Here is a 224,139-nt window from a genome sequence, read left to right as displayed (position 1 = left end):
TTTCATGTAAGTTAATAATTTTATTATTAAAGTGATTTGAAAATATTTTTTGGTGCTAAATCTATGTTAATGAAAACTTATTTGTCATTGGCTCAAATTTAATCTTTGGCTTTCTTAAATCAATCTTTAAAATATTGAATTGATTTTTAGAACTTAGCAATATTATAGAGCAATAAAAATTTATTCGTCTTAAATATGATTCTTATAAAATTGTGAGTTAAATTTTGATGTGTAGTTTAGTCACTTTTTAAAGTAATAATGTACAAAGGGTATTTTTCTAGTAAATTCCGTAAAGGTGTGTAAAGGTGTGTGTGTTATAAGGCCTAAAAATAGTAGTAGAACGATAAGGTGCTCCCTATTGTTCTATTCAATAGGGAATACAAATATATAGAGCACCTTATCGTTCTACTACTATTTTTAGGCCTTATAACACACACACCTTTACGGAATTTACTAGAAAATGACCTCCCCCTTTTTCTACACCCTTCTTTTTATTAAAAGTGAAGCTTTGCTACATTTAGAGTAGGTCCACACGTTTGTAACGGATAGCTCTGGTTGTTAATTTAGGTATGTGTTAGAATTGTCTAGGGGGAGGGGTCGACCACCACCTGTTTTAGTAATTTTTTTGGAAGGCGATTTCTATTGGGAGGTTTGTGGTACTCTCCCCCAAAATAGTTATTAATCTTCCAAGGACCCATGAGAAACTACACTGTAAAGGAGAACCATATCATTTCAGCGGTTGGCGAGATCCTTTGGGTCAGACACTGATCCTATTACTTTTTATAACAATTATTCGGATTATTCAAAAAAAAGATTAAATTCTTTGTTCAGTATAAATTATATTCTGTTTCTTCAAGTAATAATACTGTTTTGTCAACTTTACTTGAAGGCTTCGCTTTATTTGGATGTTATTTTGCTAAATCATATTGTCAGCTGTCTTGACTTGGAATAGGAAAAATACGACTACAACTTTGAAGGAAAACATAATACCTAATGATAATTGAAACTTAATATGAAAAAAAGAAAAACGTCAATAAGAAATAATACTTTTTTTTGACTCTGGACAACTTTAATTCGAGTGTGTAATTTTTTTATCTCAAAACCCAAAATCTCGTTGAAAAATTTGATATGATATTGGATTTATGAGTAGTTTCTTCCTTGTTGTATTTTTCTTTGTCTAACTCAAGAATGTTGTCTTTTAATATATCTGTATATTCCTATTTCTTCTAATAATTAATTGTTACACTTTATCTTAATATGTTATTTATAGCACAATTTTAAGAATTAATAAAAGATTTAGTAATTACAAAAGTTTTATTCGACTAGTATGGAAAAATTATAAAAATAACTTTTAATGCATTCATTCATCACATTCAATCATAATATTCATAATAGTAATAATATTCAGCATTGTCTTGTTCAATTTTGTTGTTACTATAATAATCACTATAATCATCATCATAGTCAAGTCTTGACTGAGCAACAGGTGCTCCTTTATACACAGAGAACTCGTGGCGCGACTGTGCCGGCCGCAGGCTGGAATGCCGCGGTGGTGCTTTTCCGTTGCGCGTGTGTGGCACTATCGAATGCCGCGTACTATGTTTAGCTGCAGCTGCGTCCCCGGGGTGTTGGCCTGTTCTGTCCTCCGACCTGTCGGGGTTAGAGTGACGCTTTTTGACTGGCCTAAAGCCGCCAAATTGCGGTTCAGGGAATCGGTTGGAGGCCGGTTGTTGCGGCTGGCTGAAGGATGGCTGGCCGCCCAGGTTGAACACGGAAGCTGGAGTTCCCTCGAACCCTGAAATAACAAAAAATATTTATTGTATCTCTTAAACGAACATTGAAAAGTTAGTACTAATCATTTCTTTTCAGTTTGTCTAATATTTTTAGGTCTAGTAGAGATAAGGCTTTCCTAGTTAAAATTGTTTAATGAAATAATTTTTATTTTGAACAAAAGCAATTACATAACAGTACAAAGATGAAAGTTTAAATCCAACAAAAATTGCTAAAATAATGTTTTGTATAAAAATAAATGAAAGAGCCTTAAGATGGTTTCATGAGAACATGTTATTAAAGTTTGTTTGTAAAAGTTTGGACCACTTGGCTTGCAAAGTATTTATTATTCATATAAACTTGATCTAACTTGGAATTACTCAGACAAACAATTAATTTTCATTCTTCTGAAATATATTATTCGTTTTCAATGTTTAACTTTATTTAATAAGAAAAGAAGAATTATATCCAAAAAAAAGCAGAGAATTGTATTGAAATTTTGAATTTTATGAGACAATTTAATTCTTTACAAACACTAAAGCTTCATAATTTTTATAAATGTGTTGGAATTTAATATTTTTTTTCAAGAACATGTATCATAGTAATAAATATGGAGAAGAAATTTTTTTTAAATAGTTTTTTTAACAGATATTGTAAGCTATAAAAGGAAGATATTGACCTTTTATTGAGGAGAGGGAAAAAGGTTAAATACTGTAGAGTTTAAAACTCACAGTACAGTCAGGAATTATTTTCAGACCCTAGTTATAAATTAAGTAGCATGGGTTTGTTTATATAGATAATTGTGACTTTCTATAGCAAAGCAAAAACAAACTAACAACATTTCTTTACAACCAGATGAAAATTAGAAGGACAGAGTTCTCCCTTTAAAAAACTAAAAAATTTATAGTAGTTTCGCTAATCTTTATTGAAGTTAAAAACAAAACTAACCTTGTGCAGGTGTGGGCCTGTTTGAAAACCTAGCTCCAGCATTGTTGTTGTCTCCCAGGATTGAACTTGTAAATGATTGGAATGCCTGGAAGGGAGAGCCTAGAAACTGTGACCTCGGCTGCTCCGGCCGTCTAGCTGGCTGACCCGGAGGTGGCAGACTTGTGCCTCCGTTGCCGGAGGGGAATGGTTGTGAGTTGAATGAAAAGAATGATGTTGATTGTGAGCTAGGATCATGGACTACATTAGTATTTACACTGGCACCTCTGATGCCGGAAGGTCCTGGCTGGCTAGTGATGCCAGGTTGCTGTTGGGGGTTGAATACTGAAAATTGGGGGCTGCCATTGGACCTTGGCGGTTGTTGTGGAGGGGGTGGTGGAGGCGTTGGGGGACTGGATTGTACTGGGGCAGGTGCAGGGGATCTATTACCCCCCTGGTTGAACTGATTCTGGAAGTTGGCAAAAAAGGTAAATGGCTGGAACTGTTGTGGTAACTGTGGAGGTTGATTACTGGTTTGCTGTGGCTGGGGAGGGGTTGAAAATACATTCTGGAAGATTTGCTGTGGTTGTTGCTGTTGGCCAGGGGTTACAAACTGGCCATTTAGTGGGGGTGGAGTGGGAGGTGGGGCAGGGGTTGTGTTGGGGATAAGCTGTCTAGGTGGGGGTGGTGGCCCACTGTCTGCATTGTTAATAGATTCTATGTTTGGATCCCTAGGGAATTGTGGGAAATTTCTAAAGGGGCTAAATGGCCCAAATGTAGTTGATTCTACGGGCTTTCTAGTTTTCTGTCTCTCTTCTTCTTCTAATTCTTTTCTTCGTTGTTCTTCAGCATCTCTTTGTCTCTGTTCCTCAAGTGCACGGGCTTGTTCCAGTTCAAGCTGTTGTCTTTCCTCTTCAAGCTGGCGTTGTCTGGCTTCCTCTTCAAGCTGTCGTTGTCTGGCTTCCTCTTCTTCAGCTCGTTGTTTAGCTTCTTCTTCAGCCTTTATTCTCCTCTCTTCAGCTGCTTTCTGTTCAGCTTCTCTCTGTCTAGCTACTGCGGCAGCTTGGCGCTCCTCTTCACGTTGTCTATCAAATTGTCGTTCTGCTTCTTCTTGTCTTTGTTTTTCAATAATTCTTTGCTCTTCCTTTTCCTTTTCAATTCTTAATTTTTCCTTTTGAATTTCTTTCTGGCGTTGAATTTCATTGTCTCTCTCGATAGCCTTTTGCTGTTCAAACATCTGTTGTCTCAATCTTTGATCATCATTTGGTTCAGGACGAGACCTATCCTTGTCTCCTCTGGTTCCTACGGGAGCATTAATTGCGCTTGGCCTGGGTGGCAGCGGAAGTACGGGGTCAACATTTGGGTCAATTGGTTTAAAATTTTGGAAATGCGGGAATCTGAAGTCAGATTCTGGAACAGATGGGGCCACTGGCTGAGGGGGTGGAGGAGGAGTGCCTCGGGGAGAAACAATTGGAACAGCAGGTACTTCTCCACGTGCAAGGCCGGCAGCTGCTGGTGATGGAGCTTGTCCACGAGAAAATCCAGAATTTGGCACCTCATTCCTGGACAGTCCACGTCCAGGTAAGTCTAGACTCCTTGGCTCTTCAGTTGGCACAATAGGTGTCTGGCCTCTAGCAAGTCCAAATGTTGTTGATGTGGCTGGTTGTGAAAATGCCTCATCTCTGGAGATAATTGAAGGTGGTTGAGCAAAGCTTGGAGCTGGAGTCTGATCTCTTGGTGGCAGTGGGGCTCTTCCCCTGCTAAATGATGGCTCTTGATCTGGAATTGGTGTTGGAAATCTTAATGGAGTTGTGGGTGTGGTGTCAACCTGCTGTAAAGTGTTGCCACCAAAGTTAACAAAAGGTCGCAGTGGTGTGCTTTCTTGTATTGGCTGCTCACTTTCAATTTGTCTTGGGGGGAAATTGTTAAAAACTGGCCTTGGGGTTGGTCCATTGAATTCTGGTTTGATGGTTGGCGAAGGGGGAGGTGGAGGTGGTCGTGAAGTTGGTGGAGCAGGAGTTCTGCTGGTTTGCTGGGGGGTAACCTGAGGCTCCCTTGTACTGGGCAATTGATCTGCTTGAATATCCTGAGGCACTGCTGGGGTTGGGGAGAATTGGAACTGGACATTCTGCACAGGTCCTTGAGCAATAGGAGTCTGAACAGGTCCTTGAGCAATAAGATTCTGTTCTGGTCTTGGAGCTACAGCTGGACCACTTGATCCTGTTCTTGGCTCCTCTTCGTCTTCATATATAAAGTTTCCATCCTCATCATAAACATAATCATAATAATATTCATAATAAACGTATTCATAAGGTTCACCAAGTCCATTTCCGGTTGTGAATGTTGCGTCATCATCAGGAATTGTAATTTCAATGAATGGTGGCTGTGTTGGCGAAACTTGCTCTGTAGTTTGTACAACCTGCTTGAACTGTGTTGTTGGGAAGGTGGGCACAAAGAATGTTGATTCATTTTCTTCTTCTTTTGTTGTTGGAGCAAATGTGGTAACAAATCTTAATGGTGTTGGTGTTGTTGTAGTTGTTGTTGTAGTGGTGGTTGTTGTTGTAGTTGTTGTTTCTGTTGTAGTAGTTGTTGTTGTAGTGGTAGTTGTAGTACTAGCAGTTACTTCTTCAGCCAGTGCAGCAAGAGTAGTTTCATCAACCAGGTCACTGATGATCTTGGATAGGCTTGTTGTTGTACGGAATCTGCTGCTGAATTGATTTCTCAACCGTTGTCTGTCAGAATTTTGGGGTCTGACCTTAATTCTATTTTTGACAAAGTTGTTAAATTCCTCCTTCAATTCTTCATCTTCATTCTCAAGAACTTTCATCATGTCTTCCAAGTCATCTTTTTCCTCCTCTTTATTCTCAAATCTGTTTGGTCGGAAAGGTCGTCTTCTACGCAAACTCTTGAATCTATCTCTAATTGAGATGACTGGTTTCTCAGTTTCAGCTGATGTTTCAATAGTATTCTCCTCCGTATCAATTTTTGTACTACTCTCAGGTTCATTTGACTCTGTGGTTGTGGTGGAAGAAGAATCTCTGGAGTTTAATGGAAACCTAGGCCTAGTTCTTGTTCTACCAGCAGTACTAAAAGGATTCTTTCTTCCCTCTGTGCTAAAGATTGAAGGCCTCATTTTGCGTCTTTTTAACAGTCCTTCCAATGTTGGTCTTGTGGAAGCTTCTTGATTTTCCTCAATCAGTGCTTGAACAATTTTCTTCATTGTATCATCATCTGATTCATCTGTTTTCGTGGCAGCTTTCATTTCATCTTCATTCAGGTCAGGTTCTTCAACATCAGTTCTTTCCTCCTCTCCAATTATTTCATTAACATCATCTTGTTCAGCTGTTTCAATCTCATCCTCAGTGTCATCATTTCTTTGTTGTTCTGCCCTAATGCTTGGTCTGAAGCGGGTGAACGAGTTCCTACGCTCCGAAGGAGTCTTTCTGTTGCGGCGATTTTGAAACAAGCTTTTTAGGCTGGTGCGCTCCCTCGGGGGTTCTTCATTGTTATTCTCCTCACTTTCAGGTTCCTTTGAAGATTTGTCCTTGACCATAATACCTCCAAATGCCTCCAGAGCACCAGGCTTCAACAAATTGTTTTCCTGAAAGAAAAAAAGTATTAGTCATTATTCCAGAGTTTTAAAGGAATAAGTCAATGATGATAAACAAAGTTACCCCTTCTGTATAATACATAAAATGTTTGGAAACTCAACTTAATGAACCAACCAATCATATTTCATTAAAAGTCAACAATGTTTTTTAGCCAACAAAGAATAAACGCTTCTATTAAACTTTTGGGACTAGTGTAATATCAGCACAATGTTTCCTCCCTCCCAGTTTTTTTACAATTATTTCAAATAAAATTTATGTTTTTGTTATGTAATTATAATTTGTTGAAAGGGTAATGAAATAAGGACAATTTTGTTACCTGCAAGAACTCCAGGACACCAGTAATCTCGTCATTTGTGAATCTTCCAGAGCTCCTTGGCTTTTCATCTTCCCTGTCCTTAGGAGCCCTCACGGCTGTCGGGCGCCTCGGCTGTTCATAGGTATTCTCACATCCGCGTACATTTTCTGAAATGGTAAAATTTGAATTAAATCTAAATTGTTATTTTGTATTGTTAAGTTAGGGACAACTCAGTAGAATCTAAGAAATGACATAAAAAGTTTATTTGTCTGTATCAAATATTATCATGATTACAGAATGTATTGTAATGTTGTACAAAAGCATAATTCTAGATATATTGATAAGAAAGGTGTATGTAAGATCTCGTAAACTGCTGGACTAATTATTTCATAATATTTATCTTTACTTTAAACCTGTTTAATCTAGAAAATTAATTCTATTATATTCATTTTTCAGGTTCTTTGTCTGAAGTATAAGATGGTTTTAGGTAAAAAAATTTTGATTTAAGTCTAGGGATGGTTTTAAGCTATTTTTCTAGCCCCTCTCTAACCCTGAATATAAGCTCCTAGATGCTAAGATGGTAGACACTAGTATTATATAAAATTAGATATTTTACCAGCTTTGTCGCAGGATGAGGTGTCAGGATTGAATACCAGTCCAGCTGAGCAGCCATACTCTTGTGGGGTTACTCCATTCAGACAGGTATAGTAGTGGCGGCAAGAGGTGGGGTGCCGAAGATTTAGATGGACACCTAGAATAACATATTTATATATAATCTTATTAAAATAAAAATAATTTCATAATTTAAAGAATATATAAAAAAAGTTATGATTTTTCCAAAATGTACACAAAAAAAGGAAGAAAAAGATTACTTTTTTGACAAGTTACTTATTGATTGGTAAGCGAAATCTTAACAAGAAAATGTATGAAGCATAACTCATAAATTAAGTCCTTAAAATCCCATTTCTAGTGAGTTCCAAGGGAATCTACAAAAAAAACATCAGAGGCATATCCTCTAAGCATATGAATAAATCAATTTTCCTTCTTTTAAAGCCAGTATTCCAAATTGAATAACATTATTAAGACAACTGGATGGACAGAGTAAAACAGTATTAAGAAAATGATAAAATATTTCAATTTAATGAATTACGACATAAGCAAAAACTTAATGCTGTGGTTTAAAAGCAAAGAAACAAAGAAACTTCCATATTTTATTATAAAATTCAAAGAAAAATAATCTCATTAATAAATCTTTATTTTTTCTTTTAAAAAATCCTCGAGCCATATTTTTCTTGTTGACTAAGTTTGAATGATTATTGAGTACTTAAGTTTCAGAACAAAGGAAAATTAATGAAGAAAGTCTGGAATAAAAAGCAACGCCCATAGAATTGTGGTAAATTGACTTGAAAAGAAAAATATTTTAGTTGAAATTATGACTCTTGAAATTCAGAAGGATTCAAACATTTTTCTGGTTTTTATCTTTGACAATTAAAATAATGGTTATCCTACAATACAGCAAAAAAGTATGTTTTTTCTTCAAAGTACAATTGTAAAGTTTTCAAGATATTAAAATACAGCATACAAATATGCTTTTTTACCATCAAAGTAATCTTCTCCACCGAATTTACATGAAACTTTAAAAATAATAATGATTCCTAGAACAATTAGGTTTGTTATTGCGATATAGCCCCCCACAGGAGCTAGAAATAATTTCTATATATTGAAAGAAGAGTAACAGTGGCCAAAAAATAGGTTTAAATAAATGTACTGCTTTTTATATATTTTTATATGCTTATATGAATGTTGTACTTGTTTTATTTATTTAAAATTAAAATTTAAGACTATGAGAATGCTTTAAATACCATTTTTGATTAAAAAGAAAAACGTTTTTGATTTGCTACTTGATTTTGAAAACTCCACTAGAATTGAATTTTAGCTTGATAATGCAAACGCCATGCAAAAAAAAATATGAAAGCCATTCAGAATGAGAAATTTCTTGAACAACAAAGATAGATAAAATAATAAAATTGTCTTGAATTAGTCAATAGTCATAACATCATAAGGAATTTTACCACGGCAACATTGTTTATAACAATAATTATAACATTAAGAAAGAAAGTCATTAAAATATTTTGTGGATTTTTTTTCTGAAAATATTTTTATTGTACAAATGCGCATTAAAAGTAAAATCAAACCATTTGTAGTTATTAATTACTTAAAATAACCATGGAGGGGGGGGGGATTAAGATTTGTTTCTTTGCTGCTGTAAAAAATAAGCTTCTTATTAAGTGTTTAATAACTGTAGCTTCCCATCGCAATGATCTTGTGTCGACTCTCAATTGGGTCTTTGAAAAATCATGCAGAAAACAATTTGCTAACAGACGAAAAAGGGAGGTAGATATCTGCACATCTACATAAACTACAAATCTGATGTGGAGATTCCCGAAGTCAAAATGAATATAACATACTTTGTCCGCCCGTCTTGCTCTTTCTAGAATTTATACAACAACAACAAAAAAGTACTTTTAGCTATTCTTGCCAAGAAATTTAACTTATTGACTTATTTAATTTATTTTTGGTTTTGGTTGAATAAACAAACGTTATAAATATTCAGAACAATCTTAAAATAATTATCAGTTTCTAACAGCGGGTTCTTCAGCCGCGCATAAGTCATATTTATGCAGGATAATTTAATGACCTTACAAAATCATATTAAGGGAGAAGACAATGGTTACTAAATTGATGAAATTCTCTAATGTTGATACATAAAATTACCCCTTTTGTAGATTACAATTAATAGTTGAAACGTTTGAACACCCAGCTTAATGAACCAACAATCAAAATTTAGTAGAAGTATCCAAAGTAATTAAGCCAGCAAATAAGAAAACATTAATATAAACTTTAGGGACTAGTTTAATTAATACCCCAATGTCCCCTCCCTCCATGATGTCTAAACCTGTTCCTATGAATCAGGTCATTCAGTATATTATTTTAAGATCCTAAAATGCCTTTACATGTAATGGTAGTTTACACGCAGCTGCCGAGCCCTGGTTTCTTCTATAAATCAAGCATTAATTCTAGGGAGAATTATTATGTATTTATTACAAAGAATGATTATAGAAGTTATGAAAAAAAATTGTATGAATAAAAGATAATTTGATATTATTTTCGTGTGACTGTATTGGATCAAAACAAGTACAATTATTCTCTTATGGAAAAGTTAGTAACAAGAAAATTAATTGGTGGATTCCCTCAAATTGCTTTAACAAGCACAGAAACTCCCATACCTTTATTTTGAAATTAATTGGAAAAAAGAGGGGGGTATTTTTTCCTTTGTTTATACTTTAGGTCAGGTTGGGTTAGGTTTTATATATTGGGTACTTGTTAGTTCCACAGGGTTGGGGCTCCGCAAATATAGGACCCGCAAGGATTAGTCATAGAAAAAATCTACTTATTTTTAATTTATTACAAAATTTATTTATCAGTTAATCTTTTTGAAATTTCTGCCAATTTTAACTAAATATTAGACAGCCATAACATAGAATGGAATACTTTATCTAAGAAAAAGGGGCAGGAAAAATGGGAAGATTTATACGATATAAAGAATTATAAACAGACACAATTTATTTGTAGATTTGCTACACAGCGAAAACTATTTTTGTAACAGTTTTAGATTAAGAATGTGTGGTATTGGCCTATCATTTCTCACCTTATTAGGTTTGTTCAAAATACACTTTGCGGTTTACATATTAAACTATCAAAATTATAGAAATTGATAAAATTGTTCTTGAACAAAGATCTTTGTGTTTAAAACAAGAAAAAAAATGTTGAAGAATATGCGTGGATATTCGTTAATTTAGCTATTTCCCATGTCATTTATTGGTCATTCGTTAATCCATTAGGAGGGGATGGTTTATTGGGGGTGTAAAGAGGTGATCGTTATTTAAGCCCACTGCGTGTTCCACTTTATCAGATAACATGAAAATCTGAGCTGGATCTTTAAATCATTTTAGTGGTGAGCCAGATCGGGATGAGCCAACTTTCCACCAATGAGCGCACAGCATTTTACGAAATGCCGCGCTGTGATTGGCTAAAATTCGGCTCACACCGATCTGGCTCACCACTGAAATGATTTAAAGATCCAGCTCTGGTGAAAGATCCAAGTAATCATAAATCCGTTGTTGAAGAATAGATAAATATAAAAATCTTACCAAGTTTTCCACCAGGACACTTAAATCCATTTGACAGAGTTTCAGGCTAAACAAATATTATAAAAATTAAAACATTTTAATAATTATTTGCTTAACAAAAAATTTTTCTCTCTTGTTTGTTCCTATGTCACTAAGATGTTTCTTCATATACACAAAGTTTCATGAAGACAGACAAACAAACATCCTATGACTTCGACGCACATATTTTTTTCTTTCTTATAACGACTGAAAAATATCTTTTTAGGTACTATATTTAAATCTCAAAAAGTAACAGATAACTTATTTGATTAAATGTAATCGAGATCCTTAGGACTGGTATTGATTTTACGATTTTTTCGGGTTGTCTATAATACAATGCTATACATGATATTTCAGTATGGCTAGGAAACGGTTCTAACCCAGCGGATATTCATCGGTTTCGAAGCTATACAGGAAAAAGATATACCTGATCGTCTTTCTTTTGTGAAGATGGGTCAGGGGTGGGTTGCTTCTTCCTTCTCTGGGGCTCCTCGTTGTTATCCACTCCACATCCCTTTCTCCCGGAGTCACGAACCCACACACAGGTACCAACCTACACAGGAATATAATTATTATCCACTCCACATCCCTTTCTCCCGGAGTCACGCGCCCACACACAGGTACCAACCTACACAGGAATATAATTATTTCCCACTCCACATCCCTTTCTCCCTGAGTCACGCGCCCACACACAGGTACCAACCTACACAGGAATATAATTAGAATCTACTCCACATCCCTTTCTCCCGGAGTCACGCGCCCACACACAGGTACCAACCTACACAGGAATATAATTATTATCTACTCCACATCCCTTTCTCCCGGAGTCACGCGCCCACACACAGGTACCAACCTACACAGGAATATAATTATTATCCACTCCACATCCCTTTCTCCCAGAGTCACGCGCCCACACACAGGTACCAACCTACAAACAGAATTTTGGGTAATAATCAAGTGTTAGAACGTTCATGTGTCTATCCTGGGGTGTGCAAAAGGAGGGTGTTACCCCACCTTAAACTAAGATATTATGAAGAACTGCATTCCTTCTTTTAGCCCCCCTAATGTGAAGTAGCTTGTAGTGCCTATAAAAATAACTTTAGGCAATACAAATGACCAATGTTAGGTCAGTATAAATTTTAATTGACCAATTTTTATGGGTCCTATAAGCTGCTTTCCTCAAGGTTTTTTACAACTCTGAGATTTGTTGGTGAACCTAACCTAACATGCAATAAGTTTCACAAATAAGTTTTTTCTTTACATTAAAGGGACTCTAGCGGGTCCCCTAACAGTTGAAGACTGAGACATTACCATATAGCTACAATACTATCCTTATCATAAAGCAATTTTTATTAAACACAAAAATGTTGTTATTAATTTATGGTCAAAGCAGCACGTCATAAAAGTGATGTAATTTAACCAAACCAGGAGATTGGTATAAACCATACAAAACTGCAAATGCTATTTTCCTATAGCGAGTAATCTAATGATGTTTTTATTGAAGAAATGTTAAAGGATTTATATGTACTAAAGTCAACAATTCGAAAATTTGCCATACAAATTTTACAATTTTTTATGACGTATTTAAAAAAAAATAAATTAGCTGCTTAGAAGTTAACAATCATTTCTAAGTAGACTGCTAGAAAATAGCAGCTGCTTAACCCAGAAATTTAAAGCTTTTTCAATTTTGTCCATAAAATTTATTTGTTGACATGTATAAACTACAAGGCGTATGTATAACGGACCCCACAGGGGGAAACCCTGGAGGGGGAAACCATTACCACAGTGCATTGCTTTGCTTCAAGTAATCTAATAGTTTTTAATTGAATATAATTATATCTTATGTGAATAAATGTATGGGATACTAATAATATAAATTATTTTGATAGATTTTTGTGTTTTTAATGTATTTAAGTTGATTTTATTTCATTTGAAGTTTTACTTAAATAAATTTAATAAATATTTTTTTGAAGCTATAGATCTCGGAAAATGCTTGTCCGAATTGTTTGTATTTTTCAGGGAATCCTTAAAAATCATGTTTTAATTTAGTTTTAATGTTAAAAAAAATATAAAGAAATCATAAAAAAGGGTCGTGAAATTTTTCCATTTTGAATTATTTTATGTAATGTTTAAGCGCCTAAAAAATGTAAAACTTTTTTTTTGTAAAGAAAAGCCTTAATTTAGATTAACTATATTTGGTGTTATTAATACCATAGTATTTTTAAAAATTTGATAATCTAACCAAATTTTTCACTCCCTGGCAAAAAATGACGTTCTGACAGATCGTGGGATCAATTTTATAATCCTTGTTTTTTTTTGTAGCGAAGCTACTCTTCAGTCATTGTCGTTCTGTCTATCCGTCCGTCCGCATAGCTCTTTTCATTAATTGGGACAATGACATGTTAGATATTTCAATTTCAAACTTTGCAAGGTGATTCCTATAACATTTGGTTCGATTTATGAAGCAACTCTATAATCGTTACCAGAAATTTCTTACGTCTATTTAAAAGATGTATCTTTTAAAACTTTATGGTGTCAACTTTTTGTATGATTTGTTCATCCTATTCATCTGATTTTTCGAATAATGAATCCTCTCTATCACCAAATCTTAAAAATGAAAGTATATCATTTTACTGTACAATTTTGTTTAGACTGTTCTGCTTTTTAAAGTTTTGACACTCTACAAGATTTATTTTACGTATATTATTTCTTCTGATTGTAGAGCTTAGCTTTTATGGATGTTGTCACCCTTGTTTTTTTTGCTTGTGTTTACTATAACTGTTTATGTCAAAAAAGCATTTTTTTATAAAGCGAGTAAATGTGTGATTATCAAATAATAAAACCAGACAATATAAGAGATATTTTAAATACAATTATGTGATTGATATTAGTAAGAAATGTAAGCCTTTAGTTCACATAATACATTTTTTTAGACAATAATAATAATAATTCCTGTTTCTTGTTTTTAGTAGATTTAATAAGGATAAAAATGTGTAACAAGATTTTCCAAATAGTAGTTAAATATCCAAAAATGCATCCATTAGTAGCTGAATATCTACGTGGATATTTAACTACTATTGAGCCTTTTAAAAAGAAATATTAAAAATCAATTAATTAATAACGTTTTTTTTATTGGTCATATAAATCTTTAATTAGACTTATAACCTTTATAATTAAAGTATCGTTTATGTCGAAAGAACTGAAGCAAAAAAATCAGAAAAAAAGGGATTAGGTTAATGGACAAAAAAAATAATCTTTCCTCTTTTTTCATGTCTTAAATGGTGTCTTTTATTGATGTTTAATATCGAGGTAATAATTTGGATATAGATATGTTTGTCTGTTATTGTCCCCTTCCTCCATGAAAAAGACCTCATGCATCACTAAGCCCCGGGCTTAATTAGATCAAAATAAACAAAATTATCACTCTAATCATACCACAGAGTTGGATTCTTAAAAAGGTTAAACCCGTTACAGGGTAAATTTTCTTTTAAACTTGTTCTCAAAATATAAAAGGGTTTTTAAAAACACTAGGTTTTATCTAAATTCGAAGATTTAATATCAAAGTCATAGAATATTTTTTATAGAAATAATTATAGCCAATTCTCTAATTTTTAAGAACCCCCCTGAGGCCTTTTGTTGTTTTTCATTATAGAAATTATACCCTTAATAGTTTATTAGGTTTGATAATTTGTCTTTTTCCATTTGTCAATTAGTAACTAAATACATATATTTATTTAGTGCAACAACAGAGCGTAGGTTCATGATAAATGAAGTCAGGTTAATCGATATATTATTACCTGGATGTTGAACCAGATTATCATGTACTCTGATATAGTGTTGCTCGAGCTGGCTAAAATAACGATACCCCACATTTAAACCATCCCCTTCTTCTCTTACTGGATGAACTATCTGACCAATAACTGAGGTCCATATTAACAAGCTAAACGGACCATAAACTTTCCCCTGTCAATATATCCACGTATATTCTACATCCATTATGAAGTTGGTAATTTCATTTAGTTTTTGAAGGTCAATTGTTTAAAGAATTTCTGATGTAGTTTTAATTGGACTTGTTCGTTCACATTAATTGGTCATTTTTTTCTTTTGAACTTTAATGGATTTTTTAATGATTTAAATTGTTTTAAGTTATTAAAAATCAAACAGTGTTAAAAATTATGTCTTTAATCTAAAGCAGCTACTCTATATGTAGTATATGTTCTTCCTCGTAAAAGTTTGTGTAGTTAAACAATGTCATTAAATATCTTTATATCGACAATATGTCACCAAAAACCACTTTTATTGAATGCAATATCGTTGACATAGTAATATTTTTGTCAGTTACGTTGTTTAAAAAAAAACCGTTAAATTAACAGCACATTTATCAGGCATGGACTCTTTTAGTTTTTGTATGTCCTAAAAAGCATAAAGATTTGACATAGCTAATGAACGACAATTGACAACCAGCAAACAGAAAATCTAACTCCTTTACTTTTCCAAAACTTACTATCTTATTCTCTAGAAAATGCTGTTGACATAATTGTCCTTGTTTAAAGTCACATCTATGAATGCACATTGTCCTTAAAGGCAAATAAATTTCACATGAAATGTCGAATTTAAACTTAATTTATTATGAAGTGCAGTGGACAGGAATTCTGAGGTGGATTCTTAAAAATATTTGGGTCAAAATAGTCATTGTGAAAAATCCTCTAAAATCACATAAAAAATAAATGGGTTATTAACATAGGATTTTATTTGATTTTTATAGATTTTTATGTGATTTTGGAGGATTTTCATGAAAACAATTTCGCCTCACCAGCAAGCAGCGACCCAAATTTTTATTTAAGAATCCACCTCAGGTCTAAGCAAAGCTATTGTCAACTAAAATTAAGGATTACAGATTTATTCTGATTATTGATGGTAATCTGTAAAATTTTGAACAAATGTAAGTTATGCTAATGAATGTAATACACGAATAGCATTACCATTAATGGCCCAAAATTTGGCATGTTATGAATCCACTATGCATTTTACAAATTCTCTCAACCCTAAACTAATTTGTCACAAGAATGTTTGGAGGAATATGTATCCCACCCCCCTCCCCCCATAAATGATCAATCTATTTATAACCCCATCCCCTCCTCATATGATTTTTTTGGGGGGTGTTGAAATCACGTTTCAAGTAAATTAATAGTATTTATCGAGTCACATTAGAGACAGCTTTCCACTGATATTAAAATGAAAAATTATAAGTTTTAAACTGGTGTTAATTTTCAATTCATTATTCGTGGAAAATTGTCTGTAATACGATGCCATACATTGATTTTCAGTATGGCTGAGAACCAGTTCTAATCCAGCGGTTATTATCGGTTTAGAAGTCATACAGGAAAATATTTTCAGCTAATTACATTTTTTAATACTTTGACATTTTTTATAATTTGACATTTTCAGAGGGGTAGCAATACTAATCCATATGAGTGTGTGTGTGTGTGTGTTTGTGCGTGAGTGTGTGCAAGGGTGTTTTTCTGTGTTTAATAAGTTTAATACTATTAAGGAAATTAGTTCCATGGTTTTATTTAGAGTATAGCTATTAGTAAACTAATTTGTTGGTAAATAAGATAATCCTATTACATAAAGCAGTAAGGATTTTTGCTTGTCCTTAAAGATCTCGCTATCCAATAGATAGATTGAAATGTATATTTTAGAGATGGTTCTTATTTTAAATTAAATTCTTAGTTTGTTTTTAGGTTCCCCCTTTGAATACAGAGCCCCTAGATGCATATGGCACAGCCACTACTTAATAATTTGCTTTGTAAAAAAAATCATTTAAGGCATGACTCAAGCAAAGAATAGTTATGAATTTGTTCATCTTATATGAACAAAAATTAATCTCTAGGTGTTCATACAAAATCTACCAAAATTTTAAATCTTCAAATTTTGACAAACATGCATAACCCTTCTCCATAGGCACCTAAATGTTCATTCATAGTTATAGTTTTCCTCATAAAAGGGCTACTATATATAGTTTATAAAACTTTGGGTACCAGTGTAATTTACAGTCCCCTCACTCCCTGTAATTATGACAATTTTTGGGTCTAGAATCAAAACTATCAACCCCTATCTACGAGTTGGTGCATTGTACTTAAATTGAATTATTGGCAGTTTTGTATGTTAATCTAATCTACGCGCTGAGAGCTCGTATATGTCGAGTCAAAGTCGTGATAAGGAAGCTCTAAATATCTTTACAGGGATAGGCCAATGGACATCTCAATATCTTCACAGATTATCAATCAATTTTAAAGTTTGTTTAGCAATGTTGTTTCCCTCTAAATTTTAGTGTAATAGTTCTTTGCTGTGTTTGACTTAAATTTTATTTTTTTTGCAATGTAAAAACAATCTGACATTTTCATATAATTGCTTTCTGTTTAAAAAAATAATTATAAAAAAGTCATAATGATTATATTGTTGAGTACATTGCATTGGCCTGATTATCTAATAATATTTTAATAAACAAGGATGACAAGAATCTTTAGCAGAGAAACATAAAAAAATCATGAATGGACAAATGAACAAAGTGAATTATTCAGCAAATATTCCGTGATCATAAAAGATAAAGAGAAAGAAGGTTTATTACTCACGAAAACTTTTAAAAAAATGTGTTTTGTAGCATGACCGACGGACCAAGTAAGTTATATAGTCAATGCTCTTTTTAAAAAGTCTATCAACAAAAAAACATCAATTTATCTTAAACAGTAGCTAAAAAAACGTATTTCTTTCATAGTGTTACGGACTGGCCGACCGACGGACAGACAAAGTGAATCTTAGAGTAGCATTGCTACCACAAAAACTTGATACAAAATTATATTTGTATGTACTATGTTAATCATAAAACTAGTGATCTACATTTATTGTACAAGGATGATAACATCCAACAGGGAGAAGCTTAAGATCTGTCTTATATTTCAGTGGGAAAGTGCGCGCCAAGCAACGTTACTCTCAAATTATCACAAAAAATATTATACATTGTATTAAAACTTTATCATGTCGTACATAAAAATGGCTGGCAATTATTTTAAATTTTCAGTGCTTTTTATGGAGGATGAGTGCGTCATTTTTGCAACCAGAGCAAATCTCGTGTTTTAATCCAATTAAAAGGCAAGGTCTCTAGCCTGCAGGACTGAACGATTTTATCCTATGTCAAACATATTGATATTTAAAGAGATTTAAAATAACCAGTTACTATTGTATTTTAATAGTTTTTTGAATAAAATTACAATTAAAAATTATATAAAAATGCTACTTAATTATATAGCTCTCAGACCAAATTTTTTTGTGATGTGATTTATTTACAAAAAAATACTTTTGCTGTATACTGGTTTACTAATCAATATTCGACTAAAATTGTTATTGCTGCCCTAGTAAGTGACATAATTTTCCTTGTCACAATTTGCATATGCTTAAAATCTTCCAAAATTTTCGCTTACTCGCTTTTTTTCAGTCCTTGTTAATCTAAATTCATTACTGCATACTGTGCTCAAAATCATAATGAATATAGACATGTCATTTCAAAAGGGAAGCTTTGGAGAAGTTTTTTTTCATAAGGCATGGCACATAATAATGTGCAGGGGGGGGGGGGGGGTGCAGGAAGTTTATATAATTAAGAGGTTCATCTATTGTACGGCTTTGGCATTCATACGAACTAAAATGTCACAAAAGTGATTATTTCTATGTACATAGTAGTACATGTATATTTATAAATGACTTTTTTTTCAGTATGTGCAAAAGTCGAAAATGTTTCGTTGAATACCATTAATGGCGGTTTCACCCATATTTAATTTGAACCATAAAAAAATATTAAAAACACGTATTTCTTATGCTAATAATAAGTATAGATTAGGTTAAGTAAAGGTTTGCAATCACAAAAATCTTCAATTTCGCGGTTGCTAATATTCACTAGTTTTAATGCTGAAATTATAGATTTTATTATAATTTTTGCTTAAAATAACAGTTTATTGCATACCTTTTGCAACAAATAATTTTTGTCCAGGTTTGCTAATTAAAGAATAAGAAATCTTGGAATATAATATTGTTCCAAAAAAAAGTTTTCATTGAATTTGGATAGAGACATAAAGCTCAAATATTTTTATTATAATATGTAATAGGAAGTTATAACAGTTAGAACAATAAAAAGTGCACATACACACACACGCACACGACAGTGCATTATCAAATATCAAAACGTGGCATCATTTAATTGTATTGTAAAACTTAAAAGTCAGAAAAGATATTTTATAGAGGAATAATTTTTAGCCCTCAAAAATAAAATAAATTGAGGTGTCAAAACTCTCCTATACTTTGAAATTGGGGAAGTCTGCATTCTTTATTTCTCACCCCCTAAGGCTCAGCCCCCTCGGCATAATGTGCACGCAACTGAATAAAAATAGGTAATGTAAAGCCCCTTTATGGATAAAAACGCTAAATGTTTTCTCCCCCCCCCCCCTAACTTTAAAACTTTTACAAATTTAAAGGAATCAGTATACATTTAAGCGTACTATGTAGATTCAATTAAATCCAACGCCAACCAGCATTTATAAAATTGTATCTATCTATCTACTAAAACTAGCAATTATGGATAGATTATCCATCTATCCATCCAATTATTATTAAACAAGCATTTATGGAGAATGACAGTTTTTGGATTGCACTGCACAGTGTTCATTGTATTATTTTCTACAACTCCCATATTTGCCAGAAATGATATTACAATTCTACCATTCAAAGGGAAACTCTTTCTTTCTGCTTTGCCTAGGCAGGGAGGGGACTTTGGTCTGTTTATTACAGTAGTCCCAAAAGTTTTATAATAATGTTTTCTGATTCGTAATTTTAGGGACTTTCAATGGGTTTTGATTGATTTGTTCATTAAGTTGATTGTCCAAACGTTTTAACCACTTATTGTAATTTACAGAAGGAGTATTTTGAGATATATTAAGCCACTAAAATCTAATAGATGGAGCGTCCTTTTAAGCTTCAGATTTGTATGTAATGTCCAGTCATAAAGTTTTTAATCCGCAGAGCAAATATAAAATACACAACAATACACATGATCATACACAGTTGAAATAGTTTACTAACAGATTAGGCTGCTCATTTACAAAACAGCTGAAAATGATTTGTATATTTTTGAGCAGGTTTGCAATTGCTGGTAGGATCAGGAGAGGAGGGAACATTGGACTGCGAATTACGCTGGTACCTAAAGTTTGATAAACATATGATCTTATTCGTTGGCTCAAAACTTTGGGTACTTTTAATGAATTTTGATTGGTTGGTCCAAACAAATAGTGTCCAAAAACTAATGATTATAATTTAACGTTCAATGTCTTATCCCTGAAGATCCCTGGTTAAGATTTCAGTACCAACAAACGGACATTAACTCTTGTATAGTGTCTGAACTGAATAATCAGAATATAAAAGTATAATAGTCGAAGCAAATTTGAAAGTAAATTTGTTGAAAAACTTATTGATACAGGATAATGTTTATGGACATACTTACATTCTTAGGACTTGATTATAGAGTTGCTTTGCTTATGATATTGTTCTTTGTTGTCCCAGGAATCAATATACCAAAAATCAGATCAAACGGATATTTAGATCACATAAAAATTAGCTGTAAAAAAGTAGAAAAATCAACATGTTTAAAATGGACGTACGGACATTCTGGTAATGATTATAGAGTTGCTACGCTATCTAAATCGTACCTAACTACTAGAGGATTCATCATGCAAAGTTTGAAATCAATAGGACAATTCTAACATGTCTAAATAAACGAATAAAACCTATCCATCTCGGACGGACGGAACAACCCTAATTATAGAAAAGCTTCGCTTTTAAAAATGTCCTAATAAAATCAACAAAAATATTTTAAAATTAAATATTGTGTTATAAAAAAAGAATGAAAACGACAATCATGTCCCTAAGTAAATACTAAATCATCAGCTGTTTTGAATCCACACTACAGATTAGGATTTATAGATTAAACTATTAAGCTATATTCACTATCCTAGATTTAGAATATTTAATTTACAAATGAATTAGATTAATTTAACTGTATACTAATACTTTTTGCTTTTAATAAATATTAGCTTTGCTAAAAATAAATTGTAAGATTACTTGAAAAGGTTTATAGATCTAAAAGGATAAGACAATGGACGATAAATTAATGTACATCCCTAATGATAATATATGTACAAAATTACACCTATCGGAGATTATGATTAGCGATTGAAACGTTTGGACATTTAAATAATGAACCAACCAATCAAATACAAGTTGTTGAGCTAACAAATAAGAAAGTATTATCATAAAACTTTTGGGACTAGTGTAATAAACGGCCCCATTTCCTCTCCCTCTCAGTGTCCCTGCCTCTCAGGAAAATTAAGGCAGGAAGACAAACGAACATTAACAACACTTGAGTAAAATAAAGCAATACCATTACAAAAAAACTAGAAAATAAAATTGTGTCATCCTTTTCAAATTTCACTTAATAGGACAATTTCAACATTCACAAAAATACGGCTCAGCTATACGCTACAATCGGACGAACTTACCATAAATATAGAAAAGCTTCACTTTTAATAAGAGCTTAGATAGTGAGCATGGCAAATATGCTTTGACCTAACTTATTATTCTACTTCAGTTAACCTTTACAACAAAATTCTTTTATCGTAATACAAAACCTTGAAATGAATGCTGATCTATTTTTAAATTCTTTTATATAAAAATTTCTAATCTTTTTTTTTTAAATATTTAGTTTGGATTTTTTAGTAAAATTATTTTCTTTCGCAATATTAGTCTTCTGTTTCCCTTTTAAGCTAAAAAATCCAGTTTCTCGTGTTTCAATTTTCGCTCGGGTTACTAAATATGATGCTTTGCTTGTGTTGAGAAATTTCTATGCATTTTTATACCAAACAAGAATGATGACAATCAATTAAAGCGAAGCCCAACTAGCAAAGTTACTATAAAGCAGAGATGCTCTACATCTTATTGTTACAAGTTTCTTCATACACGGTTTGAAATCTATAGGATCATTCTAATATGGCTAAAAAATTTTGAAAATAAAAAAGTCTTTTTATTATACAAAATATTGGATTTTATAAGGTTATTAAAAAAAAAACATTCAACTAACAAAAATCTGCTTATTATTAAAAGAATGCTTTTAATGATCACTTTATTTATATAATTGATAAATTATATCATAATTTGTTAAACAATTTTTGAAAAAAAAGAAATATCTAAAACAATTATAGTATCAAAATGACGTAGATTGTACATTCATCAGTTTTCTAAAGCAGAAAATGACAATCCTTGATTGTAATTAAACCAGGCCTAATTACAAAATTATTTTCATTCGGTGATCATGTTACATTCACTGGTTCAGAGGCTCGGTCAAATTAAATTAATCAGGGCTCGGCATCGGAGCCTGTAAGCCTAAGGGTAATCAACCTTTCGCAATTTTAAAAATCAGCTGTAAGTCTAAACAGACTCAAATATAGATAAAAAGCAGCTATCCCATTTTCAAAATAAATTTCAAAGCATCGAAACGGGTTTAAATTTGAGGCTAAGTCGCGGCTGCCAAGCCCTTAAAATAATATTTCAAAAAATATTCTTTTTAAAGCGATGTATCTCTACAACTAGCCTTTATATGTTTGTACACCTAACCGATGCCAACAAAAAATCTTAAATAATGTACTTATAATAAAAAAGCAACCAAAATTCTCGAAACCTTTCACGTTAAAGACTCAAATTAATATCCTAAATCATTTGAAAATAATTGCCCTTTCAAAATTAAATTTATCGTCCCTCTATATAATGTTAAGATAGCTGGTTATGGCGGCAACATTTCTTAATTGAATCATGAACCAAGAATTATGTGTACACACTTTGAAAGGCAAACTATATTAACGTTTAATTATATAAACTGTATGAAATAGGGCACGGCAGCCGCGCGTTCTTTTCTTAAAATTTAATAATATTTATAACCACCCAGTGCTTTCCCCCAAAGTGCTTATCGGGCAATGAACCACCCTGTAAATTTTTAAATAAAAAAAGTTGAAAATAAGGGGAATGGGTAGTAAGCTATAAAAATTGGAAAGGAATATAATAGATTTGAAATCTGCATAAAATTTTAAGGAATTTTTATAAAATTAGTTTTTTGTATAATTCTTTATCTTTAAGCGCAAATACAAATTAAGTTAAATAATTTTGACATCTGTGATTGGTGGATTGAAAACTATCTGCGCCCTGATTGGAGAAGCTTAAGTGACGTACATCATTCAACCAATTAGAGCGCAGGTAGTTTCCAATCCACCTATCCTATTGGTCAAAATTTATTAACTTAAATTGGATTTGCGCTTTTAAATAATGAATTATATAAAAAACGAATTTTATAAAAAATCCTTAAAATTTTATGCAGATTTCAAATCTATTATATTCATTAAAATTCTTTCCAATTTTTATAGCTTAATGGGTAGTTTTTTTCCCCTATGCCTAATTCTAACGGGGTTGCCCTAGCCCTGCCATGCAATAACCCTGCGTAACACCCAGTACCTAATGTAACTTAACCTAAAGTAATTAACAAACAAACGACATCTACCATCCCCCTTAAATTCGTTTTTAGAATATGGATTAGAGGGGATTCTGTGCTATTCTTAGGTACTTAGAGGGAAACTGTCAAACACCCTACCGGCCTTTAAAGTGGCCTTTTCTACTGCGGCTGCCAGGCCTCGAATGAAAATACTTCAAAGAGCTTGGCTAAATTATTAGCTTAATTTTAGAAATTTGGTGTCTAGCTCTTTAAAAAATAATTAATGAAATTGATGACTTTTAATAAATAAACAATCTAGACGAATCTAAAAAAAAAGTTGTACTTTTATAGACATAATTCCCAAAACTTATTTGATTTGGCCAGAATCTAATCCCGCTGTTATTATTGAATTTCTATATTCCAACAAAAAAGTTTTATTTTGTTTTTGACGCAAAAATGTAACAAGAACGATTTCATTTTAATAAATGAAAATCATTGAAAAAGGTCTTCAAATTCCTTAATTTTATTTAAATATAAAAAATTCTATAAACTTTAACATACATCAAAGTGGCGAAGCTACTCAATAACTTACTAAGAACAAATCTACTTTTCTAAAATTCTAAATTCTTGAAGATTTTGTCATCCTTGTTAGATAACTAATACCTTACATTACAAAAGTTATTTTATTAAAACTATATATATGTCGTGTTATTTTCCCCGAAAGTATGAAGTTAGGCTCAATTAAAATCAATTCAATATCAAATTAAATCTCTCACCATTCTTAGGATTTATATGATTTTAATGGAAGCTATTGATGTGTATATAAAATATAGAAGTATGACTATATTTGGAGTTTTGAAAAACATTGTGGTGCACGAATTATGATAATTTAATGCAACCAAGTTGATTTCCAAGGGATATATGATTTAATTAATATGTGTTCTCTTTGCAGGGTGCCTGCTTTCCCCCCCCCCCCCCCCCCCTCCCCCAACCCAACACTCAAGGACAAGCAGTAATATAAACTAAGAAATGTTTCTACTCTGCATAAATTAAAAATTTTGTTTTAGACTTCATGTTATTAGAAAGTAAAATACCATGATAATTTTTCTCCAACTGAATTCAAGTAATTCATTAAAAGAGAAGAAACACCATGTTTTATAACTTAAAGAATTCACCCTTTTCAATGTATAGCCTAATATTCTTTCAAACTATTTAGCTAAAAAATTTTAAATTTTCTACTGGACCAAAATTATGATTATAAATACTTCAATTGATTCGTCCATATTGGCTTTATTGCAAGGGATCTGTATTCAAGGGATCTAAAGGGATATGACAATGGCCGACAAATTGATGTTCATCCCCTATGATGATACACAAATTACCCCTTGGGTAGATTACAATTGGTGGTTGGAACGTTTGGACACTCAACTACAAGAACCAACCCATTAAAATTCAATTAAAGTCACCAAGGTTGTTAAGCAAACAAATAAGAAAACGTTAACATAATGCTTTAGGGACTAGAGTAACAAACAGCCCAATGTCCCCCTCCCTCTCTCCCTGCCTGTATCCCCCCCCCTTTGCTCTTAAATTTGCCAGTGTTGGTGGTGTGCACATAATCCTAAATATAATAATATGCACAGCACTGTGGGACACATGCAAAGCACAATATACATTTGCAATAAATTCCTACCGGGCATACCAGAGCGGTGGGACCGAAGCTGCTAAGTTTCAATATATACATTTATTTATATATTAGACAATGATTTGTTCATAAAATTATTTTTCTTTGTGAACTTACATTTTTTTTCAATGATTTTAAAACAAAGTGTCTATTGAGCATTAAACTGGGGGGCCTAACCCTGCAGGACAACCAAGTACTTAATATAACCCAACCTAACCTGACCTAAAGGAAGACAGAAACGAGCGAAAAACTACAAAAAAAATCATATATGTATTTGTCAATATTTTACCAAGTATACATGTAGTGGAAAATGGTAGACTAGAAGATTTAAATATTCTTAGGCCAGTAGCCAGAGCCGTTGCCGCCTATTTTTAGAGTCGAAGTTCCCTGTCAAAATAGCGGCTCCACATCACTGGCGGATGCCAACTTTTCATACATATCAATTAAATATGTTGTACATATAGTGTATATATGGGCCTTTTAATATATTTCAATTTGCCACGAGATTGAAAGGGAAAGCATTGCTAGCAGCACAGCTACTCTATAGATAATGCCGGTCTGTGTGTCCGCACGTACGGCAGAGTCCTATAACGAAAATGAGAGCAACGTAACTAAAATAGGAATATCTTAGTTTACTTATCGATTAAAGGGTTATTCTGTTAGTAACACATTTATTTTGCCTTTTGCTTTTCAATATACATTACCAAACAACTTAAATATTTCTCAACTGAAAGAAAATTTTTATTTTAAATTCTTTGATTTAAGTGGATTCCTTGAAAAATAAGATATATGAGTAGAAAATATGAACATTATTTGTACTTCATAAAAAGGAAAATATTTTTTTTTACAAACGTTTTCAACGTTAGACAACATTTTAACTCTTGAAAACACATTATAAGACAACCCAAGTTAAAACAATAACCAAACACACGAAGTGAACATATAAAATTTGATGAGAGTTATGAATCACCTCCGAAACATCTTGGGTGGTGTGACCACAAAATTAAGAGGTTTAGAAGAATTAAAACAGCCAAGATAACAGATCTATAGTATAGATGTATATACAGACAACTACCTCCCTTCTTTTTTTCATAGACCTCTTTTGTCTGCTTCTAAATTATTTTCTTCTACTTGGCTGTGTTAATAAAAGCGACACCATTGGTTGATTTTTAATGACCTAATAGAAAGGTTGCACAAGGCAGTTGCAATGGGAAGATACAGTTAATTAACCCTTTCTCCCTCTAGTGTTTTACTCTAATGCCAAGATAGTGACGAATCTGGACGTACAAAAGAACTAGCAATTTAACAATTTTAGCCATAAATTGTCATTACAAACAACCTACTTTTGAGACATGTATCAAATATAAATATTTTGCTAAAAATAAAACGAAGTATTTTAACTGTTTTTTAAAAACACTGAAGTTAGTGTAGTAAGATCAGGGTTAAAAGTCTTCTCTATTGAATGTTGAAAAGGAGTTGGGCTTCATTTTCAACCATTATTTCTTACCAACTTATTTTTGAATTATTTGCTAGTAATGTAATAGAAATAGATTATAATAGTAAACTGATGAAATATAAGGACAATCAAATGTATGGATTTAACTCTTAAGGATTGCTTCAAAAAATGTAAGATCTTCAAAGAAAAGAAAGAATATACGAAAAAGCTACTAGACTCATAAACTAAATCTTTTAATTTAGTATAGGAATGGATTTATGCAGCTAGAATACATTTCAGAGGGGCTTTATCTTGGTCAAAAATGGTTTATAGCTATTTTTAACCTATTCCTCATTATAGAGCTCATAAAATCTGTGAGTTTACTAGTTTAAATTGAGGTAAAAAAAACTTATACCAGTTGATTAGCCCCTAACCTTTAGGAGAGAACTTTGGAGGGAAGGAAAATAGCTCAAAACCACCCTAGTATATTTATGAAGCTTCCCTGAAAAGTAAAACCCATTCAGACCAACATTTTTCAATAACACAGACAAAAGAAAAAAACTTTTTACTTTATATTGTAGGATAAAACTACAGAAAAATAACCCAATTTGTTGAAAACCAACCATGACATAAATTTAATTACAGTTTTTAAACAACAAACCAAAAACCATTTATAATGCTTAAAAGTATAAAATAATATGGTTTCAAGACACGCCTATGCTGCAAAATTTAGAGTAAACACACACTCACACACACACTCACCCACACACAAACACACACACTCACCCACATACACACACTCACACACGCTCACACACCCCACACACACACACGTTATCTTCTTGTCTGTAGATATCCTTTTTAGGGGCTATTAATTAGATTTAGTCTAATACAGTGTGCAAATCCAAAAAAATGTATTTAGGAAAACAAGGATAGTTTTAGGGCATAAACTGCGAAGCAGCAATAGAATAACTGAAGAGTCTAGAATGCTAATAACAAATCATCATGAAGGGAGGGGTTATTGTCAAGTACCCAAAGTTTGATATAACTAATAACCATATATAATTTGTTGAGCCAAAAAGTTAAGAGTTTTAGTGAATTTTGATTGGTTGGTTCCAAGCTAGAAGTGTCCACAGTTTTCAACTAATTATTTAAATCTACCAAAGGGGTAATTTTGTATGTCATCATTGAGAATGTATATAAATATATGACAATGAAAAAAAGTTCAAATCATTTTTTTGTTGGCCACCCTGTAATAATTTGATGTTGAAACTCATTTTACTTTAACTATGAATTATGTTATATACAATGTCTACAGATTAAAACTGTTTCATGCAAAAATGAGAAATAAAAAGCAGCCCGAGGTCAAGTTTGAGAGAGAATATATTTTACATGATAATGTGTAGGGGCTATTAATGTACAGCTAGAATAATCATATTTTTCACACCATTTAAAGTACTTATTATACAATATACATATATGCCATATATACTTTAATGCATGATTATGTAATAAAATAAGAGATATAAAATTCAAATCTATATTAAAAATGATTATTAACAGTTTAATTATTATTGTTAGACAGTGATTTTGAAAAATATTTTTGTTATAGAATTAAACAAGATTCTAAGTGAAAACTAAACATCTAAACTTCCTTTAATTTAAACCCCCAAAGCTATAAGTTTCCTTTTAATTCATAAAGTAAAAATAAATTTTAATTTCCTACATGCTGATTTTCCTTTATACTGAAAGGAACATCTCATAGAAATTTGTTAATAAACATTATTAGCAGAAATATAATAAAACAGCATGTTTTAAATGGGTGTACGGACTTTCTGGTAACGATTATAGAGCTCCTACGTTTCCCAGATCGTAACTAACTGTTAAAGGAATTATCATGAAAATTCTGAAATCGAGAGGACAATTCTAACATGACTAATTTAAGGACGGACAGACGAACCAATCATTGTCATAAAAAAAGCTTTTCAAAATGTCTAAATGTCAAATAGGTCTAACGAGGGTGACTGCATTACAATGCATGGTTAACCTATCTTAGTAGATAATTATACATATTAATATAGTTTTAATTTTAGTTGTAAATAATAAAAATGTATTTTATCCAGAGAGTGTCCCTTTAAAGTTTGTTCCACCTGCGGGAGTTAAATTGGCACTAAGGGCTTCAAACTTTGCAAATAGCAAGAGTTTTTACAAAACTACAAGTGATCAAAGAAAGGAAATTCAATTGCTGCGCTTCTACTATAACCTAACCTAATCTAAAAATCCGAAAAATAAGACACACAGAAAACTGTCCCGAATTTGTATTAATTTTGAGGAACAAGACTCCAGTTACGTCATATTTTTCTTTCCCGAAAAAGGGAAGGGGGAAAGGAAAAAAAGGGAAGGGGGGAAGAAAATCTCTTCAAAAGAGATGGGGAAAACCCCCTTTTCTCCCATCTCTTTTTTCTTCCCCCCTTCCCTTTTTTTCCTTTCCCCCTTCCCTTTTTCGGGAAAGAAAAATATGACGTAACTGGAGTCTTGTTCCTCAAAATTAATACAAATTCGGGACAGTTTTCTGTGTGTCGAAAAATAATAATAAAAGTTTGTTCGTGGTCTATATGGAATAAGGTAATCAAATGAAGAACTATTTTATACTCAATGTTTTAAGCAGTCTAAAATGTGAGTAAAAAAGTTATAATTTTCTGCAAATTAGTTTAAAAGTATGTATTTCAATATTTAAAATATCTTAAATTTCTATAATCTAATCTAATATTAGGTTTCTTTGTTTGTTATATTCCTTCTTTTTATGATTTTTTTGTTGTTTTGTATGGCAAGAGTCAAAATATTTGTTTGACTCTCTTGTGGATAGAAATTCTGTAATAGGAAATATTTTGTTGCACCTGGGTGCAAGCAAGGTGCAGTACATATGCTAATATTCAAGTACAATGGATATACAAAATGTACACAAGGTACAAGCTAAGTTCAAGTACAATGGACGTAAATACAAAAAGTACAAAAATAGGACTCCAAGTACAGCGGACAATTACATTGGTATAAACAAGTGACTTTGCAGAAGCTTTTTATAGTGCCTATAAAAAATGACGTTATACTGGCCTACCATTGGTAAATTAAGATGTATTTTGGCCTGCCATTTGTAATCTGGTCTTTCATAGATCATTTTTATTGTATGACGTCAATTCTTTAAAAGCACTATTAAGAGATTCTAGAAACAAGCAACATTGCACCTATATCATCATTATCAAATCAACGACCTACCTCTTCAGAGTAATGCAGACCCTCTGCGCACTTTGTAGCACTACCGACACCATTCAGGCAGGAGTAGAAGATGTCGCACTCCGAGGGGTTCTCAGACGGGTACACTCCGTTCTGGCGGGGACAGTGCGCATCACCTGAAATTTTAAGATAGTAATTAGTTGATGGCAAACTAAAGTTTTTTTTTGCATAAAGTATATCCGCTAAGTCTGACTATAAAGAAAATCTATAAAGAAACTTTTTTTTATTTCATAAAAATAATAAATAGTGTTGTTAGGAGGGGGGGGGGGGAGTCATGCTCCAATCCATTTTTTGGGCACCAGCCTTAATTATCTTAAAAGAAAAGACTAAGAGCTTAAGAAGCTATAGATTTCAACAACTACTGAACCAATTGAGTCTTCCATTATAGAGAAGCTTCACATAGGTCCTATGATAGTTTTATTTTTAGATTGCTATATCTCGAAATAGTTTAAAACTATTTTTCCCTCTACTTACCCCTTCGAATACATACCCCCTGAATGCTAGGAGCACAGCCACTACTCATAAAATAAAGAAAAAAATAAGATGATTTCTAAAGTTTTCTAAAAATGGAAATCTTTATGAGTAAACAACAAATAAAACACATAAAACCCAAAACAATGGCTCATTTTTGTTTCATAGTTGTTAAAGATCAAACGCGGCGTCAATTTTTCAAAGATTTATGGTTTTAATGTGGCATTGTTTAGGCTTTTTATCAGCGAAGCTCTTCCATAATTAAGGTTGGTCTGTCCGTTTGAATATTCGTAACAGAACGCCTTGTTACTTGATTTAAGCGTGTTGGAAACGTCCTGCAGATTTCAAACTTTTTATTTTGATTCTGAGGTACAATTCAGAAAGCTTAACAACTCTGTAACTATTATGAAAAAAGTCCACACATCCAGCTCAAATTTATGGTGACACTCTCAAAAAATATTTTCATATCAATTTTTAATATGTTGTACTGTTCGTCTCATTTGTTGAGCTTCGCTTTTGTGAATGTTGTCATCCTTTTTAGTAAGATAGTTAGATAGATTAATGTTGAGGCCCATTTTAATCGCTTTTGGTTTGATTAACTTTAAAATCATTAATTATTGATTAAAGATCTTGTATGCGGAAGGAACTAAAAAGAAGAGGGGTTTCAGGGTTAGAACAATGGTTGATAAATTATTCTTCCTCCAAAATATTATGCGCAATATTCTGACACTGGTAGATGGAAAAAAGTTTGTCTTCAACTGGACTATGTTAGGAGGGGACAATGAACTTCAAATAAAACTGACACCCAAAATTTATGGACATGTTTTCTCATTCGTTGAAAAGATTTAGGTGCTCCTATTAAATCTAGATTAGTTGGTTCTAACTGGCAGTTTATCAAACGATAAATATCTACAAAAGAGATTATTTTGTTTATTATCATTGATGATAACATCAATTTTATGCTATTGTCCAATCTATGATTACATTTGTACAAGTATTTGAGACTTTAACTAGAGAGTCGGAACTTCATAATAATGTTAAAATAGTTGCTTGGTTGCATGAATTCCGATCTACTGGCATCGATCTGCCTCTAACATAGTGATGTACAAACGCACAGATACTAATTATATAGTTGATGTGTTTTTAACAAATGAGATTATGTCTAAAAACGCCTAATTTTAAGCGATTTGATGCATATTCAAAGTAAGAAAATAACATTTTGCACGATGTCGTATTTGGAGCGTTGTTTTAAAAGATGTTTCCCTGTTTTAAATTTTTTTGGAGTGTTGTTAAAAATTATGTAGAATGATGTTTTTCCCCATAATCCGCCCTATAACAAGTTAATATGTATAAGAGTTCCTACGAAACAACAGAAGATATGATGCAAGTGTTAGTCTGTAGGTCTTTAATGTGCTTGAATATTCGTTTTGTTAATTGTGTTTTAATTAACTTTCTAATTATACAAAGAAAAGTGATCAATTGTATGTGATTTTTTATTAAAACCTTTCTAGCTATCAAGTTTGGATTGGTTTAAGTGATCTTCATATGCCAATTAGATTGGATTTTGTTTGACAATATTTATTGTGATATATAACATAATTTTTGCATTGATAAAACACCCATGTGGCGATTTGGGAGGATTTTTTTCTACTGTTGCCTTGAGGCTGGTGCTAATACAATTTAGCAAAAAATAAATAAAAGCCAAACAATTAACAAATTATTAAACACTTTAGAATATACACAATATTGAAAGAAGATATAACTATTAAATTTTCAAATAAAATAAGCGTTGCTATTTTAAAAATTATTGAATTATCGTATGGACATACTCACATATGCAGAAAATCTCCCAAAAAATCGTGATCCTTGTTGACGAAATGGCTGTATCGGGTAAATGACTCAGTTTTAGTCAAAATTATTAGGTTATTTTTGTTAGCGCAGCTATTTTTTTTTAGACCTGTCCATACGTTCTATAGTTTGTTTGTCTGACTAAGGTTCTTAAGTTCGCTATCGAAAAATGTATAAAACTGCATTGGTTTACAAAGTACAGCTCTCTCATGTTATTTTTAAATTTTCTTGATATGTCAGCTATAAAGTTGAATTTCTTCACATCAAGAGCCCTTTTTGGGGAAATTGCATGGTCCAAAAAGTTCGTCGCTCGTACGACGTGATTGAATCATATGGGACTTTATAAACAAAAAAACTGCGTCTGCTAGAAATTCCTTTTTTCTGTTGGACGGATTATTACGTCTGATTGACCATCTTGGCTAATAAGTCTATTTAATATCATCAAGTAAGTTGAAATTTAAAAAAAAGAAAAGAAAAAAATCCTATCTACATTCTACATTGCAGCAATATAACCATGAATTGATCTGAAATAAAACCTAATCATTTGCCAAACCAAAGAGTGAAAATAGAAAAAAAGTTTTGATTCGCTGACACATTTGACAAGAAAAATTGGACAACTTTCCAGCGCTAGATTGCCAAAGATGAAAAGGATTAATAATAGAGTATTTATTAACTTTTTTAGTAAAAATTGGCATTCCATTGACCCTTTTATACTTGTTTACTACATGCGCCTACACATCCAAACGACCCAAGGGCCCTTGAGGTTGACTTGGGTGAGGGGGAATTTTAATTTATGTTTAAAAAGAAAAAGTTTCGGCAACCTTGTACTAAAGGAAGCCCAGTAAAACAGAGGTGGTATCCTCCCACAAAAAAGTTTTAAACCTTTTAAGTGCCGATGAGAAGCTACATTATAAAGGAGAACCATATCAGTTCATCAGTTAGATACATCCTTCGGTACAAACATACAAACAGCTTCTGTTACTTTTGTTACTTCTGTTATATGTATATGGATAGAGATTCGTGGCAACAACAACAAATTGTTGGAAAAATGAAGTTAAAGTAGAATTATAATGTTGGTTAGATATTCCAGGTGGGATTACGAATGACATTAAAGAGATGACAATGTATACTAATACTCTATACTAAATGTATCCCTAGGTAACAAAGAGCAAAAACTACTGTGACGGATAAGCATCAAACTTATTTGTCAACAAAGATAAAATGCAAATTTGGGTTTCATTATTTTGGACTAAACCTTTTCAAAATATCCTTTTGTATATTATAGTACTTGTATAAAGCTAAAGTGGTTGAAGATTCTCAAACATCAATTTCACCCCATAAATATTAGGTTTTAAGATCTAAAGTGTTGACTATATGTAATTAAATACAAGTGTATGGATTCGAAACCGATTAGTATCTGCTATATTAGAACCGGGTTTAGCCATACTGAAAAATCATGTAAACTATCGTGGCATTATCCTCTTAGAAACATTTTTATCAATTTTGAAAATTTTTATACCTCCCCCCCCCCCCCCTCCGACAGATCAACTATTTTAGGTTAGGTTAGGTTTTAGGAATAAAGGAATAAAGGTATGTCTATTGTTTAGGTAGGCGAGGGAGCCGAGCGCTGCAGCTAAGTAGGCAAGGGGGCCGAGAGCCGCGGCCAGAGTTCATAGTTCTGTCGGAAGGGGGGGGGGGGGGGTTAACCTATCCCTAACAAGTTAAATGTACTTACCTTTTAAAGCTGAGTAAAGAAATTACCATTAATATTATAAATGAGGCAGCAGAGCTATTACCCATTATCTATTATCTATTGTCCTGAGTTGTTTAAGTGTTAAATGTTGAAAAGAAAATATGCAATTTTTTATTTGCATCCTGTTGTTGTACATACCACTAAACTTAACATCTATCTTAAAAGGAAACTCTTCTGGCTTTTCAGAAAAGTTACAAGATTAAAATCTAATTCGGAATTCCATCTTCATTTTTAGCTATTCATCAATATCAATAATCATAATTTTTAAAAGAATTATTCAATTACAAATATCAAAAAAGCAGATAAACAGAATTTAAAAAAAAATATAAGCTAAGATAAATTAAAACCTGACAGTTAGTGTCCGTTTGGGCTCAGCACGGCAGTATTCAACTGCTATTTTAGCTAGCATTCATCTTAATCCAATTTATGCTACTTTAGAATAATCCTCAGTCACTGCCGAAAATTTGCTTGAAAATAAAGTTGCAGCCAATGCTTGAGCATAAAATAAGAAGATTTATACTGCTGCCTTAGTTAAATTATAATCTCTAGAAATCTTTAGAATCTAAATAAATGGATTTAAGAGTTTCTTTTTAGTGGCAATTAAAGTTGCAAAGATTGGTGCATGGTGGGTAAAACCACATTTTAACATTTAAATGCAAACCTATAAATCATTCAACTTCCCTGCCTCCCACCCAGGGAGGCAGGGGACATATGGCTGTCTAGTGATTATTACTACAATGGTCCCCAAAGTTTTATATTATAACATTTTCTTATCTTTTGACTCAACATTTTTAATTGAATTTTGATTGATTGGTTCATTGTTTAAGTTGAGTGTCCAAACGTTTCAACAACTCATTTTAATCTACAGAAAGGGTATTTTTTGCATCATAAGGATGAACATCATTTCATCGGCAATTGTCTTATCCCTTTAGTTCCCTGCTACCACCCCCCCCCCTTTTTTTTCTACACAGTACGCCCGCCCTGAACTAAACATTGCTATTAATCATCTTTATATTTAGAAAATTTCTTTTATGGCTGTAATTGGTAATAAAAGGTATTGAAATAGTTGTAAATAATATTCAACATGATTTTTTTCTCATTGGTAAACATATCTTTTTCAAATCAATTATTGAAAAAAAATATTTCTAAGAAGATAATACCAAAACTTTTCTTTACTTGGCAAAAAAATAAATGAAAAAGTTGTTCATTGGGTAGGTAAATCTATTTCTCGTATTCATTCGAATCCGGTGGATAAGAACCGGTTCTCATCCATACGAAAAAACTATGTCTAGCATCGTATTATATCCAGTTTTCTACGAATATAGAAATGTACAATCATAAGATTAAAACTATTTTTTTAGCCGGTGCCTTCGGCACCACGGGGCTAAAAAAACTAGTTTTAATCTTATAATTGTACATTCTATATCCGCGGAAAGCCGTTTATAATACGATACGAGAAATAACTATTATCAACTAATTAGATTATGAGATCTTTTTAAAAAACGGCAATAGCTTAATCTAAATGTTAAAATACAAAGAAATTCTATGCAATACAAACCAAAAAAATGTTGTCGTACTGGTTACAAACTGTTGCTTGTCTGAGAAATATTTTGGTTCATTTGTTGCCGTTTTTTTATATTATCTACTTAGACTGCAATAAGTTTCTTAATTAAGCCATTTTGTCTGCATATTAATCCTTACAGCAAAGTAACAGGATACCTGTTTGTCTATCTGTCCGTGTGTACCGAAGGATCTCGCTAAATAGTTTCTCCTTTACAGTGTAGCTTAACATAGGCCCCTGGAACCTCTGGGACGTGGACACTCGTCATTCAATAAATTTTAAGATTTGAATGATTTGGCCTCGTAATAAGCTATCCCTTTTTATGCCAATTTTGAAAAAAAGGCAAATAGTTTTCACTTCTTCCACCAATTCAAAAATGTTTTTAGTGCTTTTTCGCCATTTTTAGTCAATCTAGCCGTCAACGAAAGTCAACATTTTGTATTCATTTCAAAAGAATAAATTGTGTAATTTTCATTATGTAATATAAACTTTTTATAAACATGAAAAGTGTGTTTACATAAGCATTACCCTAAAATAAAAATGCGACAGAAAAAAGGTATTTTTTGTGTGTGAAATGTAAAATGCTGGCAATTTAGAATATTTTTAGTGCATTTAGATGACGGAAGATATGTTATGTAAAACAATGTTCATATAAAACTACCAGAGAGAGATCGGAGACAAATGGCTGTTTATTACCTTAGTCCCCAAAGTTTAATAATACGTTTTCTTATTCGTTATTTCACAGTTTTGTTGACTTTTAGAGAATTTTCTTGGTTTGTTCATTAAATTGAGTGTCCAAGCGTTTCAACCTCTAATTGTTATCTACGCAAGTGGCAATTTTGTGTATCGTCACTCGGGATGTATATCAATTTATCGGCTAGATCACTGTAAAACTGCACTGGTTAGCAGGAGAATAATATCATTATAAGTAGCGCAGTTACTTTGAGACTTAATATATCCAAATGTAATATTAAATTATCTATTTAAAAACGGTTTAAGCCATCATGAACTTATATTGTTTTTAGTTATATTCTATTTTTACAACAATAATGTTACAGCATACCTACAGTTGAGAACCTAATCAGTTGAGTAGTTATTGAGATCTTACGCATCAGACAAAAAAAACCTTACTACTTTATTTAAAAGAATGGACACTGTAAATGCTAAAATGTTGTGCTATATTTGACAGCTAAACATGAAAAATGGTTTAGAAAAAAAACAAGTTAGGTCACACATCCACATTTGTTAAGACGCATATATCAAAATAAACTAAAAAAAAATAATTAATACACATAATTTTCTTTTTTCATCTAATTAGAGTTGTACAATATAAAGATCAAGTTAAAGATTACTTTAATTCAGGGATCTGAAGGTACAAGCCATGGCCGATAAATTGACGTACATTCCCAATGATGATACACTAAATTACCCCTTCTGTAGATTACAACTAGTGGTTGAAACGTTTGAACACTCAACTTAATAAACCAACCAATCAAAATCCCTAAAAGTCACCAAAGTAGTCATTCAAGCATCATCATAAAACTTTTGGGACTAGTGTAATAAACAGCCCAATGTTCCCTCCCTCCCTGACTTTAATTACCCGCCAAAATAATTTTAAAACTTCATAAATAATTAACTTATTTTCCTCATTAAGTAAATAAAATAATATTACATAATAAATCTGAACAGTTTATCCACAATAAAAGAAAATATAAAAACCGTAAAAGTAATAAATAAACTCGTATGATGTCCTTACAAAAAAACAAGGATTACAACATCTATAAAAGCGAAGCTCAGCAAATTAGAAAACAAACATTAACACTTATAGAGAGACAGCTCTGGAAGAAACAGACTATAATATATAGATGCTTTGCAATATACCTATTCGTCGTAGGAATTGGCATTCATAAATCAAAATAATTGGACATTTTTTTGTGTAAAAGTAAAAAATGAATGTACAGACTTTCTGGTAATTACCATACTATTTTTTTTGAAATTGTACCAAATTAAAATCAATAGATCGTTTAATATGTCTGTTACATAGGTAGAAACGACTGACCATAATTGTAGAGAGGTTTAGCCTTAACAATAATACCCCAGCAGTAGTAAAATATCTAAAATTAACTGTTATAGTCGTTATTTACAGATGTAATATCAAACTATACAATTAACTTAACAAAATTTAATAAAAGTCATTTAAAGCCAAGGAAAAGAAGGGACAAGTGATTTCAAATTATCCTGGTCCCCAAAGAAACTCTCTAGAGTTGGCCCAACTTTGAGGACTTTTATTGGTTTATACAAACAAGCAGTGGTCCAACGTTTTAAATGATTATTTTATTTACAGTAGTGGTAAAATTGTTCACCATAATTGTCTTTTTAAAGGAGTTAATTTTTGATAATAAAAAAAAACATTTTATTAAAGTGTAATATTGGCCTTATAATTTTATATGCTGGAGACTTTGTTATGATAACAGCACCATCAAGATTCATACTTCTCTGTCAAAACCCTGTGCACGCCACAAAACAGCATAGAGGCTTCGAAGGATTTATGTATTTTTTTCTAAAACTTTTAAGAACTTTTTAAAAATAATTTTTGTATTTCTTTTAAAGGAAACAGATATTATAAAAAGTTAAATTGTTATTATCCAAAATGATTCAAATTTATATTTCTTATGCATGCACAGAATCCATTTTATTTATAATTCATGCCCCCACTAGAATGTTCATTTAATCATACAAAAATATTAAAATAGCAATATATGTATTTCATACTATACAGATCATAAATCCGCCAGTATCATTAAATGTTAAAAGATTAGAATTGCAGGCTAACCAAAAACGTCATCTTAAGATACCTTTGTTTGCTATTTGATTAAAAAAATTTGTTACTGCTTTGCTGGAACGTACCTACTTTATATACTAAACTTGGGCAACGCACATATATGGCGATAAAAAATTGTTTATCTCAGATGTGACACGATTAGTTTTTCTCAATTTTTCATAAATCTCGACTTCCTTAGTTCCTAACTTTGTAAAATTGGGAAGGGTGGCAATATTTTTGGAATCTTTTGACAAAAATTATTCGAATGTAGATGTGATATTGGGGTAAAAGACAAAGAACGATAAATGTTTAGTTACAATGTGCACCCCTAATTACGATAAACAAAAATAAACCTGAAGACTAAATTACCGGTAAAAAATAAGGTTATGCTTGTTTATACAACTCAATCAAGTCAAACAAAGAAGTTATTTACGGAACACTTCAAGTTTTTTCAAAAAGCCTTTTTTGCTTAATAAAATTCTATTATAGTCTAAATACATTGACTCATTTGTGAAGATATTTTCTTACAGTCATACCTGAAAATAAAATAAAAATTTTAGAAAAATAAATAGCCAGCCTAAAGTTGGTATACTTTAATAAAAAAGCCCTCCCCTTAAAGATTGGGGTTGGGGGAGGGGGGTATCATATTTCTATATTTGGTAAGACGTTCCATCATATGGACTATTCTTACAATCATTATCTACCATACACCCCCCCCCCCATTTTCTACATTTTTGGTGTTTTATCAAAATTTATTTTTTAAAGAAAATTTATGAAAATTGAAAAGTATATCAAAATAATGTGTTATAGTCATCAGAATTTGATTTTTTCGATAATATGTCTTCAATAACCACTTCTATTTTAACCCATTTAGTCGACAAATTGCAAAATTCTTAGGAAACACTACTAAAATATTTAAAACATGCTAATTATGTAAAATACTATTATCACTGTTTTGTTTAAACACCTTAGGCAGCCTTTTTATTGAAAATAGCTCATCAAATCTTTTTTTCATCTCCAGACAGGTTAAGAAGGAAGTAGACCCTAGAAAGTGAAAAAGAAAAGGATCTGCATTCAATAGAGTTTCAAAGAGGGCTCGGCAGATGCGCGTCAGCTGCGTGTTTAAGCCTCACGGAAATTATATTATATTATAACTTGAAAAGTCAGCTGGATGTCTAAACTTGTTACTAAACAGACAACCCATCTTTTCGGATTTTTTCTTTCGCACAAGGAGGTTTAATTTGAGGTTTATGCGCGGCTTAGGCGCGACTGCCAAGCCCTGGTTTAAACTGATTAACCTATATAAGGCGATATAGCCATAAAAATTCTTACTTATTAAAATTGTTTTGAATCTATAAATAGGTGTACCTAGGTAATGGATATATCTAGATATTCTGCCTCAAATACTAGGCTGAGGGGCGTTGTAATGAAAGTCAACACTCCTTGAGAGAAACGAGATGTTAATCTGTTTTTCTCACTTTTGAACCCCTTTAAGGATCCTACCCTCGTTAGTAAAGATCTAGGCACTCTCATGCTTAAAAGTAACAGTTTAGGCGTTTAAGAATAAGGAATTGATCTAAAGATTTTTTACTTTCCTCTAAGTTAACTTAAATGCTAAAACCAAATTCAAATACATATTTTCTTGTTTGTCAACTTGTATAAACCACCTTGATTAATGCATTAAAAATAATAATAATACACTTCATTGTGTAAAAAATAAATACTATGAGAAACATGGAATCAAATTCTAATGAAAGAGAGCGTAAGAAAAAAATTAGAAAATTGTTGAATGAAAAAAAAACTATGCAGCCGTGAACTTCCGTAGTTCTGCATCTACATACAATAGAGTTATATTACTAGAGTGGTACGTTTTCTATTTTGTCTTTGCAATAACTCTAGAAATAAAAGTTTGCTTTTAAGGCCTCATCCTGAGTGATCATTGGGATTCCACACTTAGTTTTAATTTAAGATAAAATATTATAGTATGGGGGGGGGGGGGGGTAATGTTCTGAGATTAGGCTTAGAAACAAAAAAATCCTATTATACCCTTCACTGGAAAGGAGAACCATAACGGTCCAGCGGTTACCGAGAGTTTTGATATAAATAGAAACACAAAACTCATTTTTTACAGATTATTGAGATTCAATAAGTTTTTGTAGAGTTTAAATAAAATCATTAAAAAGTTAGTCTACAACTCAATTGTCTAATATGCCAATCCTTTCTTTTTCTTCCCTCTTTCCCAAATTAAAGATAATAGAAGTTGTGAATTTTATGGCCCCCGAGAACTTTTATAATTAGGCAGCGATAAATCTTTTATTGCAAAGAGAGCAGCTACTCTACAACTAAGATAATATTAGCGGATACTGAGACTTTATGTCATAAGGCTTGAGGTAAGGTTCATTTAATATCCTTTGTCCTATAAAGACCCTTTGAATTTGAACCTCAAGAAAAAACTTTCTTTGCTATCGAACTTGTAACTATACAGAATTATTTTCAATTTTCATTACCATTGCAGCATGCAATTGATCTATAAAATGCAAAAATTTGGTATCTGTCAAAAAATAATCATTTTGAAAGACGGAAAAGCGTAAGAAAGGATAATTTTCTTCAGAATTTATATCCCTACCCAAATCTAGCGTAGAATTTAGCACGTTTAATTATAATATTATCCTAATATCTTAATGAGGTTTAAATGTGTTGCATGATAAGTCAAGATTCATCTATAGAGCTAGACACACAGACAGACCAGGGAGGAAGGGAATTTGATAAGTCAAGGAAGATGATTAAAGTCCCTCATTATGATTGGGGTAATTTTATCATTATTGGAGATGCAGTTATTGAATTTCTGGCACACGAAAATAAAAACTGCTGCAGATTCGGAACGATGTAACTAAATTTCATTAAGAGCAATTAATTGTTCACGGAAACAATTATAGCTGCATTTTGTTAATCAAAGCTGCGGCTGCCGAGCCTTGATAAACAATTTGCATGTTCTATATTCTAAAATCTAAAGAAAAGCAATTTTATACTGCAAATACACAAATATATCAAGTAAAATGATTTAAATACTAGTTCCATTTATTAACAATTTGTTTATGATTTATTAGATTCTGCATAACTATGAAATACCTCACTCACATATTGATTCAAAATTTAGATAACTTTTTTTAAGGTCAAATATTTTATATGCCTGTTTTTCATAAAGTTTTTATTTTTATGGTTTTCAAATATTTGCCGTTGGGTCTTGATTTTTTAAAGTTATCAAAAATCTTAAGAGATTAAACATTGATAAAAAAGAATCAATAAATTCCTTAAAAACTTAAATTTTTGGTAATTTTTTTTATAATTAGAGTTTTTTAGTAATCGGGGAAGAACAATAAAACACGTTTTAAGCTACACAATGCATGATAATGTAATTTAAATTGGAAGATTATTTTTTATCTCCGATGACATTTGCCTGCCTGCTTAGACTTTTGGAATGAATTGAATGGGGTATTCCTATCCAGTTTTTTGTTTAGGAATGAATATTCATTCCTAAACAAAAAACTGGATAGGAATATCATTCTCATTTAAACAAAAACTCATATTTATGCTAAAATGTGGTTTAATTTTGGTTTTTAAATTTCTTTTATTTCTCTGGTATCATTTTTCTTTCTTTTAGTAATTAATAAAAAATTCTAAAATCTTCCAAAAAAAAATAAAAATCTTCTAAATATGATACCACAGGGATATAAATGAGATACCAGGGAAATAAATGAATATTTACATCCACTATTTAAGAGGTTGTTTATATGGGAATGAATATATCTGTATCTAAGTTAAGGAGTACAAATGAAATCTTATCTTAAAGGTTAGGGCGTGTTGGAAAAATTGGTTAGAATTATCGAGATAAACAGATAACATTCTTACATTTATAATTAATTTCAACATATGTACTGTTTGTATCCCTTTAATATTTATTTATTGCATCGTATAATATACAGCTCTCGAGTCTAACCAGTTTTGTTAGCCCCGAGGGGACATAGAACAGGGCTAACAAATATGTAGGTAATTTTATGATTTAAATTTAAATTCGTGAAAAATGTCTGTAATACGATGCAATACATGATTTTTCAGTATGGCTGAGAACTTGTTCTAATCCAGCGGATATTAATCGGTTTTTAAGGCATACTGTAAAAAAATATTTATTATCTTTTCAATATAAAATTATGCAAATTTGAACCATAAATCTGCAATTTTCATTTTTTTTTCGACCAACGGACTGACGGACCAAATTTAATTTAAAAGTACATGAGTGAAATTAGTGTCTAATTCTTGTAATCTTATCTATGAGTACTGTGTAATTGATACCAATTAACAGATTGTCTATCAATTTAATTGGAAATTAGCAGACTGACAGACGGACAGACAGACAGACAGACATGTAACTGTTGCAGACATGTCATTCATGAATATGCAGACATCAAGATTAATCATATCTGGGCAGTATAAATAATAGTAATACTACAATAACAAATTCCATAAGTAGCGCAGTAATCCTTTTATAAAAGTAATAGGATGTCTGTCTGTGTGTACTAAAGGATCTCGCTAACTGCTTAACCGACATGATTATGCTTACAGTGTAGCTTCTGATAGGTCCTGGGAAGTTAATAATTGTTTTGAGGGATGGTACCACCTCTTCCCAAAGAGAAATAAAAATGACCCCCTACAAATTTTTTATAAGTACAAAAAAATCTTCAAGAAATTTCAGACAACCATTTTTATATAAATGAATAGTAACACACTAACTTTTTTACCTAAAATATGGTAACTCTGTTAATAAAAAAATTACGGCACCCCTGAACGGTTAACTTTACAATGTAGCTTCTAATAAAAAAGATAGAATGGTGTATACTATTTTGGGGGAGGGTAATACCACCCCAACAAGATAATTCTCAAAGAATTTTTTCTTTTTTTTTATTAAAACTACAAATGAAAACAGGGGTGCATCTTCAAATCCCTCCCCCCCCCCCACCCCCAACCTACTCAAGTGGCCCTAGAGGCCTCTAAAAATTTACATGTAATAAAATACATTTCTAAATTTTAATATTAAAAATCTTCAAGAAATTTAAACGAAATTTAACAGGTGTTTTACATCTGCAACGCCAGACAAAATACTCATAAAAATAAATACTAATTTTTACCTATCGTATGGTATCCCTACTCATAAAAAAATTACGGCACCCCTGGACGGTTAAACTGAATGAGAATCATAAATTGGCTGATAAATGTAAGCAGATAAGGTCCAACTTGTGTATGCCTAATATTAATAGAGTTAGATTAAAATTTATAATTACAGTTTTTGGTTGGTCCTTGGAATACACATTAAACTAGGGCCGGGGTCAAACTTTAAACGTAAATTGTTTCTTCTAGTTTAGGGACAAAATGTTTGTCTGGAGCTTAAGATCTTAATAACTACTGAACTGACTGGGTTCTGTATTTTAAGTAAGCTTCACATAGGTCCTTTTATGTTTTTAGGCTATTTTGTTTTTACCTTTTAGTCTTTTTATGGTTTTAGGCTAATTTCTAGCACCACTGTACCCCTTCAAAAACAAAGCCCCTAAAAGCTAGGGGCGTAGTAGCTAGTAGTTATAATATAATGATTGGTTTAGAAATCATTGTTCTAATAATGAAACTAAGATGTAAAATGAAATGACTGACTCAATTCATTTCATGATAGTTGATATTCCATTTCATTTCAACTGTAGGGTTAGTCTTCATTTCCGTATAACATCACAAACGATTTATTTTCACAATAGTAAAAATGATAGGGAAGTGTTTAATTATTGGAATAAAGATTAAACAGGAGTGGACGTGTATGCTGTGTTAATAATATGAAGTTTTCGCTAGATAATGTATTAAATATCAGGGATATAAAGGGATAAGATAATGGCCGATTAATTAATGTACATCCCTAATGATGATACAAAAATTACTTCTTCTGTAAACTAGTATTAGTGGTTGAAACGTTTGGATACTCAACTAAATGAACCAAACAAAAAAAATCCAGAAAAAGCCCCAAGGTTGTTAAGTCAACGAAAACGATATTATAAAACCTTGGGGACTAGTGTAATAAAAAGCCCATTGTCCTCTCGTTCTCTCAATAATATATTTACACATTTGTGGATTTGAAGACACACCTATCTGTTATAGTAGAGGTCAGATGAATCACATAATAGACTAATTTAAATGAGTGTTTAATTACTATTTCCTATGTATATCCTATATATTGAAAAATATATTTATCTAACCTTGCCTGATAATTATCTATAAGAGATACAACTAATAAATATACCTTTATTCATTATACTAAGGCAGCTACTTAAAAATAATGTTCTTATGCATCGTAAAGTGTAAAATTAAATGTCAGAGCAAACCATAGGCGTGCGATAGGGGGATGTCAACACCCCCCTGAAGTAAGAAATTGGGTAAGAATGAATTCCATTTTTTTCAGCCCCCCAAGACTGAACACCCCCTTGTGAATCTCTGTGAACGCCACTGGAGTAAGCATTATAGGTTTTTCTTCATTGAACAAGAGAGGTGGCAAATATTGCAATATTTGAATTGAATAAAATTTATTTTTAATGCTCTAGTAATATAATCTCATCTCCCCCAACTCTAGAGGCATTTTAATGAAAGTTGGGGGGGAGGGCGGAGGTTGGGGTAAAAAAATGTGTGCATGCCAGTCAATGTAAGTATTCATTTTGTACCTTAACTAAAGACAAGTTAAGTAATTGGTTTTAGTTATTTAATTAGACTTTATTGTAATCTGCTAAGTTAAAGCATAGAAATGATTAAATTAGGTGACATTCCAGACAACTAGCAAACAAACAAGCTATTGGAAATAGAGAGGCAATGGACTCGGAGGAAAAGAGGACCGTAGATTAATTAAAAAGTAAATTCCAAAAATATCTTCTATACATACACTACATGCACTGCTTTTGCCAATTGAAATACATCAAAAATTTGTAAAAAAGTTAGTGTAAATTTATTCCAATTATCCATCTGAATTCAAAACAGTTTTGATTAAATAATTGGATCTAAACTAAAAAACTGTGCGTTTTCATTTCCACTAATATAAAACATAGTCAAATCATCAGTAAAAAAAAACACAAACTACTCCTCCCTATTTTTTGTTTTATCTTAAACAAACTAAAGTTTTGAATTTTAAGATTAAAGAAAAGAGCCAACGTATACTACAAATTAAAATAATTGGTTGAAAAGATAAAACTCTGATAGTATGTACTACACAATCAAGATTTGGTATATAATGTTCCTACAATTTTTTATGCAGACGATAGGCAAAAATAACTCTAATTTTAGTTAAAAAGATAGAACACTGCTAGTTTGTTCAACCTAATCATAAATGTCATAAAAGTCTTGAAGTCAACGAATGTTTAAAAAAACTTTTGAGACCAGTAAACTTACAGTCCAATTTCCACACCCTCCCTGGCTATTATGAAACACTTGTGGATGTGAAGATACACCCAAAAAAACTGCTAGCGGCTGATGAAGGATCCAAAAATGAAAAACAAGTTCTGAAATCTTAAAAGGATCGTGCAGGTTCTAAATTGTTAAGACAGCTTCTTGGTAGCTTTTTGCCTACTCCCCACTTTAATCGGTTAATGAAATCAAAACATTACACTACAAAATTCATTGTTTAACGCGTAGCAACTCTATAACTTGCTAAGATAGACCCAAAGATTTCTAGCATGCCTTTATTCTTATGGGATATTTCAAAATACAAATCTTTATTAGAAAAACTATTTGCAACTGGCTTTTAAACAAATATAGCATTCTAATTTGCAATAAGAACCAGAAAAATAAGGTTTAAAATATAAATATTCAGTATAAAATTTATGATTAAATTTAATTGGTTACGCTATTTATAAATATTGTTATTCTTGTGTTTGATATGTTTAAAAGTTTGTGTCAATACTTGACAAGCACATGTTCCTATACTATTGTTATGAAGTTACTTGTGTAGTGCGATCAGGGATACAGAGGATATTTGGCTCTTTATTACCCTATTCCCCAAAGTTTTATAATAATGTTTTCTAATACTTTAGCTGAACAACTTTGGGGACTTTAATTAAATTTTGATTGGTTGGTTCATTAAGTTAAATATCCAAATCTTTCAACCTGTAATTGTAATTTACAGAAGAGGTAATTTTGTGTTTCATCATTTGGGATGTACATCAATTTATCGGACATTTTCTTATTCCTTTAGATCCCTAGCTGTGTTGGATACAAAGATATGACAATAGACGATAAATTATCCCTTCTTCGCTAATCATATATGTAAACATCAACATAAAGTCGGTTATGAATGCTGGACAGAAGGAAATGTTGTCCTTAAAATCCTACGTTTGTCCACTCCGACGTTTGGGATTCCTACGTTTGTCCACTCCGACGTTTGGGATTCCTACGTTTGTCCGATCCGACCTTTGGGACTCCTACGTTTGTCCTGTAACCATTAAAGGTTTTCTTTATTGCCATTGTCTACTCCATCATCGTGTGGAGAATTTGGATTGATTGTTTAAGTAATCCAGATTCTGCATTTGCTAGATTTTAAATATTGAGGAGAAGAGAGGGCAGTTAATTAATTTAACTAGCATTGTCCCCGCTATCCATGAGAGTATAGTGGTTTAAGTGTGGAGAATTTTGATGAATTGTTGAAGTTATCCAGCTTTGAAATGTAATTGTTCTGCCTGGGTATCTATCTGACCTTGTTACCCGTCTTATTCCTATCACAAGGGAGTCTTACAATACAGTGAAATAGACATCCAAAAAAGGAAAAAAATAACTATTCATAAATTTTCATCAAATATGCTGAAAAAGCAGTGTAAATTTTCTTTAGTTAGGCATAGAAAAAATTTTCATATATGCCAATTTTGGGACTTCCTGACAAAAGTCATCAAATGGTTGGTTGTCTCTAACTCTGAATTAATGAAATCCAAGATTAAGCAATAGTTTTAAAGTATCATATTTACTCCAGATTTAAGTGATTTTGTTTTGCATACTTTTTTTCGTGTAACACATTTTTGGTAAAATTTAGAAGTTTTGCAGAAGTACCTTATTCCTACTGTTTCTTCCATATAGTACTTGATATATACTAAAGTTGAAAGATGAAAGCCAACCAGTAGACCGAAAATGTAATCAATATATTAAAGTGCAAGGGAAAATGACACTTAAATACTCTCTCTCTATAGTTATTTGGATGTAATAATCATTTAGTGTTACATTTTAGAAGAAAACTTTTTACAATAACTCGTATAGATCGACAAAACTCGAAATGTACAGTATGTGTGCCGTATAAAATTTGACACTAAATTAAACAACCCCCCATCCCAATGTTATACCACCTACTAAGGAATGATCTAGAGTATTGTATTCAAAGTTGCCAATTCATCAATCTTATGACGTTTACATTTTAACTTTAAATGAATTAAGAGTTTAAATTAAGGTTAAGAAATAAGTGCTTTTATAGAAATAGAATAGTTATTTATTGCATCGTATTATAGACAGCTTTGCGCGGATATTAAAATGAAAAATCATAAGATTAAAACCAGTTTTGTAAGCCCTTAGGGCCCGGGCTAACTAAAGAGGTATTAATTTCACAGTCTTTATTTTAATATTCATGGAAAACTGTCTGTAATTCGCTGCTATACATGATTTCAAAAAAAATCTATTTTCTAACTTTTTAGTAAAAGAAATGTATCTAGAAGATTCTCAGTTGCATCCAGTATTATTTCTTCTATATGGATATGGAAAATGTATTGGCAGTGATGAGGACCACATTGCCAATACATCTAATAGGATTTCAAGGTTTACAACTTTAATCAGAGCAAACCTTACTAGGAAAGTTTCAGAATATAATACAAACAATTAAATGGTATCATTTTAACTATGGCTAACTCATGTAAATATTAAAATTTTTGTTTTATTTTGGAGAATTAAATTTTATTTTAAAATTTTATTAATTTTCATTAAAATACTTAAATTATGGAAAATATCTAACTATTTTAAGTTCACATTTAAAGTTTAAATCAAACTAAGAATGCAGAAATTAAAAGAAGGGCAAATGAACATAATTATCTGCTTTAATCAATTGAAACAGCTTTCCGCGGATATAGAAATGTACAATTATAAGATTAAAACCATTTTTTTTAGCCACGAGTTGCCGGGCTCTTAAGATTGTACTTTTTAAATATTTATAGAAAACTGGATAAAATACGATGCTATACATAATTTTTCAGTATGGTTGAGAAACGGTTCTTATCCACCGTATATTAATAGGTTTTGAAGCGATACTGGAAATGAAATTAAAGAATAAAGATTTTAAGATTTGGATGCAATTGATTTAATTGAATTTAAATGTAAGGGTATACAAGTGAACTAGATTAGATAGCAGTAACCCCATGAAGGGATTAAGGATGTCCGGCCAATCCCAACAATCCCATTTTAAGCAGTGTTCTCACAAAAAAACAAATTATCAATATATATAGAGAAAAAAACCGCTAAAATGAAAACAGTTATAATAAAATATAGCAATATCAACATATTGCTAGGTATACTACAAATACAACAAGTTCCATAATAAATACCGATTGTCAAACTTGACCCTTAACTGTATTAATAATATAAAACATACATATAAAGATTTGGTGGCTTCGTATAAACAGCTGATTTTATGTGTATATTTGAAAAGGTGGGTGGTCACAAACACACACATACAACCACACTAAATACATATGCATAGCGATCAGTAGCAATTGTCTTGGCTAATTTAGTTTATTGAGTCGCGCTAAGAATAGCCACAAAGTGTCCCAACAATGCAGCAAATCCCTAAAGGGACATGTAGCTAAACATTGGTAAACTTTGCAATTTAAAGTTGTATTACTGTATAACCAACAATTTATAAAGGGCTAATAATTATTAGTTATTTTTTTGTGTAAGCTTAAAGATAAAATAAATTTCATGTATTTTGTATTTTTACCAAAGCATGTCCTTTAAATAATTTATACACAGGCAATTGCACCCATATTTCAAATGAATAGCATTGCTCTTGTAAAATCAGGGAACTCGGTACGACCATTAAATTAAAATATTTTTATCATTATTATATGTGCAGTTTCATTAATATTAGCAAAGAGGGAAAAACGTGTACCCAAAGTTTTATAACCACGTTATCTTGTACATCGGATCAAAAACTTTGGGTACTTTGCTGGATTGGATAGCAACAAATAGATTTAAGTTTTGTCAACAATGATTTCAATCTTTAAAGATGTAATTTTGTTTACCATGATTGGGGAAGTATATTGATTTTTTTTTATATATAGCCTTATCTCCTTGTCCATAGATAGTGTTTATACTATGTAACAAATTTAATATATTAAAATATTTCGAATTGCATAATGCTCTCTTTGATTATGTTTATAAGTAGCATAGCAATAACAAGTCATAACTTTAGTTATACAGAGGTGGATTCATAAATTTGTTTTGCCTCACTAAAATCAGTGAGGCTCGCTAAAAATTTAGAGGGGATAATTTTGCCTCACTATTTTAGTGAGACAGTGAGCCAAAAAAGTTTTTAAGAATTCACCTCAGGACTAGGAATAAATTCCCTTCAATCATTTTTTATAATTTCTAAGCCCATTTCCCCATGTTCAAAAACCAAAAAACCAAATTTCACTTAAATCACTTAATGTTTTGATAAGAATAACAGTAAAGTATAGTTGAGTAAGAATAAAGAAACTTTGGATTGTTTGTATTTTACTTTTATCTTTTTACTTTTCGCTAACAAGTAAAATTTGCGGTATTGAGGAAAGCATGTCCATTGGGTCAGATAGCCTGATATCTAGTTGCCGAATGTGTACGCAGTTTCCTGGGTGTTTCCTCATCCTCGCTCAATATTTACTACTAGCTACAAATCTTCAAACTTCCCTTAAAAAAATCAAAATTTGAATGTGTAAACGATTTATACAATATACATTATAAATTTGAATTTTTTAAATTTTGATTTTTTTTTTTGAAGTTTGAAGCTTTTTTAGCTAGTAGTAAATATTGAGCTAGGATGAGGAAACACTCAGGAAACTGCGTACACATTCGGCAACTAGATATCAGGCTATCTTGGGTCAGCTAAATTCTAGTTTCCGATTGTGTACATAGCACCCTCATCCTATCTCAATATTTACTACTAGCTAAAAAAGCTTCAAACTTCCATAAAAATTAAAATTTGAAAAATTAAAATTTTGAATGTATAATGAAGAAATCGTTTATACACTAAATCGCTCTTCCCTTTCACCGGAGTAGCTAAAAATAGCTTTTGCAATATTTGGTTATCTTTTGTACAACTTCGGAAATTAGGTAAGAAATTGGTAATCAATTTTCAGTTGATCGTCCATTGATATCTTAATGTTGGTGAACTGAAATTAGTTTCCGAATGTGAACACATTTTCCTAGGTGTTTCCCAATCCTATCTCAATATTTGCTACTAGCTAAAAAACCTTCAAACTTCCAAAAAAAAAATCTAAATTTGAAAAATTAAAACTTTGAATGTATAATGTATAAATCGTTAATACATTCAAATTTTGATTTTTTTTTTTGAAGTTTGAAGGTTTTTTAGCTAGTAGCAAATATTGAGATAGGATTGGGAAACACCTAGGAAAATGTGTTCACATTCGGAAACTAATTTCAGTTCATCTTAATGTTATTTCTATTGACAAAATGCAGAGTCATATTTAATATTTATGTTTGTGTTGTTAGCTCAAATAAATACAATAGGCAATAGTCATTTAGTTTCTAAAAAAAGAAATTTATTTTTAAACGCTTAAAATGAAACTTTAAAGGAAAACCTATATTAGATTTTATTGGGTATCTCGTAAAGGTTCGAATCCAGGCTGAAAGCTAACAAACGTAAAAAATGGTTAATGTCTTGTCTTATAAACAGGTTAATTTTAGCGCGGTATTGCAAAAGAAGTGTAGGTTGTCTGTTGGTTAATCCTTAGCCAAATTTACATAAAAACTCTAAAGACAATTTACTTTATTTAGACGTATAGACAGAAGTTCTCTAAAGATCCATCTTTTGACCAAACTTTAAAGGGGAAAAATCAAGGCTCATTAGAATTCTGTTGGCATAACGTCCATAATACTAAACTTTTCTTTACCTACACATTTAGTCAATACTTAGCCATACTTAATTGTTTGTTATGTACAGGGATCGCCAGCCGTGTTTAAGCAGCAGGGAAACATTTTCTATATTTCATTTAAGGCAAACTATGGAACTGGGCTCGGCAACCGCGCACAAACCACATGTATGATTCAAGTTAAACGACGCTATAAATCTTAATAATTCTACTTGAAGGTCTAAGCCGTTTTAAACTGTCTATTCAGTCAAATTTTTGAAAATCTTAAAATTGGGTTTAAATATTCGGCTTAAACGCATCTTACGCGCGGCTGCCAAGCCTCGCTTAATTGTTTGTTTTGTAGATATGAATTATGAATATTCATACCACTTACCTTTCAATAATGATCTCTGTAAATTGCTCAATTAGTCTTTACAGTTATATTTCTGATATTTCATTAAACGTTGCTTACTTCATATATTGATATGAAATTATAAAAATCAAGAATGGACAATCACTTCCAATAATATAGTTTCAGGATAGAACTAAAGGGAAGTTGGTGCCAAGGGAATAAGTCTTTATTAAATAATTAAAGTCACTTCATCAAAGCATTTTTGGCCAGAATCCTGGTACCTTGTTCCTGCAATAAGTAACATAAGTTTTGTCCGTCTGTCTATTTCTAGAATAGACTGGTGTTTAAAGTTCTATGAGTTTGTTTAACAAATAACCAATTTACAAATATTTTGATTAAAACTATAAGGAAATGGTGAATTTGTATGATGTATGTTTAATGTTTTTTTTTCTGTTACATAATGTAAATAATTATGTTTTACATAATTCAATTAGCAAAGCTACAAAGATATGCCATAATTAGAACATACAAAATGTTTTAAAATGTTTCCTTGTAAAAATTTTGGAACAAGGATGGAAATGTTCACAATAGTGACAAAATTTTTAGCAAAACAAGGACAATTTGTAAAGTAGGTATAGTAGTAGATTTGTTAATAAAATATGATGTAGCAAAAATTTAATGTAGCTACGCTAAATGTATATAAAGTACACTTGTGCTAGAGTAGGTTCGCTACTAGTTATTGTTTCATAAAATATCTTTATGTCATTTTATAATGGGGAATAAATCAACAAATTAAAGGGAAAAAGTAGCTTCGCTATAAATCGAAAAAAGACGAGATAGACTAAAGGACTGCAAAAATGAAATAAACACACCCTTTTTCATTCATTCGGCGGCTGTAAAATGCGCCTAGCAGGTAGGCTGTTAAATTTCACTATTCTTAGTTTTATACATTAATCATTTCTCTGCCACATAAAGCATAAATCACAGCCACCATTTAAAAATGCTTAATGTGCCATCAAAACAGCGAAAAAAATATGTGTGGCCTTACTTTTGTTTTATATCGTTTCAAAAGATTATTTTATGGAAGTAGATAAAATAATAGAAATCTACGATTTTTCATAATGCCATTTTGAGAATATTTTACATTTAAACATTTTCTAAAATCAAGAAGGTTAATTTTTTTGCTAATATTTTTAGCTACTTGGACTTTGCTGATGATATTGCTTTGTTAACAAGCAATAGAAGTCAAATGCAAAGAAGGACTAACAGGATAGCTGAAACCTCCAAGAAAATTGGACTAGAAATAAATGTTCCTAAAACCAAAATACTCAGATTAAATGCAAATTCCCAAAAACCAATTACTATTGGAGACCAAATTCTTGAGGATGTAGATTGTTTTGAGTATCTTGGAAGTAAAATTGATGAAGCTGGAGGCACTTTAACAGATGTTAAAGCTAGAATTAACAAATCTAGGACAGCCTTTGCCAGCCTGAACAAAATTTGGAATTCCAACAACATCTCCATAAAGACTAAGTTAAGACTGTTCAAGTCAAATGTTCTCTCTGTTTTGCTGTATGGGGCTGAAACTTGGTTCCTAAACACAGCAGTGGTCTCCAAGCTACAGACATATGTCCATAAATGTCTCAGGAGAATCCACAAGATCTTGTGGCCAAATAAGATCACAAATGCTGACATTAAACTGACAATAAAACAGAGAAAATGGAGATGGTTGGGGCACACTCTAAGGAAAGGGCATGATGATATAACCAATCAAGCCTTGACTTGGAACCCCCACATAGGAAAGAGGAAACCAGGTAGACCAAAAACAACCTGGAGGAGGGAACTCTTAAGTGAACTGAAAGCTAAGGAAATTCCATCTTTCAGCAATGCCTCAAAACGTGCCGAAACAAAGGAAGATTGGAGAACCATTGTGCATGGCCTACGTTCTGCCGAGAACTAAAAGGCAATGATGATGATGATGACTTTGAAAAATATATATCTAAAAAAATAGTAGACATTTTTTGTATTGAGAGTTTCTCAGTTTGAATAAAAATTCCATTTAATACCCTTACACTGCATTTAAAACAGACATTTTAAAGTATTTTTGTTAATACTTAATATTTTCTGAAGTTTCAGACGTTTGTTTATTCGAACGTTGAAGTTCCTCATTTAGGAGCAAAAGCAATAATTAGTAGTAGACAAGTTAGCAGAAGGAAAAAGAAAAACGGCAAACTTAAAAAAGCTTTTTTCATCTACCCATTATGATATAAAACATTTTAAGGCAGAATCTAACGTAAATTTAATTATACATGTAGGTAAAAGATTGTTATTGACCAAATTTATAACTCTTCTACGATTATTTTCATACATACCTACAAAAAGAAATACATAGTATGTAGTACCCAAAGTTTTCATATGAACGTTTTAACGTATTTGAAAATTTTGGGTGCTAGTAAAATTTACAGTCCCCCCTGGTCCCCCTGTCCCCCCTGGCCTCGCTGAATATAATGCCAGTAAAAGTGTCGAACTATGACGTCAGAAAAAATTAACAATTTACCAATGAGAGGCCGCTATATATTTTGCCACAGTGAATACTGGCTTCTTATTGGTTAATTATTAATTTTTTTGACGTCATAGTTTGACACTTTTACTGATTTCTTTTTAAATCTTTATTTTTTCTGTGCAACATATCTAAATAAATCTCTGATGCTAATAGTGTTTAAATCTAAATAGTGCCTTTTTTTTCTCAGTTTGTCCTTTTATAGTGAACGCGCGTCTGATAGCAATCAAAATAAAATGCATCTCAGTATACAATATACATACATATAGAACATATATGCATGAGTATAACCAGGGAGGGAGAGGACATTGGACTGTAAATTTCACTAGTAACCAATGTTTAATAACCATATTATCTTATAAGTTGATTAAAAAAGTAAGGTTAGGGTACTTTTGCTGAGTTTTGATTGGTATTTTAAGCTTTTAACCATCCATTTTATTGATCCAAACGGGTAATTTTGTTTATCAACATTCGGTATGTGTATCAATTTATCATCCATTGTCTTATCCCTTAATATCCCTGAGTATAATATATCTTAGGTATGTCTGAGTCTAGCTGCAGGCTACACAAATGTATTGTACGCATAAAATCTACTATGCTCTAGATGAATTTTTTGGAAGATTTTTTTAGGAGAAAATATAACGTTATATGGCTTTTTACAATACATAAAGGTTTAAATATTCTAAGAGTCTGCAAATTAATGACTTATTAAAACATTTTAATATTTGTTCTCTTGTTATATACAATTGCAATTAGTGAGATTCATTCAATTTTACAGAAAATCCGCAAAATTTGACACAAAAAATCAATTTCTAGGCCAATGTGAATAGGAGAACAAATAAGAGATATAGTGACTTTTTTTTTTAGAAAGATCAAGATCCTAATAGTAACTCTTGGGGGGAGGAGCGGGGATTAAGGGATGAAACAATGTTGGATTAATTATATTTCAATCATTTAAAATTATACATTTTTGGATTATCTTGAAAATATAAGGTAGAACTTTTCATATTTTTTATATATCCCTAATCTATAAAATATCGGCACCAAGATATCATTTGAACTTGGTATGAAAAATGATATTTTGTTTTTGAAATTTGAATTTTGGACTTTTTATCTAAAAATAGAAGATATTATAGCAACATAAACAAAATATTACTCTGAAGTATCTCAACAGTAATTCTTAATATAAGAGATTATTGAGTTATAACATTACTTTTGCTATAGAAATAGTTGAATTGAAATTGAAAAATTTATTAGTAATATAGTTAATATTATTTGAAAAGTTCCATTAAAAAATGAATTGATTAAAAGTAGTTGCGATATAATAACAAAAATGTGTTTGAAGGGATAAGTTACAGGGATTGATAAGTGGAATTAAAAAAATATTCCTGAACAATTTGCTGAAACACATGTGTAGTAATGATCTATAATAGGTGGGACGTTGTAGTTATATTTCATTAAGTTATCCCCTTTTCCCTGAAGCTATAGGGATAACAAATGAGTTACTGATATTATCGGGGGCCTAGATGCGTATGTTGGTATGCATGTATATTTATACACACACACACACTATGTGTGTTTTTATGTGTGAGTGTGTTTGTGTGTTTTTATGCATAGACCGGAAGTGTTTGGTTTATGTAGAACTATATGAGGATATTAGCGAACTATAATTATCTCTTCACGATTCATACCCAAGTATATCATGTACATAGAATGGTTTGATCAAATAATAATTCAAAACAAATGTTTAATTTGCTTATGTTTTTAAAGCTTACTTTACTTTATCTAAAAAAATATAAAAAGATTAAATAAAAAACCGTCAAATTTCTCATTTTTTACAATATTTTTGTGGATTAATTCCTGTGTTCTTTAATATGTGTATCTGAATCATTGCATAAAACTTGCAATAAAGAAATCTATATAGAAAATTGCAATGATTATAATACAGATGCATTTATTACTATTGTGCACTGTGGCGTGTAAATGTGCGCGCCAATTTATAACATGCCCATTAATATGTGTAATTGGACATCATGGGTGCTCACAAAATAGCGGCAGACGCGCGCATGCCGCGTATAAACCGCCAATTTAGACATCTTCAAGATGTTTAAGAAATTTTTATTAAGTGATAGAACTGTAATATTTAAACTTAAGCAGCTTATAGTGCCTAATAAAAATGACGCCATACATACAAATGACCAATGATAGGCCAGTATACATTTTACCACTGGTCAATTATAATGTATACCGGCCGTTGATTGGTCATTTGTATTGTATGACGTTATTTTTATTAGGAACTATAAGCTGCTTCCAATATTTTGAACATGTTGAGACATCCAGGCTAATTTCTAAAACGTCGATTTCCTCGCGGGCTACATGTGGATGACGCGCGGCTGCCGAGACCTAATAATCAGGATATACATATATTGTTTTTCCATTATCTAGAACAACATGCAATAGCCAAAAAACAATTGATCAAGGACAATTTTGCCCAAATAGCGCAGCTTAAAGGAACTTTTGCACAATAATTGTTATTTTCTAGCAAAGTTTTGGGTTATTTAAGATAAAATATTAGTGACAAAATTAAACTTAAAAACATGAGAAATATCTACACTATTGATGAGCACCAAGTGACGGACAGACAGACATACACTAACTATATAATAGGTTGGCTGTGACTACTAAAGAGTTCAATAAATTTTAAACACCCTGTTATAATCATTACAAACGTATATAATGATAAAATGCATATCATAATCAATAAATTGCATTCTAAATGAATTCTTAATTATAATTAAATCCATAATTAAATATGTAATGATTTTAATTAATGGGATCATATAATGTACATTGTATGTATGAAGATTTTAATTTATGGGATTGTAGGTCAAATCAAATCTGATTTAGATTTGATTACCTTTCAATTAATGTTTAATAATAGAATATAAATTTAAAATTTGAAAAACTACTCTACAGTTTACTAAATCTGTTTTTTAAAACTTGAAGCATTAACATGTTGAATACATCAAAGGTTTAAATAAATATATGAACAAGAATGACAACATCCATAAAAGCATAACTTAAAGAGCAGAATATTTATTTGGGAGCCTATACAAATTTATTTCAGAATTCCTTCAATATAGGATACTGTTTAAGGACATACTTACATTTTCAGTCTACATCTTATTAAATCATGACTCTTCTAGATGATGTAATAACAGAAACACAGAAATCGGCTATAGCTGTTACGTATATGACTCATCACATACACACACACAAAAGACACACATATTATAACACTGTATGTAGTAGCAAAATTTTTTCAGATATCAAATCTACGTGGACATCGGATTAAATTTCTTCGTTGAGAATATTTATCATATTAAGTTTTATGTTCAAACATTTAGTCAAAAAATATTTACAACAAGATATTTTTAAGAAAAAAATATTTATTTAGTATATTTTTGTGTCTTTATTAAATTTTTTTACATCTTCAAAGATTATCAAAGATCTTCGAATCAACTTTTGAGTTTTTTTTTATCTACGTATTGCAAGCTTTATGACTAGTGAAATTACCGAACAACCGATATATTTTTTAGCTGTTTTATATAATTCCTACCAAGGATTGATATTAAAGTGAAGAGGATTAGGAAAAGGATAATCCGAATTTAAACATTTTACTTATGACATTTAGATAATCCCTCAAGATAGGACAAAGTCTAGGCAGGACACTGGAGTTAGTAAGGATATTCACAAGAAACTTATAAGCTTCCAGCCTTTTATTTTTAGGTGGGTAAAGAGGGGCTTGAAAAGTAATTTTACAATTTTGAGGTGGAAAAATAGGGTTTGATGGGAGTAAACACCTCTTTACCCCCACTCTTGGACAGCTATGTAAGCTTTCCTGGTGTTGTGTTTAAGTGAAATACCATTGTTTATAAATCTTCCAATTACCTCTCCCTGCATCCCTAAGAACTTACAGATTAACATTGTTATAGAATAAACTTACTAGTTGTAAGCTAAGGGATTAAATATATCTGCTTATAAAATCAAATATTTACATAGATTTAAGTAAACCCATTATGTAGATTTTAAGACCAATCAAAGCGACCAATTTGTCGATTATATGGCATATCATAATATTATCGAAATGTTGTTAAAAGTCAACAATTATAATATAACGCTTTTCAAAAAGTAAACTTATTACTATATGAGTAGATCAATTAAATTTATTAGGATATATTTTATGCATTATAAAGAAAAGGAAAGTAAAGCACACACAACATGCATACATATAAATATTCATGATTTTGTACAGATAACTTTTAGCTAATTTAACCAACGAAGCGTAAATATTACATATATATAATGAATAGTTACCACACAAAACTACCAAAACAATACAAATAGTTTTGATAAATTACTTTAGAAAAGCACCTCTACAATTGACAGGTAAACAGAAACTCATAAAAATTATCCCTCAGTGCGGTTAGAATTCAAATAATATAAAAAAATCACCAAGATGTTAATTAGTCATTGACCAGCATTTACCAACAACGAAATTAATCCGGGAAAAAATCACGGAACCTATATGCATTTTCAGCTGTCGTTGGGGTGCAACACATAGAAAAATTGACGACGACGTCTCCATATAATTTTAAGTTTTATTTGGCTTGTTGGCTATACCTTATTCCTGGCCATTGATAACGACGTCATTATAATGCTATTTCAAATTGTTTAGCTGTTTTTAAAGTTTTCTAACATGAATTATTATTATAAATCAGAATATATATCATATATCTACATATGACTTGTAAAAGAAGAATATTCAGACGAAAATAAATAAAATTAACAAATAATTTTCAATAATTAATTTTTAAAGATTTCTATGAATATTAAGAATATTTAATTTTTGGAAATTTAAAATTCTGACGGTTGAAATTAATTTTGAAACCGCAGAAAACAGTTAAAACTGGCATCAAGCATAAAAGAAAACTCTAACAAGTAAAAGATACATCCATAGAATATGTTAAAAATATATTTAAAACTATAAATTCTAGTTAAAAGTTATATTGACAATAATTCATATTTTAGAAAGTTTAAAACAAAAAAAAAGTTTAAAGGTTTTTATCATTAATCCTTAATTTTTAAAAAGTACAGAGAAATGTAAATAAATCATCCAGGGTGTGGAAAAGGACATTTCAAAAATATATTCTTTCAACTTATTCGGTAATATTTCATAATATTCTTTCTCATAATACACAAAAAAATATTCTGATTGGAGGCAAACAAAATTTATGAGCAGCTATGCTGTTAAAAATATGAAAAGCAGCATATATGCACAAAACTTAACACGTTACAAAACATTTGACTACCGAAAAAAAAGTTTTGCAACCCCAAAAGAATAAAAAATTTTTAGATGCTGTTATTCACGCTTTTCATATTCTATTTTCCGCTAAAATATGAGGTGCAACCGTTTAGTTTTCAAAAAAATTATTGTACTTTACATAATAATACAACTAAAACTTACTTTTAAAGTAAAGCTATTCTTTCTACTTTCATAAAGTTAATAAAGGGTGAGCAAAAAAAAATGCGTAGATTTTTAAAATTCAAATTGCGTGGCTTGTGTTAATAGTAGAAAAATGTTACGCATACCATTAGAACCGATAAGAAGTCTATTTTTTGGAAATATAAGAAAGATTCCTCTGCTACGTATAGTTAGGGAGCTACATGTTAAAATGTCCCAACTGACCTAAAACTTGACTTGCGAGTAAATTTTGGGACATTTTACCACCTAGCTCCTAGATTATTTGTAGCACAGGAACCGTTCTTATATTTCCAAAAAATACAGTTCATAGCGGTTCTAACGGTAAGCGTAACATTTTTCTACCATTAACACAAGCCGCGCATTTTGAATTTTAAATATGTACGCACGTCTTTTTGCAAGAATTATTGTCTAATATTTACTTATATACTCGCAAGTCAAGTTTTATGTCAGTTGGGACATTTTAACACGTAGCTCCCTAACTATACGTAGCAGAGGAATCGTTCTTATATTTCCAAAAAATAGACTTCTTATCGGTTCTAATGGTATGCGTAAAATTTTTCTACTATTAACACAAGCCGCGCAATTTGAATTTTAAAAATCTACGCATTTTTTTTTGCTCACCCTTTATGTAGTTTCAAAGCCGTTTAACATTTTGAATATAAATAGACAAATTAATTTTAATTTATATAGATTTTTGTATTGTTACTCTATAGTAAAGTTATTTCAGTCAAATTTTGCACTTGAGAACTACCGACAGGCAGACCAACGAGCAAAAAACAAACCCATTGAAGCTTATAGCTACTAAAAATAAAATAGATTTATTATTAATTGGATCTTACACCAGATTTTTATGAACTCTCATAAAGTGAAACTTGTAGCCATCTAAAATAACGATTCCTTCCATTTACCTCCTTTAACCCAACCTCTCCCCTCCTGCTGGATGAACGAACTGACCAAAAAATGATATTTATGTTAGCAAACTAAATTCACGGCAATTTTTCCCCTGTAATAATATCCACGTACATATATTCTACATCCATTAAAAATAACCTCTAAGAAAGTTGAAGAAAAACGTTTTTTTTTGCAAGTTTATTACGTCAGTCTGTCTGCCTGTCATTGAAGTGTTATGATTTGAAAGTGTTTTATTATTCTTGGGAGCACACCACATCATAATAATATAACATCATCTTACGTCACAAATTTCAGACGTTTCCCGTGAAATCTTTCCGTTTCTAATGGTGTTACTTTAAAACAGCATTTATTTTTGTCAGACTATTCTTTAACAGAGAAAGAGGGGACAATGTGCTGTTTATTACACTATTCCCCAAAGTTTTATGATAACGTTTTCTTATTCGCTTGTCTAACAACTTTGGGGGCTTTTGATTGGTTGGTTAATTAAGTTAAGTGTTCAAACTTTTCAACCATTAATTTAGATCCCTGATACTTTAAATTAGATTAACATAGTTTAGGTATCTTCTTCGATAAAGTTTCTTTTACAGATTAATCTTATGAAATCATATTTTCATTACATGTAGACCGACAGACGGAATAACAACTACCACTTTTTAGTAGTTTTCAAGACAATCTAAATTTGTTCATTATTGTATAAACATATTTTCTGAGAGAAGCTAAGGACAGTAATCTAAATTGCCGGAAACATTTAAGCATGCCTTCGGAGATCCTATGTACATGTAAGTGTGTCTAATAGAGTTTTATGTAGAGTTTTATTGCTTCAATTTTAAATTAATCAAAGCCTAATTCTTAATCTGAATATCCCTTTACTAATGCAAGTAAAAAAATAGACTGATCCATTTAAAGCCTTTTCTTTACCTTCATTTTTTATTATCTTAGAGTAAAATATATTTTTGGTTACTCTAAAATCTTTTCTCTATTGCCTAATTTTATGTCTATGTGTTTTTTCTTGACTTTAGTTTACTGACTTGTTACATGTAATGTATGATATTGTATAAGTTGCAGACAGACAGAGGCTACAGTTATTTTATAGCTGCTAATTAACACGTTTCTAAGTTATATTGTATAATCTTATTCATTGAATACGTATCCTGTTATATAAAGAAGTAAAGTTTTTTTTGTCTGAATTTAGAGTTCAATAGCTTCTGAACTGATTGAATTCTCCATTTAAGGAAAGGTTCATATAGGGCCTGGAAAGGTTTTAGGCTATTTTACTATTCAGATTTAAGTCTTGGGGTGGTTTTATGCTATTTTACTTCCATCGCTTCCCATTCGAATATAGAGTCCGTAGGTCCTGGGGGCGCAGCATAAAAGAAAATCAGCATTTGTCAGCTGTGATGACAGAACAGCAGCAGCTAGCTCAGATTTTTTTAGCTTTGGCTGCCGCAGATGAAATGATATTATGCCAGGAAGGCTGCGGATTATTAACTTGACTGTGGCTGTGATTTTGGAAAAGGCTAAGAGAATTGTCCTAAATTGGACGGCTGTGGATTTTAAAAACTTCAGCTACGGCTGTCACACTAAGATTGAAAGTTGTCTAGTAAAATGTTGTCTTAAATAGAAGGTTGTCTTTTGTTGTTGGTTGTGGCTGCGATTATTGAAAAGATTAAGATTATTGACCCAGGAATAAGGTATAACCAACAAGCAAAATAAATCTAAAATAATATTTGGGGGGCAAATGGAGAGGTCGTCAATTTTACGATGTGTTGCCCCCCAACGACAGCTGAAAACCACGTATAGGTTTCGTGATTTTCTTCCGAATTAATTTCGTTATTGGTATGAGCTGTAATTGACCTAAATTGGATGGATTGTAAAAACTGCAGCTATGGCCACCGCACATAGATTGAAAGTTTTCTAGTAAAATCTTAAAGCTAGCATGTTGTCTCAAATAAACTGTACCTTTTTGCCATTCTTTCCAAAACATGAGATTTAAATAAATTTTTATATATTTATATTTTTGAATAAATAGCATCATTTTATCTGAAATATAACTAAATATGACATAAAAATAAGTATGTATGAAGTGAGTTTAGTTTTACCATGTAAAAAACATTTTGATTTACATTTTACATGAGTGGGATATGAGAGACTGTATGTTTGTCTGTAAAGTCCCGTCGTGAAACTTTTTATGTTTACTTAAAAAAATTTAAATCCTTTCTTTAGCATATTTTTAGGCCATTTTGTTAGAGATACTAAAAAAAACATTTGTCAACATTAAGGAGGTATTGGTCATTGATTAAATTAGTAATCATCCCTTTCTTTCCCCAGTAGATATTAACATAAACTCATTTAATAAATCCATTATGTATTCAATTTAACACTAATTATTTTCGAAATATTTATAATTTAAAAAAAATTCAAAATTGTTTTCATTAATTGTAAAATTGTAAAAATGTTTAAAAAATTCTAGTTTTTACACTCGCTAGCATCCTTTGACAGAAAAGGTTAAATGGTTTCTGGAGAAGTAACAAGAAAATCATGAGTTTACACCATGTCTTTCAAGAGGATCTAAGTATTTCTAGGTGTGAAGCTACTCGAGAATTCCAATCACAAATCCAATAACCTTATAAGATTTTAAAATTCAGATGATTTTTTACGCATCTTGAAAAGTTTTAGATTAAATTCTATCAAGTTTTGAAATAGGCTGTTTTTAATTATTTTTATATTTTTTTGTTGCCTATTTAAGATATGTAGTTTAAATGAAATGAATAAAGGTACAGAAATGGTTATAGCTTTTAAGATAGAAAAGAAAGATAGATTGATGAAAAAATCTTTTTTTTTAAATTGTGGATGGAAAAAAATTTCACCCACAAAATTAAAGCTAGCTAAAAGTAATAAAATATGAAAATAGAACTTATCTTCAAGGCAGATAGAAATGGACGAAATCTTACAGAACACCCTTTGGTTGCTATAATGAATGACATAAATTAGAATTTAAAAAGTGTTTTTAGTTTATTACCCTTTTATTACACTTTATCATAGACAGGATCTAGACACGTTGCTGTCTTATCTAATTATAAATTCTTTACGGTTTTAAACAAATATCATAATATCCAAAAATGCATAGTTATGAAAAAAAAATTCAAAGCAGATACATAGAAAATGTATCCAATTATGTAAAGTACTAAGTTTATTTTGTCCAAAGCTTAAGATTTTGATAACTACCGAACCGGTTAAGTTCTCCATTTTTGGAAACTTTACATAGACCCTGGGAAAGTTTTAGGCCCTTTTTATGCATTTACATAACCCTTAGAATACAAAGACTCTAGATGAAAATGCAAGAAATATTGATCATTAGGGGAATTTAAAGCATTTAGAGAAGCTATGCTTATTTAAGAATTTCCAGTTATTTAACAAATAAATGAGATTTAATGGATTTTTATTTATTCTTAGATAAGATTCAAATCAAGATAAAATCAATTAAAATTTTAGTTAAAATAAAAACAAAATTTTGAAATATCAAACTTACATTTTAACAAAATTTTTAGGTAGATAATGAGGACAAATAAAGAATCAAACCATAAAATTTTAACCAAATGTAATATTATGAATATTCCTTGCAATGCTTCGTTGCTTTGAACTATCACGTTATTGTTTCGTTGTTTAGCTAAACATAATTATCAAAATCTCTAGATCTTTATGACCCACATAGGTACGTGATTCCTTACATTTAAACTACAATTAGATTTAGAGTAGAATATAAATAGCATTAGAGAGATGAATATGTGGATAGAAAGACAGAGGAATAGATATATAAAAAGATAGAAAGATAGATTGATAGATAACTCATTAGATTTTAGGTGATTATCTTTATAACCAAAGAGCATTATCCGCATACAATTCCTGATAGTGCATGACAATTAGTTGCACCTGTTTGTGGGCTACGGCATGGTGTCATGGCAATATTAGCAGTGAGTAGGATTTTTAACGTCTCTAGTTTGACGCGATGTTGTCACCTGAAACCTCCCTTCAAACATAGAATAAGAAAAAAAAGAATAGTAAAAATAAGTTATACAGAAGCTACGCTTTAAAAGGATAATATTTTTATCTTATTCATAGAGTTATTATGATCGTCTATAGTAATAGTAGTTATTATTCTGAGATTATTAACATGATAAATATCTAAAATGGAACTAAAAGGGTCATTTATTTGATTTATCGGGCCATTTATGTTGGAATAAATAACAAATAAATAAGGTCATGTATGATCATAAAATTAAAAGTTGTAATCAGAAAGTTTTTGAACAATGACACTTTTGTCCATAAAAATACAATATAGAAATCAGAAATACTTCAAAATGACAAAGAACATTCAACTTTCTGGAAGGATAGCTAGCAATAGAAATAAAATTCTAACTGTGAAAAGATAGCTAGCTAGATTGAAAAATTTCTAACAGAAAAGATAGCGAGCTAGATAGATAATTTGCTGAATGAGCTATCTAACTAAATAGAAAGATTCCTATCTGAAAATATATCTAGCTAGATAGAAAGATTTCTAACTAAAAAGTCTAGCTAGATAGAAAGATTCCTAACTGAAAAGTTAGCTAGCTAGATAGAAAGATTGCTAACTAAAAGATAGCTAGATAGATAGAGAGTAAAAGATATTACGTGATGACGCCGTATTCATGTGTTTGGCCCCCATCCATGAATCAAGGACAGGGAAAGGGCATCACAAAAAAATAATTTCACTTACAATATTCATTATTGAGTTGAGACAAAAGGACATAAACCTAAATACCAAATTAATTAAATGTATGTAAATGTGTAATTTGCTTGTTCTGTAATATCATGTAATCTTAATTGACAATACATATTTAGAAACACTTAATATTAATCCAGTGGAGGTTTTAGGCTATTTGTTATGAGGGGAAGTATTTAAAATCTCACATGAAATAAAGAGACAAGAAAATGCCTTCCTAAGAACATTTCCCCATAACATAAAAATTACAGTGTGAGGTGGATACTCAAATCCCCCGAAGGAGGTAAAACCCCAGAAGAGATAATTTTTGACTTGAAAAATAGTAATTTTTTTCTCTCCTATACTTCCATATCCAATTCTCTGTCTTCTAATATACACCCCTCTCTACACCCCTTCCCTTTTAATACGTAGGCCTTATTTTAAACGTAGATTTACACATACAATAGAAATATACATTATAGAACAAACTTTAAAAAATACCAAAACAGTATTACCTAACGAAAGAATTTTTTCCACTAGGGATTCGAAACCGATTAATATCCGATGGATAGCCCGTGCTTTCGGCATCTCGAGGATATCAAAACTGGTTTTAATCTTATCTTATATCCGCGGAAAGCTGTTTATAATACGACGCGATAAATAAATATTGAAATAACTTAAATCACAGTTCTAGTATTCTCTATTTCAATTAATTGATCCAACTTTATTTACTCTATTATAACTCTGCTACACCTATATCTACATTGCCTATATATTGCGGCCCCCCCGCAGGGCTAGCCCTGTGTCTTTACACAACTCTTATTACAGCTGCCAAAAATTTCTACATACTTAGTCGAGTTGGAATTTTAAAACCATATAATTTCTTTTTTTATACATATATTTCCCCCCTTTTTTTTGACCATTTTACACATTCAGGAGTTATTATAAAAATTGCTTGCATACATGATTCTTGATAAGTCATTTGAAATGGAAAAACATACTCTCTGTTTATGATCATAGAGTTGCTACGCTTTCTAAATTGTAACTTATTGGTATAAGAATCATCATGCTAAGTTGAAAATCTATAGGGTGATTCTAACGTTCAGAGCTATCCGTTACGGACGTACGTATGTACCATAAATATGGAAAAAGTTCTCCTCTATAAACAAATATCTATCTATCTTAATACTACAGCTGAAAGGTTTAAATTATAGCATAATAATTCTAATACATCATATGTTATAGTAATGAAAGGTCTGTGATGCAGTTTTGGGGACATATTTAAAGCATGACCTCCCCCCCACACACAGACCCCTTTTACCCCCATTCAAATATGCTCTTGCATCAATAACAAGCATAAAAATATTAGAACGGCGAAAACAAAAAATGAAAATATCTGGAGAATTTCACATTAAAAGCCAAAGTAAGGATAAAGATATCTGGATACTGATAGGAATAGATAAAAGGGATAAATGGGGAAAGTAGAAATAAAGATAGATATAAAAAGAGAAGGTGATAAAGATTAAGAATATTTAGAAAAAAACATATGCATAGACGTCCAAGCTTTTTTTTTTTTTTGGGGGGGGGGGGTAAAAAAATTTAAGGAGGGGTGTAATTCGTGTTTGAGCTGGGTAAAATGGTGCGCGAAGTGCGGCAAAAATTTTTTTTACCCTTCCCCAAAATCTACCCCCGGGGTAAAATTTTTTTTTTTGGGGGGGGGGGGGTAATTTAAATTTTATTAAATATTTAGTATTAAAAATGCGCGCGAAGCGTGCAAAAATTTTTTTTATTAGAGATTTTTTATTTTTTTTTGGGGGGGGGTATTTACCCCCCCAAATTGTTTGGGGGGGGGGGTAAATACCCCCTTCTTAATGGTTGGGGATGGGAATTTTAAATAGGGGGGGGGGGGTGGGTAAAATGAAAAAAATCGTTTGGGGGGGGGGGGGGGTAATCGCCCCATTACCCCCCCCCCCCCCTTGGACGTCTATGATTTAGAGATTTATACAACTAATGTAATGGATATAGGATAAACGGGTATATATTGACAGGGAAAAATTTGTCGTAAATTTAGCTTGCTAATATGAACCTTATTTATTGATCAGTTCATTAATTAAGTAGGAGGGGAGAGGATGGGGTAAAGTGCAGGATGGGGGGTATCATTATTTTAGCCAGCTGCGAGCATCACTTCATCAGAGTACATAAAAATCTAGTGTAACATCCAAGTAATAATATACCGATTACTAATGTTTACTTTTAGAAGCCATTATTTGTAGAAAAGCTACGCAACTTAAAACCCTCGTAACCTCCCGACCACCCAAACTTCCAAGAATGACAAAGACAAAAAAATGGAACACATTCCTTCGCATGAATATCATTAGCCCTAACTCTCAGCTAGCTAGGCCCCTTGTTTATAGTCTAGAATGGTCTGAAAGCATAATTATAGACGCATGTTTGTAAACTTTTTGTTTATTTGGGTTTGTTGTTTGCAAATAACACATTTTTTATGGACTTGGCATGTTTAAGGTCGTAAATACTTTTTTCTCTTTTCAAATAAACTTTAAGTTTCTTAATATATATTAATATTAAGCGTCAACAAAGGATCCAAAGAACAAAAATTTATAAAATTCTTATTTTCTATTTTAATAAAAAACTTATTATAAAGTTGTAGGTTTTTTGGCTTGGTCTTTAAGATCTCGCTACCACCTTCAAATATAAATCCTAAATATGCTAGGGGCACAGCTGATAGTAAACTAAAATGAATCATCATATTAATTCATTGGCGTAAACAGAGATTTAAGAGGTGTAAAACAATTAATAACGAAGAAAGAGGAAAGCAGTCCTTCTTAATTTAAATTTTAAGGGGGTTGTTCACACCCCTCAATCGCACGCCAATGTATTCGCCAATAAAATGAAATAACATGAAAAATTAAAGAGGGTTATGATTTATATTATAGTTGGTTATGTTTCTCGTGTAAAAATGATTGTGTGTGTGTGGCTGTGTGGTGTGGCTATGGCTGCAGCTTCTTTAACCGGATCCTGCCTTTGGTTTCCTTTAATACATCATCTTACCACAATAGAGTTCTCAAAGAGTGTTTTATAATGCTTATCTAAATCTATTATAATTTCTTTAAGAAATAATAAATACAATTTGGTTTATTTCTAAATTTAAAGCTTATTAATCTTCTAAATATAATATAAATGTAGGTTCTGTTATTGTAAAAAAAAATTACCCTTTAAAATCAGTTGTATCACCCCCCTCCATAATTTTTTTTCCATCCCGCGAAAAATAATAGGGCGAAGGGGACAACCACCCTCTTTTTTTATTTGATAAATCTTTCAATATTTTTAAAAATTCCCCTTTAAGTCATTTTATCATACTTCAAGTATTGAGTTATTTTGTAACAAACTACACATAGAAAGAAATTTTATGCTATTAATTTCTTTAATTTTATATTTTTATTTTATTAAGACTACTAAAAAAAAAACTCAAAGCAAGAAATCTTAACTTATTAAGACTACTCTTTGAAATATTACTCAAAGCTGCGAATATATAACAATCTTAAATTTGCTCTTGATTAAATTGCTCAAAGCAAAGATCCTATTAATGACAATGATTAAGTTCGGTTTCAGCTTTGTGCTACACTGCCAATTGTGTGTGTGTGTGTATTTTTATGTGTGATTTAGTGTATGTTTGTGTGTGTCTGTGTGGATACATCCTTCCGTTTTGAGGTTGTATATAGTTGAGTATCTAATATTATCATGGATTTTTATGGTTTTTCTTAAGGACAGATGATAAAAAAGTGTTGCTTGAAGTGCAGCTACTCTGTAACTTTGTGTTCTCTTCTTATCGATTTTATATAAAACAATTGAAAGTATATATTAGACAGTGTCCATACAGGTAGCATTCTGACGACATGCAATTGTTTCTGTCGACAATGACATTATGACAAATTAAAATTGGTCATAGTTGACATGTTGATAACATAATAATATTCTAATTAGGAATTTATGACTTCTTTACCTAATTACCAAATAAGATTCTTAATGGAAAATAAGGAACTTTGGATGCTTATGGCTGCACCACTGTTAATGTGTTACCCTTGTTTTGTACAGGATGTGTGGATGTCAGGTTTGAGACCACCTTATTTGTACACTCTGCGCGAAGGTCTAATTAGATTGATACATTGATAAATGAAGAATTGAAGATAGATATTTACTAGAAAAAATAAAATTTGTTAATAAAAATAAAGATAGAATGATCTTATTGACTCTAAATGTTTAAGAATTTGTGCAGGAGAAACAATATAAGAAAAATGAGGCCATTTAGAATCGTCCTATCAGATTCAAACGTTGACTCAAATTTTCATCAATCTCATGAAAGTGTGGCAACTCTAAATCTACAGCTCAAATGAGTAAATCTGTCAATATCAAGCTTCTTGTATGCGAATTCATTGAACAAAATATACTTATTTTAAAAAATCTTTTATATGAAAAGCGTTGCTAGTCTATAATTACTCATATTAGCTTGTCCCTTTCTTGATTTCTAAATGACATACCTAGAAAAAATATCAACTTAAATTAGATATAAAAAAAATAATAACATGTATCTAACATTTAAATTGTTACTTTGCAATAGATATAAGTAAAGATTTATAACCAGACTACTACCTTAATCCCCTGTTAAGGATCTTTTACGTCTGCTAGCAAATTGCTTTCTGCTCTTTTGTAGCGATTTGTCTGTGTTAATATTACCGACGCTATTAGTTGATTTTTAAAGACCCAATTGAAAGACGGCACAGGGTCCTCGGGAAGCAGACTAACCCCTTCCCACTCTAGTGTTTTAATATAATTTCTTTGCAATATATAATATATGTCCTTTCAGAAAGGTACTGTAGTTTGTTTATTAATTCAGTGAATTAAGTGGAGTGAGTCTAATCTAGTAAGAATTTGATTTCCAACGCCCATGATCAAATTACGGAAACTATGTGACCAACAACGTTGTATCAAAGCCATTTTAAACAAGTTAATCAATAAACAAAATGCGCGAATTATTATTTAAAACAGCATTGAACAATATAAGTGCCTTTTCAGACTATGTATATGAATAAGTCATGCCTGTTTAAAGGCTAGGCCACTGCCCTCGCAAAGTTTATATTTCAAAGAAATGAAAAAATGACAGATATAAAAAATTTACAGTTAAGGATTTTATTCTATGAAGTTTTAAATGTATGAAATGCTCTAAAAGTCCCAATTAAATTCTGTAAACTATCTCAAACATTTACATATAATTCTAGATTTGACCCCAAATATTTCACCCCACTCACACACACACACACACACCCATATTACATAATGGCCGATTAAACACGTAGTATTACTACAGGACAGAAGGTCAAACTTTTAAGTTCTACTCCATATACCAACACACACACACACACAAACACACACACACACACATATGCGTAGAATGGGTGTGGTCTTGTCTCTGACAGAGTGTCGCTTGTCTGGCCATCCATCCATTCATCTACATGTCCTTGCTGTTCATGCAAAACAGTAAGAATTTGAATCATGTGAAAATATGATAATAAAAGATTTTGTTTCTTTAGAAAACAATGAAATGGACCTACGAGATATTTAAACAGGAGAGTAAGACATGAGGTAGGTAAGGAAGGTAAGGAAATTTATATAAACAACTTTTTATTTATTTTAACCCAATGGACATATTAAAGAGACAGATTTTAAGATCAGCCGTGTGACGTCATAAAAATGAGGGATGGGAGGAGAAGTGGGAAAGGAAACTCCAAAAAAGAGATGGACTTAGACGTATTTTTATGACGTCACAAAGCTGATTTGTCGAGATACTTTGTAAAGATACTATTTTAAGTGTAAAGATGACTTATGACACAGAATAAAATGCATAAAAACACAACTCTTTGTCTTTTAACAACATTGTGTAAACATCTATCTGATCTATTTGTCCTTAGTCCGTATCCCAATTTTAAGTGTGTGACTGTGTATGTGTGTGTGTGTGTGTGTGTGTGTGTGTTTACACACCTTGAGTCAATTTTCCCCCTTTCCAAGAATTTGTTGTCTGTTTGGATCACAGGATGTCAAGAATTCATTGAAAACCAAACTGGATTATTTACAGAACATATTTGGTGACCTAATACAAGAGGGGATATACAGGGATGGGACAATAGACGACAAATTTTAATTGTTATTCCCAATTATGAAATTTTTTGGGAAGTAAAAGTGTGTTTTTATCAATCATAATTTAGCCAATGAAAAATAATCTGTAAAACAAAGAAGAATGATGTCTGACCGTGTTTCTGTCTATAGTACAAAAGCAGCTTAAGATCTTACAAACCACTTTACCGATTGGGCTCTACTTTTCATGGATTATATGTAAGTATTTTTTGGGTGGAACTTCCAACCTCCCTAAAAATATCCCTTTCAAAATAAAGTTTAACACAAATAAATGCATAAGTGGGATTCTCTAGTTTAAAATATATTAAGCTTCTTAGAATTGTTTCTTTTCATGTACTATACGATTCAAAACAGTACAAGATAAATCCTTAAAAGGGATTTGGATATTTTGCCTTCTCATTATTGATAACAAATATTATGTTCTGGTTTTTATAAACGAATCTTTTCTATAATTGGTGGTAGTCAGTAGATCCGTGTGTCTGATCTTAACGGATAGATATTTTAGTTAGATTATACATTTTAGAACTGTCCCATCGATATCAAACTTAGCATTATGATTCCTGTAACAGCAAGGTATAATTTAGAAACAACTCCAATAATTATCATCCTTTATTTAAGTAATATTTGGATAGAATTTAAACAATTTTTGCTCAAACTTCTTGCTATTTATGGATGTTGTCATCCTTGTTTGTAAAAGAATTATTAATATATAAGGAATTAAGATTTTTTAAGCAGGCCTCAGGGCGCAAACCATTTAGAATAGTGGATAGCAAACAAGAACAACTCTTTACAAAAGAAATTAAGCTTAAAAGAAATAAATAAAGTAACAATTATGTTTAAGGTTACCCTATATACTTTATTAGCAGCTGCGCCCCTAGCATATAATTGCGCAGAAAAACAGGCTAAAAGCATCCCAAGACTTAAATCTAGAAATTAAATAGCCTAAAACCTTCCCTTGAGAGGAAAATTTAGTCAGTTCAGTTGTATATAATGGAAATCTTAAGACCAAATTAACTTAACTTTACTACTTTATATGAAAGGATTGCCTTCTATTAGCTAAATTTTGTTAAGTTGAAACAATTTACAATTGTGAGTTGTAGAGAAGCTTCAAAATTAAAACGCAAAATATAAGCTTTTGGGGTAGATTTAGCCTGAAAAAAAAACTATAACACACGGGGCTGATTGATTATGATATTTTGATTGTTATATATATAGGAAATATATAGTTATATACATATTATATATTATACAATGCCTTTTCTTTTCAATCTTCATCTTTTAAAAAAAGACGTGTTATAAACACAACCTTTTATTATTTCCAATCTTTTCCTGTATTTTTTTCATTGTTGATTTTAAAACGGTACTTTTTATTCATCATATATATGTATTGATGATTTTAAATTCAATTTGAATTTAGTTCTCATTCTTGTCATGAAATTTTAAGGATACTTGTTTGTATGTTTGTGTGTGTGTGCGTTTTGGCCTTGGGACTTGAAAAAGCACACTTAACTGATTGGCTGTTTGATTATTTATCTTATCCTCATTTATTCACATTTTATAGGGTAATAAATAAGTATCAAGCTTTATAAAAATGGATTTAAAACGAATAGTATAAAAATAATAGAATAAAAAATGTCTAATTATATAAACATTAACTGTAAGATTAATTCAGCTGACTTTTTATAACATTATCTTGAGACTTAAGGGCATAGCAAATTCGATAAAAAAGTTTACTAATTAAGTTTTTAACGCGAAATGCATAAATTTTGTATTTTTCTTAAAATTTACCCCTTCGTTGAACTAATAAAAACTAAATTTCCATAAAAAACCTTAGCATTTAAGGGTCAAGTAAACCGTAATTCCTAACCTTACAACGCCCTTCTAGAATATGTGAGAATTTGTATGTGTATGTGTGTGTGTGTTTGTGTGTTTATGTGTGTGTGTGTGTGTGTGTGTGTGTGTGTGTGTGTGTGTGTGTGAGTGTGTTTGTGTGTGTGTTAATGTGTTTCTCTTGAGGAGTTGGTTAGTAAGAAATGTCTAAAAGTCTGAAACTCATGGTCAAATATTTTAAAAGCATTTCTTTTTATATTTAGTATAAGAAACACTTAAAAGGTTTTTATGACGAGCATAAGTTGGGCATAGGCATGATATAGGCTCATTCGTTACAACAAAATCAAAATTATGTATATAATTTAAAAGCAAGACTGACGGAAATTGTGAGACATATAATAGATGCCCAATGGTCAGATGAATCTTAACAAGAAGAAACATAAGTTTATCTAAAATGTTTTATCCGTTTATCAGCAAAAAAGTAAGGAATTCTCAAAAAAATAAGCCGATTTTAACAATAGCTGTCAAGTAAATTGGTCTTCCCCTAAAATGAATTCTGACTAACAGAAAGGCATTATGGATTCATAGAGTAGTTTCATTATATAAACCTCTTTTAACAAGAAACTCTTTTTTTTTGTAGTAACATTACAACACTTTCGTAGCAACAAGAAAACTAAAATGTTTTATGTTGATTAGAAGAAAATACATGAGTCGGAATGATTTTAATATTTTGTAAATGTTGTATGGGTAATTTATACTTGCTGATCATTCTAGTTTAGTTATATTCATTATATTTAAAACAGAGCCCGCCAGCCGCGTGTAATTTCATTTCCTCGGAATTTTTACTAACCGGATGGATGGCCTTAATAGAAAGGTTTAAACATCTAGCTGGCTTTTCATGCTACAGGTTTCTTACGTTTGATTCTATTTCTAATCCCTGCTCTAAAAGCACATAATTATTTACTTTTTTATTTCACTTTAACTTTTAGAGCTCTTAACCTCTTTGCAAAAGAGAAATAGAATAGAAAAGCTGTTTTCTGAACTCTTTTTTTAGCACATGAACTAACAATTAAAAGAGGCCCAAAAGTAGAAATTCATATTTGGTTGAAAAGGTAAAAATAAAGAAGGTTAAATAAAATTATATGAGATGTTCATTTGTTTTTCTGGCAAGCTGAAGGCAGAGGATTATTTCCCTGTCAAAATATCATACAGAAAAAAAACTGCTGGTGCTTTTACAATGTATCAAACTCTCATAGATAGCATATATAGAAAAAAAAACTTCCAAGGCTGATTTAACTTCAATTTTTATGATGGTATAAAATGGACTGAAAAGAATATTCTGTTATAATTTGTACTAATTACTTTAATTAAAACTTAAAATTTTACAAGGGTTATTTTTGTGTTTTTAACCGGTTTAAAGGAACATTAGCATTGAATCTTCAAAGAAATCTGCGAGAAATCTTTATTGTCAATTCATCTTTTGGACGCGCGACAACTCTAGAGATGGGTCCTAAAACTTTTCTTACGTTTATTCTTAAATCTGAGCACATATTATGGGCACATTCATAGATTTAAACTCGAACAACGTTTTATCCTAGTCTTATTCCACATATACTAAAGGACTTAATTTTCTATTTTTTATGCTATTGTAGAAAAAACAAAGAATGAAAGAGTAAATTATTTCTTATGAATTCTGACTGGTAATAAAACTAATAATTTATCAAATTATTAGTATGAAAGTGCCTTGGGGTATTAAATAGATCTATCATTTTTTGCAAACTTTTTTTAGTGTTTAAAACTGAAAAAGGTATAATAGTTAAACAAATATTTAAATAAATAGCCACTAATGAACTTTCAATACGACTTATTTATTTTATTGCATACAGAGACGCTAATAATTATGTAACACTTTTTTTCACTTATATTTGTTAGTTTGCTTTGTCTGTCCTGTTTTAGTATATTTTATAAAAAAAATCTTTCAAATATCTAAATTTAAATAAATCTACGTTTGCTGGCGTATTTAATATTTCCATTCTTTATCTGGCTTTTCTTCCGTTGGGAAAAAAGTGAGCTTTGTCTTGTCTTATCCAACTATTTTTCTTTCCTTTTAATTTCCCCCGAAGCATATCCTTTCCAACCCGTAGCTTTTGTTTCTTCTTCATTTTTTAAAAATTTTAAATGTGTTTGAAAAACAGCAAAATTTATGAAGATTGATTAGATTAGTTTTGAGTTATAAAATCGTGTTGCCTAATTACTTAAATTCATCAAAAATGATCATAACAAAACCTCTTTATAGAAGTTTACCACTTGTAAAGTTGAATTTTTTACGACTTTGGTTATACGCTAAATAAAATCTTTAAAATTTTACTACATGGTTAGATAACTTTAAATTTCACTCTTTTGTTCAAATATTCATACAACACTTGAAGTTCACGAAGATCAACTCAACAATTGAAAATTTTTTATGTTTTGTTTTTAGGAAGATGGTATTATTTTGGTACCAGAACAATTAGATTTAAAAAAAAACAGCATCTAAATCTAAAGAATTATCACATGGCCCAGTTATTTTGGGGGAGACATGCAGCCTTTTACTTGACATGTAAAAATCTGATCTTTAAGCTTAGAAAAACAACTTTTACATTTAAATGTACTATCAAACTTGGGTTCAAGTTTGTATAGTACTTTTTGTATTGTTTCTTTTATATTAACTTTTAAACATGTAATGTGAATCAAATCGGTGTTTTCCCTCAAAGGGCATAGTAGAGCACAGAACCATATCCCACTCTTTTAAAATAATTTGAAAAAGGGGGGGGGGGTAGTTTGTGTTTGTTATATTGTGTACCTCAGGAGTACCTCAGGATTAGGGCTCCCTGCAGGCATTAAAAAACTTTTATTACGGGAGGGTTGGTTCTTTGTTCGATGGGCAATTTGAGCGAAAGCACCAGCCAATCAAATGTTCAAGTACTTTTGAGATGCAAAAAATGTTTTATTAAGTACAAACAGAATATAAAGATTTCTATCCAGACAAAGACTGGTTAGTTTTTTAAAGGTTACCCCCTTTGCTTTAAGCTATAAGTTAATAAAAGTTGAAAAAGCCACCGGATTAGTTTTTAGTTTATTGTAGAACTCTAGAGTAAATTTAGAATGTCCATTGTTATTTTTCCTTTCTAAGATTTAACTCTTAATAATTTTTTTTTATCATGGAAAGAAAACGAAGTAGGGGGTTTCGTCGTATTTTCACAGTAGCTTTTGATAGATTATTTTAGGTTAGGTTAAATGAATGTTGATGATTGCCCCGCAAGGTTAGGAAATAGACCCCGAAGGGTTAGAGCCCCCCACAGGTGCTAGAAATAGGAGAAAAGCACCTGTGAAAATATGACGAAACCACTAATACGTTTTCTTTCCATGATATTTTTTTTCTCCCAGTACTGTTTAAGAGAAGCGTGCGAAAGGTGGGTGTATGGTGATTCAACACCCCATTAAATTAAAATATAAGGAAGAAACATCTTCCATTTTTTCACCCCAACAAGGCTTTACGCCGCCCCCTTGGGATTCTTTTTCAACTTTTCAAAAATTACGTTTTAAAGCTTGAAACCTTTTAAGAATATATACTTGATCCTCCTCAAGCGGCCATAGATTTTCCATAGAATAGGGGTGTGAGGGGGGGGGGGGGGTTTCCCTTGTTTGATAATTTTTTTCTTAGGTGTTGCTTATGCCCTTTTCTACATGCCCTCTGAACATTTTTGTGCTTACTCTATTAAACTTTTTTTTCTTAATTTCCAGACCTCTCAAGTTACAGTACACAAAGTATTTTAGATAAAAAAGAACTAATTAATTATACCAACCAAAAAATATAAAATTTATATCCAAAGATAAGTCCAAAATTGGATTAAAAGTACTTTTTAATTGGATACAGAAAGTACAATGAAATATTTAGTGGTCAACAAATTAGTTTTAGCTATTAAAGAGATGTAGAATATACGTGGATATCATGATAGAGGAAAAATTGGAACTCGTTTATTGGTCAGTTTGTTCATCCATTATGAGGGTGGGTTAAAGGGGGTTGAAGGGGGAATCGTTATTTAGCCCGCTGCGAGTTTCCCTTTATAAGAGAACATGAGAATCTGATGTAAGATTCAAGTAATTATATATCCATATAGCCATTAAACCAAAGTAATTTTTGAAGGCAAATGTTTGACTTTGATTATATAATTTTAAACAAATTATTGACCTAATTTTGAGCATCAAATCAAATATTTTACATTTTGTACTCGGAAATAGTTTTAAACCAATCAATAAATACCACAAATTAAAAATATAAAAATGAAAGAAAAAACAAACCCAAAATGTCTAACACACACAGCCAATTTAAAAAAGATATATTACCCAGAAAAATATTTTTTAGATTGGATATCTTTTTGTAGTCCCTATCGTAGCACCGCACCTTAAGGGGCGATTCTTCGTATTTTTCACAGTAGCTTTTCTCCTATTTTCTAGCCCCTGCGGGGGGCTCTAACCCTGAGGGAGCCAATTTCCTAACCCTGTGGGGCAAACACCTAACCCAATATAACCTAACCTAACGTAAATTAACCTATAAAAAGCCATTTTAAAAGTACGACTAATCGCTCCTTATGGGGCGTTGCCACGAAAGGGACTCTTCCCAAGTTTTCTACACAACTTTGGTCTCACCAATTAATGTAAACTAACAAAGACAGAATTTTAAATTAAAATTAGGGAAAGATTAATTTACAATCCATTATAGGTATTCTAATTTTAAAATTTTTTTCTCTTTAAACAAATTTTATTGGAATAAACAACTCAACGACCAAAAAATTAGTTCAACAAAACTTTGTCAATTTTTTGTGAGAAAAATCTTTGAAATTATTAGTCTATGTTTTTTATCGTGAAACAAGAGGGAAACACAGAAAAATGTAGAAACAATTAAACTCATGAATCTTAGTTTTCACGCCACACTCCATACAACAAAGGCCAATAATTTTATACTTTTTTATTGAAATATCATATTTCTTTGGTTTTCCACGATTTTTTCTTCTCTATTTTATTTATTCGAGGTTTTTTGAGTTAAATTATCTAGCAAAATAAAGCAAAAATCCTTAAAATGACACAAATCAAAATATATCCATATTTTTTTTATAAACTCACATTTTCAAAACATCATGTTAAAATTTTATGTTTTATAATGAAGCAATAATTATAAAAAGACCTACCCTCAAGTTACAAACTGTTATTTAGCCTTAATCTTACCTAAAAAATACAAAAAAATCAATTATTTTGTTATTATAAATTATAAATGATATGTAAACAATTAAAATAAATAATAAACTATTAATTTGAATATGTAAATTATAAAATAAACAAGGGCAATAATGTGTAAAAGTGTCGCAGCAATAAAAAGCTGAGAATACAAAGATAAAGATAAATGGTTTATCAATATGTAACCATACAAACACGTTCACGAAAAGCTTTTTTTTGGCAGTTATTGTCAATAAAACATAACATTTTTCAGTTTTGATAAACTTGTATTTATAAAATCTGTCAAAAAAGAAGAAAGAAAATTCGGAACACTTATTTTTCGTTTCTATTTCCAAGGGACAAACGGGCAATTCCTTAAATGCGTTATACTTTAGGCTATACTAGGTCTAGACAGACAGGCACCCTGTTACTTTAATATTAGGATAGTTGCGCTCCAATCAATTAGACAGATAGAAACACGGAACAACCAAACTATACTGTGATGGACATATTTAAACTATTGTTATGTTTATATGATAATTCAATTATGTGTAATTTTAATTAATTACCAAGTCAACCAATGCAATGACATAACAATAGCATCAAATATTATTACATAGATTTTTATTATAGCATATCAATTTATTAAAATTAATATAAATTCACAAAAAAAATTAAAAGGTGATAATTCGTATTTAATATAAAACTAATATTAGTTTTAATAAATTCTTCATACCATAAATAAGATATCAAATTGCCTGCATGATAATTGTTTTGCCATTTATTGAATGTTAAATTATCCTGCTAATTGAAATTAAAAATGTAATGTTCTTTTTTTTATGTAAAAAAAGTTTAATTTAGTTTAAGTAGAGTAGAAGTTAGTTGCTCTAGGTATAAAGTTACGAATTATTACCAAAAGAAGTGTATTCTAACCAGGGATAAGGAGATATGTATATAAAAAAATGAAAGTTATTTCTTATTAAAAAAAAGATGATTAAAGTCCTTCAACAGATTATGACGTCATACGATAGAATAGCCAATGAGAGGCCAGTTTACACCGCAATTGACCAATAGTAAAAATTATGCTGGCCTCTAATTAGTTATTTTATCGTATGATAAGGGACTTTAAGCATCTTCCAAATGTTTCAAAATTTAAAATGTGTAAGCTACAAAAAGCATGAACTTAACGATTAATTTATCTTTCATTGACCTATCCCTTCATTCTTAAAGGTAAGAAATGTGTTACATTTCTTTTACTTGATTGATTATAACCAGGAAGTATCGTATATGCCAGGGATTAAAGGAAAGGCAATTTAAGATGAATAAATTTCCGTTGTCCAATCATCTCATTCGTCTCTTATAATATAAAGTAGTAAGATTTTTTTTGTCTGAAGCTTAAGATCTTAGGAAATACTGGTTCTCATTGGTTAAACTTTTCAGAGAAGCATTGAAAATGTCTTGGGGTGGTTTTAGTCTATTTTCTAACCTCACCTGCACAGCACTCCATTATTAAAGAACAGGATGTATGTGAGAATTTAAATCTGGTAAAATTCTCGTAATATGTAAAGAAGTATGATTTTTCTGAACTGACTGTGTTCTCATTTTTCGGAGAGCATGACATTGGTTCTGGGATGGTTTTAGGCTATTTTAGACTAGGTTTAAGCCTTGAGATGGGTTCAGACTTTTTTCCCTATAGAGAGATCGAGCCCCATCATAAAAAAAGGATGAAAAGGTTCAAAACAGATCAGAAGCAAATATTTTTAAAACATGTGAATTATTATTAAAAATCGACGGAAGAAAAAACAAAAATCTTCCAAAATGTTGGAGAAAAAACGCCGAGAAAAATGTTTCCATGAAAAAGGCTTTAGGTCAATTTGTATTAATTTTTGGGCAGAAATGCCAATTTCTTAATTAAAGTTTTTACCAATTTGACCCAAAAAGTAATGGTCTTTAATATAAAAACACGCAGACATAAATTAGTTTCTTAAAATTTTGTTTTTCGTGTTTTATCTTAGATTTATATTTTTTCATCAGTATTTGTAATTAGGTACGTCTTTTCAGGAAGTACTAGAAACAAAATCATTTTTTTTAAATTTTGAAATAGAAAAAAGATTAAAAAATCGCCGTCTTTTTGTCCACAAACATTCAAACTTCATCGAACATTTGTAAATTGTTTTCTTTAGTTTAAAAAATGAAAATCTGATGAAAAATGGCTCAGATTAGGAAAATTTAAATATTTTATGACACATACATAACACACATACATCCTACCCCTTGGTCAAATAGATACTTAATCAATTAACGACTAGATTATTTTTAACTAGGCATAAAAACTTCTTTTTGATAATATGCTTAATTTTTTTCTAGCCATCTTGTCATTTCTTCGATCCTTATGTACATAATTGGCCCTATACGAAAATGACTCAGACGCGAGAAATTTAAAATTCAAATGAGAAAATGTAAAATCACTAGACTAAAAAACCTTGAGGATTTTTATCAGTTGTAAAGGATGAAATTGGTTTGTATTGTGTAAAGATCTCACTTCACACTGGCAGGGAGAGATTTTTAAGATGGTTACTATTGATAAGCCAGCCATTTGATTGCATTTTTATAAAAAATCCTTTCACAGCTTAAAATAGAGTTATTTTGGATTGCTAAACTTTTACTGTATCCAAAATTTAGTTTAACAAAACCAAAAAGTGTTGACAGTATATATGGATTTAACAATATCCAATATAAAAAATACAGTGGATTTTCTAGTAACGACTAATTCTTATTTTTAAAAAGAAAATAAATGCTGAACATTCTAGAATTGTTAGCTCTAATGGTTTAACGGAGATGACTATACATAGTTTTTATTTACATTATCCCAAGATATGTAAACTCCATTATGTACAACTGTAATATTTTGACCCTGCCATTTAGATGGGTCACTGCGTAATGGTTTTATCCAGGGCTCGGCAGCCGCGCGTCAACCGCCTGCAAGCCTTCGAGAAATCAACCTCTTATAATTTTAAAGTCAGTTGAAAGTCTAATCCTATCCAAAATATAGCAATCCCTCTTTTAAAAAAAAATCAAATCGATAAAATGGGTTAAAATTTGAGGCTTAGTTGCGGCTGTCGCGCGGCTGCCGAGCCCTGCTTTTATCCATGCAAAATGTATATATATTCATATATTTACACAGATCCAAAGATTTCATTTTAGAATAGTCTTTTGTTTATATTCTTAAAATAAATGTAAGTCCATTATGTAAATCCATTTTTGATTTTTTAAAGATTTCTTTGATGGTTTGATAGGTATTATTACTGTAAAGGTTTATTTTTAGGCCAAACAAAAGCAACACCTGGTAAATTTATGCATAATTTCACTCTAAAATTTAAAAAAAATTGTCTTTTGACACAAAGTACCTTGTTAAGCATGATAACCCCCTTTGATTTTCAATAAATTTAAGATATAGGGAGGGGGTTTATTGTTTATTTCTCTGAGTCAGATTAGATTAGATTATGTTGGGTATTGGAAAGCCCAGAAGGGTTAAGCCCCCCACCTCTCTTATTTTCAAATCTATCCAAACAGGGGAGGTGGATTTATCAGTCTAAAAACATACTAAAATTTCCTTTTCTTTCACAACATAATAGATTTTTTACAAGTTGAAATACTTTTTTTTCAGTGTATTATAATAATCATATTTCTAAAGCAAATTTACTTTTTCATGATCAACATTTTTTAAAGGAATATTTAAAAGCAAAAAATGAAAAATATTATGCACTTTTCTTTTGTTGTTCCCAACCCGTAAAAAACCCACTCAAAAATGTTCCATTTTTTCATCTTTATAATAATTCAGTTCAGGGTAACAATAGGTAAAATAATTTTGAGGCAATGGCCGAGTTTATTAGTAAAAATATCAAGAATGAATCAATAATCCAGCTAAAACTTGTAGGAACATTACTGTAACAGAGTGGTTTAATCTTGAAAGCGTAGCAAGCTATTCTATAACTGTGATTAAAAAGTCTGTTCGTTCATTTTTAACATGTTGATTTTTTATCCTCTTTTCATGAAAATTTCTGTCATATTAACTAATTTTCTAATTTGTGAATCTAATTCGTGAGGTAGATTAAAAATAACAATTACGTCTTGTAATATAAGTTTGCCAATAAATATAAGGCATCCTAATTTTCTTATCAATATTCAAAACATTCAAAGCATTTATGAATATTGTCATTTTTGTTCTCTACTGCTTATTGAACAAGTTCTTTCTTTTCTATTTAAGAAAGTGTTCTAATACTGTGTAGGTTTATCTTTAAATCAAATAAATGAAAGCAAGTACAAATTAGACATCAAAGAGTTTCTACTGTCCTAGCATGATAATTAAGCAGCTGCTTCATTATTTTACAAATTTTTGATAAGCAAATAATAAATCAATCAATCAATTAATACAACACGATAGGCAATAATTTAATACGATTAATATCAGGTGAATTAAAACCAGTTCTCAGACATACTAAAAAATGTATATCTATCGAAAAAAAAAAATCGAATTACATACAATTTTCCACGAATATTAGGATAAAATTATAAAATCAATACCTTTTTGGTTAGCTCGGGCCTTCGTCCCCTCGGGTCTAACAAAACTGGTTTTAATCTTATAATCTTTCATTTTAATATTCATGGAAAACTGTCTATAATACTATTCGAAAAATAAACTATTCTAGCTTTTTAAAGATGGGATCTTAGTAATTAAGTTTTTGTCCTTATCCATCAGTAAGTAAATCCTTAAATTACAGAGCCATTCTTACGAAGTCCTAACTTTGCTTGCAATTATTAATGAGCAAGTGTAGAGTAGACTCGAGACTGACATAGGAGTGTTAGTTGAAATAATTTTGACGATCCCCTCTATATTTGTTTCTAATCACTATGTACCATTGTTTGCATATTTGAATGAATCACTTAATGTTTTATGCTAATATCATTTTTAATTTACATATTTTAAACAATTGTTATTATTACATGAACAGTTAACTAACATCTTACATCTTATGTTTATGTGAATATTAAATTGTTTTCAATTATTTTAATACGTTTACAAATCTTTTACACGTTTTTGTTAAATCCTTTTTGAAATGTATGTTTGTTTCAGATTCTATTATTTATTCTTCTCATTAAGATTACATACTAGAGTTCTGTAATCATGCGCAGTTCTATATCTAAGGGATACCATATGGCTGCGGGGCTCTTTTATTTAACATTTACTCTATCATACTTAACTTACAATAAGTATAAACTATTTTTAAAAGCGAAGCATTTCTATAATTAGGGTCGGTCCGTACGTCCGCCCGTACGTCCGTCCGTCCGTCCGAGATAGATAGCTTTTATTCGTTAATTTAGGCATGTTAGAATTGTCCTATCGATTTCAAACTTTGCATGGTGATTCCTGTAGTAGTTAAGTACGATTTAGAAAGCGTAGCAACTCTATAATCATTACCAGAAAGTCCGTACGTCCATTTTAAACATGTCGATTTTTTTACTTTTTAACAACAAATTTTCATGTGATCCAATCATCCGATTGATCTGATTTTTGATACATTAATTCCTGGAACAATAAAGTATAATGTTATAAGCGAAGCAACTCTATAATCAAGTCCTAAAAATGTAAGTATGTCCATAAACATTATCCTGTATCAAGCAGTTTTTCAACAAATTTACTTACTATTTTGGTTCAACTCTTATACATTTATATTCTGATTATTCAGTTCTGTCACTATACAAATTTTAATGTCCGTTTGTCCTACTGTTTCAGTGCTTCGCTTTTATGGATGTTGTCATCCTTGTTTTCTTAAAAATGATCAGTTAGGGTCAAAATACAATATGAGGAATTCACCAAAATATCCCATTTCGAGGGATAGTAAGTAATAGAAAGCATACTTGCATATTTAGATGCGATTAAGATTTCATACCATCTAACTCAATTGCTAAGCTACAATTGAAAAAATCAAAACATATGCTAAACAAAAAATCTAAATTGATTTACAGAATATTGATATAATATTAAATACTTGAAAGCTTTCCAAGGACTTTATAGTTAAAACTTGCTTTGTTTAAATCCACCCACGATTATCAGAAGAATAAAGTGTCCCTATAATAAAGTTAAAAACTATTATTAATGAATCATAATATCTAAAAATTCATAATAAAAATGTTCTAGAAATCCTAACTAGGCATACAATTATTTGCATATGATTCGGGCCAATGCATTCCCCCTAATTTTACTACATAATAATGTTTCAATTCTCAAAATATTTTATTTGTTGCAGTTTTAGAGTCGCGGGTTAATTTTTGCTATATTAAAACTCAAATTTTATTGGTTGTTTTGATAGAAAACTATGAAACAGAACTCGGCCATAATTTGAAACTATTCAATATTCTGAAGGGAGGGGCATAACACAATACAAATTTGATCAACAAATCTTGGCATCAATAGTTTCAACGTTTTGTTTCCATCACCCTTTAACCTTACAATCACAAATGTATAACAGAACAAAAGATTACTAAAAACAATGTTTGGTAATGTTCATTTGCAAATACAAGGGTTACTAATAATAAAGCATCACAAATTTCAAGATCATTTACAAACTAGCAACTTTAAAATACTTCAAAGTTTGGATTGATCTTGTACACTAACGAAAAAACAGCTTAAAATATTTAATCAAAAGCCAAACAATTCTATCATTGCAAAAAAATTATGATAAATTAACATTGCAAAAATGACGCGCCAATTATTTTAACTTAAATTTATGGGGGGTTTGATTTTTTTTATTTAACTTGACACTCCATATGCTTTTTAGGTGGTTGCATTCGGAGGTTTTGGTCCCCCCTGTCAAAGGGGTTTAGAGTTTATTTATTATCCTCATACTAAAGTAACAGGATGTTTGTCTGTTTTTCTGTCTGTACCAAAGGATCTCGCTAACCGCTGAACCGATCGGGTTCTTCTTAACAGGGTATATTCTCATAGGTCCCGGGAAGGTTTTTAACTATTTTGGGGGAGGTTACCACCACCCTCCCAAAAGAAATCACAAAAAATCGAAATTTTTTTTACGTTTCTTGATTTTAGAAAGAGAGTTCAATGCAAACAATAACGTCAAACGCAACATAGGCATATTTTAAATATAAAAAAAAACATTTAAAGTGCCACTAGAGGCCTCTAGGGGCGTAGCCGCTAGTTATATAAATATTGAAATAAAAATTTTGAATTCTTAATAACTTGTTAGATTGATGCCTTCCTATGTAAAATATTTACTGGTTTGCAAAAACACAATTCAGAATTTCTTACATCATTGATTTTATATTAAAAGCATTCTAGCAGTTCTGATTCATAAGTTTTATACAAAGGATTATCTAATAGATAATAATAATAATAAATTATAGGAGACAGAGAAATTTTCATAAATTGATAATTAATAATTTAAAAACTATTATAAATTGATTTATTAAAATAACCACCAAACGATGATGTATAATTGATTTTATTAAAAATTTCAGGCATGGCAACATCCTTAAAAGCAAAGCTCTAAAATCAAACGGTAGAACAAAAGAACATGAACACTTGTAGAGTGTCAAAACTTGACAAGCAGAATATTAATTAAAAATTATATTAAATTTATATTTCAACTTGTTGCAAAATTGCTTAAATTCATGATTCTGTTTTAGGGCATACTTACGTTTTTAGGACAATTATCAATAGGATAATTATATCACACATATTGTTGTCAAAAAAGTTGTCAGCATGGTTTGATTGGCCGTACGGACTTTCTGGAAAGTATTATAGAGTTGTTTTGCTTTCTAGATTGTTACTAACTGTTACAGGAATCATCATGCTGAACTTAAAATCGCTAGGACAATTATAACATGCATAGTTTAACGAAAAGAGCTCTCCGCGTCGAACGGACGAACGTACTGACCCTAGTTACAGAAAAACTTCGCTATTAATAACACACAATTACTCATTGATAACAAATCACAAGAATTCCATAATTTTCATAACTCAAATTGTTTTTCCAAGTATCTTTCAAAGCAAACATGTAATATGTTTTTACAATAAAGTAAAACAATTTTAAACCAAGTAAAAGAAGAGATAAAAATTTGTTTTACAATATTGGTTTTAATGAGGTAAAAAATAGGCTTATATAGTACATCATAATTTAACTACAAACTGCGGATTTTCTTATATGATAATTGAAACTGGGAAGGGGGGAGGTTGTCTATTGATCCACTTACGTCTTTTTCTGGATTTTCACAATTTTTGAAAACACTCACATTTTAGTCCATTAACAAATTTTCTTGAATCATGTAAGTAAACAAGCATTGTTTACTTGGATAGGTAAATGAAAGAAAAAAGATCTTACTAACAGTGAAAAAGAGACAAAATCATGTCTTTATGTGCCTCAAAGACTGTTTGATAGTGTTTTTATTTTATATGAATAAATGATCAAATTTAGATTTTCATTTTTAATACTTAGTGTTTGATGAGATGTAAATATGATTAGTAAAAAAATTTATTCTATTATAGCGTGTTGCAGATATGTCAACTATAATACCTTTTAATTCAGATGTGTGTCAACTCAATACTTCACATTCAACAGGGCACACATTCCAAATGTAAAATTGTTTTCATGAGATAAAACAATTAAAGTTTCCTCTATCAAAAGAAATCTAATTCTATCTTTTGATATTTTAAACCTAAGATTTTGTTGAATTTAATTTTAAAATCATAATCTTTATAAAGGTTAATAAAGGCTTCATCCCCGGCCTTGAGAAGAATTGCTACGGAGGTAGAAAAATAGCCAGAAACCTCCAAAAGACCTTGCCTAAGCTTACCTGAAAAAGCACAATCAAATTAATTTATTATTATATGAAAAATATAGAATCTTAACAAAAAAACTCTCCTGTAAAGGTGATAATTAGAAACCTAAAACCCCATAAAAAGAAGTAAAAAATGCGTAGTACCAAAAAAGGGCACAAAACGATGGTAACAAAAAGGAACCTTGGACTTGAGTCTACAGGAAATTCATAAAATATTTCTTTTTTTCTTGTTGTTCTTATATTTAGAGAAATTTGTTATGTGTACTCCAAAATAGCTGTAGAGAGTAATTTAAAATAGAGTTTAAGTTAAGGTCGAAGATTTTCTTCCACTGGAATCAAACCGATTGTGAGAAATGTTAAAAACCATGTTCTATAATATAAGGTAGTACGATTTTTTTGTCTGAATCTTAAGATTTCAATAACTACTGCACCGATTGTGTTTTCTTTAATTGGTAAGCTTCACATTGGTCATGCGAGGGGTTTAGGCCGTTTTATTTCCAAAATGAAGTCTATGAATGGTTTTAAGCTATTTTTTAAGCCTCTGTCTGCCCTTTAAGATACAAGGCTCCTAAATGCTAGGGGTGTAGGAACTAGTTTAGTTATATGGGAATTATTTTCAAAACTTTATAAAAAATCATAAAATCATTTATTTTCTAGGTGGTAAAGGCTCTAGGACAAACAAAATATATCTGTATCAGTGGACAATAACCATAACATGAATATATAGCAAACCTTTAAGATTATCCTTTCTTACTAACAATATCATATATCTATGAGACTAGTTTCGAATCCAAAAATTGAGAATTTTTTCTAAAAAAAGTTACTCTATGGTATAAATGATGAAGATCTATTTAAATGATGTACAAATTCCACACATGCGTGGTCACTATACAATAACCTATGCACAGTGGATTAAAAGTGGACAATGCCTACAAAAACAGTGGAACAATATGGTGCATAAATAACGTTAAAGTTGCGCAAATTCCATAAAAGCACGGTCACTTCAAAATACCCTCTGCACAGTGGATTAAAAGAGAACAATGAAAACAAAATAAAAAATCTTTTTTTTCTGCTACTTCTACATCTTGCTCGGCTATTGACCAATTTTCTATCACAGTGGGAGCAAGAAGGACAAAATAAATTTCTGTGCATCGCATTATGGTATATAACGAGAATTTCTCTTACTTTTTTGATGTAAAAATTCCATATATGCATAGTCAAGTCAGTGACCATTGACCTCTACACATTGGGTTAAAAGTGAACAAACAGTTGTCTTATAATCTACTAAATTAATGACTACAGACGGACAGAAAGATATTTTATGCTCATTCGACAGAGGAATCGGTGATATTTGGTCAATTCTTTAGGACAGACAAACTAACTTTTAATGTAGTCTCGCTACTAATAATAGAATCAAAGTTGAAAATAAGCTATAAGATATGAAATAATTATATATAGGAAACAAATATAAACCTTTGGAACACATTAATTAAGACGGATCAATCTAAAATTAATTGATATTTACTCGGCTTACTCGGCACAAATCTTATAAAGTAGATCACGCAGTTTTTACTTATCCACCACACGATCACGGAAATGATTTGGGAGAAAAATCCTTGAAATTATAGAAAAACAAGTGCGGATTCATTAGAATTTTGTAGGTCAATAATTACTTTTTATGAATGTTTTAGGTTCTTAGTAAATAAATACATATTGCTTACAACTTTTTGTGAGGAAAGTGACATTAAAGAAGATTTCAGGGTTCGGAAGCCGCGCTATCAGCCGCGCGGCTGCGGCTGCGGCTGCGGCTGATGTGGCTGAGGCTTATAGTTATGGAAGTGGCTGAGAGTGGCTGAGGCTTAGTGCGGCTGAGAGTGGCTGCGGCTGAATGCGGCTGAGGCTTAATAAGAATTGGGGTGGCTGAGGCTTACAGTGGCTGAATTGGAATTTTGTGGCTGAGGCTTCTAGCGGCTGAGGCTTACAGTGGCTGAGGGTGGCTGAGGCTTACAGTGGCTGAAGGATTTGTGGCTGAGGCTGCGGCTTACTGAAAGCCGTGCGGCTCATAGCGGCTGCGGCTTACAGTGGCTGATTGGAAAATTAAGCCACGCGGCTGAGTGAGGCTGAGGCTGAGCGTGGCTGATAACATAATTAAGCCTCGCGGCTGATTCTGAGGCTGCGGCTTACTGAAAGCCGTGCGGCTGAGGCTGTGGCTGAATTAAATTCAGCCGCGCAGCTGAATGCAGCTGCGACTGAATACAATATTAAGCCTTGCGGCTGATCTTATGGCTGATTACAAAATAAGCTTTGCAGCTGAGGCTTCGGCTAAATTGGATTTTTAAAATGCATTCTAGGACATTTTTTGGAGAGTTGAGGGTGGTTAGGGGTTGTGAGAATAGGAGTGGAGGGAAGAGTGGGGAGGACAGCAGGATTTTTTCAAATGTTTGATTCAGAATTAGTACCCAAATTTTATACTGGTACCCAAAGTTTTATACTGGTACACAAAGTTTATTCTGGTACCCAAAGTTTTATTCTAGTACCCAAAGTTTTATACTGGTACCCAAAATTATATACTAGTACTCAAATTTTATTCTGGTACCCAAAGTTTTATTCTAGTACCCAAAGTTTTATACTGGTACCCAAAGTTTTAGTCTGGTACCCAAAGTTTTATAATGGTACCCAAAGTTTTAGACTAGTACTCAAATTTTATTCTGGTACCCAAAGTTTTATACTGGTACCAAAAGTTTTATACTAGAACCCAAAGTTTTATACTGGTACCCAAAGTTTTAAACTGGTACCCAAAGTTTTATTCTGGTACTAAAAATTTATACTGGTACCCAAAGTTTTTTACTGGTACCCAAAGTTTTATACTAGAACCCAAAGTTTTATACTGGTACCCAAAGTTTTATACTGGTACCCAAAGTTTTAAACTGGTTACCAAAGTTTTATACTGGTACTAAAAATTTATACTGGTACCCAAAGTTTTATACAGTTACCCAAATTTTATACTGGTACCCAAAGTTTTATACTGGTACCCAAAGTTTTATACTGGTACACAAGTTTATTCTGGTACCCAAAGTTTTATTCTAGTACCCAAAGTTTTATACTGGTACCCAAAATTATATACTAGTACTCAAATTTTATTCTGGTACCCAAAGTTTTATTCTAGTACCTAAAGTTTTATACTGGTACTCAAAGTTTTATACTGGTACCCAAAGTTTTAGTCTGGTACCCAAAGTTTTATAATGGTACCCAAAGTTTTAGACTAGTACTCAAATTTTATTCTGATACCCAAAGTTTTATACTGGTACCAAAAGTTTTATACTAGAACCCAAAGTTTTATACTGGTACCCAAAGTTTTAAACTGGTACCCAAAGTTTCATACTGGTACTAAAAATTTATACTGGTACCCAAAGTTTTTTACTGGTACCCAAAGTTTTATACTAGAACCCAAAGTTTTATACTGGTACCCAAAGTTTTATACTGGTACCCAAAGTTTTAAACTGGTTACCAAAGTTTTATACTGGTACTAAAAATTTATACTGGTACCCAAAGTTTTATACAGTTACCCAAATTTTATTCTGGTACCCAAAGTTTTATACTGGTACCCAAAGTTTTATACAGTTACCCAAATTTTATACTGGTACCCAAATTTTATACTGGTACCCAAAGTTTTATACTGGTACCCAAAATTTTATACTAATGCCTAAAATTTTGTTTTAATATTGGTACCCAAAGTTTTATACTGGTACCCAAATTTTATATTGGTACCCAAAGTTTTATACTGGTACCCAAAGTTTTATACTGGTACCCAAAATTTTATACTAATAGCCAAAAATTTATTCTGGTACCCAAAGTTTTATAATGGTACCCAAAGTTTCATACTGGTACCCAAAGTTTTATACTAATAGACAAAAATTTATTCTGATACCCAAAGTTTTATACTGGTACCCAAAGTTTTATACAAGTTTTTTAGCAGTAGGAATTTATTTCAACATCTTTAGTTATGATGCAGTACAAAGCCTATCAACTCCACGACGACGAGCCAATGCGCTACATGTTGAGCCACGGTCGAGGGTTTCTATGACATTAACTCAAGGTCCAACAACCCTGGATAACTAAGGGGTATTATATCTTTCCTTTGCACCTGTTTATGAGCCGAGGAACTTTTCATGTTGCACACCTAGCACCTAGGAACCATTTAATGTCTTCAGTTATAACGCAGTGTCTGGACGAGATTCGAACCTATTACATGATGCGCTACTTGTTGAACCTTGGGGAACCAATTCTTTCCTTTTCTGTATTAGTTTAAGTAACATCTATCCAGCAACCAACTTTTTTTTATTGAACTACCTGCCTGAAAGTTTTATGGTAATGAGTTACGCCTGTTTATGAGCCAAGGAAATCCTCCTACTCCAACTTTACATGTTGCACACCTGCCATAGCAGCAGTAGGAACCATTTAATGTCTTCAGTTATAACACAGTGTCTGGCCGAGATTCGAACCTATTACCTCCCTGATGACAAGCAGATGCGCTTCTTGTTGAACCTTGGATAATTAAGGGGAACCAATTCTTTCCAATTTAAGTGACATCTATCCAGCAACCAACTACCTGCCAGAAAGTCCTATGGTAATGAGTTACACCTGTTTACGAGCTAAGGAAATCCTCATACTCTAACTTTACATGTTGCATACCTGGCATAGCTGCAGTAGGAACCATTTAACGTCTTCAGTTTTCACGCAGTGTCTGGCCAAGATTCGAACCTATTACCTCCATGATGACAAGCAGATGCGCTACATGTTGAGCCATGGTACGCAGGTTACATTTGTCTTAAAAATAATCGTCTTTAAAATGCTTATCATATGTACACTTGCAATAAATGTATTACTAATTTACCTCTTATGAAAAATGTTTTTTTTTACAAAAGTGCTTTTTATTATGGGTATAATTTTTATGACAAACTTTTTATGTCACATAATCTTAATGACAAATGTAATTATGAAGTTATTACAAAAAATACTAAACAATAGGTACTGGAAAAAGAAGAACTGAATTAAAATAATATTTTGGGGGGTAGGGTGATTTTTATTGGGTGGGGAGGGCCGGGGCGAGTAAATCCCATTTTTAATTTTGGGGTGATGTTTAATTTTTTTTCTAAGGCAATTTTTTTCTGGTAGTGTGATGGTACCCTCCCCCACAATAGTTGTAAACCTTCCCAGTACCTATAAGAAACTACCCTGAATAGGAGCACCATATAGGTTTAGTAGTTAGCGAGATCCTGTAGTACAAACAGATAGACAGACAAACAAACAGACAGACAAACAAACAGACATCATAATACTTAATGATCTAAAAATAAGACAAATTTTCATTTTGAAATATTGGAGCTCTGATAGCTTTTTGGTACGGTAACAGCTTTGAACCATCTATCATCCGGGTTCGAATCCCAGAAGAAAAAAAAATTGGGGGGGATGAAGGGTGACTTTTATTAATTTTTTATGGGAAAATAGGGGGGAGTTTGGTTGATTTTTTTTATAAAAATTCAAAAACTTGGAAAAGGCAATTTAAAAAGTTTTCATTAGTTCAGTAGTTATCGAATTCTTAATCTACAGACAAAATAACTTAAAAAATTATTGGACCCGGCCAGCTGCTAGCAAGAATATGACTGCCCCTTTTTATTCTGTTTATTTCCCTTGCCCCTACCTCTCATAGGTTTTTATAGGTTTCATAGGTATAACTCTTATGTACATACTTTTAAAACCTGTTTTAATATGTAATGAGTTAATGGTTAAAGGATACTAGTGGCTGCGCCCCTAAAACCTCTAGGAATACTTAAGGGAAGCAAAAATAATTTATTTTGAGGGTCATCTTTTTTTGGGAGAGAAAAGATACATTTCCCCAAAAAAATTATAAACCTTCCCTGGATCAATAAGAAGCTTCACATTACCACTTTATATAATAGAATATGTGGATATATTAAAAAAAAAGAAAATTTGTTAATAAAATTATGGACCTCATTTATTGGCCAGTTCATTTATATATCCCATAAGAGGGGAGAGATGGATTAAAGGGGGTGTATGGGGGTTATTGTTATTTTAGCCAGCTGAGATTATTTCTTTATCAGAGTACATGAAAATATGGACAACATCAAAGTAATAATATATCGATTCATGTATTGCTTATAAATTCAGAAATTGTATAACATAATGATAAAGATAAAGAAACATTTTTTTTTATAATAATTGCAGTTTCGAAAATAAAATCAATTTTAGTAAGCATCTTTGTAAAATAAACAAAATCGGATGATATATGATAATCATTTAACTATTTCAATCTATCGAGTACATAAAGATTATGTAGATTTTTTTGCATATTATACAGGACAATTAATTGCATTTTACAGACCTTTTTTTAACCAACTTTAAAAAGTAAAATACATCGCTGTTTAAATTTTTTTTGTTAGAAAACATATTAGGATAATTTGTGTTCAAAATAAACACACACACACACCCTCCCCCCTCCCCAAATCTTAATTTAATTATTTTCATTAATTTAAAAATACTATGAAAAATGAAATATGTATAAATCTTTTTTTTGCATAACTTTTTCAGTGTCTCTCATCAACCACAAAGTATTAAATACATTTAAAATTGAAGAAATATCTAAGTAGGAGAAGCTTAATTATATAGAACAAGTATTGCGTACCTAAACGGAAAAATAATAGAGAAGCTACTATATAACTTGAGTATCACAAAAATTGATTGCCCCCTGTGAGGTTTGAACTCTTGGTCCCTAGTTTACAAGACGAATGCTCTACCATTAAGCTAAATAGGCCACTTGTACAAGAAAAAAAATTTAAGATAATACAAATTCATAGTGAATATTAAGTAAATTCTGAAAAATTTGTATCTTTTAAAAACAATAAAATTAGGCAAACGTCAGTAGGGCAGTTACCCTATAAATAGTATTCAATAATATTCATAAGTATCAACGTTCAAAAACGTATTGCTCCTTGTGAAATTCGAACTTATAACCCCGGCATAACAGTGTAGAAGAACCGTGCGCTAACTGATTGCGCCACTGGAGCTCTTACATTACACAGGTTCAAACTTTTTGTAGTTGTTCGAGATGGTAGTTTCTATGTTGTAATTTAAAAAAAAAATTAAGATAAAATTTTTATAAAAGAATATAAAAAAATTTAAAAGTATAACATTTAAAAAAAAATACATTTAAAAAAATTATTTTTGGGCGATGGAAATGTCTGACCCCCACCCCAAAATTAGCTCAAAACCATCCAATGTCAATATATATATAACTAGCGGCTACGCCCCTAGAGGCCTCTAGGGGGCACTTGAGGAAGAGAGAGTCAAATTTAATAACCCAATTTCTTATTTTAAATTTTTAAAGAAAAGTAAAAAAAAAAATTTTTTTTGGGGGGGAGAATTTTTTTTTTTTTTTTTGGGGGGGGGGGCCTCCCCCCTCATTTTTAATTTTAGTTTTAAAAATTTAAAATTTTTTTTCTTTTCGGGAGGGGGGATTTTTAATTTTTTGGGGGGGTTGGGGGTGTCCCACCCCCAAAAAAATAGTTATAAACCTTCCCAGGACCTATGAGAAGCTACCCTGTTAAGGAGAACCCGATCGGTTCAGCGGTTAGCGAGATCCTTCGGTACAGACACACAGATACACAGACACACAGACATCCTGTTACTTTAGTAAAAGGATTCCTGAGAAGGACAACATTGTCAGTTCAGTGGTTGCTGAGATCTTAAGCTTCAGACAGACAAAATTAAATGAAAATTAAGCCCCGCGGCTGAATTGACGGCTGAGGCTTGTACTAATTTAGCACCTGCGGCTGCGGCTGGGGCTTACAATATCTCAGCCGCGCGGCTGTGTCAAAGCTGCGGCTGAATTTAAAAAATTAAGCTGCGGCTGAGGCTGCGGCTTACAAATATCAAGCCGCGCGGCTGCGGCTGCGGCATAATCATAACTTTGCAGCTGCGGCTGAGGCTTTCTTGAAGCCGCGCGGCTGAGTGCGGCTGCGGCTTCAAATTATTAACAGCCGCGCGGCTGAGTGTGGCTGAGGCTTCCCCAACTATAAGCCGCGCGGCTGATTGCGGCTGAGGCTTAGAGGGGCGTTGGCTGAATGAGGCTTAGTGCGGCTGAGGCTTAATGTGGCTGAATTGGAGTTTTGTGGCTGAGGCTTACAGTGGCTGAGGCTTACAGTGGCTGAATGCGGCTGAGGCTTACAGTGGCTTATGTTTTCTTTAAGCCGCGCGGCTGCGACTAAGGCTGAGGCTTATGGGGTGGCTGAGGAAGCCGCGCGGCTGATTTTGAGGCTTCTCGTAAGCCGCGCGGCTGATGGTGGCTGAGGCTGAGGCTGCGGCTGCGGCTTCCGAACCCTGGAAGATTTAATTGAGGATAAGGAATTGTTTTATAGGCATTTTCACAAACATTCCTACATAATCTTTAAAAAACTCCCCAAAAAAAGGATTCTAACCTTCTCAGTCCAGCGATTAGCGAGATCTTTCTGTGCATACAATCAGACAGACATTCTTACTTTTTTACACTACATAATATGTTCGTTTGACTTTTAACTTAGATTGATCTATAATATCCTAATGAATCAGCCTATAATATGAAAATTACATGTATATGTACATGTTGTCAAAGTAGCTTTTTCATCCAATACTACACACAAGGTTCAGTCCAGATGTTTAGATAATGTGTATTTAATACAGGGTGTTCAAATAAATTTGGATAGTTAATAATTTTGATTTTTAGAACTCACAGCTATTAAAAACTATAGAATGGTAAGATTTATATGTATTCTTTTTATTTACGCGGCTGTTACATGCGATACCCTTTAGTGGGGAAATGTGAAGTAATATTTTTTGTGATGATTGATTTTCATATCCACCAACCTTTGACTAAAACCAACCAGCACTCTGTAAATAAGTATGTAGTGTGTTGTGTTTTTTTTTCTCATCTGATATTACACATATTCATCTTACCCCCTTGATACATAATCAAATTATTTACCTGGCCTAGACATATTATAAGTTGGGGTCCAGGGTCGTCAAATATCTCATAAAACCATAAAGTCCACCCATCAAAAGCTAATGTATTGAACTGTGATTAAAGCACCCTAGAACCCTTATAGTAATGCATAAGGAAAAATAATATCAATATGTGTATCTGTATATGTACTGTCAAAAAATTATTAAAAAAGAAAAGAATCAATTTATATGTCAAAATTTTTTATAAATCAATCCATAAATATAAATGTGTAATTTTTTGATTGATTGTCCCTTAAGATCTCTTTAACCATTGAACCCTTTTACTTCTTTACTTTAGAGAAGCTTTGCATTGATCCTCGTATGGCTTTAGTCCATCTTTATGACTTTTCCCCACCCCCTTTCAATACAGAGCACATAGATTATTTTGGCATACCCTCCTTGTTTGATGTTGTCATACTTGATAATAAGAAGATACCTAAATACAAGAATCACGAAGTCTATTCAGTTATAACCAAGTTTAATTTTTTGCACAAGCTATAAAATAAGGGTGGAATCTTTTTACAACTTATGTATGTATCTTTCAGAGGTATTTTAGAGGGTTAAACAAAATTTATCTTTTAAGAAATTTATCTTGAATAAATTAATATATTGGATGAATAGTGCTTTTTAAGTGAGCTTCTTATCTGTTTCCTCTGTACCGTAGGCTACTTAATGTCGTGACCCTCTCCCTTGCATCCTTCAAAGGCTATTGGCTAAGCCACTAGATTAGGATTATATAGTTTAGGATTGTTATCTATCTATCTAATGAGTGGTATAGTGTTAAATGGAAGATCTAAATTTTACTCTATTAGAAATATTACATATTAGAGACATAAAAATGTTCGGTCTAAAAATTTAAAAGTAACTATTGCATTATTTTTTAAAACAAACAAAAGAATTGTAACCAATATCAAAAGTGCATAAAATAATTTCAATTAAAAATATCTGGACTTTCTGAAAATCTATATTCTTGTGTTCATAATATTTCTTGCTATTTTCCTCTATATTGCATGAATGCTTGAAAGGGCTGTAACTTGGTATGTAAAAAGGGATAATTAGATAAGCATGCCTTTGGTAAACCTTTTTCATCTTCATATTCAATCAAATTAAGATCATGACTTTATACTCCATCTGGACACAGAAAAGTATGCTCAAAAATTGTCGGAAATTAACCGAATTATGAAACTTTTAATAAACAAGAATAATTTGCAAGATGCTGCATCAAGTAGGGTTTTAGGTCATTTTGCTAAAAGACATTTTTACATTATTTTTAAGATGTATTTTTTTTACAGGAACCCAAAAATGTTTAGTGCCTTCTAATAAAAAAGTTGAAAATTACAAGGAGGTAAATTAGTTTTTTGCCTAATCCCAACAGGGATGATTTAACCCTGCAGGGCGTGTACCTGCGGTTGCCTAAATCTGCAATCCTGTATCCAATATAACATAAGGTAAAAATCTAACACTGAAGAGGGGGGGGGGAGGTCTGTGCTTGCAAAGAACATTGAAAACAGCCCTAATAAGAATTCCTTTACACATCCATGCCTACCTCAGTGACTCACATTTCTTGTACCGCTAGCACTTCTTTCAAATATTATAATGTACTCAAAACGTTTTTAGAATGCTAAAGTCATTTCATGATTATATAAATATGCTTTAGATTAGTTAAAATTGCTTTTGAAGGTAAAAAGATGTATTAATTTTTAACATTTTAATTACGTAATTTCAAAAAACATTGTTCTATTAAAATTGAACAAATACAATTTATTACCAACTTAAATTCTAAAAATAAAGTATCAAAAATCAACAAAATTTTGAGAATCACAAATTGAATAGTTTTTACGTGAAATGATTACATATAAAAAGAAAACAATGTGTAGTAGCAGGAATAAGGTATAACCAACAAGCGAAAAAAATCTAAAATAATATTTGGGGGGCAAATGGAGAGGTCGTCAATTTTACGATGTGTTGCCCCCCAACCACAGCTGAAAAGACGGGATTTTTTTCCGAATTAATTTCGTTATTGGTATGAGCTGGTGTAGTAGAGGCATTATTTTACATCATGTATAAAAAGTTGTAAATTATAAGACAAGGATGGTAAGTTTATCAGATATCCAAATAATGTTATTGTTTTAATGTTAACTAAAATTGACGGGGGAAAATTGTCGTCAATTTAGGTTGTTGATGTGGACCTCATTTATTGGCCAGTTCGAAAATCCAGTAGGGTGTAGGGTATGGGGTACAGGGGTTGTATCATTATTTTAGCCAGCTGGTAAGTATCACTTTATGAAAATCTGGTGCAACATTCAAGTACTAATATATAGATTTTCACACAATTTCTTGACAGGGAGGTTATATTTTATGAACATTAGACCTACAGACAACCATACATAGAGTAGCTACGCTACAAAAAAATCACAGTATAATAAAATTGATGAATGATTTGTGTAAATTATACCATGGCTGCCAAACTTAAGGTCTTAATAAACATTTTCAGTCCAAAAAAAAACAAAAAAATCAAAGGATGCCTATTTATTGAAATAAAACCAGAACTCAAACTCGCAGCCGCATTCAACTACAGTTTCCGCAGCAACAGTTGACAGTCAGATAAAAACCTTTAGCTGCAGCGGCTTATACAGTTTATGGTGGCAGCTGAAGCCGCTTAGATTTATGTTTCTTCGCAGCTGAAGCCGCTCAGCCGAGAATAAGTCAATCAGCGCCAAAGTAGATAAGAGTGACTACCTAATTTTATTTGTAATTTAACAATGTTATATTTTTCTTGAATTCCAAAACGTTATATATTGGTTTAAAATGTATTGGCAGTCGCCACCCTTTACTGTAGTGTCGGAAGTATTATACGTAACATTATATCATTCCATGAGAATTTATATAATATTACTAATACATATAAACCAACGGAATTTTAACAAATTAGTGTTACAACAAAGTAGCAGAAATGGTTATAGTTAGCAATTTATTATAAAAAGTTTATAAGCATGAGAAAGAACCATTTGGCAATTTAAAAAAAAAGGTTAAGTAATGATCATAATAGTCCCGCAAGGATAGGGTTAAGTATGGTTAGGGCTATCCGAAAGAGCTAGAAGCATGTTTTTAAATGACAGAGAGGCTAACGACAAAGTAACTTTTATTAAATAGTATTAGAATTTTTTAATTTAATTATGTAGTTTGTTGGTTATCATGCTTAAACAACCATCATTCATTTACAATTTTTAATTTTCATTCAAACACTTTTTGTTGGTAAACTCTTTTGTTTCGCACTTTTTTCATCATTATCTTAAAACATTTTCAGAAGCGAATCTACACTAGAAGCATGGAGGTAGGTTGGTAAGTCAGTAATTTACTTGTGAATGTGAAGTCTTATTTACATGAGAACAGAGGTGAAAGGCAATTACTCTAAGCTTGGCTTTATTAAAAAACGGCTTATTTTGTCAATGACATTTGGGACCATATTTTTTATTTGTTGACATAAAAGCAAGAAAAAAGTTTTATAGAGTATCCTACTTTTCAAGAACTGTAGTAAATTTTTCATAAGAAGTGTCAGAAACGACCAGATATAAAAAGCACATGTTGTATTTAGTTATGATGTAGAATAGCAATCTTTTTTTCTTCTTCACTGCAGTCATATATAGTTATTAACAAAATAAAAATGTAATATGTTTTTATACAGAGAGGGAGTGGACATTGGGCCTAAAGTTAGATTGTTTCCAATGTTTTATTCTCGCATTTGTTGACAATTTTGGGTACTATCATTATATCTTGATTAGTTGATAGTGTCTAAACTTTTCAATCAATTATTCTAATCTCCAGAAGGAATATATTTAAAGCATTGTCTTATCCATTAAGATCCCTGTTTTTATCACATTATTTAGTTTTATCTAAATATTAAGTTCTGTTTCAGATTTTTCTAAAAAAAACTGATAGACTAAGAGATGGCATTATAGAGTAGCTCTACTCATATCAGCAAGAACTAACTATGATTGGATTACCCACTTAAAGAGTTAATTTAATCATTGCAAAGTTAATAGAATTAATTAATAGCAAATATAATTTTCTGTTACATTCTAATGAATTATTAGAATTGTTTTAGTATCCTTTTTCATCAAATCTAAAAACATTGTTAACCCCAAAAGACAATTCTACATGACAAAATAATAGGAAAAGGTTAAAGGCTTTAGCAGAAAAAAAGTGGCATATACGACCTCTGATACAATAAAATACCAAAATATAGCATAACCTACATGTATAGTATACTAATAAAATACCTAAAGACAAAAGCTTGAACAAGCCATAAATTTAAATATGTCTTACGCACAACTTTGTGCATGTGTTTACACGTTACAACACATATTTCATGAAAAATAGCCAAATATTATATAAATCATTTTAATCTTTAACAAGATTGGTTTCTTAAAAAATTCTTTAAAAATGGACAAAAATAAGCAAAATTTCATTCAAACAGACACTAATACAATATAAATTATACATCCAATCGAATATTTTTAGAGGGTCTAGGGGTCATACAAATGTTAAGGTTTTTTTCTCTAAAAAAATCATTAATAAAATCGACACTGATTTAGCCATTTTAAATATTCTTCTTTATAAGAGGATAAGCAAAAAAAATGTGTTAAAATGGAGAAACATAAAAAGGGTTACAATAGTATTTTTAAAGCATATCTTTTCTGCATTAGGGTAATGTCCTTGAATCAGACGGGTATCTTTTTGTATTTGACTAAACATAGAAAATTTTATATCAGTTTGGATATTTTATTCAAAAGCACAGAATCTATAAAAAAAGGGTTTCTTTTCGCATTCTATTCATAAAAGATAAATTAGGTTTAAAATTAAAACACCTGTATTTTTAAAAGTAACATTACCATAAAACTACTCTTGTTTTTACCCCTTAAAGCCTATTTACTAGTTTTCAAATTTGTGGCTTATGGATGTTGTGATCCTTGTTATGGTTAATCTTTGACACTGAAACTAGAGTCATGAATGTCGACATGATAACGGAAAGGTATGTATTAATATTATTCACTCTTCTTATATGTAATGTACTAGTTGCTTCGCCACTAGCCATCAATTTTCAATCTATTTAACTTTAGACAATTAACCTTACTACTTTAGAGTATAGGATATAATTTAAGCGAAGCTGTTCTATAACTAGGACCAGTAAATCACTACAACTAATTGTCCTTTTTAATTATTATCTTGTGTTTCTTTAACTACTTGATTATTGTATCTTTTCCTCAAGCGAAATAATTCTTTAATTTTATTTGTAAAGAAATTTGCTTTGTGGTTGTAAGATGATTTAATGAAAAAGTGGAAAGCATACCTATCCAATTTTAATTTTTGAAAAGGGGGTGTTGACACTCCCTTACAGCCCTTTTTTCGCACGCCCCTGCTTAGTACCTCTAGTTTTAACAAAGTTTAATCAAATAACTTTTTTTGTACAGCATTAAAAACTTAATTTACTTTAAAAATAATATTTTTACGTGATCTTTAAAGAAGTGACTTAGATTATCTTTTGAGTTCCGTAAAAAAAGTAACGGTGCCGCAAGAAAAATGAGCCCACGCTCATTAATTTAAACTTACATAACTGACATCAACATAAAGTGTAGGCAATATGTATTAAACATCAACTCATTACTATTATGTAAGAGATTAAACCATTTATTTTATTTTAGCCTTTTTAAAACTTAAATGATACAGAATTAAAATATGATACTGAAGTTTAGGTCAAATGCAAAAAAGGAGAGTATTAATTACTACTAAAGATTCGTTTGGGGTTTAGGTGTAAAAATTGAAATTGTTATATAAAAAATCCTTAATGAATACTGTTTGTATATGATTTGATATCCATAATAAGACAATACATTAAGAAACAAGGATAAAGTTTTACATCAAAGCAGAGTTTATGGTCCATGGACTTGAAATTCAGGTACAGCAGCATTAAATTTTTGGTTACTCAACCTCTAATTATAGTAGACTATGGGTAAATTTCATTTGGCTGGCTTTGGAGTAGATATATCCTTGTTCTCTTAACTTTAATTGTACGGCTTAAATAAAAATCAAAAGCGGTTCGTTTACAAAAGGGAATTAAACAGAATTAAAAATGTTAAAGTTGACTTTATACCCAAAATTATGACAGGGAAAAATAAGTGTAAACATAAATTTGATTTTATTCTGATTCTGCAAAAAAAATTGAAACATTGACATATACTAGTAAATTTAAATTAACTTGAATCATGTTATGTCTTAGTTAAACTGAAAATCTTTAGGATCACCAAAAGAAAATGGATTAAAATGCATTCATGTTTGTAAAAATACCCAGTAACATCATATGATTCAAAACGATTAAAATGGCTGAAAATTTGTCCTTTTGTGTAGTAGAATAAGTGTTGCAAAATTTGAATCACTCGTGCATTATAATGTCGGCAAAAGTATGCGGTAACTTTAACACCGCGATTCACAACAAATTCGCACATTGACGCGACCCAACATTCCCTCTACCCCCCTTGGGCCTTCCCCCTAGTACCATTCCACTAAAATTTGCTCTACAAGGAAGTTACGTGTTTTTAGGGATGGGGATAATATATCCACAATTTAAATCATTAAATGTTTATGTTTTGTATTTAGTTCAATACATTTTTTTTATTCGCTTACTTTAGTCATGCATTATTACTTTTAAGGAAGGGCATATAAATATTAATCTACAGCCCTTTTACTCCCAATATTTGATAATCGTTCAAGGAAGCTTTTTATAGTGCCTATAAAAAAACGACGTCATACAATACAAATAACGAATGATAGACCAATACATAGACTAAATTACCAATGGTAGGCCAGTATGACGTTTAGGCACTATAAAAAGCTACTTATCCCAGACATAATTTCACTAATAGATATAAGGGTAAAATTTTATTATCTTCTATAATTCTATACCTGTATAATTTTTTTTTTACAAATATTAAAAAGTCTAGTTTCATACAAACCTTATATGATTTATTTCCCGATCTCAGAGTGTGTTTTTGCACTAGCTAAACTCACACACACACACACACACACGCATATAAATACAAATGCATGAATTAAAGTGTATGTGTAACCCCTTCTCTCACACCCCTCACACACACACACACACACACATATTTACAAAATTGATCTGTTTTTGATGCAAGAGAATTGGAGAACGAGATTTTAATATGACCCTGAGACGGGTTAGAAAAAGAAAATGCGCTAGGAAGGATAAAAAAATGCGGGAATAGGGGGGAGGGGGGTAATTTTAGCTTGCTGTATTTTTGGCTGCGAGAATTGGCAAAATAACTGTTAATATAATTGCAAAATTGCCCTACAAAAAATTTAAATGTTGAAGATTCTATTTTGGGGAGATTCAAAGGGTAATTCTATAAATTGTATGAAGCAAGTTTAACAATTTACACTGTAATCTATCAGAATGCTTTAATTTTGAGTTTTATGATTTTTGAAGTTGTTTAAATTTAAAAAAAAACTATTTGATATTGAAAAAAGGGAAGGGCAAAGCTTGAAACAATAAAACCTAAACATAGCATAATTTATCTTTATGATAGACAAGCTCATAAATTTTATATAAAAGACAATTCAAAAATAATTTCCCTTTCTTTCTTTCACTGTCAACCTTTCTCAAACACACACACACACACACGCACTTACAGCCAAGACAAACCGCCCAAAACCATAAATATAAAAGTCTCAAAAATGATGCTTTTGCTCACGACTCTAAACTAAGACAATGGAACATAATTTTTAGGTTCAGTTTAAAAGAATTTGGGCTGGGGAATGACCATGGTCCATGATTAATGTTTTAAAGCAGGGCTCGGCAGCAGCGTATAAGCTGCCAATGAAACCTATTAAAGTTAAATAAATAAACTGTGCGAAAAAATTGCCATTTCAGTATTTGGTTTACACATCCCGCCTAAACTTAAAAACTATATTTCCCCAGCAGGTTATGGGGACTGCGACTGCCGAGCCCTGGTTTAAAGGGTTATTTACAGAAGCCACCTTGAAGTCTATGCATAGTTTAATAATTCTTCTTTTTTCGGTTTGCTTGTCATATAAAACATACCTAAAAGTAATCATAATATTTTAAATGTCATAGTTTTTATTTTTAAATATAGAATAAGTTATATAGAATAAGTTCAGTTATGAAACCAAAGCTAGATTTGCTTGTTGAAAAAAACAATTTTTAAATTTTTATTTTTAACTTTTTTTACTCTCTATATTGTTGTCCTGCATAACCAAACCACTTGACCCTTGAGACCTTCAGAACGGACTTGAAGAGAAGCTTCGCTGATTAAAATTCAATGCACTTTAATATAATAATGTTTTTAATCCGAGTTACTTTCCTACAAAAATAACAAATACCACTAAAATTTTCGCCATGATATTAAAACAAATTTTATGCAAAAAAAAATTATTCAATGCTTTGGTCTTAAGCTGCATAATATGATAAGAGCTTTGCTTCTATTTCATTTGTCAGATGGACAGCTCATAATAATTATTCATTACAGAAAAGCCTCATATTTGTCATAATTCTAAAACATTTTAGATTTAGCCAACAAGGAACAAAACAGTGCATTTGAGACAAAAACATTAGCTTTTTTGATGTTAATAATGCTATTATACTGGAAAAATATAATTTCTCTGCCTAAAAAAATATTATGATGTCACAAAAGACTAAAAAATAAATGAAAGAGTATTTAAAAATTACTAAGAGTTTTAAATTTATACCTTTATATTCAACAAGATGGTATAATCTTAGTAAAGTAAAATTTTATGAAAGGAAATAAGGTTTTTACAGTACAGACTTTATATCTGGAAAACTGGGTGGACAATTATGGTACATATCCTTTTATATGCTCGTAAAGAAGAAACAAAAAATGAGATTTTCTGCCTGCCTTTCATATATTTTCATAATATCAACACTCGCCACTGTTTTTGCTTTTTGTTTTACACAAAAACACACAAGTAAAATAGTTTCCAAAGGTTTTCAACACCGTTAAATTCAATTGTTATGATATAGCAACCTATGTTATGCTAAATCTTACTCTAATTAGTTTTATTGGCAAAAACAAAATTAATGACCCAGGAATCTATTTTTTTGCAAAATTATTTACATATTTTAAGTTTTAATAAGATTTGCCAATCGAGTTTTATTTTTATTAATTAAACAATTAACCCCCTAATGCTTCTATTTGCCTTTTAAAGAAACTTTTGAATCTTAAATTTGTTATTAAAAAACTCAATATACAAGAAAAATTTATAAAGCTATGTTAAAAAATCCGCATATATTTTAAGAGTTGGCCATCCGTTTTTAAGTTGATAAATGTGTCCTTGCTTCTCTACATCAAATGCATGAACATACATACATACATAACCATACAGAAATTAAGCTTTTCTGCAATAACGTCGATAAGTCTATCTATCAGAAAATTTATTCATAGCATTTATATCACTTTTGATAGTAAATTGAATTTTAATATTAGAGTTGTGATAATTTTTTAAGTTTATTAATTATTGATTTAATTTCAGAAGGCTAAGCAATGTATTTTAGATTGTTTTTATTATGGTTACTTAGTCTCGCATTAGTCGCCTGCCAAATTGATTTAATTTAAATTAGCAACTTATGAGCGGCAGCCGTGACCTGTTTTGTTGTGTTTTAGTTCGCTCTATGCTTAGTGTTATTCTTGTTCAGTGTGCGTATTTTGTGTGTGTGTAAGTTACATGCATTGTGCTCTATCTCGCCATAAATTGCATGTATTCACTTGTCAAACAAAATAAAATGAAAATTGATTTTCTCTGGAATCTGGGAATCTTCAATCATAACTGGGCGCGCGGGGCAGACCAAACGAAAATCTTCCAAAATTGGTGATTTATCTTGGTAACAAAACTTTCTCCAAATTTTTCCTTTTTTTTGTAAATGTGGTATTGACCAGTTGACATGTTTATAGAGCTGATAATATCTTGAGTAAATACACACATTCAAGTTCAAAGGTGCCTAACATAGGCTAGTTTTACAGTCTTTTTGGAACTATATAACACGGCAGTTTATTTGTCTCAGCTAAGCTGTAATGAAGTAAATAACAATGCCCCAAGAATCCACTTCAAATGACTGTAGGCCTTAAAAAAACTTTTTAAAGAAAGCTTTTTTTTACTTCGTGTAATATTATAAAGAAAAAATTCGAAATTTGTGTCACATTTAACCAATAACTGAATTTATTTTAAAGAAAACAAATATTTCGTAATTTCATTTGATTTTTTGGGGTAGTGGAAGCAAATAAGCTAGCCCCCCCCCCCCCTAAATCAGATGAAATATTTTTTTCGATTTAATTCAGTTGTTGTTTATACACATACCTTCTTTTGTATGCTTAGGAAAAGTTAAAAGAAAGGACTATTTATTTGAGCAATTTCTTGAGGTTTAATTATAATTATGCGGTTTTTTTTCCTGCACCTTTTATGAGATAGACCATCAGATATATAAAAGTTTATGGTTGTGTTAAGGGTGGTAAATATTAGACACATGCTATAGTCAACCAGACATAACATAAATAAACAGTAATGATGTTAGTCTGTTTGTCTGCCTTAATATATTTTACAACAATCAGAAGTCTCTATTAGCACTTTAAATGCTTGTTTTTTTGGTTCAAGCCTCTACGATACCTATCTACTTTGCGCTCAAGTCTCTACGATAACTCTTTATGTTGCGTTAAAGTCTCTAGGCGAAAATTTTTAAAAAAGATTCTTTTGTGATTTCTCTTGGGAGAGAGGTGGTACCCTCCCCCCAAATGTTCATGAACCTTCCCGGAATCTATGAGAAGTTACTATTTTAAGGAGAACCAGATCGGTAATGCGGGTAACGAGATCCTTCGGTACACACAAACAGACAGACGGACAGACAGATATTTTACAATTTCAAAAGCTTTAAAACCAACAGAAAATCTTCAAAAAATGTATTAACTATTAGAATTTAAAAATAAGAGTTGCAATGTTTCTCTAAGGAAATAAAGATTGTAAAGTTATGAAAAGTAATATCTTTTCTTTAGCAGGGGGTATAATACTTTGGAGTAGACTAGTAAAATAAAATGTTTATACGAAAAAAGCAAGATTTACTTTAAATTAGTAGAGAAGTTTTCACCTACAAATATGAAAGAAAAAAAACAAGCTTTTCCCCAATGATGATACACAAAATTATCCCTTCTAAATATTAAAATTTGTGGTTAAAACGTTTGAACACTCAATATAATTAACCAACCAATCAAATGTCACTAAAGTCCCCAAAGTTATTAAGCCAACTAATAAGAAAGCTTTACTATTTGACTTTGCTATTGTAATAAACAGCACATTGTCCCCTCTCTCTCTGCTAAGATCTACTTAATTATAACAGGGTATGAACCTTTTCTATCAATTTGAAAGGAACACCCTGGCACTAGAGCCAGTGTTTAAGGGCATGCTGGCTGCTATACTAGGCCCTCTTTCAGTGTATTATATTGCCTTAGATTCTGATCTTAACATGCAGCACAAACTTATAAATATATGTGAATTGTATTCTGTATAATGTTTGAGTGCATGGCTGGTGCTTGTTTCGCCGTCTGGACAGTTTAATTTTAAATGTATTGATTGATTAAAACAAAAAAATACAATAACTTTGCTAGTAAAAGTCTTAGACAGTTCTATTAGATGACATTAAATCACATTCCTAATTTGAAATTCTAAACAAGAACAACCAAGAATTCCTTTCATTTTAGTAAATGAATGCTTTTTATTAACCTATGCATTGTTTATTCCATTAAGCGAATCCCTAAAATGTTAGAGTTGCAACTACAAAAAAACATTACTAAGACTTCCTTATTATGAAAAACACACTTTAAAAATATTTTGTGTTAAAAAACGTAATCAAAGTTTGCAAAGGATTTGTGAATATTTTGACTAAAATTTTGTACTATCTCTCAATCTCTCCTGGGTCATAATTTTTATGAATGATCTTATATTTTACATATAAAACAAGTACAATAAGGTTAGTTGCTGCAGACAAATTACAGGAAAAATATTAGAAATCAATAAAACACTCTTTTAAAGCTCGGTTTCTTTATAATTAAAGTATTTTCAACCAACTGTCAATCAACAATCGTTAAAAAATTTGCATAATTTGCAAAAATAATTGTTAAAGAATTTGCACAGTATAGACAGCTAAAGAGCAATTTTTCACTGCTTCACAAAAAAGTTTCTATGCAGTTTCTCTTATTGCAACATATTAGTCTTAATTTCTAGCGTTACTGTTAGGATTTTCTACCTGCTTCCACTTATGAAAAAATTAGGATTTATGATTAAAATTCAATCAATAAGATTAAATTAAAGAGTACGAACGGAAAACCCTTACCTATATAGATGCATCGCAACTTGTTTAAAAACATGTTCTATCAGAAGTTCATGACTACTACCACTTATCTGGTAAAGTATTACCCAATTATATAGGCCTCAAATACTCCACAATTATGTAGGCCCTAAAATACGTAGTCGCGTAAATTAAGGCTTTTTTACATGATAAAGAGAAACTAAGCAACTTAAATTTGTGTTTTATGTTTATTTTCCTTATTGAAATTAGGATCGATGGATGCGCAAAAGAATTAGATCATTTGATTTCTTAATTATTTTTTACAATGATATTTTTTTATTTTATTTAATACTGGGAGCTCTATACTTCTGGAGCCCTAACCTATCAGGGTTCTTTATAACCTCACATAACCTAAACTAACCTGTAAAAAAAATAATAAAAGCGTATCCTATCAAATGAATGTAAGCAACGTACTTTAAAACCCATTGTCGAATTACAACATCTAATTTGCACCAATTTGTTGCCAGGTAACCACTACAATTTTTGCAACATTAGTCTAACTGTTTTTACACCTTTGAGCTTGTTATGTTTGCTATTATTGCCTTTTAATGATATACTCTTTAATAAACTGCCTTTAACATATCTATATTTTCGCATTAAGTTGTATGCTTTCAAATAGACAAATAAAAATTAACTAAAATCGCATCAAGAAATTTTTTGCACATTTTTGCTCTTAATATGTCTAGAAATAAAACCCCTTAATAAACTGACTTCTAAATCTTTCATATTTTCTAATTTTCAAATGCATTACCGTTTTGTTGATATTTTAATTAATTGTAATTTTAAATTGCCATTTTAGAGCATTTCAGTAGTTTTATATGGTTTCATTTATGAAAGTTTGGTTATAAAGCAAATTATCTGGTAAAAATTTAAAATAATGCACATAGAATTTAAGTTAACAGGAAGAAAAAGTTTAGTTTAAAAAATGAATGAAGCCAGCGACTGGTATAAATATGATTATAAAGTTTTGATCGCTTCAGCGCAGTTTTTAAGTAGATAACGAGATTATCAAACTTTTATTCCCCAAACAGACCAACAATGCATCAGATTTAATTCAATAGATTGCTTGACCTCAGCCTTCAGTTTTCGAAACAAAAATTTTTATACCAAAAACTAGCGTTTCGGAGCCGTATAATTTTGATGCTACTCCGGCTCCGGCTCCTACCTTAAGATTAATATATAAATTTTTTTCATCATTGAATTTGATAAAATTAAATAAATAATATAAAATATTTTGGTTTTATTTGATTAAAGCTATATAAAAGTAGAAGGATGTGTGTCTATTTGTTAAGTAACAATAGTTTTTCAGTTTATTATATAGAAATAGACTGTTACCAAGTTATAATATTACTTTAAAAAATAATTTTTAGCTAATCTGGAGCCGGAGCCGTTTTAAACGAAAAATACGGCTCCGGCTCCACCAAAAATGTTGCTGCTCATGGCTCCGGCTCCGGCTCCGAAACGCTGCGGCAAAAGAAGTAAGGATAATGTCCCTCAAAGTTCTTTGTCGAGCATAGATCTACCTTTTAAAAATAAGTTGAAAATAAGGGAGGGTAGTTTTTCATTTTATTGTTTGAACTTTTTGGTCAGGTTATGTTATATTGGGTACTTGGTAGCCTTGCAGGGTTAGGGACCCCGCAGGGATTTAATAATAAGGAAAAAACACTCTCCTTATTTTCAGGGAGGTTAAAGTGCTCAAGCGGCACTATAAGGGAAAAAAAGAAAGTAAGATTTTAATAAACATGGCCAAACTCATACAGTTAGGACTTATAGACAAAGGTTTATGATACTGTTCGGCAAGTTAGGCTAAGACTTTAGCATATTTGAAATTGCTAATTTTTGCAAGCCAAGATAATTTTATAGGTCAAGGCATTCTTCTGTTTTTTTTACTAAGTAATTATTTACAATTGCTTTTTTTTGATCGAATATAAAAACCTTTTTTTATGGTTAGTTTTTGAAAAAGGATTTAAAATCGAGTTGTTTAGCTTTCTATGAAACTCTATTGACACAACACCAGAAAACAGAGGAGATAAATAAGGTAAGAGTAAAGCTACTCTAAAAGTTTGGCCTTTCTTATTTGATAATTTTTCTACTATAAATTTTGGATGAAAAGTAAATTATTTGGCAAAGAAAAATTATATAAGTAAGCTTCTTTTTTTATATTCAACCTACTTTCTTCTATTATCTTTAAAATATTCATTTCTTGCTTTAAAACAACAGATAAACTTTTAAAAAGAAAATATTACAAAAAGTTTTATTTATTCTTGTAGAATGTACATTTTATCCAAAAATAAATTCACCAAATCCTATAGTTTAAATTATGATTATCAAATACAAATATTATCCAAACTTTTGAAACAACATAAAACTTTCAAACATAATTTTATATTCTACATTTGAAAACAAGTTAAAAGTTTTATTTTTATGTAGAAACAGTTATGCATTGAGTTATGTAAATTTTATTATCCAACAATAATATATATTATTGCATAAGTTATCCCAAAATTATGTGATTTTAAATCAAATTATGCCAAAGTTGAAACATAATAAACAAGTTTGCCAATATTATAAATTCAATTATCTAATCTAAAATTTAATTCAATTCAGGTTAAGTTCTTCGTTCTAGTTAAGCCTACGGCACCCCCAAATACATTAGGGGGGGGGGGGGTAATCTATATATCATAGCTTTTAAATTTTTGGGGGGGAGTAAAATAAAAATTAAAACTTCAAAATTTTTGGGGTGGAGGTGGTAATCAATAATTATGGGCAATGTTACTTTGTACAACCCAATCTAGTTTCCATGTTACATCTCAAAATTCTTCATCTTACAAGTTTATATACTTTGGGGGGCACTGCCCTACCCCCTCTTTGAACATATTATAGTGCAAAAATGGTAAAGTTATGTAAGGATAAAAGTATAAAGGTATTTTAGTGTGTAAGAGATAGACTATAATAACGGGGATTACTTCAGGATATTTCCTCTATTTTAGATATAACATTAGAGATATCGTAGAGTGATAAACAAATTCTATCTTACTATTTGTCACACAAAAAAATAAAAAAAAACAATTGCATAATACAAAATATGTTTTTTTTTCATTTTGACGTAAGTTTTTTCCCTTTATCTTTATTTGACCCTTTTTAATGTCACAATATTAATTATTCAAAAAACATTTTTAACAATTAAACAATCAAATGTATTTTAAAATCACTTGACAAATCAACAAAATATATTTATAATGAACATTTTAAAGTATGCAAAATGGTCTCAAAGTCTAACTCAACCAATTAAAACACTTAAATTGCAGTTAATATCTTAAAAAATAGTTCTTAAACTTGATATGCTGCCTACTCTAGATAAATTTTGCTGCTTTATAACTCTGCAATATCTCTTCCTTTTCTCATTCTCTCTTTTTTTCTTTTAAAAGCGAAGCTATTCTATAATTAGGGTAGGTCCTTACGTCCGTACGTCACAGACAGTTAATTTAAACAGATAAGAAGAGTCCAAGCATTGCAAGTGGATTCCTGTAGTAGTTACGTACAATTTAGAAAGCGTAGCAACTCTATAATAATAACCAGAATGTTCTCACGTCTAGACGAAGCCCATTTTGTTCCGAATTTGTATCACTTTTGAAAAGTGCGACTCCAGTTACGTCATATTTTTCTTTTCCGAAAAAGGGAAGGGGGGAAGAAAATCTCTTCAAAAGAGATGGGGAAAACCCCCTTTTCTCTCATCTCTTTTTTCTTCCCCCTTCCCTTTTTTTTCTTTCCCCCTTCCCTTTTTCGGGAAAGAAAAATATGACGTAACTGGAGTCGCACTTTTCAAAAGTGATACAAATCCGGAACAAAATGGGGTTCGTCTCACGTCTACTTTAAACATTTACATATATTCTGATTATTCAGTTCTGACACTATACAAGTACGTGTTAATGTTCATTTGTCTTTCCATTTCAGAGCTTCGCTTTTACGGATATTGTCATCCTTGTATACTGTTGGTTTGTGCTGACAAACAAATGTAAAAGATTAAGCTTGAAATGTATAAAACTAAAGACCAGAGAAATGGTTGCGAATACAAAACAGCAAAAAAGTCGAACATTTTTGGATATTTGAAAAATACATATAAATAGTTAGAACTTCTTAAACTTTAAAAATAATAACACCCTTACAGTTTATAAATTTTGATAAACCAATAATATGAAAAAAAGACAATTTAAAACGTTATAAGCACATTATTACCAACAAAATCACCCTTTTTTTTATAAAAATGCACTCCAAAGAATACTTAAAGAGGCATAAATTCTTAATAGGCAATTTATTAAAACATATTTATTGGATTAGTCTATGAATATTTTTTTTGTATTACTCAAAAGATCTTATTTTATATTGCTGTATTGTAAAAATACTTCAAGTGAGAAAGTAGCAAAACGGCTTACCCAAAAGATTTTACTTTTTATGTTAGGTAAAACAAAATCTTGGCCTTGATTCTTAATAGGAAATTGCAATTATTTTATAACAAAAAAATATTTTACTTAAAAAGTACATGTGTTAAGTAAGACCTCGGAAACAGGTTGATAGATTTGTCTATAAATTAAGAGAAGCTTTATATTTGTCCTAGGCTGTTGATTAAATAGGAAAACAAAAGCTTAACTGCTCCCTAATTTCCTTGGGTACCAGAGACTAATGAATATAAAAAACATCACTTAAAATAATGTATGTACATTTTAAATGTGATTTTCAAAGAAATGCATTGTATAGATTCCTGACCTTACAGCCTAATTAAATTCAGTATAAATAAATAAGCGTGAAAACAGTTCACACTAAAAACTCTTAAAACGTATCATTGCACCAGTTTTTGCGAGATTTCTTTGTATATACACTTTTACATACCTAAAATATATTAGAATTATTTAGATAGAGCATAAATAGCCTAAAACCTTTCCAGGATCTTTGTGAACCTTTCCTAAAATGGAAATCTCAAACGGTGCAGTGGTTGACGAAATCCTAGCCAAAACAAACATAAAAAATTACCATTAAAAACTCACGATAAAGGTACTACAATCAAATAGTAAATTTGCATGATGTTGATAAAAAAACTGCTATGTATATGTCTTTTAAAATCTGAAAAAATGTTTTCGCACCAGTATTATATCTGTGCAGAAATAAAATAGAAGAAAGAAGAGCAAGAAAGTCATGGACCATGAAAGTAACATTTATTTTTTTTCTTCAAGTAAAAGAAAAATAAACTTAGAAACGTACTTTTAGAAGCAGAATAATATTAGAAGATGCTTTTTAGTAGCACTCTTATTAATAGGTAGTTTAAAAATCTGTTTTTTTTTCTAAATCATATACTTGAGATTATCAAAATAACCCAAACTCTAGTACTGGCCCTAAAGGCCATGGGCGAATCCAAAAGTATGTATGAATCATAGGCTAATTCAAAGCACAGTTATTATTAATGTACTTAAAACCTTCATTACACCACCAAAGGGGTTAAAAACTATTTCTGTTATTTTTGGCAGCTTGCAGATCTTTTGTTTATAAAACAACAAGAGCTTACTGATTAGAGTACATTATAACTGACAGTAAAAACACTCATATGAATTAAATAAACAAGTTTAACTTACATCCAAAGTTAAACAAAATATTAACAAACATAATTAAATACATGAGAAGAGCAGCAATAATAAGCTGTCAAAAGTTTTTGACAATTTAAAAAAAAAAAAACTCTTAAAACAAAATATCATTTCGACAAATAAGACTGACTAATACAATATAAAGAAAAGATTAACTTGAAAATAATTCAAAGTCTAAGTCTAACACAAGATTTTCTTTGATTATAAAATAAAGTTTTGCTTGCAGGGTCTCTGTAGTAATTGTAATAACTTTTTACTCAAACAATAATTATGTTTTCTCAGACAGTTAAACAAGAAAACCATCTCATTTTGTTCATTTAGTTTTGTCATAGTAAGTTAGTGAACATTTTACATATAGAATTATGGTGACTTCGTCAAAAGTTAAGTTTAGAGTCCTTTTTACAAGACATTTTGTCTTTTTAAGCCCTAATATTTATAATTTTAAAAATTGATCAATTGAGTGTTTGTAGAACACTCAATAATTCTTTTAATGAAACAATTCGGCAATTGAGAAAATCAATCAATTAAAACTTTAGGATATGAAATATTTAAATATAAAAATATTAAATATTAAGTTTTGTAAAATCTGCAGCCCGCCCCTGACCTAACAATTTGCAGCCACTTAAAGCTGAGAATTCAACCATAACCAGGATTTTTTAAATGAATTGTGCGTCTGCCGAGCCCTAGATGTTGTACATATGTTCCATATTCGGACAATAGCATATGAAGCATGTTGGTTTTGCTCATTGAATTCTTAGTAAAGGGTTAATCCCAAGTCTGACCCCTTGAATAGTCAGAATCATTGGAGTACTAGCTCCTGGCCATCTTACAAATTGTTAACTCTTAACCTATTAGAGTTAACATAGAGTCAGAATCATTGGAGTACTAGATTTTGGGCAACTTAAATATTGTTGACTCTTTACCTATTAGAGTTAAGATAGAGTCAGAATAGTTGGAGTTCTAGCTCCAGGCCAACTTACATATTGTTAACTCTTAATCCTATCAGAGTTACCATAGAGTCAGAATCATTGGAGAATTAGCTCCTGGCCAACTTACATATTGTTAACTCTTAATCTATTAGAGTTAACATTATAAGTAGAGTGTGTTTAATATTGATGTTTACTTTTTTATTTTCAATAATTTAGACAAACGAGGATAGTAGTTTTGTTAACCAATGTATATAAATAATAATTAAAAAAAGAAAGAAGTCTTTAATTCATGAATAAACGTACAAATATAATGTAGTAAAGCTGCTAAAATGCTCCATTTTTGCTAAAAATATACTTATATAAAATGTAATCAAATCTTTCATCTTTTTCTCTAATTTTATAACTCTGTCTTTATCTAATTTACCCATGGATACAGGGATGAGAAATCCTTATACTAAAGTAACAGGATGTTTCTCTGTGTGTCTGTACCGAAGGATCTTGCTAACCGCTGAACCGATCGGGTTCTCCTTAACAGGGTAGATTCTCATAGGTCCTGGGAAGGTGTATAACTATTTTGGGGGAGGGTACCACCACCCTCCCAAGAGAAATCACAATAAAATCGAAAAAAAAATGGAAATATTCCCGCCGCATAATGTCGCTAGCGTAGTGGCGCTGCGTAGAGACATGAATTTAACAGCTGATTGACCATAGACAAATTATTTCTCAAATTAGATATTTAAAATAAAAAAAAATTAAATGCCACTAGAGGCCTCTAGGGAGCGTAGCCGCCAGCGGAAGATAAAGTAATGGTCTGCATTTTTTCATCTACAAAATAAAAAAAAATAATTTGGGAAATTAAAAAATCAATTAATCATCCAAAGTTTGTTTTCTTATTACGCAGAATTACATGAATTATTGTAGGATCATTTATCTCCTATTAGCCCAAACCCTTTATTCCTGAAGATACTCTTTCTCTAACTTTGTTCTTCCCTACCTCTATATCCAATTCAAAAGTTTAGAAAGAGTTTTTGCTAACTCAATAAATTTGATTACATCCAATGACTCGCTAAACGTTGATTTACTTTTTATGAGTTAATCAAATAAAGGTCTAGGGTTTAATTAGGGATGGTTTAATTAATGTAGTGCCCATTAAAAATCTAAATAAATATAGTAAAAAAGAACCTCCCCCCCCCACACACACACATTTCAAAAAAAAGAAAGGAGGGAGTTGAAGACAACAAACCATCCAAGAATATAGCTTGTAACCATGGTATGATGAGCCCTGACATATTCTCTGGAAAAGCAGAGATTAATCAGTTAGTCAGCAGTTACAAGTTAAACAAGTAAAACCAGACACACATTGTTTTACTTTGTTTAGAAAGAACTAGCGGCTACACCCCCTAGAGGCCTCTAGGGGCACTTAAGGTTGGAGGGGAAAAGTCGACCTCTCCCCTTTTTCAATTAAATTTTTAAAGTAATGTAGAGTAAATATTTTATGGGGAGGGGTGTCATTTTTTATTTGGAGGGTGTAACTGTAGATACCCTCCCCAAAAACAGTTAAAAACCTTCCCTGGGTCTATAAGAAGCTTCACTAAAAAGGAGGACCCTATCGGTTAAGTGGTTAGCGAGATCCTTCGCTACAGACAAAAAAGCTTGCTACTTTTTATAATAGGATATCATAAGCATACTATTTATTGTCTTAGCAAAGCAAATATCTTTTAATACATTAAATCCTATGAAAATACTTGTCAAAACTTTAATTGTATGGGGTAATTTCTTGAATTTTAAAAAAATTCTTAACGTATAACCAAGAAAAAACGTATAAGCCATTGGGGAAAAATTTATCTTTTACTCTTATTAAATAATGCTCTACTTTTGTGCCCTTTTCTCCAAATATAAAAAAATTCTTGGATTTTAAACATATTTATCTACCATTAATTATCCCTATATCCCGTGGTGCAAGACCCTTTTATTGTTTTGAATTTGATTGCATTCATCATGATCACATGATCAATTTTCCCGTTATAAACTTTTAAAGTTCCAGAATGTTTGTTTTCACAAAACATAAAAAAACAAATAAAAATTAATAAAAAATTATGTCATTTATCCTGAACTTTATATAGATATAAGGTGTTCACCTATTTGTATCAATCTATGTTACAGAAAAGGGAAAGGTTTTCTGTTGAAACGAAAGATCTCTGAAATGGCTGAACTGAGTTTGCTAAACATTTGAGCTCTGTATATAAATTTGGTTAGTTTTAGGCTATTTTATTAGAAAGGACAACTCATTCCCGTCGTCCCTAAAATCTAGTGACGAAGTAACTAGAGTTTAAAATTAAGGAATAAGAATTAAAATGATTTATTTGAGAAATTGTAAGAACACCTAGATAGATTTTACATACAAACAAATAACAATAGATGATACTTTAAAAATGTTTCAATCATGCTTCAATATTTTTTTTAGATCTTTTATCATGCTTCCCTTTCTTTACTCTTATTATTTTTTACACTCCATATCTGTTTTGAAATCCTTTGGTTCCCTAGCTCTTTATTTGTTTCTAAATTATGTTTGAGTTTGTTACAGGCAAACGGAAACTTATTGAGCAGATCTGCTATTACAACAAGTAAAGAAATATTTTTTTTAATCTAGTGTTTATGATCCAATTTAAGATTTTCTAGACGCTAGTGGATGTAATATTTGAAAGTTTATTTTTTAACTCTTAAGGAAGATAAAAACCAGAACATTTAAAACCATTAATTTTCATTATTTTTTTATGGCTTTTTAAAGCAAAAGATTCTATATAATTTCTATAATTTGTATGGAAGAATTATTTGTGATTTAATGTGTGTATGTGTAATTGCCTTGTGTATGTGTTTTTGATTCATTTAAAGGATAGGCCCCCCCCATAATTTGAATTAAAATAGGTAGAAACTAGACAAAGAAAGGAAAGATTAATAGGCTAAGTATGGGATCATCATGGGTTCCAAATGTTTTGGTATAATCATACACATCCTGCCATACATATGCTTTGTGCCTTTTTACAGTTGGGTGGTTGGTAATACATGTCTTATCTTAAAATATAAACAATCATTGTTATTAAACGTGATGATGGTTATTGTTTTTTTAAAAATTCATTAGAAATTTTCGTCAATTTGAGTTGCTAACATGGACCTCATTTAATAGACAGCCCATACATTTAGAGAGGAGGATATGGGATAATGGGGGGTATCGTTATTTCAAACATCTGCGAGTATCGCTTCATTAGAGCACATGAAAATCAGGTACAACATCCAAGTAATAATATATGACTCTTTAAGATTTATTTTTGGTCTATATACATTTTGAAATGTACATTAATGTAGCCTAGAAAATCAGGATAAAATGTAAAATTCTGCCTTTTGTGACTGATAGGTATCAATTAATCCGACATTGCCCCATCCCTCTATGACAACTCCATATGCAAAAGTGTTTTGACGTAGTTCTTTAATTGTATATATTAACAACTATTGTATTATGAAGACATTTAAATCATCTTTCAAAGAGATGAAACATTTTTCAACCTCCTCAATTTATTTTGTTGTGGGTAAAACTGTAAAGTGATTTGAAACCAACTTTATAACTGAACATATTTAGATAATATTTGCCTAATTTGGAAACATATTTCTCATAAAAAAAAGACAAAAGCACACAAAGAAATATAAATGACAAAACAGTTTGTTATCTGCTGTAAAAATCAAGGATAACATAAACTATTTGGGTAATAAGATGTAAAGATTTTCTGATAGATAAGTGACACTTGTAAAAATTACGGGGGTTTTTACATCATGATTTTTTATGGCACACTAAAATAGTAGAAACAAGCAATTAAGTTCTAATATTACATAAATAAAAGAATAAAAAACTCTTAATTACTAAAAATAAGTTTGCAATAAATAATTTACAAACTTAGGTTAACATTTTCAGAAATAAATAATTGAATTTTAAAATTTACAAAATCTATAAAAGCTTAACAGTGAAGTTTTTAAGAGGTGTATGTATAAAGAAAATTCACTTCTAGTGTTGATTGGAGCTTTAATTATAAAATACGATAAAAGATAGAGCCGGGATGAATTCAGTGTCCGCTTTTGTACAGAGTTTATTTCGAAGAAATTGTTTTTTCTCGAGCATAATAATAGTTATTTCTCGTATCGTATTATAAACGGCTTTCCGCGGATATAGAGTGTACAATTATAAGATTAAAACTAGTTTTTTTTTAGCCCCGAGGTGCCGGAGGCACCGGCTAAAAAAACTGGTTTTAATCTTATGATTGTACATTTCTATATTCGTAGAAAGCTGGATATAATACGATGCTAGACATGGTTTTTTCGTATGGATGAGAAACGGTTCCTATCCACCGGATTCGAATGAATACGAGAAATACTTTTAAAGAGATTCTTAACACGAATTATTAATTGAATTTTTAGCAATAGCATTTTAGTGGTTGGTTGCCTTATTATTTGAACTTTGAATTTGCTTACATTAACGGTCTACTGGGTGTCTATAGAATACAGTTTACATCTTGAAATGAAAATAAAAGAAATGGTACTACGTGATAAATCTTATTCTCGTGGCTTCAACAAATCTATGTCTCATTTCCTCGTACTTACTCATAAAAGTACTTTCTTTCTTTATACAAATATACATTTAGAAGATTTTTAGGATATTTTATTTTACAACAAAAAATGTGAAAAAGAAATTTTAGAAATACGTAGAATATGTAGCTGACTACAAGATGTTTCTAAGTCTCAAATCAATCTTGAAATTTCATCCTCATTAACAGAGATATTTGAAGAAAACTATAGTTTTATAAAAACAAAATAATTAATCTAGCTCTATAGAACATCAATTGCGTGTAAGTTCATTCTTTATATCTTTCATTCTCAAACAATTCACATCAATAAAGTTGTAAAATATGTAAAATTCAACATTTAGATTATGAAATTATAATGCTTATGCGAACAAGTTTAGGTTATTATAGATTATGAAAATCATCATCTAATCCCTTTTTCTACAACAAATCATTGTTGACAGATTGCAAAAAATGGATACAATACAAACAAACAATTTTTGCAAAAGGTGGCTGTCTTAACAAAATGTGCGCTAAAAAACTTGTTGTCAGACCATTACAGTGCCAATTTTTGTTGTGTAAATAAATACCAATTTAATGTGCGCACAATAATATAAAATTTTTCGTAGATTTTTCAAGTACATGCCAATATTTTTATATTGAAAATCTCTTTCAAATGATTACAAAAGTCTCTTGTATAGAAAAGCTTTTTTACGATTATTTTTTTCTCAATTTAGGACTTACTACCTATAGTGGGGTTGTTAAAGAAAATTGGGGATGAAAATGTATTATTAGTCATATCCTTATACTAAAATACCAGGATGTCTGTGTGTTTGTTTGTACCGAAGGATCTCGCTAACCGCTGAACCGATCGGGTTCTCCTTAACAGGGTAGCTTCTCATAGGTCCCGGGAAGGGTTATAACTATTTTGAGGGAGGGTACCACCACCCTCCCAAGAGAAATAATAATAAATCAAAATTTTTATTTTAAGTATAGACTCCTACGTAACATTGCGAGGTATCGTATAAAAAGACTATTACGCAACAAAAATCCAAACATTTAAAGTGCCACTAAAGGCTTCTAGGGGCGTAGCCGCTAGTATTTCTAAAAAGAGGTAACCCTTAAAAATATCTTTAAGCCTACTGTGGACCAATACCAACCATTCGCAAAAAATATAAATCTAATGAGATAGAATTATTAAAAACAAGTATAAAATTGAGTTTTTTGTTGTCGTATGAACACCAGATGATGACTTTGTGCTCTCCTGTTGTTTATATATTATTATTCTCTATTTTGTATGAACACCAGATGATGACTCTGTGCTCTGCTGTTGTTTATATATTATTATTCTCTATTTTGTATGAACACCTGATGATGACTTTGTGCTCTGCTGTTGTTTATATGTTTTGTATATGACCCTTGACTTTTCATATTAGTTATCCCCCCCTCCCCAATATTTCATACCCCCAAAACGGCCTAAAAATACCTCGCATCCCCCTAAAAGATGTTCTTCTTTTTGACATAACAAAAAGTTCCCATTGTGTTTTTGCAATGTTGCTGTTTTTGTTTTCACTGTAGTAGCGGCTGCATCCTAGCATCTAATTCTATAGGATTTGCATTTTAATCAAGCAGGATTGTGCAGTAAATTTGATTAAATCCATCAAACAAAAAATTAAAAAAAAAATCGGACATTCTAAAATAGAAAACTTAATCAGTTCAGTATTTATTGAAATCCTAAGCTACAGGCAAAATTACCTTACTACTTTATATGATACCAGGGTCGATTTCTCTTCTGAGGGGGATGGTAACCTCCCAAAAAACCTTCCCAGGACGTATGAGAGGCTACATTGTAAAGGATAACCCGGTTAAGTGGTTAGCAAATTTTACTGTTTGAAAGAAACACTGTTCCGAATATGGATCCTTAAAGTGCATTTTCGTGTGTTCCCTATAGTACATGTACACACACACATACACATACAAACACACACACTCACACACACATATATAGCTGTAACTGTTTACAGATTTTATAATTAATAACATAGACAGTAAATGCCTTCCCTTAACCTTAGTGAACTTTTATGTTGATTTTGGAATTTTTAAAAATGTTTTTGGTAAATACATTTTTAACGCAAGTTTTCAAAATGATTTGGTTTATGTTTTTTTTCATCAATAATTTTGAAACATCCTGAGCTAAAAATGCTGAACTTTATAAATAGGTCCATAATCTTTAAAAATACTTCTTTTAGGCATTTTGAGGCATTTTAGCAGAGGTTTTAGAACCTTAAAAAAATCAACATAACTTTTGCTTTTTATTTAAATAAGAAATCAATGAGGTTATCATCCCTCTCTATATTAACTCGAAACCAATAATATCTAAAGTGAATTTTAAAAATCACAATAAAAAATTCCGCTAAAATCTCACTGTGTCGCTCCTTCTAAATGTGGTACGTGCGTGCACGACACAAAAAGAACGCAAATAAGTCAATAACAAATAATAAATTGCTCTGTGCTGTAATAATTTGTAATCAATTTTAAAAGGTTCAAACTGATGCAAAGGCGTGTCTCTTGAAAGTACTAAAAAAACAAGGATAATAACAGCCATAAAAGCAACGTGTTTTTAAAAAAAAAAATTTTACTGAATAATGTTATAAATTTATTTGAATTATCTACTAAATTTTTCAAAATCAAACCTCTGCGTTTTGAGTATACTAGCCTAAATGAAAAGCTTTAATATTATAAAAATGATACAACTGTAGAAAAAATGACAACGTAAATATGAGGCAAAACTTTTCTAATGACAGCATGGCAAAAATACGACCACCGTCATGAAACAAAACTTTAGTGAAAATAATAACAAAATCCTATTTTATAAAGTAGTACGTTTTTTTGTCTGTAGATTAAGTTTCGATAGTTACTGATCAAATTAAGTTTAACAATTTATGAAATCTTCATAAAGGTCCTAAGACAGTTTTAGGTTGTTTTTTTATTACTTAAATCTTAAGATGGTTTTATGCTCTATATGCTAGGGGCACAGCCGCTAGTAATAATATACAAATAAGATACTAAAATACCAAATATTATTGCAAATATTTTCCGAGGCGTGTAAGGGTTCATGAGAGGCCAGACTTTAAACAATATGAAACAATAGTGGGAAATTATCTATTTCAACTATTTACCGTTGCGCCAGTTCTAAAAGTGTTTGTGTTCCTTTAATTGGACATTCCCACATAACAACTTATGTTTAATACGCATTCAATTGCAAAAAGTTATATTTGTATATACAATTTATTAACCAATCTAACTTTATATCATTTACAAAGTGTACTATTAAAGTGAAACTTGTAGCTGGCCCCATCCCCCCCCCTCTTACTGGATGAACGAACTGACCAATAAGTGATGTCCATGTTAGCTACCTATATTGACGACAACTTTTCCCCTGTCATAATATCTACGTATATTCTATATATATTACTGGTTGTTACGTAACTCATATATAACTCACAAATACACATTGACATAAAAGTTCAACCATGTACAACTTAGGTTTGCCAATCGTAGTTTAACGATTTTTAGTCATTAATTAAACCTTACAATTCGTTTAATAAAAGCTTTCAAATAAAAAATCTGTGTTTTGTAAAAACATATTTCACTTAAGTAGTAAGGACTTTTACAACAATAGTAATGATAATTTAGTGTTCAACTATAAACATAAAGTCTTAGGATTCAATTATTGACAGTTCTACCCCCCAAGCTAAGAAGTCAATAATAATTTGTATGCTTCTCTATGCTTACTTATGCTTACTAGAGTTAATTAAAAATGATTTTACTTCTAATTGAACTATTGACACAAACAAAGCCTAACCAATTTTGATTTAAATTTTTTTGTAAATGCGCGAAAAATATTAACAATCTCAGAAATCCACTTTAACGACTGTATACAAAATCATTATTAAGGGTATAAAAGTGTAAAAACAAAGAAAATTAACTAGAAATGTTATAAAAAAGGTGAAAGTCAATCAAATACAATACTATCCATTTAAAAACCTTTATCGATTAATAGTTATAGAGAAAAAAACAAATTTTTTTTCGTCCAAAGCTAAAGGATTAAAATCTAGGGGTAAAAACGTCTTTTTAAAACTTGAACAAACATTTTATACTTCAACCTTTCAGTTTCCTGTCCTTATGACCCTTGATTGACCTATCAGATTTCAATGTCAAATATAATTTGTAAGAATTCCTAAATTATGGGTACTTAAATACCTATTACTTACATACCAAGTAGCTTTAACATATTAATTTAGGAGGGGGCCTATTAGTTGGTATTTATACAAATAAGCAAAAAAATATTTGCTAATTATTAGCAAGGAGCAATTACATGAAATGTTCAGTGTGTTTTAAAAAAGAACATTACACCTTTAACAAATTTTTAACATTAAAAAAGTACAAATCAAATTTTATCGAATTATATCTCTTTTAAATGATAAATTTTGGCTTCAATTAAAGAACATCTTTTGACGGTTGACCCTGCTCTAAGTTATAATTGTATGTATTATATGCAGGGATCTTAAGGGATAGGACAATGGACAATAAATCAATTTAACCCACGAATAAAGTACCCATTGTAAAGATTAAAACTATTGAAGTAAAAGTTTGAACACTGTTACTCTGCATTAAGATTAATCATTTATAATAATTTTTAAAGCAACGTATGAGAGAATGGGTTTATAAACTTAGTGGGTTAGTATAGTGTCCCATCCCTCCCAGATAATATCCTAGATTCACATTGAGATAGATAGATAATTCATAATTGTATCTGTTGATCACATTAATAATACTGTAACCACCCCACAAACACCCACAGGCATAGAAATGGTCAAGTGTGTAGTTTTCTCATAATACAGCTGTTCTAAATAAATTCATAAGATTTTTGGGGGGATTTAGGGATCTATTTATAGTTTTTTACAAAGATATTTCATTTTCAAAACCTGAAAAATTTATACTAAACTAATTAATTTTGGTTTATTTCAGTCATATTCTACGAGAAATTCAATTAAAAGACACAACAAATTAAATTCGACCCTTTTTAGCATATTATACAATATACAATATTAATTTAGAATTCATTTAGTGTGTAACTTTCTTTGATAATGCTGTATTTTGTTGCTGTTTCATAAGAATATAAAAGGATAATTATGTGTGTTGGGGGTAATGTATGCAATTATTAATTGTATTATATAGCTACCCCCACCAAATTTAAATTAAGGCATCAATATATGACCATATCCTTTAATAGGATACTCTTATTTTTTAATATTTTAAGAAACTATGGGTAATTATTGTTTAAAGGTGAAGCTTTTCTACATTTAAAGTCAGTTCTTCCTTGCGTGAAGGATTATTATTTATGCTTGTTTTAATTTTTGGGGTTGTGATACATAAGACGATAAAGCATAATGTTGAAGCAAATTATATAGCTTATTAACCATTCATGCTAATACTTTGATCATTAAGGCTAAAATTACATAAAAGTAAAGAATTGCATGTACAGGGTGGGGCAAATAAGACCGGACAAATTCTAAATTCTAAACAAATTAACATAAAATCGTCAATTTTTAAGATTTCATTGAATTTTAAAAACTGGCAAGCAAAATAGGTATATGACTGTTAGATTATTCAATAAAATCGCCGCCCGCCTCAATCACTGCCTTCACCCGCCCCCTGAACCGCCCGCAGGCCCTGGTCACTATGTCCCTGTCCACGCTGGCGAATTTCTCCTTGATGGTGGCAATGAGGTCTTTGTTGTATAGGCACGTCTATTGGTGCATGCTTCAAAGTAGCCCTAGGCCTAAAAGTCCATTGAATTAAGATCGGGCTGCTGGGAGGCCCTATTTCCTTATGAACGTCAGTAACCGCAGGATCCAAATTCACCCAACTTTAACGCTACCCTTTGACACGGAGGCTCTTATTTGGACCACAGTTGAGCTGGAACGACGTTCTATACCTTTTTGGAAATGGCATGAAGATTCAGCTAGGGTTGTCAGCGCAATTTATAGTCTAAAATGAGTTTTTAAGTTCCATATGGGTATCTAACGTCGAGAACCGAGAAATGTTCACGATTTCACACATACTTTAACATCTTTAAATCTGCCACGTTTCACTTTGCCGAAGTACTACAGCCAAGCCACTGTAGATAGAGAGCTCTAGTCTTTTCTAGTGTCTTACTTATGTATCTAACAGTATCCCCAGCAAGTTGCATAAATCTACCTCATCTACAGATGGGCTGAGATCCGATTTAGTGGGCCCTAGTCGAGAATCCAGATTATTCCACCGTCGCATTTCGAATCTGCCTTGTTGAACATAAGCGCGGCCAGCTCGGAGTACGAGCCCATATTCGTCCAAAGATTTTTTTGTGCTAAAAGGTGATTACCTAAGCTTTTTATAGTGGGGTCAAACGTCTTGATCGGTAAAGTAGTTTTGGCGCTATGGACGTTTAAAGTTTGTCCGGTCTTATTTGCCCCACCCTGTATTTCATTCCAAATCATGGAACGTCCCTTGTAATGGTTAAAACCAAAAGGAATATTTGTAATAAATTCAACATAATTATGAAACTACTCCATTTTACCTAAGGACATGCTTATGGGAAAATATTTGGAGGGGGCGGGTGGAGTGGTCATATTGCAAACCGTGCAGGCTTTATTAGGTAGTTTAATTTATGCATAGTTTAAGTTTAGTAACCTTAGATTTATGTTGGTTTGGGGTGGGTCAACGTTTGTATTTAATACCCCAGTATTTATAATTTTGTAGGTCAACATTTTTATTTAAATTGCTAGTTGGTTACTTCGTGCTTCAGGGAGGGAGAATACAATCGATTGTAATTTGTACTGGTCTCAACTTTTATTCAATCTTTATTGATTAACAGTGCCCAATCTTCCTAATACTTATATTTTGATGATCTTAAAATCGTTCAACATACCTTTAAAAAGAATAATGAATTATTTTAACATTATTAAAAAATGACACATAAAAGTTTCTATTACATGCAAACAGTGATAGATAAATGGTCAATCAATCTTTCTTTTACCAAACTACACAAACAAACTTTGTACTTTTATCCTTCATCGACCTATCTCTGTATCTTTAATCTCTGAAGAAAATCTGCACTAAAAAAATGTGCATAAATAAAAAGTTTGTATAAACTGTACAGCATTAAACGTGTTTATACACCTTAACTCCGCCTTTCATTCAAATACAATATCATTGTGTAGAGTTACACTTCAAAGACCAGTATACCAAGACGAAAAAGTTTCAATTTTTTAAAAATATCTTAGGAAGACGAAGAAAGTCCCTCAATGACCTTGGAAAAATTGAAAGATTTATTATACAATCTTAATTTATTAGACATATGGAATTGAAATTTGAATTGGTTTATAACCATATTGTCTATTATGGTGATGCATTGCAAAAAAAGGTTGCAAGCTGCTGACAGCTATCACAATTGGAAGCAAACAACACAAAGTTACAATATAAATACAACAGAATTATTCTATACCGATCCAACACAGAATCTGGTTTTCATAGATTTTCTATTGCCTTCCTTCAATGTGCCTAAAAACCCTTAATTTTTTAATAAATAGAAAATAAGAGGTTATAGCCCCTTGCGGGGGTTCTAACCATGCAGGGGCTATATCAGCAGTACACTAAACCTATCCTGAAGTAAAACACGATTAATGTAAAAAATACCTCCCTTCCCATCCCCCCCCCCCATTCAATATATTCACATTTTTTCCACAGAACGGATATGGTTCGGTGCTCCACTAGGCACTCTGGGGGAAACCATCGATGATTTCTATACAGAAAATATTATTCCTGTATTTTACTAATAAAAAGATATCTTTTTTGATAGTTCTATTTCTTTACTCTAATAACTTTTAGTGAGTAATCGGTATGAAACTGTGCTTTATATTTGGTTTAGATCAATGCAGTTAACCATAGTAGTAGTTTCTAAGAAATTAAAAGGTTTTGATAAATTTCAGACATAAAAGAAAAAGATTTTATTTAAAGAAACAAAATTAACAAAGCTTTTTATTATTTACAAACCCGATATTAGAAAACTTTTGTTCTTATTTTGAAATTAAATCCATTTATTGGAATTTTTTTCAGTTTACAGCTAGACGTCGGTCTAGACGTCATATATTAGTCAAAAAAAATAGTTGCGCTTATTTCTTTGTGCTTCTTTTTGAGATGGGATATCCTCATTTTTTCAATTGTCCTATCACTACAATCTTGCTTTATTCCAGTCCAAAATTGAAAATAGTTTTGTAGCAATGCAGCAGAGAAACTTTGTTTCGATGATTCATAATTCAATCAAAAACAAGAACGATGACGTCATCATCATAGACGATTTTAGAATTTAATAAGAAAAAGTTATTTAATGATAATTTTTGAACCGTTTTCTAGTATGGCTTTAAAACCGATTAATACCCGCTCGATTAAAACCGGTTCTAAAATCATGTACCGTATCGTATTACAGACAATTTTCTACGAATATCATAATAGAAATCATAATATTGATACTAAAATGAATCTTATATTTTTTAGTCTAACTACCCGCGGAAAGCTGTCTATAATACGATGCGATAAAAACTATGAAATATATTTGATATTTGCTGTATTACAAAATATGGGATAACCTCTTTCGCACGCCCATGAAGAAAAGTGAAAAGTAAAACTTGGTTGTTTTTTTGCACTGCTTTTTTAACCCCTTTGCAGATTTGCACGAAAAAGTCTTGCATGTTGTAAGCTCTTCTAAGTGACCTGAAACTAATTCAGAATAAAGCCACAACATTTGTTCTTATACACATACGGCTACTTTTAAGCCACACTGGTTTACTTACGGACAAATTATTTTCAACCCATTTTAAAACATTTTTCTGTCATGCCATTTATTCAAGTAGAATACTTTCTTTGGTCTATTAAAATGCTGATTTTTGCAGCCAATAATTTTTAAGGTGTCATAATAAGAAACTAGTTTATAATTAATTTTAATCTTGTCCAATTCCTAGGCCATTGTGTATTAGTTACCCATCCTGGTGGTCCTAAATAAAGGCTACTATACTTCTACTACGTGTATAGGAAATGCCACAGAGGATATTTAGGCCCAAAACATAAAGTAAATTTGGCCCCATTTTTTGCCTAACAACTTAATTTAGTTTTGGGCGATATTTGCTTTAATACACGATGTACTAATTTGAGTCTAAAAAACAGACCCTGTCAAAAAGTTCAGATTTAATATTTTTGCACAAAAAAGGTCCTAAAGACAGCTGAATTGGGACTTTAAAAAAATAATTGTTTTTGCTAAAAAGTACAAACAAAAATAGAAAATGAACAGAGAATTTGGAATGAGAAATGTTATTTGATTGATATCGAAATTCTGTATTACCAATCTATCCCTTGTATTGGTAATTGGAATTGGATTTAACTAAGTCTACAAACTTTCTCAGTTGGCAAATATGTTCGTTTGTTGTTTTATCTGTATGCTAATTTTGTGTGTCTGTGTGTCAGTCAGGTGACTTTGAAAATGTTTAATTAAAGTCCTTTTCTGTTGCAATGTTTTACAAAATGACATTTAAGCCAAGTCCATTCTAAAACCATTACCAAAAAATAAACTGCTTGAATTGTTTTATGTATTTTTTTGGGAAAAGTTTTTTATCTTTTCAAAGAATTCCTTATTTTCTTATATGCTTTCTCGTCATTTGTAAGTCCCCGATGATATATAAAATAATGGTTTATAAAATTGTATCTGATTAAAAAAGGCATGGGTTTTCTTTAAAAAACAAATCTTGTTGGAATTTTATAATTTATGAGAAGCTGCTTTGCTAAAAATAATAATGTATGACTAATTGACAAACGGCAACTAAATTTATTAAAGTATTAAAAGTTCAAGACCACATATGTGTAACAGATTAAACTCTTAAAGACCCATTTTTCATGTTACTACGGTACGAAACTTCTTTATAAGTTTTTTCTTCCCGCCAGTATTTATCAGCAAAAGTTTCAAATAATAGATTTAAAGAAAAGGAAAGAAATAAAAACTAACATTTTACACTTTTAACTAGTTGCAAAAGGAAGTGCTAATTTAAATACCCCTCTCTCCTATAATAATATTATTCTATATGTATAATATATTATTATATCTAAGTAAGTGCACTAAAGTAAATTAGTCTCTTTTCATACCAGGTCTTATATATCTCTGGGAGTAATAAATATACTCCTTTATGTCAAGTATATTACATATTACACACACCATACCAATACATTTTCAATGAATAAGATAAAATACATAGACATGGTAAACAGTTGGGTTTCTGGATACATTTCCTGTGTTAATTAACGTCTCGACAGTCGCTAGTAATCAACAATTTAGATACTTAAATTATTAGTATTGACAATGAACGGATTGAGAATTAAAAACAGGCTAAAGCAATAAGCATATTTTAAAGAACCAAAAAACTTTTATTTTTATTTTAGCTTATTGACTCTAGCTATTATTGTAATTTTTTTTAAGGGGGGGGGGGGGGAGGGGGTAAGAGCTTTAAATCAATGTTAATGAGAAAAACTTTATTCAAATCTGAAGCCGCTGGATAATTTTGTGATTCAGCGACTTCGGAACTGCTAAATTGTTGCTCCCAAGCCCTTGTTTAAAATTGTTAAGAAGTGTTTTGATTAAAAACAGTTTAATACACAGCAATTAAATACTATAATGAATGCATTTTTAAAAACTTGCATTTTTTTCATATTTTTATTTGTGAGAACTTTTAATGGTGTGAGATTATTTCATTGTTCTAAAACTTTATACAAAAATTTAGTTACAATTATTCACATTATGTTTTGATAATTAACGCAACAAGTTGCCAATCAGTTTTATATATATTGTATCATTTTTAATTGTCATATTGTATAACAAAACAAGGATGACACAAAAATGCAAAACTAAACATTGATTGTACTTTGAATATTAAAGAAATAAAATATTTATCAAAATCAGAGAAAAAAAACTTGTTTGATATTTTAAATTATCTTAACTAAAAGATTTGTAGTGTAAATTGAAAGGATTTTTGGGAATTCCTATATTGATAACATAACTTTTCACTTGATGATATAAACCTGTTTTTTGGTCAATTCGTTCATTAAGTAGAATGGGAGGGGTTTGAATAAAGATGATGGATTAAAGCATCATTATTTTAGGGTGACTTTATCAACATCCAAGTAATAATATATTGATTTACTGTTTAGAATATTGATCCATACTATAGACTTGACTCTCTATTTGTTTAAGTGTCTCTTTTCCTACCTTTATACAAATTATACAAACCTTGTTATCCAGTTCCTATTTTCCATATTCATAACAAGGAAAACTATTTACACAAATGATGAATGATAAATTATTTTATAAGAAAAAAATGCTGCATGTATGTCAAACAATTTTAGACAGCTTTTTACTTTAATAATAAAACAGTTAGGTAAATGAAACTAGAATGAAACATATAGGGCGAAAAATGAAAAGGGGATATTAATTTTTATAGTATCTTTTTGTACTGTAGCTCTTGATGCTGTTTTGTAGACAATGAATAAAACTCACACATGAACAGTACAAATATCACATTCTTTATTTTTTTATATAATTTGTGGACTTCAGGGGTATCTAAGGCTATGCCTTTTGAATGTTACCCTATTCTCCCTCTATAGAACGTTGTTTGTTTGTTTGGCCGTCAGTTCTTTTTTCTCTTAGTATCTTACAGAACACATGACCCTTTATTTCTGCTTTTCAGAAAATGTACTTATTGGTCTTATTTTGGTTATAGGGCCCTCCCCCCCTTAAAAAATACTGTTTATAGAAGGAAATTTTTACTACATGATATTAATGATTTAAATAAAAAAATTTTAGGTTTAATCAAAATAAAAAAAATCCTTTTCCTTACAAAAAAGATTTCTTAATATAAGAAAAGAGACACAGACATACATATATATAAATATAATAAGTATGTATCATGTATACCAAACACATGAATATAATTATTTATATGCCAAAGTGCTTAGGTAAAGTTATTTAAAACCAAAACATTAAAAGGAAAAAAAAGGAAAAAATCATATATGATTATTTGTTGGAAGAGATATTATTTTAATAGATTTTTAAAATTTTTAAAATGTATCCCTCGCTATTTGCTATAAAATAAATATAATTAAAAATCATATTATCATTTTGGTAATCAATTCTAAAATTTTTCTTCTTCTGAAAACTATAAAACAAATATATAACTAATACTGAATTATAAGAACTTTGTACCTAGCTGATATATCAAGACATACACATTTGCCTTTCTGTCCGTGACAGATAAGTGTTCTATGTCTCTTGGTTCTTACATTACCTTAATTAAACTAACTGAGAAGAGATATTTTCTACCATACTGATAAGGAAAGTATTGAAATGGAAAGGAAATAAAGTATCCCATGTTTCTTAGTCCTTTATTGACAAAATTAAAAGACCTGAAAACATAATTTTCCTTAACAGAATCTGAATAAAGATAATTTTTGTCTCCTGGTCCTTACATTTACTTAATTAGACTAACTGAAAACTATATTTTTTCCATGTTAATTTTCTCTTATGCAACATTAACATTTCTCGAACAGAGAAGCTCTGCTATAATTCACATTTTATTGTGTTAATTTGTCTAAACGGCCTTTTTATATCTCTTCTTGTTCGACCAATAATACTCACAAAAACGCAGAATCATATTCTAATTTAGCCTGTCTTCAGCCAAATCATAATAAAAACGAGTAGATAATTGAGTACTTATCATTCAACTTTCATATCTATAAGTGGTCAACTCAAAAGCTACAAAAAGTTTAACAGATTTGTGTATCCTGGATAATTTAGTTGTCACTAATGACGTCCATCCATTCGGCCATTCTTGTCATTTTTTTATCCAAGTAATTACATACATACCTCGTTCATACATAGATAGGGTTACTACGAAACAACATCGGGTATCATAATATTAAGTCGCTACCATACCAAAAATACAGAGTAATTAATGTTAATTAATAAAAGTAAATAAATGTCTCCAATAACTTTTTTTTTGTAGATTTTTAAAAACTATTTAGTAGATTTCAATTTTTCGATAGATTAATTGAAACCCTCTGAACCTCTTAACATAAGGTCAACATGAGATAATGACATGAAAAGGTTATTTTGGGTCTCAAATAGTTGTTCTATTGGATAACATATAATGGAGAATAAAACAGGAGGTTTGTTCTAAAAAATATCTAACCATTTTTTATGTTTGAAATAATTTCTCTTATTATTAAAATAGACCCAAGTTTTTTTTTAGATATTTACTGATTTTCAGGATAAATTTTAAGTGTGGTGTTAAATAAATTACTAGAATAAACCTCCCGTATAACTGGAACTATTGTATTGCTTTCAAATGTAACATTAATGGGTCAATATAATATAGTTTAGTTTAGGTAATTGCTCAGCCCTCGGGGCCATTTCTGGGCGATGTAGACATTTTAACAAATATATAACGGATATATTGTATGACGTATTAAGGACAGTTTAGGCAGATAATTTATGTAAGCCAAAGGGGATTATGTATAATTATTAAGAGGGTCACTAATTTACATATTTTAAGTTGGTAATTAATATTTAGAAAAATGACTTAATCAAGCTTACTAAGTTCTTATTTTTAAAAATAATAAAAAGCCATTTTTTTTAAAATCTAATGTTGTGCTAAAAATATTTAAAGCTTTTATATTCTTATTTTGACCCAATTGGCAAAGTTTAAGCAATAATATACAGATATTCCAATGCAAGTTTTAAATAAAAGGGAGTTTTCATCTAGAAAATCTCTTCATTTAAACTTTTTTGGGGTTATCATAAAAAGATAGAGAGGAGAATTTAGACTGTGATAATATACTGGTATACGTTTTATACATATGTTTTTTTCATTCGATGACTTAAAAACTTTGGGGACTTTTATTAAATCTTGATTGGTAGGTTCAAACTATCTGTTTTACAAATTTTACAACCAACAATTTCAATTTTTACAAGAGGTAGCTTTTGTTTATTATAATTGGGTAAATGCTTCGATTCATCATCTATAGTCTTATCCCTTAAGAACCCTGGTCTTAAGTAAAAATATACAGACATTCAAAATTTTAAAATAAAAAAAAATATGTTTTTCGTCGTCTGCATACAATATTTATCATTTAATAGACTTAGGGGAGGATTAAATTAAAGAATTAGGTTAAAACTTGGCCCACTTTCAAACATTCACACAAATAGAACTAAACTTTTCACTATTACACACTTTAGTTTTGAAGTTCTTTATGTTAGAATATTAAAATTATCCTATTTCTCTTTTCTTCAACAGCCTTGAAATTGTAGTCAATTAAGACTGGCAGAAAAGTTGAATGCTTTCCCAGTATTGCTTCGAAACCGGCTAAGATCCGCTGGATTAGAACCGTGCTCAGCTATACTTAAAAGTCATGTATAGCATCGTATTTTAGACAATTTCCTAGGATATTTAGATAAAAATCATAAATAAATACCAGTTTTTTATCCCGGGCCTTAAATGTTTTAAGATGTTTTTAATTACATTTCAATATTCACATAAATTTGTCTATACTACGATAAATAACTATTATTAATTTTGATAAATTTTTATTAAAATTTAAATTTAAAGAGTAAGATAATTTTTATAGAATAAGAACTGTATTATGCTTTGTTCTGATGGTATCTCTACCTTAATTCGAATTTTTTAAAAAAATTATAAATTTGACCCCTAGCTCGGATATTCAGAATGAAAATGCAGGAAAAAATGGAATGGGGTTCATGCAAAAACGGTAAAACTATTTGCTTTAAGTCATCCCAAAAAGTTTAAGGTCATCTAAATTGAAGCAGCTTATTCTGCCTAATGAAAAATTACTTCATACAATACAAATGACCAATGATAGGCCAGTATACATTTTACCATTGGTCAATTTCAATAAATTTGTAAAGACTTTCATGTTTAGATGTCAATGTCACATAATAAGCGTAACTTTGATTCAGAAAAAAGCTCCAAAAAATGTGTTGATATTTATATTTTTTATTAGCAACATTGTATGACCATCGATTGGGAGTGCATTGAGGTATGATGTTCGCTCAGCATTGGTAAAAAAAAACAACTTGAACCCACAAAAATGTACAAAACAACATTGTTTTCTATTATAAATGTTTAAGAATCATAATATAATTTTCTAGTTTTTCTCCAGTTGTTTTATGAAAAAGGAAACTTTTGTCCATATGATTTTATTCATTATTTTCTCCTATTTATTCTAGCCAATAGGTTTTAGTTACAAAAGAACTTTTTAATGTATTAAGAAGAAAATTAATTTTTTATTTTCCTATCACTGAATCCCTACTGGCAAGATGTATCATAAAGGATAATAAGTAAGTGATGTCTTTTCCTTTGCTTTAAAAATAACAAATCCCTTTTCAAACTACCTTTTAGCTTTCTCTGATCAACCAATTGTCACTTATGATTGGAATCTAAGAAGGCATTGTTGTCCAAAGAAGATATAACTTACCTAAAAAAAGAAAAAAATAATTAACTAAAAATAACTACAAGTACCTTTTTAAAAAAGCATTAACATTTTTACAAAAAGTCGCCTTTTTGACCCCTTCCGCTTTATTGTTGTTTTTGTTCGCTTTAATGCACAAATTAGTTTTAATTACCCAAAAACTGGACACAAATGTGTGCCAGTGTGTTTGTTTGTGTGTGTGTGTGTGTGTGTGTATTTGTGTGTGTGTGTGTATGTTTGCGTTATTGTGTGTGTAATTAAAGCGCATCAAAAGATTTCTTTCAAATTGTTTAATTACTTAAAGCAAGGAACTCAAGATAAAGGTTTTAAAATGACAGGGAGGGGACACTTGCCTGTAAATTATACTATTTCCCAAAGTTAAATAAGTTCCCTTATTCGTTGACTTCATAAGTTCATAACTTTTGCACTTGGATAGGTTAGTTGAAACCAAAAATTTAACCAATAATTTTATTCTACAGAAGAGATAGTTTTTATTCATTTATTTAGGATTTACATAAATTTATTGTCTTTTATCCCTTAGACATAAAATCATATTCAATGCAAGAGAATAAAAAAATGTAAATAATGCAACAAATAAAATAGTACATTTTTGCCAATGAAAATGTGTACTTTGGTCAATTTATAAATAAATTATATTGTTTAAACTTAGCTAGACTTGTAAAAATAAGATATAAATGGTTCAGTTTTTTTTGCCTTAAGAAATGATTGTTTTATTTTCAAAGAAAGTAACTTTAAACATGCTTAAATAAGACAATATGTTTTTTTTTGTAGCGAAGCTATTCAATAATTCTGTATACTTGAGTTACTATATAAGACAATCAGAGTTAAAGGTTGAATTAATATGATTTACTAGGCTGCTATAAATTTTTTAAAATTTATTTAGATTAGCATCCCCTTGTATATAAGTATCTGTTCTATGTTAATCTTTCTACCCTTGCAATTGTATATTTTATACTTCCAATCTTCCCTACTGATAAATTTTTTTTTTGTTTAAATATATGTTGTACACATATAACATATCTAATCGTATATATTGTATTATTGTATAATGTATTGTATATATTCAAATTATAAATTGAATGTGTATGAATGATCACCCCACCCCCCACCCCCCCCCCCCAGAGCTGCTAGGGTATATCCTAAGATGATCTAACTCTATTACTCCATACAATTACCATCTGGGTGTCCTTGCAAAAACGCTTGGATTTATTTCGCATGAAAATATTATTTCAAACACTAATTCTAGCTAAAACTTATTAACAATATGTTAATCAAAGTAAATAGTATTTTAAAGTTCACTATTTTGTCTGAATTGGAAATAATTCAAAATTAATGTTTATTTTTAACATATGAAAAAATTAAAGTTTTAATATAATCTGTTGTTTTTATAGACTCGCCATACATCTTAACCTACACTAACCCTAGAACCCCCCTCCCTTTAAATGTCTTTATGTGCCTATACCCCTCTGTTACTACATGTCCTTATTTCCCATTCCTACCCCCCCCCCCCCTACTGCTGCCCCACATGCCTTCCGGTAGGCCTAACCACAACAGTAACAGAGCAACAGCAAGTTTATACAAAACAGCGGATTTTTTTCCATAAACAGACATGTTATGTCAATCAACAAAAAAAAATACACCCCTGTCCAAAAATACTTTAATTCACCTTTGATACAATTAATGTTATTAAAAATAGCTTCTTAACAATATTGTGTTATATCAACTATGCTTTTTCAAACTGTTGGCTGAACTGTAAAAACCCCTGAGCAACAGCCCCCTATCCTTTCCCCCTTTTGTTCTAGTTTGAAAGGCAACAACACTTAAGATAGGTGTTATTGTAATGTAACGAGGTTACATAAAAAAATCGATCTAATAAATCATTTTATAATCTTTAAATTAATGTAGTAATATTTTCAAAATTTGATCTTATCAGTTAGGAATAAAATTTAACTTTTTATATAAACTTAATTAAAATGTAGGATTCAAGACAGAAAATACAATTCTTTAACAGTTTGAATAATTCAAAAAAAGTAGCTTAAAACCATTTAGCATACAATGTCGAATTTAAAGCAGATAAATATTATTCATTTTAAGAATATAGAGGACTTAAATTTGTTTATAAAAAATATTTTTAAAATAACAATTAAAATATTTTAAATAGATTAAAATTGATCAATCATCAGACAATTTTGGAAAAGTATTTTAGTAAATCCCCCCCCCCCCCCAACAGCATTTCCCTTTATTTTCTTTCCCCCCAACCGCCAACAACCGTCGACGTAACAACACATAACATCTTATTGATGCTGTTGTTTCAAAAACTATAAAAGTTAAAGGCCAGGGTTGGATGCTTAAACTTTTTTTTGTAATTTGACATCGTTAACCAAAATATTTATTCTACATAGGTAAGTTTAAGGTTTTAAAATCTATTTACAATGTCTAAATAAATTATATAGAGTTCAAATAAATGTCTTTTTGTATGTTAAAATTTTCATTTTTTGGATTAGAGAAAACTTTTAAAGATCGGACCTATGGCACAAAATGAGATCACAGTCTTCGAGTAGGTTTGGAACGTTGTCATGTGCGTGTATGTGTGTGTGTGTGTAAATGTGTCTATAATCTATTGAAAATACATAAGATTGTGGGAGTTAAAAGGATGTAAGACCTATAAAAGGGATGAATGAAAAATAGGGGGAGAGCTCAACAAAAATAATTCTATAAAGGTGTATCAATAATTTTAAAGCGGGGTGAAAGATTAGCTTTTCATTCCACACATGTTGTAGTTGCCGTAAATCGGATGTTTGGCGGTTTTAATACCGCAGCTACTCTATCATTTAGATTCGTTATTGGATCAAATACATTTATAATTTAAAATCATTCCCAAAGCATAGATCATTAAGGATGACTTATCTTGACTCTAAAATATTTTTGGATAAATTATGAATAGCTAAATTTATGCGGAGATAGATATAGGCAAGTTTTGATAGCTCGGGGACTTAAATTCATACATTCATCCATCTTTCAGGATTTCATGGCCTTTGGTATTTTTTTAGCTTTTTTAAACATGTAAAGTACATGACCTCACGAACAAGGTTAGCTATTAGAAAAGTATTTGTGTAAATGTATAATCCAGTGAGATCTCGTAAACGGCTATAATGACTGTTAATCCACAATTAAAAGCTTTCATTGAGATACGGCCCCTAAAAATTGTTCTCTTTATTTTTTTTACAGGAGGGAACCATAAAAAAATCTTCAGAAATATATAAGACTTAAAAGAAAAATGCTCGAATCGAACGTACAAAATATTCTATAGATTAGACGTGCAAACACACACAAACACAGGGAGGGAGGGGACATAATTGGGCTGTTTACTACACTAGTCCCCAAAGTCTTATGATAACGTATTCTCATTCGTTGGTTTAACCAATTTGGGACTTAAATTGAATTTTGATTGGTTGGTTCATTTAGTTGAGTGCTTAAAAGTTTAATTTTGTGTATCATCAATGGGGAAGTACATTAATTTATCCTCCATTGTCTTATCCCTATAGATCCCTGCACATACATATATTTGGAGGTTACAAAAAGTTGTACTAAATACAATTATGAAGGCACACAGGTCAAGATCAATGTATAAAAAGTGCAAAGAAAAATAACGGCATACAAATGAGTTATTGCTAAAATGTTGGCGGTGGACTGAGCGTCTAGACATTCATAACAAATGGAAATGTTTTTAAATCCTTCCTCAAGACTTTGTTGTCATTTGTCGCGTCGTTGTTGTTGCTTTGTTCATTTTGGCATCTTTTCTAATATTTACAGTATGGCTTCGAAAACGAGTAATATCTGCTGTATTAAAACCGGCTCTCAGCTGAAAAATTATGTATAGCATAATATTACACACATTTTCTACGTAAATGAAAATAAATATCATAAAATTAATACCACGGGCATTCCACCCTTCGGGGCTAACAAAACTAGATTTAATCGCATCATTTATTTTAGTGTTTTACTAATGTTTATTTTTTTTATTTAGGAGTTTCTCATCTTCATCCTAATCGGTATGTATCACATAAATTACACACATTAGATTCATAGACAAATTAGAAGATATATTTCAGTAAGGCTTCTAAACCAATTACAATCCGCACTTTGAATTAGAACCGGTTCCCAGCCATAGTGAAAAATCCTGTATAGCATCGTATTACAGACAATATTCCACGAATATTAAAATAAAAATCTTAAAATTAATGTCAGTTTTGTTAGCCCAGGCCTTAGCCCCTCGGAGCCAACAACTCTGGTTTTAATCTTATAATTTTTAATTTTGATATCCGCGAAAAGCTGTTTATAATACAATGCGAAAAATGTTTATCCCCACTTATAATATACTTATTACAACAGAAGTTAAACTTAACAATTCAAAATTCATAAAAAAACAAAATGTACTTTATAACTAATGTTTGATTTATATTGATTTAACATTTTTTTGACATGGTCGCTTTAAGGCAATTATGAACGTTAATAGTTAATAAATTAAACAAGAATAAGGATATTGGAAGTAGTAGAAATAAATAATAAAATACACAAAAAATACATTCAATTTCTAAACAACAAGCAAATTAATTGAAAAAGAATAGAAAAAAACTTTTTATATAAATAAAAAATTTTTTCTATAGAAAAAAAATCTTTTATTTCTTAAAAATTAAAATAATTCATAGTAGCAAAATAAACTGAAAACTAATAAACAAATGAACGATTATAATGCCTAAATAGATTATTGAAAAGCTGCGGTGCTGGTCAAAATCTGCCGCAATGAATGATTACTCAGAGTATGGGAATTTTTACAGATATTTAAACAATACACTTTTAGAACTGATTAATTTTATCCAATCAATTTTAAAAACACAAATAAATAAAACAAGGAAATACAAAAAAAACATATTTGATAAGCTTTGACATCCACTAACTAAATAAGTTTTGAAAAGAACAAGGATAAAATATTTTCAAATCGCAAGACTATATTTTTGTCTCAATTAAATACACATTTTCTCTTTTAATAAAATGATCAAATTTTTTAATTTTGTCCATATTTGAGGATTATATAATTGTAAATGTTGTTTTTGTTTTTCTTTAATTCAAATTAATATCATAGATGTACATAAAAAAAATAATTTTTCATTGAAATACATGAATATCAAGTGTTTTAATTATCTTTAATTTAAAACTGTTTTAGTACTTCAAATGTTTACAAGACATCATAGACGTTCAAGGGTGAGGGGATAAAGGGGTGCTTAAACCCCCTCAAAGTTTGAAACCACTTGAAATTTTTAAAAATACGGTAGATTATCTCCTTTAAACCTTTGAAACTTCTCATTTTACCCCCTTTAAAAAAGCTTAGACGTCCTTACAAGAGATACGTAATAGTTATTTCTCGCAACGTATTATAAACGGCTTTCCGCGGATATAGAATGTACAATTATGAGATTAAAACTAGTTTTAATCTTATGATTGTACATTTCTATTTTCGTAGAAAGCTGGATATAATACGATGCTAGACATAGTTTTTTCGTACGGATGAGAACCGGTTCCTATCCACCGGATTCGAATGAATACGAGAAAAGATTTTACCATAGAGAAAAAAATAAAAGAGAGGAATCGAAGCAACTAGAAGACGAAAATAGGCAGTGGGCCTAGAGGCCTACTTAGCGCTGTTGCCGCGCTAAAATTTATTGCTATTCCACTACTTTTTAAATGGGAGGATTAAAAATTATTAAAAAAAATATTTTTTTACTTTTTACTATTTCCATATTTAGGGCAAGAATATTAGATTAGATATTTTCGTTTTAATGTTTTAATTAAAAATTAAATATAATTTTATTTTTATTTAAAAAATTTGTTCATGAAAGATGAATCCTTCTATTTCTAAAAAGGGGGAAATTTTTTTCATAATGAACATTCAGCTGATTCTGACCGCCCACGGCTGTTTGCTAAATATCGCTTTTCTTATTATTCACATTATTATTTGTGATTGACTTACAAAAAGCCCTGGGCGGCTTTTGATTTTTGTCTGCTTCTAAATTTAGGGATGGGGAAGGAGTATTTTACCATGAAAAAGGGGTGAGTATTCATCCTCTTATCCTTTTTCCTTATGGATTTTACTTACTAAATATAATAGAAAATTAAATAAATTGAAAGTTGAGTTAAAGCGAAGCTGTGCACCTCATAATTAGCCCTTAGCTAAATAAGTTCTCATATCTCTGTAGAAAAAAACTAGATGTAAAGCATTTAGATTTTTATTTGACGTTTAAATGTTTCAATGAATTGAATTTTGGTTGATTTTAATTTAATTCATGGGAGAAAAAAATATGAAGTTGTTGTTGGTTTAGGGAAGTGAAAATTTTGTCATGTCAATACAATCTTTTAGTTCATTATTTTTATAATAATTATCAATTAGTCAATATTTTTTTGTAGTCCTTGTTTATAAGATGTGTGTGTTTCTGTCCGTCTGTACTAAATGATCTCTGTAAATGCTGAACCGATATGGTTCTCCCTTACAGTGTAGATTCTTATAGGTCCTGGGATGGTTTATAACTATTTTGGAATAGGTTACCACAACTCTCCCAAGAGAGATCGCCCCGAGAAAAAATATACCCCTCCCAATTAAAAAAAAAAAATTTATTTTTAAAACTACGATTGAAAGTTAGGGGAGGAGACTCCCCCCCCCCCTCAAGTGCCCCTAGATATTTGAAATAATAGTGATCTTCAATAAAAATTTTAAACAAAATTTGCTGTAACGTTGTTTCTATTGATATTCTTGTTCTTTGAAATGGCATAAAACCGGCAAGAAATCAGTTGCACCCAATCTGCATTTAGTTATTTTAAGTTTCTACTGGATACAAATCCATTCATCTTCATATTTTAATTTTCAATATGTATATTTGTTGAATTCAGTTAATCATGAAATTACCCTTTATGCAATGTATGTAAAAACACATATAATTAAACCAAAACATGTTAATTTCTATTTTTGGCTGCAAGGTTTTACGCTACGATATGCTTTGTGGATTTTCTATACATAAATCAGAAATCTGGATATTTTGAAAAAGTATCTATAACTGTCAATAATTTTCTATAAAAGGTTATGAATTATAATTATTCCTTTTATTTCCGACTACAAATTCTAAGCCGTAATGGAATAAAATCTCAATTATTTACACATACATTAAAATCCATTAAAAATGTTCAGTATTAATTTTTTTATACAATATACTTTATCCTTTTAATCTATGTTTGTATATATCTCATAACTGGAAGAGCTATTGCATATGAAACCTGTTTAATCTGTCAATTGCAAACAGTTAAATTTTGCCATGTACCATTCAGTCAAAGTGAATACAAGGGGTAGGGGTTATACTAAAGGAGCCACAGATTTTGGCCTGCATGGGTAAAGGAATCACACCACATAGTATTTAAAAAAAAACAAGAAGATTTGCTTTGGAAATTGAACCAATTACAAGGATAGGTTTTTTGGGAGGCAATTACACTAATTATTAAAAATGGAACAATTCATTTTCTTAAAAAAACAAAATTATCAATTATTTCACAAAATTATAGACCTATTTATAGGTCTTTGAGGGAGGCACAATGCTATGATACTCTGTATAATTTTTTTCTTGAATTTAAATTATAATTTATTCACACCAAAAATATTTTTTTTATATTTTTTGATCCTGTTTTTTTTTCTCCAACATGATAAATTCATGGTTCCCAATGTGTATGCAGTAAAGAAGGGGACGATAAGAAAACAAAGGGAAGGATTTGTAGAAATGATAAGAAGATTAATAGGGCCTAGATGTGATAATCGAGGCCGCGACCGTTGCTTTTTCTTGCTCTAGATCTGTCTTTGATGCGCTGATGATAATTTTATGCATTAGATCAATCAATAATAGACAAATCAAAACAAATACAGTTTTAATAAAAACAAAACTATCAATATACTATCATTCTTCTGAAAAAAAAAAAATTATCAAAAAATGTAGAGGAATGTTGATTAAAATATATTTCTAACTTTGAAACAAAATCTAATGCAAATTTTTTTTATGATAACTCTAATTTTGATGATAATATGCATATTTTTATCTTGATTTATTAGCCATCAAAACATATCTGTATAAAACATATAAATTGATCAAAGATAACAAGCTGATAAAACCAAAAACAGTATAAAAGGCTAATTAAAAGTTTTAAAGATGTTAACATAATTTTAATCCTGTATAATTCTTTAAAATCATATTTTTTACAAAATTATATCCAGTAACGCCCAAGCTTTTTATTTTGAGGGGGGTAAAATGAGGAGTTTTTAAGTTGAAGGTTGGTTAACACCCCCTTTAACCCCACCTTTTGACGTCTATGATTATATGTATTTTAGCTAAATTAATAGAATTAAGTATTTAATAAGTGTTTATTTCAGTACAAACACAACAAAAGGCAGCAAAATGTGTAGAAAATTACAACAAAATGCCTTTCTTTCCTTGTGCCCATGAACTTTGAGAGAAAATTCATAATTTTGTAAAAATATTTTGCTTTGTGCACTGGGAGAAATTCTATGCACATTGTGCATAACAAACCATGCAGTTTTAGACTAATTATAAAAAAGTGCTCTGCAAATGGATGTAAAATATACTGTTAGGTGAAAATTGTCTTCAATTTAGATTTCTAACATAGGAGAGGAGGGGATAGGGTTAAGGGGTTGGATGGGGTGATCGTTATTTTAGCCAGCTACATGTTTCACTTTATTAAAGTACATGATAATCTGGTGTAAGATCCAGTAATAATAAATCCACTGCAATTCAAAGTTTTAGTAAAAGGAAAATATTTCAGAAGCGAAGCAACACTATCCTTAAAATGCTATTTTAATGAAGTCTTTTACGGTTTTTTCTCAGAATTTATAGCCAATTAAACTTTCATTTTTTTTTTAAGGAAGTTGCAGATATTTTGTCTAAGTTTAGTCTGCTGTGCACATTGTGTATGTCAATACATGGACTTACATTACTTACATTTGCATCTTTCTTTTATTTACTTCTTCATAACAAAAGAGATTAATTTTAGAGTAGTTACACATTTTTTGTTGCCATGATTAGAGTAGAATGGGAGAGTAGGAATTTTAGTTTTTGTTACTATTTCATTTTTACTTTTTTAGTGAAGCTTTATTTTTGATTGGTTCTCCTTTACATGATAGCTTCTCAACGGTCCTGGGAAGATTTATAGCTATTTTGTAAAGAATTCGACCACCTTCCCAAAAGAAATCACCCCTAGAAATAATGACCCTCCCAAGTTTTACCATCCCCCCCCCCCCCACCTCAAGGGCTCCTCGAGGCTTTTAGGGGCGTAGCCGCTAGATATAAATTAAGTGAGTATTAAATGAAAAACAAAATTTAATCAGTTTACTTATTTCATTAATCGTAATTCTATAAGGGCATTATTAAACCCAATCAATATAAAAGAATGTAAAAATAATATATGTTGTTCTGTTAAAAATAATTGCTAAAAAATAAGATTGTTTACTGGACCTGATTGATGGTTGACTGAGCAAATAGTGTCTACAATTCAACAAATTATATCAAGAACAAAAAATCGTCCAAGCAAATAAGATAAAAATCATAACAAAATCTTTATGTTGTTAATTTTACTTTTTTACTTCCTGTAATTTTTACTGTTTTCATTGGGAAAAATGTATTTAAATTGTAATAAAGTTTATTTTTGTCACTATTAATTAAAAATAAGACCACTGTCTAAATGATATCTAAATGATGTTAAAATGCAAATAATCAAGCTTAAGGTTAATGACTAATATTGCAAATGATACTTCTTACAAAATTAAATAGATTGAAAAGAATCAATTGATACTAATTGTAATTTATTTTGCCAATAAAAAAAGTTAAGTTGGATATAATAGATTTAATTAGGATAATGATTAAAGAATTATTTAACCAACTAACTATAAATTGATTTAGCACTTTTTATTAATTTTACACTTGGCTAACTTTATCCTCACTTTATCTCTCTCTCTCTCTCTCTCTCTCTCTCTCTCTCTCTCTCTCTCTCTTTTTTTTTATCCCTCTCTCTCTTTCCCTTTTTTCTCTATTTCTCTTTCCATCTCGTTCTCAATCTCTTCCATTATCTTTCTCTTTTTCTGTCTCTTTGTTCTTTCTTTCTTTATTTCTCTCTTTCTTTTTTACTTTCCTTGTAAATAGTTTTGGTGATGAAGCTACTCAGAAATACTATCTTGCGTTTTCTTTTGCACTACTCATCAAATACACACACATGTACAACAGAAGTGTAAGAATGAGATGAGTCAATCAAAACATGAGAATCATCATATCATAAGTTTTTCATTATTTGTTTTGACAAAATAAACCTTTTTAAGTACCATACATTTAAAATCTATTTCTTACCTGGTTTAGGGCGTTGTAACTTCTTTCTCTTCTGGCATTTGCCCGGGACATTGTGAATCATGTCACAAGGGTCCTCGCCTAGAAATAGAAAAATATAATATGGCAGGTGTCACTCTATCTTAATATTTGTCCGGGACGTTGTGAATCAAGTCACAAGGGTCCTCGCCTAGAAATAGAATAATATAAAATGGCAGGTGTCACTCTATTATAATATTTGTCTAGGACATTGTGAATCATATCACAAGGGTCCTCACCTGGAAAAAGAATAATATAACATGGCAGGTGTCACTCTATTATAATATTTATCCGGGACATTGTGAATCATATCACATGGGTCCTCGCCTAGAAATAGAATAATATAATAATGGCAGGTGTCACTCTATTATAATATTTGTCCGGGACATTGTGAATCATGTCACAAGGTTCCTCGCCTAGAAATATAATAATATAATATGGCAGGTGTCACTCTATTATAATATTTGTCCGGGACATTGTGAATCATGTCACATGGGTCCATGCCTAGAAATAGAATAATATAATATGGCAGGTGTTACTCTATTATAATATTTGTCTGGGACATTGTTAATCATGTCACAAGGGTCTTCGCCTAGAAATAGAATAATATAATATGGCAGGTGTTACTCTATTATAATATTTGTCCGGGACATTGTGAATCATGTCACAGGGGTCCTCGCCTAGAAATAGAATGATATAATAATGGCAGGTGTCACTCTATTATAATATTTGTCCGGGACATTGTGAATCATGTCACAAGGGTCCTCGCCTAGAAATATAATAATATAATATGGCAGGTGTCACTCTATTATAATATTTGTCCGGGACATTGTGAATCATGTCACATGGGTCCATGCCTAGAAATAGAATAATATAATATGGCAGGTGTCACTCTATTATAATATTTGTCCGGGACATTGTGAATCATGTCACATGGGTCCATGCCTAGAAATAGAATAATATAATATGGCAGGTGTCACTCTATTATAATATTTGTCCGGGACATTGTGAATCATGTCACATGGGTCCTCGCCTAGAAAAAGAATAATATAATATGGCAGGTGTCACTCTATTATAATATTTGTCCGGGACATTGTGAATCATGTCACATGGGTCCTCGCCTAGAAATAGAATAATATAATATGGCAGGTGTCACTCTATTATAATATTTGTCCGGGACATTGTGAATCATGTCACATGGGTCCTCGCCTAGAAAAAGAATAATATAATATGGCAGGTGTCACTCTATTATAATATATGTCCGGGACATTGTGAATCATGTCACATGGGTCCTCGCCTAGAAATAGAATAATATAATATGGCAGGTGTTACTCTATTATAATATTTGTCTGGGACATTGTGAATCATGTCACATGGGTCCTCGCCTAGAAATATAATAATATAATATGGCAGGTGTCACTCTATTAAAATATTTGTCCGGGACATTGTGAATCATGTCACAAGGGTCCTCGCATAAAAATAGAATAATATAATATGGCAGGTGTCACTCTATTATAATATTTGTCCGGGACATTGTGAATCATGTCACATGGGTCCTCGCCTAGAAATAGAATAATATAATATGGCAGGTGTCACTCTATTATAATATTTGTCCGGGACATTGTGAATCATGTCACAAGGGTCCTCGCCTAAAATAGGATAATATAATATGGAAAATTTCACTCCATGGCTATAAAAACATATTTTAAGGTTTAATAATTATTCTAAATTTGAAAAAATATCCATTGGTATAAAGTTTAAATTTTGATTGAAGGTTATCCATTAAAAATTAAATGACTTTTCAATTTGCACTCGCCCCAGCGCAAATGAGGGATAAAATTTCCCTCCAAAATCCTTCAATAAACAACCATAAAACATGTGACAGGTCCTATTTGTCTAAAAATAATAAATAGGTGATAAAATGTTGTGATGAAAGTTTGATTAATTTAATATAGATGACCAAGTTTGAAGTTTAATTGTTTTCACTTAGCAGGTCTCTTTCATGCTTACATGTTCACATATATCTAAATATGTTCTTACAAAACAAACAAATAATTTAAGTTTCATAAAATGTAAAAATAATCCTTATTTAGAAGCTACTGTTATAAAATAAGGTTGCAATTCTCAATTCTTTTAGGTAAACCTATGGTATTTGCTTAAAATTAGTCTATTAAAAAAGTAACCGTTCTTTTTTATCACAATATTTTTGTCTATTTTTTTCTGATGATTTAGAAGATTTTTTTCGTGAAATGTAGAAACATAAAATGTCACACACTAGTAAATCTGCCCATCAAGTTGGCTGTGGAGCTGCATTTTATCATGTAAACAAGGACCATTAATAACATTAGTACTTCAGCTTTTGTAAACAGTCTTTCAGGCCTATTGAAAATTTGAAATTAAAAATGTGCTTTTTTATTAAGGACAGAAAGGAAACAAGCCGAATAAAAAATAAACTTAACATGATTCTAATCGAATGAATTTCTGAATAAAAAATTAATAGGCCATATTGATACAAAAATATGTCAAATGTTAATTTTTGCTTATAATTACCGAATGGTTATCGAGTATCTTTAATTAGGGTAGATAGTGTTCTGCCATGGTTTATGATTTTATGAAATTGATCACCTGTATTGTGCTTAACACAGAATTGAAGGGATAGGTTAATGTAATAGTTATAATCTTCCCTCTGATTTTTATCTAATTTCATAATTATGAGGACAGTATCTCAGTACGAGAGAAGGGCCAATGTACTACTAATAAATATTTCCCCCAAACACTATGGAGAAGTTTGCCTTTGAAAGCTTAACTTTTATGGAGCTAAATCTTAAAGGTAGAAAATATGATAATAAAAATGTTCTACTATTCAACCATACCTCCCTCCCATTTTTATTATTTACAAAATGGTAAATTATATTTATCATAATTGAAGGGTTGATTATGTTATCTTATCCCTGTATCCCTGATATAACTATTACAACTATAGTAGTATATAAAACAATAATAACACATAATTCAACTTTTATTTATTACAATATTTACTACTGTCTAGTTAGAAAAAATTGTAAATTTTAACATCATGATAAATTATTACAGCCTTCTTATACTATGCTAAATGTTTCTTCAACAAGAGCAACAATGTAGTCAAGAGTTGTGTAAAATAATAATTAGAGTATCTTCTAAGCCATTGATATACGGGAAAGTTTGATTTTATAATCAGACAGACAGACTAACACTACTTACTTGTGTGGAGTAGAATAGCTATAAAAAAACTTACCATTTTGTTTCCCCGGGTGAAAAGCTAGACCATCAGGACAGATACGGCGGGTAGCTTCGTTATTTCGACATTCCTGAAATAATAAAAATATATAAATTTACTAACTTAGGAAATTTTATTAGTATTATGTTATTAATGTTAATTGTGCTAATTTACTTTCAAGTTAGTTAGTAAGAAAACCAAATATATAGGAAAACCTACTTTTGAAAACTTTTTGGTTTAACTATTATACTTATGTTGCTTTGCCTCGTTCCTAACCAATCTTAAGGTATAAAGCAATGGCCGATGAATTGATGTACATCACTTATGATGATACACAAAATTACACTGTTACAATTAGTTGTTGAAACGTTTGGACACTCAACTTAATAACCCAAACAACAATATTTAATAAAAGTCCCCATAGTTGTTAAAATATTATTATAAAACTGTGGGGACTAGTGTAATAAACAGCCCAATTTTCTTTCTTTCCCTGGTAAAACCTACGTATGTACTGTACATAGTGGATAATAAAGAAACCAAAATCTATACAGTTATACACACAGACACAATCATTGCAAAACCTCTTAAAATCAGGGAGAAGTAGGGAACAATGGAAGACGAAGAAAGTCCCTCAAAAATCAGCATGTTACGTCACAAAAACGAGGGATAATCCATCTCTTTTTTAGGGGTTTTCTTTCCCACTCCTCCTCTCCTCATCCCTAAATTTTATGACGTCATTGAGGGACTTTCATCGTCTTCGGAACAATGGATGCTTTCTACAAACTTTAAAGACTTGTTCTGTCATTAATTAGCTAATAATTGCTGAGAGGAAAGATTAAATCTGGATTTTACAAAGTAATAATCTCCAAACTTTTCTACTCATAATTATAATCTACAATATGAGTAATTTTGTTAAACATATTGTACTATCCCTGTAACCCTTATTAAACCAGACTCAAGCTGTGGGCTTCCTTTCTGCACAAATTTAAAAGAAACCTATATGAGATTATTTTTGCAGCAAAACTACTCTAAAATACCTTACACTTTACTTTTACTTCTTCAATTTAGTTTTAGCCAGCTACAAGTTTCACTGTATTAGAGTACATGATAATCTGGTGTAAGATCCTAAGACAGAAATGTAATGTCCTCAATACACAATTATGGAAAGGAACATTCATGATAATGTTTAATCCATAATCATGCATGATTCTATTGCACAACTGCAATATATGCATAGAACAATATGAAATAGAATAAAAGGCAGTTAAAGATGTTCATTCTTAGATTATTTCTTAGGTCATAGAAACACTATAATTGCATAATTTACTTAAATGTGTTAATACAAATATTCTAAAGTTGTTTTTCGTTGACTTATTCTTAAATTTAGATAAAGCACATAGTCTTACAATCTCTTCGGATCTACTGCAGTTCACGGTAAAATATTGCTGGTAACGAATATTGCCAAAAATCTATGAATTTTAAAGGCTGCTAGCTGCCAAACGGCTGAACTTACAGATCATGCCCGCACACTGTTTAAAGCGGCATAAGAAGGCCTACAAATAATCTGGAATAGCCATAAATAAATAATGCATAATTATCTCGCAGTGGAGAGAAATGCGCGAAAAAGGCCTTTTTTGCGCGTTTTTTCTTCAGTGAAGCTTTCCCTGTGCATCATTGGATCTTGGCTATTCCAGATTATTTGTAGGCCTTCTTATACCGCTTAAAATGGTGTGCGGGTATGATCTGTACGTTTAGCCGTTTGGCAGCTAGCAGCCTTTAAAATTCATAGATTTTTGGCAATATTCGTTACCAGCATTATTTTACCGTGAACTGCAGTAGATCCATCTCTTCATATCTCTCTTTTATGACCTTTTAAGCCTTTACTACAATTTTACACTTTCTCAACTTGAATTTTTCTTACCTTTATGGTCCATTTATATTAACCTTTTCAGTCATATAATACTTTATAATGGTGGTGCCACTTTGAATTTAGATTTTATATATTCAGTTAATTAAGTTAGCATTTTAGTAGCAAATTACTTGATTTATATATTCAAAACCATCAAAATTTTAAAGGTTCTTTGTTTCTAACAAATTTCCTTTTAGATTTTAGAAAGAAACTAGAAATAAAAAGATCAATATCAAAAACTTACAATTTTATTATTTGAATTTCTAAATATATTGTGATCTAATATGCGATTAGGTTATTAAGGATACAAAATACATTTATATAATCCTTTATAATTCCCATTTCTAAAAATAAGTTTTTGCATATTGTAAGTGGAAAACTAGAAGTGACCAGATTGTTTTAATAGAGTTAATTATAGAGTGATATGTTCTTTTTTTTCAATTTGAAATATATCCTAAGTTTCAATAATCACTATTGAGACCAACTGAACTGTTTGTTAGTGTTTTAAACAATTTCATAATTTCACAAACAAATATATTGATTCAATATTGAGAAAATATTTAATTTAACTAGTAGAAAAGCTTGCGGCAAAATAGTTTTTCTCAGATATTTTGCTGGAAATGTTTGCTCTAAACCTAATTATCCAAATGGGTGCAGAAAATGGCACAGAGGACCTTTCTTAACTAGAAGAAATCTATGTTTCTTCATTCTAGCTAAAACTTACCAAAACCATAAACAGTAAAAGAAATATGATGATAACTAAACAATTTTTAATAACTCTACTGGATGTTTAATCATACCAAAATTAGACAAATTGATCAAAATTACTTAAATAGTTGTCAATTGCTATTTTTGTTTTCTTGTAGTTTTGTAAGACAACCCGTGGCAAAGTTTGCATAAGAATCTGCTTGATTGGGAGATTCAAAAACTTTTAATCTTGGCATAAGTTTCGCAACCTAACAATGGGTGTTCTTGCAAAGTGATGAAATTTTGATTAATCGTTCAAAAATCTGCAAAAAAAATGGATTTATTATAGCTTGGAACGTATACCATATTATTATGTAATCTTATTCAGTAAAACTTGTGGCGGGGTAAAATAACGATCAATTCAACTACCCCCCCCCCCCCTCCCCCATTATAATATATCGTTCTAATAGGCAATAACATAAATACTAGCATGCAAGAGTATTTCCAGGTTTTTCATGTATTTTTGAATAAACACCAGGGGTCCAATCAAACAAACTTTTCTCTAAAACCCAAATTTCTACTGCTGTTCTTTTAAAGTTGCAAATAAAATTAAATTTTCCATTTCATAAACAGAAACAATAAATGTATTAGATAAAATTAGAATATTTAAACTATTCAAAGGCATTGAAAATTATGAAAATTTCAATAAATTAAAGTTTTGCAGGAATGTTTTGATACCAATTTGTTCATTTCTTCTTCTCTGATAACCTTTTATGCTGCTGGGAGACCTTAACTTTTACGTTCATACAATAAAGAATTTTTATTCAAATAAGTCTCATTAAAAGTCAAAATCGGTTGTACTTGTTTACTTCTAAAAACATCTTTCCATTTTTCCAAAATTACTAAATATATCCTAAAGTATAAAGTAGTATGTTTTTTTGGTATGAAGCTAAAGATCTGGGAGTTTACTTCTCCGAATTGATTGTGTTTTTTAGGGAAGCTTATAAATGTACCTGACCTAACCCGCCCTCCCCTAGATGCTAAGGGGAACAGCTGATAGTTTAATAGATATGCCAAAGAAAGATCTTCCTATAAAATAAGGAACAAAATTATCTATTATGTACCTTTAAAAAATAATAAAAATTAATTTTTGTTCCATTTGACAATTAATCAACTGGAAAAATATTTTGCTGTTTTGGATTGTGAATTAGTAAGTTTTGGTAAGAATATGTCAAACTGTCGCGGACCACAAGTTTTTACCAAACGGCTTAATTTCCGCTCAAACTTTGCATGACGGAGTTAGTTTAGACTTATCAAGATTTGTTTTTAAACTTGTGATGTAAAGGATAAGTTTGTTACTAGATTAACCTCCAAGACACAATTAATTTCTTGAAAACAGGTTTGTAAACGGTAGATTGAAAGGAGATATATCTTTTTTTTCTTGTTACATTAATTCATTCTAAATCTAATGTGTCTATTGTATGGGTTTAGAAAAGAAAAGGATCGTAGAGTTGGTTTTCATTTGTCTTCTCTCAAAGACATTGGCATGTAATATTCTTTATATAAGATTTTTTAAAACAGATAATTTTGAACAAGCATATTCTTGTTTGATTGTCAAAAAATCCCCCAAAAATTGCAAAATTTGAACGGCTGAAAAATTGTACATGTCTATGCTTTTAACTCTTTTCTTAACTGTATCTCTACTTTGAAGAAACCACAAGATACAGGAAAAGATGTTTAATTTCGCAATAGTTATTACTTTTGCAAAACTTTTTTATTTACTTTTTTAAAGAAAAGAATATTACAGTTGGAGGTTTAACATATCTTTTAAGAATAGGATAAACTATGTCTATTTATTTGGAGGGAGGGATTAGTCATTGGGCTGTTTATTACACTAGTCTACAAAATTTTACAATAACGTTTTCTTATTCGATTCGATGGCTAGTTTTATTAAATTTTGATTGGTTGCTTCATTAAGTTGAGTGTCCAAACATTTCAACCACTCATTGTAATCTATAGAAGGGTTAATTTTGTGTATCACCTCAAGGGATGCATATCAATTTATTGACAAGTGTCTTATCCCTTTAGATCCCTGAGTATTTTTAAAAAAAAGTATTCTCTCTAATTCTATTGAAGAAAAAGAAAAAGATAATAGAAATGTTATTTCAAGGCCTTTTTAAAGTATACATGAGAAATGTAAGAACTTTGCATTGAACAATCAACATCTATTATTTTAGATAAACGATCATTTCATGTTTTTACATTGACAGCTTTTGATGTTTAAATAACCTAAACGTGTATTCGTTATATGTACATTTTTTAACCTTCAAATCTAATTGAAAGATTTCTTTCTATTAAAAGTATATACAAAATTGGAAATCAAATGAAATATTTCCTGAAAATTGCTATATAAATTTAATTTATTTCCTAATTCAAAAATTTAAAATGGCAATTTTTGGAATTATTCTAGTTTTTTTTTATTGATTAATTATTTTCATTCTAATTTTGTATTTATAGTTCAAAATGCTTAAAATATTAATTTCATGGAAATAGCAAGACTTTTTTCCTATTCACATTTTCTCTAAAAGTTTTTTTTTCCTATTCATTATGAATTAGGGCCTACACCAAAGGGGCAGAGATGGGCTAGAAAAACAGCTAAGAATCACTCTAAGACTTAAATCTCAAAATAAATAGCATAAAACCATCAGAGAACCTATGTGAACCTACTTTTGATAGAGAACGTATCGGTTCAAAAGTTTGAAATCTTGAGCTTCAGAAAAAAAACCCTACTTCTTAGTATTTTATATAATAGGATTGTTGTATAAAATTCTGCACAAAACATTAAAATCAATTGTTTTCAATGTCTCTGCCTGCAAAGGTCAAATTTATACTTGTTTTTCTTTTTATGATTAATTTCCTAGACTTTATGAATTGTTCTTGATGAATTCAAGGATTCTATGAATAACTTATATTTGCGGAATTTTAACATTTGCCTACCTAGATTTGCAAGTATTTTTCTAAATTAAATATTTTCAAACAATTTAACATTTAAAGATCACAAAATACTAGGGTTACGAGACATTTTTAATGATTCTTTATTGGTATAAATATAAAAAATTAAAATTAAAAACCATCCATGATAAATTTTCATAAATTTTCCTTTAAATGTCAAAGCCTGAATTGGGAAAATGATACATGCACACACTATATGAGAAGAAGAAAGTTAAGCCTCTTAGTTTAAAGATTAGTTAAATTTATGTAGATTGCGCGGCTAATCCTTAAATAAAATTATGAATTTTAAACACGTTAATCAAGGCTTGACTTTATTTTCATTCTCGCAACTGCAGTTATGTTGCATATGTAAAGATATTTATTAATAAATTTTTTATAGATGAAAAGATTCTTTTACAGTTTAATTGCTATCTCTCTCTTAAATTTCTCTTAAAAACAAGAATAAAAACAACCAGACGGTCAGACAAACGAATATATGCACTTGGACATACTTACAGTTTAAGACATGATTATAGGTATGCTTCACTTAGAACATTAGCCAAATCAAAAGGGAATCAATCGTTAATACTTAAGAATTGTTTTGACAATGAGTTATTTGAAATATTTTAATCAGCTGTCCTTGCGATTCGTCTGTTCTGTCAGGTGCATGTCAACAAACAGAAAATCCACGAACCAAAAAACAAGTAATAAAATTAGAAAACTATGTGAGGAAGCTTAGATAAAAAAGAACAGGACATTGACAGCACAACCAAAAAATGAAATTCTTAGCTGAACCGGAGAGAAAAGTTAGTAGAGATGGCTATCTTTTGACACATTACAATTTAATGTTTATACAATCTTACAAAAAAACAATGAAAGCTTAAATCACTAAAACGCAAACTATAAATAAAACATAAAGTCAAATATTTTGTAATACAAAATTTATGTCTACAATGTTTTTTAGAGGCATTAAATTATATAAATGCATTAAATTTTTATTTTGTTGTTTAATAGTTTTACTATTGAATTTTCACTTTGTATTTCAATTGGATAGACAATAAATATTTAAAGATAGAAAAGATAACTAATGGACAATACTTTCATTTTCATGTATGCAAAAAAAAGATAGTTAGTATTAGATGCTTGCTGGTCTTGGGAATCATCATTTAATCTAAAACTATCTAAAATGACAGCCGAGAAAACTATAGTCACTTTTGACGTAGCAGATGTATGGACGGACAGACGAACAATATATGTAGGTCATAATGGCTTAAAAGAATGATATCCAATATAAGTATTTCTCAGGATTTTAAACCCTAATTTTAAAAGCACTATCTTATTTTATAAAGTGTATACAAATCTTGATTTATTGTTTGGTTTAACTGTTCTTCTAAAAATAAAGTATAAGTGTTCCTTAGTAAGTGTTATATCGTCCTCTTTTAAAGCAGTCGATTTCAAGAAATTTTAGATTAAAATTTTATGTTCAGTTTGAACTTAAAGGTACAATTTGCATGTACCATTAATGTTACAAGAGTTGTCTATCATTTGTTAGTGTTTGCTCATTAGGATGTAAAAGTTTTTTAGTTAAGCTCTCATGGATATTATCATCCTTGTTAATGTTTTAGTGACTTTCCCAGTGCAAAAGTATTTAGTAGGTGTCAAAAAGAGCCAAACTGATTTTTAAAAATAAAATACTAAAATTAAATAAGACTTTAGTTCAAAGTTCACTGTACTTTAAAAAAATAGAATTGACTGCTTCTATTGATATTGTATAAGTTAAAGAGGTTGTGGTTTCAATCTTTAATATCCTGTATCAAATAAGACACTCTAAAAACGTGTAACAACTCCACTATAAAAAAAAAATACTATAGAAAACTAATAAAACTATTTTATGGAAAGTTTTATTATTAATATTTTTTTTCATTTTACAGAATCGATGCTACTCTTTAGTTAACGTCTGTCCTACCAGACTGACCGACCATCTGGGGATGACCTATAAAGCCTTTAAACAGTTTGGTCATGAAATTTTTACGAAGTTTCTCTCTGCACAGTGTCTGTGCAGTTTTTATCTCTCTCTCTCTCATAAGATTTTCTGATATATTTAATTTTCAGTTTAATTTTTTTTTAATCTACAATTCTATACGCACTATTTTTATAATATTCTCATGGTCACATTTGTTCTTGTTATAAATATAACATTTCCTTCTTGCAAGTATATTTTCGTATGCACTTTTTCATGACAAACAGCCTTACTTTACATTTCTTAATGTCTTAATTTAAGAGCGGCCCATGAGGTTTACAACCCAACACACAACTATTACAAAAGAAAAATCCCCGCAAGGCAATTCTTTTGCCAAAAAATGTAAATTAAAAGTGGTTTTCAAGATGAATAATATTAACGGGGTTTCCACTTTGTATCTAGGCCTTTTTTTGACAGAGGTGTTTACACAAAACGGAAAATTATCTTCATCAATGAAACTAAAAGCAGATATATGGAACACTAAGCCTTTGGGAACTTTATTTTTCTTAAAGATTGATTAGATTCCTTGGTTAGTAATTTTAAAGAAAACTTGTGATTTGCCAAATGCAGGTTTCAAGCTATTTTGCGTAAGGTTGGCTCACTTTAGGAGCTATTATAGTAGCTAACCTAGAAACTTTTAGTACAAAAAACTTTCTTTCTATGAATACATCTAAGGGTCAGTTGATCGATTTCATTGAATTGTTAGGTTGACTGGTTTTAACTTTTTCGTTAGCTATTTAAAACTAAGTGGTCCTATTCGCACTCAGTGGCAAGATTTGTTGCAATTTTGCAGGAACATACACGGCACAGTTAGGCATTGTTTGTAATTAGGAAATACGCCTCCAGGGTATTTTCATGCCTATACACAACTAAACTTGTTGTTGAAATGATTTATTCTTACAGAAAAAAATCATACATGATAAAATAAGTAAAATACGAACTAAAAAAATTAATAAATTAGATATGTGTTAGTAGGTTAAGGGTTAGCTGTTATACATATAAAATATTAATAACTAGCATAATAAACTAAATACACAATTAAATTGATAATGTTTAAATTGGTTTGGTGTTTGAGTTTAGTTTGTTAGAGTTGGTTGGTTTGATTGATAGCAAGAATTTTGGGCAGGAGTAGATTATGGAGGTGGAGGGTCCCAGTTTAAGTTTACTGGGCTCTTTTGGGGACTTACAAAATTGAGGAAAAGTCAAAATTGTAAGGTAGTCTTATATTAAAAAGACTACAAGAGTTCTTGCCAGGATTTGAAAGTATCACTGTAATAAGCGAACCCGCCCCTAGGCTTTTGCGGGTGAAAATACCCCATAAAATATGGGGGAATCTGCACTAGAATAAAGGAAAAATATTTTCCCTTTCACACACACTAAAATAGATAATAAAAGCACACAAAGGATTTCTAGCGGATTTATAGATATTGTAGGCACGTAGGTGTAGTTGAAGTTATGAGGAGGGGTTGTTGACAGAAGTTTGGAGGGGAGAGAGGTGGTGAGACTGTTGGTGAGGAGGAGGGGGGGGGGGAGGTAGGTCATCTGGCGGGCGTCTAAGTTAAGCGTCATGGGGTTAAGTTACCAAACAATGTTTCCAAGAAAGGAAACAAAGGAAATCTAAAGATTTGAATAAAAGCTTGAGATGATGTAGCAGGAAAAAAAGCAGGCAGTCAGAAAACTGTTTCTTCTTTTGGTGGCAGAAATCATCTGTGTCCGATTACCAACACTATCTTCAAAGCACCTATCAGGAATCCACGAAGATTTTGTTATCACACAAATAACAAATAATATTGACACAAATAATGTGTGCAGCGGTCAGAGAAGCACACATGTTGTGTGTTACTCCCACCGCGTCCCAGAGCAGACTACACAACTAAACTAACATTTAAATTTAGATACAACTGGGAAAATGTACTAGGTATGTAAGTTATAGTCAAAGAATGTCACAGAACTTTTTAGGAATATTCAACAACTTTAAAGGCTTTGTTAAATTGAATTTCAATAATTTATAAATATAGAATATGTTTTTCAAGTTTATCTAAATGTAAAATTGCAATAAAAAAAATTATATTAATCATTAACCAGCCTTTGTTCCTAAATTAGAATGTTAGTTTAAAAGGTACTTAGATATCTCTTATATAAAGTAAAAGGTTTTTTGTCTGAAGCTTAAGATTTCAAGAACTATGGAACTGATTGGGTTCTTCTTATATTGGCAGCCAGTGATGGTTTAGGCTATTATGCTATTTTACTATTAAAAATAAGTCTTAGGACAGATTTAGGCTATTTTTTCATCTTAGAATAAAGAAACCCTTTAAACTAGTAATACAATATATTACGAGCTTTTAGATGTTCTTATCTTTTTTTTATTCGTGTAATTTCTATAATTTGCAATTTTCCAAATGTTTTAAAATCATCAAAGAGAAATGAAAAAATTAGTTTTATTTATTTTTATGAATACACATTTATCTACAAATTGCACTTAATGTTTGAACAGGAAATACACCATCGTCAAAAATATAAAAAAAAGACAGATATGAATTTATCCAAATTAAAACACGCACACACACACACCAGGGAGTAAGAGGACATTGGGCTGTTTATTACACTAGTCCCCAAAGTTTTATAATAACGTTTTCTTATTCGTTGGCTTAACAACTTGCGGAGATTTCATTGAATTTTGATTGATTAGTTCAATAAGTTCATTCTCCATACGTTTCAACCCAATTTGTATTCTACAGAAGGGTTAATTTTTGTATCTTCCTTGGGTATTTACATCAATTTAATGGCCATTGTCTTATCCCTTTAGATCCCTGTTCAAACATACACATTAAAAAAAGTTTGTGTTGCCTGCACATTAATACCATTTTCAATTAGCTTTAATCTAATTTGTTTTTGCTTTTTTTTGCAAAGGAGCAAATCTTTTCTGTAACTCTATGTCTAATTAAATAGTAGGTTGTTTAATATGAAAAAAGAAAAAAACAGAAATGCCAAAAATTTCAATAAATTATGAGGGGTCTCAATATTGAGGACTCAATTTCTTTTATATCTAATTCTGGGCAAGACCAAAATCAAGTCTAACTGAATAGATAAACAATTAGTCGAGCAGTTAGTGAGCTCTTTGTGGGCAGACAGACGCCCTATTACTTTTTTTATAATAATAACGTTTCTCTCTGTTCATTTTCATTTTAATATTACTATAGAAAATATAATATGCTGCACACGAATAAACTTTTTATATTTGATTGATAAGCTTAACAAAGGGGTTAAGATGCTTGTCAGGACGTAGTCAGAGAAGGACTAAACAGCAGAATTGACTGTGGATTGAATCTACAAAACGTTCTTCCCTCCAAAATTCATAAAGCTACAGATATTAAAAGGTTTAAATGACACAGTAACTGTTTTTTTTTATGAAATTAAACTTTAAATATGTTCAGGAAAATTTAAAAAGCATATTTATGTATATATATCTTATGTTTTTTATATAAATTTCAATCTTTCTAACCATCCTATGCTTAAACCAGTTTTAAAATCTCATATAAACAAATTGTTATTACCCGTTATAAAATTCCAGCCTATGCCCTTTAGGATGCTCTAAATTTCTAGACATACATACTATGATACTATATGTATACATATACTTGAGCACTTTTTTTACTCGGTCAAGGCTAGAAATTTGCACACTAAGTTCTTTCTTTTGGGTTGGCATACATTTAAGCAAACATATGTCATTAAAAAAGACGCTATATTAATTATTCTTGGCCACTTTTAATAAATGACATATAGTAACACAAAATAAAGCAAATGAAAGTCATTTGAATAACAATTAAAAACATGTCCAAATTATTTCAGCAATGATCAATTTTTTTGGTTTAGTATGATTTTATGAAATTTTTATACACAAATTTATGTGGTTTTAAAATTTGTTTGTTTGTCCTTTAAAATCTTACTAACCACTGAACTGATCAAGTAATTATTATTAATAAACTTCAAATAAGTCCCGGTTTTTGACTATTTCATTTTCAAATTTAAGTCTTGTGATAGTTTTAAGCTATTTTTAAACTACAACAAAAAGCTTTATGATAATGAATATATGTATAACATAATATCACAAAAGGTGGAGAGGAAGTAAAGGAAGATCATTTCACTTTTAAATGCTATTTAACTTAATTGTTTCTAATCTGGTTTGAATGAACACTTTTATTCTAGTTTCCATGAGGGGAGTGACGTCCGTCAGCCCCGCCCCCTTTCACCTACACCCCTTCTACGTCACTTTTATCACTGTTTTTGCAAAATAATGTTTCTGTTTTGTGACTAAATCAAATAGGTAAATAACTCTTTAACATTGTTATAATGTTTCATTTTATGTATAGTAGGTGATAGCACTAGTATAAGTAGAGAAAATGTCTTTGCCCATAAAAAGACCATGAAACAAACTTTTGACCATATCTTTGTAAGGAAAATAAAATAATATTTTCTTCTTTTCCTTATTTACCTAAATATAAGCAACTTTTAATTTGCTTTAAAGAAGAAACATATACAAAAAGCTCTCCTTATATTACATAGGGCAGGCCTAATTGGTTTTATGTTTGACCAAGCCATATATACATATACATGCATAGTTATTTGTTGAGCTTAATATATAAAGTTAAAATTCATCATTCCTAAAATTGTTTCACGTATATGTATGTATTTGTATTTCCATACTTCCTCATAACTTGCATTTTATCTCTGTGAGTTTTTTTTATGCAATTGTTGAACTGCAATGATAATGATTTTATAGAACTTTTAGAATAGATTTTGGAGTCACTATAAGTGCGCCAATTGCTGAATTTTTTTTACATTTTATATTATATTATATAATTTTTTTCTTAAGCTTAAGATTTCAATAACTAATAAACTGAAAGATTTTTCTTTTATAGAGAAGCTTTACATATTTACCGGGATGGTTATAGGCTTTTTTGATATTAGATTTAATCCTTGGGATAATTTTAGAATATTTTTCTGCCCCAAATCTACCTCTTTGAATTCAGTCCCTAGATGTTAGGACCGAAGCCTCTAGCGTACATATAAAGAAAAAAACAGTATTTATACCATTCATGAAAGGAAAAATGCTATATTAAAAATCTAAAAAGGTTTAAAAAACGATAGTTTCTGTATATTAACAAGTCTCAAAAATGATCAATATGATCTAATAGTTTTCCACAGGTCTGTTAAAAAGTAAATAAAAAGATTAAAATTATTCTAAAGTATCAAAAAAAAAGTAAGACTAATATGAATGTAGAATCAGACAAAGGGCTAGAAAGGAAATATATGTTCACCATATTGATCTCAATGAATAGAAGAGAAAAATTACTCTCTCTCTCTCTCTCGCACAAAATACTCGAGCAAATTTGTGCTGATTCCGACTATTTTCAACTTAACTTCAGAAGTCAATTGGATGATGCTTTCAATTTACTATTTATCTAATACAATCTACCTAATCTTATTCACATAGGTCCCAGGATGTTTTTTTTTTCCTTTTTTTTCTTAGTTTTGATTTTAGGCTACTTTTTGTCATACCCCTTTGATGTAAGGGTTGCAAATATATCTTTGGTTGGTTTCAAGCCATTTTTATAGAGTCTAACCTGCTTGTTATTTAAATCCTAACAAATTTTTAAAATACACAAATGAATATCTTCCATTGCAATTATCATTGTCTAAAGTTACACAAATTTAATATCATAATAGTTATTTCTCGCATCGTATTATAAACGGCTTTCCGCGGATATAGAATTTTTTTAGCCCCGAGGTGCCGAAGGCACCGGCTAAAAAAACTGGTTTTAATCTTATGATTGTACATTTCTATATTCGTAGAAAGCTGGATATAATACGATGCTAGACATAGTTTTTTTCGTATGGATGAGAACCGGTTCCTATCCACCGGATTCGAATGAATACGAGAAAAATACTTCTAATATTTCACTTGCTTTTCTGTTCCTCTTTCTCTAGTCGAGTTATTTAACCAATTGGCAACAAAATTGAATTTTCTTTCCACTTTGAATGAATTGAATATCTGGACTATTATATAGGTCTAGTCGGATGGTTATAAAACTAAAAGGCAAATTATTATCAATTTTAGTTATATAAATGTTATGTTATGTAATGTTAGAAATTTATAAAAATAACAAAAAAGGCTAAAATTCTAAAATCAATTTTATGAAAAAATACCTTATCATATACTAGGGGCCTCGTCCTAAGAGAGAGGGTACTGATACATAACAATTAAAAAAAAACAGCCTGAAACCTGCCATAGGCCAGTTCTAAACTAGCCTAAATATTGAGGAATAAAAGATCCAGCCATTTACATGACATATAGACAGCAATGATGCCATCCTGTTTATAGGGTTATTTAAACTAAGTTTTGTTGTATATAACCCAAACTTAGATATCAAAAATGGTCATATATTAATCATTAGAATAGCATCAATGATATATTAGACTTAAAGATGGACCTTATAATATTCATAGAAATATAACTTTTTAAAACTCTAATAAAGTGCAATCTGACCAATTTTAAATCATTTAATATAATTCTAAAGAAATAAGTGCTTAAAAAAGAAAAATGGAAGTCAATTCAATAATAAAAACGAATCAAGAACTGATTTTCTTTTATTTAGAATTGATTTGATAAAAATAGAACTTTTGGGAAGCTGATTTATCATTTGATTTTCTAGAATATAATTTCATTTCAGTTCATCAGAATCTAAATTGTTAAATTATATTCCATTAAATATTTTGATTCAAACATACAGAAAATAGACAAATATAAATATTCCGATATTTGCAGAGATTTAAAGGGAAAAGACAATAGCTGATAAATTGATGTACATCCCCAATGAGAATAAACAAAATTATCTATTTTGTAGATTACATTTAGTGGTTGAAACTTTTGGACACTCAACTCAAGAAATCAACCAATCAAAACTTAATAGTAGTCACCAAAGTTGTTGAGCTAACAAATAAGAAAACATTATTACAAAACCTTGGAGACTAGAGTAATTAACAGCCCAATGTCTCCTCCCTCCCTGGATATTTGAATCTTGTAAAGTTTGAGCAAAATTTCTTTTTTAAATATTTCATACAATTATACAGTAAGTGATATCTGTCTATGGCCCTGAACCTATATTTCTAAAATAGTTTAACAGGTGTCCCATATTTTAAATTGTAAAGTAACAAAATCTTTTCAAAAGGGCGTTTAGGCTAAAAATGTATGCATAATGTAAATTCAGCATGAGTAAAAATAATTGTTAGTTATTGGCTTTAAAACCATTATACTATCATAAATGCAGATTTAATTAATAAAGTAATGATTATGGCTGCAACAAAATCGCCCATAATTCCCCAATTTATGATACTAAATTCATGTACATTATCCAAGTCATGTTAGATTTTAAATATATGGATACCATATATTACATCTTATGTTTATGACTAAAAATAAACACCATTAAAGTCATTATTGGTAAATAATAGAATCTTTAGATTAAAAAGAACAACAATTCCTAAATTTTCTTAAAATCTTAAAGGTTTGTAATTCAAAATACCAAGTCCTTTAGAACATAGATCATTTACATTTCCCAACGAAGATAAATTCATTATAACTGTATTGAAGAACCAAACTTTATGCATGCATAATAATATGATGTGTGAGTGTGTGTGTGTGTTTATGCCTTAATTAAAAGCTGTGCCTAATTTTGAACTATTCTTGGCAGCCATTGTCATTATAAGCAACATCATCATGGCTTCCCATTTTGGATAAACATTATTACAAAGGGTAGAAAAATTAGGAGTTAATAATTGTAGAACCCTCAAAAATAAATATTAAAAAGGAAGACCTACCTTACAATATGGATTTATTCATTTTAAATGCTCGCAAACGGATTGACCAGCAAGGTCCTTTTCATTGGCAAGTATTTCATGTATCAAGGTATTTCATGTATTTTTTTTTTCATTTATTTTATTTAATTACTTATATTTTTCAAAGTTAAAGCTTAACAAAAAAAACTCGGCATATTATTATGGGGCGCAGCATCTGGTCTAAAATAATTTTTTAAGTTGAGTTTTCTCTAATCACTCTAATACACCTCTATACAAATCTTTAAAAAACAACGAATCAATTTATGTACATATGATATAACACCAGTCAAAAAACTCGATAAAATGGGAGGTCCTGACCGTTAACAAATAATTTATGAATTTTTGGCAGCTTTATGAATTTTAAATTTTGTTTACATAACACCTTAGTATTCAATCAAAATGTTCGATAAAAATGAAAGGGGGATTTTAAAGGTTAAATGTTTGTTTTGTAAAAAAAAATCAGTTTTGTATCTTTTATTTGAAAATCAAATGATACCCCTTTTTTCATACTTTTCAATATACTGATTTTAAAAAAAAGGTAATAATGAAAAAGCTTCCACCCTAAGGTAGTGTAAAACACAAAATGATATTTTTAGGATAAACAATTAAAATTTTGAAGTATGGAGGGCTTGTAAGCCGCGCATCACCCACATGCAAGCTGCAGTGAAAATTTTCATAAAAAGCAGCTGGATGTCTTAATCTAACATGGAAATCTGTCTTGAGCGACCTATTGCGGTTAAATAAGCGGCTGCCGAGCCCAGTTAAATGTAAGTGTATACTTGCGAATTTTAAATTGCATGTATTATGCATTTTAATATTACACAACATTACCACTACTTACAGGAAGAATGTTTTTGTCCACACAAAGTTACCATGGCTTGATGGAAAATTAGCCATGATTTAAAAACGATGGTAATACACTCTCCTAACATATAAAAACTTTGGATCCTAGTCACTTTATCTTATTAGGTTTTAAGTAAATTTTTCAAGCTGCAGAAAACGTTTGGAATGAGTGAAGTCTATAAAACAGCACGATAAGTTGATTGGGTTAAACTATTCAAGAGTTATTCAGATTCAGCCAACTAATTGTTGGTGTCTTATTGTTTTAACACCAAAATATTAGCATCTATCTAACACATACCTACCCACACACATTCACACACACACACATATATTTCCACACACACATACAATCGCCCAAAAATGTTGAAATTTAACAACAGTTAAGTTCCTGTCTCAGTGCTAGCTATCCTGCAAGGTGTTCCCTCATTTTAACAAATTTTTACACATTGATGGTTAATATTTATTTCATCAGAGCATCATAAAACATCGTTATGTTACTGATATTACAACAAGAAGAAGGAATTTATTTGCCCTTTTAATAACATACTGGCAATGAATATAGCTGATTTGAAAAAAAAGTCATTGGTAATTTTATAGGAACAGATATTTAGATGAAATGATTACATGTTCTGAGACCTCATTCAAATGTTATTAAGACAATATTGCTTAATAGGCAGGCACAGAGGAAAATACTCATTATCATTATGTAAAATATAATTTTCAAAATTGAGTTTTTTTCAGTCATATTATGATTTTTAATTAAAACCCTGTAAGTTTATAATTGATAAAAGATCTTTAAAATTTTAGAGATTAATTGATAAAGTCTGACTTGTTTAAGATAAAGATTAAAACAAACCAAGAATTTTGGTTTGGTTTGCATATGAGGAATTCTCTGTGGAATTTACAGAATATAATAAAATACTGTTTTTTGGAATTCCAAGATATGAGTTGTTTCCTCAAGGACTTACAAATGGGGGGGTGGGCGATATTGGGGGTAAAAATATTCCAACAAATTTGTAATAATATTTTTTTCTAGGGGTGATCTTAAAACCAAACAAAATGGTTTAAAGCCCCTTACCTTTTAAATTGAAACATCACTAATGTTACAAATTTATGTATGCATAAAGGTTGATTTAAATGACCAATACCTAACTAAAGGTTTGGACTAAATATGAAGAATGTACATTAAAACGTACCCTTTGTACTGAGTAAATGACTTCATCTATACTTGAGTTCCTATCCCGGAATTAATTTACATTTTTTCTTATGAATATGAATATTCAAGATGAAATACTAATTCTTGAATACAGAGTTATAGAATATATTTGGTAATAGTCAAATGGCCACACTTTTCATACTGTACATTTATAATCATTATAAAATTGTATTTACCTCTACTAAGATGAAATAGATAATGCTATTTAAAGGTTTATTTTTGCATTAGACCTTTGTCAAGAAAGTGGATTGTATTTATACTTGGTTGCAACTAGATATTGGTGACTTGTACAGTATAGTACAAAAAAAGGTAACCATTTACAGTCAACCAGGCATAAAAGTTACAAATGTACAAAGTTGACCTGTTTATGAGTGTATCTCCATGTTTATTCTGAATATTTGAAAGGGCGTTTACTTGCTAAAAAGGATGTGTTGGTAAATGTCAGATTTTTTGTTGTTTTCAATTTAGAGTTAATTTTTAATTAACTTACATAATTAAGGCTCCCTTTTACAGTTCTTGAGTTGACATTTAGTTGTTTTACATAATGTTTTAGATTAACTAAGAGGTCTTTTATAGAAGGTGACTGATTTTTTTTTATTAAAAGTTACAAATCAAAATCCTTTAAAAATGTAAACTGTACAATCTATATAAAAAATTACGTCATTCAATACAAATGACTAAGGCCAATACCAGGACCAAATTATCAGGCCAAATGTCAGGCCAGTATTTATTTTAATTCACCAATGGTAGGCCAGTATGATGTCATTTTTATAGGAACTATAAAAAGCTTCACACAATCTTATGATAATTCTCGTTTTTTTCTTTTTTTACAGTGAAAATGTTTGTATGTGAATATTTTTATGTTGACAACCGAATATAGAATGTATGTATTGTATTTAGAAGATAGTTTTTGTTACATGCATTTTTGGGACAAAAGGATCAGTGATAACATGGACAATAATATTAGAGTTAACACAGAGTGGTCATTACCGGCTTTTCTAATATAAGAAATGATAATGATAGACAAAACTTTAATTATGCATCCAATATAAATTAAAGCTCATATTTTTTCTGTTGTTTCTGTGTATGTTTTAAAAAGCTTGTAATTCATAAAGATATCAGATACTAAGGCCTAAAATCTTCAGACACTTTTATTTCTTAATAGACTTTTTTTAGCTTGTCCAAACTTTTAAACAGAAAGAATGATTTTGTATATGATCATTGGGGATGTACATCAGAATATTATTTATTGCCTTTATTTCACTATTAAAAACTGCTTTAAAAGTCTAATATTAATTTGTCTTATGACATAAGCAACAATAAATGGTTGGAGGGACATATATTCTTAGAAAAACAAGAATGTTAACATCTATAAAAGCGAAGCTCACTAGATCATACAGCCGGATAAACGTTCATTAACAAAAAAGTGGCCGTGATCTTAATATTGGAGAAGTATGAACAAGAAGTTCGTAAAAAAAATGCTGAAATAAAGGAAGCTTAAAATAGACACACATTTCCTTTCAGACTTTACTATAAAGATGCCTTGCTTTTATAGCAGTGCTCCTAATTGTCCGAATAACGGATGTACATACAAACCGACCTTAAATATTGAAAATATCCGCATTTAAAAACAGACAAAAAAAGCATAGACAAACACTCAAACATAATAGAATGGCTATCAGTTTACACAAAAAGTAAATCAAGTAAACAATAATATCGATATCGTCAAATTCTTTGAAAAATTTTATAACCAAAGTCTACGTAAGATATTTTTTTTATAATATTCTAATTTTGTAATTCTAAAATCAAATATACAATAATATTTATATACATATCATAGGTACTTTTTGTAAAGGTTAACATTTAGATTAGAAAAAGAATTTCCCAAACTGGAAGCTAGATTACTATTACAACAAGATTAGACATCATGAAGACTTGTGCCTTTTGTTAATTAAATTATTGTTTGAACACTTTGAACTCTGCAACCAACCAACCGAGATTTGATAAAAGTGGCCAAAGTTTATAAACTTTGGGTATCAATTTAATTTAAGTCCCAATGCTCCCTGCTAAATATTAGATTTGAGTAGTCTATTCCAAAGAACCTAAAAGACATACTCAAGAATCTTTTTGGACCACAATTCTAAGGTCTTTAGTGCCAAAAACTAAGAAATATAATATGGAAAATTAAACTGAACTTACCCAGTATTTGTCACACTGCTCCGGGTCGACAAAGAGCCCCTCCTCCTTGGGACACGAGAAGTCATTCTCAGCAACCACTAGAGTCGTGGTTAGACAGGTGCATGTTACAAATACACCTAGCCACATAGGCGCATACATAGTCCTGCATTCAATACATCTTACAATCAATTCCTTGTATTATACCAGTTCATTCGCCCCTAGCATCTCTGGGAGGTCGAAATGGGTCAGGAAAATAGCCTAAAACCAACTTAGGCCATTTAAAAAGCTTGACTGAAAAATACAACCACTTCAGTCTAGCAATTTCTTAGATCTTTAGCTACAGACAAAAATCTTACTACTTCATGTTTTAGGATAACTTTAACATGATGCTAGAGAGGCTTCACACCTCACAAGCAAGGTTGTCTCTTGGAAGAGTGGGATATAAATAAATTAACTCACTCCCGGGACATATAAGAAGCTTCACTTTAAAGAAAAGCCTTATCGGTCCAGCAGTCAGCAAAATTTTTAGGTACACACATACAGACAGACAAACAGTTTGAATTGAATCGTGAATTGTTTGTGTATATTTGTAGCATTAAACCATCATTCTCCTAGTTGTTCGGCTTCAATACCAGGTGTCATTACTTGATAGCACCAAGAGTATAGATATAAATCAAATTTTTTGAGTATTTTTTTGTTTTGCTAACTTTCTCGTTTGAATGAAGTTTGTAACTATAGTGTTGTTGAAATGACCTCGGTGTAATAATTTGCAAGATTGGTCTATTTTGATGCATATCTTGACAGCTAGGGATCATGAAAACTGAATATGTTCCCAGGGATATAGGGAGAGATTAAATGAAGATATTTTTTTGTGTCAACACATAAATACATGGTTTATATCGATTTACCGAGTTTTAAAAATGAATAGCCTATTGAAAGAATCTAATTTGTTTAATGTTTACTTCGTTAACATAACCAATAACTATAAAATAATTGAATAGCATTTATGTTATGTTAATACTATAGATACATATTCCTTAATCCATGATATACAACAGTGTTAATTCAATCTTCCAAAAACTGTTTTTTACAGCTTATTTATCCAAAAATGCACAAAAATAATATTAAATATTTGAAGAAGAAAAAAACATATGTAAATCATAAATATTCTTGATATATTAACAAGATTTTTACATTATAATGTGAGCTGATTTCTTATAAATTATCTACAAATATGTATTCTATTGGCTCATTTATGCTGTTTTATAAACCTTTTAGCAAGCTACACAGAACAGGATTCATATACTGCATTGTATGCAATTTAATAAGACCGTTTTAGGGCAAAATCGGGGTAGTAAAATTTACCCTTTCTAAAATAGTTTAAATTTACTTTTACTTCTTCTCAATACTAAACAATATTTTAGAAATAATATTTTTAACAAGCAATTTTGCGAGTTTGATTGAATTTTGCAAGTCTATCATAGTTTAGAATTAAACAAGAACAATTGTTTCTATAATTTTTTCATATTTACGCTTAGTAGGAACGTTTATATTGTAAAAATTATGTTATTTGATACAGAAAATGATGATACTAGTATATCTGTAGAAAAGCTTCGCGCTTCTAACTGAATAGCTTAATAAATGGTCCGACCAATCAAATATAAATTATATTTCAACTTTCGCAACAAATGTCTCAAGAAATTGACCAATTTATCTTCTTTCTATTATATTTCCACTCTGATATGGAATGGGTCAATGGCACATTAATTATCTACATCCACTTCTTCCCAACAAATATTTACAAGCAATCAAAGGTAGGATTTCACAATTAAGAAATGGGGGGAAGAAAAATTAATTTTCCGTTGTCCAATCCCTCCATCCATGGGAATAAGAAATGAAAGAATTTCTTGTTATTATACCAATTTATTTGTAGAATGCAATAATATTTAGAAAAAATATAAAAAGAAATGATATCGTTTTATATTGTATAGCAGTGCTCGGCAGCTGCAACCGCAAAAGACAGCCGGCTGTAAAATTTTGTACTATTGCAATACTGCAGTCGTAAGTGTACATATCAAAAACAAAAATCAATATGATCTGATATTCTATTAATTTCTAGTCAACACAAAATCAGCCGAACAGCGTTTTTTTATTCGCTGGCAACCTTAATATTGCGGCTGCCTAGCCCTGATGTACAGATAATCAAAAATTGCACACAAGCATTTATTGTTAAGAGCTACAATTTGGATATCTAATCTTACTTACTGATGATTTTTATTCAAAAATCACAAAAAATAAGAGTTAAATAGAATTTTTCTAAAAAGGCATAATTATTTAGGATTTTAGCCTTTAGTGTTAATAAACAGTACAATATTAAGTTATATTTCGACCTTTTTGGAAGTCTAAAAGTATAAAGAAAAAAAAATACTAGAATAAAAATACTTTCTAAGATTAAAGAGAAAGGGGAAAAATCAAAATTAACTACACAAAGCTAGTATTACAGACAAAGTTTAAATACCGACAGACCAGTACACTTTTACAATAGCTATGCTTCTAAAAAATGTGTAAAGGTACAAAAAAGTTGCAAGTGCAAAGTTTTTGTCCACTCATAAAATTAAAAGTTAATGTTAGAAAATTGGGCTCCAAGTTTGAAAGGGCGGATTAGGTGAGATTATGTTCACTAGATACAGTAAACATTTTAATCAACAAAATAGCCAAAGCATAAAGAAAGATATAATGCAAATTGAAGATAAATAAACATTCCCACCCATTAATTAAAGGAATGTCAATTGAAGTTAAATATAATACCGACAGCAAATTCCAATGCTTCTACTTTTAAGTCTAAGGCCTAGATTTTTTGTAAAGGCACTTTAAAAAAGTTTTGGAGGCTATAAGAAACTAAAAAGCTTCACTTTTGTTTGTTTAACAACATTAAAAACTTTTAGGAATTTGAATATATTCATAATTGACTGTCAAAGGTTACTTTTTTATGTAGCTTAGTGTAAGCACAGTGTGAGATGTTTATCTTAATACAATAAATTGCCTCAATTTTAAAAACTTCTAAACTAAGATAAATTTTCCTAGCTCAAAAGTTTACCAATTTATTATGACTTATAAGAGGCAAAAGTTTTAACATAGTATATTTCATAAATATAGCCACGTTAACTAACAAACTTATTAAGGTGTAAAGGTACAGAGCTTAAAAAGTATTAGGCTCTAAATATATACATAGTAGAAAACTCTTCCTATGAACTTGGTCGTTATTGTTAACTGCAATAACCTTCTATTAAATCAGTAAGAGCAAGTCTCCAAGAAGCTCTGAAGGTAATATCTTTACTCCAAGACAGAATTACTGCCCTAGAAAAGGTCAACAACAACACATCTACAGATAAGTGTTCTACTTGTCACTCAGACATAAAAAGAATAAAAGATATCCTAGGTATCAACGACGCCCCCAAACCCAACTGCACACTCAACTCTCACAATTCTGAACCAGAACTTGCTAAGATCCACAAAGCCAGACACATTGTGAACATAGGTGACCTCATTCATGTCGACAAAATCACGTGGAAATATGGAGGAAGCCACAGTGAACAGATTATGGCATTGTTTGGTAATAGCCAGGCTATAGTGAAAATATATCAATTAAAGCCTAAAGTTGTGAATGGGAAATCCCTTTATCCAGTGAATATATACTTCAGTTCTGAAGTTGCAAGTGATAAAGCTATCTCAATACTGAAATCTGTTTGTGACAAGGCTGGTAAGAGAATGCCAACTGTTCAATACGCCCTAACAGGCTTCCCAACACTACAGAAACGTGTCAGAGATGTTTCTTCTATTCTCAGCTTGGCAAAACAGAACAAAGAAATTACTGCCTATTCTATTATGAATTTCTCTATGGCAAAAGACAAATCCATAATCCCACTATATTCTGTTAAAGTTACTGAGAATGGACCATGGAGCAAGTATATAGAGAGTCGAACTATCAACCCAGACAGCGCAAGCAACGGACATATATTTCAGGAAAGCACTAACACAGAGGAAGCGCAGATCCACATTCAAACATTGACTGGAAAGATTATGGAACACATTCAGTCATTAGACCGCACAAACACTTCTATCAACCCTAAAAGGAACACCCAACAGAAAACTAACAAACACAACACTCCCTCAGATTCTGTGGACGGCATCAACAATTATCAAAACTCTAACCCTTTTATCAACAGTACTCATCAAAGTAAACGCGGACGCTCTTCCTCTTCTAGCCCATTTCTCCATGCCACAAAAAAACAGTTTTACAATATTCCCTCCAACGATCATCACAATACCTCCCCCTTTCTATACTCTCCACCACAGCAAACCCACATCTCCACATCCCCCCCTCCCCTCCAACAATTATATCCTATCACAAGCGTTCCTACAGTAACACAGCACCCCAGTCTAGCACCAGTCCACCTACACACTGGCATAGCCCCGCAGGGATACAACCACAGCAACTTCCAGACACACCAACAAACCTACAACCAACAGCAAAATCCAGGCCTAACTTATAATAGCTACAATGTGTAATATGATGATTTAAAATGTAGAATATGTTTTTACATAAGTTGCATTTTTAGGAGAATCTTTCATTGATTTGCCTTTAATTTTGGCTGTTGTCCAAAGCCAATTCTCATATTTAAATTTGGACTAAGAATTTCAAAAGTTTGGCTTTTGATTCCCTTTTTTATAGGAACACTCATTGTTTGTTTCTTCCCCCCCCCCCCCTTCTTCTTATTATTATATAGTTATATTATTAGTTTTAAGTTAAGATTAGAATGCAATTTGACTCCTCTTTTAACATAAGATTTGTTAACTGTCGTGGTCTAGGGCTCCTCTCAAGTAACAGCAAAAGGCATAGACTAAATAGGATTTCACACAAAATCAAAGAACTGGAATACTCCAATAATGGCATACCTTCCTTATATGCTCTCTTAGAAACAAAATTAAAACCTAGCAAAAATACCCCAAATCTCCCAAATAATTGTAGTTACATCGGGGAAACGTCAGGAGGAAAAGGAGGGATACTATTATATTCTCATAATAGCTTGGAAACTGAAAATTTTAAAGTAATTTCATCAAAACATGCATGTTACATTAGACTGAAGATAAAAGAAAAATATATTGAGAACATTATAGTGTATCTCCCATGCGACATATTGGAGTGTTTTACTGTTCTTTCTGAAATCGAAAAATTCATTGTAAACAATAATATAAGCAATTTTTGCATATATGGTGATTTCAATATATCATTTGATTCACCTCACCATTCTTGTAAAGCTAAGCGGTTACAAAAATTTCTAAGCAAATTTAACTTGTTTGATCTAGCAGACAAATTAGGCAGTAATCATGCATATACTTGGTCCACTATTCGAAATAAAAAATTACATACTAGCAATATAGATCATTTTTTTGTCAATTTCGATGGTTTTACTTCCATAAGATTTGAGCACAATAGCTTTAGTGACCACATGCATGCGACAGTTAGCTTTAAAAAACCATACGTATATACATCTCCTAAATGGAAAAATTATTTATTTCGAAATAAGGACTTTACCTCTATGCTAGAAAAAAAAGCTACTGAATTTTTGTTCGATTACGCAGATCCCGGCATTTTATTAAAGTCTAAAGAATTTTATGTTGAAAACCCAACTTGCTTAGATAATGAAATGTCATTTAATAGCCTCGAGTATAAAGATACAACTGCTTTTTTTAAACTTCTGAAGCATCTTAAAAATGAACATGATCGTTTTTTCTCTAAATATAAACTGAAAAATTTTCATAAAACACAAGAATTTAACAAGCAAGTTAACATGTTGTATGAAAATTTAAGTAGATATAATTCCAGAGATACATTAAATCAAATCCAAAATCTAGTAAAAACCCAACAAGATTATTTCAAAGGTCTAGTTTTCACACAAGCGGAATTTAAATATATGCAAAGATTAAAAGTTGATGGGGCAAACAATAGCTATACATTTAAACATATTCCAAATCTTAAGAAGCAGAATTACAAATTAAAAATTGATGGTAATACAGTAACATGTCCCCATAAACTAGCAAATATATTTGCAGAAAATCATGCCAAAATTGTGTCCCCTGAAAACATCCCCCCCTCTGAATTAAAGGGTTTACTAGAGGACTATGATTTGACATTAGATGAAATATTTCCGCAAATTAAAAGTCTTACTTCTCCTTATTCTACATCTATTGAGTTTAAGAATATAATTAAGTCTATGAAAAACTGTTCTGCCCCAGGAATTACTTCAGAAACAAAAATTCTATTTGAGTTCTTAATTAATATTTTTCCAAATTTTATAACAAGAGCTTTGAATAACTTATACAATATCGACATTGATCAAAGCCCCTTTAAATTCATAAAAGATAGAAATATAATTTTCATTGCCAAGAAAAATAGTGACCTTTTGTCACCTGACGACTATCGTGGCATAGCGTTATTGGAAACTGTGTATAAAATTCTGTCTAAGGCACTGAATAAAAAACTTAATGTCCATCTTCATAAAATTATTCATAGTCAACAATTTGGCTTTGTTCCTAACAGAACAATGTCCAATGCATCAATTAACATTACAGCCGCCATAAACCACATTGTTAAAAAGAAGGACAATGCTCAAATCATTGCACTTGATTGGTCACGTGCCTTTGACACAATTTTACCCTCAGTTATTGACTCAATCTTATTGCATATATTTCCCAATGGTAGTTTTGCAAAAACGTTTAATCAACTTACAAATAACGGTAGATTTAGAGTAGCTATAAAAGGAACATTCTCCAAATTCTACAAGTTAAAAAGGGGGTCAGCTCAAGGTGACCCACCCAGTGGAAGTAAATTTATAATTACAAACCATATATTTATAAGATGCTTAATCAGCGAAAAATTAAAGCATATTTTCTATAAGATTGGAAAGAAACATACCAAACCTAAAAGTTTTGCTGATGATTCTATTTTAATTTCTCAATTGAAGACAAATAAGGATGTTAATGATTTAAAACAGTTATTGCACAAACTTGAGAAAGGTATCGGGCTTCATATAAACTTTAATAAGACAAAAATTTTAACCCATGGCACCTTCCCCCCCGATCTTGCTTCTATAGGGAAAATTGTCGACAAACTTAAACATCTTGGAATTTACCTCTCCTTTAATCAAAATTTAGCAAGAATTCATACTTATGATGAATTATGTAGTAAACTTGAAAAAAAAGCAAAGTCAATTCCTCTAAAAAGCAGTTATAATTTGATTAAAAGACGCAATCTTTGTAGCCATTTATTATCAGCCTGTGCTTACCATGTATACAGAATTTATCCCCCTGACGAGAAATATTGTAAATCAATTTGGAAAATTATTTCAAAGTTTTTATGGTCTAGTAGAAATCCTGATGGAAAAATATCATACAGATATAAAATTTCACAAAATCGTATAGAACAAGATTTCACTCAGGGTGGTTTGAACTTTCTAAAACCTGACACCCAAGCATTTTCAATATGGTTAAATAGTTTTATGAATTGTCTAAGATTTTCTTCCCAACATAATGATACTACCATTAGCTTAATTTTAGAACATAAACATCTAAACATTCAAGCAATGTTACCTACATTTAGTTATAAAACAATAATTGAGCATCAAAATTTCTTTAAGAGTCTTTATCCATGTGCAGGTGGTAATTATTTTCATAAGCTAAGTGAGTTTTTTTATGATTTAGAACATGAACCATCCACGTTTTTCCAATCCCCCATTATTTCATCCAATTTTGCTAATATTTCAACACCTTTTAATAAACACGATGAAAATATATTACTTAAAACTAAGAAGCTAACCATCGCTTCCATATTTGAAACAAGAAAAATTGATGAAAAAGTATTGTTTTTGCCATGCATAAAATCTGATCTATCGAATATAATTAGAGATGTTTCTTTAATAAATAAATTGAGTAAACTAGTAGAGTCAACAAAAACAGCTTTTCCTAGAGATTGTGTGTTTAGCATGAAGAGAGCAAAGCAACTTTTGATTCCAATTGGAACAGTTTTTTTAAAGAACAAATCTGTATTTTCTCTCCATTTTAAACTAATTCATAGAAATAAAAACTCATGTGAGCTACCTGCACTAAAAACTAGAGTGAGTGATAAGTTATATATTCCAGACAAAGAAATGCTTTCTATGTCGTTAAAAAAAATATTTAGCATGCCAATTATTTTATATTATAAAAATTTTATCCTTGAACAAATGAACAGAACATTAAATAGTAAAAATAAACTATATAAATTTAAATTAACTGATTCAAATTTATGTTCAAAATGTAATATAATAAGTTCAACAGAACATGCCCTCTATTTCTGTGTGTTTCCTACCTATTTTATACATAAACTTGCATTATTTCTAGATTATGTTCTAAATGATAGTAAGCCAGAATTCATCTTTTTAAAAGAAAACTTTTACTTATACAATATGTTTTATGAAGGCTTTTCAAACGATTTCTATCTACAATTATCCCATTTAATTTTAGTTGCAAAAGATAGATCTTTAAAAATAAGCATAGAGGACGATTTCATTAAGTGGGATGACAACAATTTCTATGCACACTCTATTCTTTTATCTCAATTTACTTGTAAACTCCTTCATAATGCTGGCTTGAATAACAATATAATATATGATTTTATTAATTTCATATCAAACTAAGCCTAACATACACATTGTTTCTTTTATTCGTTCTATGTGGATCGATTTATGTCTTAATTTTATCTTTTTATTATTATTATGTTTTAACTATGTTTGTATATTATTTCGTATTGGAATAAATATTTAAATGTAAAAGATTTGCTTTGATTTTATTTGAAAAAGGCTTTTATATTTAATGCATATTATTTTATTTGTATGTTAAGCTATTGCCTTTTTTTAGATTATTATACAAAATAAGATATTAAACTCTAAAATCTACAAACGTTTCTTACAATTCTCACAAACTACAATAAGATTCAAATATTATTGAATAAAGTTAAATAAAATCCAAATCATACACAAATACATACACACACACACACACACACACATGCACAAAAACTCTCTCACACATATACAAAACAATATACATTTACAGTATATGAAAAATGAATTTTCAATACTGCTCATAATACTGTTAGCTAACTTTTAAAAAAGTAAGTAAGAAAAATAATCTAAATAATCTGAAATTTAAATAAAAAAAACATAGATTCGTTAAAGATTTTTGGTATAGTCCCTTTCGTGACAACGCTTCTTAAGGGGTGTTTCGTCGTATTTTCTCCTATTTCTAGCTCCTGCGGGGGACTCTAACCCTTTGGGGCCAATTGCCTAATCCTGCCGGGCAATCACCTAACCTAAAATAACCTAATTGAGATAAATAACTTAATCGTACTAATATTGCTATTTTTTAAAACAGATTTATTCGTTTTGTATGGAGGACAATATAAAAGCCTATATCTCATGAATCTTAGATATTGCATTTGAATCCTACTGCACACATACAGGAGTCCATACAAAATTGTAAAAATGATATAGTAAGTTTTTTCTATGGGTATCAATAGGCGTGACCACTTTTAGGTCAACAAGGCATTATTTGCTGTAATGGAAAAATATTTTATAATATTCAAATACACTTTACATATTGGTAATTTTGTTTCAACGTTTAATTCAAGCTTTGTTTCAATACAGTATATGGCAGTCAAACGACTGATATAAACTTTTGTTTGAAAATTGACGATATTTTTTTTTTATTTATAGTAAAATACTTTTCATTGATAAGTTAATACAAAAGTTAATCTGTGTAATCCTTTTATGTATAATTATTTGGTGTATTTTTTTCAAGCTGTTGAATTGCCCCGCCACTAGAGTGCAGTGGCAGCACAATAGGAAATACCTTACAATCACAAGCTTAGCTCATATGACAGGAAGGTAGGTATAAGGTCTCAATGATTTTCTTATATATGAATATTTCTTTTCAGTCATTATTTGATTGCTATTCTGTTAAAAATGATGGTACAACAAACAAAAATCAAATTGATTTAACAACGTTTGTCTGAAAGTTATATCTTTTGTATAAGAACTTGGATAACTTTTTTATTATTTGTCCCTCAATCCCTGGAACATAAGAAGCTTGGTTACGTGTTTCACGTGAGAACATTGCTCCATTTACCCTGACACTTTAACACAGGCAGCAATTTAACATTATATCGACAATAGAATGGGATTTTGAAAGCTTTGATTTGTTTTAAATCAAGTACTAGGCATATTCACACTACACTGTTGCTATACAATATATGTGGTTCATATAAAGCAAGAATTAAAAAAAAATATAGGACGGTAAAAAGATCGTAAACATAGGTTTTGATTTAAAAAATTAAAAATCCGCAAATACAGTATTAATATTAATAAGTTTAGTTTCAATGTAAATTAAAATCATATAGGTTACTAAAAAGACTAAAGAGTAAAGAGTTTTTGACTTGATTTGTTATTACGAAAAGTAAATAAATTTGTAATTTTGAATCAATTTTTTAAATATAACTTTTAAAAGGATATTTTGTACCAGCACTGGAATAGATAGAATATAATTTTGATATCTGAAAAATTTAAATATGGATGATACTGTGAGGCGAGGGAGAACCAGAAATATATAGAGAACAAGGACACTTTTTCATAAGTAAATTAAATCAACAAACAATAAACCTATGGCAGTAAAAGAAGATAAAATCATGTAATGAGTAAACCCATATCAACATAAATGCATACATGCAATATGAGCGCTCATTGTATCTTTACATTTCTGCTTAGAGAAGTAATTAATTAAGTGACATACAGACGTACTGACATGTTCCAACTATATAATAGCTTAACTACAAATAAAATAAATATATAATATTTTATATTCAATAGTTGTGATGTGTAGATCAATCACAAATAAATTAAATAAAACAGCTCTCACTCTTACATAGACGTATTCTTTTGATTTTAGAAAGAGAAGGATTAATAAGTAAACCTACCAAAAACAAACCTTAACCCTTTCTCCCTCTAGTGTTTTATTCTAATGTGTTTATAAATCTTTTTTATATTTTTCAAATTTTCCTTTTACTTAATTCATATTACTATTAAATTCGTATTACAAGAATAATTATTGAATCTGACAAGTAAAATAAGTTTTGAAGCACCGAAACTTTTAATCAATTTCCATTATTATAACATTCAAAATTAACTATGCAAATTTCAGGTTAGGACTTTAAAAGACTTATAGTTGTCACAAGCATTATTGTTCCTGGATTTATGGCAGATAGACAAATACCTAGGGTCAAAGGCACTATCACCCCCAACTAATTCAGAAGACTACTCTTTGATTGCACAATATTTGTCTTGCAGTCCTGTGGATTGTAATGAGTTGCACCTGAAAGGTACAACATTTTACGTCTTTAGTTATGATGCGGTTCTGGCCAAGATTCAAACCCATCATCATCTACGACGAGTGGACGGGCTACGTTTTATACTACAGTCACAAAGGACATTTTTAAGACCAATAGGTCTTTCAAAATCCTCACAATATGCACAGAATAAAGTTGAAACAGTGTTGAAAAGTTTTGAGAGGTGACAACTCAAACTTTTATCATCAGATACTTCTACACACACACGCACACACACACACACTCACACATCAAGATTAAATTTTCAATTTCCTAATAGAATATATTCAAATCTAAATGAAACATAAACACAACAAAGTTATTTCTGTTTATTTAATCTATGTATAATGTATAAAAGATTTTAATTTTATTTAAATATCAGGTGTTTTTAAAGCAAAGCTTTTCTATAATGTTTTATGGTAGGTACTTCACCGACACCAATTATGGCTTTTATTTAAGTAGTTTACTTTAATGTTTTGGCTTTAATGTTTCAACCTAAGAGAATGTCTCAAGGAACTTTTTTTATTTATTTTTTTGAACTATTTATAAGAATATTTAATAGAATATTTATTAATTTTTAAATGATCAAATCCTTGTTCGCTTATCATATTAAGCTGTACATTATTTAAAGCTGTACATTATTTATATTCTTATGAAAGCTAGCAAGCTCAGAATGAAATTTTTGTTTAACCTATAATAAAAGTTACTTTTTGCTATATTTTTGCATATGTAAAAAAAATCAAATCTAGTTAAATGTTGAATCTTTCCTAATATCTCTACTCTACATGATATTTGCAATCTTATTTTTTTTGTGCAAAAAAATGTAATAAAAAATTGTAGAGTAGCCATTGCATCTAAAAAAGTTGTAATTTATTCATGAAGCGCATAAAATCCATACATTAATAAGGCATATATTATACCAAAAAGATGTATACTAAAAAAATGTATATTGTATGAAAGAAAAGACTTTCAAATTTTCAATAATAGTTTTTTTTTATTATTTAACGTTCTTCCTAGTTTTTAGAAATTTCTATAAATAATTCAATGTTGTTTTAAAAAGAGCTATATTTTATTTTTTGATGGTACTCACATATTAAAAGGTTCTTTTTAAAAATAAACGTAAAAGTTCCTTGATGCGTGTAGGAATTCACTAAAAAGTGCATAATGAGGAAATATGCCTACCTTAATTTTTAGTAGCGAAGCTACTATATAATATTCCGTTCGTTCGACACATGTACATAAAGGGTTCTTAACAATTGCCATATTTACCTTTTCATTTGCATTACGAGCAAAAAAAAATAAGAAATTAGTTAGTTATTATTGCAGCGCTAATTGCAGATGTAGTCCTTGTTATTAGAGGGTTAAAGTTAGAGTGCTTATTAATTCAATTTCATCCATCTAATTAGTAGCAGATTAAAATTATTGCCTATATTTTATAAAAATACACTAATGACTATAATCAATTTATTTAAATATACAAATAGTTCATTTCAATGCGAGCTTGTTTGTAAATAAATTTGATTTTATGAGCGGTTTACTGAAATAATTTTAGGAAGTAACTAATTAAAACTTTACCTATGTTTTGGTGAAATTTATTGCGATTTCAAAAATTATTATTATTAATTAATCCTATTTTTATTTCCCCTTATTAATTTCAATACTTAATAAAGAGCCATCGTAATAAACTGCCTGATTTTTGCAACAATTAATAATTATGCTTATGATTAGTGTAAGTTATGTCAAAGTTCTAAAACCGCTTCGATTCTGATAGAAAAAAGCAGATCAGGGGTACAAAAGAAAAAAAAATTTTCACCTCTTAGCTTTAATCACCCCTTAAAATATTCAAAATATTTTTTAGCAATAAAATAAACCTGCGAGAATTATTCATGCAATTTCAGCGTATTCCGAGATTTTTCCTCTTTTTAGGCAATTCTATCTTTCTTGCATACATTGGATTTAATAACCGTGGAAATAATTTTTAAAAAATTTGCAAAAAATACCTAGTTTTATTGGGCACAAGGTAACCCCGCAGGGTTAGGGCACTTCAGGTATAGGTCCCGCAGGGTTAGATCCCCTGTTGGGGATATGGGAAAAAGAAATAATAACTTTATAAAAATAAATTGAAATGAAAAAATGATCCATAGAGAACTTCTTATCCAATATTTTTTAAATTCATTGTATTTATCCAGAAGGTGTATGTATGTATATGATATGTAGATGTGTATAATATTGTAAAGTTAAGACATGCTAAAACATTTACAAGGGTGTGAAATATGCAATCACTAGTTCCAGGCAAAAACAGGATACAACATTTGCATTAGTAGCTCAGCAAAGTTTGATTACTTGCAAGCATTATTTACAAATAAACAATATAATAAAGCTCCCTTGAAAGTTAAACCTCATAGTTCCATTTCTTTTTACCATTTAACTACTTATACTAGTGGTTGAGCACTTAGCATCTAGGGGCCCTTTAATTAAAAGGCAGAAATGGGCTGGGAAATAGCTTATAACCATATGAAGATTTAAATCTGAAAATGCAATAACCTAAAACCATAAAGTGACCTATGTGAAGCTTTCCTAAAATGGAGAACCAACCAGTAATTATTGAGATCTTAAACTTCTGACCAAAATACCCGTACTTCTTTATATAATAGGATATTATTGATTTTTTAAAACATTTGTAACAGCAAAAAAGAGATAATTATAGTGTAGCTGCGCTCCTAAAAAAAAGAAAAAAACGTAGACAGGACTGTTGGACATTGACGACTAGGCAATAAGGAAACTTAAATTTAAATTGCTTTCTGAATTTTGTATATTTTACTCAAATGATAAAATAGAGATATGTGCTGATAGGGTTGCCAACAATTTATGGTTGTATATAGTAAAAATTTAGTTTAAAAATTTTTCTTTGATTTTGGATGTTAAAAAAATATTGAGCAGCAAAAATAATCATAAATTCATTAAAATTTAACTATGCACTTAACTGCCAAAAATATTATTTTGTGTTTATATTTTGAACAAGCTTTGTCTAACATCTTTTCTTGCAGTTAATATTTAGGAAATATAATGAGGAAACGAAGATAATTTCTATGTAATATTCCTCTAAATTTAAGTCGTACTTGTATCATATAGTTTTGACATGTTAGAGCCATACTTATACTGACAACACATACAGGGAAATACTGAAAATCATGTAAAGCATCGTGTTTCAGATATTTTTTTCCATGAATATTAAAATAAAAACATATAATTAATACCAGTTTTGTTAGCCCTGGCCTTCGTCCCCTCGGTGGTAAAGAAAAACTAATTTAATCTTTTAATTTCTAATTTTATTATCCACGGAAAGCTGTATATAATACGATGCGATAAATCATTAAATGTTTATAGTTTTTTCTTTGTAGGTTCAGATTAAGTTCTGCTTACAAATGTTACATTATTTTTAAAAATCTCAAAGAAAATTACTTAAAGCTTTATATTTGGTAGTTTTTATCATTCTAGTAATCCCTCATCCCTGATTGTACGTCCTACCTTTGCAATGTAAATATCTTGTATTTTTTTGCAAGAAATAATAGCTAGCTAACCTAATTTTGTGCATAATAATGAGCTTTGCAAGTGAACTAAACTTAAAAATAAAAATATGAATAGAGTTGCTAGGAGGTTCAGTTTTTATACAAACTTTGAACGAAACTTAATAACTAAACATGACTGTTTTGTTATTATTATTACATATTAATGGAAAGGTCCTATTTAGATAATGGTCCAAGTAATAGGTTATGCAATACCCCAAAGAAAACCAACTATTTAATTGCATGCACCTTGACTTAAAATCCTAACATGGTAATTTAGTGTGCCTATTTATTGTCCCAGACATTACCTATACTTTTACTATTTTTCAGGTCACGCACCACACATAGCAGCAGAAGCGCCTCAAATGAAATGGTTTGATGCAGTCACAAACAGAACACGTTACAATTTGCGCGGTATAAAAAATGAGTGCGTTTTGGAGAAGCCTTGCTTCTAATGGTAGGTACTATAGGTGTCCTGCCAAATATTGAAAGTTGATTATGTACATAGATAAAGCATATAGCTAATCAATTAACTAAATTTTGAAGTACAAATTTGTTCGAACAGTAGAGTTGACAGATTAGAGGGTTAAAATAATTGTATTTTGTTCTTGTTAAAAAAATAGGCAATAATAAAAAATTTTTAATTAGTATAAAGTAATAGATTGTGACCCGCAGGGTTATGGAAACACGAATAGGCCTACAAATGTAGAATTACTTATCAAGAAGAAAAACACTCTAACCAAATGCTTTAAACGTTGATTTTTGATAAAACATAACTTCATAGTGGCCTATCATTGGTCAATAAAATATATACTGGCCTGTCATTAGTAGTTTAGTCTGTGTATTAGCCTATCATCGGTCATTTGTATTGTATGACGTCATTTTTATAGGCTTTACACTAGGGTTGGGCCGGATACTTTTTTGGCCGGATACCGGATACCGGATATCCGGCTGATTTCAAATGCCGGATATCCGGTAACCGGCCGGATATCCGGCAAATATCCGGTTATCCGGCCAAATTACCGGATATACGGCCGGATAACCGGCCAAATTACCAGATATTAAAGTAGTAAAAAAAAAATTTCTTCAGAAATCTTATATAAATTTACATAAAGTTAAACTTATTCAGAAAAAATTTTCTTCTAGCTTCAATAATAAGAAAATTATAGCCATTTAAGATTTTAAAAGCAGAGATTTTTGGTGTAAAGTATAAAAAATTATAGAGCCGGATATCCGGCCGGATAGTTTCAATATCCGGTATCCGGCCGGATATTGAAAATGGCCGGATATCCGGCCACACCGGATATCCGGCCCAACCCTACTTTACACAAAGCTTCAAATTTAAAAAAAATATTGTGTATCGACAAGAATCTATATTTTATAGCTGCAATGTAAAAATGACGAATTGACTTTAGTGTGTTGTCTCCATATAAGGGCCTGCCCCTCAAAATATGCAATACCAGGCGGAACTTTACAAAATACATTTCTCTTTGCAATATATTTATAAAATATGCGTCGATATTCTTTTAAATTTCAGTTGAGTACAAATATCTACCACCTTCGTATTTCATCTTTATCTTATGATTGGACCACCGAAATGTTCCCCCTTATTTTTGAAAAGTCCCTGTGTTGAGTGCTAACCCTGCGGGCACTAATAATATCCCTGCGAGGGCTCTTTTTTCTAAGAAAAATATATATAGATATAAGATGTCTAATATCTCGTGGTCTAGTCACTCCCCTATAAGATGTTCAAAGATTTTTTTGCGAGACTAATTTTTGGGTGTTTAATGGGTAGCCATATGTCTTTTAATGCAATGTCATTTTTAAACATGAAAAAAGACATAAAAATATAATTACTATACACAAAAAAACAAGGATAAACAACACAGAAGTTAATTGATACTTTAATACCTAAAAAACAGACAGACAGACGACTTGCGTTAAGATTAAAGCTATAAAAAAATTAACAATTGGATCATGAATCAAATAAAAAGGAACCATTTAAATTTCAATAGAATTTTTATTAGCCATTTCATATATTTGATATATTGGTTGCTGAGAGTCAGTTCTGATTGGATTAGGGTGGGGACGATATAACACTATTTTAAACAATTCTTTTCTTAAATTAAGTATTTAGGAGGTCATTTAATATGATTGATGATTTGTATGTTGTCTTTTAAAAGTTCCTTTTAGTAGCGTAGCTACTCTTTAATACACTGTGTATGTACGTTTGGCAAAGTATAATAACAAAAAGTATGGATTTTTTATTTTCTTTATGATATATAGAAACATTTCCAGTATGGCTTTGAAACCAATTAATATCCGCTGGTTTAGATCCAGTTCGCAGCCATACTAAAAAATCATGTATAGCATTGCATTACAGACAATTTTCTAAGAACATTAAAAAAATCATAAAATAATGTTTTGATATCACGGACCATCGATCCCTCAGTACTAACAAAACTGGTTTTTCTTATAATTTCAAGTATCAGAAATTTTAAATAACATGTTAAAGTAGATAATAAATGATTGTTGAAATTTCTATGAAGTCATATTTAAATGCATAATATTATTATTGTATGATTGTTAACAACCACTGAGACTTGAAATATCAAAATGTTTAGACGATACTTACAGATTTAGTTATTTAGCAAAACTTAACATCAATTATTGATGCATTTTCGGGTGATCATACATAATTCCTATTGTTATTTATACCAAAAAATTGTCACTTATTTATTTTATTTCCAAAATCATAAGGATGCGATTTTACTCCAAGGGGGTGTGCTTCCCTTCTCAAAATAACATAAAACCTTCTTTCGACAAGTGTAAAACTTGAAAGACAGAGATATATATAGACAGACCTCCTGTTACTTAAGTATGTATATTTTGTTAGAACTCCTGTATATTGCTAAAACTACATGCTGGGATAGTTATAGGATATCTTGATCATAAGTTAGAATTATACATTCAGAAGATAGATTTATAGTTCTAATATACATTTATTGCTTTACTTTACAAATATTTAAAGAAATTGTTACTTTAGCTCCTGTAGGGGTCCAATTCAACATTAAATCTAAAATATTTCAGAAAAGCTTTCGGTAATTTTAATTTGGTTTTAGCCCTATTTGCTATTAGGTCTTTTATGTGTACAGAGAAAAAGATCTGCTTATTGGATTGTACTTTTACAGAAAGCTCTATATGGGCTGCTTAAGAATTTAATAGCTTTGAAGCTAACTTAAAATTTATCAAAATAAGATAGATATCAAAAGTTAGAATTATTTAAGAATATTGATCCTAGTCTCAATCAGTATAAAACAAATTTATGGTATTAAATCGCTGGATTACGCTTTTTAATTGCCTTTCATGAATGTACTTAACAACTGTTAATGGCCTTCCACCGGAGTTAAAAAGCCTGATGGGAAAAAGGGTTTGTTCAAGTATCATTACCAGACAATTAAAATTAAGTAATTTTGTTCGTTTTTTACGTTTTATGACCGATTAATGTTTCAATATTCATCTTAAACTTTTTGTACAATAATAATTATTTAACAATAGTATTTCTAAAACCACAATTTTTTCATTGCTTAAAACGTAATAAATCTAAGATTTATTTTGCTTCATTAATATTTTTCCAACAAAATTTTTTTGGGAAGCAACTGGTTCGAATCCGAAATAAAACTCTCATAGTTCCTACTTCAACTACTATTTCAGGAGTGTGACATTTTAGAAATTGTGGACAAATTCTTTATTTCAAAGTGGTCCTAAGGAGATCTATCAAGGGATACTTAGTTCTTTTTTCCTTTTATATATTTTTAATTGAACTGCTATCTAACAATTTATAATATTTTGATTCTCAGCATATTTTAATATTATCAAATTTGCTGACGAGATTTTAAACAAAGTTAAAACTTTTCAAAATTTGCAATGTGTCAAAATCAAAATCTGCGCTAGTGGGTTCGTAACTTAAATTTAAAGTCCTGATCCTTAAAAAATTATGTTAATTATTTATATTTCAATTTTTTATTTGTGATTTTGATAATAAAATAATGAGCAAAAAAAGATTTTAAAAAGAATTTATATTATAGAATAACTATTTATACCTACTAACTGTATATACGATAATTCTGGTATAATATTATGCCTCAAACTTAAGTGTTTGCTCATCTTTCAAAATTTGTAATTCCCAAAATTTTAAAGTTTAGGTCAAAATGCCAAACTTTTTTGAATTGTTAATCCCCGATACTTTATCTACATTTTTATCTATATATATATTTTCACGCAACGATAACGTAACACGTAGCCAAAATGCTCATTGCTTGGGAGGTTTTAGGATCGAATATCGGCGCAAATTGCGTCATAAATAAAGACGTTAAAATTTGTACCTACTGATGCCATGTCGGAGGCGAGATATTTAAAGTGAGTGTAGGGGTTATATACATATTGGCCCTATACAAGCGTTACTCATAGCCATGAAATAGTTAGGACATCCAGACAAAAGTTTTGCAAAAAAAGGATAATTGTCTGCAATTGTTGGGATATTAAAACCCTGGGACAATGTTGATATCAACCTCCCAAGAGGTATTAATCAGTTATATGTACTTTTCATGGGTTTTATCTAATAATCTATTAATTAATCAAAAAAAAACGCTCCAATGGTTATCAGAAAATCTTTAAATGTTTAATCGCTTTTACGTTTCAAATATTTTAATTAGAATATTCAGCTAGACACAGACAGACAGACAGACAGACAGACATGCAGACAGACAGAACATTAAACTTTTGATTGGCTTCGATGAATTAATTGGAATCATTTACGACGAAGTTGTAAATTTTAACAGACAGACTTTTTTGCCTAAATATGGATAATGATTAATCCTGAATTTTAATATATTTGATTATTTTAATTGATTTGATTGTAAGATTTCCTTATTTTAATTTGTAAATATTGAATGTGTATAAATCACTGGCAGCTACCATAATATAGAATCACTCATTCACTTCATTCGTTCACTTTTTTTACACTTTTTATACTTTATAATTAGTATATTATCTTAAGATTTTTTTTCTCAAAATCTTTTTTCACTTTCGGGTTATATGTATGCCTTTAATCACTATTTATAGTTTCTTTTTATGCTAAAAAGAATCTTTAGCTGATCTAGGGATTGTTGTGGGGGGATAATTTAGGAAAAGGATTTGTTGGTGGGGGGAGGGTGGTTAGGGGGGATGTAAATCGCACAACAGCCTTTCTTTAAGTCCTGCCACTGTTGTGGTTCTTTAAACACTGCAGACACATAGTATCCACCATAGTTGCATGCACAGGCGGTTGGGTGCGCGGCGGTGGTGGTGGTTGAGAGGGGGGAGGTGGTTGTATGCGTCAATAGGGGTGGTTGTGCGTCTGTGACGCAGGATAAAAAGGGAAAGGGGACCTAAATTTTGGAGGGGGGTGCTGTTGTGCTGTTGGTAAGGCGTTAGTTAAAAAAGAGAGAGGGGAGGGAGATGGTGTGAGTGTATATGTGCGTGTGTGTGTGTGTGTGTGTATAACTAGATCACAAGCTCTAATGGTTGTGGTTGTGTGTGTGTTCGTCTGTGTGTAGGTGTCAGTGTGTGTGTGTGTTATCCTAGCTCACACTAAAACACACACACACATATTTAAGATGTCTAAGCCACAGCTCTAATTTTGATAACATTATCCAATCCTAACGATTCATTGGTAGCAACAGATAAAACCAAATCAGATATTACAATCTATTAATCTTGAATTATCTTATAGGGCTCTATGTGAAAGTTTTTCGTGTTTAAATTCATTATATTCTATTGCAAAATATGTATTGAGGCGCTGATGATAAATAAACTGGATTAAAATACGTGCATAGCAACCTTCAAACATAAAATTTTTCTCTATAAATACCCACGTCTCGCTTTTGAGTGTTACATATATGTATGTATTATATAGATAGATATCAGGGATTGGACAATAGCCGAGAAAATTAATGAACCCCATATAATGAAAAACATCATTACCCTTTTTTTGTAGATTAAACTCATTGTTGGAAAAGGTTAGAGAACCTATTACTTTGTATAGAACAATTATTAAGCCATCTAGACTCCAAGGTTCTTCAGTAAACGAATGAAAGAACGCGTTTATAACTTTGAGGTTTGTATAAATTACAGTTCACTGTCCCCTCCCTCCCTGATACATATGCAAGCATGTTACATGTTATTCTAAATATAGGCCCTTGACAATGGATTTATTATTACTTGGATGTTAAACCAGATACTAAAGTGAAACTCGCAGCTGGCCAAAATAATGATCCCCTCATTCACCACATTTACCCTGTCCTCTTGCATCCTAACTGACCAATAAATGATGCCTATGTTAATGTTAGCAACCTAAATTAACGTCAATTTTTCCCCTGTCATTATATCCACATATATTCTACATATGCAGTATAGTACAAAATGTACAATATTTATGGGTACTATATATCCTATTATGTATAAGTAGAAAATATGTAAAGTTTTACTCCTTTTTCTATATTGAATACTACGCGTAGTTTCGCCCCGACATAAAACTTTTTTTTAAATGAGAAAAAAAGTTGGTGAGGGCATAATCTATTCGAAAGGGTGACTAAGCCCCCTTCACCCTCTCCCCTACCGTCATCCCTCAACTATCACCCCGAAAAATATTCTTGAACCTGACCTAGACCGATATTAAGCTTCCCTGAAACGGTTGATCTAATAGTTTCATAAATAACTTCATAGTATAATTATTTATGAAGTTGAAAAGTTATTAAATAAAGAAAATTGTATTTCTCTTATTCATTCGAATCCGGTTTGATAGAAACCGGTTCTCATCCACACGAAAAAACTATGTCTAGCATCGTATTATATCCAGCTTTCTACGAATATAAAAATGTACAATCATAAGATTAAAACCAGTTTTTTAGCAGGTGCCTTCGGCACCTCGGGGCTAAAAAAATAGTTTTAATCTCATAATTGTACATTCTATATCCGCGGGAAGCCGTTTATAATACGATGCGAGAAATAACTATTACTATTTTACCTAATAGTGACATGAATCACTATAAAATCAATCGAATGATAATATCATGTCAAATGTATTTTTCAAATGGCATACCACTTTTTTATCATAGCTATATTAGAGAAACTTATCTGTCTATAATATATCTTGTTGTCTCGGGAATCTAATGACATATTTTAAAATTCATAGAACAATTCTTACGGGTCTAAATACAATACAAAAGCAACCCTTTATGCCTTATTGGCGTATATACTCAATCAAATTTTCAAAAAGAAATTATTGTTTTTAAGAAAACAGATAAATTGGGACAAAATGTATCTTTATGATAAAGTAACAGGATCAGTGTGTGTACCAAAGTATCTTGCTAAACTGATATGGTTCTGCTTAACAGTGAAGCTTCTCATAGGTCTTGGGAGGGTTTATAATTAACCCCCGCCCTCCTAAAAAAATGCCCCATACTAAAACGAAAAATAAGAAGGATTCAACCCTACATCCACTCCCACCTTCCTCCTAAGGGGCCCCAGTCGTATCCGCTAGTAAATACATAAATTATTTAATGTTATATATGTAAGAGGTTTCGTGATTAATATGTAAATACTACAAAATTAAGATATTAAATTGAATCCATTATTTTTGTATTTTGGCAAGTCTAAAACCATAATTTCCAGCATTTTTTTTTTATTGAAGAAAAGACTAAATATTATACTTTTAATAATCGTTCCTTGGAATATAATGATAACATTTTATAATGTTAAAGATCAAAGATCCGTTTAAACTGCTTTTTGTTTATGAAATAATCTTTGTATAAGCCTTATATACTCATTGGTATTTCAAATATCATAACAGAAAATCAGGCTGGATATAATTTTTATTAGCACAGCTACTTTATAAAGTTTTACCGTCGGTATGTTTGTTAATTGTTAATGTAATAATGCGAAAGAGACAGAAAAATACATGAATCTTAAGGGGTAAGGCAATGGACGATAAATTTATAGTTTGAATCACAAAGTTTTTAGCCAACAAATAAATAGATGGTTATAAAACTTACAAACCAATGACCCTTCCCTCCATAAAAGTAGTTCGTTACGGAAGATTGTATATGGCAAAACAAAGGCCTCAAATGGATCTAATTGCCATTTTATTTTATCTCTTTCAAAGTAAATTAATGATTTTTAGCCACCACCATTTAAAAACTGAATAATCTTTTTGGTATTTCCCATTCTTTCACCCCATGATAAAGCAGCAACCATTAGTAACAAGATTAAAATCAGAAATTATTTTCTTTCAAAATACCAAGTCAAATCAGAGAGCTTTCATCCGGTTTCGACAGGGATGGAGACATGCATACTGTTGAATTAAGAAGCAAGGGAATACTGTTGACATTCTTATTGTCAAGCATCAAAACAAAAATACTGTTTTGTCATTTGGTTCCTTGTCGCATGCACCCCTAAATAATTAGTTTTGGTCCAATTTATTAAAAAAGAAGTCATTTTTATAGTGGTATTGCAGTCTCAGCCTCGTGGCTTTAAAAAGCCTTACCGCCAGTCGAGCACCTTATACATGCTTCCCAACAAGTTTCAGCCGTCACCAATTCTAAATTCACCAGCTGTCACCTTTAGCAGCATCTTTAGTCGCATTCAGCATTAGTCTATTTAGAAGCCGCAACTGCAATAAAACGCGCGGCTTAGAAAAAACTATGCGGCTAAAGGGTAGAATCCAACACTCAAAGTCGCAGCACCACTCTGATAAGGCTACCAACTCTCAGTCTTACTCATCCGAAGCCACCTTTAGCTGCAGCTACACTCAGCCGCAGAATATTTTACATTAATCCTATAAAAAAAGTAGTAATGTTTTTTTTGTTTGAAGCTCAAGATCTTTAAATTTGCATATGTATTTTACTCTTTAGGGAAGCTTTATAAATGTCCTGAGATGGTTTTGAGCCATTTTTATGACAATCTATATCCTTCCCTAACGGCTAGAGGTAAAGCAACTAGTATGAAACAAATTGAATAAAATCCCTGAAAATTTCTCCCTGTTGATGAGAAGGTTGTGACTGCTTGGCATTTAGAGAGATTAAAAAGAAAAGAAAGCATATGATAAAGAAATATTTAGGCATCATTAAAATCCTTAGAATATAAAGAATTATAGAATTAAATCATATACTAGGATTTCAAATATTTTTAGTACAATGTTTCCCACAACTGCAAAATAAGTTATATATATTCAAATAGGTTTATATCACATGTGAGGGAGCTACTTACTACTACTGTACTTACGAAAACTATCATTGCGGGTCCCTTATAGCCCTTATTTAACCTCATTTAACCTAACTCAATCTAAAAAGAGAGCTCTTTATGAGATATGAGGAAAACGTAAGCAAAGTTAGTTGCCTGGTTGGTCTATAACGTTTGTTGGACATACCTGACTTACTAGATTTATTATCCTAGATGTCTGTCAGACACAATAGTACGTCCAACTTAAATTTAAAATGTCTAGCAGACAATGAGTTTAGTTTATATTTAGTCGCATCTGATTTATTCCAATAATACAAAACAAAATTTGTGGATGATATAATTTCCCGAAAGCTAGCTTTATTCTGAGAACTTCAACTAAGTATATGGCTGCCGACTTATCATAAATGAAATGATAAAAAATTACTGCTCTTTCGTATCACATTTTGTAAACGTTTTAACCAATGATATCGCCGGTTTGTGTTCCTATTGGTCCAATTTACTGGTTAGAGATCTATATCTACCCTATTTATTCCTGACTAATTACCATAGATATTTGGAGAAGAAAAGAACAATAAACTTTAATATAAAACTTCGGATCATGGAAAGAAAACGAAGTAATGGGTTTTGTCGTATTTTCTTCGTAGCTTTTCTCCTACTTCTAGCCCCTGCGGGGCAATCATTAATATTTACCTAACCTAAAATAACCTATCAAAAGCTACTGTGAAAATACGACGAAACCTGCTATTTCGTTTTCTTTCCATGATCCAAAGCTTCTATTTCTATTATTCTATGGGATCTCGGCAACACAGAACAATATCATCCTGTTGTTGGGAGTGTCATCATTAATCCATTTTTATCAGTTTAGAAAAGAATTTCATTAGTTCTTCTTTCTTTATTCCCAGGCCACTCTACAAAAATTTAAGACCTTAATGAACATTTAAATTGTCTTAGATTACAGAAAGAGACAGGAACAATTTACAATTATATACAAAATTAACGCAGAAATGACAAGCTAAAAACTTTTGTAACATAGTACAGTTCATTTTTGGCAGGTTTGGTCAATAAATCCCTAAAAATTACACTTTCAAAAGATAATCCATTTGGCTTCAAAATATTTAAGTATTTCAAAATTTTTATGATTTTTCTATTTAAAAGAAAATTTTAGATTTAGCAGCAAGCTTTGACTTTGCATGGCCTCGGAAATAGATCAGCGTTATAGAGTAGTTTCGCTTCTAAAAATCGGTTGATAATTGATATGTATAGATTGTGAAATTTTAAAGATAATTTCCTTTTTAATATTTTAGGCCAAATCCTACTCAATTTCTTAGGCTATACTATGAGTTAGGGTTTCCTAGGGTTACATATCTAAAAATAACAAAGAAAACTCAAAGCAATCAATCCACCCTTGTTACTCCCCTTCTACTAAATGAATGAAATGATCAATAAATGAGGTCTATATTAGCTATCTACATTGACGACAAATTTTCCCCAATCAATATATCCACGTATTCTATATCTTTTCTTTTCTCATACCTAAAAACCTTGAAAAGGATGTAGCCCAATATTTTTAAAAACTGGCCTTAAGTCTGTGTTTATATTTATCTTGACACGTAGTTATGCAAAGAATTAAATACAAAACATTTTTTAAAAATTAAACATTAAAGTTCAACCGTTCAACGTTCTTTTTAATAGACTTAATGTCAAAGGTTTTTGTGCTAAAAGCCAGCTGATATAAATGCTAAATTGCTAAAACAAACAAAAAAGAAATCAGCATCAGCGGCTTCACTTCTAGCCTCAAGAGACGTATTTAATTTTTTTAGCTTAATAAGTTCAAATCTTAAAGGATATCCGAAACACTTTGCACTTTATATTGAAGCTTTTAGGGCGATTTCATATTGTTGAAAAATGTCTGTTAACTGCAACAAGAAAGACCAAATTGCTGCAAAATTGCGTCAAAAATGATCCAAGTGACGTCATAAAATGAGGGAGATGAGAGGAGAAATATGAAAGAAAACCCCTAAAAAAGAGATAGATAATTCCTTATTTTTATGATACAATTTTGCAGCAATTTAGTCTTTGTCAACTGCAACCAACCTATAAAAGTCAATCAGACTTTCTTGCTTCTATCGGTCGTTTTTTGCTATGTTTTCAATTCCACATACAATTTACATAAAGGGTGTTTAAAAAAAAACAATCGCTTCACTTTTTTCAATATAAACCTTACAGTTTTAGTCCAAAACTAATAAAAAATAATACAATTCATGCCCCAGCAATGACAATAATAAAACAATATTGAATTTTAAATCTACTCACCATTCCAGAGCACTAGAGCTCGAAACCTAGCACTTGGAGAGAAATTTGCCCTACGCCGAATGTGCATATTTTATAATAAATTTAGACAAATTTGACTCTTAATAAAAAGAACAAACCGTCATAAGTACTTAAAATCTTGTAGATAGGCCCCATAATGTTCGGGGTTTTTGATGAGGCGTGTAAAGACCTTTCTATAGACACCTTAACAAGGTTTCTAACATAATCCTAGCCAATTTGGCATAAAAAAGAAAGACCTGACAAACATCAAGAACTAGATTTAAACAGAGCCGCCGTGCCTCAATGTTGGATGGGTCTGTCTTTTTTTATCCCATATTGGCTAGGATTGAGGTAGAAACCAGTTTAAGATGTCTAAAGAAAGGTTTTTACATGCCCCATCAAATACTATGAACATTATGAGGCCTATCTCCAAGATTTGAAGTACTTATGGTGGTTTAAATTGTGAGAAACACCCTTTAGTTATTTTTAGTATAGAAAATATTATTTTGTATTTGTATATTTGTGCAAGGTAAAAAAATAATAAGTATAAAGGGATTATCCATATTACAAAACTAATACAGTTTTCTATTATCTTAGTTTATTACAACGAAAAGGACACTCATACATTATAACATGTATGTTATTTAGGTTATTTTTGTCAAATTTAAAAGAAGTACTGCAAAAAAAGTTCATATTTACCTATCATCTCTTATTAAAACTGAAGCTTTTCTATAGTTAGTGTCGGCCCATCCGTCCATTCTTCCGTCAGTAACGGTTAGCTTTTTTCAATAATTTAAACAGGTTAGAATTATCCTAAAGATTTCAAACTTTGCATGCTGATTTTTATAACAGTTTGGTACGACTTAGAAAGTGCAGCAACTCTATAATCGTTATCTGAAACTCTGTAAGTCCATTTAAAACTTGCTGATATTTTAAAATGTAAGTATGTCCTTAAACATTATCATGTATTTAAGCAGTTTGCCAGTTTTTCAACAAATTTACTTACAATTTTCTTTAGAATTATGCATTAATATTAAGCTTATTCAGTTCTGACACTCTACAAGTTTAATATTCGTTTGTCCTACTATTTCAGAGCTTTGCTTTTATGGATGTTAAACAAATATGTTTGTTGCAGAAGTTTGACAAAAACTATGAATTGCCATGATTGGTCAAATATTTTTTTTTATTTTTTACTGTAGTAACCATAACGTTGTGTGTGTACCACAAATAAATATAGTTCCTTAATGTATATTATACATACATAGGATAACTTATTATTTTCTAATTTGTTTCTATAATTAGCCATGATGTCATTCACTCAAAAGTATATCCTTAAAGGCGAAGCTTTTCTATAATTATGGTCGGTCTGTATGTAAAAAATGTTAGTATGTTCTAAAACATTATCCTTTATTTAACAGTTTAGCTACAAATTTACTTACAATTTAGTTTATATTTAAATAATACATTTATATTCTACCTATTCAGTTCTGACATTGTACAATTGTCTTAATTTTAAGTTTGTCTTGCCGATTTAGAGCTTTGCTTGCATGGATGTTGTCATCCTTGTTTTGGTAATAAGTATTTATTTTTTGCACAACAAATTTGCTTTTCTTTAATCTTACTTTTCTTTTTAACATTTGCTTCCAAAATCTGAAATCATCGCATTACAGCGCTATTTTCACTAATATTAAAATAAAACTGGTTTTAATCTCATCATTTATTTATTTTAACGTCCGTGGAAAGTTGTACATAATACGATGCGATAAATAACTATAATATAATATTTGCATGAATTTCATTGCTGAAAGGGGCAAATGAATAACTTTGTTTTTGTAAGATTAGAGGATTGCTAGGTATTAATTATTAGCGAATATTTCAGAATGATATAAAAAAATGCCTTATGTTTGGAAGACGAGCTTTGTTAGGCGCAGAAAAAAACGCGGCTCGTGCGCATTTTAATGCAGTTTAAAGTTTTGTTTTTTCATAAAGTAGTAGTATTGCTCATTCTGTCGTAATACCTTACAGGGTTAAATATATATCAATATAATTATTTAAAGACTTAAAAATTTAATTAATACTTCTTAAAAACTATTAAAAATGCACAGTTATATGATTTATATTATATCAATGAGATAAATATTTATGCCTACACCTTTAAAGTTTAAGTAAATGTACACTACTAAAGGGTATAGGCTGGCTTAATCTAAAAAGTAGTAAGTTATAGTTTTTTTTGTGTGGTGCTAAAAGCTTTTAAAGTTTTATGTAATTTAAAATATATATAGATGACAAAGTGTTTGTCATACATGTGATGAAGTTAAATAAATATAAGTTTCTCTTATTACTAATTATGAATAAATATGAAACAACTTAACAAGATGAGAAAAGAACAAACAAATTTGTGCTTAGCAAAATACTTTAAAATGTACCATAAATAAAGTCTACAAATATGCAATTTTTCTATTTATTTTTTGATATAACTTTGATTCTTTTAATATAATTGCATACTAAATATAGATATAAATGATAAAATTAAAAATAAATACTAAACATTAGAACTAAGCAGAGAAGAATATATGTACCTATCTGGTTTGAGTTTTAACTTTTAAGAGTATTTTATCATTTTATTCATACTTTAGTTACCTAAAGAATCTTGAAATTTTTAATACCTTCATGCCTATTCTTTATTGGCGCTTTGAATAACTCTAAACTAAATTGTAGAATGGTCACTTTGTCTTTGAGCCATAATCACAAAAAAAATACTTTGTTTAATCGGGTTAGCTTCATTGGGTGGTGTCAGGCTATTTTCTTTACCCAGTATTTAAAAAAGTAAAATAAAAGCTTAATTGGGTCAAGGAAAGAAAACGAAGTTGCGGGTTTCGTCGTTTTTTCACAGTAGCTTTTGAAAGATTATTTTAGGTAATGATTGCCCCGCAGGGATAGAAAAATGTTTCGCAGGGCTAGAGACCCCAGCAGGGGCTAGAAATAGGAGAGAAGCTACTGTGTAAATACGATGAAACTCGCAACTTCGTTTTCTTTCCATGATCCGAAAATTCTTATAACATAGTTATTGAGAAACATAATTTTTTTTTATGTGAAATACTTTAGTTTCAGAAAGTACTCAATAAGTAACAACAATGTCTTCGCTACCCTCGCACAACATAATAGAACCGTCCTCGTCGGAGGGCCACGCCTCCCAGCAGCAGCAGTCCTCTCTGACCACCACTGGCCTCAATCAGCGGGTTCGGGGTCGAAAGGATCGAACACACCGATTCTTGGATTTGTAATGGGAATACTTCTAATTTTCAACAAGATAGCAGCGATTTATCTCCTTTGGGCGACGAATTTCTTGATAGCAGCATTGATTTCGATGAAATTTCAAGGATTGCTCAAATGCCTCTTGAGCAAACCACTGTACCCATGTACCAACCTCAGAATGAACCAAATATTAACCATGACGACAATGAAGAAGCCGTTCAAGAATCTATGGATGTTGGAACCGTTGCTAATGTTGACACTGAGACTTGGAACACACCTGTTGATGGAAATTCTAACTATTGTCAATATTCAGGCAATTTTGAAGATTCTTATTCCATGGGTAATAATATCAACACTGGAAATACACCTGACGACCCCAATGTTGTCTTGACCCTAACTAGCCATGACAACATGCTCAATCAAGAAAATACCAAGCACCAGCAAGATCAAAATCTATCCTGCATGGAGGAGAATAGAAAATTTGGTCGAACATCATCCAGGGCTTCTAGTGGGGCAAGTGATCAAGGATATGGCTCCAAAGAATCCTCCCCAACCTATCAACCGACACAGGTAACAGGAAATAAAGCTCTAGATTTGCAAGCTGCACCCTTGCCTAGTCAGATAATCTATTCGCCAATACTGGAGCCAGCAAGCACTATACAACAATCAGAAGCTGGAAAGCCATCCTGTTCAGGAAGAACCAAGAATGGAAAAATTGCAAAACCGAACAAGGTAAATTTAATTAATGTTTAGGTAATTAGCATGGGGTAGTTAGAGGAACAAATTATTCAAATATTTTAAACGAGAAAAGTTTTATATCTAGAAGTTTTTTTAGGGAAGATAGATAGGATATTTGTTGCTACGCTATTTATGGACAACATTGTTCTTGTTTTCTTTATTCTTTATTATTAGGAAGGGAGGTAATAGAAAATGTAAAATTTACTGGTGTTTAAACTTTTAACCAGGGCTCGGCAGCCTTGTGTAAGCCTCTCTGAAATCATAACCACAGTGCGTATAAAGGTGCTTTGACTTTTGTGTCAGAACCTAAATTGGGACATAGTGCATTTCATTACCCTAGGTTAGGTAACTTCATTTCACTTTCCAATTAAATCTATAATGCAGCCGTTTTTGAGAAAATTAGGTTTGAAAATTTCTAGTTCAATTTTCATCCACTAGGAGTTACCGCATAATCAAGACAAGAAAAGCAAAGGTTATTTATTTAAATTTTTGAACTACTTTGCTTTTATAACGTCTGTCATAAAACCTCTCTATATATGATTTATTTAAGGCTGTATTTCCGTGACCTTAGCAAAGCAACTGATCGATAAAAAGACATTGATTAACTCACTTCAGGTTTTATGAAGAACTTTATAAAAGCAAACTTGTTCAAAATCTTAAATAAATAATTTTTGCTCTTCTTGTCATGATTATGCGGTATCTCCTAGTGGATAAAAAATAAACTTGAAATATTCAAATCTGATTTTCTCAAAAGCGGCTGCATTTTAGATTTTATTGGAAAGTGAAATGAAGTTACCTAACCTAGGGTAATGAAATGCACTATGTCCCAATTTAGGTTCTGACACAAAAGTCAAAGCACCTTCATACGCACTGTGTAACATTATAACTTTAGAATTTATTTTGATGTCTAAATCTGTTCCTAAAAGGACAATCCATCTTTTTAAAAATATTAATTTTTGTACTCAAGCGTGTTTAGATTTGAGGCTTATTCGCGGCTGCCGAGCCCTGATTTAAAGATTCCTTAGTTGGCATCAAACCTTTAAGGACTTTTATTGAATTGTGATTGGGTTATACAGACTAACAATATCCAAACTTAATACCAATATTTTAATCTTCAAAAGTGATAATTTAGAATGTAATTGTACATCGATTTATCACTCATTGTCTTATCCCTTAAGATCCCTGTGTATTTTACATTATTTAGAATAAAAATTCTATTTTAGGAGAACTGCAGGGCGTATAGAAATAGAGTAAAAGAAAAGGAACAAGAGTTGGTGAACGAAAATGCTGAATTGAAATCAAGAAACAAAGCGCTTCTGCAAAAAAAATCGGATACGGAGAAAGAACTACAAAAGTATATGCTGAAGGTACTTGCCAAGAAATAATGTAAATAAATGTCCTTAAGGTTGTTTGTATATTTGTTTACACTTGGAAATTGATCTTTTTCGTCTTGTGCGCTTTTAATGCTTAGGTAATTAATTGATCAATTTACTGTGTTTTATTTTGATGTACTTATTTGAACTAATATGAATGTATTACTCTATAAAAACAGTTTTTTAACATATTATTTTAGGGCAGGTTATTTCTCAAAAAAAAAACTCAATAGAAGTACAGCTAGCTATAAGTATCTAAATTACATTCTCAAACATTTTGTTTTTACTTACAAAAACAATTTTTAAACAAGTAATATACTTTATTGTAGTTTTATACTAATTTACTTTAAAAATATAAAAGTTCTATTACAAAATTAATGAAATCAATTTTTTAATAAGATTGTATATTCATTAAAGGATTATTGTGCTTTATATAGTTGTACTCCTATATTTCTTTTCGTCCTTGTTTAAATTATATATGTACACTTATATCAAACCCTACATGTTACAGCTTTTCCTTTGTGATTTTAATATAAAATTAATTTGTTATTTACATTGCTACCTTAAAGATGCACCTTGTTTTCCGTAAAATTCTCAAATTCTTAAATCATTATTGCCAGATTTTTAAAAACACCACAAACTGCCTATTCATATTTGTTTTGTTTGCAATGGATCCAAGCTTTTTGAGCCCAAAAATAAGATTTTAAAACTTTGGGTACCAGTGTAAATTACAATCCAATGTCCCTTCCATCTTTGTCCTTCTTGCTTTTTTCTCACTTTTTTTAAACACCCCTCGTTATTAGTTTATAGCATATGATGCCTTTTTGCGATTATGAAACATTATGTGATTGTGATAATATGTGTAAGTACATACGCTCCTAATTTGAAGTAGCTATAAAGCATTTTTTAAGCAGCTAAAATGAAATAAAATGTCCAAATAAACTAAACTTGTATTTTTCAAAGCTAAATTTTAAATTTTCTACCTTTTCTTTATGCATATTTACAGTTATACGATTGAGTCAGGGGGGGGGGGGGTGTTTAGCACTCCCGGCCCCCTTTAAAAAATTTTTCAATACTATAAACCTTTAAAATTATCAAAATAATAGGTACCTTCCTTCGTCTATCCAAAATATGTATTTTAATATAAAAATTTGGCATTTATATCAAATTGTAAAAAAAAATTGTTACCCTAATTTAGAAAAAAAAGATGTAAATTAAATATAAATATAAAAATTTTGTTATTGTACCTTTTTGAAGCAAAACTAATTTACAAGTTTATTTTATCTGTCGGTCTATTTGTTGAATGTTACATTTTCGTGATACAAGGGACAAAGACCAAACTGCTGCAAAATTGTGTCAAAAATGATCCATGTGACGTCATAAAAATGCGGGAGATGAGAGGAGAAGTGGGAAAGAAAATCCATAAAAAAAAGAGATGGATAATCCCTCATTTTTATGACATCACATGGATGATTTTTGACACATTTTTGCAGCAATTTGGTCTTTGTCATACAAGGAAATTGTAAAATGTGAATATGAAAACTGAAATTATTCTGTATACGTGTAAACTGCATAAAATATATTTATAAGGTCTTAACTTTATTTAAATATTCTTTTATATGATGACGAACAAATTTTAGTCAAATTGTCAACTTTCATATTTTTAAAAGCGAATTAGGGCCGCTCCGAACGTCCGTCCGTACGTCTGGAACGGATAGCTTTTTTCGTTAATTTAGGCATGTTAGAATTGTCCTATCGATTGCAAATTTTGCATGGCGATTCCTGTAGTAGTTAGGTACGATTTACAAAGCGTAGCAACTCTATAATCGTTACCAGAATGTCCGTGCGTCCATTTTAAACATGTTGATTTTTAAATTTTTGTACAACAAATTTTTATCGGATAAAATTATTTGATTGATTTTTTGAATACTGATTCCTAGGACAATAAAGTACAATGTTATATGCGAAGCATCTCTATAATCAAGTCCTAAAATGTAAGTATGTCCTGTTTTTAAGCAGTTTTTCAACAAATTTCCTGACAATTTTGATTCGACATTATACATTTATGATTTTTCAGTTCTTACACTCTACACTTGTTAATGTTCGTTTGTCCTACATTTTCAGAGGTTCACTTTTATGGTTGTTGTCATCCTTGTTAGTTGGGAAGCTACTCTATAAGTTGAAAGACCGTCTGTCCGTAAGAATCGTTTTTAGGGAAACTTGATTTTCTAAGTTCTTATTAAAGATACTGATGAAACTTTTTGTCAATATTCCCATCATTAAGGAGTTTAATTAACTATTAAAAATCCATAGCGGTCAGACGCTTTTTAGCTGCTTTTATTTGTCTTGGCTCCTATAAATGATGGAAGGCTGAAACTTCTTGTCAATATTCCCTTCATTATGCACCATAATTAGGTATAAAAATCTATGGTAGTCTTATTTACGCCTTTTAAAGACATAAAATCTTAGGTTTTGGTAGGGGAAATCTGTATAAATAAACTATGAGCCGCCTTTCTCTGATAGAAATTAATTGATGGATGTTTATGACCTTCAAGATATGACAGGCGAATAAACAACTTGACTTCAATATTAGCTTAGCTCAGCTAATTTAAAGAAGACATTTTAAGAAAATACTTTCCGCGGCATTTTCGAGCCGGGTATTTTTTTTAAATGTCAGATGAGTAATTACAAAAAATGTTGCAATAAGTTAACGGAGTTACTAAAATGTTTAAATCAATATTTTTTATTTTTTTAAAATAAATTTGTAAATTAGTAGAACTTATACATAAATTAATTTAAAAGGCTTTTTTAAAAACAACTTATTAAAACAAACAAAAAAAATAAATTCAGCAAAAAAACATTCACAGTTCTTTACTTAGCTCGCAGCAGACAAGTATTTTGTGCTTTTATCACATTTGCATGTGCAAATTTTAACAAAGAAGTTATGTGAAAAAAGTTTACTATTTATAAATCTAGATTAAAACAAATGTAGTTAGCCTTAAATGGTTTGTATTGAAAGCAATATCTGTACTACTTCAAAAACTTATTAAAATAAAAATAATACTTATTTATACAATCATAAAAGATTATTTTTATTTAAAGGTTACATTTAATTATGTTTGAAGTAAAGATTGGTCAGGATTTGATTGTGATGATTATAGTATATTATTATTATTATTTGATTCTTTATTTGTATTAATTATTTACATAAAAAGTTTACATCTTAATTAAAGAGTTATTATAACAATATTAAAATAAACTAATCCAAGATATTCTCTTATATAAAAAAAGGTGTCAGTTGATTATAAAGCAGAAGTAATTAAAAGAGAGAGAAAATTGCCGTTTAACATAAAAAGTGTACATTTAAATTATAAATTTCAAGACTAATTCAACACAATATAAAATCTTCTCAAAAAATGTCAAATTTATACAAAAAAAATAGAATGTCTTAGAAGGAAAAATAAGCGTCATTGAGAAGAAAAAAAATATTTATGATACTAATATTAGGTTAATACTAAATATATTCTCATTAAAATGTGTCTAATGGATACAGGGCTGAACTTAAAATTGTCAAAGAGGGATAAATAAATGAGGCCTGTTAAATGAAAACTGCAGAATGCTTTAATGGGCAGATCACCAAAAGCTCCACCTCATGAATATTGTGTAGGATGTATAGTTATACTGACCCTCTATTGTACGAGGTAACTTTTCTTGTGGTCTAACGTCACCATGTAATTAACAGGCTAAAATTTACATGATTAAAATTAAGAATCACAATGAAATAATTATCCTCCGGATCATTCTTTGATTTTACTACACTTAAAAGATTTATCAATACCCACCTGTAAATCTTACAGGTGAGTTGTAGTTGAGGTGAAATACTTATGTGTGTCTAAAGATTTGGTGTGTTTGTTGTAAGTGTGAAATATAGGAAATTTATATTACATACAAATTAAAATAAACAAACACTTTTAAAAAAGCCCTCATTTGCAAGTAGTTTTCTTTCTATATTCGAAGCATGACATTTATCCCGGGTCAAATTGAAAGGATAATTTTTCATATCCTAATTTATAATTTTTGTTTTTAAGCAAAAATTTCCTTTGAAAGGAAATAAATTCAATTAGATTTGAATTTAATGGAAGCTTTTTTTCAGTCTTGACTGAAAGATGAAGAACAAAACAAGCGTAATTTCAATGTTTAATACAGTAATCAGGTTTTTGGTTAGCGGTTTTGGAACTCCCACTATAGTATACATCATGTTATCCTTATAATAAAGTAACAGGATGATTGTCTGTTTGTTTGTACCGAAGAATCTCGCTATCCGCTAAACCGATATGGTTTTCCTTTACAGGGTAGCTTCTCATAAGTCCTGGAAAGGTTTATAACCGATCCAAGAGAAATATCTAAAAAAAAAAATTGGGTCGTCAAAATCATCCCCTCCCTAAAGTGCCCCTAGAAGCATCTAGGGGGCGTAGTCGCTAGTACATTTATTTCATAATAGTACATAATATATTCTTTATCATAGACCTATTCTTGCATTTAATATCAAATATCCTTTGATACTTAAGATCTATTTTTGAATCATATCTGATATATGTTATATTTTCAGAAATAACCAATACCCAAGGTTTTAGAATGTCGTCGAGTGGTCCGCTTGATAAGATAGTCCCAAAACCGTCGCAATGCCATGACATTGTCATGGCCTCACCCGTCCAACAATCCTCCGTGACCGTAACCAGCCTCAAGCAGCGGGTTCGGGGTCGACGGGAGCGAAAACATATTACAACATGTTAATTGTTCTCCTGACCAATCTTATGAAACTGAAACAACTGCTCCGAATGACCTGCCTCCAGATCTACAACAAATACCAATTTCATATTTGTTCAATTTTGACAGGGAGAACAATAGGTTGAATGTTGATATCTTCCGAGAAAATATTGGTACTCATGTTACTGACAATCAAACCACTGTTGATACTTATTCATCTAATGATGATATACTACACAGAAACTTCCACGACAATGAAACTACTGGTATTTTTGATCCTGGGCAACATTACAACCATGCAGGACAAACGGCAGGCAACTATCAACCTCTTTCCAACAATGCAATTCAAGAAAAATCTGTTGTATATTATACAGAACCTCAAAGTTCCACAGTAAAACTTATTAATTATCCATCTGATCATTTACTGTCACAGAAATCTGATTTGAGCATGAATGAGAAAACAAACACTGAGCATGGAGATAATTTTGAAAATATTGACACTCTTATTGATGAACCATATCATATTAACGGTTCTAATTGTGTTTTTGAACCAATATTGGAACCAGGGAGTGTTGATCAAGGTTACGACTCTCAACCTCCTTCTGCAGGATCAGAGGAAGAAGCAACACCTAATGTAGCTGAGACAAAAGTCATAAAAAATGTAGCAGAAACTATGCAACAAGACTCAAATGTACAACTTCCAATGTATGCAGCAAATTTACAACCAGCATCACAATTCGTAGCAGATATGCAAACACAATGCCCTTCTAATATCCAACCAGCGACTATGTCTACAGCAAATATGCAACCAGCACCCAAATATACAGCTAATATCCAACCTGCAACAATATATGGGACCAATATGCAACCAGCACCCCAATATCCAGCTAATATCCAACCTGCAACAATATGTGGGGCAAATATGCAACCAGCACCCCAATATCCAGCTAATATTATCCAACCTGCAACAATATGTGGGGCAAATATGCAACCAGCACCCCAATATCCAGCTAATATCCAACCTGCAACAATATGTGTGGCAAATATGCAACCAGCACCCCAATATCCAGCTAATATTATCCAACCTGCAACAATATGTGGAGCAAATATGCAACCTATATCACAGAATATAGATAATTTCAAACAAGCATCAGAATGTCCATCAAATATGCAGCTGGCGCCCCAATATCTGGAAAATATGCAGCTAGCACCACAATATCCAGCAAATATGCAACCAGAAACACAGCACACAATATATATGCAACAACCAACACAATATCCAGAAAATATGCAACCAGAAACACAGCACACAGCATACATGCAACCAGCTCCACAATATTCGGCAAATATGGATCCAACAAAATATCCAGCTAACATGCAACCAGAAACACAGCACACAGCAAATATACAATCAGCATCACAATATCCAGCAAATATGGAAACTGCGACAATGTTTACAATAGATATGACAGAGGGGACAGGAGTTTTACAAACAGCTATGTTAGAGATCTCAGAACAGGCTATGAATCTTAACACTGCAGGTACAATCCTTGGGTCCTGTGATAGAAACGATGTTTCATTTATTTAAGAATAGAATTATTTTATCAAGCTTTGCACAAAAAGGATTGGGGTCATGTAAAGGAAACGAAGTTGCGGGTTTTGTCATATTTTCACAGTAGCTTTTTTTCCTATTTCTAGCCCCGGTGAGGGGTTCTAATCCTGCGGGGCCAATTGACTAATCCTGAGGGGCAATCACCTAACCTAACCTAAAATAACATGATTTCAAATGCCACTGTGAAAATACGACGAAACCCGCAACTTCGTTTCCTTTACATGACCCCAATCCTTTTTGTGCAAAGCTTGATAAAATAATTCTATTCTTTAATAAATGAAAATGAAGGACCGCTTAGTTTATCTACATGACATATTTAAATTTTATGAAAATTTGCCGCCGACTGCAAAGGCTAGCATCTGCCAGGTACAGCCGCCGCCAAAATTTATATTTTGAAAATTTTAATATAAAAAAAAAAAATTCTGAAAAAAAATTGTTCTTCTAGCTTCAAAAATAATTATCAAACAACAGGAGCTTAGATAATAAGGGGGGGAGCAATGCCCCTCCCTCAACAGATTAATGTCCAGAAGGGAATAGGATTAGACAAGTACTTTCTAAAAGAAGTATAGGTTGGCAAGAAACTAAGACAGGAAATAAAAAATGCTTACTTAGTATTTTAATTTTTAGACAAAACTGGATTTTCTGAAAGTACAGAAGAAGCTACAGGGTGTTTTTTTTTAATGGAACAAAAGTATTGCTTAATATAACCCACTTGCCATTAAAAGAAATTAATAATCTATATCTTAAATTCTTCATTGGGTTGGGGAGTTTTGTATAAGAAAAAAATGTTTAGCGATTCTCAACAAATTATGCCTTAAAAACCGGTTTTTCCAAAGTACCTATTTTTGGAAGATTTTTGGATCATGACCAATTTAAAGAGTGTGCAAAAATGCGTACATTTTTAAAAATCAAATTGTACGGCTTGTGTTAATAGTAGAAAATTGTTACGCATACCGTTAGAATTGTCATAAACTCTAGTTTTTGGAAATACATGTATCGTATTCATGCTATTTGTAGTATAGAAGCTACGTTGGAAAATGTGAGAAAGGTTTAAAAGTTTTCAGTAAGTTTGGACATTTTATCACGTAGTTCCTAAAGTATACGCAGCACAGGAATACTTCTTAATCACCCAAAAACTAGAGTTTATGACGATTCTAACAATATGCATAACATTTTTCTACTATTAACACAAGCTGCGCTATTTGAATTTTAAAAATGTACACATTTTTGCACACTCTTTAAATTGTTCATGATCCAAAAATCTTCCAAAAAAAGGTACTTTGGAAAAACCGGTTTTTAAGGCATAATTTGTTGAAAATCACTAAATATTTTTGTCTTATACAAAACTCCCCAACCCAATGAATAAATTAAGATATAGATTATCAATTTCTGTCAATGGCAAGTGGGTTATATTAAGCAATACTTTTGTTCCATTAAAAAAAAACACCCTGTATAAGTATGCCAAATGAATGTTTACCAGTTGGCAGAAAGAGAGGATTAAAAAGACCATTAAATGACGAAGAAAAAAGCGCCCAAAACAAGGTAAAAAAAACTTAAAGTCACATGATTTGAAAATTAAAGATTAGATAAGGGATTGCATGCCTTTTTAGTAATTGTAAATTATTTATGATGTTTGCGGCGTTGCCTACCTAATTTTAATGTTAAAATCTGACAAAAATAAAAACCCTTATATAAAAGTAACAAGATCTTTGTCTGTATTTTCTGAAGGATATCGCTAACCACTGAACCGATATTTTTCTTTTTTTGGTGGGCACCACCACCCTACCACCACCCTCCAAAAAGAAAATGCCCATAGAAAAAAAAATTGCCCCCACCAAATTTTTTTTAAGCTAAAGTAAAAAATTATAGAGGTTGTTCCCCCTTCCTTAATCAAGTGCCTATGCTGTTTAACGTTTTACCATATATCCAAAAAATGATTACATAGGTATGTAACAACTGGATTTTCACTAATGGAACTTATGTGCACTTCTGTTTTAAAAGCTTACATACAATCATGAATTAATATTTGTAAATATGATCAATATAAGATCAATATGATAATTATTTATTCACTTACTATTTCCTATTTTAGATTGCCTGTAAGAAATATAGAGTAAAGGAGAAAGATAAAGAAAATGCACTTACTTTGGAACTCGATATACAAAAGAAAAAAAATGAAGAACTTAAAGCAAAACTGAGAGTTATAACACAGGAAAAGGAAGATCTTTTCAGACAAGTCCAATATTTGAATAATGTAGTATTGCTTAGAAATATTTCATAAATCAATTTTTGAGCTGCAAAAATTATAGTTTTTTAGCTTTATAAACAAATACAAAAATAAAGTTACAAGTTAACTCATCAAAAACAAACAAAATTTTTGTTTAAAAAAATATTACATATGATATACCTATACATATGAAATGCATTTTATAATAGAAGAATCGAAACTTACTTTATATACACAAATATAATTTTCACGTTTTCATATTATCCAATTTTATAGAAGTATTTAAATAGTTTTGGTTTTGTATAGAATTGTATACGTAACGCATTGTATTTGTAAAACTATATACATATATTTTTTAGAAATCATGTAAGTTAATTCATTGGCCCTGTCCAACAAAAGAGAAAAATAAAATCATAAAAATTTTATTGTAGCATTCGGGGAATATTTTCTACAATATATAATACGATACATGATTTTGCAGTATCAGAACCCAGAACCTCTTCTAATCCAGCGGATATTAATCAGATTCGAGGCCTAGCGAAGACATGTTTTTATCGCCTTGTATTATAGACAAGATTAATTGTTTTGTTTTTCAGTTAATTTTTTAAAATGTCACTTCAGAAATATTTTAAGTCACAAATAAAGCAGCTAGGTTATAATTTATTCGTGGCTTAAAATATCGTCTATTTTGTGTAAATGTTTTAATGTAAAACTGTGTCTATCTACATTTACTCTCATGGCTTAGCGAAATCATTTGGAAGCATACTGGCTTAATGACCGAATTATTCAATATTGGGCCTTGCCTAACATTGCCAATAAAACTGATTAAGCCTGCCAGCAACTAAACGATTTCGAAAGGAGTGTATGAATGGAGAGAGAGAGGGGACAATGGGCTGTTTATTACATTCGTTTCCAAAGTTTTTTAATTTGTTGGATAACAACTTTGGGGACTTTCAATGGATTGAATGATTGTATGGTTTATTAAGTTGCGTGTCCAAACGTTTCAACCACAAATGTTATCTACAACAGGGGTAACTTTGTGTATTAACATTTGGAATGTCCATCAATTTATCAGCCATTGTCTTTTCTCTTTAGATCCCTATGATGAATGATTTATTTGCTATTTTATTGTTTAATTATAAAAAAAAATATTTTTGAAAGCTATAATTAATTTTGGCAACTAAATTTATAAAAAAAAATTAATGTTAAATATTTTTTTTAAAATTTTGAAATTGTATGTTTTATAAAACTTTTAAATAAATTTTTGGCAACTATGATGTGGATTATTGTTACCTACGCCTTTAAAAAGGAATATTATTTTTTATAAACAGATTAAATAATCTGTAATGGTCTGTCATAATTCGTTTAAAAGAGATTCGTTTAAATGGATGTTTGTCTGTTTATTTGAGACAAAATAGCGGGCTCGACGGGGTTACAGCGAAACTTTCTACTTTTTAGGAGGCTAGTTATTTAGTAAGAAAACTGTCTACCCCCTACACGTTCTATAAAAAAAAACTGTACAAACCAATGTACAGAATATGTAATATCATATTTATTATACTTCCCTAGAAAATTACATGACATAAGCAAACGTAACCATGAATACAGATATATTTATGTATAATTCTACAGTCAGATACTCAGGGTTTAAGGGATATTGCACTTTAAAAAAAGAAAAAAACCTGCTGTTTCGACTTGATACTCATGGATCTAAAGTTAAAGGAAAAAACAATGGCCTATAGATTGATGTGGAATGGTGCATCCACAATGAAGACACACAAAATTATCCCTTCTGTGATAAAAATTAGTAGCTAGAACATATTAACACCCAACCTAGTGAACTAACCAATCAAAATTCACTAAAGCCAACTAATCAGAAAACATTAAAATAAAACTTTGGGGACTAGTGTACTATAAAAATACTATGAAATATTAAAAATGACGAGTGGAGATAGTGAATTAGTGGTGAGACAGCTTGTAATCATCACCTATACCCTTGTCCCTGAAAGTAAGGTTTATATCTGGGGGGGACTAGCAAGGATTAGTGGTCGGACAGCTTCTAATCAACACCTTTATCCAGGCACAACTACTTTTTTGCATGAGTTATTTCTTAAAAATTTATAAAAGAAAACAGGAAAATATATTTGAAAGAAGCTAATATAAATAAGATTGAAAATTTTAGTTTTTAAAACCTTAATACATGTAGACCTCTGCCTAATACAAATTGTATACAGGTTTAATTATCAAAATCTTCCCAGAAAATAAAATATAAAAGTCTTTTAGTCATGAATCATTACCATACTGTCCTAACATTAAAAGATCTTGGATCGAATAGAGAAAGTATTTATGATAATTATTTACTTTATTTTGCAGAATATTTTATAATTTGTTAGTCATAATTTTTTGCCTGTATGTAGTTGGTACTGAGATCCGTTAGCTGCTGAGATTTTGTCAGGTTATCTTCTGGATTATTGGTTGTCAGTCCATCCACACAATATTATTTTCATTTTTACACAGATATATAAAGTCTAAAGATATGTTATTTTTCTCTTTATTTTTGTTACATGCATAATTATTGCAAAAATATTATGTGTAATTTCTGTTAGTAAATTAGCATGCCAATAGGATTAATTTAGGGGTTCTTAATGTTTTTTTCTATTCACAATCTCTAATCAAATTTTCTGATTTGTTAATATAATAATAAGAAGCCAAAGAAATCAAATATCCTAACGTAAATTACACTTATCCCTCTATCATTAAATGATATATCGAACAAAAAAGTGAGTTATATACGTACGATAGGAAGTATCTTTATAAAAAAAACGGCCTTCTATCTTTATAAGTGTTAATTATGTACATTACATACAAAATAAACAAAAACATAAAAAATTAGCTTTTTATCTTCAATAGAATTACATTTTTCATTAGCCATAAAGACAGACGAACGGTCGAATGAATTGAGTCATTGAGTAGCATAGCATACTATTTGGAGAACACGTCTAATATCTAAATATTATTCATTTTTACTACACTTATTCATTGGGAAAAATATTACATTATAAATCTGTTATTTTGGAAGCAATGTTGAAAACATCATTATTTCTATTTTCTACACTTTACTAGAGAATTGTTGCTTGCTTCATGATTCATACAATCATGTACAAATGAACAACATTGTTATCTGGTATTTTTCTTATACTAAATATGCCATGTGAGATAAAAGTTAATTTGATATGAGGTGAGCCACTTTCAAAATCGGCTCACTTGTGGCTCGGCTAGGGCAGATCGGTGATTTAAAGATCCAGCTCTGTATTACATTTTGTGGACTAGTGATGCTGCGCTACTTGAAAAAATCATTCTTGTTGTATAATAAGACAGAAAAGTACAGCCGAGTACTTCTAAAGAATTCACACCCTTCAAAAAATTTGCACGGTCAGGTAAAGCCACGAGTTTCTGCCTTTCACATCCTTGGTGTTTATATGATACTGAGAAAATACATCTCTCCTAATTAACGGTGATTTACCGTCTGTATAACTTTTGTAATTTCTGTTAGTATTTTATCTTCGTTAGAAAATGTTCCAGTTCGTAAACATCTGGAATAGTTAGGTTGACAATTTATATTTTTTTAATAATGTATAGAGCATGATAAACCGCCCTTAAAATACGCATGCCGACATTGAGATCATTATGCAACTATATACTACAAACATAGGGTTTGAAATTCAAACAAAAGTGATTTTCTTATTATTTCTTTATAAAATTTCTTGTTAATTGTACATTAACAAACTAATGCCTAAAGGTCATGAGAATCCTACATCTCCTCTCCATTATTCAGGGATATAGGGAAAGAACAATTTATAATAAATAATTTTCTCAATTTATGGTTCGGAACATTACAGAAGAATATTGGAGATACTTTTTCACAACCAATCATTATTAAACAATTTTAAGCTAACCAATGTCAGGGCGAGTTTATTATTTTGTAGGGTAGAATCATTTACAGTCTAATCAGGTAAAAAGGGAATGTGAACAATTCTAAAGGAAAATTTCCCCACAACCCCCTTGCCTTTTTTCTCCCCTTTCTACCCACTCCTCTTCAGTTACGTAAAAAAACAAAATATTAAATTTTGCGTCATTTTCAATTGGAATTAATTGGCTGAATAGCAGCCCCTGACCCCGACAAAATATTAAATTTTGCGGCAATTTAAATTGGAATTTAATGGCTGAATAGCAGCCCCTGGAGTATATTGCCCTCTAAATATCTCTGCATTTTTACCTTTCTCATTTACTTCCCTATTCTCTCCATCTTGTGAATGCCTTTTGATGCAATTATCTAAGTTGTGAAGAGTTTATACCTCCCTACGGAGTCAAAACTCATTATAACTTAGGAACCCCTCCTCTCTCTCTATCAACTCTTTTGTGTGCGGTTGGGAGGTAGAAAATAATTATTATTAAATTGTAGAGGGTTTTATTTTGTTGTATCTGTAAACAAAATCTTGCTATTGATGTGCATGATTATACAATCAAACACCCTTCAGACAACCAACCCTTGCTTCACTCGACCTTTGCCTTAAAGACTTAACTGTAACCGTGCATACATAGTTTGGGCCAAGATATTCTCCCTAATCTATTTATTTTTGTCGCGCACCTGACATATCAGAAGAAGGAACTTTTTAAAACTTCTCAGTGCAACTCAAAGCTACTTGTATTTTTAAAAGATATCTAAAATATTTCAATCACCGAACTCTTGTAATATATATCATTCTTTTGTTATAAAGACTTTGATTTCAATCAAAAAACTTATGCAAAATTAAATAGTTAATATTGTTCTTTTGCTTTTTAATTTTACGTAATTTTTATTTTAATTTAAGTTTTTAATAGAAATTAATGAAAAATATGAAGTTAATAATGAATTAAATAGTGGTTTAACATACTGAGATCAAACAAGAAAAATCAAATATTTAAGGTAAGTAGTGCAGTAATGAAGATGAAAATAACATGTTTGATAAAATAACATCAGATACAATGTGGGTTTATTCAAAGTTTATTTTTTTATTTGTTTTAAATTTTGTACTCTATTCTAACCCTTTAAAACGGGGATATTTATTAGGGTGGGTTCATATCGGAATTAGACAAAGCGGGGATATGCAACAGATAAAATTAACCTTAAAAACATTTCTGACCGAAAAAGAATTTTAAAAAATTGAGTTTTAGAACACGACCACTTAAAAATATAATTCATTACTTATTAGTATGCAAAGACGACATTCAAAAATTTTTTTGAATCAGAACTATGGATTCATGGTGCTCCCTGTAAAGGTCTTGAGGAGCTGAATCAGGAACTTTTGTCCGTTTCAAAATATCTCGTTCCTAGCCTTAGAAATCACTAAAAAACCAAAAATTTTTAAGGTTTATTGAGAATTGTCCAATTTGTAGAGGTTTTTTAGATTTTCTCAGGCTAGGAACGAGATTTTTTGAAACGGACAAAAGTTCCTGACTCAGCTCCTCAAGGCATTTCCAGGGAGTACCATGAAGCCATAGTTCTGATTCAATAAATTTTTGACTCCCATTTACAAATAGCTATACAATTGAATGTCTGGTCGTCAGCGGTTTTAAGACTTAGGATAAATTTCAAATCACCAAGAGGTGTATTATATCTATATAAATTGAGTGCAGATCCCCGCTTTGGCCTCAGAAAAAAAATGTTTAAAATCGACCCACCCTAATATTTATAGTAGTATAAATTGTTTAATTTAAGCTAGAGACCTCTTGGAGCACTTGAGAGGGGGAAAGGGAAGTCGCCCATTTCAAATTTTAGTTGTATAAAAAAAGTACGATTTTTTTGAGGGGGTAATTATATTTTTAGGTGCGATTTCTCCAATGAGGGTGGTGGTATCATCTTCCAAAATAATTATAAACCGTAAGAGAACCTACGTTGTTAAGAGAACCATATAGCTGTTAGCGAGACCCTTCGGTAAAGACTGACGGACTTACTGTTACTTCTAAAAAAAAGATTTATCAAAATATATGACAAATTTTAAGATATATGACAAATCCTGAAACACTTCATCCATCAAAATTTTTTACGTCATCGCATTTGATCTTAAACTAAAGCATCTTTCATACAACTAAGATCTCCCAAACGGACCTACTGTTTATATTATGCTATCATGAGAAGAATTGATTTGCCTCTATCCGGTTTTAAACTATTTTAAGGCGCTCAACATGTCTAAAATAAGGTTTCTAAAATTTGAAATTATAATTTTTAAAGAACTATCCAATGAAACTCAAGTAACTAAAAGCATAATCAAATCTGCAAGTTATGTCTACTGTTTTACTTGAATTCTAATACTTTTTTATATTGAAAGATTTAGTTTTATATTCAGGTATTACAATAGAGATACATTAAAGAATCAAAATGGATTGGATATTTCAAAAGTAACACATTCTTATCTTTAAGGGATCGCACACAAACAATATACTACTCTTAAAAGTGTTTACATCAGTGTTAAAAGTGTCAGTACTAAATAATCATAATATTATTATTAATACATTTGTTGCAAAATTTCTTAATTACAGAATACTGTTTAAGGACATACTTATATTTTTAGGACTTGATTATAGAGATGCTTCGCTTATTGTACCTTATGGTAACAGAAATCAGTAAAATCCAATGAATAGGATATTTATGACTTGCAAAAATTTGTTGTCAAAAAAGTGAAAAATCAGCATGTTTTAAATGGAGGGGGACTTTCTGGTAACCTTTCTAAATCGTACCTAATTGTTATAAAAATTATCATGCAAAGTTTAAAATCGATAGGACAATTTTAACCTGTTTAAATTTATAAAAAGAGCTAACTGTCCGCGACGGACGTGCGTAATGACGGACTGACCTTTCCTAATTATAGATAAGCTTCGCTTTTTAAAATTCAATTAAGGGGAGTTGAAGGTGGGAATGTGCGAATACTGCCAGCTATTCTTATGGGTCGCCATCGCCGATAAAAAAAACGCATCGAAAAGTTATATATCTATAATACAAAGTAGAACGATGTCTGTCCGTCTGTCTGTCCGTCTGTCCGTCTGTCCGTCTGAAGCTTAAGATCTCGGTAACCACTGAACCGAATGGATTCTACTCTTCAGGGTATATACCTATTGGTCCTGCGGTGGTTTTAAGCTATTTTCTTGGGGGGTGGGACACCCCCAACCCCCCCAAAAACAAAAAAATCCCCCCCATTTTTTTTTTTTTTTTTTTTTTTTTTTTTTTTTTGGTGAAGAATTCTTTTGTAGAAATATTCTTTTGAAGAAGAATTCTTTTGTAGAAGATTTCTTTTGTAGAAAATTTCTTTTGTAGAAGATTTCTTTAATTCTTCTTATTTTTTTTTTGAATTTTTTGTTGTTGTCATCTCTTGTGGCAAAGCCCCTAGAGGCTAGGGGCGAAGCCGCTAGTGTTGTATATAATTTACTACAAATTAAACATCTCCTAAAAATGAAAGATTTTGAGGCGGTAAACCCCTAGTTTTTTTTATAACTTTGCAGATTCAGCAATTTAAGTTAAATCTATTGGTATTCTCCAGACTATTCTCAACTCAACATAGACTCAAATTTTGACACAATTTTGACACTAATTAAAATTCAAATATTTTTATCTTTTGCACATTGTCGTCAGAAACAGGAAAATTTGTTCATCAATTTTGATAACTTTCTATTTGTTTTGTTTTTTTTGTTACTTTTTATCAACTTTTTTGTGGCTATTCATTACACAAAAGTGTCTCGTCCTTCTCCATGTCTCCTTAGGTCTTCTGAAAAAAACTATAACTGAGCAAAATTGTAGTAATATGGTTCTAGCTTATCAAGTTACATGTTCAGTTCTTTATTAATATTAAAAGTAGGGGAAACGCCTTAGCCAAAAAGCAGGCACTTTTCTAATTAGAACAATATAAAATTATAGGGTAAGGGGGGGGAAGTTTCGGTAAGGGGCTATTCTCGGTAATTTCGACCTACCTTCATTAAATGACCTTTTTCTCCATGTTCCTTTCAAATGACAGAAAAAAACATAAAAGCAAATTTGTTCCTTATTAAATTGCCTACAAAAAAGTATAAAATGAATTTTTTTGTGAGATGAATATTAAGGGTACTTATTGGGTCTCAAAGTCGGACGAAAATTTTTTTTTTTCCAAAAATTTTTTAGTTGGTGTGTAAAGATCGACCTACACAAAAATTGGTAAGACCTAGAGCTGATCTGAAAAACTTTTTGAACTAGAAATTGCCCGCTTTTTCCAAATCCGTTGAGAGCTTTAAAATCGGGTAAATATTTTTTTCAAAAATGACCAAAGTTGGCGCCAGGGGAAAAATCGGTAATTTCAAAAGAAATTAAAATTCAACTTTTAAGGTCATGTTTTCATGTTTTCTTTTGTCAAATCTATTATTCCATATGGACTTTTTAAGAATTAGGCCTAAAAATGAATAGAACAGATAAAAAACAAAAAAAAAAATTTTTTTTATTTTTTTAATCAAAATTTTGCGAGGAAAAAATCAAAATTTCTGGTCCTATGAAAAAAAAATATTTTTGACATAGGAGGAATAGTCCGATCTTTATGAATTTTTTTGTGGTTAATCCCAATAACCTATACTAATTATGATTTATTACGCTTGTTTGGTCGTTTGGCCTTTTTTCATCGATTTTTTTAAGGTTAAAATGTAGTCAAGATTTTTTGCAAAGATGACACTTTTGCTTCAAATTCAATTTTTGAGGTCAATTTTTAATCAATTTTCATGTTTTTTGGGCTAAATCTATAGTTCAATGTGAGCTTTTTTAGGATCAGGCCTAAAAAGTAATAAAATACGTTTTTTTCTTATATTAATTTTAAGTTTAAAAAAAAAAAAATTTCGAAAAAAAAAATCGAAAATTCGCGTCTTTCAAAAAAATTCATTTTTAACATAGAAGGAATAGTCCGATCATTATGAAACTTTTTGTGGATAATCCCTATAACCTATACTAATTATGATTATTTATGTTCAACTGGCCGTTTGGCCGTTTTTCATCGATTTTTTTTAGGTTGAAAAAAATTACCGATATTTCCCCCGGTGGTGGGGAAATATCGGTAACTTTTTTGCGGTCAATTTCGGCCAACTTCTAAAAGTCCTAGGATAATGTCCTTTTAGGACCTGATAGTCCTTTCCGTAAGCTTTCTACTGGTCTTGGTTTCATTTGAAAATATTAATATTTACCCCATTTTTTTAAAAAAAAACCGAAAAAAAACCGAAATTTCCCCCCCCTTACCCTAGCCATTCAAGGGCTGATTGACAGAAATTTATAGTATTTTTGACTCCTACTAAATCATGTGCCTAGTAGCGTTTATTCAAGGGGAGTGTATTTCTTGAGGGGGCGAAAAAAGAAAAATCATGCCTTCTCAATTTTAATAATATGGGGAGGATGTTGAGTGACACACGCCCCCCATTTCCACAATTATGCTTTTATCTTATTTCCTTTGAACCATCACCCGTTGCATTAATCGTATTTTTGTTTATTCATAATGTCTTTTTGTACATAAAATTTCTTAAAATTCATGATTATTTGTCCCTAGTTCCAAATTGTCGGAGGAAAAGTATTAAAAGTCTGTTGAACATATATTATTCCATGACGTAATTTTAGTGACACAAGATTTTTACAATTTGATATTCTTATAATATGGAAATTATGCTTTTTACTTAGAATTGAATGCTTACACTTGAGATGTAATTTTATCATGCTGCGCTTAAAATATTATACCTACTTATCCTAGGAATTGCCATTTTTAAAACTAAGGTACTTTGACAATCAAATCATATACAAATTGATTGAATAAGGAATAATCTAAATTAATTGATTTTAAGAATGGTGAGCGATGAATTATTCTGCTCACAAAATTAAAAATATAAGTTGAAAAAGTTTGAACAAAATTTACTTTGTTCAATAGAACTACCCCTACCAACTCAAAACAAAAATAATTCTAAACAAATTAAACTTTTTATACTTTAAAAATACTTTTAATTTAAAAATAAACAAGCACAGCCAATAAAAGTAATAATGAAAGTAATCCAATGAAGAAAAAGCCAAAGTGCAAATTTTCCAAACCTTTCTTTGCATTAGCGCAAAATTATTGGTAAATCCTGTAGGGTTATTGCAGAAAAATGTTTCCAAAAAATTGGCAAACAGTTGAAAATGATTCCTATTTTATCTGATACTAGTGACTTGCCCCAAGAGGTTAAAAACCTAATTTTTCGTATTTTAGATTTAAAAGAATAATTTTTTTTAAATTTATTTCGGGGGGGAGGAGAATTTTTTCTTTGGGGGGGTTGGGGTGTCCCAACCCCCGAAAAATAGTTAAAAACCTATTTTCGTATTTAAGATTTAAAAGAAAATTTTTTTTAAAAATTTATTTCGGGGGGAGGAGAATTTTTTTTTTGGGGGGGTTGGGGTGTCCCACCCCCCAAAAAATAGTTAAAAACCTTCCCGGGACCTATAGAAGCTACCCTGTAAAGGAGAACCCGATCGGTTCAGCGGTTAGCGAGATCTTAAGGTTACATAAGAACAATAAAAATTATGTGTAGAGCCATGGGTCTTTAATATAGCCGATAATTTCATATGCACTCACAAAGATACACAAAATTACCCCTTCTGCAGATTACAATTAGTGGTTGAAACGTTTGGACATTGAACTTAATGAACCAACAAACCAAAATGTCCCTAAAGTTGTTAAGCCAACAAATAATGAAACGTTTAAATAAAACTATGGGGACTAGTGAAAAAACCAGTCCAATGTCTCTGCCCTCACCGATGTAGAGCATATTATTCACCTAAAAAAGAATAGCAGTTTGATTTTCACAAAGCGTTAGATAATTTATTACTGTCATTTTCTAATTAATTTTCTAATCCGCTGCAACACTGCAAGTAAATCTGCAGTGCAGCGCTTCAAATTTCACCAACTTCTGTAAAGGAGAAAAGGTACAGAAATAAAAGAAAGGGAGGGTTCCAGTTACCCACTCAAAATATTCCAGAGTTCTTACAAAAGTTAAAAAATGAATAAAACTTTGAAGAATTTTATTGAATTTTAATTGGTTGGTTCAAAATGTTTCCACCATTAATTGTAATCTACAGAAGGGGTAATTTTGTGCATGCTCATTGGGGATGTACATTAAATTATCGGCCATTGTCTTATCCCTTAAAATCTCAACAAATTAGGTCTATAAAAAAGGAGAAGAACTTATTTTCCTTTCATGTGAATGTATGACAAGCCTTACCCGCTACTTGGATCTTATTGTCCTTGAAATTGAACTATTTTGTATGAACCCTTTTTTGAAAACTTGGTTGGTACTGGGCGGCTGTATTGACAAAACAAATATTGTTATTCCAATTTCAAAAACTCCAGGCTTCAGTTTGTGAGTGCTTTCATTACTTTTTAAATGTTTTCAAAATTTGGTTGTTGAATTTAATTCTATGATACGTAATTAGAGTTATTGTATCTAAATAATAGGATATACTCAAAGCTGGTTTTTTTGTGAAGATTCGCCTAACCAATAACCAATTAGATCTACTGTGTAACACACACCAACGACCGTTAGCCAATCATAATACAAGATACATTCACTGTTATTGAAAGATTTTTTTTGAGGGGGGGATATTTTTTTAATCGGCATTAAACTAGAATTTCACATTTTTAGTTCGTAAGTCTTAAAAACTATGACTTATTTGCTCAGCTAGTAAAAATGTTGTTATCCTTGGTTTTACTCATTTTCTGTTTAAAATAATAAATCTTTACAATAACGCCAACTGCAATAAATCTATGTTTTGCCAACATCACATATTATTTACACATTGAACAATAGTGATGCAATTTTCTGCATTTTTAAGCAAAACTTATCTACATATAGAGTCGGTAGTATGTCCGTATGTCCATAACTAATAGCTCTAATTTCAAATTGGGTTTATTAGAATCATCCTATGGATGTTAAACAGAAACTTTTCATGATGGTTCCTGTAATGTAATATTTAGGAGCAATTCAAAAAGCGTAGCAACTCCTAATTCGTTACCAGAACGTCGGTACATTCATTTTTACATGGTATGATTTTTAAAAATTTACTTTGCATAGGATGATTGGACATATCAAACATTATATATGTAGATATAATATTGTTTAAACTCATAATATTCAGTCTATTCAATATTAAAAGCGCCGTCATTCTTTTTCTATTAATCGTCTTTATGGAAGTTGTCATCCTTGTTTCCCAAAACACACATACAAACAAACATTCATATAGTATACGTCCAATATCAACCAGTTTTCTGTCCGATCATCTTTTAGTATTCACTACGCACACACACTATTCTGGCCAAATTTTGAAAAATTGCGCTCGTAGACTCTCAATGCGAGAAGATAAAAGCCTCGTTTCCAATAAAAGGAAGAAAGATAAATAAAACTACTTTTCTTAACAGAGAGAAGGGACAATGGGCTCTTTATTATAGTAGTCCCCAAAGTTTTATAAAAAACGTTTCCTTATTCGTTGGCTTGCCAACTTAAGGTACTTTAGTAAATTTTGATTGGTTGATTCATTACGTTGAATGTTTCAAACGTGTCAATCACTTATTCTACTCTACAGAAGGGATAATTTTGTGTATCATCATTGGGGATGTAAAAGAATTTATCTGACAATGTCTTTTTCCTTTAGATCCCTGACTTTTCTTGATTTTATATTTCTTTAGTTGTGAGATGATGTCTTTCAATGTCTCTCTTTACACCACCCTCACCCCTGGATCTCCTCCTAAATAGCCCCATTGTTTATCCCCCTTCCGCATGTAACCTAACTGGTTCCCTCCGGGCCTACTACCCTATTATATTAGTCCATGGATTGGTACATTCTGGATGATCCTTGCGGACAGAGAGAGTAACATTTTCATGCAATACAGCAATTTTGAAACATTAAGCAAAAAGCTTTTTTGGCTTGATTAAACATTTTTTCAAGTTATGTGTTTTGAATTTGCTAAAAAAATGTATTTTTATTTATCTTTGAGCTGATTAATTTGAATAAGTAGAGGATATTAGACAATCAAAAGTGATTAAAATTGTATTTTTAAACTTTAAAAAAAAAGTTAAAACCATTAATCTGTTATTTTATTCATTGTTACATTCAATGTCATGATTTTCAAGTTACTGTAATTTATATTACAAATTTGCTGAATAATAATTCAAAAATTTGGTAGTTTTACAAGGATGCCGAGAGGAATAAGTGTGTATATATGGTTCCTATACATTCTATTTTGCGTTCAGTTTTACTCACACCATTCTATGTGAGCCTCAGGCAGCAGCAGGCATTTTTTTGATTATCTAGTGATTTCATCATATAATATTCTACAAATGATATATCCATTAATAATTATCAAATTGTTTGTGCTTTTAAGTTATTTTAATCATTAAAAATAAATTAAAATTCTTTAGAATTTAGGCAATGAAATAAAGAAGCATAGTATTTAAAAATATTGATTTAGATTTCTGAACTATAGATAATTCGTGTTTTTATTTAAAGGCAATTTTTTTACAGTGGAAACGAATAGAATTTGAAACCATACTGGAAAGTTTTTCATATTTTTGTTCTTCTATACTAATAACATGGCACAAAATGCTATAATAAGCTTGATCATTTTAATAATTTCCATTGGATATTTCCATTCTTATTTGTACAAATCAATCCACGTTGTCCATCCATTAATTAAATTAAATTGAAACTGGGAATTGAATTAATAGATTTATTTTAATGCATTCCAAATCTAAATCTGAACACGAATTCAATTTAATCTTAAAAATGCAATAGAACAATAAAATGTACATTTGTAAAATTAATATTTAATTATTATAATTGTATTTATATCATTTACAATTTTTGTCTGTTTATGTGTAGCGAAAGATATCGCTAACCGCTTGACTGATATGGTTCTACTAAAGTGAAGCTCTTTTTTTAGTAAGGGAAGGTTTAAAGCTATCCAGTATAATATATTTTAAGATTGTTGTAATATAAAATATGTTTTTTTTTTACTTTTTATTTTTTTTGT

General features: G+C 30.7%; 3 protein-coding genes across 4 annotated transcripts; 2 read left to right on the top strand and 1 right to left on the bottom strand.

The window, feature by feature from the left end:
- Nucleotides 1-1,295: 1,295 nt before the first annotated feature.
- Nucleotides 1,296-189,774, bottom strand: LOC145313293 (uncharacterized). The gene is made up of 11 exons (XM_080152620.1): nt 189,425-189,774; nt 169,474-169,617; nt 149,731-149,803; nt 146,442-146,519; nt 29,796-29,929; nt 11,257-11,382; nt 10,812-10,857; nt 7,217-7,351; nt 6,622-6,767; nt 2,719-6,295; nt 1,296-1,795 (listed from the first exon to the last, which is right to left on the bottom strand). The coding sequence occupies exons 2-11, from the start codon at nt 169,609-169,611 to the stop codon at nt 1,374-1,376; spliced, it is 4,875 nt and encodes a 1,624-aa protein (XP_080008746.1). The 5' UTR covers nt 169,612-169,617; nt 189,425-189,774; the 3' UTR covers nt 1,296-1,373.
- A 9,332-nt stretch (nt 189,775-199,106) lies between these two features.
- On the top strand, nt 199,107-203,037 carry LOC145313291 (uncharacterized). The gene is made up of 2 exons (XM_080152618.1): nt 199,107-200,070; nt 201,300-203,037. Exons 1-2 carry the CDS (start codon nt 199,474-199,476, stop codon nt 201,459-201,461), a joined length of 759 nt encoding a protein of 252 aa, XP_080008744.1. The 5' UTR covers nt 199,107-199,473; the 3' UTR covers nt 201,462-203,037.
- A 3,025-nt stretch (nt 203,038-206,062) lies between these two features.
- LOC145313289 (uncharacterized) lies at nt 206,063-211,304 on the top strand. Of its 2 annotated transcripts, none has more exons than XM_080152617.1 (4): nt 206,063-207,757; nt 208,456-208,491; nt 209,282-209,370; nt 209,921-211,304. In XM_080152617.1, exons 1-4 carry the CDS (start codon nt 206,665-206,667, stop codon nt 210,107-210,109), a joined length of 1,407 nt encoding a protein of 468 aa, XP_080008743.1. In that variant the 5' UTR covers nt 206,063-206,664; the 3' UTR covers nt 210,110-211,304. The 2 variants fall into 2 exon arrangements, with proteins under 2 accessions (XP_080008743.1, XP_080008742.1); XM_080152616.1 differs by having other exon boundaries at nt 208,456-208,495; nt 209,286-209,370; nt 209,921-211,303.
- The last annotated feature ends 12,835 nt before the right edge of the window (nt 211,305-224,139 follow it).

The sequence above is a fragment of the Acartia tonsa genome, chromosome 3 (assembly GCF_053477335.1).
Source record: "Acartia tonsa isolate MP-2025a chromosome 3, ASM5347733v1, whole genome shotgun sequence".
In the NCBI taxonomy this organism is placed as follows: domain Eukaryota; kingdom Metazoa; phylum Arthropoda; class Copepoda; order Calanoida; family Acartiidae; genus Acartia; species Acartia tonsa.
This window is presented reverse-complemented; position numbering and strand designations above follow the sequence as displayed.

Excerpts from the sequence above, each read along its gene's own strand:
- LOC145313293 (XM_080152620.1), bottom strand. The coding sequence starts at position 169,611 with ATGTATGCGCCTATGTGGCTAGGTGTATTTGTAACATGCACCTGTCTA. Across the intron at positions 146,520-149,730 it reads TCACCCGGGGAAACAAAATG|GCGAGGACCCTTGTGACATG; the intron begins GTAAGTTTTTTT and ends TTCTATTTCTAG. Across the intron at positions 11,383-29,795 it reads GTCTGCATTACTCTGAAGAG|GTTGGTACCTGTGTGTGGGT; the intron begins GTAGGTCGTTGA and ends ATTCCTGTGTAG.
- LOC145313291 (XM_080152618.1), top strand. The coding sequence starts at position 199,474 with ATGCCTCTTGAGCAAACCACTGTACCCATGTACCAACCTCAGAATGAA. Across the intron at positions 200,071-201,299 it reads AAATTGCAAAACCGAACAAG|GAGAACTGCAGGGCGTATAG; the intron begins GTAAATTTAATT and ends ATTCTATTTTAG.
- LOC145313289 (XM_080152617.1), top strand. The coding sequence starts at position 206,665 with ATGAATGAGAAAACAAACACTGAGCATGGAGATAATTTTGAAAATATT. Across the intron at positions 207,758-208,455 it reads TATGAATCTTAACACTGCAG|ACAAAACTGGATTTTCTGAA; the intron begins GTACAATCCTTG and ends TTTAATTTTTAG. Across the intron at positions 208,492-209,281 it reads TGAAAGTACAGAAGAAGCTA|TAAGTATGCCAAATGAATGT; the intron begins CAGGGTGTTTTT and ends AAACACCCTGTA.